The sequence below is a fragment of the Meles meles genome, chromosome 17 (assembly GCF_922984935.1).
Source record: "Meles meles chromosome 17, mMelMel3.1 paternal haplotype, whole genome shotgun sequence".
NCBI classification, from domain to species: domain Eukaryota; kingdom Metazoa; phylum Chordata; class Mammalia; order Carnivora; family Mustelidae; genus Meles; species Meles meles.
The window spans coordinates 8,791,476-9,053,976 of record NC_060082.1 but is presented as its reverse complement, the minus strand read 5'-3'; the positions used below and the strand labels follow the sequence as shown (position 1 = coordinate 9,053,976).

At 49.4% G+C, this 262,501-nt stretch overlaps 1 protein-coding gene across 1 annotated transcript; it reads left to right on the top strand.

Annotated features, from left to right (window-relative positions):
- The first annotated feature begins 35,161 nt into the window (after positions 1-35,161).
- Positions 35,162-195,929, top strand: LMX1A (LIM homeobox transcription factor 1 alpha). Its single transcript, XM_045983187.1, has 9 exons — positions 35,162-35,763; positions 36,524-36,621; positions 38,868-39,054; positions 143,961-144,193; positions 183,101-183,273; positions 189,818-189,895; positions 191,221-191,290; positions 194,134-194,304; positions 195,698-195,929. Exons 2-9 carry the CDS (start codon positions 36,546-36,548, stop codon positions 195,856-195,858), a joined length of 1,149 nt encoding a protein of 382 aa, XP_045839143.1. The 5' UTR covers positions 35,162-35,763; positions 36,524-36,545; the 3' UTR covers positions 195,859-195,929.
- The last annotated feature ends 66,572 nt before the right edge of the window (positions 195,930-262,501 follow it).

Below are 262,501 nucleotides of genomic sequence, written 5' to 3'. Positions count from 1 at the left end.
GCAAATATAAAATAAGGAGGGTGTTTTTTTAAATAAACGAACTTGGGCAAACACATCAGTTTGCCTTGAAACTTCTTGGAGACTTTTGCTGCAATATTTTCTTTGGAAAATTCTCTTTTCCATTTGTCTTCAGAGCTGCTTTCGAGTCCACATAAGAAACACAATCTCATGGTTCTCTGTTAAAAACTCGTTAAATAACAGCAAGGACCGTAACTACCCATAGGACCCAGATTCACAGGCAACTCCCATCTATCCAGAACCTGCTCTACCCCAGGCCCTGGGCTCATCACTCTCATACCAGCTTTATTTCCTCTTTTTAAAAGACTAAGCTCTGGGTGATTTTTGGCTGTTTCCAAAAATCAAATCTCCTCTCTCTGCTAGTGATAATTTGCCCGCACTGATGTAATTGAAGAGACTGAGGCTCAAGCTCCCAAGATTCCTCCCCACAAATGATCTCAAGGCTCTTCCGGCATAAACCAATGATGTCTTTCCCCCTGGGAGGAAGATTGGGGTCCCTGATGTGGGATGAATTTAGGGCATTTCTGGGAGGCACTCAGTGGGGAGTGGAAAGCAAGCCCCCCGCCCCCCCCTGCCTTTTCCCCTAAGGCAGGCAGGGATGGAGGATCTGGGAAAGGAGCCTTTGCTCGCCTGAAGCAGAGGACTAGGGAGCCAAATTCTTTCCCAGCCAGAGAAGAGCAGCCTTCACCCCCTCCATGGAAAATGCCATGGAAATATCTCCCAGGACGGTGTTGGAGCACACAGCCATCTCCGACCACACGGAGCGGGCTCCGGTCCAGGCCCCCAGGGGGAGCTCCTCGCGGTCGGCGCAAGGGCAGGGATGCGTGCGGCCCGCCCAGTCCCCACCCGCGCTGGGCGCCAAGATCGATGGGCGCGGGCGCCCTCTGCCGCCGGCTCGGGGTACCACACCCACCTTCCCCGGAGAGAGGCCTCCGGGGGGCCTGGGAGGGCCAGAATGCTTAAGATGGAAAACAAAAAGACTCCGTAAAACGAGCCCCAGAGAGACTCGGAAGGTCCGATATGCCCCTGGCAAGGTGCCAGTTTTCGTTTCTCGGGGGAAGAGGGTCCCAAAGAGGACAGAGACTCTCGCGGGGAATGCCGAGGAGCAGGAGCCGGTCTCAGCGGGGAAGGACCACCTCCTTCGAAGCTGCCGGACCCTCAGCAGCTACACACTCACTAGGCGCGGACCTGCGACATGTGCAACGTCACCAACGTCGCACGTGAAGTCGAAGGGCAATGCCACCCCCGGGCTGGTGCAGAGCCCGTCCCCACCAGGTGGCGCCGCGGACGGTCCCGGGACAGTCCTGCCGGCAGGTTCGGCTTCTCGCTCGAGGCGGGCCGGGGCTGGGCCTGCGCATGCGCTCCCGGGGGCCGTGCTTCCGGGTGACGTCCCGGTGACGCCGCCGGGCACGGCTGCGAGAGGGTCACGCCGCAGAGCGGACGCCCGGTGCGGCGGCCCCTTCCTGCGTCCGCGGGGCCCGGTGCACGTGCGCGGCAGGCGGGCAGGCGAGGCCAAGCGCACCGCACGCGGCCCGGGTGGAGGGAGAAGCGGGTCGGGAGCCTGGGGCTAGACCGCAGCTCGGCCTCGTCTGACCCCGGCTGACCCCGGTAAGGTCGCCGGACCCCTCGGGCTTCAAATTCCTCCTCAGCCAAGTGGAAGCTTCTGGCAAGATGATCGCTGGGTTCCTTCCCCCTCACTGAGCCGGGCCTGTCCTTCGGAGCGTGACCGATTCTCCATGCCACGACCTTCCGCGGAAGGCCCTGAGCTCTCCGTGCTGAGCCCAGAGAAAACCCCGAAGATCCGCGTCCTCCGGGAGCTCCGACTCCGAAGGTGAAACCGGTTCAACTCGGTTGAACTATTACTCAAGCGCTCGCTGTGGGTGTGGTGCTCCGAGAGGGCGGACGTGGGAAGGGGGTCCCTGGCCCCCGGGAAACAGAGCGAGTTGATCCTTCGCGGCTGAGGGCAGAGCCGACCGTCCAGGCCACTCTTTATCCCCACCGTCTCTCTCGGATCGAAATCCTCCCAAAGCAGCTACTTCTCACGTATTTCTAGTCGGTCCTGGGAAATCCGCCTTCTCCAGTGACGTTTGCGGGCATCACAGAGAGCTGTTGGATGTGTTTTACAATGGAGTGAGTGAGTGTTCTGCGATCGGTCTCCCCTTGACTCATCCGTCTTTATATTACTCCGTCAGCGACGCTCCGGGGGGCAGCTCACTCCCCTGACTGCTGCAGGCGGGCCGGTGAGCCCCTCGGTGGCCTGCAGCTCCCTGCCAGGATGGGCGCGCTGGCTCGAGCTCCCGAGCCCCCTCGCTGACATGGGTAGGAGTTTGTCTGGCGCATAGCCCGGGAATAGGACTTGCCTAGATTGTAATCACATGCCCACGTCCCTAACACAGCAACGCTGCTCTGCAAGAGGTTGCAACAATGTATCCCGCGAGTGCCTGAGGGTCCCATGTCTGCACGTCCTTCCCAGCATTTACAGTTAAGTGATTAGTTTCCCGGGCTGCGCATCCAGGGAGAGCCTTCTCTGAATTGCCTCTCTCTGATTGGAAAATTGGGCTTCTCTGGGTGTCTTTATTAGGCTTTCATATTTCCTATCCTGTGAGTTACCTATTCGTAGTGTTCTAAGGGACTCGAGCAAATTCTTAGTGACCAGAAGCCTCAACGTTCCCCGAACTTATTTATTTTTTTCTTTTCTAAAGGAAACCAGTGGGTTCAGAACATTGTTCATATTCTTTCTTCACTCAGATAAATCACAACAAGATTTATAGGCAACTTCCTCAGAAAGATACGTTTCACATCTTGGCAACAACTAGAATGTACAAGGCATGCGTACGTCCTATGAGAAATTTGGGGTCAGAACTTGAACCGGCTTGCTGTTTAGCAATTTGGGGTCAGAACTTGAACCGGCTCGCTGTTTAGTAGAGCTGCTGGAACACAGAGAGGAACCTGTCTGTTTGATAAGCTTCGAAGGACCAGTGGGATTTGGATGGATTGTTACCATGGTCAGTCATGTCCACCCTGACAGGACAGTGGGAGTCACCATCTTTCACACTCGGAGGCAGACACATAGGCACAGGTGAAGCCCCCTAAAAACGGTTCAGGGAAGGGTCCAGTTTTGCTTGGATATAGGGAAACAGAAATCTCCAGAAGAATACCAACCCGCATATGGCAAATCCATATGATATGGATATGATAGCCTGTGGGGTAGGGAATAAACACGGGGCTGAGTGACAATTTGGAAGTATCCTGAAGTTTCTGTTTTGCTGCTTATCTTAGCTGAAAATCAGGCTTGGTTTCCAGGAGGTTGTTGCCTTATATTAGGGAAATGCCTAATATATAATTCCCTCCTTGTCTTTCTTTCTATTGTATTTCTTGATTTCTTGTTACTGATTGGTAGGAGGTTTTTTTAAGATTTTTTTTTTTTTTGAGAGAGAGAGCGCGCGTGCGCATGAGAGAGAGAGAGCAGGAGAGAGAAAGCACGAGCAGAGGGAGAAGCAGACACTCCCGCTGAGCAGGGACCCCGATGCGAGGCTTGATCCCAGAATCCTGGGATCATGACCTGAGCCAAAGGCAGACGCTCAACCAACTGAACCACCCAGGTGCCCCAGGCAGCAGTTTTAAAAATATTCTCTATATTATACCTTTGAAAGCTATCGATGTTACAAGTAGCTTCTCCCAAACTAATACTATTTATTAACTTGAACAGAATTTTACTTTTGATGCAATAGTCAAGTCCATTCCCCTATGTTAAAGCTTGCAATAATGGAGTCTTGTAGAAGAAACCCCTTCACTCCACGGTTCCAGAAACACTTTCTCATTCTGAAATATGTACAGAATCAACAAGAGACTGAGGAGCAAAGCTCCTGCCCTGGAAGTGAGAGATTCGGCCTGGAGAGCTTCCCAATTTAAATTAAAGATGTCCAGACCCACAGCACAGGGGGGAGGCTGGAGGAGGGACATGGCCGGTGGTGAGAGCAGCCCTGCTCAGGTCCGTCCCGTGGACCCCGGGAGCACATGTCTCACTGCACTTGAACATGCCCAGTCCGGGCAGCCACTGAGGCCTTCACTGATCCACCTTTCAGATTCGCCCCCGTCGAGGGGGAAATGTGGCTGAATGTCTGCTCTCATTTGCACCAATTAGACTCGTTACCTTCCTTTCCATGAGGAGGACCAAGTGACAGGGTGGGAAGTGAGGTCAAATGGTATCTCCCAGTATTTCTATCTCCGGTAAAGGAGCAGAAGTCTTACATCTCTAGGCTGAGATGGAAATGGGAGGTGAGGCGCAGAGTGAAACAATGCTTTCCCTAGGCAATATGAGTAGCTTCTTACTACAGTTGAAGAGAATGTGGCTCAGAGAGGTTGAGTAACTTGCGCATGGTCACACAGCAAGGAGTGGAGCCAGAATTCAAAACCAGTCCCTGGAGTCTGCCTGACTCTAGAGATAAGCTCTTCATTTCTCCTCTGTTACCCCAGACTGAGGAGCGGACTCTGACCGGCTCTGTGCTCTAGCTGTCTCAAATTACAGATGCCCAGGATATCGGAACGTCAGTGTCCACCTGGTTGTGTTGCTGAGAACTTTACTGCAGAGAACTCATCAAAAGGGCTTGTCCAGAGCCACCAGCGAACCGGGGCAGAGCGGGCATCGACCAAGCACCATGCACAGAGTCCTGCCTCGCTGCCGGATGCCTTCAGCCTCAAGCTCCTGCTCCAAAGAGGACCCATGTCAACAGCAGAAGACCCGACACAAGCCAGCTTGAGCAAAAAGGGGAATGTATTGTCTCATAAAACAGAGCGGTCTGGAGGCAGGGCCCAGGCACCGGGACGGTGCCTTCTGGACTCCTGACTCCTCACACAGCCTCCAGGGCCTGCCTTTCTCCTTGATGGGGCCATTCTCGGCAAGGGCGACCAGAGACGACTACCAGGAACTCTGCACGGGAATCCCTGCTGGCCAGTGCTTATAGAGGAAAGAGGAGGGTTTCTCTCCAGGCCGGGTCCCCCGGGGAAATCCTGGAGCTCACAACCTCTGATCTGTTGGAACCGAGCTCCAGATAGACCTGTGCCGATGAAGCCGGGAGCAGCAACCCCGGAATCACATGGGCTGAGATGGTGAGGTGGCGGTTTCCTAAAATGAAATGAAAACTGAGGCCCAGTCCCCCGAAGAGGTGCGGGGAGGTAGAAAAGCAGGGTGTCAGCACAGCGGGCAAATTCAATATGCGGTCACTCGTGCTTATTTCTCTGTTGCTAGCCCACTCCACTCCCAGGCCACCCGTTTGGGGTGCCAGACACGGGGCTGAGGGTCCTGTGTACGTCACTTCATTTCATCCTCGGTGCGCTTCTGTGTTGGGGAGACCACCATGATCCCGCTTTCACGATGAGGCTCTCAAAGTTCAGAGGAATTCTGTAATGAATTCAAGGTCACACGAATAGGAAGGGACAGAAGTAAGGGACAGAACCCAAACTCAAAGAACCCAAACTCGAGAACACCTTGACTTAATTCACATACCATTCACCACCACTGTACAGAAGAAGGCAGTCAATCCCAGGGAAAGAGGACTCCCTGAAATCTCCAGATAATAAAATGTAAGTCTTTCCCCCCCACCCTGCTACCCCTACCCCACTGTGGCACAGAGAGCTCAAATCCATACTTTCACTGCCTGTGATTTCTTTTTAGAAATTCTGGATTTCCGCTCCCCTCACAGACACTTCCTCCCTTGGAGAAGGCTGACCACCCACACAAGAGAGCTGATGTCGTAAGGGGACAGCTGTTTGGGGTTGTCCCCAGCCAGAGAGAGATTTTATTTGTTTTTCAGCTAAAGAAAGATATTCTCCGCTCCAAGTCGCCCGGGTTCCAAACTGGCTAAACCACTTTTGTTCAGCTTTCCTGAGCAATTTCATCCGCGGGGTGGAAACAGAGCATGGAATGATTTGGAGCAAAAGGACCATTTTTGGACAATTAGGAGTGAGTGAAAACAGGAGGTTATAATGGATGTTGTCTCTCAACCCTTAACTCCGGCATTTGTAACCAAGAATTCTGTCCCTCAGGTTTTGGTGGTGGGAACATAACGCCAAGCAGTTGTCTGGAACTACTTCTAGATGCTCAGTAATTGGAAACAGTGACGCTGACGCAGGAGCCCATCAGTAGGGTTGCAGAACACCAGTGCACATAAGAAGAAGAGGGGAAAATGTTGGAAACATGGAGAGAGAAACATCGAACAGAATTAACAAATATTTTATATATATTTTAAGAGCGACTTGTATTTCTCCTTTCAAAATTGCAATGTCAAATGTCTGGTATATGTAAGTCCTAGAAGAGGAATGAGCTGGAACCGAGGATGCAAATTTTTCGGTAATGACGAGACGGCAAAATCTCTTACTGGGAGGCGGGCAGTCAATGGAAGGAGACAGTGTGGTTTAGGAGTGAGTCAGGTGACACAGCTAGGAAGTTAATTTGTCTGCAAAAATGTATTTTGAAATTTGGTCCAGGAGGGGATCAGACATGTTCCAATTTCCTCCAATAGCTTTAAAAGCTGGAAAATACCCAGCTATTGTCCATGACTTAGACATCGGGCTTCCTGGAGGCAGAGAAAGGCTTTTTGGAGTGTCCCTTCCAACTCAGTGATTTCTTAGGGCTTTTGCTTCTTATGACGGGTGCGGTAACAGGCATCTAAGCAGGAAGGGGCCTTCTTCTCCAGCAGGCACTGCTGGGCGGAGTGCCGGGCACGCAAACGCGGTCTACGCACTGAGCTCTAGGGGTCCTGGGGAGGAGCCCCCCAAGCCTCCCCCAGGTGGCTGACAAATGGCACCTTGTTCACACCTCTTCTTTGTACCTGGTGGGGGTGGGGCTTGCCAAAGCACGTGCCCATTAACGAGGGAGCCGGAAGGACCAGGTGCCAACGGTGGACCTGGCTCTGAGGTTCACTGTCAGGTGGGCCTTCCGAGAGGGAGAAGTTTGCTCATCCCACGGGCACTGCATTTAGAGCAGACGTTTACTCAACGCGAAATTCTATGCCAAGTAGCAATATACAAGAGCACTTTTCCACTTATGCAAAAATAACCATATACGGGTGGATTTGGTGTGTCTAAATGCACAGAAGAAAGACAGGACGGGCTTGCTGCGGTGCGGGTGGCCAATTCTGGGGCAGGCGGGGTTGGAGGCTAAATGTGCGCTTACCTCTCACTCCACTTGTCTTCTCTCTTCCACATCAGGCATCCAGAGGCATCCAAGTGTTGCTTCTGAGATCCTTCAAAATTCCGGCATTTCTTTCACTAAATAAATACTAATGCATATGAATCCTGTTTATTTTCTGTCTCTCGTGAGGACAGGGACTCTTGGCAGGATGCTATGGACGAGGGGCATCTATTTTTTCTCTCTTGTCTCCCCCAGTGTCTGGCACAGAGGAAGTGTTCAGTATATATTCATTGACTCAATGAAAGAACTATTGACAAAATTAAATTGCAAAAATGTATATGTTCTAAACGCAGGGCTTAAGTCTCTGGAACAGAGCCTGGCTTATGCTAACTACTTAATATGTGAGTTTATTAAATACTGTGTATATAAAGCTTGGTGCCTGCTCTTAGAGATTTTAAAATCCAGAGCAGGCACCGAGCTTTATATACAAGGTATTTAATAAACTCACAGATCCAGACTTAACCACCGTGTTACAAAACAGATGATGCAAGGTCTCCCGAAGAGGGATAAGCAGAGTAAAGGGTCAGTAGAGGGAGCAAGAGTTTCTATCAGAGGTAATCAGAGCGGGCTTCACAGAGGAGGTGAGGTCTGAGAAAGATGTCGCGGCGTGATATAACCGTTTCCTGGAGCGGCTGTAACACATCACTACAGCCTTGGAGCTAGAAGTCCCAAATCAAGATGCTAACAAGCTGTGCATCTCAATTACGTCCTTTGGCCGTTGAAGGCAATCTTCACAGGTTTTGGGAATTAGGAAATAAGGTCTCTTTAGGAGGCGTGTTTTCGGCCCAGCAGAGATGGAGAGAACACTAGGAAGTAGAGAAGAAAGGTGCTCCTTGCTTCCTTACAGGTCAGTGTCTCGAAAGCACTCCCCAAACTTCTGCTTGCCGGGCTCCCATTGAAATCTGTTCCCAGAGGACCCAACCTAAAATAAGAACTACTGGGAACTTCTGTTTTTAAAGATTTTATTTATTTTAGAGATAGAGTGTGAGCAGTGGGGGGAACAGAGGGAGAGGACAAGCAGATTCCCCACGGGGCTCAGAGCCTGGCATGGGGCTCGATCCCATGACCCCGAGGTCACGACCTGAGCCGAAATCAAGAGTTGGCCGCTTAACTGACTGTGCACTCAGGTGCCCCGTTTTGTTTTTAAATGTAGCTGTGGCAGGTGCGAGGTGTGTCTGGGGAGATCTTTTTGGCAGGACTGCCTCTGAGTCATTGGAGGAGAGAACAGACACAGGAAAACCATTCGGGGTCCCGTCAGAGGAAGCAAGGACCTGATGTAGGACGCTGGTGCGAGGAGGGAGAGAACAGCAAGAGAATCAGAACCAGATCGGCCAGTGAGGTGCTTAACTGGGGAGGACTGTGAGGCGGCGGTGGGGGGTGGTGGTTCTGAGCCCCTGGCAATGGTCATCTTGATAGACACGGGCATGCAGGGCAGGGCGAGGATGGGATGAGGGGACGGTGAGTTGGGGATGCTGGTGGGGCAGCTGTTTTGTCAATAGTTCTTTCATTGAGTCAGTAAACAACACGGGCAGTGAGAAGAGAGGTCCCCGGGATGAGAGGGGAGGCTCAGGAAAGCACTTTGGGCAGAAGCAACCAGTGAAGGAGGTGAAGAAAGAGTGGGCGCAGCCGAGAAGCCCAAGGAGGGAGAGCGTTGATGCTACAGTGGGGGCCCGGGAGACCACGGATGTGTGTCCGTATTGCTGGTCCGGTCGCAGATGGCTTGTGGCGGGCTGGAGTAGAACCTGGCTCCTGAATGCTGACCCCTCAACCATGCTCTCCAATACCCCACTAGCCCACACCCCTGCTCCCCCCCAGGGGGGGTGTGTGTGTTGGAATTGGAAACCCAGATTAATGTCCTTGGTCAGACCCCATAGAAGCCGCAAGTATATACTCATAGTCCTAAAAATCCAGCACAGTCACTACAAACTGAAGCCTGGAATGTATTACTCTATTTTATTTTATTTTTTAAAGATGTATTTATTTATCTGAGAGCAAGAACACACACAGGGAGAGGGAGAAGCAGGCTCCCCACTGAGCAGGGAGCCTGATGCAGGGCTCGGTCCTGGGATCATGACCTGGACAGAAGGCAGATGCTTAACCGACCGAGCCCCCCCCCCCCAGGCGCCCCCGGAATGTAGTAGTTTAGTTTCCCATAGAAATATCACCACAAAATGATAATTTATTGTTCTTTCTAGACTGGGCCATTTTGGTGCAATGACTCGTGGAGATACTATTTTCTTGTTCACTGATATTTATACAAAGATCTTTAAAACAAAATATTCTATCCTTTCTGAGCTGAAAATTGTTGGCGTTTCCGCACTCTCTGATGTATTTTCTCTTGCAGATGACTAAGGGCTTTGTGCTCTAACCTAATTCCTGTTTTGATGTCCTCTGTCAGGATGCTCAAGGCCGTGTTTTGCAGCAGATTTCAGGGATGCCTTCTGCTTGGTTTTCTGGGACAGTCTTTCTTCCTGCTGCTCACCCTCACTCACCCTAGCCTTCCCCATCCTGGCCCCTTGGCCTCCTTCCTTTCTCTTGATACTTTGCTGGCTATCACTGCCATTCATGACACGGCTTTTCAAATCCTTTCTGGAAGCTGGCGAGATGTAGAAACCAGACCAGTGGGAGGTAGACTTTGGTGCCGTGATGGGCAGATGGTTGAATTATTTGGGGCCATGGGCCTCCTCCAGCCTCCCCATACCACACTGCTGAGGCAAAGTCATGGTACAGATGTGGCTTGTGGTCCAGGATTGTGCCTCCCTGACTCTGTGGAGCACGGGGGAGGTGAAGGTGGCATGAGTCTGTCTCTCACGCTCTCTCAAGTAAATAAATAAAACCTTAAGGAAAAAAGGAAGGGGGGGGCTGGGTGGCTCGGTCTGTTGAGAGTCTGCCTTTGGCTCGGGTCATGATCCCAGGGTTCTGGGATCGAGAAGGTGGCGTGGGGCTGCTCTGCCAGCAAGAGGAGCAAAGCCAATGGCTGCCGTAAGTCCCTTCTGGTAAGACACACTGGTCTTGTAGGGAAAGACCATGCTACGGCCACCTCCCTAGATGTCCCTTACGTAGCGTGGCTCAGCATCCGCAGAGAGGGACATGGGAGCCAGGTGAGGCTTTCTCTCTGTTCTGTTAAGCAGCGTCCCCTTGCTGATGAGGAAGCGGGAATGAGCCTTTGGTTGCCTTCATTGGATGGCTACCTCGCTGCCCGATTCCACCGGACTCCTGGGAACTGGGAGGTGCTCAGCCCCCGAAGCGGCCGCACGCCTTGCCCTCAGCTATGGGGCCCCGCCGGGCAAGTCCCCAGTGGCCTGGCCGCAGCACACCACCCAAGAAGCCACCCTGAGTCCCACGGGGAATGGCGGGGGAGCTGGAGGTCTTCTCTGCAGGCCCCCTGGCATTGCTGCAGTCGCCCCCCCAACCCGGCCACGCTAATAGTGTCAGAGGGACAAAGGCAGAGGGGAGGAAGGACGCAGAGCAGGGCTCTCCTGAGAGCCAGACCCAGGGAACCTTTGAGGGTTAGCCACCTCGTTCTGTGTGGCGGGGAGGGCACCGCCTTGTATATGGGATTCTGAGGGAGAGCAATGTCCAAGGCCGAGCCCAGGAACCCTGTTCAGGATGAGGCCTCTCTGGCCTGGGAGCTCCACCTTTTGGGTGAGATTAGGCGCCACCTCCAGGAAGCCCTCTGCTTAACTAACCTTCCCAGCCCCACCTGCTCTTTGTACCCAGAAGAAGGGCCATCCCTTGAGTAGTGGGTTTGGAAGCCCCGGGAATTGCTGGGGGTCGAGTGGTTGCTAGATTGTGGCGGAGGCTCAAACACGTTTCTCCCAGAGGTCTGAGGTGAACCACGGAAATGGCTCAAACAGCCACGACAAAAGGGACACGGCAGTGCTCACTGGGTGGCCCCTGAGAGAGCAGAAGCGCATCCTGGAATGATCTACACCAGGGACGCCTGAGTCTGCCTGTGCGTCCAAATCTTTAGAAAATTATAAAAGCCTCTAAAACCCACGGAGTTCCAAGCGCTGGCCCTCATCTGTGGAATCACATTCTCAGAGGGCAGCTGGAGAGTTGTCTTCTAAAAGCTCCCTCGGTGACGCTCATGTGCAGGCAAGGTCAAAGCCAACATGCTGACTCCACACCTGGGCAGTGGGCCCAGAAGAGTGACTCACTGGGGCTGGCTGGGCCGGGCCTGGGACCCGTGTCCTCCAGCCCCCAGTGGCTTGCAGCAGCCTGTGACTGCCACGCTGATCCCAGCTGAGCCTGCACACCCCACCCCGCGGTGCCGCTGGGGCCTTCCTGACCTCACTCGGGAACGCTGCGCTGGTCCACCCCACGGAACCCCCTGTGAGCGCCTGGGCTTTAATCTGCTTTTTAGGAAAAAAAAAGTTTACTTGTGTCAACAAATCAAACTCTAAGTTATGATCCAGAACGAGGACCGTGGGCCCCACAAGGCTTGGAGAGGCATAAACGCGGGATCTCTCCCAGAGTAGGATGCGTCCGAGTGGAGTGGAGAGTGGATCAGGCCCGTGGGCTTTGGAATCCAATTCGACTCTGAGCTTTGAATCCTGGCCTCGCTGAGGTTCAGTTTCCTAAAGTGTAAAACGAGGCTCGAAGGAGGGCGTGTGACTGCACGAGGCAAACGTGTGTGTGTGTGTGTGTGTGTGTGTGTGTGTGTGTGTGAGCACCTGCATTATTAGGTGGATGACGTCAGGATAGGATAGGTTTGCTGCTGTAACAGCCCTCAGCATCTCAATGTGGAAAGTAGGGTCGTGTTTGTCCTGCACGCCTCAGGCTCAGGGATGGGGTGGTGGATGGCGGAGGGATCCAAGCTGACCGTCTCCCTATAGGGCTTCGGGGTTCACGTGGAGAATCACATGCCGTCCCTCAGATGTTCTCCGGAAGAAAGTGTCTCATTCGTCAACATCCCATTGGCCTGGATTTGGCAGCTATCCCAACTCTCCAGAGAGCAGCAGGTCCCCTGAAACCCCGATCTGTTTACATAAAATCAAAACACTTGGGAGGCAGGTAGAAGGAGAGAGTCAGCCACCCAGCCTCTCCCAGCTTCCATAAAGAACATAAAGTTCTTTTCGTGACCAATGATCTCTGCTTATCACATCCAGCTTTCCTTCTGGATTTCAGGACCCAGCGGGGAGTCAAACCACCCTTGCTCTCCTGGAGTTGATGTTGATGAAGACTTTTCTGAAGAGGAGACAACTAATCAGAGGTGAAGGAAGAGAAAGTGCCAGTGAGGCTACCATGCAGCTCAGTATCCCATTGAGAGGATGTGTGTGTGTGTGTGTGTGTGTGTGCACGCTCGTGTGTGCATGGGTAGCAATGTCCAGAGTCAGGGCGGCTTACAGGCCATCCTGTTTTGTGCAGGCTGGTACATACAGGGGGCAGGATATTCAGTGTGCGGTACAGAGGGAGGTAAGAGCCGGTGTCAAGGCCCTGAGGCAGAGATAGCTTGGCCTGTTTCAAGAGCAGCAAGAAGGTTACTGTGACCCAGTGAGCTGGTGAGCAAGCAGAGGAGAAGGAAAGGATGATGGGCTCCAACAAGACAGGCCCTGCTGCCCACAGGAAGGGTCAAATTCTGATGCCCCTAAAATGTAGCCCCTTTCAAGGCCCACACTGCCTTTCACTGTGTGCGGCTCAGCTCTGCTGCAGAAAGTGGGGCAAAGTGCCATAATTACTATACCTGGGCAGACGCTGGCCATCCTGGGCTCTGGGTCCAGGCTCCCTGATGACACTCACTGTGTCCCAAGGGAGTTTGGCATCACTCAGCAGCAGGCCTGGCCAGCAGGTAGAGCCTCCTTTCCACCCTGCTCCCTTCTACCGCCCCCCGCCCCTGCCACCCAGCCTCCAACGCTCAGGATTGTGACTCTGTTTTACTCCTGGGAAGTTTCAAGGGCTCTTAAGGAGTCCTGAGGAAAAGAAAGGAGCCACTCCGTCTCTGGAATGGATTGTGCCCACCTGGAACTCCGTGAGTAGGGTGCTCCTGGAGCTTCCAGCAGAAGGCCCTGCCGGCCAGCCCTGGGGTGGAACAGGGGTTCAGAAAGCAAACCCGTTCTCGCCCAGCTCGCCCACGACCACCATCTGCTCCCTGCGCTCCATTGCCCTGGTAATTGTTTTTCTTGGCATTCCAGGGTAGCAGGTCAGGTCAGAGTTTTCTCTTTCAAATACTCTGCTGACATCAAAGTGGAAGGGGTGTAAGGTAAAAAAGAAATAAATTGGGGAGGATTCTGCATGTTTCCCGACCGCTTTCATGTTTGGGATGTGCAGGAATGCTGGGGTGGGCACGAGTCTGGCATCTCCCCCAGTTCAAGGAAAGCTGGTGGGTGGGAGTGCGGTGTCCAAAGGCAGGAATGATCTGGACAGATAGCAGGGCAGCCGGCTGCATGAAAGCAAGAGTCAAGGGCAGGATTTTTCGAATTGAGATAGCGTGGTGGATAACTCAGGGCTGAGCCTGAGCCATAAAACAGGCAGACTGGTGGGGGTGTGGCCTCGCAATGGGAGGGACGCAGAGGGACCTGGAGGGTTTGCAGAGAGGGCCACTGCTTCTGCGTGATCTCTGGGCAGGGCGGGGGAATGCCCACTGGAGCCCCCATTTTCCCACCTGGACCTGACATCTTTCAGCACGTGATTCCTCGTCTCAGGTCCTGCTGACCACTTCCGACCTGGGAACAATGTATTCTCTTCCGAAACAACAAGTGGTGAACTGAAGAACTAAGAGAGATTTCAGGGTTAGACCGGGATCCCTGGAGGACGCCAGAGAAGGGGGAGAGGGCCAGGTGGCAGCAAGAGCCATCACCGTACTCAGAGGAGGGCAACCTTTGGGGAGGCGGGGCGGGGAGAGACTAGCCATGGTGGAAAGAAGGCTGCTGAATAGCCGGATTATGACATTTGGAGGGTTGGGAGGGTTTCCTTGGTGTCTGTTCCCAAATGAGCCCATTAGAGCATGGGCACATAGGGCTCAATACAACTGTGATTTTTAAAAATTTCTCCCTGCCTCTGCCTCCTTTTAAATGAAATTTATATCTTCCTTCTTTAGAGTGTCACTTGGCAGTGTTCCTCAAAAACCTTCAAAATCGGGGCACCTGGGTGGCTCTTGGTTTTGGCTCAGGTCATGATCTTGTGGTGGTCGTGGGATCAAGCCCAGCGTCTTCTAGCTCTGAGCTCAGCGTGGAATCTGCTTCAGATTCTCTCTCCCTTTCCCTTCCACCTACGCTCTCTCTTTCTCTCAAATAAGTACATAAAATCTTCAGAAACATACACACACATACAACTTACAAATGGTCAAACCCCTTCACCCAGAAGCTTCTAGAATCGTCTTCCAAAGAAATAATCAGGGCTGACAACTACCATTAACTGAGTTCTCTGTGCCAGGTGTGGCCCAAACGATTTCAAAAATGATTATTTTGTTCTCCACAATAACCTGTACGAAAGCTATTATTATCACCATGCAGTGTGAGAGGACAATGAGATGGGGGAAAATTTAGTAGGTTTATAAATTTAGGAAATTTAGTGAAGTTATTGTGAGCAAGAGGTAAAGCCAGGATTTGAATCCATATCGGATTTCCAGCCTTGACAATCTTCTCCATCTTCAGGAACAAATGCAATGATCTACGTGTAGGTACTGATTAAACTAATTACGGCGCATACCTCACATACGGATGAAGAAGACGCAAAAAGTGATGTACAGCATTTTGCCATGGAAAACTATTTGTAATATATTAAGTAAAAAAAAAAAAGGTCCTGAACCATTGAGTATGACATGAGCCTGATTTTATGAAAAATTATGACAGCAGTTAGGTGCTATGAAATAACATATTCATATTTTATGTGTTAATATGGAGTTGTGGGTGATTTTTATTATCTTATTAATGTTTTCTGTAGTCTCAACATTTTCTTAAAAGAAAGAGTGTGGCTTCTAACCAGAGAAAGGTAAGAAATACCACAAAGCAGTTTTCTTTTTTTTAGATTTTATTTATTTATTTGACAGAGAGAGACAGCGAGAGAGGGAACACAAGCAGGGGGAGTGGGAGAGGGAGAAGCAGGCTCCCGCAGGGCCGGAGCTGAAGGCAGTGCTTAATGACTGAGCTACCCAGATGCCCCCACAAAACAGTTTTTTAAAATACTGAGATAGAGTACAGGAGTGAGAGAGCAGAAGACCGGGAGCAGAGGGAGAGGGAGAAGCAGGCTTCCCGCTGAGCAGGGAGCCCCACTCGGGACTCCATCCCAGGACCCCAGGATCATGACCTGAGCCAAAGGCAGACGCTAAATTGACTGAGCCATCCAGGATCCCCCCAAAACAGTTTGCTTTTTATTATAAAATGAATACCTGATCAGTATTGAAATTTTGGAATCTATCTAAAAGTAGAAGGAAGGAAACAGTTATTCTAATCTCCCTCCTTAGCTGTCCAGGGACAACTGTTTAGGTGTATTTCCTTTCTGAGCATGATCTGTTCCTTGGTTTACTTAGTCGTGCTCGGGTTTAAATGGCAATCGGGAGCAAGAGAGTTTTGCTTCTTGTTTAACTGTCTTTCTCACTTGACTGTACCGACGGTGAGGGCAGAGATGTGTATTTTCGTGTTTTTTATTGTATTTGCAGCCCGTAGCTCAGGGCCTGGCACTTTCTAGATGCTCAGTAAATACTTGGGGGATGACTCCGTGGTGGGGGTAGGAGAAGGCGTGGCTTTGGAGTTTTCATAATCCCTGAGAAGATCCCTGAGGTGGGGCAGGCAAGATGGGGGGGTATGGGGGCGGATCTTCATGCTCGTGGTTAGAAATTGAGATTTGACGTATAAGGCCACTGGGACTCACTCTGGCCTTCCAAGTGGGGATGTTACATGATCAAAACCAGGGAACGGAAACGTGATTCTGGCAGCTTTGAGGGTGGATGGGAGCAGCAGAGGGAAGCGGTTGGAGGCAGGGAGGCCTGGAGGCTGCCCTCAAAACTTCCTAGTTCTCTAGTGGATCCCTGCCTGGGGAGGGGGTTCAGGCTGGGCTGTGAGCGCACACACGGAAAGGAACGGGTCCCCGGGGGCTCTGCTTCCAGGACCCCGGGAAAAGAATGAGTAGAGGCAGAGACAATGCGGGAGGGCGGGGCCCAGGGCTGGGGAGGCCCCGGTGCCAGCAGCCTCGTGAAAACTGCCATGAAAGCAGCATCCCATTTCACCGCCCCCCCACCCCCCTTTTGGCTTCTTGGTTGCCTGGGTGTACAGAGGAACAAATTTGTGGTGTGGACGAATTCCAGGCTAGTCATCCATCATCCACAATGAATACTCACTAAGCACTCATCACACACTCGGCAGCCTCACCCTTTCCAAGAGAGAGTTCTGGAAGCAGTCCAGGGGTCTGCCCAAGGTGACTTGCCAGATTCTTCCTTGAACTTTGCTCCCTCCCTTGCTCCGTTCTCTTGTTTTCTTTTAATTCAGAAAAAGCAACAACACACAGTTCCCAGCCCCCTCTCTCCGCTGGCCTCGTCCCTCCCTGCGGTTTGGCAGGAAAAGCGCCGGGGCTGTCCCGGAGATTATCTAACCGCGTGCTGAGGGCCCAACAGCCTAGGCGGGGCCGTGCGCCCCCCGGGAGCCAGTCCAGCCCGTGCGGCCCTGGGTCCCACAGCTGAGCCACCGCCCAGGGTCCCTAAGCGCAGGGCTGGGGGGGGGGGGGGGGGGGTTGGGGGGGAGGGGCAGAGCACAGGCGGCTACGGGCACAGCCCCCGCTTCTCCAAACCTCAGTTTCCCGCTCTGTAAAATGCGAGGCAGGGAACCCGCCCTCCAAACAGGTTTGCTGTGAAAGGCGGGAAGCGCGAGGAGTGCTTGCAAAGTGTCTTGCACAAGGACTAGCAGTGAATAGTACTGATTATCGGTGGGAGTGTGAGCCTGCCGACGTGAAAGATAATAAAGACGGACGCAGCTGGCGAGTTCCTTCTCAGCCATTCTTGGAACCCTTGTGCTGCCTTGTCCTGACGATGGGCTTGCGAGGTCCCACGACTTTGAACGTTTTGGGAGACTGTTTTCCACTGACTATACGCGCATGATTCGGGACCACAAGAAAAAAAAAAAAAGATTTCATGTTCTCGAAAGCAGCAACATACAAAGCACACTAAGACCTACGCAAGTGGAAATCCTTGCCTACTAGGCTTATACCACTTGATTGGACAGACGGACAGGGCAGTGGTAAAACGGAGATCCAAGTACCAAGGAAGGGGATTTAGTGCAAAGTGCGGGAAGGCAAAGCCTTGTTGCAAGAGTCCATGACCATTTTCTTGGAGGGCCTCATTCCATGCCCCTTAGGTATGACTCAACGGCACACCTGGGTAGGTCTTCCCACAGTCACGGTCCTGGGGTTCCCACCGTGCCTCTGCCAATCCCGAGGCACCCAGGGCAACGGTCCTGAAATCTCTGCTTTGCTTGGCCGGCTGCCCCAGCAGTCTGTGGGCAGCCTGAGGGCAGGGGCTGGGCGCAGCAACCTTGGCCCCCCCTCCCCCTCTGGGTAGCCTGGCTGCAAGCCCCAGGCCCGGCTTACAGTTTCAAAATGGGTGGGTGGGCCTGGCCGGCTGCTATGGTGGGGTGGGTGTGGGTGGGGGAGGGTGGGGGAGGGGCGTGCTGTGGAGGTGGGGGGAGGAGCAGCTCTTTTAAAACCATCCCCGCTCCTCTCCTTCCCACGCTCAGGAGGGCTGACGCGTCCCAGGAGCTTCAGGTAGGTACAGCGAAGGTGACATTGTTGCTCGTGTGATCCACCTGAAAGGAAACAAGATCTAATTGTTGTCAGGCTTTCCTTTTGGAAATAACTTGCTAGCATTCAGGAAATATATCCAGTCCCTCTCCTGTGGGGCTGATGGGCACGTGTGAAGATTCTGAAGGCAGGCTGAGCCATCTATGGGGTGATCCCTCCCAGAGAATCAGTCTTGACAGACAGAACTCGGACACCCCCCTCCTCACTGTCAGTAGCTGGAAAATCCAGGGGAGGTCACTCCCAGCAGCTGAGTTTACTCACCTGAAAGACTCAGACTACTGTGTCTGGCCTTTGTGCATCTCTCGGGGTGAGGGAAAATACGAACTTCTGGAATTTCCCACTGGGAGCTCTACTGAGGGAACATGCCAAGTCTGAGGCCTGATGCTTCGCCCCCGCTGGTGATGGACAACGGGGCAGGAAGGGGAGACTGTGCTGCCCTCCCTCTCCTGGGACAGGAGGGGAGCAGTTCTGACGACAGACGTGCCCGGAGCTGGATCGTGGATCTCTCCAGTGAATTCGTTCCGGGTCAGTTTGTTAAATACAAGTATCACTCTGAAATAACACAAACTTAGAATAGATTACAACACATTTTTTTTAAAAAAACTTTCCAATACAGGAAATCAGCTCCTATCAAGTATACACTGTTTCTTTTTATTAAGGAAAGATGTCTTTCTTTCTGAAGGTAATACATCCATGTGAAAAAAATCAGCCTTTGCCGAAAAGCCAGTGGAAGGGAAAACCATCCATCCTAGATGGCGCTACTCAAATATGAAGCATGGCTAACCTCAGGTGACCCACATCACCTGCAAAGTTGTGCAAGGATGCAAAAGCCCAGCGACAGGAAGCCTGAACACAGGACTTCATTTGGCTTTGTCTCTGGGGGTCCACAGTAGGGGGGTCGCCCTGGGCTCCTGGGCCTCTTGCCAGGCCACCTAAAGAGGACAAGCAGATCGCAGGGCTAAGGCCGTCTGCCCCTGGAAGGGGAGGTGAGTCTCTTTAGAGGAATAGGGTTTGAACAAGAAACGCAAGCCTTGGGAAAACATCAGTGCACGTGGGGACTGTGAGGCACCCAAGACTTGGAGTATTCACGAGCAGACTTAGGTGCACCGATGGGCACGGTGGGAGCGCAGAGTCCTGCTAATGACTGGAGAGGGACTCCATCCAGTGCCCCACGATGAGGTCCCAGGGGGCTCCCACAGCTACTCGGGACCTCGTCCTCCTGCAGTCCTCCCAGAGCAGGCGGAAACATTTTGGGTTACAGTCTGCTCTGAGGTTGAAGTGTTGTGGGAGTTAGAGGCTTGGCTTACGTGGGGTCCTTTGGGGCCACACTATAAATTAAAGGGACAACTGAGACCAGCCTGTGAATGGAAATAATTACTGGGAGTCACCTCATAAGTTACCCAATGCAACCTGGAGGGGAAAAAAGAAAAATCAGTCCTGGGCAAGAATGTTCAGCATATCATGGGCCAGACATAAGGGTTTGTTTTTTGTTTCTTGGTTGTTTTTTTTTTTTAATTTATAGGCGAGATTTATTTGAAAAAAACAATTACAGCATATAAAAAGTACATAAAGTCTCAATTTCCACTTCTCCACTGGTAGATTCGCTAGAACGCACAAGAGGGCTTCTTTAAGGGGTTGTTGAAGACATTCCCCAGGAACTGTAGCCTGTGTATCCATTGGCTCTGCACGCGCAAGTTGGAAAGAACCATGGCAACCTAGAAAGTTTCACTCCTCCCGCTTACGATTCCAGGCTGAGCGCTGACAGATTTTATGTGTGAATGGAGAAGGTCGTAAACCCCATGTTACCACCCCGCCCCTGCCCTACACTCTCCAGAGCGGTGGGGAAACTGACTTGTGCCTGCGGTTCCCAGGTTCCCAAAGTGCAGACCGGATGTCAATGTCAGCTTTGGGAGGGGAGGACTGCAGACCGCTCAGCTTTGAAGGAGAAACACACACATGCACATACACCGGGTCTCCTGATTCAGAACCTGTGATCAACAGTGCACAGGGGTTCCCACATGAAACCCATTCCTGCTGAAAAAAGAGGAGGAGACGCAGGGTGGAGGGCGAGAACAAAACTTGCAGGAATTGCTTGAACTGCTTGAAAACAAGTAAATTTCCAGGACTTTTAAAGGCATTTTCAAAACAAAACAAAACAAAACAAAAACCCCAAAAGTATTGGATATACCTATGCAAAAAAATTTTTTTAAAGATTTTATTTTTTTATTTGAGAGAGAGAGTGAGTGTGTGGGGAAAAGGGCAGAGAGAGAATCTGAAGCAGACTCAGCACCGAGAGTGGAACCCCACACAGGGCTCAGTTTCACAACCTCAAGAACATGACCTGAACTGAAACCAAGAGTGGGTCATTCAGCCAACTGAGCCACCCAGGTGCACCACAACCCCATTCAAAAATTTAAAGTAATTAACTTGAGTTGTCAACACATCTAGATGAGGAATTCTAGACAAGCGATTTTCTGGATAATCAGGTTATGAAAATTCAAACAAATTAGTCCCATCCCTCCTGGGTCATCGCTCTGGAGGGTTTATGGGAGTGGGCTGACCTATGAGCTACAGACTCAGTGACCTGTCCCACAGGACGGTGGCGCCCAGAGTCGGCGAGCCTTCCGTCTCAGCCTCCTCTGTTCACCACTGTCCTAACTGCCTAAAATTCTCTGCTTTTTTCCTCTATGATTGTATTGTCTGAGCCTCAGTGTCCTTGTCTGTGAGATGAGGAAATGACTGTCCCTCCCTGATCTGGTTGTTAGATGGATTACGTAAGTAATAGATGTGAAAGAACTGGAGTAAGGCTGGTCCTGTAGTAAGTGCCCAGTAAACATTAGCCGCTGATGTTGTTGGATATTATTACTACCGTATCTGTTTCCTCCTCTTCTTCCTGACTTGGTTGCTGTCAGAGTTTCACTTTTTTTTTTTTTAAAGATTTTTTATTTATTTATTTGACAGACAGAGATCACAGGTAGGCAGAGAGGCAGGCAGAGAGAGAGGAGGAAGCAGGCTCCCCGCTGAGCAGAGAGCCAGATGCGGGGCTCGATCCCAGGACCCTGAGATCATGACCTGCCGAAGGCAGCGGCTTAATCCACTGAGCCACCCAGGCGCCCCCAGAGTTTCACTTTTATCGGCATTGATAGCCAGTGGGAATCCCACTTTCTTTTGGTTGGAGAAATAACTGAATCTCAGCAAATTTCCTGCTTTGAGCTATTTTTGGGTATTTTCATTGCTGCGGGTGCTAAAGAACTCTTTGATTACTTCTGGGTTTGTGGCTTTTTGGGGGGCAGTGAGTGGAATTGAATTAAATGGAATTGAGATATTAAGTGTCCAAATGCCGAATGATGAAAGTGCCCCTGGATTTGAAAACAATAAAAGTGTATTTCATTAACAATTTTAATAGTCTGAACTTTCCAGTAATTTGCTTTTGCCTTATTTCTAATTAGTCTGAGTTGGTGAGGCATTGTGTATGTGCTGAGGGCGTATTCTCTGTCTGTTTGCAAATACTGTCTAACTTGGGGTTTATATCAGTAAAGGGTAATAGGAAGGTTTATATTTACAGTCAGATTACTACTATGAACTTAGTGTGGGGAAGACCTACTTGGAAGCTGTCTACTTTCTGCATCTTGTCCTTGTACCAGCCTCTGTGCAGAGAACAAGTGGTTCCTTTTGGGAAGGTTTCTGTCACAAAATTCTTCGTTAATGGACTCATTTATTCATTCAGGAAGCATGCATTCCTTGGGCATTGTGGGAAAGGCAACAAGCAAAACAGCCCTAATCTATGGGCCTGACCTTCTGGTAGTGGAGACAAAGAATCAACCCATGAATAGCCCAGTGATAAATCTGATGGTGATAAGGGCTGTGCAGACCAGCAAGCATGTGCAGAGTGAAGGTGCGAGCAGAGGGTGCTTGTTTATCTAGACGGGTCCAGGGACACCTTCCCTGATAAAGCAGTAATCGAACAACAGACCTAAAGAACTGAAGGCATGAGGCATGTAGGTATCCAGGAAATGAACAGGAGGCAGAAGGGAAGGAAGTGCAAAGGCCCTGAGGTGAGAGATCATACTAAGGAACTGAGATACTCCAATTTTAAAGAGGTGGGGAGGAATTTGAGCTATGTATAAGGTCGTAATTAAGCAGGTTTGAAACTCAGATTTGGAATAATAAATGTTCCAGATGACAAGAAATCACATGTTTATATTTATGCTTTAAGATACACCAGGATGAGAAGATTTTATCTCATCTGTCAAATTCAGTGGCTTTGAAGAGGCCGTTTGGAGCTCACTGTGGAGCAGGAATTGGAATGGCCGCTCAGCTCACCGCTGTGGTCGGTTGTGTTGTCCATGGGTGTGAGTGTTTGCGTTTGGGGTCGGTGGGATGGCATGGAAGCCTCATATTTGCCATCCTGGAAGTAGGGTGACTTCAAGAGAATGCACACCTGGGTGTCCAAGAGATCTCCTTGTTGGCGGACACTGGGACAAGACCTGAGAGAGAGAAGCACCTAGTCACGCCGGCCCTCTCAGCGCTGACCATGCCCACCACACCTCGATCTGACCTCCCCGCCTGTCTTCACCCTGCGTGCGGACAGGTAGAGTGAAGAAGGCCGAGGAAGGTCAGGGAGGTTCTCGAAAATGATTTGCGTGCCCCTAAAGTTTCTTGGGAAGGAGACTAAAGCAAAGAAGTTAAATTCTTACCGTCCATGAAGAAAGGTCTTGCATTCTTGAAGCAGGAATCCGTACCTCCACCTGCTGGGGATGGATTGTGTCTGCGCAGACGCACTCCCCTTCAGAGCGGCCGTCCCCAGTCCCCGGAAGTGGTGGGAGTGGTTGACCAGTTAGCGTCCCTCTGCCTGGGCTCTGGTGGCCTGCCGCCAGCTGGGGGTGGCTGGTCAGCAGGAGGAGTGACCCTCAAGGATCCGCTCAATGTTGTTCTGTGCCCTAGTCCTGGGGCTTGGTCTCTTCCTCCAGACCTCTCCACCAAGGTAGTCTGAGAGTTGGAAGAGGTTCCTCTTCCCCATGCCCACCCTCCCCTGCTAAATACGGCCACTTCCACCAAGAGCTGCGCCGGGTAGTTGAGGGGCCAAGGCCTGCCTGGCTGAAGCCCGCCGCCTTCAAGCTCAAGGGGGACCGAGGTGGGTCAAGCAGGGCGGCGGGCAAATGGAGAAAGAGCTGGTTGTAAAAATCATAGCACGGAGGCGGACGAGGATGCTGAAGCTGGTTTAACCCCACAGAAATGCCGAAAGAGAACAGAACAATTTTGGTAAAATAAGTTTCGATGTCCGCACTGCCCGGCACGCAAGTGGGCGCGGAGGTCGGGAAGGCGACCCTCGTGCCTTTCGGGCGCTTGCCACCAGGGGGCGCCCGAGTTCACGGCAAAGTCCGGTCGGGCCGGATCTGGTCCGCGGCATTCTGGGAAAGGAGGGCAAAGACTTCCTGGAAGCAGGCCGGCTGACGTCATGTGGCGAGCTCTGCTGCCCGGTGATGGCAGGGAGGGGGCTCTGTTTCCGAAGCGCCACAGCCAGCACGGTCGGTCGTTTCAGGGCCCCGGAAGAGGTGGTACCGTCTGCCCAGAGTCCCCTCTGTGTCGAGCAGACCCGTGCGCCATGGGCCTTCGGTTCTCCCTCGGTGCCCGCCCGCCTCCCTGCCCGCCCTCCCCCGGCTCGGATCCAGGTCTGGCTGCCCCGTACAATTAATTCTGATTTTTTCCCCGCTGGAAAACAATCTTTGCCGAGGTCCCACCAGCCACACCATTAGCTCCGGACACGAAGGCGTCTTCCTTCTTCGCCGCTTGGACTTTGGGGCGGTAACCGGCAGGCATTTCTACTCCGATCTGAGCACTCGGTGCCCCCCATCTCATGCCCACCGAGTGTTCCTTCTCTTTCCCCCGCTGTGGTGCCGCCTGGAAAGAATTTGCGTCTGAGAATTGTTCTCCACGGACCAGAGACCACTGCGAAAGTCTGCGAGAGTCACCCTGTCTCATCAGGCCGTCGTGCGGCAGTGGGTGCTTCCATTTTTCCGGGGTTCCTTCGTCTGGGCGATGGGGTGGAGGGGCCGAGGCCTCCTCCCCGCTCCCTCAGCAGGCACCGGCCGGAGCTGTCTGGCGGGAGGAGGACAAGAGGGCGCTCGGCTCGGGCCCGAGTGGAGGCCCCAGGAGCATGAGCCCGAGCCCGGGGCTCGTGCCTGCTTCTCAGCTCCCAGCCAGTCTTCTAAGTGCAGCCCCGGCGTTCACAGACTTGCTTTTCCAGGCAGGCTCTAGGAGCACCTGTGACCCAAGAATCTCTTGTTGGTTGTAGACCCGAGGAAAGTTGTGTGTCAGAGTCCTGTCGGGGAACAGAAGCCGTCCCAGGTACTTAAACAGGGAGAATTTAATGTAAACAATAGTTAACTAGGCATCACATTGTCAGGTCACTGAAAAGGCAGGAAGACGACACTTGGTTTTCATAATGGTAGTAATCACAGGGACCCTTCCACTTGTAGGACTCTGGAGACGAAGGGAAGGAGATGGAATTATGAAAACTAGGACTTGGAGGAGTGGTGCATGGGGCGGGAGGCACAATCAGTTAAGCATCCAGCTCTCGGTTTCAGCTAGGCTACTGATCTCAGGGCCCTGGGATCGAGCCCCGTGTTGTGGTCTGAGCTCAGCATGGAGTCGGCTTGAGGTTCTCTCTCCCTCTGTGCACCCCTCCCCCATCTCTCTCTAAAATAAATAAAAGTGAATAAAAAAAAAAAATTAGGATCTTGGAGGATTGGCCTGGAGGACCTGGGACCCAGACCCCTGCAGGTGGGGCCTGGCCAGCTGATGGGGGAGAGTCTCTGCCGTGGACCCGGGGGAGCTGGCTGTGTGGTCTTGGGGGAAGCAGACTGCCTTCAGCTGCTGTCCCGGAAATGCATTGTTGCTGCTGGGGTGAGGAAGTATTGCTGGGGTATCCCTCATGGCCACAGATAGAAGTAAGGAAGCCCGAAGAGGCAGACTTCAGGAGGAGGTAAGTACCTTCTTCCAACACTTTTCACCTAGCAGAGCCTAACATGGAGTCATCTGGAAAAACAGAAATGTACACAGTCCTAGCCCCTGCATCTCAGGGACAGTTTTAGAGCTGAGAGACCGTAGCCTAAAGTCTGGCACAGTGTGCTTGACTGGAATAGCAGAGGGGCAGGCATGGATAAGGGCAGCAGAGACACTCAGCCAGTACTTTTTTTTCCCTTTCCTTTCTAAATTGCTGTTACTTCAAGACTAATAGGTTTGATGATAGACCCCTACGAGGTCAGACTGGCTGCCTGGGACAGGAGGCTTATGGAATTCCTGCACAGTAGGATGGCCCCATTCTTGGCTATCAATCCACAGAAAGTTCCACGGAGGCTTGAGGGTCTGGAGGTTTCTGGGGCTACTTTGCTAAGCTGGGATGGCAAACAGGGGAGCTGACTCCCTCTTGTGGACACCTGAGGATCTGCAGGAGGGCAGTGGGACCTGCCCTTGGTGGGACTTGGTCTGCCCATCTTGAGTTTCAGGAGTAACGCAGAGTTGGCTGGGAAAGGTCAGTTTGATCCTCTGATGTCGATGAGGAGTCACTGGTTTATAGTGATGATGACTTTCTTCAAAAGGGACGAAAGTCTTGTCTCTGAGATCCAGACCCTCTGTGCGAGGAACCCAAAGGCCTGTTTGGCCAGCTACAGAGACCCAAAGCTAAAAGACAAGGCTGTCTCATCAAGACATCTGTTTTGGGCCTTGGAGTGTCCTTTAAAGTGGGGCAGGGGGCAGACTTTCTCTGTAAGTAGCCCAGATAGTAAATACTTGAGGCTTGCGACCACGCTGTGTCTGTCTCAATGACTCGCTCTGCCATGGGAGGGGGACGGCAGCTATGGACGGTCACCAAACGGGTGGATTGCATTCAGATGTAGCTTTACTAGTGACACGGAAATTTAAAATTCGTGTAATTTTTACCTGCCATGAAATATTATTCTTTTGATTTTATGAAATTACTTAAAAATATAAAATCATTCTGGGCTCGCAAGCCTTATTAAGAACAGCAACAAAAGGCAACGGGTTGGAGTGGGCCTGTGGCTAGAGGTGAGGGACTCCTGATTTATAGTCTTCAACAGTTCGGGTCCTTAGGAGGTCCCACTGTGAGCTAAGATCATCCAAGTGGCTTCTGGATGCGATCTAACGAGACAGAGAAGCTTGTTCTCACTCGGATGTGTGGTGCCGGGTCCTAACACATGGCTCTGTCCATCGGAACCTTATACACAGTTCGTAGAGTGGCGTACCACACCACTTCCTCAGCGATGAGAAGACTCACTCCGGATATCCTTAAACAACACGCCCCCTCAAAGCACGGGGAAGATGATGGCTTTAATGACAACGTGATTTTTTTACCTGGTTTCCCAGAAACGCCATCCTTTCCAAAAGCAGGCTGCACTCTGTTACAACTTAGAGTCAACGTGTGTGGTTTCATTTAGTCACATGGATATATAAATTGGAGATTCAAACGGAGACAGGACACATAGGAGGAACTCTGCAGGATTCTAAAGGCTTTGGTGGAAGAAAGTTGAGAGAGGTGTTAACCTTTTGGGTTACAAAGTGGGGCGTGGATCCGTGTTTGTGTTGTCTTTGGTGGGCGTGCGGAAGCTTGGAGAAGACGCCCGAGGACTGATTACCTGGTGGGGGACACTCTTCACTGTTTTTGTTCCCTGATTGCGAGCCCTGTTGGCATCGGCCTCATGGGCTTCTTCCCTTCTTCCCGCCCCACTTGTCAGCAGGATCTGACTCTGCCCGGCTGAGAGGACACGAGGCTCCGGAAGACACAGATGTGCGTGTTTCCAGTGCAGGAGGCGGGCATCGAAAGGCAGGCTGGCAGTGCCATGTAGTAAATGCCAAAGGGCCAGTGAAGGGACCCAGAGGAAGGGCTAAGTCCCTGTCCAGGAGCAGAAGATGTGAGTGTTCAGAGGAAGGCGGGAGGGAAGGGGACCCTGGCTGAGGTCACAAGCGGCGGGGGGAGGGTGCTCGCATGTGTCTGGGCAATGTCTTCTGCGCTGCTGGGGGCAGGGGGTGGTGTCTGGTGTTGAGGGAGCGAGGCCAGAGAAGAGAAGGGGAGTGGGGGGGATGAGACCTGGTGGTGGGGGCCGGTGTGGGAGGAGACATTTGTACTTTTCTGGGGCTGAGGGGGGGTCCCTCAGAGATTCACAGCTATGAGGGCGTGGGGCAGTGGTGGCAACACAAGGAGCCTCCCGGTCTGTGAAGTGGGGGCCGGGCTGGCTGAGCCCCGCATCCCTCGCACGGCTGACTTTGGGCAGCCAGGTCAGTGTTCTCTGTGTGAAATCGATAGACCCATCCCGCTGAGGCTCAGCGCAGTGCCTCTCTTCCAGGCCCTGCCTCCAGGAGGGGAGCGGTCCTGGGCCCCGCTGATCAGGGGAGATGAGGCAGCCTGGGGAGAAGTCACTGCATGTGCCTGGGGGTGAGTCAGTGGTGGAGACGGAGCCCGCTACCCAGTGGGAAGAAAGATGAGTCGCTAAAGAAACCGATGGCTGTGCTCCTCCCTCCCCACCCTGCCCAGATGTTCTGGGAGACTCTGGCTGAACTCTGGGGCACACCCATCCGTGTTCCTGGCAAGCGTGGCAGGCCGGAGTGTTTCACTACCTGGCTTTCAGCCGCCGCTGGCGCAGAACCAGGACGGGATGGCTTAGTCCTTGCGAGGACTTCGTGATGCCTGGAATGGGCAGGACACCTCAGGTGGGCGCCCTGCTGTCATGGGAATGATCCGAGGCAAAGGTTTCGTCACTGGGACTTGGCAGCTCCGGAGCGGGGCAGAGTACTTTCCAGGCTGATGTTCAGGGTGGATCTCTCTCTACTTGCATATGAAATCAGTGAGATAATGAATGTGAAAACATTTTGAAAAGCCACCAAACATCTTGCCTCCCCACACTGCTGCTCTACCTTCTGCATTTCCCACTTCTGGGTCTGTGCCCCTGTCCCCCAAAGCTTCTTTGATTCCCTTTCTCCTTCTGCTGTTCTCACTTGGCGACTAAGCAGACACCGAGCTTTGTTGACTCGCAGTTTCTGAGATGTCTTTTACGTGCATTCTCCTTGATTTCATTTCTGCTGACCCTGCCCTGGCCCAGGCTCTGTATTTCTTACTTATACTAGAGTGATACAGTCTATCTGTTCTCCTTCCTCTTTCTTCTTTTGAATTATCAGCCACACTGCTACCAGATGTCGTCATCTTAGAGCATACTCCTGATTATTTTACTCCTCCAGTCCAAAGCGTTCAAAGGCTCAGAGTGATAAACTCTGAGGTCTAGTATTCAGGCCTCTCCCGGCTGGCCCACTTCCCCGTGTTCACAGACATCCTCCAGCTCACCTTGGCTTTTTGCCCTTTGTGCTTTCACTCAAGCCCTGCAGTCTGCCTGGAATGCCTTCACTTTCAAAAACCTCCTGACAAGTCTTTCTCCGTCCTTCCAGGTTCAAAAAGGGTGGCAGGTAAATTATGTACGGGATACGAGAGGTGGGAAGGATTATACCATAGATGTGTCAAAGAATTTTTTTTTAACTGATCTCGTTAATGTAGTCACACAGCATAGAATCACTTTGTGCAGGACAGTAAGCTGTGGGTTGGGGTGGAAAGGCTCCCCAGATACGCATGTGGGCACAGGAATCCAGAGCTCGGAGGATGAACCGTATACTTTCTTTTTTTGCTTACTCAGATCCACCACCGCAACTCCAACGCTAGTGCGAACGTATCTGCGGAGTGGCTGTGTCCCTTTTTGCTCCAGCTGCTAGGAAGCTCACAGGCAGATCTGACTCTCAGTCACGGTAGTCATAATAGTCATTAACTTCTTCAAACATTCCCCTGTAACAGGTGCCAAGGGCGTCCTCAGACTACGTTACAGCAAACTGAGGAGCGACACATAGAGGATTTCTGCCCTGAAGAGGCAGCGGTGAATTCTTCTGTAGTTAGTACATCTTCATCTCTTTCTCTTTCCTGGTCTTGGAGTTTGTTGCATCTCTCTTTAGCGTTTTTTGGTTCCAGATTTTTATTTAAATTCCAGTTAGTTAACAGACAGTGTGATATTAGTTTCAGGAATAGAATTTAGTGATTTATCCCTTACATACAACACCCAGTGCTCAAATGTACTTTTAGTTTCGTGTTAACTGAAATTATTTTCAGACAAAGAGAAGTACGGTCATATAGAAAAGTAAGAATGTTCCAGCACTGCTAACGAGGTCCCAGATTTGACCTCTGTTGTCATGAATGGCGTATTCTTGCTCTTCTGTCCTGGGAATCTCTCCTAAAGCCAGCTAGACACGCAAATGTAACCGATGCGAAGTTTGATGTGATCGTAGCCATCTTGGAGGCCTTTATGTTTCTCTGTTCCACCCCATAAACTCAGAGTGACCTTTCGTGTTCTGTCACGATGAAGATATTAGCCCCGAGTTATTATTTTTGGGGATGATTTGCTTTTCTGTTTCCAGCATATAATTTTCACTTAAAAAGTCATCACAGGGGCGCCTGGGTGGCTCAGTGGGTTAAAGCCTCTGCCTTCAGCTCAGGTCATGATCTCAGGGTCCTGGGATCGAGCCCCACATCTGGGCTCTCTGCTCAGCAGGGAGCCTGCTTCCCCCTCTCTCTCTGCCTGCCTCTCTGCCTACTAGTGATCTCTGTCAAGTAAATAAATAAATAAAATCTCAGAAAGAAATCTATCAGAATATTGGTAATAGTTGTATGACACCTCAAATCCTTCCTAGAAACGAGGCAAATTAGTGATGTATGTAAATCAGCATGAAGAAACACGGCATGCCCATCAGAAGAAATGAGAGCGTGGAGGTTCAGGGCTTAGGGGTCTCCTCAGTGTTCTCTCAGAGGCCACTCTGGTTTAATGGACCAGTGGATGGAGAGGCAGATGGGGTCCCTTCCTTCCTGGAAATGCCTCTAAGGATCTAAAGCCTTGGTGCTGGGCTGGTGGCGGGGGGCTCTGTCCCTGCTCGGCCCAGAGCTGCCTCTGGCCTGGGGAGTACCTCCCTGTGGGCACGTTTGGAGGTGCTGCACCCCAGCGCTGGGTACCCCGGTGCTGCAGAAGGCTTTTGTCGGGCCTCCAGCTGTCCCCCCGGGCCCTGGGTTCAGGGGCTTCTGCCTAATCCACTGACACGTTCACCGCGTAGCAATTGAGATGTGGCGGCCCGGGAATCAGGGAACCAGGCCCGGATTCTAACTGACCTCATGTCTTCACAGATCGCTCTCTGTCTGGGTGCCTGGGGAGTTCGCTCGTTGTGCCCCCTGCCCATTATGTCCAGGTTCTTGGTATTGAGTGTGAAGTATCACATGCAGATGTCAGCAGTGGGGCTTGTTAGAGCCCGCAGGTGAGAAGCCTGGGCAGGAAGCCTGCGATCTGCGGACTTGGTATGGAGCAGGTGGGATTTTTCCAAAAGAAATCCCTTCTCAGCCTGGGGGGTGGCATCAAGAGCCAGATTCTACTGGACCCTCACTGGGTGCTCCGTTTAATTTAAGGCACATACTCTGGACCCCTGTGCCCACATGCTCGGTACTAGGGCCCCACACACAAGTCAAATATGGTCCCCGGGGGCTTATTGTCTCACGATGATGGTGATGGAGATGGTGAGAGCAGCTAACGTTCACTGAACTCTTACTACCTGCCCTATTCCTGTGCTCGGTGTTTTGTATTATTACGTTTAACACACGCGAATTCACCCCACATTATTCCCTTGAGTTATTCAAAGCGGAAACTGAGGCTTGGAGGGTTAAGGAAGTTGCTCAAGGCCATCATAAGGGGCAGAGTCAATGATCAGTCCCAGCTCTGTGTGACCTCGAAGTGCCCTCCAATGCCACCCTCCCAGCCTCTCTGGAGCACAGAGATGCCTCAATTACCCAGCGACAAGTGTCATGGCTCAGCACAAGGACAGTGTCTGAATGCTGGCATCGCTCCTGTGTGCTCCCGAGAACACGGCAAAGCCCAGACGATTTTCCGTCAGCAGCTCCATCTGCTCGATCCTAGGAGGCTAGATGGGGACGTAAGGATGTTCGAGCATGAAGTGGACCAGATGGACTATTAGAGTTTTTGTAGCCATTTCTTCTGTTAACTCTCGAAGACTGTTTCATTCTTTTCCCTCCCCAGATAGGACGCTGGAACATGGAGGCATTGGGCTGATGTAAGTTTGAACAGTTCCTAAATGTCACAGCTGGGATTTGAACTCGGGCCTCCATGTTCCAGCCTGGCCTGCTCTTTCTGGTATACCCGTTTAGGCCGTGGAATAGACTAAAGTTTAAGGACGCTCTCTGTTGAGTTAACAAATACTTGCTGGGGTTCTGGTGAGGGAAAGCGTAGTGCTGGGCGCGGGAGAGACCGATGAGCCGGCCATGGAGCCCTCTCTGAGTGCACAGTCCACCGGCGAGGTGGAGGGGGCCATGCAGATGATTCCAGACCAGATCCAAAGAATGCGGCGCTGTAAATGGTGCCTTTGTTAGCTGACTGCCTCCCCCCATTCCGGCAGCGGGTTTGGGATGCCCCCTTTCACCCCCAGAAGCTCCCGGTGCTGCTTCAGCTCCTTTGAGAGACCCGAATGGGAGCGCGGGACCAGGGGGTTCCTGGGGTAGATTTCGGAGGTCAGGAGAGTTCACTGCTCCAGCGCCCCCCACCACACTGGGCTTGGTCTCTGGCCGCCCCTCCAGAGCACGGCCTTCTCTGTCGAGGCAGGAACGTGTCTGCTTTTTTTCCTCTCGCTGGAAATGCACTTTGACATTTTTTAACAAATAACACAATTTTCCCTTTGTGTTTCCCTTAATAAAACACAGAAATGAGAGCAAGAAAAGGAAAGTAAAAAAACATGTTCCTGTCATCTCCACTCTGTAGCAGGATGTCCTCCCTCCCTGGCTGTCTCCCTCCCACCACGCGAGGGCCTTGGCCTACCCCATCCTCACTCCTCGACTCAAATCTCAGCCACAGTCGTTCATGAGGCTGGTGGTGGTGCTTCTGTGTTCTCTGCCATAGAAAGGGTGGCTCCACGGCCGGTCTGCTTTCTTCCAGAATCTTCCACAGATGGTTACTTGACAAAGGACAGGTGATGGCAGAGAACTCAAAGAGGACCAGGGCCCCCTCCCAGGTGAAGGGGTCCCGGCAGGTTACAAGGTCCCTGCACACTCTCTTGACGCCCCTTCTTCATTGTCGCTCCTTATTCATTACCTGGGCCTGTCCTCCTCCAACGGTGGCAGCTTCCAAACCAGCCTGGCCAGGGCCCTCCCTTTCCTCCTCAGAGCAAAGTACTAGGCTTCAGACACAGTCCCTGGATCTCTTGGAATCTGCTTCAATTTGCAGGATTCCTGATGTTTGGAACAGCTGCTTATCTCTTAACAGGGATAAATGTTAACTTTCCACACTTGGGGCCAAATAGCAATTGTACAATTGCAATTCGGGGAGATGTGGCCTCCCAGTGGCCCACAGGGAAAAGGACAGAGGGGGTTTTATTCCTCACACACACAGGATGAGTCAGCAACAGCCGCTGAAAATGCTAACCCCAAACCAGGTCGTGTTGATGGGTGTTTTATGGCCAGAGAGAGCCCCGGGTCTCTGGACATGGTCACTGGAAAGCTACACCAGCTCCGGGGGGCATGATTTAGGAGGGACAGAGAATCACTGGAGCAGGTTCAGAAACAAAGGGAGCAGAACAGAGAACAGAACAGCTCTGCCCACATCTGACAGATCTTGGAAGTAGGGTTTGACATTTCCAATGGCCAGCCCTGAGCAGTCAGTGGACCAGATGTGACCGCGCTAGGGAAATGAATTTTGACCCAACATAAACTTAACACTTGGACCAGATGGGCTTCAAGGTCACTTCCATCTCTAGAAGTCAGTCATTTGGAGTGTCTCTTCTAAAGGCTGTTGACCTCACTTCCACAAACTCTCAGAAAACAGTATTTCTGATAAAAGGGAGACTATGGCTTCTCCTTCATAAAAAGCTTCAGGACCTCTGCGGTCATTAAGAAGGTGAAATCGTATCATTAGAGTCTAAAATGAAAAACCATGTGGCCTGATCGGGAGAATCTTTCACAGTAGGAAAGATAACTATCTGTCTGCCTACCCACGACATCACTGGGCTGGCTCCGGCCAACGTGAAATGATACTGGGGGAGGAGTGGGGTTCCTGATCCCCAATTCATCGAGAGAGGGAAGATAAAGCATAAAAGAGAGAACCCCGGGTGCACAAGGTGTATCTGGAATGGTTGGGACACATCCCCTTAGCCACATCAGCGTCTACGCTGGACCAAGTCTGCAGAGTGAATGATAAGGAGCTGCTGGTTCCGCTGCCAACTCTGCCCCATTGTTTCCCAGACCTCAGACCGGGAAGGCCTTTCGGGCCACTGAGTGAGTATAGCAGCTTCGTCGCGGACAGGAAGTACAGTTGCGCAGAAAGGCGAACGCGCCCGCCTGACTCAGTGGCAGAGCTGGCCATGAAAGTGAGGTCCTTGGATTCCTGCCCCTGGGAGGTTTCACCTTTTGTAGAGTGCCCTCCCCCCCAAACCCTAGTGAGCACAACGCTCACCCGGCGGTTAAGTAAGTGGCATGTGTTAATCACATATATGTGCCTGGCTCTGCACTAAGGACTCCAGGGCTTACAATGTGATTACGAGACACAGTCCCCATCGTGAAGGTGCCCAAGAGCCAGCTGGGGGAAAGACAGCCCTACCCAACACTTGTGAGTGATCTCTACTAATCAGCCTGCCTTCCAAATGCAAAGACCCTTTGAGGAATTTGTGTCCCAGATCAGATGAGAACCTACCCACTTCCAGGCTATCCTCTAAAAGGAATATTCTTACCAGTAGTTAAACATAGTTCATAAATTCAAGACCTTTAGTGAAACCAAAACTCTGTTGGGCATTTAAAAATATTCCTTATGCTTGTATTTGCTCATCTCCGTTTTTTGCTTGCCTGACTTCTATTTTATATGTTATCCTAAGAATACTTTCATAATTCATATCCCCCCACACACACATACTCTACCTGGGGTGGCAGAAAGGACAAAGGACAGGTGTCAGGGGACATGCCACTAACCATCTGGGCAACATCAGAGAAATCTCCCAGCCCTGCTAAGCCCCAAAGATTCCTCTGAAACAATGGATAAAATTATTTGTTCTGCCTACCTCACAGGTTTGTTGTAAAGATCAAGCAAAAATCATGTATGTGAAAGTATCTTGGAAAGTATAAAGCAGCATTCAGATGTAAAGTATTAAACTCTTTGCCCTTTTCCCTTGTTTCCCTGAAGTCATATTCTGTGTTTGGCTTGTGGCTGCTGGCAGAAAGCACTTAGGATGGCGAGTGGGGTCAAGGCGTCCCCCGCCCCCCCAGCACATTGGAGCTTTTTGCCAGCACTTTCTCTTTAAAAATAAGGAAGTGGCCCTGTCCTTGGAGAAAGGAACAGAAAGCGCTGGCTCTGTGGCATCGATCCTGCCCAGGTTCACTCTGTCAATGTGCCTGGCAACTCCAATTCAGTTCCCTACAAGTCAGGAATTGAGGGGCCCCCAGAGAATCCCGCCGAACTGACCCTTCCCGTGGTACTCACTCTGCTCCCGTTTTCCTCACCTGCAATATTGGGATAATAATTGTCTCCACCTCACAGGGTTGCTGTAAAGATTAAATGAGTTAACTGTGTAACCAAGCCTGGCACATAATAAAATGTTCGATAAATGTTAGCCCGCGTTATGATTTATTTATTGAGTATCCGCTGGGGGCCAGGCATCGTCCTCACCTCCTGGAGTACACAGATGATTAAGACCCTGTTCCTGCTCCTGGAGGGGCTAAAGGTCTACCGCTGAAAGCTAAGGTTAGGAGGTGTAGGGAGTCGACATTGTCCCCCAGTACTTTGCTCCCCTAAGTATGCCCCCTTAGCTGACTCAGTGTCATTGAGGATTCAGCGTCTGGGGGTCAGATCCCACCTAGTCTCTGCTGGGAGCCCGATTCGAGCTTTGGCCTTGGCTCCTACGGCCTCTGCACGCCCCATCTGTGAACCGGTTCCCTCTGAACCGCTCAGCGGGTTTGGAGCCAAGGGGAAGTCGGGAACTTCGCGGGAGCCCCGACTGAGAAGGGGACTGAAGAGCTCAGAGCTCAGGCGCCCCCCCCCCCCCCCCCCCGCAAGCAACCGCACGCCGCCAACAGCTTCCTGGCGCTTCGGACGGCGCGGGGAGGGCTGCGGTGCTGCCGTCGCCTGCGGTGGCGGAGAGCGGCCCGGGGACCCGGCGTGCGAGAGCGGCGGAGCCAGGGGCGCGGGGGTCGGGGGGGGCGGCCCAGCCGGCTCGCCCAGAGGGAGCCCTTGCACGTGGAGGGGAGGAAACTTTGCGTGCCTGCGAGGCGGCCGCGGCGAGCTGGGCCGAGCAGCCCGGCCGGGAAAGGGAGCTCGGCAGCCGCTCCAGGGGCGCGCTCCCAGCCCGCCTCCCCGCGCACCCCACCCCTTCCCTCCGCCGCGCGCTGCGCCGCGGCCCCTGTCCGCCGCGGCCGGATCCGCCCCGGCGCAGCAGGGCCCGACTCGCACCCACAACCCCGGGCCTCAGCCCTCCCTCCTGGCCTCGGAGCAGCCCCGTCCGTCCCCGCCCCCCCGAGGAGCGACGCGGCCGGCCAGGACGTCCCGAGAAGGCCGGCCGCCTGCGGCCACGTCCCGGCCCGGCCCGGGCGCGCCGAGGAGCGGAGCCAGGGGCCGGCGCTCGCTCGGGCTCCCTCCGGGCCGCGCCGGCTGCAGCCTCGAGGGCCTACGCCTGTCCCGGCCGCAGCTCCCCGCGGCGCCCGGCTGCTTCCTCCCGCCCCTGCCGCGGGGAGCGAGCTCGCCCACCAGGTAAGGAGGGCAGCGCGTTCCGGGGCTCCGGCTCGGGCGGGCGCGTTTCGGAAAGTTGATTTGAAATGCATCCAAGAGTGAGCAGGGCCAGCCGTGGCTCCTCCCCGAGGCGACTTCTGCGCTCCTGCAGACGTTCCCGGCACCAGCCGACCGGCCGCAGGACCGCCCCGCGCGCCCCCAGCAGCTCTCGGCGCCCGGGGTCGGCGAGCAGGCGGGCGCGCTCCGGCTCGCGCTCTCGGCCCCGCCTGGGCGGGGGCAGGTGAGGGACGCCCCGGGCCGGTCGGGGCGCGGGCCGTGGACCTCGCAGTCCCGCGTGCGGGAGCCCGGCCCCGCGAGGGGAACACCCACTCCTTTTATCCTGGGCTCCCCGCGTCGCTGGGTTCCCGCAGAGCTGTCCCTAGGGCCCGCGTTGGTATAGGTTAGGGCGGAGTCGGACTCGGGATGGGAAACCTGGGACTGGGGACGGGGTGAGGGGGTGTGTGTGGCGGGGCGGGGGGTAAGAGAAGGAGAAGCGCAGTTAGGGGGCGGAGGTCTGAGTACAAAACGCGTTGACTTCAAGTGAAATCAGATCAGTCAGAGCAGTTCGCGGTGGCTCCTCTCTCTCCTCCCACCCCGCGTTTCCCTTGGCTGGACTCTCCCCTCCCGGCTCATTCTGGTGACCCTGGACACTCCCTCCGTCCTTTCCCAGGAGTGTGGCGGCTGCGGGCTCCCGGTCCCGGAGGGCACGGACCCCAGAAGCATCGTCCCCTCTCCTCTGCAGGTCCTCCCGGCCCGGCCCGAACATGCTGGACGGCCTGAAGATGGAGGAGAACTTCCAAAGCGCCATCGAGACTTCGGCGTCCTTCTCCTCGCTGCTGGGTAAGTTGTTCAGGCCGTACGCCCCGGACGCACCCTCCTTCCAGCAGACCCCAGTTCTGCAGCCCGGCCCACCGGGACCCGTTCGGCAGTAAGGGAGCCAGCGCCCTGCGTGCGGCACTCGGTTGAGCCCACGCTCCGTCTGTCCGTCAGTCCCCGTGGGTCCTTCCTACCCCAAGCCGACAAGCCGCCCCAGGTTTCACGCGCTGGGCACCGAATTCCCCAAAGCCTCGAGGGGCGGGCGAGATTGCTCGCGGGCGTCTGAGTGGCAAGTGATTAAAAATACTCGGGGCTGGATTTTTAATCACGGAGCTGATCGACATCTCGTAAGTGCCGCTTCTCGGCGGCCTAGGGGCGAGCATAGGAAACCCGAGGCGCCCAAGTTCGAAGCGGCTTCTCGTCCCCACCAACTCCAGTCCCAATCTCAGCCTCGGGCATGGCCGAAGGGCTTTTCCGGGCCGGTGGGCAGCGCAGCGCGGGGATTAGCCCGCACCGCAGGGCCCTCGCTTCGGTTTTAATTAACTGGAGCGGGACTTCGAGGCCGGCGGGTTCCCCCCAGCCTCCCCAATCCCTTTGCAGCGACCGCGGAGGAACCGCTAGCCAAGGGCTTCGAAAGGGTGTCCACACGCGCGGGGCTTGCTCATCTGAGGCCAAGGATTCTCAACCCCACCTGCCACCCCGAATACTGTGGTGTTTTTCAGTTGTGGGCAGCGGGTGTTTAATATTTTAGCGGGGGAGATTTTCGTTTTGTCATTTAAACCTCTTGCCTCTTTCGGTCCTTCGGAACCGCTAGAGTGGGGTGAAGGCGATGAGACAGTCTAACTGGAGAAACCATAGCCGGAGAGGAATTCCCTCCTGCTCCCCAGATGAAACGAAATCACGCGCACCGCGTTCCCCCTTTTCAGCCCCCTATTTGGGAAACTTCTGGACTCCGTGCAGCGTCGGAAGAGCGCGGGGGGCCAGAGCTGGCATTGCCCTGGCACGGAGCGCATGCGACCTTGTGGCTACCACAGGCGTCGCGGCCCGTAGTGTGCGCTCCGCGCGGCTCCGGGCGACTCCCAATGCCCGGGTTCTGGCCCTGAACGCCGAGACAGGGCAGAACAGAGAATCTTACTATTAAGAACTATCTCGCTACTTTTCTTAGCCCTCCCTGTATGCCCCAAGGCGACTGGCCCCACTCAGGACCTGGTGACAGGATCCCCCAAGGGAAAAAGCGACAGGAGTGTAGCAAGGAAATGGGGAAGGATCAGGCCCTTTGGGACACGACGAGCAAGAGTATTGTTATCAGGGGACAAGGCCTTCTTTAAATAGCTGTGAAATGTGCCGACGACAAAGGCGGCCAAGCATTCCCACATCCTAAAAAAGGGCATCCTCCCCGCCAGCAAAATAAAGGAGCAAAACAGACAAAGTCCAAGGGGGAAGGTAGAGAGCATTCCCTGTTTGCGTGGAGTGGGTTTGGGGTGGGTGTTGCTCGCACGCGCGGTAGTGAAGCGTGCGGGATTTCGGGAATCCCCGCCGCATCTCCGCGCCCGGCTTCTTTCCTTTTATTACCCCTCTTATTTTGATGCTTCTTAATTATGTATATGTCTACATACATATATACACATCATATTAAACGTGTAAACCCACCTGCAACTTGTACTCCAGCCAAGGTACAGCATTTTGGCGGGCATTGCTTTGAACAATACCGAGTTTGCCTGGAGCGAGATGGTATTTTTCTGTAAGTCTGAGACTTTTTAGGAGAAAAATAAAAATTTTAAAGTTTTCCCTCAAAAATACAACAGAATCGCGTTATAGCACAAGAAAAAAACAAACAAGTGCCCCCAAATTCTTTTTATAGACTCACGGTTTTCCTGATAGTCAAAAGAGACAAGCGCAGTGAGTGACTTAAGGCTTACGTGATAAATCCCGGAGCGCAGATTTATTTGTCGTCTGATTTTACTAATTGTGCGCACATTTGCGCCAATACCTGGGTAGATTTGATAATTAAGCCCCCTTGTTACTGATTTCCGTCCCTCCCCCGGTAGAATTTAAACCTTCCCGTAGAGTTGCTGTTTGTTAGAAACAACACCTGGTTTGATTCTTCTCTGTTCTCTAAAGCTCGGTTTGGTTGATGAGCGGAGGGCTTTCCGGGGTGGGGGGCGCGGGGGAGATCCGCGGGCGGGGAGTGATCGGAGCGGGTCCCGGCCGGGTTTGGCCAGGATGCTGCGCCGGCGCGATTGACCCGGGAACGTCTATTGCTGCTGTAGGCAGAGCGGTGAGCCCCAAGTCTGTCTGCGAGGGCTGTCAACGGGTCATCTCGGACAGGTTTCTGCTGCGGCTCAACGACAGCTTCTGGCATGAGCAGTGCGTGCAGTGCGCTTCCTGCAAAGAGCCCCTGGAGACCACCTGCTTCTACCGGGACAAGAAGCTCTACTGCAAGTATGACTACGAGAAGTAAGTGATCGCGTCGCCGTCGCGCACGCCCCTACCCCAAAACGGGCACCAGCAAGCGCGGGAGACTCGGTCCTCCTTTACTCCCATCCACTTTCGGAAGGCGCGGAGGCACCCGCTAGCCCAGAAACGCACGAGGCCGATTCACCGCCAGGTTGTTGCGCGTTGCCCTCCCCCGGGGCCGTGGAGACGGGCGCGGTGCGCGCTGCCACCGCCCGGACCGCAGGGGCGCAAGGGACCGCAGGGGCGCAAGCGCCCGCTCCCTCCGCCGTGTGCTCGGCCGGGGCGCAGTCCTCCCGGGCTCCTGTACTCCCACCGCGCGCTTTCCGGAGGACACACCTCTGTGAGGGCTTCGACCCCGTCGGGCCGGCTCGGTCCCGGTTCTCCCCTTCCCTGGGGTGCCCCGCGGGCTGCCAGTGGCTCACATCTGCGCGCGGGGTTCGCGCTCCGTCTCAGCCACGTGTCTGCGGTACCGAGGCGCTCAGAGCGAGCCGCCAGCTTTCTGCTCCCGCGGTTTCCGTCCCCTGTGCGCGGTGCCCGTGCGGCTTTGTCCCCTGGCGTCGCGACAGACCCGGCTCAGAAACCGCGCGGCTGCTCCTCCGAACTCAGCGCACCCTGTTTGCCTTTTCTCTCACAGTCCGCGACCCCGTCCTGTTTCTAGAAAACCCTGGGGCGCAGGGGCCTGATCTGAGGCTCCCTCCTGCACCGCACACTTCCCTGCCCCCGCCCCGAATTCCCGCGTGGGTGTGTCGTGCAGCCTTGCACGGGATTCACGTCTCTCCTGCCGACGTGACCGTGCGGGTGTGTTTGGAGAACTAGTCGGCAACTACTTTAAGAAAGCAGATTATTTGGAATCTAGGTTTCTGTCATGCCTAAAGCCTGGACGCGGCCAGGAGTGGGAGTTAGAGGGATTTCCTAGTTCTCGCCAGGCAGGCCCGGAGCTGCTTAGTGGGTCCATGGAGAGGGACCTGCTTTTCCCTGTCCAAACGGCTAGTCAGTGGGGACACTGACTTGGCAAAGCTGTGCATGGTACTGAACGAGAGAAAAGAGGCTGAAACGCAGGCCTCGCTTTTTGCACATCGGGTTAGTGTGCGTGGCCCAGTGGACACGCGTGCCCGCGCAGGAGAATTCGGCATTTGTTACCGGTGTATAAGAGACAACTGTGCGTGAGGATAATCAAGGGCCGGACGGTGCGCAGGAAAAGCTATTCCTATCACGTTATTGAGAACACAGACAAGGGGTGTGTGCAAACTCTCCATGTAACCACCACCACCACAACACTGAGGAAGAACAGTGTTGCCTGGGCTGTGAGGTTTACTGAAGACCGGCAAAGCGTTTATACCTAGTGACCACACACACACACACACAATTTTTTTTCTGGCTCCCGGGGCTCCTTTGCCGTCCTCTGCTTGACTTTTACCCTCCTGTGGAAAGGGTACTGGGCATTTTGAAAAGATCACTTTACATTTTTAGCACTAAAAGGAACTCATGTTCTGTTTGGGATGCTTGGGCGATACAGAAATGAATAAAGAAATGAAAACACAAGGCCAATTTGCAAAGTGGTAATTATGGTTAACATTTTTTAAAGAAGACATGCCCGTATCTGTTCTTGGTTGTCTGTTTGTTGCCACAGTGTCTGAGGGAAAAGTGCAGTTTTTAGGGCACTCAGCAGGTTTTGCCCCAGAACTTCAAGTATCACCTTTGCATAAAGCTTCTGGTTGTCTCTCTCCCCCCCCCCCCGCCCCCCATCCTATGCCCTCCCTATTTTGCTTTTCATCTGAAGGTTTTGGGATTGTGTAGACCCAATCTTTATCTTTCTGCTTATAGATTACCGAAATGTCCACATCCTTCAGGCACAACACTAGCGCATTCAAAAGTATTGGAGCTTAGGAAAGGATTTGGGTTGTGAATTTCTATTCTGTTTGTTAAAAAAAAAATCAAGAATCAAAGAAGGCTTAAGGGTCAACACAGCTGTCTGGCCAGTCAGATCTTCTTTAAGGAAGTCAGGCTGTGTCAAGAGGGGAAGAAACAGTTGTTGTAAAGTACTTAACACAACAATGACCCTCCGTCTCAGCCCCCCAGGTTTGGCGCGGGTTTTTGCTTATTAGGAGCCCACTAAGGTCAGTTCTCCTCGCTCACAGCTATTTCTGCAGAGGGAAAATTGCAGGGATCAACTTGCCAGCTGTTGGCCAGAACCGAGAAGGTTTTGTAGAGAGGAGCGTGAGCTGCATTTTTCGGGGAGGTGTTGCTGTTAAAACGAGGGATTTTAATTTTAATTTTAACATCTATTTCGGAAACGCAGGTCCAAAATGGAGTTGCTCATGCTCGTTTAGCTCATGGCACCCTGTCGGCACAGGTCTGTCCCCAATCCCTCCTTTTTTTTTTTTTTTTTTTTTTAAGTTTCTCCTCTGTTCCCCATCCCAACCTCATTCTTTCCCCAACAAAATGGGGTTTTAATATATCTGATCATCTTCAGGACATCAGCATGCATGGTGGTTGCTGTGGTTGTTTGTTTCAAAAATTAGGCTCCAGACAAATCCCCTCTTTCAGCATCTGTTACCATCAAGCTGCTCTGTAGGAGGCAGGGAGGGGGCTGGGTGAGGAGAGGCTGTGAGACCCAGTCCCAGCTGCCCTCAGGGGGCTTGCCGCCCAGCCCCTACGCCTTCTGCATTGTCCCAGCCATCCAGGATTTCTCTGCAGCCTTCTCTAAGCACAGGAATGGGTTTTGCCTGGGAGCCCTCAGGAATGACCGGATCCTTGTTGTCGTCTAGAGGGACCTTTTCAGTTGCTGATACCATGAGACAGTCACAGAGAGCACTTTTTTCCCTCTTGCACGAATTGAATATTTAAAAATAATTTTGACCTTTTGGGTGGATCTTTTTAAAGTCTGAGGCCCACCCGAGGCAAACGGAGGGAGAGGAGAAGAACGGGAGGTGAGGCGGTGGGACCCTGGGGGTGATTGAGGAAGCCCAGCCTGAAGACGGGTGCAGGTCAGGCAGGCTTGGCTCTCCTGATTCGCCGAGTTTAAAGGCCGTTCCTACACGTCGACGTGAGAGAATGTACAGCTAAGTTGAAGTCTTCGGGGAAGGGCAGGAACACAGTATGGACAAAGCGAGTTCATTGTATTTGTTTTAGCCATTTGTAGGTGCTTTTCTGGCTGTGGGCGGTTTTGCATTTGAATTATTAGCTGCCTGTCCCTGGTGTCAGGTGACCAGCGAAACAGTCCAAATCCTACTCTATCAGCTAGGGGTGACACCTCCTTGGTGTCAAACACCAAATTTGTCTAATTTAAAAAAAATGGAACGGACACTGGCATCTGAGAGACAGCCATTCATTTCAGACTTCGAGATGTTTTGTTAAATATTTGTCTCATACACTATGACACCCTTAGGAGCCATTTATCTTCTGATCATCCAAAACAAATAAGCATTTAAGGCCAGAGCGCTGAACAGTGATTTATGAGTGTCCACAGAAATTAAGAGCTGGGGGTGATCTTTTCTGAGCATGACAGGTCATCAAAGTAAAACCACTAGTTAGGTGGGATGATACGTTTCCAGAATTGCTGGAGCTGTACCCGGGGACTGAAAACGGGAGGGAGCTATAGGTATGGATATTTAGAAACTGGATTCCCCTGTTTTCAGTGTGCCTGAAAGTTAGCAGACGACCAGATATTTTCCAGCCCAGGGGGCTTCTATTTATATAACTGTTGTTCCCGATTTCACTGAGTCCTCTGTGATCTGCGTAGTTTGGAGTTTTCCCTGAATTGGTTCCAAACAAATACTGTCGTTGGACTTCAGCTGGAGACAGAAAAGGCTGCTGAATAATGGGAATGTGGTAATACAATAGATAATTAAGCTTTCTGGAAAGGATCCCACATTTAAATCAAGTTTTTATTGTTTCTTTCATGTGCCTGGCAGCTCGGTGCGTCAGCCGGGGCCCTCTCCTCTCACATACGAAGTTTATCATGATCCCTTAGATTGTTCTGGACATCCTAGGAGCAGAGTGGAATAGCGTTGCTGTCATCGGGGCTGTTCTCATAACATCGCAACTCCCCACATGTCAGCAAATCCCAGGCCTTGGGAGACCTTGCCTCAGAGGGCCCGTCCGTGTTTTCTCCCCTCTCTCGGAGCAGACCAATTTTCCAAAGACAGGGCCTAAAACGGGGGCAAAGTGATAGCACATTCAGAACTTTGTCTTGCCTTCGCCCTGCTGATTGGCAGGCAGCCCTTCGGAGAAAATGGCCTGGGTAATGATCCCTCTTAGGGCCAGTGATGGACTAATTCTGCATTTTTATCAAGGTAGCTAGGGTCTGTGTGTGTGTGTGTGTGTGTGTGTGTGTGTGTGTGTGTGTAGGGAGAAGAATTAGTTTGGTTTTATTACTGTGACATTACTCGCAGATCAACACTGGGCATGCAGTTACTCCTAGAAGGGAGCCCGCAGATGCAATCACAGAGGCGGTTGTAGATTTTTGCTGTATTTTATCTTTTGTTGGCCCCACTCCTGGCATAATACAATGTAAGGAATATAAAAATCAAACACAGCTAGGTAATAAATTGATGTCTGCATTAGATTGCAGGGGGGTTTAGTCGGGATCAGTCCCATCCACGGGCTGTGACTGGGTGTTGGTACAGGCCGAGTAATCTCTTTTTTTTACTTGGAGGGTGATTGGAAGCAGTCCTTGCTCGGAGGTGTTTTCTCTTTTTATATGGATTGGTCCCTGGGTAGGACTTCCCTGGGATCTAAGACTTAAAATCTTGAAATAAAATTAGACAGCCTGAGTAGATATTAATAGTATTCTGGGAATTGTATATGAACATTGCTTTCCAGAGGGGGGTTGGGGGATTCTTTTGATCCTTGCCTAAATGGAGCATATTATAAAAAGTTCTTTATCCAGTCCAGTCCTACATACGGCAGAGTCCTGGGACTTCGGTCATTCCCCTAGCTAAGGAGTTGCTTTTGCTTTCAGATTTCAGTGACAGGAGCTCTTCTCAAAGTTCGTTTGTCCTGCCTTTCGGTTTCATTTTTCTCATTTATAACTTTTGTATTTGCCAAAATACAGGTTTTAGGGAGTCCTCATCATTGTTGCTTTCTAATTCTGGAAAAAAATTTTTTTGGAGGTCATGAGCTCCTCTTCCTCTAATGAGAACAATTCCATTTCTTAAATTATCAGCTCATTATTCTTTACGGTGGGAGAAATTGTGGGTCATAGCATTTCGGAGCAAGACAAGAGGCAAGGATTTAACATTCTCGTTACATTATCAGAAATTTAGTAAAGCCTCTTCGAGTCAACGCCCATACAGCACGTCATTGTTGAATCCCATCATGTTCAAAATAACCCATATTGAATCCTGCTCACGTGAGTGTGAAACACAGTTGTACAACATTAGGGAATGAACGATGGGTGGGGGGGGTGTGCAACCTCGTGGAAAGATTTAAAAATAATTTCTGCCATAACCATGAACCTTAACCAAAAGCCCTATTTGAGAGATTTTCAATTTTTTTTAAAAACATCTTTCTGATGTGGATTTTTCAATGTCCTTTCCCATCTTCAGAGGGGAGTTCTTGGTAAGCCATTTGTGGGCTGAGATCAGGAGGATTGGGGGACCCCAGGGGTGGTGTGCCTCTCTCAGCCTCTGAACAGAACAGCAGGGTTTCTGTCCTGGGGCCCTGTCCTCCTTCCAGCAGGCCTAAGGCTGCCCCCTAGGAACACTGTGTTTTTCTGAAAGTCCCTTAGTGACGTGTGGGACAGTATTGTTTCCAGCACCTGTGTAGCTTTGCTGTGGGAAAGTTGGTGATTTTAGGGGCAAAATGAAGAAAGGTTTCCGAAGGAAATAATATCAGGGGACAAGGGACTCAAGGCCCTTCTCTCCTGTGTGCCCTGTTTTACTGGAACCTACAGGAAAATCGGCTGGCGATTTCCCTCGTCTCCGTAGTTCTTGGTTAGCAAGACGTGGGATGTTCTAGTCAGTTTATCGCAATTAGAACTAGTTATGTTATCGCTGACCAGGGGCAGCGGCAGCTTTGGGCCTCTTTGTCATGTTTTCGATGACACGCGGCCACCCGCCTTCCTGAAATGAAGGCAACACCTTCCAAATGTCAAATTGTTATTTTAGTCAAGCCCAATGATCTGTCTCTATATTTTTAACCAAGGCAAAATTAATAAAATTGCTACGGGCCCTGGCATTAATTAGCGGTAGGATTAGAGCTGTACGGGGTAAAAAGGAGGTGTAAACACTGTCCTCTTGCTACATGTTTGTTTTCACACTACTGAAAATAAATAAAATGAGACTTAGGATGGGGATTAAGTTTCTTTTGGCATTATACAGCAGATTCAACTGGAATGTGGCAGAAACACCGCAGCGTTAGCAAAGACTTTATGGAAGGAACAAAATCGCGGGCCTCAGTCGGTTCCCACCTTGTGTGTAGACTTGGTCCCATCACAGATAGCCCCAGCTGGGTAGTTAAAAAAAAAAAAGGACCTTTGAAACCTGCCTCTGGGCTGTTCTCCACTGGCGAACCGAGGCAGCTGAGTCCTCTGTGGAGCTTGTCACCCGGCTGCCAGGTTGGGATTAGCCAGAATGGAAGGAAGCCTTTGCCAGGTTCCCCGTTAGTGCGCCGTCACGTCACAGCAACTAAAAATACAAAATGGACCGAAAGTCCATGGAGGCGTCTGGTGTCTCCCAGCCTTGCCAGCTTCGTTTGGGCATCCCAGTTTTAGACGACAGTACAGATGTCTGGCCTTTCTGACTCCCGTGTCGCCCCACTCTATTAGACTGGTGTTTGGGCCTTAGTGTCCCATAAGGGACCAGCCCTGACGGAGGTCTGGCCATGGCGGGTCGGCCTACTGTGCCTGACAGACCCAGTTAAGCTCTGGGCGTATAACAGATATCTTCAGCATCTCGCCCTGCTGGGAATGGACCACATGCTCTATCTGGGGCTCACATCTGGCCCCGGCCCGTTCTGCCTCCCCCTCACTCCCCCTCACTCCCCTATGCCCTGTGGAATTCTAGTAACTTGACTCTTGCCAGCATCAGATCTTACTTAAATACCATCTCATCAGCTGCCTCATTTTTCCCCAGGCCATCCTTGTGGACCCTGAGTCCTCTTTTGATTTGCTTACATGGAGGAAACTAGGAAACTAATTAGTCTTCTGGATGCCCTGTCCCATGGCCACCCAGTTACGGCTCAGCTCAGTCGCTGGCAAGGGGCACACCCCTCCGGTTTGCGCGATCCCAACCCTTGCTCTTTGGGTGACCGCCCAGGGGCGCCTGCATGTCTCCTGAGTGTGCCGGGTACCTCCGTGGATGCCACCATATGTCCTGCCACTCTAGATGGGGGGGTGTGTGTCAGAGAAGCCCCTGAGTCTGATGCTGTCCCCAATAAACCGGAAGGGGTTATTTGGTGAGAAACCCGACTGGGATCCTGATGCGATGTGAATACCCCATTCATTCTCAACTTCTTGCTGCTTCCCTGGACATGGCCCTTCTCCGGGTGGGGAAGAACCCTCCCTCCTTCATCTCTGGAGCATGGGTTCTGCGTCTGCTGTAGGGAGGGGTCTTTCCGGCTGCCTCCTCTCTCCCTTTCCGTCCAGGCCCCTCAGCTACACCAGGGCCCGCCTTGACTCACCGTTCTGGTGCCTCCTTCCTATAGAGCCTCAGGAACCTTTAAAAGGATTTTTGAAAACAAAACAAAACAAAACACCCCCTCCTGAACTCCAGATTAGCCTTTTAAGCTCATTAAAGTTCCTTTAAATACCAAAATGTTGGGCTCCTGGGGGTGATCCCCCCCAAACCATATTTTCCTTCTTAACATTGTTGTCATTCACTGGGCAGCAGATTAAGGCAGCTCCCTCTGGGCCCAGAAACGGTCCCCTCTCTCTGCAGGAGGGTCCAAATATGTCTTTGTTCGAGCACTCCAGTAGCCTGAACCTAAGTAGGAGCCGATGCCAGATTGGCCTGGGGCCCCTGGCTCCATGCTGGAGAAGAGGTTGATGTCTTTGGGGGGTAAGATGGGGCCCAGAGCAGGGAATGGGCAGTTGGGTGGTGAAGATGTGGTGTCTGTGGTTTTCAGGAGCTTGGTGGCCCCCGGGCTCTCTTGCAGTTCCTGGGGAGAAGCAGGATGGATGAAGGCTCCAGTGGCCTGCATTTAAAGGACTGTCCTTGTCCTGGAGAATGGGAGCCCTCTTTCTGGGACCCAGCAGAAACGCCAGAGTCCGGTGTCTGTTCTTCCCCCAGGCAGAAGTGGGTTTTTGCAGCCATACCTGCCTTTGTCCCCACGCTGCTGTCCCCGTTCCCTTCAGCCTCTTTTCCAAGGAGCCTCCTTAATATACCCGCCCCCTCTCCGTCATTTCAGGCTTCCTTCCCTAAAGCTGGCTCTTGGGGAGAGCTTTCTGGTTTTGACAGTGGAACAAATCCTTTTTAACATAACCATCCAGAGCTTCCTCCCCTGCTGCTGGTTCCCCTCACCCCTTTCTCCGCCCCTCCTACATTGTAGCACGGATTCCTTTGTGCCTGTCTTCCACAGACAGTGAGGGCCGCCATCTTCACAGAGATACAGGCACAGCTCCTCAGAGACCAGAGACGAAAACCGTTTGGCAGTGCCGCGAGGTATACTTTGGAAACCCAAAGAGGAAGAACATTCCAGAAGACCCTCCCTTGCATTTTTGGTAGAAGTGTTCCTTGGTCCCTGTGCCTCTGTTTCCCTTGGGGCTCTGCGCACCTGGGATCCCTACATTTATCTAGAGTATTAGTTATATAACCTCGTTTTCAAGTCTCAGATCAGTCTTGTCTTCTCGCTTATCTTGTACTCTGAACCCATCTTGTGAATTTCATATTATCTTGGGTACAGGCTGGAGCCTGGTCTTAGCTATCTGTCAGATTGGACAGGATATTATGAAATAATTCACTTGAGATGTACATGAGAATGTGGCCTTCTTTCAAAGATACTTTTTAACTTGAAGGGCCTTCAGTCAAAAAGGAATGACTACCTTACAATAGAATTTGAGGTCCTAGAATGGGAGATTATTTTGGACAGAATGCAAATACCGCTTCATGGGGTACTTTCCTGTCTGTCTATGCATAAGGCTGGTAGTAGTTATATGCCCGCTCCTTTTCATCCGGGTTGTGTTCTTGGTTGGCGTCTTGCATTTCAAAAATCCACGTCCATAGATGGAAGGGGTTGGACAGGTAGGTATGGCTGGTTTGAACACTGCGTAGCTCCCTCCACTACCGGAAACACATGTCCTACTATGAAGAGATGTCCAAGCCACAATTTCCTTATCTGTACAAGGGAATATGCTAACAACCTCCTAGGGTTATCGTGAGACTTGAGTAAGGAAATGAACAAAAAAGCTTTTTGGTAAAATCCAGAGCACTATACAAGGTTGGTGTTATTGTTGACGTCTTTTGATATGAGTAAGAGAATGTAGATTCCCTGTCATGTAGATAACTCTGCATGGTGTAGTGGCCAAGAGCATAGACCGCGGACACTGAGTGTCTGGGATCACATCCTTGCTCTGTTACTCACTAGCCATTTCCGTGGGCAAGGGTCTTACTTTCTCAGCGCTGGTCTCCTCTCTCTAAAATGGGGGTAATGGGGCGCCTGGGTAGCTCAGTCGGTTAAGCGGCTGCTTTTGGTTCAGGTCATGATCCCAGGGTTCTGGGTTCGAGCCCTGTGTTGGGCTCCCTGCTCGGCAGAGAGCCTGCTTCTCCCTCTCCCTCTGTCTGCTGCTCTGCCTACTTGTACTCTGTCTGTCAAATAAATAAATAAATAATCTTTTTAAAAAATGTGGGTAATGATAGTACCAGCCTCACAGGGTCATTTTGGGTTAATATTTATGAAGTGTGCAGGTCAGTGCTTGGCTCATAGGCATTACTGTAAAAAGACATGCTGAAAAAAGGTATCTTTTTCCATTCTTTGCTTTTTTAAAATGATTTTATTTTTATTATTTTTATTTTTTTTAAGAAATTTATTTATTTGACAGCGATCACAAGTAGGCAGAGAGGCAGGCAGAGAGAGTGAGAGGGAAGCAGGCTCCCTGCTGAGCAGAGAGCCCGATGCGGGCCTCGATCTCAGGACCCTGAGATCATGACCTGAGCCGAAGGCAGAGGCTTAACCCACTGAGCCACCCAGGCGCCCATGATTTTATTTTTAAATTTTTGTGAGATAGGGAGAGAGAGAAGGAGACAAAGGGAGGGGCAGAGGGAAAAGCAAACTCCCTGTTGAGCCGGGAGCCCAATGCAGGACCCAATCCCAGGACTCTGGGATCATGACCTGAGCCAAAGGCAGACGCCCAACTGACTGAGCCACCCAAGCACCTTCATTTTTCATTTTCAAGGAGACTTCACATGTGTTCTCTTTATTGGACCTCACAACAATTTTAAAAGTTAGGTAAGGAGAGCTTTTTTTTTTTTTTTTTGTTTTCCCCCTCCCTCTGCTTTTTATAGCAAGGAAACGGAGGCTCAGAGAGGTGAAGGTCACGTTGTTGATAAAGAGGGAAGCTGGGATGCTGTCCCCAGCCGCAGACTCCTAGTGCAGTGGCCTTTCCTCTAAATCACACCATCTGCTGCTTGGGTTCTGGTGTTCACACCCCAGTGAGGTCACAGTTCTCAGTTTGTCCTGTTGAACGAGCTCTTGGAAAACAAGTCCCCACCTGCTGGATACTTGAGCCTGCAGGCAGCCTTCCGACGGTCAGCTGTTGATATATTCCGTGGTTTTAAGGGAAATTTTTGGATCTGGGGATTGCCTGAGTGCATGTGTGTGTGTGAGTGTGTGTGTGTGTGTGTGTGTGTGAGAGAGAGAGAGAGCGGGCGAGCTGCTGCGTACACCCATCCCTCCTGTTTATCAGACTCCTCACCCACAAAGCCATCCCACCGCTGTCCTTCCCTGTCCCGTCCCAGCTGCACTGGGCTCCGTCGTTCCTCTAGCTTAGCTGTTCTTCCCCACCGAAAGAATGACAAAAAGGCAGACAAGCATCCATTTTTCTGTCTCTCTAGCTCCCAGAGTTCGCTATTGGTGGCTTGTTCTGGGAGCCTGTCTGCACATTTGGCAGCAGAACTGTTAAATATCAGATCTGGAGCCTTCCAAACATAACTTCCATTGGGACTAGCCAGCAGCTGTCCATCCATTCCTTGCATAACCCTTTTCCAAGGTTTCTTCTGAACTGGGTCGCGTTTTCAGTCGAGTCCTAGCCTCCGGGAGAGAAGATCCCCCGCCGGGCACTGGTATGAGGCCGATTTTCAGAGCCATTGACTCACTCTTGTTTATCCCGTGACCTGGCTGGATCAAAAAAAAAAAGGGATAATGGAATGTTGGTTTTTAAGGAAATTAAATATTCCTGTACTGTACTGTTTCACTCACCGGTGCTGACACTTGGTTCACTTAGACCTGGTTCCGCTCAATTTCAGAGAGATGGAATGTGGGTCTGAATTTAATCTCTGTGAACTGGCGTGTAATGAAACTAGAGATTTCAGGTAATACAGCAGTAACTAGAATGCATTATACCTGGTTGTATGCGGATTTCTCAAATTGAGAATTAAATGGAATCTTATAAACAGTTGGTTTATTAATTAAATCACTCATTCGTTCCTCTAATCATCAAACAGACTTACTAAATTCCTCTATGTGCCAGGTATGTAGAAAATGAGGAAAATGAAGCAGGGATGTATTAACAATCGAGCAGAGGCTGTTTAGAGACATAAATTAAACAGATGCCTAAGAATAAGATTGTTTGAAGAGAGGCCTGGCCTGTAGGACTCGTTTAAGTCCCTCGGTTCTGCATTTCTCTGTGCTTCTCATGATCTCCATAGTGCTTGTCCCCACATGAAGTCTATTTTTATTTGTTGCTTTGTGGCCTGTGTCTCCAGGTCACCAACTCTGCGAGGACCTTCCTGTTTTTGTTTGGTGTTTTGTTTCTCCAGCGTCTTGTACAGTACCTGATGCAGTGTAGGGAGTGGACGGATGTCTGTTGGTTGGATGGATAAAGTAATCAGTGCGTGACTTGTTTGGGGTTGTTATAAAAGCTTCACAGGAGAGGTGACAGAAAATAAACCAATAAGTAAGGACCTATTTCAAATTATGGTACACGCTAAGAAGCTAATGAATAGTCCATAGTAATACATAACCAAGGGACCCCAAGCTTTGGGACATTTTATCACATAAAGACAAGAAGAGGGGAATGGCAAAGGGGATGCTACCTCGGGTGAGAGGAGCACCGACATTCCAGAAATCCGTCTGCGGCAGGACGGCACGGAGACGGGGGAGGACGCCCTGGTGAGTGGGGTTCTGGAAGGCAGGGCAGTGGAGGGCACTTTCCAAAATTAGGGCTGCCTGTTTGCTCTTGAAATGGGCAGTCAGTCATTGGTAATCTTATCAAGAGTAGGTTTTCTCTTTTCTTTCTGTTTTTTTTTTTAAAGATTTTATTTATTTATTTGTCAGAGAGAGAGTGTGAGCACAAGCAGGCAGAGAGGCAGGCAGAAGGAGAAGCAGGTTCCCTACTGAGCCATGAACCCAATGTGGGACTCGATCCCACAACCTGGGATCATGACCTGAGCTGAAGGCAGATGCTTAACGGACTGAGCTACCCAGGCGTCCCTCAAGAGTAGTTTCATCAGAGGCATAGAGGGGATGTCACGGCACTTTAATGGGTTGTAGGCTAAAATGTAGTTGAAGTAGCAGAGGGAATGATGTGACCCTCCCTTCCGAGAAAGTGGACAGCAGAAGAAAGAGCTGAAGGAAGAAGACGCAGCAGTTCCGGGGTTGGAGCGAGAATGAGGGGACGATGTCATAGGACAGGCTAGTCTTGAGGCTCTGTGATGGCTCAGATGAGTTTCTCCAGGAAAGGAGGGAGGCTGAGGATCCAGGAGCGTGAGGGGCATCTAGTTGACAGAGGGGAAGCCTGGGGAAGGGTCAGGGACCCGTCTAGGGCCCAGGGTCTGGCCCTGCTCTCCTCTCTCCCAACCCCGCAGTCCCTTTGTTCTTTTGTGCCCATCTGTGTGGTTTAGCTGGAACTGAACCGCGGAACAGGGGCCAATGGAGGGTGGGTCTGTCTTCTGTCCCTGCTCAGGTGGTCACAGCAGCTTCTCACCTTGCTTCTTGCCCATGGGCACCCTGGGTCATGGGCCTGCGGAGGCCGACAGAGTGAGGCCCCGTCCTTCTTCTTCAGACACTAGTTGTCTTCGTGCGAGCCCTGCCGTCTGTCACCTTCCTGTCTGCGCGCTCACCCGTCAGAAGTCCGTTTGGTTACAGCGTGGTCTGAGGTGTACATGGTGTGGCCGATTCCCCAGGCCAGGTGTGCCGGCCTCCCCGGGCCCGGAGCGAGTCGGCTGTGCTTGGCAGCTAGACCGTCCGCAAGCCTGGCCGTTGAAGGGCCTTTGTTTCCTGGGACACTCAGGCGAAACTGGAAGAGAAGGGCATCCAGGACCAGGGGACGTAGTCCTCCTCGTCGGCCGTGGTGGCCCGGTCTCCCTCCACCTGGCCGTCACTGTTTATGGCCTCATTCACACGGCTGGTTGGTCTGTGAACTTTCTCAGACTAGAGACTGGACCGATCTGGAAGAGAGCAGTGGATTTTTCCAGAAGCTCCCAGCCATTATCCTGCCTTTGCCTCTGCTTTGGCTGGGTGGACCAGGGCAAATCACATAATCTCTTCAAGTTTGTGTGGTTTGCCTCCCTGCCTTTCCTCTGAGTGCTGAGAGGTGTGGAGCCTGATCAGAAACTGTCTGATGTGTGCAGTAGCGAGTAGGAGTGTTTTTGCCCGGGAGCGGGAGAGCAGTGCGTGGATGGGTGCGGATGTTTCCTTAGGTCTCGGGTTGTCATATCCATATGACCCTAGGAAAGAAAAAAAAGTAAGTGTCATTAGGGGAGACCTCTTCACTTAGAAGGGGATTAGGGTAAAATTGGTACTACCAAGGGAGCTGAGTATTTTCCAATGGCTCTGCCTCTGTGGCCAGTAAATTCAGTGGAAAAAATCAGTGACAGGTGATTTGGTATCATAGACACCCAACTGATTCATGGAGTGGATTTTTCTCCTCATCAACAGGCTGTAGAGCTCGGTTTCGACTGAGCTCCACAAAGCTAGGAGGGAAAGCTGTGGACAGAGCAGTGAGACACTTTTTGGTACTTCATGATACATTATTTTTCAGTTTCCCTGTTGACAGTTGAAGGGCAAGGGGCAAGCGGACTGCACTCTTCTAAGTGGCAACATGGACACGGTGGGACTGTTGGGAAGCCATTAGCAGCCAAACCTAGTTAATATCAGCTCAGGAAAATGCTCTTCCTCACTGGCCCCTTTCCCTCCACTCAATTATTAAAGGATTAAAGGACTTCCCCAATGAGCTCCCTTAAAAATTTAATGATGTGTGGTAATGCAGGGATCGAACTGTTACGACAAAGTGATTCAGCTTTGCCCTGATATCACTAGTTAATCAGGGAGGAAGGAAGGTTCTGCAGCTCACATTACCTGTAATAGGGGAAGACCCACCATCAGGAAAGTCACTGCTGTGGCATCCAGGCATCTCACGTTCCCGGCTTTTTCCCCAGATTGAGCCAGCTTCTGGGGGCAAGATGGAGAGACAGTACGTGCTGCCCTGTGGCCCTTGGTCCGAAGAGTACTTATTCTTTCTCAGAGTTGGACAGTATTTTCAGGAGAAGCTGATGGAGAAATATGTATTTAGGGCCGTGGTTTGATATCGTAATTGTGCGTAAGGGGGTCATTCGGTTCTCAGTGGTCACTTTTAGCCTTCTTGACCATGAAGCCTGTGCCCTTTGGTTGTGGGGGGGGGGTAACACGAGTGTTCATGTGCATGCACAGGTCCTGTAGACCTGGGGGTGCGCACTGGTGGGATCACTGGCAAGGTCAGAGGTGTAGCCTGTGGCCAGAGAACTGAGACAGCTCTTGTTAGTTTCCGTGGGGACCCAACTGTATCCTGAGACTGATCAGCATCAAGGGGTAGATATTCAGCTAATAGCTACAACCAAGCCTAAAATCCACGAGCGTCGGCGCATGGTGAGTGCTGTGGACGTGCGGGTCTGCAGCGGGGAGTAGGGCGAGGGGATGAGCGACTGGCACTTCCCAGGTTGGTGGCATCTTTCTTTTTTTTTAATCTTTTCTTTTTTAGTATTTTATTTATTTGACAGAGAGAAATCACAACTAGGCAGAGATGCAGGCAGAGAGAGAGGAGGAAGCAGGCTCCCTGCGGAGCAGAGAGCCCGATGCAGGGTTCGATCCCAGGACCCTGGGATCATGACCTGAGCTGAAGGCAGAGGCTTTAACCCACTAAGCCACCCAGGCACCCCTGGTGGCATCTTTCTTAATCGTCACATCTCCATGCACCTCACTGACGGTCTAATTGACGAACCACTTGGCATTTATTTATTTTTAAAAATTTTATTTATTTATTTACTTATCTATCTATCAGAGAATGGGAGAGGGAGAGAGTGAGAGCATGAGCAGGGGTGGAGCAGGGAGTGGCAGGCTCCCCACTGAGCAGGGATCCTACGTGGGACTCAATCCCAGGACCGTGGGATCATGGCCTGACCCAAAGGCAGACGCTTAACCAGCTGAGCCACCCAGGCATCCTGAATCACTCAGCATTTAGAAGCTCTATATTTCATATTCATGTCTAATTTTAAAGCCCTATTTGGTATAGGCTCTCCTTGTTTTTTGTTGTTGTTTTGTTTTTTTTTTAAATCCTATTTCTTATTTGGTTGTTCTAAAGTTGGAGTTCAGGTTATCATCACTTTTCCTGTGTAGTTTTCGGTTTTCTCTTCTAAGAGGTGCCTCTGTCTTAACTCAATGTCCTTCCTCTCTGCTCTAAATTTATCATGTAATTAAGAATATTGTTGGAGTTCGGGTAGAATTTAGAACTGTGGTCCTAACCTTCCTATTCGGCCAGCCTGAAAGGTAAATTTTACTTTGTTCCTTTATGTACCTGTATTTGTCAAGAACCATTGACACGCTAGACATCGTTACAGGGAACTGCGAGAGAACCGTGAACAACAGCAAAGAGAGAATCCCAAACTGACATTCTAGAGGGGAAGGAAGGCAGTAAAGAAACAAAATACACTTTCCCTGCCCTGCCACTGATATCCACAAGTCTGACTTTCCTTCCTACTTAAATATCCATCTATTTAATGCCACAGCCCACCCCTACAATCACTATTACCCCATTATATGTCTATATTTTCCTTTTTTCCAACCACTAACCACCTTCTAGCATATGCTATAATTTACTTTTTTATTATTCCAAGATATCGTTTCCCCCATTAGCACGCAAGTCTCATGAGAACAGAGCCTGGAACAGTTTTGTGTACTAGCCCAGTGCCTGGAACATAATAAGTGCCCTGTGCTTGCCTTGGGAAGCCTGGGGTGAGCGCAGGCAGGCGGTGATTCCTGGTGATTCTGAGCTGGCTACTTCACATCTCCTGAGTTGAGGAAGACATGAGGGGGGAAGGGGCAGCGGGGGCCATGGAGGCTGCAAGAGTTTGCTTGGATGTGGGTGAGATAATATATCTGCTTCTGAGCCTTATTTTATTCCTTAAACACTTCTGTAGAAGGCAGAAAGTAGGGGCAAGGGCGAAGGAGACAAGTGAGTGGAAAAATCCAGCGGTGTTGATACTTGGAGACTTTGTCTGGAGTAAAGGTTCCAAACCTGCATTTTGCTTCAGGGTGTCCGTGTGTCCCTTGAATTATTTTCTTAGAAGTAAGTGTGTGTGTGTGTGCATGTGTGTGCGCACTCTTCTGGGTCCATAGAGTGTGTCAGATTCTAGAAGCTGCCTGTCATCCCCAAATGGGTAAGAGTCAGTGATGTGGAAGAAGGGAGGGGATGAGAATGGATGGCAGAACCCCAACCCTGCATGTGGACAAGGGTTCAGATCTCAGCTCTGTTACTTGGAGGACTGAGCTCTGAGGAATCTGTCTCCTTATTTCTAAAAGGCAGAAAAATATCTCTTTGCATATGTTATAGGGATTAAAGACTATGTGTGTTTGTACAGCATCGAGTAAAGATCCTCAGAAGGTGGCAGCTAATTACACTAATAATTTACTCACTAATGTTCGGCACTGCCAGCCAATTGTAGATTATTATGCCCATATGGGCAATTTTGTTCTCATACCAGTGGTTTGTTTCTTTCATTACTTTTAAACCTCAGCATTACTTCTCTAAGAATTCTCAGTGGATGTACCTAATATTTTAAAAGGACGTAAAGGCAGACAGATTGCCTTGTAAAGTAAAAACACACATCAGATGCCAGAAAGAGAAATCAAGAACAAGAAATACTTGGTTTGAGAACGGGGGCTCTCGAACAGATAAAAATCTGCTTCCCATTGTTGGTTTATACGAACGGGCTGATAAACTTAAGCCACAGGCATCCAGTATTTATTTGTTACATTAATCCTAAACCGAAAGATAATTAGCAAATTTGTTAAGTAGGCTTATGTTTGCCCTTCTTTGCCAACAATTGTGGTTGTTTGTTGGCGACTAAAGGTTGAACTGAGCTCTCCTGTCTTGATCACAGCTGTCGGGAGGAAATAATGCGCTTGAGTTTCACAAACATGTGAACTTTCTAGGTCTCATGCTATATTTAACAGAGGCTTAGTCTCTCTCAGAAGGTACCAATAAGGACGAGACTTATGAAGTTATCGATCATCCTTTATAAGCAAGGCAGCTGAAGGGACCCTCATTAAATACTTTGCTCATAGTAGTTTGGTGAGTGGGTGCACACCAGTTTTCATGTTTATCTATAATATGATTTCATTAATGCATATGTTGTGAATACTTTATCTTTAAAAAAAAGATTTATTTATTCACTTTAGAGAGCAAGCAGGAAAGAGGGGCAGCGGGAGAGGGGGAGAGAGAGCAAATCTCAAATGGACTCCTTGCTCGGCGTGGAGCCTGACGTGGGGCTCGATCTCATGACCCTGAGATTATGACCTGGGCCGAAACCAAGAGCTGGATGCTTAACCAGCTTCTGCCACCCAGGCACCCCAAAGAGTGTTTTAGCTTTTACGAGGGAATTAAAAATCTTCATTTATATTTTCTTTTTAAAATCACAGTTTCTCGGGGCGCCTGGGTGGCTCAGTGGGTTAAAGCCTCTGCCTTCGGCTCAGGTCACGATCCCAGGGTCCTGGGATCGAGCCCCGCATTGGGCTCTCTGCTCTGCAGAGAGCCTGCTTCCTCCTCTCTCCCTGCCTGCCTCTCTGCCTAGTTGTGATTTCTCTCTGTCAAATAAATAAAATATTTTTTAAAAAGTCACAGTTTCTCTCAGCTTTTCTAATGCTGACCTGGAAGCTGCCATGAAAACTACTGGCCATGAACACTGATGTTAGTATACGTGCCGCCGCAGCAAGCTCGGCCGTGGACACTGAGAGCCTGAGAGCGAGAGAAGCCAGGAGAGTGTCTGTGATAACAGGCACTATGTCATGTAATCATCGTCCCAGTCTCATTCAAGATGAGGAAACTGAGGCTCACAGAGGCTGAGCCACGGTCCCGATGTCACATGGGTTCTTTCTAAGCTGTGTGGCTGGGAATCAGGCTCAGGCTTTCCAGAACTCCCTTTACCGTGTCACAGCTGCTTTGTCTGCGGGGCAAAACCCTGGGGACGCTGCCTGTTCTCATCACCAGGTTGTGCGGAAAGGTCATGCCAACCCCTTCTGTGGAGACTTAAATTCAGGCAATTCTGGGACTGATCTGTTGCTGAGCCCATAGGTTGAAGTCACCCTTTAAGAACGAGCGAAGTGATTATCCTGGACACAATTGCCCCAAACTGACCGAACAATGAGGGAGAAACGAAATCCACAAGGATGGATGTGTTAACTTGGTAAATGGTTCCTTCCACCATTTTGTGTGGGTTTAGCCACACATACATTTGACTGTTGTGAACTGTAACTGTATCTTGAGCATAAGAGATGCTTATATATGATATACATGTGTATTTGGTATGTATCAACACACACACATGTGGAATCATGGGATCTTAGTGATGGAAGGTACTTTGTAGGTTATGGATGATAGCATAAATAATGAAAAACAGAGACAGATTGCCTGATTTCTAGTTTTTTACAAAATATTTCATTTATTTATTTTAGAGAGAGAATGCATGAGGAGGGTGGGGAGAGGCAGAGGGAGAAGCAGGCTCCCGGATGAGCAAGGAGCCTAATGCGGGACTCAATCCTAGGACCCTGGGATCACGACCTGAACTGAAGGCAGATGCTTAACCCACTGAGCCACCCAGGTGCCCTGATTGCCTGACTTCTAATCTATATATATATTTAAAGATTTTATTTATTTATTTGACAGAGAAATCACAAGTAGGCAGAGAGACAGGCAGAGAGAGAGGGAGAAGCAGGCTCCCTGCCGAGCAGAGAGCCAGATATGGGGCTCAATCCCAGGACCCTGAGATCACGACCTGAGCCGAAGGCAGAGGCTTCCACCCACTGAGTCACCCAGGTGCCCCATCTAATCTATATTTTTAAGGTAATCTTCTATAGATGGCATATAGCTGAGTCTTTTTCATCCATTCTGATAATCTCTTTTCGTTCAAGTGTTTTGTCCATTAGTATTTGATGTGATTATTGATATAGTTGGATTTCAGTCTACTATTTTGCTATTTTATTTTCACTTTTGTTTTTGCTTTCTATTTATGCACTCTATTTTTTTTTGTTTTCCATTTCTCCTTTCATGTCTTCTTTTATTTTTATTTATTTTTAAATTATTTTTTACTTTAAAAAAAGATTTTATTTCTTTATTTGAAGGAGAGAGAGAGAGAGTGTGTGTGTGTGTGTGTGCATGAGAGGGGTAAGGTCAGAGAGAGAAGTAACTCTCCACTGAGTAGGGAGCCTGAAGCACAGCTTGATCCTGAAACTCCAGGATCATGACCTGAGCTGAAGACAGTCTCCTAACCTGAGCCCCCCAGGTGCCCTATTTAGTGGATTTTTAAAAGAATTTTATTTTAATTTATTTATTGGCTTCTTAACTATATTTCTTTAAATTATTAATTTTTTAGTGGTTGTTCCCAGGATTATAGTATGCATCCCTATGTATTCACAATGTCTGTAGAGTTGATATGATACACTTGTACATAACACATAAGAACCTTGGAACTGTATATACCCATTTACTCTCTCCCTCTATTCTGTTTGCTATAGTTGTTGGATTTTTTTCTCTGTACTTTGGATTGTGTCATTTCTGTTGATCTTCATGTAAGTTCATCAACACTTTCTTTGTCATCGTTGATCTGCTGTTAAGCCAATCCACTATATTTGTTTAATTTCAGATCTGGTACTTTTCAGTTCTGGAGCTCCTCTGTCCAATGACAGTAGCCATTAGCAACATATGGATATTTAAGTCTAAATTAAATGCCATTGAATACAGTGTAGACGTCAGTTCCTCAGTTGCACTTGTAAGCACCCCATGGTTACGTGTGGCCAGTGGCACCATATTGGACAATAAAGACGCGAAGACGCATTGCAGAAAATCGTGTCAAACATTGCCGTTACAGAATCCCTGCTTGATTCGTTTTCATAGTTTGAATTTTTTGATGATATTTCCCATCTTTTAATTTTTTAGCATATATTTTTCAGGACATACACAGGCATATTTGTATTAGATGCTTTAAAATCCTTGTCAGAATATAGTGATCCAAAGGGGCCCCTGCACCCCAATGTTCATAGCAACAATGTCCACAATAGCCAAACTATGGAAAGAGCCCAGATGTCCATCAACAGATGAATGGATAAAGAAGATGTGGTATATATATATATACAATGGAATACTATGCAGCCATCAAGAGAAATGAAATCTTGCCATTCGCAACGACACAGATAGAACTAGAGGGTATTATGCTAAGTGAAATAAGTCAATCAGAGAGGGACAATTACATGATCTCTCTGATATGAAGAACTTGAGAGGTTGAGTGGGGGGTCATGGGGGGAAAGGGGGGAAATGAAACAAGATGGGATCGGGAGGGAGACAAACAATATGAGACTCTCAATCCCCAAAACAAACTGAGGGTTGCTGGGGGTGTGGTGGGGAGTTGGGATAGGGTGGCTGGGTGATGGACGTTGGGGAGGGTATGTGCTGTGGTGAGTGCTGTGAAATGTGTAAGCCTGATGATTCAGACCTGTACCCCTGGGGCAAATAATACATTATATGTTAATTAAAAAATAATTTAAAAAAATCCTTGTCAGCTAGGGGCGCCTGGCTGGCTCAGTCAGTAGAGCATGTGACTCTTGATCTCAGTGTTGTGGGTTCAAGCCCCATGTTGCATGTAGCGATCACTAAAATAAATAAAGGAAATCTTTAAAATCCCTGTCAGATATTCTAACCTCTGGGTCATTTTGGAGTCAATCTCTGTTGATTCTCTTCTCTCTTAAGTATGGGTCCTGTTGATGAGTTTAGATGGTGCCCCAGAAATGATACAGTATAGGGAACCTGAATTCTTACGGTCCTTCAAAGAGTATTCGTATCTTAGGAAATTTCCAGGAGGCAGCTAGCTTGGTGGTACCTGGACTGCAGACTCTGACTTTGCAGCTGTGAGCTACAGCTAGAGTCTTAGTTCAGCATTTTGATCTTTAATTGGGCTGCTTGGAATCTACCCAGTGCACCTGGGATCCAGAGGCCACCTAGAGATTTCGGCAGAGCTTCGTAGAATTAGGGCTTCCCTCTCTGCAGAGCTCTCCAGGTTTTTCTCTCACTTTTAGATGCTGTGATCGCCCCAAATTCTGTCTTCTGCTCCTTTCCATCAGTGAGACTGGGGTGTCTTCATCTGAGTCTCTTCGTTATTCTGTGTGACTAAAAGCTGTAAAAACAGGAAAACCCCCCAGTTCTAGTCCTTTCTTCCAGGTGCTGAGTCCCCTTCAATGTCTGTCTGCTTTTGGTCATTATCTGGTGTCTTCGCATAGTTATTTTCTGTATTCTGTCTAGAATTTCCCGTTACTTGTGGGACGCTGGGCAGTTGGAGCTACTCAGTTCGCTGCAAGAGAACCTTGTTCCAGGTCTTGACTCACCCATTTCGTGTGTGACCTTGTTACCACCTGGGATGCCTCGGTTCTCTCGTCTGTAAAATGGGAATAATAATAATGCCAACCTGACAAGACTGTCATGAAGGTCAAGGAGGTTCGGTGAGCAGACTTAGGTATTTCTGGGGCAGAGTAATTGCTCCATGTTAGCTGCTGTGAAGGTGATTCTGGTCTCAGGCTTGTCGTTTGTGTCTGTGGAAGTCCCGAGCGGATCGGCACCGAACCTTGACCTTCGGCCGGGCTGCACACCCACTCCATACACACGCGCGAGAAATGACGTCGATCGTAGAGGTGGCTCCTTGCCCGTCAACGTTTGTCATTATGTGGTGTGCTGTAACTCTGTACATTGTTTTATGTGTCATGGGTTTGACATTGGGAGAGGGAAGAGGGCGGTCTGACAGATCTTACTAACAGCCTTTTCTGTCAGATGTCACCAGAGTGTTTTTCTTGCTTCCATTTGGTTGGTTCTCATCCAGCTGCATGGGTGTGAGGCTTTTGGAGGGGGTTATTCAGGCGTGTGGGCACCTGCCTTCCATGACACGGCTCTGTCGTCTTTCCCATTGAGTGCGATTGTCCGGTTTCACTCTCTTTCCTTCGTTCGTGAATCAGCCTCTCCAGACCCGTGTCATGCTGGTTGCCCTTCCCTGCCCGGCCTTCTGGTTGCTGACATGTTTTGGGGACAGAGAGGCCAGTCGGGCATGCATCTCTCTCTATGATTCAGCAGGAAGCCTGGAACCCAGTGCAAGACTAAAGGCTGCCCGGGTCGTCTCTGGGAACGTGGCTTTCTGCTGGTCCACTTCCCTGCGGTTCGCCCCCACAGCTGCACCTTCGACGGGCCGCCCCGCCCGCCAGCACCGGCGCAGGTGCACAAACCCTAAAGGTGGCCCCATCCAGGGAACCACCTGTCTCAGTCTTCGCGGGGTTCCTGGCCAGGCGCTGGAACAGACTTGTAGCTGCCTGGGAGCCCTGCAGAGGTGCAGCGGGGAGCTGTGGGGCTCGCATCAGAGTCGCATGTTAACTATGCACTCTTGGGAGGTAGCCCCGAGGGACAGACTGGGGCTGGGGCTAGCGGTGCCCACCAGCCAACCCTTGCCCGACACTCATCCCATGAGAAGATACGTGGCCCAGCGGGTAGCGGATCAAAATCCGGGGGCTTCTGTGCACAATCCTGAGAAAGCGCTAAACAAGGGCACAGCTTGGTGTTTGTGTTGTGGGGTTTTCCTTCCCCCCGGTCTGTGTCCCGCGCTCCTGTTCTCTCCCCAGCTCCTCTCACTGCCCTTCCGTCCCCCAGGCCCGACCCGGGAGCTGGAGCGAGTGACGCCCTGCAGGGTCCAGGCGTCCACACTCGATGGAAATATTTTCCATCCAAGTTCCTCGTTGAACTCTGGAAGTGGAGGCGGTGGCTGCAACAGCTTTGGCCTCTCCCCAACTCTGAGAAATCCCCCGTCAAGGCCTCTTAGTGAGAAGGATTTACAATTGAGACAATGCAGCTTTCACAGCTTTTAATTACACCTGAGTCCTTCCCCAGCGTCCCGCTGGCCGGAACCACCTTGTTGAAAAGGGCCCCCGATCTGGGCTGAGGGCAATGGGGGAGGCTCCCGGCTGGGTGGTGTGTGCAGACCCCCACAAGGCCCCCAGTCCAGCACTCCCCTCCCTGGGGGAGGCACGCTACCCCCACCCCCGCGAGAAACCAGAGTCTGCTGGAGGGCAGTGACGGCCCAGTGTCCTGTTTGGCGCTTGGAGCGGCACATGATGGCCACCCCTGGGTCTGGTGTCTCCTCGCAGGTTCTGGGCTGGGATTCGGAGTGCAGTGCTCAGCTCCAGGACGTGGAAGGGGGGGCCCGGCAGTCCTGCACGCGCCAAGGGCTGGCACCATGTTTTGGCATCTCTCTCTCTCTCTCAAGTCGGGTTTGACTCTGTTGACGTCAGGATGGCATGGAGGTTTCTCTGGGTGGTCCTGTGGGCTGCACAGCTCCCTGAAACAGGGCCGGCGCCCACAGTTGGTTCTGGACCATGCACCAAGGTGGCGTTAGCCCGTGATCTGGGTTGGGTTGGGAAGCGCTTCTCTCCTTGGGGTGTCACTTCTTCCTCCTTTTGGTCCCACCGTGGTCTTTCCCCATCGCCCCCATCTCTGTCCTGCCTGTCTTCTCTCCACCAGTGAGTTCATCCACGCCCTCATTTCAGCTGGCGTCCCGAGGAGAGGGACTTGTGAATCTGAAACCTACCAAGCCCCCTGTACCCTCACCTCTAGACCTGTGTTTTCACAAAACTCAGTGGAGGGGTTGGGCCACAGAGGTCCTGATGGGGCTTGTCCATTTCAGCTCATTCATATTTCGAGCCGGGTCACTGTTTGTCGTGGGGGGCGGCCTGGACACTGTAGGATGCTTAGCAGTTTCCTTGACCTCACCCCACTAGACAGATGCTAGTCTCAGCGGTGACAGTCAGGACTCTCTCTAAACATGGCCATATCCTGTGGGGGGGGGCAAAAATCTCCCCCAGATGAGGACCACTGGGGTCTAGGGGTAGTAGGAACCATAGGACCCGAGCAAGCTTGGGGCAAGAGATGAGTTAGGTTTCCAAGATTTGACACTAGGGGCGTTGGCAGAAATCAGCACGAGCGAGGGCCTGGGAAGCACAGGCCCAGGTGTGTGACTTAGTCGGGCCTAGACGAGAAGCTGGTCCAGAAGGACGGCAGGTCTCTGCAGTCTGTGACTCCGCACTGGTCTCAACCCACTGACCATTCGCAGAGGCCGCCCTCATGGATGGTGCCGGCCCTTGCCAGGCGCAGAAAGCAGGTAGACCCGCTGGCTGGGGGTCTAGGAAGCAGTTGTGCCTAATTTGGCCCCTGACGTGCAGCTGTTCCCGCCGGTCCTCAGAGACCCACGCGTTGCCTCGAGGGTGCAGGGAACGGCAGAGCCTCAGAGGCCGTCGGATGGAAATGGGACTCGCTGACGGCTCAGGCGCGTCCACAACCCGAGTGTCTTCCCTCCCATCTCGCCTGCCCGCTTTCCCTCCTCCCCCCTCTCCAGCCCCTGTAATCACCATTCCCATCCAGCCTCCTCCAGCCTCCTGGAAAGATCTGGGAGGCTGCTGATGGATTTGACTGAGGAGTGTGTAATATAAAAGGGCAGAGCTGAGCCTGCAGGGACCCAGGGCTGCTCGAGCTCCAATATTGCTTCCTCTGTCAGGGCAGGGCCGGGGAGCCCCTCTGGGATTACTCACACAATATTACTGCCACCGGTGAGGTGGGGGGGGCCGGGCAGGCGTGGGGAGGGTCTCGGGCTGGCTGCCTACGAGGCCCGGAATAACAACAACAATAATACTGGCGATATTTTCATAATAGTAAAAATAGTAATAATTGTGTTTCCCAGGTTTATTAACTTTGGGAAGTCTGGTTTATTAACTCTCCTGGCTTATTAACTTGGCGAAGTCTTGGCTCGTCACAGCATCTGCCTGAGGCTTGCGGGTGTGTTTGAGTTCATCAGCGTCAGGCTCTCTAAGAGAAAGAGGGGCGCAGGAGAGAGGGGAGGGGCAGGAGCAGTGATATTTGAAGTAATTAGACTTTATTGAAATCAAATGCCCGGGCAAGAAATGGTAATTAACTGAGAGGGGAGGATGCTGTGTCCTCCTTCATCCAAGGACCGTGGGGCTGTCGGAGATTAGCCTCATCTCGGGGCCACTGGATAGTTTCTGAAAGGCTGTGTGGGAAGGAATATTTTTGTTTAAAAATAGAGATCTCAGTCGAACAGGATAGGAAGGAAGCATACCTCCTTTCTCCCGGTTACCATTGGTACAAAATACAAAAAGGGGGAAGAAAACCTAAAAAGATAGAATGGTTTAATTGGAAATTCCCATTCTGTCCCTGAAGTAATTCACTAGTGCAGGTAAACCAAGACCCACTAAAGGAGGGAAGAAACTGGTTATGCCAGTCTGGAGAGGTCAGACAGAAAAATTTCGATGAGGATTATGATGAGGAGGATGGTTTGCGGGGGGATGGGAGGTGCATTTCCCATTTTGAAACTCACATACTGGGATTAGGAACCTGGTAGGTTGGTTTCTTTGGGTTCCCTCTGGGGGCTGTGCTCTTGCCTTTGCAGGGTTTTTAGAAGTGAAGGTGTGGGGATGGGGTGTGTGTCTCTGGGGCTCAGGGTTGGGACTGGCTCCTCGGAGAGCCATTCGACTCAACTTAAGGAAGACTTTCTAGCCCTGCTTTTGAACTTGGAGAGAGTGAGTCCCTCATTGTATTGGGACGCATAGAAGGCGTCCCAAATCCTTATGTTAAACATACGTTTACTATCTACGATCCTTCAGTACAAAGAAAAAAGCTGGCCTAACTCGATGACTTAGAGATCAAAAGAGTATTGGATCTGGAGGCAGGAAACCAGGTTTAAGACACCCTTTGAACCCGAGTTACTTTATGTGTGAAAATAGGGCCAACGACATCTGACAGGGTTGGCGGAAGGACTGCGGGAGACGACCAGCTCAGAGTAATGCTTTGCAGACTGGAAAGGGCTCTATCCCTTCCAGTTGAAAGCGATTACTGTTATTATTAGTATTTATCCTTGTTTTTATGCATCTGAGCCTTCACAGTGGTGGAGTCGCAGACATTCTTTCTCTCCCAGCCTCTCTGGTGGTTTTGCTTTACGTTTGCCCTCCTGGCGCTGGACGATAAAGAGCCACTGTGTCAACATTGACACAGGGATCGCTCTGTGTCTGGATGTATTCAATCAGTAATTTTCACTTGCAGCTTCTTTTGTCAGGGCTCTGAGACTCCTGGCCAAAATGCACTGTGGACACGCAAAGGCTCTCCTGTATTACGGGGATTTACTTCTAATTAGGAGAGTATCAAGTTGAGAACTGGGCCCCTCATCAGGGTAGAGCCATTCTCGGGCTGGTGGGAGGAGGCTTAGCGTGGAGACCCGGGCAGAGCCGTGTGGTCCTGGTCCCAAGGACACCCCGACTTTCAGCCCGAGGTGGGCTGTGGTCTTGGCACGCTGGCTCGTCTGTGCTCATCCCTCTCCCCTTCTGGAGCTGGTTTGTTCAAGGAGGTGGGGCCTTTTGAGTAACAGCCCCACTTAATCAATACTCAGTCCCCTAAATCTTCTGAAGCCTGCTGCATGCCGGGTACTTCTTTTAACGAACCATCCTTCTCACCGATTGACATCTGCACCGGGCTGTTGATGTGGCCACACTCTAGACGAGGAAATGATGTGGGTGAATTTCTCTCTAGAACACAGATGATAAAAAGATAACTGTAAGCATTCAATGGGCACTTTTTGTTCACGTAAACCTGATCCATTCCGCAAATGTTTGCTGTAGTGCAGTTGGGCCTATGGGAGGGAATAAAAGGAACAAGACGAGATCTTTGCCTTTTGGTGTTTTATGAGCTAGTGCTGGACTTGAAAGCCTAGATGGGAGCAAACTGAGAACACTGACACCAGCAAGTGCAAAGGTGTAAGTCAAATGTGCAAGGGTTTATCACGAGGGGGGTTTCTCAGACAGGGTAAAAGTCAGTCAGAGAAGGTTTTCTGGAGGCGGTGGGCTCTGATTCAGGTCTTCGAGAAGAGTGTTGGCAGAGACCGGGTTCCCTCGACGTGCTGCTAGCTGTGGTACCAGTGGTGACTCTACGTGGCGCATAGTGTACCGGTTCCAACATGGCCGCCGTGTCTTCTAATGTGTAGAAGAATCGTGGGGTCAGACCAGTGATGACCTAAAAGTGATATAAAGTTTCTGTTAGAATAAACCTGGTTTAACTACAATACATGAACTGATTTCAAGTAATAGGTTATAATCATACAGGTGGTGGGGCGCTTGGCCTAAGCCATGTCTGTGGACGTGAAAATTCTGGAAGCTTAGGAAAGTACTAGCACTGAGGAGATTATCACTTTACATAGGTTGGGGTTTTTAATCGTTTACAGTTTGATGTGGTTTCCTCTATTTTCTGTGGCCTGTCGTCCTATAAGCTACAGATGGTGGGCCGGCACACCGTGACCTTGGCGCAAACTGGAATTTTAATGTGTTTATTTGCATTTAATTTTGACTATTTATTTTATGTAGGAAGAGACGTTGCCTTACCCAAGGTGAGACAACGAGTGAATAGTGGACTGGGATCAGGTCCTGGGCCTTTGATTCAGAGACAATTATACCATCCTAGAGGATTAGGGGGTTCTAGATTGAGGGAATGGGATTTGAAGGCATAGAGTTCAGCTGGCAAGTTGTATTCTGCTCCAAGGGGGATGCAGCAAGAACCTGGTTCACCAAATTAGAACATGATTTAAATGAACTGGAAAATCAGGAGGGACAAGCATAGGGATAATTGGAGAGGGTTTTTCAAAGTCTAGGTGTTAAGGAAACATAGTGTTTCTTTATTATTAGTAGTAGTAGTAATAGTGTGAAAGTCATGTAACGTGAATTTGACCATCTTAACCATTTTAAAATATACAGTGTGGGGGCTTTCAGTCCGTTCACAATATTGTGCCATTGTCACCACGAACTCTAGAACATCACCATCATCCACATTCCATCAGCCCTGTACCCAGGAAGAAACACCCTGTTCTTTCCTTCCCTGAGCCCCTGGCAAACTCCGCTCTGCTATCTCTTTCTGTGTATCTGCCCATTCTGGATATTTTCATGTAAATCAAATCATGCAACATAGGACCTTTATGTCTGGCTTCTTTCACTTAACAGAATCTTTCAAGGCTCCTCTGGGCTGTAGTAAATATCAGTATTCCATTCCTTTTTATGAGTGACTAATGCTCCATCACATGGATATACCACATTCATCATTGTTCCTTCGATAGATGTTTGGTTTGTTTTTATTTCTCAGCTATTATGAGTAACACTGCTGTGAATGTTAATATACAAATTTTGCTTGAACACCTGTTTTCAGTTCTTTTGGGTATATACCCAGGAGTGCAGTTGCAGGGTCACATGGTAATTTTATATTTAACTTTTTGAGGAATTGTCAAGCTATTTTCCAACAGCAGCTACACCACGTTTCACTCCTTCCGGTGATTCATGAGGGCTCCAAATTTCTCCATAGTCTCACCAACCCTTGTTGTTTCCCCATTCTCTTCTGATTCTAGCCATCCTACTGGGTGTGAAGTGGTATCTTATCGTGGTTTTGATCTGGATTTTCCTGATAGCTAATCAGGTCAAGCATCTTTTCATGTGCTTATTGGCCATTTGCATGTTTTCTTTGCAGAAATGTCTCTTGAAAATGCATTTTCGGGGCACCTGGGTGGCTCAGTGGGTTAAAGCCTCTGCCTTTGGCTCAGGTCATGATCCCAGGGTCCTGGGATCGAGCCCCGCATCGGGCTCTCTGCTCAGCAGGGAGCCTGCTTCCCTTACTCTCTCTCTGGCTGCCTCTCTGCCTACCTGTGATCTCTGTCTGTCAAATAAATAAATAAAATCTTTCAAAGAAAAAAGAAAGAAAATGCATTTTCAAGTAGTGGTTTTTGTCTTTTTTTTGTTGCTGAGTTGAAAGAGAATTTATCTATTCTGGAATTGGACCCTTATCTGATACGTGATCTGCAAACATTTTCTCCCATTCTGTAGGTTGTCCTCTCATTTTCTTGACCATGTCTTCTAATATACAGAAGTTTTAAATTGTAGCAAAATCCAGTGATCTATCTTTTGTTTTGTTTTAACTTTAAAACTGGGGGGTCCATGTGGTTAAGTATTACAAGGTTGTAATGGTCAAAGACACTGGATTATGAGGTAATTAAATGCTTATTGGGGAACATTTGGAAAATATTAGAAATATAAGGAAAATGGAAATCATCTATGATATCACTATTTACAGAACACCCTCTTAGTATTTTGGTATTTTTCTTTCTAGTCTTTTTTTCCCCTCCCTTTTCCATGGGTATTTATGTGTGTATCTGCCTGTCTGATTGCCCTTTGTTTATTCATACTGAATGTACATTCTTAGAACTACCTATCTTCATTTGACTCTGTGTGCTGAACGTTTCCCTGTATCATTAGTCTTTGAAAGTATGGTTTTATTGGTTATGAAACTTAATTATAGCATAATTTGTGTCATCATTTATGTTATTATAATGAACAGTTGATGTTCCTGCTAATACATATTTTATTATATCTTAGATTATTTCCTTTGATTGCTAAAGGGAGGATTACAGCATAAAATATATTAACATTTTTTTAAGGTTCTTGAGATCTTTTCCTTTCTTCCTCTCTTTTTTTCCCTTCTTATTCTTTTTCTTTTCTTCTTCTCTCCTTCCACCTCCCTTCTTCTCCTCCTCCTTTGCCATCCCCCTTCTTCCTTCCCTCCTTCCTTCCTTAAAGGGGAAGGTTGAGATATTAGTGAAAATCAGTTTGGAAGTGGTGTTAAGCTGGGTCAGGGCCTAGGCTTCTGTTGGTCAGGGGTCAAGTGCATTAAAAGGAGCCACATCATCTCTACCTGACTCCAGGTGTGGTCTCAGAGTGTTTCAGTGATGGTGCTTTCTCTTCTCTCTTTTCACCACAGTTTACCTATTTTGGAATATGAGCTCTTTTGGAGAATACACTCATGATGTCCAACCATTTTTCTCCCTTCTGGCTCTAGGTCTGAATCATAGAATGGATGTGCTGTTTCTCACCTGCCTGTCTCTTTCCTCCTGACCATATAGTAAAATGACGAGTGCATATTGTATGTTCTGTTGCTGAAATGTCTCTTGGAATTTGCTTTGATTTTTTTCTGTGCCATAGAAATAGCATTTAGTTATTTATTTTGTTGAAGCAGAGTTGACACACAGTGTAACATGAGTTTCAGGTGTACAGCACAGTGATTCGACCAGTCTGTAGGCTATGCTGTGTTCACAAGTGTAGCTCCCATCTGGCACCATACGAGTCTACTATAATATTGTTGATTGTACTCTCTATGCTGTGTCTTTTATACTCATGACGTCATTTCATAACGGGAAGCCCGTATTTCCCTCTCTCCCTCCCTCATTTTGCCTATCCTCCACCCCCTCCCCTCTGGCGACTTTGTTCTCCATATCTGAGTCTATTTCTGCTTTTTGTTTTATTTGCCTGTTTTGTTTTTTTAGCTTCCACATGTAATCATATGGTATTTGTCTTTCTCTGACTTATTTCACTTAGCCTAATACCCTCTCGGTCCGTCTATGTTGTTGCAGATGGCAAGATCTCATCTTTTTTATGGCCGAGTAATATTCCATCCTGTGTATACCCATGTCTTCTTTACCATTCATCTCTTGATGGACACTTGGGCTGCTTCCATATCTTGGCTCTTTGTACACAATGTTGCAATAAACACAGGAGTGCAAATATCTTTTCAAATTAGTGTTTTTGTTTCCTTTGGGTAAATACCCAGAGGTAGAATTGCTTAATCATATGGTAGTTCTTTTTATAAATTTTTTTTGAGGAAACTCCACACTGTTTTTCACAGTGGCGGCACCATTCGACATTCTCACCAACAGTGCACAAGGATTTCCTCTCCACATCCTCGCCAACAGTTTTTAGTTCTTATCTTTTTGGCTGTAGCCATTCTGAAGTGTGAAGTGTTATCTCATTGTGGCGTTGATTTGTGTTTCTCTAATGATTAGTGGTGAACATCTTTTCATGTGTCTGTTGGCCATCTGTATACTCTCTTTGGAAAAGTATCTATTACATTCCTCTGCTCATTTTTATCAGATTACTTGTGTTTTTGGTGTTGAATTGTATTAGTTTTTATGTATTTTGGATATTAACTCCTTATCAGAGATATCATTTGCCGATATCTTCTCCCAGTCAAAAGGTGGCCTTGTCATTTTGTCAACTTTCCTTCATTGTGCAAAGCTTTTTATTTTGGTGTGGTCCCAATGGTTTATTTTTGCTTTTGTTTTCCTTGCCCAAGGAGACCTATCTCTCGAAAAATGTTGCAATAGCCAGCCGTAGCTAATTGCTGACCTGCTGCTCCCTCTAGTCCTTTCTCTCACTCAGTTGTTTTTTTTTTTCTCTCTCAGTTTTGACTAGTTACTGTGTTAAAACCAATCCAGTCTACTTGCTCACTTGGTTAAGATACCTGTACAGCCTTTCCATTACTTCCCAGATGGAGTCCCTTGCTCATAAACAGGTTCTCACTCTCTAACTTCTGTTGGGACGTTAGGGAAAACTTCTATACTATAGTTTTCAGTGTTAGGATGTCATGAATATTAAGTTACCTTATTAACTTAATGCAGCATTTGTGGGGAGAAACGACAAAGGAAAAGGCAGGCTTTTAAATTTTGTTTTTGAAACAGTCGTCTGCTTCTGAGTTACTTTCCGGAAAGGTTCTCCCAGCTTGCACTCCCTTTAGCTGTATGGGAAGGTGTCAGGCTCTTTCCATCTTTCCCTTGCTGACCATTTTTTAAAAAATAGATTTTATCTTTTAATTTTTGAAAAAAGACTATTTATTTGACAGAGAGAGAGAGAGCGTGCAAGCGCATGTGCAAGAGAGAGCACACAAGCAGGAGGAGGGATAGAGGGAGAAGGAGACACCCTGCTGAGCAGAGAGCCTGACGTAGGGTTCGATCCCAGAACCCTGACATCATGACCTGAGTTGAAGGCAGACACTTAACCAACTGAGCCACCCAGGAGCCCCAAGATTTTATCTTTTAGAGCGGGTTCAAGTTCACAGAGAAGTTGAGTGGAAGGTACAGAGCTCGTGGTCCCATATGCTTCCTGCACCCCCATGTGCACACCCCCCCATTACCACATCCCCCACCAGAGTGGTGGTTGGTTTGTTATTGTCAATGAACTACACAGACCAATCATTATCCCCCAGAGTCCATAGTTTATTAGGATTCCCTCTTGGTGTAAATTTTATGGGTTTGGGCAAGTTTATAACGACACTTATACACCGAGCAGCTTGGCTGTCCTAAACACATCTGTGTTCCACCTCTTCATCCTTTCCTGTCCACGAACCCCTGGTCCCGCTGATCTCTGCCGACTCCATACCTTTGCCTTTTCCAGAAGGTCATGTAGTCGGAACGACACAGGATGCGGTCTCTTCAGATTGGCTTCTTTCACTCAGGGACAGGCTCTTCAGTTTCCTCCATGTCTTTTCCTGACTCGATAGCCTGTTGCCGTGTAGCACTGAGTAATATTCCATTGTCTGGATGTACTCCAGCTTGATTTACTCGTTCACCCGCCAAAGGAAGTCGGTACCTCAGAGTTCTGGCCATTACGAGTAAGCCGCTGTGAGCAGCCATGTGTCAGCATTGTGTGGATGTGAGTTTTCAGTTCCCTTGGGTAATGCCGATTGCTGGATCGTGATGTAAGAGTATCTTGTAAGAAGCCAGCAAGCCATATTCCACGGTGGCTAGCCATTTTGCATTCCCACCAGCCATGAGCAGGAGTTCCTGTTGCTCCACATCCTTGCCAGCATTTGGTGCTGTCAGTGATTGGATTTTGGTCTTTCTAATAACTGTGAAGGGGTCTCTCATTGCTGTTTCTCATTGACCATTTCTTTAGACAGAATGGGGCAGGAGAGGGAGAATCTTAAGCAGACTCCACACCCAGTGCAGAGTCCGCCCTGGGGCTCGATCTCACAACCCTAAGGCCATGACCTGAGCCGAAATCAAGAATCGGAAGCTTAACTGACAGAGCCACCTAGGCGTCCCTTCATTGGTCATATGGTCCTTAGAAACATTTGCTGACTGATAGTCTTGTATTGGATTTTAGATTATTTGAATTTAAATGATTTTTCAAAGGGTTAATGGCCATTTTTTCTGCTTTGTCTCCTCTTTTATAAATTTTTTTCTTCTCTTTCATGTGTATCTATGAATGAATACTTTATCATATTTGCTAGATGTGTTTTACCTAGCTTGTCATTTGCTTTATCATTTTTTTTAAATCCCAGGGACGCCTAGGTGGCTCAGGTGGTTAAGCATCTGCCTTTGGCTCAGGTCAGGATGTCAGGGTCTTGGGATCAAGTCCCGCATCAGACTCCCTGCTCAGCGGGGAGCCTGTTTCTTCCTCTGCCTGCCACTCCCCTTGCTTGTGCTCTCTGTCTCTGTCTGACAAATAAATAAGTAAAATCTTAAAAATATATATTTATTTTTCCCCTTACATACATTTGTTCTATAATGAAATGTTCCTTTCTTTTTCTTTTTTAAAGATTTTATTTATTTATTTGACAGAGAGAGATCACAAGCAGGCAGAGGCAGGCAGAAAGAGAGAGAGGAGGAAGAAGGCTCCCCCGCTGAGCAGAGAGCCCAACGTGGGGCTCGAACCCAGGACCATGAGACCATGACCTGAGTTGAAGGCAGAGGCTTTAACCCACTGAGCACCCAGGTGCCCCTGAAATTTTCCTTTTCTTTTGTGATTTCTTCCATGACATCAATGCTTGTTAGTCAGTAAACAGATAGGAATGGGAGCCCATGTCTATGCCAGGAACTGCGCCAGGCACTGTGGAAATAACCGTGAAAGGCAGGCATGGTTCCTGTCCTCATGGAGCTTGGAGTTCCTGAGACCACCTGCCCTTTATTCTTGCCTTTGTTCTTCCACAGTTAGCTTTTCCACCCATCTAGAATTCTGCTACTGTATATTGTCAAGTGGGGAAATCAGTTTATTTTTCTCCAATATCCAATTTTCCTGACGTCTTTTATAGGAGAGCTTCTCTCTTCTCCGTGGTTTATGGTGCTTTTGTTACCTGCTGACTTCTTGTACATTAGAGCGTTTTCAGGGCAGCTTAAATTGTGTCACTGACTTTCTATCAGTTTGAAGGCTGCTGGGACCGTGCTACGTTAACTCCTGTCGGTCTGTAATTTATTTTCGTATCCTCAATAGAGCATAGCCTCCCTTATCACCATAATTTGTTTTTTTTTAAATGAAGACTTTTTGTTCTCCTCAGTTTATTCTTCACACCATCCCTTGTATTTGTATTGTCAACTCAGAGAAGGAAAGGTGATTAGGATTTGGGGGGAGATAGTCTTTGACTTTGGGACAGAATGGCCTTGGTGAACCAGTCTCCTCGTGAAGGCACAGGCTGTGTCTCTGCATTATTCGGATCCTTTCCATCTCTCTAGGAGGTTGCATTTTCCTTGTGAGGGCTCCACGTGCTCCTTCCAGGGGATCGTTCCTGGATGTCATTGTGTTTTCTTACTGGATTTTTCCAGAAAGTTTTCTTACTGGATTTTTATCATGAGTTTTGTGTGAAAAATGAAATGTTTACATATAAAAATGGTTACATACAGAAGAATTAATTCTTATGTCTTGTCTTGTCTCTGTATTTTACCCGATCTCTTCATTTTGGCTTTCATTGCTTTCTTGGTTTGATTCACTCTCAAATAATGGAAATGTATTGGATCTTCTCATTTCCAGTAGCTGTAAGTCTGTTGGTCTGCTTTATCTGTTTCTTTACACAGGACTTTTAAAGCATTTAAAAATTTAAAGTATTTTAAAGTATTTGGAAGTGGTTTAATAGGGAACATTTTTATCTTTTCCCTGGATTTTAAGGGGGGAAATGAATGTCTCTTGGTTTCTTAAGTATGATGTCTGTATGTTTAGGCTTGATGTTCTTTTTTTAAAAAAAAATTAACATACAGTGTATTATTAGTTTCAGAGGTAGAATTTAGTGATTCATCACTTGTATGCAACACCCATGGCTCATCACATCACGTGCCCTCCTTAATGCCCACCACCTATTTACCCCATCCCCCGACCCCCACCCCTCCAGCAATGCTCAGTTTGCTTCCTAGAGTTAGGAGTCTCTTATGGTTTGTCTCCCTCTCTGTTTTCATGTTATTTTTCCTTCCCTTCCCCTATGTTCATCTGTTTTGTTTCCTAAATTCCACATAGGAGTGATATCATATGGTATTTGTAATTCTCTGACTGACTCATTTCGCTCAGCATAATACCCTCTAGTTCCATCAACATCATTGCAAATGGCAAGACTTCATTCTTTTTGATGGCTGAGTAATAGTCCATGGTATATCCTTATATAAGGAATAGCTCTGTTCCCTATGACGAAGCTGGTGGGCATTGCTGTGTGTGTAAGAGAGAGGGAGAGAGAGCTCAGCTAAATTACGCTCAGCTTCAACCGACAGCAGACCCACCTAACTCCGGCTTACACAGAAGAGCGGTCTGCTTTCCCACACTCCAGGACGTCTGGGGAACAGAGGTGATGTGACAGCTCGTCCTTGCCATCAGCAACCCAATTCTCCCTGTATTTCTTCTTTCTCTCCAAACACAGAGGCTTTTATCCTCTTGGCCGCAGAAAGGCAGCCAGAAAGGCAGTCCCGGGCTTGAAACTCCATTCCAGGTGGGAAGAAGAGGGCGGGGCCTGAAGGTGAGGGGTAAAAGAGCAGAGTCCCAGCAGCTGAGTCTTTTTCCTTTAACGATCTTTCCTAGAAGCCACCCTGGGTCTTCTGCTTGGGTCTCATTGAGCCAGATGGGCAATCCCTAAAAGCAGAAATTGTCTGGGAGAAGGGACCTGAGCATGGTGGCGGATCAGCCAGCTAAAAGTAGCTGCCCCAGCTTGGAAGCAAGTGGCATGGAGCCCTCAGAGAAGAGAAGTAAAGTAATACGTTAAGCAGCCAGCTGAACGTCTCTCCGGACCCTCTGTGCCAGCACGAGTAAGTCACTTAACCTCTCTGTTCGTGGCGTGCTGCCCGCCTTGGCTGCCTAGAAGGGTGTTTGTAGAGGGTAGATAAAGTCAAGTCCTGAAAGTGCTCCTATCTTTATGCCATTTTTTGGTGTTAGGATAATTTTTGTGTTTGTTTGTTTTTTGGTTAATGAGTAAACTCTTTTTTCTCCCTGGTTTTTATGGTGTTGTTATTAAATTACTTTTGCCTGAACAGAACCAAAAGGTGAACAGGATGTCGAAAAAGGGAGCCTGGACAGCTGTTAGCAACAGGAGTGACTTTTTTTCTTTTTTTTTTTAAAGATTTTATTTATTTATTTGAGAGAGACAGAGAAAGAGAGTTCACACAAGCCGGGGGGAGGGGCAGAGGGAGAGGGAGAGGGAGAAGCAGACTCCCCGTTGAGTGGGGAGGCTGGGAGCCGCATGTGAGGCTCCATCCCAGGACTCGGGGATCATGACCCGAGACGAAGGCAGACGTTTAACAAACTGAGCCACCCAGGTGCCCCAGGAGTGACTCCTTTGAAAGGGAGTGGAAATAAGGTGCGAAGACAAAAAGGCAGAAAGTCCTCTCAGCTTCTTCCTCAACAAGGGGAAGGAGGAAGACAGAACGCGTAATGGTGCTGTTTCGTGCTTTGCCCTGGTCTGCATTACGTCTGTCCTCTGCCTTGGGGTACGAGAAATGCCTAGCTTTGCAGTTTGATTGGGAAAAGCACCTTCAATCACGTTGCCTTTGTGGCAACTATTAATTGCTTCCTGAATTTATATAGCGTAAATAAAGCAGGTTGCCAGGGAGTGAATTACCCAGTGGATAAATGGTGGGTCATTAATGTAGTGTTGACCCTGAACCCAGAAGATGACGTGAGATCCGTGAGAGCACTTGAGAAATTTACCAGAACCCGTTTCAGCTGGAGGTGATGTGTTTTAAATCCCCCTGTAATGCAATGAGGGGAATCAAATTAGATAATAGTTTGCAGAAATCTTCTGGGCTTGGAGCCCCACTCAGAGGGATTTTATCCTCCTGTGTTGTCCTGCTTTCCTTTTTAGGACTATACCTGTGTCCCAGCCATTCCCAGAATGGCTTTCTCGTTTCCCCCCATGGCGTTAAGCCCAAGTTGACACATTGGGAATGTCATGGTGAGCAGGCATTCCTGTTTATTCTAGTTATTTTGGGTTAACAAGGACATTCCAATTCTGCCTTATTCTGAAGCCCAAGATTTTAACGAATACGAAGAGAAAGGCAAGTCTGCTGGGTCATTCCATCCGTCCTGCTGCCTTATGCGTGACTTAACTCCTTTAGGAATATCCAAGGTGTCCCTTCGTGGGTGTTCATCGTATTTTTTTTAAAGATTTTATTTATTTATTTGATAGACACAGCGAGAGAGGGAACACAATCAGGGGGGTTGGGAGAGGGAGAAGCAGGCTTCCCGCTGTGCAGGTAGCTGGGTGCAGGATTCTGCGATCTTGACCTGAGCTGAAGGCAGAGGCTTAACCGACGGAGCCCCCCAGGCACCCCTGTTAATCTTATTTGTGGAGAGCGGTGTTTCTCTGGGCTTTAGAAACCAGAATCCACGCTGTCGAGGAGTTCCATCTCGTCACTCTTCTCGCTCTGACCCACCTCCCCAAATTCAGAGCAGGTCCTGAAGAACAGGGTGCCGAACCGCCTGAGGGCCGTGAGGACCGAGTGTGCTGTGGGTGCTAGGTACCGGGGGGGGGGGGGGGGATCAGAAATGGATGAACGTTCTCTTTCTTCTTGGGCACTTACAGTATCAGTTCCATAAATGAGCCTATCAGTTTGTTTTTTCTTCATTATTCCAAACTCACGGTCCGGAACCAGATCCTGATCAGAAATGGGAAGGGAAGCCTCAGGCCTGGGGTGGGTAGGGATGCAGGTGGGAAGGGGCTGGCTCCTGCTGGCTGCCAGCCTCCCTCAGGCCCTCTCTCTTCTGTCCCATCCTTTCTTGTGCTATACACGGGCAGGGACACTGGGCTGCTAGGCCAGGGGCACGTGTGCCGCTCAGGTGTGTGTCCCCGGGGCCCACTCGACTGTGCGTGTGTCCCTGGGGCCCACTCGACTGGGGAGGCCATGTGAACAGCAAGTTTAGCTTCCCCTGGTCTGCACCACCACCCAAGCAGGGCCTTCAGGGCTCTGCAAATACCCGCCTCCCTCTCCCCCATCCCCCCAGTAGTTCTGTATGTGGTTGTGGAACTGCCCATCAGCCCTGATCTCCTCGCAGAATTGCTCTAGCCTTTCTCTCCTGTTCCGGCCCCTCCCTGCGGTGCTCTCCATGCAGGAAGCCGGCTTGAGGGTGAGCCACAGGCCCTACGGCCCGGGGTGCCTGCCACGAGGCCAGTGGCGTGGTGACCACAGGGGCGTGTGACAGTGTTCCGAGGACTGCCTGGCCTCTAAGTGACCCGGGCTCCCAGGGAAAGCTGGGTCCCGTGCTCCCAGACCTCTCTACTCTGCCTTCCCCCACTTCCCTGAGAGCTCTTGGAACGAGTTCGTGGGGCTGGGGAGGGGACAGGCCCAGTGCGACCCCCTCCAGTCAGAAAAGACAGAAAACCATCGGAGCTGACTAAGCCACTCGACTAAAAGAGAAAAACCTTCCTCCTCCTGCCCCATGCCCGCCTGTCACCCAGACAGATGGGGCAAGGTTCTGTTTACCGGTGGCCTGACCCTGATTCGGGCCCCTGTGGGTGGTGGTCCTCGCTGGAGTGGCTCTGGTCCGCCTCTCGTGACGGGATATGAGGTGCGGCCATGGGCACTGGGCCCTTTGGGCCTTTCAGACTTCCCAGCGTCAGGACCCTGATTTCCACCCGTGCTGCCCAGAGGGACACTCCTTGAGGCTCGGTGCCGGTGAGCTCTCAGCCGCTGGAGACCGGGGTTTCCAGGATGGGGGCCGAGGGACTTGGGTGGGGGGCCCATGTGTCTATAGCTGGTCGGGCTTGGAGGGGACTCTCGGAGCCTCTCGTGCCTGTTAGATGCTTCTGAGCTTCTGCCAGGGGCCCCGCCGGCTAGAGGGGCCACGTCTCAAGGTTGCCGGGCTGCACGCTGGGTGGAGAGGTCCGCGCCGAGCTACAGACTCCCCCGGAGTCAGGGTGACAGAGATTTACTTATACAGTGTTGGATTAAGGACCCGATACAAGGTGACTTGCATAATTTTCTCTCTGCCGGCTCCTTAGCTACGAGTAATTTATTCTAACCTCTTTCCATAATGCCAATTACAGCTGTGAGCACGTACTTCAAAGCTAGGATTCAAAGTACAAAGCTATGGTTAGGATTTCCTGTGCTGGTGTCCCAGAAGGCTTTCAACCAAGGTTGGAGCTGGGGAGATGAAAGGCAGTGGGGCTTTTCTCTAGTGTTCTTGGGGTAGCGTGGATGCTGGGGGAGCTGAGGGACAGTGGGTGGGAGCAGCCGCCAGAAAGGCTTGGCGGGAGGGAAGACCAGTCTGGAGCTGTGGGTGTGGCCGGTGACAACATCCTAAACGCAAAAGCTGTGTCTTCCTAGAGGCCTGATTCTCCCTGAATGGCGAGGGTTGGGGAACAGGACGATGGGGAAAGACGGAGAGAACAGGCCTACTAAGAGACAGAAATAATTGATAGACACGTCCCGTTGGACATGTCAGGAGGGACAAATAGAACTCGAGACTGTCCTTTATGTGTGGGCGTCTGGTCGCGCTTGCCCGGAGGGAGGGGGGAGGTGACAGAAGGAGGAGCCATGTAGCCCATCCACGGGAGCCTCCCGGGTGCTGTCTTTGGCACTTTGGCCTAGGAGGGAGTGGGACTGCCTGTGGCCGCCATGCTCCCAGCTGGCATGCAAAGGACACCACCGAGTGTCACCTGCTGGCTGTGTGTCAGTCTAGTAATCCCGTAAATGTCAGGTGCTGCTTACAGGGAAAGGCAGCGGGGCCGGAGCCGGCTGCTAGAGGACAGGGAAGCTGCCAATTGTGCGACAAGGGAGGAGGTGCTAGGAGTCTGGTGGGTCTGGAGACCTGTTCAAGCACTAAGACTAAAGAGAACAGAGGATTTTTGGAAGGAGAGCTGACACAGATACCGGAATAAAACATTTCAAAAACGTAGAGGAGGGACTAGAAGAAATCAAAGGAAGAGAAAGGGAAGCCAAGACAGGAGGAAGGAGGAAGCAGTGCAGGGCCAGCTAGAAAGGAGGCCGGTCCTAGCATTCAGCTTACGGCAGCCTGCCTTCTGTCCGATCTTAGACTCCGGAGGGTAGACTCGTGACAGTGCTCCCACAGACCCAGAGGCACCTGGCACCCAGTGCTTAGGATGCTGGAGTCCCTGAGCTCCAGGAAACAAACTGAGGGTTGCTGGAGGGGAGGGGGGTGTGGGGATGGGCTAACAGGGTGATGGGCACTAAGGCTGGCCCGTGATAGAATGAGCACTGGGTGTGTTGTACGCAACTGAAGAATCACTAAATTCTACCTCTGAAACTTACAGAGAGAGAGAGAGAGAGTGTGTCAGCAGAAGTCAGAGTTGCTGGAGTCCACTTGGAAGCATCCTGGAAAGTTTGACTCTTGGAGGCTGATATGGTGGAGCCCTGGGTCCCTTTGTCACGTTCATTGCTTTGGCCTCCCAGGGCCAAGCTAGCCGTGTGTTCTGCAGCTCAGAGACCTCCCATGTGGTGACAGTCACCCGGTCCCCTGGGAACCTCCCACACAAATGGCTGAGTCAGCCATTATGTCTCAAGGAGGCACCTGCTTGTGGAGATGTTCCCCATCTCCCGTCGGTGGCTGGCTTCGGGGCCTCTGTGTGCTGTTACCCCTCCTTCTGGTGGCTGTGGGGGGAGGGCTGGCCCCGGCCAGTGTGCCCCTTCAGCGACCCAGTCCGGCCCTGGTTTCTGAGGGCCGCTGGGGAAACACCTCCCAGGGATCCCTCCTGTGCTGCTGGGCTTGCGTCTTCAGATGAAAAAATGGGAAAATGTTGAGATTTTCTAAAGAGGCTTTTCCAGTTTCCTTAACAAGAAACGAGTGTTCATGTGTGCCCCCGAGAGAATGACTCGCAGGCTCTGCCTCCGGGGACACACTTGGCCTCTGGCCCCTCTTGGGTTTGACCAGTAGGAGGCGCTGGTCAGAGGACGGACGGTGGAAGGGGAATGAGGCCGGCTGTCCGCTCCCCTGGCTCCTTCCCGGGGCCACCCCGCCATGCTGGCGCTGTCCTTCGGCCAGAAGCCCTAGTGCTTCAGATGACTCTTCCCGCACAGCCCGCCTGGGTCTATGGCTGCTCCCGACCCCACCTTGCAGGCCCAGGGACGGTGCGGTTCCCTGAGGCTCCCAGCTTTCCCTATGCCCCTTGAATTTTAAAAGGCAAATAGTATCTTTTAAGAATGATTACTAGAGACAGGAACAATGACAAGGAGAGCATTTAGGTGTGTGACGGAAGGTGAAGCTGGTCGGTCCTTTCTGAAGTGGTTCGTGACCAAGGCAGCTTGCTCTGGTTCTCTCTGAGTGGAGTGACCAGAACGGGTTGGGGTAAGGAGCAGAGGAGATGGGTTTTTGGGGTTCGGGATCCAGGTGCCTGGGATGTGAGTCAGCCAGGCCACTAAGCTGGGATGGAGGGTGGCTTCATGGGTATGTGATCCATGCGCTTACGAGAGCCCTGCCCTCCACAGGTTCCCAGGCTTGGATTCCTTCTCTGCTGTCCCATCTTAGTTATCCTTAATAATTTAAAAATAAAAATCTTCAATTCTTAATAATGAGACTAGAACATATCTTATAGTTCCATAAGCTCCTAATACATATGTAAGAATCTATATAAACATATGTATTGTACAATTGTTATTCTTAATTTACCAACAAAAGGGCCTGTATTTTCACTTAGCCCCCAGGCCCCATAAATTATGCGGGTCCTGCAGGGATGAACTTGCCTGTGGATTCTGTTCTGTTTCCAGCTGCTGGGAGTTGAGCACGACTATGACGGTTCCTCTGTCCATGATTAGGTGATTGATTAGAATGCTACTTCTTCGGGGGACATTTTTTTTGGGGGGGGGGTGTAGCCTCTTTGAGCTAGAGAGCCAATGCCTCGATATTGTGTTCCGTTCCATCTTCTCCACCCGAAAGTCTGAACATCAGTTGCCATCATTTGCTGGCACAAAATGAACCAGCCCAAGAGAGAGTTCATACAGCAGCAGCCGTAGGCTTTCGTTCTGGATCTGCAGTTTGGGGAGGGCTCGGCAGCGTGGCTTGTTGCCATTGGATGCTTCTGTCAGCTGGGGTGGCTCAGCTGACAGGGGGTGGGGGTCTGTCTCCAAGATGGCACACCTTGCCTGGCAGGTTGGCCCTGGCTCTTGGCCTGGGAGCTCAGCTGGGGCTGTGGCCTGGGGGTCTTGGTTCCTCTCCACATGGACATCTACACAGGGTTGCTTGGGCTTCCCTACAACATGGTGGCTGGTTTCCAAGAGTGGACGATCCGAGAGGCAGGAGATGGAAGCTGCGTGTCTTAAGATCTGGGCCCAGAGGTCAGCCCAGCACGGCTTTCTTGTTCCCTGCCACTGTCTCAGCACCCACTCGGATTCAGGGTGAAGGGACCTAATCCCCACACGGATGGGAAGAGAGTCAAAGAGTTGCTGATCTGATACCTAATGTGCCCCATAGACGTACCTTTTTTACATGTGAAAAAACTGAAGGCAACAAAGGAATGAGATCTCAGAGCAACAGCAAATGCGGGGCAGAGCTGGGCTCCGTGTCTATAAGCTCCTGATTTCCCAGACGATGCTCTGCCTGGCATACCAGACTGCTGTTTTGCATAATCTAATAAACAGCAGTAACTCTTCTCTGTCCTCGTGGCCCTGGTTTTCAGCCTCAAAGCACATTGGAATAGTAATCAGGGATCCAGTCCAGTACCTTTTTTTTTCGAACTGCCGAAAACAGAGAAAGTTCATTTAGAAAACAAAGGCGAGCATCCACACCATAAAAACAGAAGCAGTTCTCATTTGTCTTCGTTGAGGAGGGGGCTAGAGCAGGACGTGGTTGCTCCTTGTTCTACAGGCAGAATGGCTGGTTTGGGACCCGTGCGTGAATGGCGGCAATGGTGTTCGGAGGCCTCCTCTGGATCACTTTGAGGTTGAGTTAAGAAGGAAGGTTTTCGGGTAACTCTCAGCCCTCATGAATGGCCCGCCTGAGGAGCACCTAGGCAAACCGGGCCTTCCAACAACCATCGTGCCCATCCTCTTGCAAAGAGCTCGAATGCCCACATGCAGAGGAAGCCGGAAGATGAAGAGTCCCTTTCCCGGAGCCTCTGGGAAAAGCCTACCCTTCTCTTCCCTGGGGTGCAGGGAAGGGCTGCAGATTAGAACTTGTTCAACCCAGGGTGATGGGCCCGAACCTTTGACAATTCTGGGAAAGAAGTCGGTGGTCTCCAGAGTTTGGAGTATGCAGGCCCCTGCTGTGGCACTTGGAACCCATTGCAGTCTTCAGATATGTCTCTGCAAGGGTGCGGCTGGGAAGAGCCAGCCAGTGGCCCTCTGTATCTGTCCTTTGCTGTCCCGGGGTCGTGAGGGGCAGGGTCCTCCTGGCAAGGGTCTCTAGGTGGAGCAGAATGGGCTTAGGGATTTCCAGTGGCCCATTTCTTGCCACCCAGACCTATAAGAACCTGGGAATGTGGTACAGGAATGTGACAGCCTGGCCTGAGACCCCTTTACACCTGGGACCTTGTTTTCTGTGTGACTAGGAATCTCAACACCACGTATTACTTCAGGCCTGTCATCTTGAAAAACTCAGACGAGTAAATACAGTTTATTCTGCCTCCTCTGATTCCAGCCAGGCATTCCTAGGAAAGAGCGAGGGGCCCCGGGGGAAGAAAAAATGTGAATCCTGTTGACTGAAATGCTTAGTTCTTGGGATTCCATTACATCCACGGATGAGAATCCAGATAAGTCTCAAACTCTTTGAATGCGGGAAAGAAGTCGTAAAGTCAGACAAGAAATAGACGTTCAGATCTGGGGACGCGACGGCACATAGCGGCAGAGCGGCGTCTTTTGTATAAAAAATTCTTTCATTGTCCTGTGGGTGATCAGATTCGTCCTAGAATATTCTAGAACTCATCATCAAATACAGGTCCCTTCCGAGTCCCGTCCATGGGGAGTCCCCTCTGGATTGCAGGCACCTGAGTGTGTGCGGGTGGCTGGGTCTGCCTGTCCCCAAGAGACCTCCCCAGCGCCCAGGGCCTACACCTGAAGACTTCTGACCCAAGGACCTGCAGACCTCCAAGATCATCTGCCAACCTAGGACCCGTCCAGCAACACGGGAGCGGAGTGACGGCAAGGGGTCGAGGCAGGGCGCGTGGGCCGCGGCTATAGCACTGCCCTGCTGGGTGGGGTCCGGGACCCCTGTGTCCCTTGCTTGTTCTGCCCAGAGATGCATGGGCTTTGTCTCCAGGCCCTCAGCGGTGTGGCGACGTCTCGCTATGCCCGACTACTCCCTTTCCCTTCCGGCTCCGCCGTGGGTACCCTGTGGGTTTTGAGAGCGGCAGGTTTGAGTTCGCAGTGCTCTATCTGCTGACTTTCTATTGAGTCAGAAACAAAGGAACAGGCAAAGGAGGCCCTTCTTATCCCCTCACCTGGCTCCTCTGTTTTCTGATCTGAAGCAGGCGGCATCTTCTCCTCCAGCGAGCCAGCTCGGGTGGGGAGGGGAGCAGAAAGTCAAGAAGGCGGCAGGAGCCCAAGTCTGGGGCGGAGCGCAAGGATCCTGCTCACGCATCACCGGGGAAGAATGCAGGTGGAGGCTGCCGGAGGCGAGGGTGAACTGATGGGATGTCCAGGGGCCCGCCTTCAGACAACAGTCCTCTAAGCCTGAAACTCTGTGACACAAGGCAGAGGGCTGGGGCCTTACGTCACTGGACCCGGGTTCAAAGGATGCCGGCCACTGGCCGCGAGCAGAGCGCTGGGCAACGTTTTTGTATTCTGAGGCTTTTGTGCGTCTGTAAATTGGGGAGAGGATTTATTCCGTGAGATTTTATTGTGACTACCTAATGGCACAGCTTTGAGAAAGGACGATTCAGGGTGGTGGCCAGCTCTGTTACCACAGTGGAGGGATCTGGAGGGATCATTCCTCCAGGCACGAGGAGGTGATGGACTTCGTGGGTCCTGGGGAAGGGCGTGGTTCGCTTCTGGAGCACCTGGAGCACCTGGTTGCCTCCCCGAGGGAGGGGGGGGCTGCCGAGAGCCAAGGGGGGAGGCAGGTTACCCCCAGGAGCCTGCAGCACGAGCTGAAGGGACAGGAAGGACTGGAATTGCGCTGGAGGCGGGGAGGGAGGCTCTTCAGAAAGAGGGGAGGACAGAGCCACGGCGCAGACAGTTGCCGGTTGCCGCTGTTGTCAGAGCAAAGGCAGAAGGCCTGCGAGCAGGTCACGGGGTTCCGACATCTCGGACGAGAGCTAACAAATGAGCTGAGAGTCTGCCCTCCAGCCCCCCACCAGGACTTCCTCAGTTTGGCCACCGGGGGCTCTTGCTAGGCAGAGGTGCCTTCCCTGCCAGGTTTTTGTTATTAAGGTTGATCCCGTGTATCAGAGAGTGGAAAGCGAGCCTTGGAAATCCTCATCCTAGTGGGACTCGAGGCTCGCTGGAGCAGCGTGTGCCAAGGGCTGGGGGTGGGGATGCGCGGCGGCTCCTCACTCAGCATCAGGAGCAAGCCCCCGGCATCACTCACTCTGTCAGGGTATCGTGGTGGTAATCACTTCCAAATGGTGGCGGGGTGGGGAGGGCATGGGGAGGGGGGTCCCCCCCAGTCGCCCAAGGAATGTCTTGACTCAGGACGGAAAGGGAGGTTTTCCTTAAGCAGCTCCTCTTTCCAGAGGGGACCAACTGCAGAACACGAGATGCCCCGAGCCTCTCTCAGCATCATCCATAATAATCGCCATGTCGAGCAAACGGAGGGGGAGGGCACGATCATCCAGGAGACAGACACGTCCCATCGTCTGACCTGGGAGGTACTTTCTGGATGAGCGGCTCATTCCTCCCAAAATGACACATGGCCTCTCGAGTGGCTTCTGAGGAGTGATTGTAAGTGTGCGTGGGCACCGGTTCCATCTCTAAAAGGATGGACAGGCACAGTTAAAGCCCCTCATTACACACACGGACCCCAGCTCAGAACCTAGGGCAAGGGAATCCAAACCACAAGTCACATCACCACTTAGTAGCTATGGGATTTCCATCAGGTCCCCTATCTGAGGCTCGGTTTTCTTGCCTGTAAAATGGGGATGATACTGCCTACCTTCTAGAATTGTGAGGACTAAGGGATCCAACTTTTGAGAAAACGTGAATCACCACCTAGGTGCTCAGTAAAATTGTATTAAAATGACATGGAAGCGATTCCGTGTGTCTCCCACCGTTTTCCCTGGGAGGTCTTGCTTGCTATAGTTCCTGCTGGGCACCTGGCAGCATGACACGTGAACATCACACTCAGACTTCGTGGAGAGCTTTATTGCATTCACGACGGTCTCATCTGTCCCTGTTGCTACTCTCCCGCGTCTGCTTGCAGCTCAGGGAGCTGAGACCGGGGCTGAAGGGACTTGGCCACGCGGCTCGTCTGTAGGGTGTCCTGCCCTGCGGATGCGTTGAACACTGTAGCGTTGGTGCATCTGTTTCAGACTTGGATTAATCATTTCCTTATGAATATGCTGACTGGTTTTTTTCCTCAAAACTATTTCTTCCATAGGTGATTCCTTTCCTTCTGGTTTCCTTACATTGGCAAGCAGGCCCTAGGAGCTCTTCTCTGGCCTCCTGACCTCCAGAAATGGTTCTGTGTCTCATTCTTTAGGGAACCCAGGAGGAAGGAGGAGGGTAGTATTTGTAACTATAGTTAGTGGCCTTCATAGTCTTTTTTTTTTTTTTTTTAAGTTAAAATTTAAAATGAGCCAGTGCTCAGGGATGATTTTCATTTAAGGTCTGGGTCCAACTATCTGTTCAAATACGGATGGCCAAATGAGGTTTGCGCTAAGAACTCATCATACTCTTGCCACCTGTGGGCCAGGCTCCTAGGGATGGAAGTTCCCTCAAGATGGACCAGCTGGGGCGCCTGGGTGGCTCAGTGGGTTAAAGCCTCTGCCTTTGGCTCGGGTCATGATCTCAGGGTCCTGGGATCGAGCCCCACATCGGGCTCTCTGCTTAGCGGAGAACCTGCTTTCTCCTCTCTCTCTGCCTGCCTCTCTGCCTACTTGTGATCTCTGTCAAATAAATATATAAAATATTAAAAAAAAAAAAAAGATGGACGGGCTGACCTAGGTCAAGTTGGCTGCTTTGTTGCAGACTTAGATGGGTCAGTTGCAAGGGTATTGCTGAGGTCTGGAGGTTGCGAGTGAGTCAACTAGAGACTAACAGCCTCTTTATGAAGTACGCACAGCACCCAGAACTCCTTGTGGGCATAGCATGACCCTGGGGACGGAGGTCCTGATGGTCTTCTTTATTCTGTCCGAGGCATGGGCACATCTGTGGTTACTAAGTTATCTCAAATTGTGCTTTGGTTTTGAGCTTGCTCAAACCAGCCCTCACTCCCAACCGGTCTTCTCTCTCTGGGGCACCTTGGCTATCCAGAATTCTTGTGGAATAGCACTCAGATTTTCCAGACAGCCAGTATCCGTAAGATTGAAACCTCCATGGAGCTAGAATTTGTAAGGTCTGGATGGACAGAATTATGAGTGTCAATAATGGAAAATACACTAAGGTCTTTCCACACAAATGTCGGAGTTCCTCTCTCTTTGTCTTTCGCTGCCTATTATCTTTCCTCTTGCTTTCCCTCCACTTCTAGGGCTGTGCCCTGGCATTGCTTCCTGTGTGGGTCAGCAGAATGAATTTCCTGCCATTTGTTTCACTGTCGTTTCTGGAACAAGAAGGAAAGTTTGGCCGGCCTTGCCTATCCTGCCTGATTCCCTTGCATGAAGCCACAGGGAGTTCTCATTACCATCGCCCATATGCACAGACGCAGCATCTGTCTTCGGCTGCCAGCAGCTCGGAGCTGAGCCCTGTCTCCTGCTGACCAATTCCCTCTGTCTGCTGCCTGGACAGGGAGGGAGGACAATGAGGAGGGTGGTATGGCATGCACCGTTTCCAATAAGGACTGGAGTGAAAATCCTGGCGATAGTGGGAAGTCAGGCAGAGGCGGCTCAACCAGCAGCCCTCTTATCTCCGGGAAGTGCCGAGGGCTGTATCCCAGATGTACGATGGCGTGAGAGTTGCCAACAGGCTGATGGTGAGATTCGGAGACCTGCGCTGACTGCATTTGGGAGGGAGCTGTCACCACGCGGTACAGAGAAATGGAGGAGGCTCAAGCTGACCATCAGGGTTTGCTTTTACTGGGTATAAGGATTCGGGTTCGCTGGTGCCCCAGGAATGCTGCATCACAAAGGCTCTGGAGACTCGGGATTTACAAAACCAAAGCTCTGTCTTACTGATGGGCTCTGTGTTGGTAGGGGCCACTTTCTTTTAAGCTGCAGGTCACCTGGACTTGGCATCTGGCTTCAGGTTGGGTTCAGGTTTTATTTAAATTCGCTTTGGATCAGCAGACCCTGAGTCATGTTCTTGTGGAGGATGATGGGGGCCAGACTATACCTCCCCACTGACCCGTGTCCCGTTGGCCAAACAAGTCCTATGGCGCAGCCCAAAGTCAGTGTGGGAGGGGAATTCACTCCATCTCAAGTGGTGGGAGGAGAGTGACTGTTTATTCAATTAGCAGCTAAAGCATCACACAAATTCATGCATCTATAAATTCCACCAACTCAACTTCTGAAGCCTGAGAGCAGGAGGTGGGGGGGAGGAGGAGGCTGAAGGAGTGGAGGATGGCGAGGGGCTGGGTGGGTGTCTAGCTGGGGGCGGTGGCGGTGCAGCTCTAGGCAGGAGCTGGACAGTGAGAAGCTTGGCTTCTTTGTAGACCCCCGCCGGGGGCAAGGGTTGCGCTGGCTCCCATGCACCATGGCTCTGCAAGCACCCATGCAAGGTCAGTGCTTGTCCTGCTGGCTACACCTTGTCTCTGAGGCCCCAACCCTAGAGTCAGCCTAGTTTTCAAGGAACTATGAACATGAGCTTTTAGGGCTGTCCTTGAGGCCAGTAATAAAGAGAGAAGAACCAGGTTTTGGTTGGAGGTTGCCAGTAATTGGTGCAGATTTCTGTATCCCTGTTTTTCTTTGGAGCAACTAGTGACTATCCGGTTTGATTTTTCTGCCGTAGAAGGTGCCGTTGGCCAGCTCCACCCAGGAGTCGTGGCCAGAAGAATGGTGGTTATGGGGACTTCTCTGCTTCCCAACCCTCGCACAGCTCCCTGTCCCTGCCTCAGCCTTGGATGGAGAGACTGAGTTTTAGGTGCAATATTTGGTCTACTAAATCCTTTCAAACTTAAGCTTTAAGATCTTCCCCTTGATGTCTTTTTTCCACCATGGGCTAGTTTTCGAGAACACGCAGGTGCAGATAATGTCATAGGTCAGAAGTGTTCTCCCTTCGTCCTTCCTCCTCTCCCCCTTGCCCATGTGTTTCTAGAAAAGGGACCCTTTCTCCAGGGCCCTCCCTCCCCTGGGTGGCAATATGTGTCAATGGGGCCTCTTTACTCGGGCAGAGTGCTTTGTACGTGGGGACCTGTCCATCAGTCCACCTGCACATTTCTGGCCATCCCTTCCTTCCACAAACACCTACTATGTGCTGGGCACCCCTCCCCCCCACACACAAGCAACAGAGACCTGTTCTTTGCTGTCAGGGGGCCCATACTCCCGAGTGCCTAAGAGACAAGGACCAGAGATCAGTGTAGTGTGAAATGGAAGTTTCCTGGTAAAAACAGTCTGCAAGTTATAACTCCAACATGAAGTGGAGCGGCCCCGGCCTGCTTGCAGGGTTGCACGGAGTGGGGATGCTTACGGGCGTCCAGGAGGAAGTGATGAATGATGGGAATGGGCAGAAATGGAGAAGAGACACTTTGCGGGCTGGTGGGACAGTGTAAGTAAAGCACCAGGCAAGGAGCACACGGGAGAAAGCAGTAGTTCGACGTTGTAGGAGTACAGAGGATTCCATTCCCAAGATGGGGACCGGCAGGTGATGAGGCAGGGAAGGTCGACCAGGGTCAGATCAGGGACATCGTTGGATGTCATGTAAGGAGCTTGAGTTTGGGGACCCACTGAAAGTCCCCTTTGAAGCAGGCCAGTGACCTGATAAGATTTGCATTGTGCTTAGTTAAGAGCATTAACTGTGTACAGTTAATTCTCAGTTATCAGCTTGAAGGAGTAGAAAAAAGCACAGAGTCACAGCAGGTAATTGCCATTATTTTACTGCTTGTCCAGACCTGTGCTGCTGCCCCTGACGACCAGGTTTTTATTTTTTATTTATGATTTTTTTTAAAGACTTTATTTATTTATTTTTTTTGACAGAGAGAGACACAGCGAGAGAGGGAACATAAGCAGGGAGAGTGGGAGAGGGAGAAGCAGGCTTCCTGCTGAGCATGGAGCCCAATGTGGGGCTTGATCCCAGGACGCTGGGATCATGATCTGAGCCGAAGGCAGATGCTTAATGACTGAGCCCCCCAGGTGTCCCTGACGATCAGGTTTCGAGGAGGCCTATTGTGGGCAAGTTGGTCCCAAACAGGAAATGTCATGTTTTTGCAAATAACTGAGAGAAGGCTGAACTACACTCCTGGCTGCCGGGTCCCTTTTTCATTCTGAGACCAGGCTATAGTCTTTAAGGACAAGACTGACTTTGGGAATGAGAGGCAAAATTTATATGGCATACCATGATCCTCCCAATCCCATGAGATGGGCTTTATTGTTATTATTATTATTAATTCTAATGAGGATACCAAAGTTCAGAGAGATTAAGTACCTTTCCCAGAGTGACCAAGCTGGTAGTGTGGAGCCAGGCTTGCCCACCTCACTTCTGACCACTTCTAGAACTAAACTTTAAACCAGCTTGTGTCTGCCTGACTCCCTCCTTCCTCTGGGCCCAGAATCTGAACCCCTTGGATCAAGGGAGTGATAAGCTGTGCCTTTTAAGAAAACAACGGCATCTGGTCTGTGATAACTCACACACGCACCAGACAGGACGTCCTGTGTAGAAAATGTGGAAAGTCCTCTGCTCTCTCTGTTGGCTGTTGCCTTGAAATCCATCCTGAGCTCCGAAGCTTACGCCCAGGCTACTTAGAAAGTCCACCGTTAGGGCAGAGGGAATCCTGGAATCCGGCGGGCATTGAGAAGTGGCTTCCTTCTCCATCCACCCTTAGCCCCGCGGATCCCCACCTACACCCCAGTGTTCTTTGCCTCCCTGGGAACTGGAGGGCTGGTGATCGGAGTGAAGGAGGCGTGGGCGTAGGCGGTGTCTGGAGGAGCGAGTCATCGGGCTGCCGAAGCCAAGTCCGTGACCAGCGCGATCCCAGGAGGGCCCGCACTTTGTGGTTCCTTGGCCACTCTTCCAACGGAGGAATGTGCTCCCCCCTTCTCATATGTCTTGAGCTTTTGTAAATTTTGACGAGGATCCATGAACAACCCAAAGCACCAGAGTGGGTACGAGGTCAGCCAACCACAGAGCATTCCCAGCCCCCAGCACGTTCGGCGTAAGTCAGATGCCACTTGTGAGTCACAAAGGAGATGATCGCGTCGTGGATGACTGCAACGGGGACCCCGTGGGCTGTGGGAAGGTAGAGGCAGAGGCAGCCCATCCCGGATTTACCTGCACATTTGGGAGCCTCTTGGAGTTCTCTGCCTGGTGTTGTAATCCTGGCATAAAAACAGTGTTCTCCCTAGCTCTGCATTCCGAATGGTTTTGGCCCAAGATGTATAAAGAAATTATACAGTGTCTTTCTTTTCAAAGCTTGAAAATGTCATTATTATTATTTATATGGCACCCTTGATTTAAGGCAATTTACAGTCATGACAAAGTCTGTGGACAGAACATCTGTGCCCCCCCAACCCCCAAATTCATGTGTTGAACTCTGATTTCCAGTGTGATGGTGTCTGGAGATGGGGCCTTTGGGAGGTAATTAGGGTTAGATTAGGTCATGAAGGGAGGGACCTTAGGATGGGATTAGTGCCCTTCTAAGAAGAGGAAGAGAACAGAGCTCTGTCATGGGAGTCCACAGCAAGAAGACGCCACCTACAGACTGGGGAGCAGGCCCTCGCCAGGAACCAAATCTGCCCGCCCCTTGGCACCTCGATTTCGGACTTCAGCCTCCAGAACTCTTAGAGCTAAACACTTGTTGTTCAAGCCCCATAGTCTGGGGTGTGTGTTATAGCAGCCTGAGCTGAGTAAGACAACCAAGGTCCAATAAAATGATTGAAACAAGAATGCAAGGAAAGGAGCAAAACAATGGAGGGGACAGTGTGGAGCAAGCGGTATTCCAGAGACAGGGTTAGAGGATCCTTTAGGCGACACAGACTTTGTTCTGAGTTTCCGAAGAGCCTGGGGGAAAAGCAAGGGTTCTGAGTTCGGTGGGGTGGGGTGGGGTGGGATGGGCGCTTGGTGGGCTCCACTACTAGCAATGGGCAGCCTCTCCGTGCACCCAGAGAGAGAAACTTCACCTGGTACTTTTTTCCCTAGAGGGGGAGTCCTAGGAATGATTATCTTAGGGTCACTGGACAACTTTGTGGGCAGTGATTTTGTAAAAACAGTCGCCAAGCGTTCAGCAATACAGGACTTCGGGGAAGTCCCCTCACTGCAGTGACTCATGGACCCTGCAGTGTCCTCCACGCCAGAAGGAGAAGGCGAACGATGTTTTGAAGATGTCTTTGCCTGCGTTTCTGTGATTTGGTCTTTCCGGCTCCCCCTCCCGCTCCCCCCGCCCCGCCCTGTTCCCGAGGGCCAAATACATAAGTAAGACCAAGTGAAATAAGTCATCTCACAGAGAAATACTTCATCTTGAAGAAGTAAGCAGCTTTCTAGGGATAAATAACTTGGCAACCATTGAAAACAAAGGAAAAAAAGAAAAGAACCATTTAATCTGTGTTCATTGTGTGTGTCCTTTCTGTCTTCCCGATCCTACGGCTTTGCACCTGATTTCTTTTTCTCCTTAAAGTGCATCTTGGGGGCACCTGGGTGGCTCAGTGGGTTAAAGCTTCTGCCTTCGGCTCAGGTCATGATCTCAGGGTCCTGGGATCAAGCCGGGCATTGGGCTCTCTGCTCTGCGGGGAGCCTGCTTCCTTTCCTCTCTCTCTGCCTGCCTCTTTGCCTACTTGTGATCTCTGTCAAATAAATAAATAAAATCTTTAAAAAAAAAAATAAAGTGCATCTTGGAACCTGGCTGCCATTTTTGACACGGGAGGGCCATATTTAGCAAAGCGGTCTTGACTTTTTTTTTTTTGACACTGAATTCCACCAGGTTGGAAGCTGCTTGGCTGTGTCAACAGGGGGTGGGTGCACGTCCGAGCTGGTGTTGTGTGCACTGAGAGTGGTTAGTGCGTGTGATGTGGTGCCTTTGCTAGTTCCTCCTTGTCCTCTTGTGTGTGTGTTTCAAGTAAATTTCAGGTCTCAGAGAAACGCGGTGTGTTGTAGTTTTGTACTGGTAGAAGACCGTGTCTGGGAGGAGTGTGTCCTTGGCTCCTAGTGTGGAGTGAGCCAGATAGATGCTGTGTATGGGTCTGGGGTGGGGGGAAGCTCTGGGTTTGCATCGTCCAACCGTCCAGGTGCCAGGTGGGATGACAGACAGGTGGGTGTGACGCCCCAGAGGACCAGAGCTGTAGGAAGTTCACTTGTTAAGCAGGAAAAGATATTAAATGGACCAGCAAGGCTTCCGCAGATGGCACAAGGTAGCTGCCCCGTGGCTTCTCACCAGGTTCAGAATTGTGTTAAAGCCAGTTTTGGGAGCTAGGGGTTTTGAGGCCCTGTTGTGCATCTTGGCACAGTGGACAGTGAGGAGAATTTGACTGTGACTGCATGCATAAGGAAAGCCGGTATCTGGGCTCTGATTCACTCCACATCAGAACATACTGCCGTCAAACGCCTGTCACTCAGAGCCCCTCGGCCTGAGATGCCACCCACGAGTCTCTCTGGCTTAGTTCCCCATGGGGCCAAGTCTGTCTGTAATTCTCCTGGGTTCACTGGCATCCTGGGATTCCTGGCTGAGGAGAAGCAGGCGGGGAGGGGAGAGGGCAGGGAGAGTCCTGCGCATTTCTACAATATTATATGCAAGTGCTGTGCAAATAAAATGCAAATGAACACGGAGCGCTCCAGCGGGCCGAGCAAAGGTGATGCAAATCTGCTTTTAATTTCCACGCCCGTGGCAGGCACTGCAGAGGCATCCAGGGAGCTGCCGTGGGGAGCGGGCAGCCGTGGGCACACAGAGCCGGGCACTCTGTGGTCAGTGCTGGACTTGACTGTGGGTCTTCCTGCTTGACGTGCGCATAAAATGCGGCTGTCCAGAGGACGGCTGAGGAGAACCACTTTCTCTGCCCTTGGAAACGAGGGCGGCGTGGGAGAAGGGAGAAGAGGGCTTAACTGGGGTCCAGTCAAGGTTGTGTTGGTCACTTTCTGCTGTGTCTGGGGAATGCTGCTGAGGAAGTTTCTAGAAGCTGCCCCAGTCCCTTCATGACGAGAAAGCCCTTTCCAGAAGGCCAAGGGGAGAATTAAGTGTACAGGTCTCCCTTGGGAGCACATTGTAGTTGACGAGCTCCGAGCTCAACAAGAATTGGTGAGAACTCAGAGCTGGGGACGGTGTGGGCTCTGAAGGACACGTGTGTCGGGGGTGGCCTCCTACCACCCATTGGGTCATGCTCAGCAGGCTTTCATGAGTCATTGCCATGTAACTGACTCTTCCCAGAGGGCTCTGGGGGAAGGGTTTTCTGATCCAGCGGCCACTGACCCTCAGAAGCACATGGGCAGTGTTTTAGGTGTCTGAACCACTGACCTGACAGTCATTTTGGGTCAAGGGGTCAAGTCCAGGCGCCAATGCAGGTCTTAATTTTTCCTGCTGGAGAGAACGGGGGTGGGGGGTGGGGGGGACAGAAAGGATTTGGGAGATGACGTCAGGCATCAGGAAGAGCTACCTACCACCTTTAATAGTATAGCTCCTGAAAGAATACTTGTCTCCTTTCTTTCTCTTTCTCTTTCTTCTTCTTCTTCTTTTTTTTTTTTTTTTTTTGGTAGTGTGTTTCTTGGTTGCCCTGTTATCAGTCATACATGCAGGAGCTCCAAGAGAAATATGTTTTAACATCCTGAAACTGAATTATTAAATGGGGATTAACTTGGTGTTGACTTTTCTTCATGGCTGATTTGCAGTATAAACTGGGTTTAAGGCGCCTTTTGCTAACCCTTCTGGATTTCAGTGGACCGCATTGGATGAGCCATTCATTAAAGATCTCATGCTGATGTTATTTGTTTAGGCTTTGATGCCCTTTTCCTGTTTTCCCTCCCCTTTTATTCAATAATGATATCTTTCAGGCAGAGGATACCTTCCATCCTGTGGCATTAAGGGCTTTCCACGATAGAGAGCTTGGCCCTGTGGCCAGCGGCGAGGCAGGAATTAAGAGTGTGAGTTTGGTGGCCCTGCCTGGTCCCCGGATGGCCGTGTAGCTGCGACTGGCTGCACGGAGGCACAGGGCTTAGATTCCCTGGTTGGCAAATGCTTCCTCTAGCCACTCCTGGAACCCTCGACTCCGTCCACAAGGGAACTTGTGTTTTCATTTTAGTCTTCAAACACCCAGAGAGAGGACCATCTCCCCATTCTTGTCAGAGAGCAGGTCCTGGAGGGAAGAGGAAGGGGCCGAGAGCTCGCAGAAGGACACTGGCTTTTTTAGAACTGTGCATCCTGTACCCTGCTTCCTCCTTACACAAGTTATTCAGACTCTGCGAGTCTCATTTTTTTCATCTGCGAAGTAGGAAAAAATAAACATACTCTTGGTGTTGTGAGGATTAAGTGAAATCATTCTTGTGATGTGCTCAGCATCTAGCAGAGGCTCAGAATTTCCCTTTCCACAAGCAGACACCCTTCACACAGCTGAAGTCATAGTATTGGCATCGTTCCATCTGTTACCCTCGCAACGTAAGTACCTCCCTTCGTCCTGTGGCGTCTCTCTCTCCATCATGGTTCGTGGCTGCCTGGTACCACCTGTGGTCACGTGCTACGCTTATTGTGGGTTATTTTGGCTGTTTCCCAGAGCGACAGTCCTTCTGTGGGCCTTAGAGACTCCTGTCTAAGGAACATGCTGCCTCTGTTTCTTCTGGAACACGGACATGAGAGGTGATCTCAGCCGGCACGGGAGCATTTCACACGGACCAGCCACCGCGGCTCCCGCCAGAGGTCGGCCGCCCAAGTCCAGAATGCACTTAGAATGTCATTCTCAGCCTTCTGGGCCCCATGTTCATTGGTCTCTTCTTGCAGCTGTGCCTCCCGACTCTAGGTGTCTGAGCCCAGGCCTGCAGCACCACCGATGTGCGGCTTGCTATCTCCTTAGAACGAACCCTTTGGCCGATTGTACAGAATTTCTCCCGTTGACCCCCGCTGACCGTGGCCTCCGCCTTGGCTGTGCTTCCCCACTGACTGGGCCACATGCCTTTCAACTGAAAGCTGCACTGTTGAGCCTCCAGATCCATTTAGTCTTTAAGTGACAGAGGTCTTTGCAGGCGATAAATTAGCCCTGGCAGCTCCCAGCCCTGCCAGAAAGAAGCACGCCTGCGCTGAGCCGCTCGCGTGCTCCGATGAAGGGAAAGGAGGTCACTCAAGGGGCTTTTGTACCTGCACCCGAGGGGATGCCTCTCTGGGACATTCTAGGTTTCAACCTTTATCTCAAGTTTTAACTCCTGCAAGCTGTATGAGGTAACTTCTTCAAGGCACACCTCGAATCATCTTTATGTCCTGTGACCTTGCTTTCCTGGTTCGGGAAATGGGAATGGGCTTTTAACGGGATAGACACCTGACATACATTGCCACATTGAGGCTTCATGCGGCTTGGTGCAGTGGGCTGGGTTTTATTATCCCCATTTTGCAGATGGAGAAGTTTTCCAGATGAGGCGTCAGGCTTTGAGAGGTTGAGTGATGGGCCTGAGCTCCCGTAGCTAGAGAGCACTGGCGCTGATAATGGGACTCGGTTCTACTGACGCCCAGGCTGGGGGCGGGGGAGGGGGGAGGGGTGAGCCTTCTTCTTGGCTCAGTGGGCTGCAAGGTCTTAGGGTGATTTGAGACTCAGCCCCAGAGGTCACAGCAAGTGCCTAATGTTGGTCTGGAGTCTTCTGGAAATCCATTTCTGTATCTACTTATGTCCAGCCACTAGCCCTCCCTGGCCACCACTGTCTTCATCCAGAATGTAGAGGCCTTAAGACCATGACCCACCATCTTGCTTTTCAGTGTTGAGTGTTTTGCTCCTTCATTTTGAGCTGGGGACATCCAGACTTTCTGTTAGACCATTTTAGCCTCACTGGGAGTTGAAACTTAAAAGGTTGCTTTCAGCCTTGTGTTTGCTGATGAGACAAAGGACACAGCATTCCTTTCTTGAGAAGCTCTAGGAAATCCTGATTCCTGGGTCCTACCCAGACCAATTACACCAGGACCGGTGGGGTGTGTGGCTTGAGCGTCTCCATCTCGCCCATCTCCACCCCTACCCCCTGGTAATTCTAGTGTGCTGCTGGGAGACAGTGCCTGCATTTTATTTAACCTCTGAAGGAAAGAGATTTTCAGTGCTTGGGTGGACAGAGGGCAGAAGGGGAAGGGTCTGAGTGAGCAGGGGATGGACAGGGGAGTTTATGTGTTCATTCATTCAGGACCTAATGTTCCAAGCATTGTGCTTGGGAGTCTAGAGACATCTGAGACACCTTCTTCATAGTCTGATGAGGGAGAGCAAGACACAGAGAATGAACTGTGTTAGCTCAGACCAGGGATATATTGTTGCTTTGCACACCTCCCCGTACATCCGAATCACACAAGGAGCTTGTTATGAATGCAGAAGCGAACACACTTGCTAAATGTGGCTTGACTCTTCTACTAAATCAAACAAATTCAAACCCCACAGCCTTTCTTGTAGCCTCCACCCTAAGGGAGAGGAAATGCACAATCTTTAGTAACAAAATAAAACACAAAGTTACATTGCTTGCAACACCAGCCTTTCAGGAAGTTCTGTGTACTATCTACTCATTCCTCCTAGAAAAAGCAAGTGGGAGAGGGAAGAAGGGCAGAGTCCTGGACCTCAAATGTACCAGATGTGGTTTGGTAGCTGTGTGTATGTGGGGTGGGGCGGGGTGGAGGGAGCTAGCCTCTGTTATTTATGCTGCACTGGAGGTAGGAGAGGATACTCTAAGGGATCAGGGGAAAAAGCAGGGAATTCTGAGCAGAGACTGTGAAGAAGGCTTCAGAGTGGAGATGATGTTTGGAACTGGCCCTTCTGCGTCGGGCCACCCGCCCTGTTTGTGGCACTCCCACACCACGTCTGCATTTTGTCGGGTATGCTGCTTCCTCCCCTCTGAGGTGGTGACCTCCAGTTTGCCCAGCAGGACCCTCCTCATCTCTTCTCTGACCATTCCCTGTCTCACGCTTCTTGTCCTGGCGTGCGTCTCTGCACCTCGCCGACGCTCTTCCCCATCGGTCATGCTCTTCCCGCTTCAACTGATCGATTCGCATGTGTTGTTCAAACCCACATCAGACCCCTTCTTGTTCAGGAAGATTTTGTGATAGACATCCTGTATAAGTTTTACACTCAGTGTTTCACTGTATCTTTTGAAGAGAAAGTGTTGAAGGATGGGTAGAATTTGGCAGTCAGGTGAGGGAGGCGGGGAGGTAGCATTCTGCAGAGGAAGGAGTACAAGCAGCACAGGACAGAATGTTCTCGAGGACTGGCAAACTGTGGCAAGCCTCGGGGCACAGGGTTCCGTCAGGGTGGCTTTTGCAGCTGGGATGAGTTTCATAGGCTAAGTTTGGACGTGGGGCTCTCGTGTGGGCTTTTCAACAGTACTGTGATGTGATCAAATCTGTTCTAGAAGGAAAAACATGCACTTTTGCTGACAGTGTGAAACATCTGGTTGTTGCTTCCACGAATCCGTGTGGACTGGAAAGAAATTTGGGGGTTAACTTACCATTTTACTTTTCAACCGTGTGTCCCTCATACCTGCGTCTGTATGTGTACATTTCGGCTATTTAAAAGAACTCACAAGCAAGGTAGATTCATCGGCTTCTATTTATGTATATAATTTGAGTGGGATTTAAAAACTGGATCTTTAATCAGTTCTCAAAAAGGTTGCTACTCTTTTCCAACCAAGCTTTCCTGGCCAAGGAAATCTTTAGAACGAGAGAAGAATAAATGTTCAGTCTTCTCTCCCGTTGTTCAGGATGGTGCCCCGGACCCGGTGTGCAGGTTCCAGGCCCATCTGTTCTATCTGCTGCAAGCGGCCACATGAACTTTTTGTTTATTGCGGCTCTCCTCCCGGTCTGCCTCCAGGGAGCTACTTTTCTCCTGGGCTGGGGCTGAGGACTGGCTCTAGGGAGGGTCCTCTTCTTAAAGGGCCAGGACCCCTTACCCTTCTATTCACGGATTTGATACTCCTGTTTCCCCCTCTCTTTTGAGGAGACAGTTATCTCCACTTTTGCACACAAGGAGGTGGAATTTATCCACTGATCATACACTTTGATTGCAGTGTTGACACAGATGCCCTTGTCCATAGGAGAGCTATAAAAGCTGGGGGCTTTTATAGGAGCAGAAGAAAAAGGAAAAAAAAAGTTTCAGGTTTCTTGAGACAATGTCATTAGGTTATTGCTCTTTAAAAAATAGTTATATCTGATTATGAAAGAACCACATATTTATGATAGAGAATTTGGAATACATAAAAAGAAATGAAAATAATCTACCATCGCCCCATCTAGAAATAATCACTGTTGGTGTTTTGTTACCTAGACCTCATGTTTCCCCTCCTAACCCCCTCCTGCCTCTATATTTTTGTAGGCATCATATTACGCATATTATCTTATAAACTGCTTTTGCATTTCACAATTTATCATGAACACTTTCCCATCGCATTCAATGTGCTTCACATTTCCAGTACCAGTTTCAATGGCTCCGTACTGTTAACTGGGTTTCCGTACCCTAAGATCTAGGTGTCGGACATCCTTGATTTTTTTTTTTTTCTTTAGGGATTCAAAGCTGAAGCTCAGGCCTCAGACTGGCATACATCTGTCCTCTGTAACTGCATGCAAACATTCATGTTTATCTAATTTTTATGAGGAGGGGTACATCGCTTTTATTCGATACTCAGAGCTTTAACTGTTGGAGGGTCAGAAGTGGATAAAGGTACTTAGGTTAAATCTCTAGAAGAGGCATTGCTGAGGCTAAATGGTCTGTACATGTTTGAAGGCTTTTGATGACTTTGCAAGTTGTCCTTCCAAGGGAGCTCTGGCCGTTGACCCTGCCCCCAGCAGCAGCCGGGGTGCCTGTGTCCCCGGACCCTGGCCAACCATGACCAACCCTAGGCATCATGCCTTTAGAAACTTACCATCAAGTTATCAGTGGCTGTTCTGACTCTTGTCTTGTAACTTACACTGAAGCTTTGCAGAGTCAGTGCTCCTCTTAGAGACCAAGGTACCCCAGATGCTGCCGAGGTTACTGAGGTCCGACTGGAAGAGTTTGTAACTAGAAGATCTGGGTTTGTCGACTAGGTCAGTGTAGCTCCCTCCCTTGCTGGGCTGACCTGGCAGGGTGGCGGGTAGCAGCTCGCGGTCTGCAGGCTCAGACTTGATTGGGTTTTCACCTTGACCCCTGTGCTTACTCGCTGTGTTACCTGGCACAGGTACGTGAAGACTCTGTGTTTCCGTTCCCTCCTGCACAGACTAGGGATCTAACATCCGTGCCCATCTCGCCCATAGGGCTCTGGGGAAGACCAGCGAGCCCCACCTTGAGCGGCATCCACGGCACGTGCTCAGTCATCATCAACTCTCACTGTCAGGTGTGTGCCATTCTCCGGTGGCCTCCTCCTTCCCTCCAAGTCTTAGGCTGTGATTCTCCGTGTCACAGCTTTTAGAGCTGGAGATGGTTTTACTGACGTTTCAGCTCAGGTCTTTTAAGTCTGCAGATGAGACAACTGATGAGACGTACGAGGGAAGAGTGGTCCCCCAGAGACTGGTTTTGAGGACAGGACCAGATATTGTCTGTAAAGTTCTTTTAAACTTGTACACATTCATCCCGTGTTGATTAGTTGTGCACTGTCTGCATGGCCCGTGACAAATGAAACCCACGTAGAAACTGACTACCCGGAACCCGGATTGAACTGGAATCTTCCTAAACCCTTTCTTTCCTTCAGGGCATCTAGCCCATGTCCTGCAGACAGCTCTGCCCTAGTTGGTGTTTTCGATGCTGACAGGGAGTGTGGCAACTGCTCTGGGCTGTCCACAGCTGGGGCCGTCTTTGTCCTGGTTCCCGGGGTCTTGTTCATCTCTGAGGCCCACCCCCTTATGCCTATTTTGAGGGAATGAACAAATGAGTGATGTCTCTCTAGAAGAGATAAAGGGGAATAATTTTTATCAGCAGGTGTTTTCAAGCCTAAATCCGGTCTCATTGCTGGTAGGTGAACCAGGGGATACTGTGGGCTGAGCGTCTTGCTGAAAAGGTACGACGCGGGGGTCTCGCTGCTCTAACAAACCTTAGAGCCACCTCGCGAGTCTAATCTGCCTTTCGTTTCTCCTCTGCTGTTCACTACCTAACAACCACTCCTACAGCTGCCTCACCTTCTAAGCCTTGTTTCCTCTCTGTGTGGTTCTCAGAGCTTTTAAGATGAAAACATTGTTTCCAGAACAGGGTGACTCTTGAGTCTGCTATAAAAAGGAGATTCCCAGTAGCTGTGCTCATTTCCCCCCATTTGCCGGAGAAAAAGAAAAGCCCAGATTCCTGTAGGAACATGGTGCCAAATTCTGATTTTTGTAGCTGGTGCATGTTGGCTATCTTTCAAAGCCAGAAGTAAGTGGGCCTGCCTTTGCCAGCCGACCCTGCCCACCCTCGTCTGCGGTGAGCAGCCAGGCAGCACACGGTGGGTCAGAGGACAGGTTTAAACCCCAGCACCCGCCCCCCACTTTTGAGCTGTGTCCTCTATCTGGAGAGTTCCTTAGCCTCCCTGGCTCATATCTCCTGTATGAAATGAGATGTTGACAGAGCCTACCTAGTGGGGTTGAAACGAGAACCACATGTGTCCACGTGTTTAAAATAGCACATGCTGTAAGTAGGCATTCAAGACCGGGCAAAATAGTCCTCTTTATTTTGAATTCACTCGCGCTTTTGGCCCCAGGAAGAGTCACCGACGACTGGACATGGTCCAATTCATGTGCCTCATTTTCTAGATAAGGGAACTGAAGCGCAGAGAGGTAAAGCGAAGGGCCCACCAAATTCACTCGACTGGTACGCCACATAGATGGAAAGAGGCTGACTGGCCTTGAACCTCTTCGCCTCTAAGCCAGCGACAGACCCTTGCTGCTATTTACATCAGCGTGTCATGTGTCTTTGACTGGTTTGTCCATTCTGGTGGTCACATCCTCGAAGCTGGCACCTGTGAGTTTTCTCTCCCTGTATCCCCTTTGGTGCCTGGGGCAGTGCTGTGGACCAGTCATCAGCTGTGATGGAAACTGTTGGAAGGGGGAGGGTGTTGGTGATGTCTGGGCTTTGCAGGGTAGCTGTCCTAACAGTCCTTAGATCTTCTACTGGTAACGACCATAACCCATCTTTATCCATATTAATGGTGAGCAGTGGAACAGGCAGGTGTCTTAAGCGGTGATATTTTAGCAGGAGCTGGATATATGTTTCAGAGATCTTGGGGAAAGAAGGCTTGAATATAGGAACTCCATCATCTCCAGTCCAGAGTTTCTCCAACAGAAATCTACATCAGAGGGGCGCCTGGGTGGCTCAGTGGGTTAAGCCGCTGCCTTCGGCTCAGGTCATGATCTCGGGGTCCTGGGATCGAGTCCCGCGTCGGGCTCTCTGCTCAGCAGGGAGCCTGCTTCCCTCTCTCTCTCTGCCTGCCTCTCTGCCTACTTGTGATCTGTGTCTGTCAAATAAATAAATAAAATCTTTAAAAAAAAAAAAAGAAATCTACATCAGAGTCACCTTGTTAGAACAGGCTCCGTAAGTTTTGTTTGCTGGGTTTCACCCCCGAATTTCTGATTCAGCAGGTGGGAGGAGGCCAGGAATCTGGCTTTCAGACAAGTTCCATGGGCCTGCTGCTGGTCCAGGGAACATACCTGGAGAACCACTGCTCTAAGAGCTTTCAAATCCCAGAGTCTGTAATTCTTAACACTCCTTGACAGTCATTAGCCTCTTACAGTCAGCTGTGTTCTCAGCACTTAGCATGATGTCTGACCTGTGATAGGTGTAGTGGGCGAAAAATGTCTCCCCAAAGATAACCGTTCCTAAGCCCCGCAGCCTGTAAATGGGACCTCATTTGGAAAAAGGACCTTTGCAGATGTGATTAAGTTAAAGATCTTGGGAAGAGATTATCCTGGATTATCCAGGTGAGTCCTAATGAGAGGCAGGGGGAGATCTCTCTCTCTCACGTACACACACACACACACACACACACACACACACACACTCACACTCACACTCACAGGGATGATGTGAAGATACAGGTAGAGGTTGGAGGGATGTGATCACAAACCAAGGAATGTCAGCAGCCACCAGAAACTGGAAGAGGCAACGCACAGATTTTCCCCGCAAAGCCTCTGGAAGACATTATGATGCTGCTGATACCTTCCTATCCACCTGGTCACACAGTTCTGACCCCCCAGAACTCTGAAGAGTAAATATCTGTTGTTCTAAGCCCCCAAGTCTGTGGTCATTTTTCACAGTGGCTGGAAGAAATGAGTATAGTAGGTATTCTGCAAACATCAGTGAGCTGAGTACCGGCGCTTAGAGGCAGGTATTACAATGTCCATTTAACTGATATGTAAAAGGGGCCTTCGTGACTCTGGCCCACCTGTACTGCACACCTTTACTGAAGGGGAGGCCCGGGTCTCTTGCCTACCACTGTTTTTCTTCCTTTCTTCCTACTAGCTCAGTGGTTCCTCCCCCCAACCTCCCCCATCTACACGTCAGGACAATGGAACTGGGATCCCCAGCCATGGGGCTTCTGCTTTGTTATTTTATTTTTTATTTATTTTTAAAAAGAATTTATTTATTTCTTTGCCAGAGATCACAAGTAGGCAGAGAGGCAGGCAGAGAGAGAGAGAGAGAGAAAGGAGGAAGCAGGCTACCCACTGAGCACAGAGCCTGATGTGGGACTCGATCCCAGGACCCTGAGATCATGACCTGAGCCGAAGGCAGAGGCTTAACCCACTGAGCCACCCAGGTGCCCCTTCTTTGTTATTTTAAAGAAGTTTCTCCAGTGTGTCTGGTGTGCAGCCCCGCGGACACTGCCTAGATCAAGTTCTTCCCAGAGGCCGGCCGACCTACAGTGGCAAGTAAGACCTTAAATGCACCGGCAGCTCGAGCGTTTGCAAAGCACGCCTGTCGAAGTCCAGCCCGCGGGGCCCCTGAGGCTGGCGGGGTGGGTGCTGTCTTCCTTCTCCGGTGTGTGATGAGGCCTGGAAGTGGGGCCCGGACTCCACCCTCCACCTGCTCTCCGTGCGACCTGCGCCAGAGGACAATGTTGTTTGTGATCGTGTGCCCCCGATGACACCCACGGTGGGGGAGGAGGGGTCAGGCCTGAGATCTTGGACACTGGGAATATGAACCCTTTTATATCTGGCCTCCTCTGAGATGTGTGATGGGAGGAGACCTTCAAGCCCGGGGAGACTTCGTGACGTTTCTCTTGCAAGAATTTCACGTCCCTCCCCACGGCAGCTGCTGGGGTACTTTGTGTCTGACTCTGGGCTGAGGCTTGGGAGACCGATGGCCCCAGACCCCTGTTAGAGCTCTCCTTAGCCCAGGGGCCCCTCTGGAGAGTTCTGGAGTGCCATATTGCTCGTGCGAGTCCTGGGGCCCCTGGCTCTCCTTTCTCTCCGTGACAGTCCCAGGAAGGGGACTGAGCGCACGTTCTGGGGACTTCGGGTCAGGGGATTTTAAGTTCCATCCGCTGCACCCCTCCCCATGGCAGCTGCAGCACCTCGCCGTGACTTCCGAATGTGACTGCGCCAAGGATGGGGGACGCCCCGGGGCCCGTGGGCCTCTGGCTCGGGCCTGGCGAGCGAGACGCCCCAGCAGCACCCGCCACTCTGTTTGCTGTGTCCACTTGGCCCAGCTGCTCAGGCTGGTGCCTCTCTCTGCCCATTGGAGATCACCTAGTGATTTTTATGGGGTGAGATCTAAAGGAAATTGGAGGACGAGATCACTTCCTCTCTTTTAATTAGAGGTTGGGGACCGGTTGCTTCCAGTGCACCTGCACCGCCGCACCCCTGCAGCGGGCTGGCGGCCGGGATCGTGGTCGGGTACTGGGAACTTTCAATCTGGAGAAGGTTGTTTGAGGAGCTGGGTCAGGACTGCGGCAGTCGGCTGAGTGTGTGGGTGTGTGTGTGTGTGTGCGTGCGAGCATGGACATACACTCACAGCGGACCCCATACAGCTGTTTGAACAGTCCCCAGAGAACACACAGTTTCTGTTGTAATAAAGGAAAACACAGTCCTCGGCGGTAACCTAGGAGACACGGGGTCCCCCCAGAATTGGGATCTTTAACCACATGTTGGCTGCTTGCAGGCCCGGCCCAGGAGGCCTCGGCTGGTGTGGACTTCACGTCACCTTGTCGTTCCCGCCGGCGGAGGAGACAGCTGCCTGCTGTTCGCTGGCCCGTAAATCCCTGGGGAGAAGTAAGAGCTAAGTGGTTGTTACAAAGGGGTGAAGGGTTTGCCTCTCACGGCGGCTAGTCAGAGATACATGTCTGCTCTGCCCCGCGACGCTTCTCCTCACCGGACACCTCTTGGCTCCTCATCTCTGTGCATGTTCTGGAATCACAGGGCTGGAAGGGGACTTGGGGGCCACCGCCCCCCCCATTGCTGCCTGTCCGTTCTTCTTTCGTGCTGGCCCAGCCCAGGAGAGCTGTCCATCCAGTGACCCCCTGGGATGGGCATAAATATTGTTATCTCCGTTTAATAATGCGGCGCTGGAGCAAGGTAGAGCGTGTTTGTTCCGGGGAAATGACAGTGGTTGTAAGCCTGGCGACTTGGAGGTGATTTAAACCCCCTCATCTGGATTTGTTTAACACACTTCAGTTTTATTATTCGGTTTTCATACAGGAAGTTAATGGATAACTCGGTCCGGCTCTATAGCTATACAACCAAACAAGGGACCCTGGCCGGGAGTTCATTCTCAGGACAGGCATGCCTCGATTTACACAATAGCAGAAGTCTTGGGAAACGGTCTCTGCTCTGGATTTTTGAAATAAGAGTCTTTAGAGGAATGAGGAATATTTTATTGTTGTTTTTGAGGGTTTTTTTTTTTCTTTCTATTTTTAAGCAAAGCCAAGATGCATTTCGGAACGTGGATGATTTCCCTCTAATTGACTTTTTACGGGTTTGTTGGGAATAGAGTATTCCTCAATAGGACTTTATTTTAAGCTTAAGGATGGTGGCTTGGGGCAGGTGTGGCCCTCGGGCCTGGGGGTTGAATGAAGTGACATGAGTAGATGTTAGACAATCGCAGCAGAGGGACCCCTCTTCACCCTTCCTGGACAAAATGCACCAGTGTTCCGGAACACAAAAGAACAAAATAATTCACAGATGTAACCCCTTTGAGGGCCCAGTTCCAACCACATCTTGTCACTGCCTCCTAAAAGCTAATTACTTTTTGAACTTGGGCTTCCTATGTTTTTTTTTTTTTTTTAAAGATTTTTTTATTTGTTTATTTGACAGATCACAGGTAGGCAGAGAGGCAGGCAGAGAGAGAGGAGGAGGCAGGCTCCCCGTTGAGCAGAGAGCCCGATGTGGGGCTTGATCCCAGGACCCCGGGATCATGACCTGAGCCGAAGGCAGAGGCTTTAACCACTGAGCCACCCAGGCGCCCTGGGCTTCCTATGTTAAGGAGAGGTGTAGTCTATGGTATAATTCACCTGTTAGGAGAGGAGTGGGAAAGAGTAGGGCCTTGGCCCCCTTAGAGAAATGGAATCCCCCTGTGAGAAGAGGAATTTTAAAGCCACCGATTATATTTTGCCCACAGAACCATCTTCAGGGTATAATGAATCAGACTGGGTCAGGCGGATTCTCTGGGAGGAAGTCCGCCCCACCGGAGGCAGCTGGCTTGGCAGTAGACTAGGGAGGTCATTCAGACAATTAGCAGTTTGCATTTTTAAAGCTCATATGCTTCCTATTATCAAGACAAATACAACAGGACTGCCTTGATTTATTTTTCCTTAATTAACCTAATCTCAGTAGTAATTCCCACTGTAATTGCCTCCTGGGTTTTAACCTAGTTGGGTGATAAGTGAGGCAAAGAGATGAGACTTCAGGTCTATGACCTCGGACCCTGCAGACTTGTCCACAAGCTCTTTCTGGCACCAAACACTCTTCGTAGTGTTGTGTTAGCATTTGCTTTTCTCTAATTAGTTCTAGACCCAGACTTGCAAATGCTCATCACACCAAGAGGTGTTCAGAAATTGGAAAGGGGCTCGTCTTCAGAACTGAGTAGGCTGAATTTGAATTGTGGGGCCCCACGTGATCTGCCTGGTTGGTCTCGGGCAATTTGCTTTCCCAAACCTCCCAAATCCTTCTCCGCAGAGTGGCTCTGTGGCAGGAACCCTGCAGGGCCCCTGTGATGACCAAAGGAGAGAAGGTATAGACGGTGTGAGGTTTGATGCCTGGCACGTGGTGGGCATGCTCCCCTCCACCCTGAATGTTCTAGTTCTGTCTTTACTGAATCAGGGGAAACTGAGGCACAGGAACAGTAACATCCTTGATCAGGGTAGAACCAAGGTGGAATCCTCAGACTCTGGTTTTCGAAGGCCTGTGCTTTCTTCGTCCAGGTGTACGGAGGTAGGCGATTCAGACCAGCCAAGAGTCCAGCGTGAAGTGAAAGGAACTGGCGCTTTGGTCAGTCCTGGCTCTTCCCCGGCCCCCGGCTTCCAGGCGAGATCTACACAGTCTGTTAGGGCACTTCTTGCGCAGATCCCGGGCTGACAGGAAGAAAAGAAGGACACTCAGATTTACTGGGTGCTTTTGCATACGTTGACTCATCTGATACGAGAGTCCTTCATGGTGGAATGACTGAAACTCTCTTACAGACGGGAACATCGAGGTTCAGGCATTTTAAGAGGTTTGTCCACAGTCACAGAGACAGTGAAAGCCATGTAATTAAGTCTGACCTACACAGCCTGCTGGCCTCGAGCTGCCAGCCCTTCTGCCTATCCCACCTCCCCCTGTACAGTGACAGCTTGGGGTCCTGCCTCCTCTTGGATGTCAGCCTTTGAGTCTGGACCAGTGCTGGCCTGGGTTTTCTCTACTGGCCAGGGAGAGGGGCTAGTCCATCCCGGGACTGACACCAGGGAGCTGGGTCACGTGGCTGACAAAGCTGGGAGGCCTCATCACCCTCCGCCTTCCCACCCCACTGCCGTTCCCAACAGCAGAACCACCTCTGGGAAGCCAGGGCCCCTCCGGGTAGGGAAGAAGCTCACGCAGCTTCTCTTGCTGGTGTTTAACAACCCGTCCTGGCCAGGAACCCTTCCCTACTTCTAGCCTAAGCCCTGGCAGAATCCGTTCCTTTTCATTTGGTCCTTAGTAAGATGGCAGACAGTTAGTTCTTGAGCATCCATCCTGACCTTTCACAGGGAAGCCCTAATGTGTGCTTCTGCCTTGGACATTAAGCCTTTTCTCCTCTTCTGGGCAAGATGACCATGAGTCCATGCAGACCTGAGACTCAGCAGCTCTTAGAGCAGGAATGGTCTGTGGCATTTCTGAGCTGTCATGGCAAGGGACAGGCAGAATCATAGAATCACAGAGTTTAGGGACACCTGGGAGGCTCAGTTGGTTAAGCCTCTGCCTTCAGTTCAGGTCATGATCCCAGGGTCCTGGGATCGAGCCCCACATGGGGTTCCCTGTTTGGCGGGAAGACTGCTTCTCCCTCTCCCACTCCTCCTGCTTATGTTCCTGCTCTATCTCTGTACCAAACAAATAAATGAAATCTTAAAAAAAAAAATCACAGAGTTTAGAATTGGAAGAGAAAGGAAACACCGTTTCATCCAACTATGTCCTTTTATAGATGAAACTGATCCCAGTGTCCAGACTCTCACCCAGCGTGGGTGGTAAGAAGGATCTAGAATTCCTGTGAACTTTCCCTACCTGGGGGTTTTCTTCCAAGTACGTGATGGGCCCTAACTGCGAAGTGGAAGCAAGAAATCTTTTTTTCTCCTGATGAATTCCTGCATCCAGGCCAGACACCCTGCAGCCGGTTTTCACATGAACATTGAAGTAACTAAAGGAAATGCATTCATTCTTCTTAAGAACAGCACCGTGGACGCATGGTATCCTTCCCAACACCAAGCACGTCCTGTATGTCAGAGCTTGGCAAGGTCAACTTTCGTTCTTCCTCCCACCCGTTTTGCAGACGGAGAGACTGAGGCACTCTGGCTCTCCCAAAGGCAGCAGTCACCGGCATTTTCCCATGTCTGTGGCTTTTGGTGGCCACTGAGGCCTGGTCAGAAATCCAAGAACTTCCCGTCACCTGTCCATCCCCTCTTCCCCGCGGGAGAGAAGAACACCCAGGCGGAGGCTGCCTTTCTTCCCGCGTGGGCACTAGGCGGGTGCTGGGCGGCGAGGCTTTGTAAAGGGAAGGACTTCCGTGTTGGCAAACCTGCATGCGCTCAGCAGACACGTCCATAAATCTTGCTGGAAACAAATGCTTTAACTAGAGAAGGAAAGTTTAAAAGGCCCTGTGGGCATATTCTAATCACCGCTCACTAATATCAGCCAGCTCAGACTGAGGCCGTGGGGCTCCCAGCGGAGGGGGCCTGGGTAGGCACCGTGTAAAATGCTGCCGGCTGTAATTAAGTCTGACCTCCGCCGCCTGCATACTTGCTCTTAATATTAGCTCTGACTCCCAGAATGAGCCTTCAGTGCTTGCTGCTGGGATGGGCTCTTCAGGCTTCTTTCGCAGCCTTTCTTTAGCTTCTGTTCCAACCCCAAATACACACACACTCACACCCCGAGCCGAGGTGATCAGATGGTATCCAATTAAATCAATAACCAGATAGATTTTTCTAGTCACGAAAAAATGCCCTTGATTTCGAGAATGGCAGCAATTCCTGCATTTATGGCTCATGGTTTACAATGTGCAAAGTGCTTTTGCGTACGCACTCGTTCCCCATTGTAACCCCGTCGGGTGGCGGGGCTGGTATTCTCGCATCTAACACGTGAGAAAAAAACAAAAGCTCAGAGAGGGCACGGCTTGTCCGAGGGCACCTGTGCTGGAAACGGCTGTGCCCTGATTTCAGACTTGGGTCTTTGGATCTCAGGCCCAGTTTCTCACGCACAGGTGTTCTTATGGACCAGAGACCGTCTGTAAAGTTGGAAGGTGGGGCAAGGGGGAGCAAATTTGGATCTTTTCTTTACTTCCTGCCAATGGAGTGGTGATTAGCCAGCAATTTCTTCCTTCTGTCTCCTGGCAACAAAGGGATGTTAGATGTAAAGTAAGGATGGCCTTGTGGTTCGTGATGTCTGGTGGACAGTGACGAGGAGAATCCCTCCTAGATGTTTGTGACTCTGGTGAGTGTATCTGGTTTGTTAGAAGAGTCCTACATTTCAGAAATGTTTTTTTATTTTTATTTTTTAAAGATTTTATTTATTTATTTATTTTCAATTTTTTATTTATTTCTTATTTTTTTATAAACATATAATGTATTTTTATCCCCAGGGGTACAGGTCTGTGAATCGCCAGGTTTACACACTTCACAACACTCACCATAGCACATACCCTCCCCAATGTCCATAACCCCCCCTTTCCCAACCCCCCCTCCCCCCAGCAACCCTCAGTTTGTTTTGTGAAATTAAGAGTCACTTATGGTTTGTCTCCCTCCCAATCCCATCTTGTTTCATTTATTCTTCTCCTATCCCCCTAACCCCCCATGTTGCATCTCCAAGTCCTCATATCAGGGAGATCATATGATAGTTGTCTTTCTCCGATTGACTTATTTCACTAAGCATGATACCCTCTAGTTCCATCCACGTCGTAAAGATTTTATTTATTTATGTGACAGCGATCACAAGTAGGCAGAGAGGCAGGCGGGGGGGGGGGGGAGCAGGCTCCCTGCTGAGCAGAGAGCCCGATGCGGGGCTCGATCCCAGGACCCTGAGACCATGACCCGAGCCGAAGGCAGAGGCTTTAACCCACTCAGCCACCCAGGCGCCCCCAGAAATGTTTTTTAGATCATGCTACTTGCTGGGCTCTGTTCTAGCCACGCAGACATGGTTCCTCTGCCCACAGTGACATTAGACTCGGAGTAAGATGCTAATATGAAAAGCAGTGCTGTGTTGGGTGACGAATGAAGTGACTGGTTGGGTACTTAGGGTGGGTGACCGGGTGGGGGGCGGCTGTTTGAGCTGAGATCTGATTGCCGGAAGGAATTATTAAAGAGTGGGGAGAAGGAGGCTGTTTCAGGCAGAAAACAGGCCAGTGGAAATGCCCGATGTTGGGCAAGAGCTTGGAGAAGACCCGTTCGAGGCCCAGAAGGAAGTCCGCGTAGCTGCTGTTGGATGAAGGGGGGAGCGGTGTGGCTTGGGGTCGGAAGGGGCAGCGAGGATCACACTGGAACTTTAGCAAATCTGAGCAGGGATTTTGGATGTTCTTCTAAGTCCACTGGAGGAGCCCCTGGAGGGCTTTACACAGGGGAGTGAGATCTGATTTACATTTTCAAAAGGTCACTTGCTGGAGGGAGCAGTGGAGACAGTAGGAAATGGAAGGACCCTGGCCAGGACTGAAAGGTGGTGTCAGGCTGGTTGGCGTAGACTGTGGTGGAGGGATAGAAGGAACCAAAGTTGGGTCTCGGGTAGGTGGAGGCCCTGCGGGCTGCCATGGGGACGATTTGGCCAGCAGAAGAGGGCATGGCAGAGAGCTCTCTTCGGCTCTCTTAAGTTGGGAATGGGTTACATATCCAAGAGGAGGTGTCAGGAGGCAACTGGATGTGAGTTTGGGGGGGGCAGAGGTCAGGATTTGGGCTTCATCCGCTGTGGATGGCATTGGAAAGCAGGGGGTTGGATGGATAGCCTGGACGGAGTGTGCATGGAGGGAAGAGCAGGGGCTGGGACCCGGGGTTGGGGTTCTAGCGGGAAGCAGAAACATCGAGGCTGAGGGCTGGGCGTGCCACGTGTTGAGGTGTCTGTGTTCCTACCCCAGTCAGCTGGGCTCGCACCTGTGGGCCACGGGTCCCAAGGGGGCTGAGTGGGAGCTCGATTTATCCATGAAAACTCATTGCCGTCTCTGGAGGGAAAAATCCCTTAAGTTGTATGCATGATCTCAAAGTCTGTAGGACCCTGACCCGTCAACAGGTAACGTTCTCCTTGTCTGCTGTCAGTCAGGCACTCTTCTGGGCAATACGGTTTCCAGAAGATGGTGTATTACGGCTTCACATGTGCGTGCACCCACACATACATTCACAGATGTACGTGGACACAATTTCCTGTGGGTACAGTGGGCTGAGCGGGTAGCCCTTCGCCACACCCAGAGATGTCCGATGCCGTCCTTCATGGACCGGGGTCGCCCCGCATCGCAAAGGCTGCTTTCCGCTCTGCCTGCAGTCAGCCTGAAACCCTTCCTTTGGCGCATCCTCCCCACGTCCTCCCGGCCGGGAATCCTGGAGGCTTCGGTCTTTTGGGGACGGACCTGGACTCTGTTGTCCAGCTCTGCGTTTGGCAGGGCTCCTGGCTTCTGTGTTTGCTGTGGCGACTGCTTAAATCTGCCAGGCCTGAGCCCATGAACCTTTGAGGCCACCGGCCCGAGCGGACCGCTGTCAGAGGCCCTGGTCTGTGCTTTGGGGCTGGGGGTTCCTTCCCTGCTGCTGCTTTTCAGTGAAGATGAGGGTTCAGGGAAGCCGTGTGCAAAAATCTTCAAGAACCAGAGAATTCTGGAGATATTTTTTTTAAGAAAGCTTAATATCTTGCATTTCTGTGTTTTCTTTCTCAGAAGCACTTGAAGTGTTTTCTGATCCTTATCCCATTCAGCCCCTGAAGCCCTGGGGGTTTGGCGAGGGGTAGGAATTGTTACTCTCATTTTAGGGAGGAGAAAGCCCCTGACAGAGAATCCTGCCTGAGGTCAGAGAGTTAGCCAGGGGCGTTGGTGGGCCCCTAGTCCCCAGGGTCCCGTTCTCTATATCCTGGAGCAGAGAGGTCCCCCCCTTTTTTTAAAGATTTTATTTATTTATTTGACAGACAGAGATCATAAGTAGGCAGAGAGGCAGGCAGAGAGAGAGGCGGAAGCAGGCTCTCTGCGGAGAAGAGAGCCCGATGCGGGGCTCGATTCCAGGACCCTGGGACTATAACCTGAGCTGAAGGCAGAGGCTTTAGCCCACTGAGCCCTTTTAGCGCAGGAAAGGTGTTGGTCTGATTTGCAGACAATACTTTCGTAAAGACCCTTATCTAGTCTCTAGACTTTCAATGCTTGTCCTCTACGAAGTGTCCCAAAGGACCCATCCAGTGCACGGATTCTGAGGAACTTGGGTAAGAGGTCAGTGGGACACCACAGGGGGCTGAAAAGAATTGAAAGTTGCATTAAATAATAATGAAGTTCAATAATGTTTGTGTTTAATCTCTGATATATCACAAGCCTGCTTCCCTACCTTTGTCATTTCCACCTAGCCCTCTAAATTGTTTGGTAGCCAAACAGACCGAACCACAAAAGCATGCCTGCCCGTTTACCAAGCTGGCTTACCACGGGGTGCACAAACAATAATGCTGATGATACCAGTGGGAGTGATATAGCCAAAAAAAAAAAAAAAAAAAAAGAAGTGACCTCCAGGTTGAACTTTGGGAACCGTGGCAATAAATGGTCTGGTGACCGAGCACGAGGGCTGTCATTCAAGGTGGAACGGTGAGATGCAGAGGTGAACCCCCAACCCCACACCTTTGTCTTTAAGAAGTCAGCCCTCAAACCACGGAGGACTGGCCCTAGAGTGTGTGTGTGGGGGGGGTGGCTCACCAGGGCGGGGTGCTTTGGGGTGGGGGGTGGTTGTTTTTAAGGGTTAGGATCAAATTTAAAAGCACCACCATTCACCTTGGTTGCTAAGCCCCCCTGAGCCCGAGGTGAGGAATTCTGATTGGCAGAGTCTGTAGGAACCCAGACAAGGGGAGCAGCACGGAAAAACGGGAGGCTTAGGACGGGGACCCTGGCTGCAGAGCAACTCGGGGCTTCAATAAGCCCGAATCTGCTGAGAATACATTTTACGAACATGCAGCGAAGTTGGCTGCCTTTGTTTGGGGGTTTGTTAAGCATTATCTGAAGAATGCCATGGTTCAGCCTGCTCGGTGTGAAGCCTAATTCTTCCCCTTTCTGGAGCCACGGCCTGGTGTGTTCAATTTTTCTCTCTCCATAGGGCTGCAGGCTCTCTGCTACTCCAGCCAAAAAAACACTCATATTTTAGCAAGCTTAGTCCCAGTCTGGTTGCCAGGCAGTAAAACGAGCACTTGCCCGCCCCGGGGAGAGGGGGACCGCGAGATGGAAAGGGGTCATGTAAACGACCGCTCAAACCCTCCCCCCAAATCTCCACGTGAGAGTCTTGGGGGCAGTTGATATGTTTATTGATGTGGAGAGACACTGCCGCCTAGGCCCAGACTGGGGCCACTTGTTGGAACTAATAATACAAATTATTTTTGTCATCATAGAGAGGCTAATGGCAAGATACGTTTGCCCTGGGCCACTTGGGAAGGGTGTTAGATCTTTGACGAACACGCCGGGCAAGCGGCATTGACCCCGTTGAACCGAGGGGGAAACTGAGGCATAAAACAGCTGAGCAGCTTGCACAGAGAGAACAGATGAACCAAGCACCCCCCCTCAAGACCCTCACCCCCAACCTCGAGGAGCTCTTGCCGGCTTCCCCCTTAGCTCATCTCTCACGTTCCTTTGGAGAAGAGTCCGCGTGTGCGGGAACTGATGTGCGCTTGGTTCTGAAGTACTTAACTGTGACCGTTACGAGGACCAGGACGCGGAGCTGGGCACGCCGGCGCTGCTGCCGGGGCTCCACGGGAGCGGGCAGCGCACTCGGGCCGTGCCGGCTGCCCGCCGCCGCGCTGCTGGGGGACGAGGCCTCTCCCCAGCGGCTGCGGTCTCCACCCGCCCGCCTGCTTCTGTCTCGTCGGGCGAGTCTGGGGAGTCGCAGCCTGTGTGCGGAGCTTCTCCCATCCTGCCACCCCCCTGCCAGCCGCCGGTCACACCAGGAGGCAGTCCGGAAACAGGCCGTGTAGACTGTGCCCCTCCTGGGGCATGGGGGTTCGCTGAGTTTCGGACACATGACCGATGCGGAGGGAGGATGGGGAAGACAGGGGAGGCCCAGACTCAAATGTCTGTGGCGGCCGAAATGTGGTGTTGGATGGAGGACTTGGTGTTGGCTGAGGGGCCGAGAAGGACTCGAGAATGTGAGAAAGAGCGTCTCCGGAAGGAAGGTCGCCGCCCGAGAGAGAGCCTGCGCCGCGTGCCCCCGTTCTTTCTCGGAGGAGCTGGCGCGTGGCTCCCGGGTGCCAGGCCCCATTCCGGGTGGTCGCTGAGCAAGGATGAGTGAGTCATAGGCACGTGATGGATGCTGAGAGCTGGATGCCTTCAAGGCCATTCAGTTGGTGAGGTCGGGGCGTCTCTGAGAAGGCCAAGCCAATGGGGACAGCACGTCAACGCGGTTTTAGAGCAGGGGCTCCAGCACAGACGGCTTGGGTTCGAAGCCCGACTCCTCCACTTGTTAGTTTTATGACCTTGGGCAGTGCCTCTGTTTCTCCACTTTTATTTATTTATTAAATTTTTTTAAAAAAAGATTTTATTAGAGAGAGAGAGACAGAGAGCATATGCGCAGACAACAGGGAGGGAGAGGGTTTGGGACGGAGGGATGAGCAGGTCCCCTGCTGAGCTGAGAGCCTGATGTGGGACTTGATCCCAGCACCCTGGGATCATGACCTGAGTTGAAGGCAGATGCTTAACCCACTGAGCCACCCAGGTGCCTTGTAGTTTTCCATCTTCAAATGGAGGAATAAAACAGTTCATATCTCCTATTTAAGGACTGAATTAGCTGGTGTGTGTAAAGCCCTTAGAAGAGCACCGAGCACATGGTAATGGACGTCATTAGCGATTGTACTTACCCCCAGAAATTCACATAAGCACTTCGACGCAAAGCCATATGATTTCTGGGGGTTGGTAGACCTCCAGATCCCCAATCCTAGACCTATGGAATCCCACTTTCTTTTTTTGTATGTTACCCAGCCAGTCGGAAGAAGCTGGATTCTTGCTGTCAAAGACAACACAGAGCACCCCTACCCCCTTCTCTGCCATTCTAGCAGGAAGCCTTTGAGGTTCTGCTGCTGCTGCTGCTTCTCTCTCTGTGTGTGTGTGTGTGTGTGTGTGTGTGTGTGTCTGTGTGTCTGTGTACATGCATGGGCATGGAGATGGGGTGCACTCGCCCAACGATCAGCCTGCCTGTGGCCACTGTGGATGGAATGGGGGCTCCAGGGAACCTGCAGCCCGGGGAGGGCTTGTAGAGCAAAAGAGGACATGGGTTTCCTGCAGCCAGGTGCCTTGCTGGAGTCACGGGAAGCCGCAGTGACATGGGATTATCCGTGTCTGACATGAACGTATACTCACCCACGAGGAGAAGGGACGTGAAATGCAAGAAGACCCACTGAGAGACACTGAGAGACTTTCTCCCGGGGCTGCAGAGCCTGCCTGTGGCTCCCGAACCATCTCCCAGGCCCTGACACAGCCCTGGCATGCCCCTTCCTGAGCGGAGGACTTGGCAGAGATGCCCTCCGGAGGCTGGCGCTCCTGCTAGCGAGCCCCTGGCGGAGAGCAGTGAGGCGGGCAGATGCCAAGACAACTTCATTGCCTCGACGTGCCACCCACAGAGCTTTCTGACCGCCACCTCCTGCTGGCACCGGTGTTTCCCCAGCTCTGGCCTGCCCTGCATTCGAGATTCCTCCAGGCCCGGCCAACTCAGCCAACTCGCCACACCTCCCCCACATGCAGCTTTCACCAGTGAGCCCAGACAGATCCCTTCCTTGGGCGCTTCCTTTCCTTCCAGACAGGCCAGCCTGGGTCCCCAGAGCTATTACACTGTTACACAACTACTCGTGTTCCAGAACGCCTTCGAACCCTCTCCGTGCATTGCTGATCCTGAGCACGGGGGTGGCATGCCTCGGGTTTGACTGACTACGGATTTTATTGCCCCGATCTTGAGCTCTGCTGAGGCCCGGAATGATACTTCTCCACATCTCGGTACTGCTCTGCACCCTGGTTCTCCCCTGTAAGTTGCTAGAGAATGATAAGATCAAATAACGTGTGCAGAGTTTGTGTCCTTTCTGAAGAATGCTCACGGTCCTGGTCTTACTAATAGTCTCCCTCTTCATGAATGTCCTCCCTTCCAACCATTTTCCTAAGAGCTGGGGAGTTTACTGCAATCCACAAAGGTAGTCATTGATCACACTTAACAAGTTCCTTTTGCTTTTCTTTACAAAGATTGTGTGATGTAGAAGCATATTGTGTGAGGTGACTTTAATAGCCCACTTGGGACAAGGTGATTATAATCTGACGTTTTGGGTCCTTTGTGTCTCCCCCCAACCCCGGGCTGGAGCATAAGGCTGTAGGGCTGCTGGCCGTTGATCTCATAAGTTATCTATCAAGTTCCATGTGCTGATCCTTCCTGGGACCTGCAGGCTTGGAGCTGCACTCTGCCAAAGCCTGCAAGGGTGAGGTTGGAGGGGCAGGGTTGTCTGGCTGGAATCCTTTTATGTTTGAAGAGCTCTTCCTAGGCAGGGGTCTGATTTTAAAATCTCAGCAGACTCATTATCAGAAAAGGAGGGGCTGGTTTCAGCCTTAAAGACCTCTTGATGGGCAGGAAACGCAGAGGGTTTTCCGGAATATGCTGTGACCTGGGAGTTTAAGTCTTCCAGGGATAATCAGCAAACGCATTCTCAGGACTGTAGTGGGGATGACTCCTCTCAAGGGGGGAGGCTTGGTTTTTCCTCCGTCCTTCCCGACATCTCTGGTGCCCCTCACCCACTCCCACTTCCAGCCTCTGGGGAGGGCGTCCCACCACTCCTGCCCTGCTCCCCTTTGTGAAACCTCATGGACATTCCCCGCACAGTTGTGGACATCTCCTGCCTCGCCCCAGTCTGCGCTCACTCTCAGAGCTGGCTAGCGTTCAGACCCGCTGGGAGGAAGACGCACATAGTCTCGCACTATGAATGTTCTAGAAACCAGAAGGAGGGGAGCACACTTTGCCCGCTTGTCTTCCCTGGATGCCGCACTTTCTCATCCCTACTCTTTTCCGTCCCTTTGACCTGCCCCCACCCCGCTCACCATCCCGAGAGCACTGGACTCAGCTGCAGTGGTGGGCCGTCTCCTTTCCCTGGGGAGCCGTGTTGGTGTCCGTGCTGGATTTGTCGTAGGAAGGCCAGGAGGGGGTTTTGCTGAGGCAGGGGGGAGACACGGTGTGTGGTGCAGGGGGGCCCAGCAGGGGTTATAAGAGGTGGCTAGAAGTCACTCGGGAGTAAGTCGACCTCTGTCCCTCGGGTCAGCTTTAGTGTGGCACCCTCGGGTGTGGTGATTGGGGTGTCCCTCACGAAAGCTCATGAGTGGTCGCATCGGGCTTGCTCGCTAGCCAGGCCCAGCTGGCTTCTTGTTGGGGGTTTTGTTCACACTCGCTAATGAATAAATGCCTTTACTGTATTAAGAACTGAGCCAAACAAGTGCCTTCAAGGACTCAGAAGCAAATGATTTGCCTGGACTCAGGGCTGGCCAGTCCTGCGAAGTTGGGAGGAGTGAGTTCCGTCGCCCTTTGCTGGCAGTTTCCCAGGTCAGCCTGCCTGTGTTTGATCAGTGCAAAACCTTGTTTACTGGAAACCATAGGGTTCCTTCCACCATGAACTCCAGAGTCCCTCCAATTCTGTTCCAGTGTATTTAAATGAAAAATCAAAACACGATTTAAAAAAAAGCAGACAAACAAACAAAAACCAACCCTTCACACTGGGGACGAAGTAATACAAGAGGTTGTATCCCTAATGATAGGTAAGGAAATAGGAAATGCCGTGGGCGATGGAGGACCTCCTATGCTCCAGCCTCTGCTTTCCCTGTAGGGCTATGTTTAATCCTTCCAACGACCTTATGAGATGTTGTCCTCTCCACATTACAGATGGGGAAACCAAGGCCCAGAGAGGTTAAGGAACCCACCCCTGCCTGTGAATACGTTCCCACCAATGCTTCATCTCTAGGGGAATTTCATTTTTTGCCTCCACGGCACGTTATGCCCATGACCGCCATGGTAACAACGCTGTAAAGTTTCAAGGGCTCCGGCAGCCCCGAGGCTGTGGCTGGAGACTGTGTCCCACAGCTTTTTACGAGGGTGGCGGTCGTCCATCAGTCCCACTGGCACTTCTGATGTCCGAGGTAAATTCTCACCCCTGGAGTCCGGCCCTGGGAAGGTAGATTAGCTAAGGGCAGTTTGGTCATCCCTCAGTTCTTGGAGAGACTCAGCAATAAACACTGACTTCTTTACCCCCAAAACCTAACCCCCAGATTAGTTCAATTTCCTTCAGTGTAACCCAGTCTGACCAAGAGTTACTACGTATCTGCTGTAGGCTGCGTTCCCTGCGGTGTGTTGGGGAAGGGAAACTGAGTGTAGTTCCTCCAGGGACACAGTATAGTGCAGGAGGCCGACATAAACCAGAATTTATATGTACAGAGACATAAGCCCAAGCAGATGTGTAAAATTATCTTTAGCCTGGACAGTTGGAAGGGCAAATGTGGTGTGCGTAAGGGTGCCGAGGGCAGGCATGGAGGATGGCCAGGGGAGCTCACAGTTGGACCAAAAGGTAGAGAACAGAGAAGGTGAGCCCTTCAGGTGTTCACATGAACCCAGGCAGGTGTGCATGGCGCGGGACCCACGGCAGATCCACGGTCAAGCTTGGATGAGGGTATGTGGTCATTTAACCTCTCTCGTCTTGGCTTTCCTAACCTGTAAATTGGGTATTATAATTGCATCTGACTCGGTGGTTTTGAGGGATAAATGACAGTCTAGCACCGGGGGAGTGCCTGGGGCAGGGGAGACAGGTCAGCGAGCATAATGATGCTCGGGTTTGTTGTCTTTTGTCTTTGGTCCAACCTTGGGGTGTCTCTCTGTGACCCCACGTGCTCTCCCAGCGGTGCCGGCTCTGTGATCAGTGCTCCACTGAAAGTCCTTGTCGCACCCTCATCTGGAACTCCTAACTGTCGTCTTGTCACTTAGCTTTTCTCCCCTATATGCTCTGAACCTCCTGCTAGATGCGAGACTTCTCTTGCTGAGGGACCGTTTATGTTTTTGTGATACTTATACCATGGGGAAACTCAGCACAATGGACACCTAATAAAGACTTGTTTATACAAATAAAATAGTATATGACTGCCGCAGTGTGTTTGGTGGGGCAACATTCATATTAAAAGAGACAAAAGAAGGACTTAGTGAAGTGTTCATTGTGCAGGAGCTCAGACAGGAAGGTGAGGTCTGTCTCTGTGGACAGGCTCCAAGGGACCTCTGATTGGTTGACTTGACTTTTTTTTTTTTTTTAAAGATTTTATTTATTTATTTGACAGAGAGAGACACAGAGAGAGAGGGAACACAAGCAGGGGGAGTGGGAAAGGGAGAAGCAGGCTTCCTGCCAAGCAGAGAGCCTGATGTGGGGCTCGATCCCAGGACCTAGGATCATGACCTGAGCTGAAGGCAGCCACTTAGCCAACTGAGCCACCCAGGTGCCCCTTTAAAGATGTATTTATTCCAAGAGAGTGAAGGGGGGGGGGCTGGATCCCAAGCAGGCTCCCCACCAAGTACAGAGCCCCACACAGGCCTTGAGCCATAGCCCTAAGATCAGGACCTGAGTCGAAACCACGAGTTAGATGCTCAACTGACTGAGCCACCCAGGTGCCCCCAGTTGACTTTTTATTTATTTATTTTTAATTTTTATTCATTCATTTGAGACACAAGTGGGGAGGAGAGGGAGAAACAGTCTCCCCGCTAGCAGGGAGCCTGACGTGGTGTTCAATCTGAGGACCCCAGAATCATGCCCTGAGCCAAAGGCAGATGCTTAATCAACTGAGCCACCCAGGCACCCCCCCCCCCAGTTGACTTCTGTGACAGATTTCTCCCCGTCCCGTTGATCGCGTATTTGCATCTGCCGGTGAACATGTGGGCGCGGACTGAGTGTCTTGGGACATTGCCGTTAGAGGGTACCCGCTGGGGGCTGTCGTGATCCCCGTGAAGCTGGCCAGGTGTGCTCCCCTCTACAGACCGTTCACCCTACTCTCCCTTCGGAAAGGCTGGGGAGGAGTCTCCAGGCACGACAGGCCACTGGGCGATCGTGGTGGCGTCCCCATGGCCCCTGTAAGCGCTCACTCAGAAGCTCTCGGTCAGTCCGGCTCTGCACACTCAGACTCGCCTGCTCGGCGGGTGCAGGAATTCCTCCCCACACGCCGTCCGCGGGTCGTTACCTGAGCCAGAACACGTCGTGCTGCCGCTCCTCCCAGCTCGGGGCTCCAGCTGTGTTGGTGCAAATCCAAACCACGAAATCCTCCTGGGACGGCCGGGAATGTGGGTGCAATGCGGAGGCTGGGCCACAGAAAGCCCTCCCGTTTCCTCCCCGCGCTGCCAGGGATGTGCTTATGGATGCCTCTCCGTGGCCCAGGGAAGAGTGCTGGGGGAGGATCTAAGTCTTGCCTTCTTCCCGGCTGCATTCTAGGCTCAGCCCCCAGCTTTGCCCTCGGTGGCCTCTTCCTAAACCACACCATCCATAACTATCGATCGTAGGCCCCGAGCAGAGCCCTCGCCAACCCGTCTGACAGCTCTGGGCCTCCTGGGGGCTTCTGGGTTTCTTCTTCCCTCGATTTCAGCACTCGCTGGACAGTGGAACACAGCCAGCTGACTTCCCAGTTGGTCCCCGTCCTTCCACTGCTTCCCGCCATTGGGTCTCCCTGCCCCCACCACCTAGGTCCTCCCAGCCTCCCTACCGAGGCCCTCAGCCCACGTTGATGCGTTGACGAAGCGCTTGCACACCCTTGGGCCTGGGCTGCGCCCTTGTTGGGGCCCGGGGGGGAGGGGCCAGGAGTAAGGGTCCGCCCCCAATTTGCCACCCTTGGGTTGCCCGTTGCTTTCCGTGAGTGAACGCGGCTGGTGGAAGCCTCAGCGACCAGTGTAACCAGATCTCTGTGGGCTCTTGAAAAATGGAGCTCTCTTCAGCAGCAAATGTTTGCAATTAACTTCAACATATGGTGGAATTTGTTTTTGTGTCCGTAAAGCATGATAGGCAGTGAGGATCTGGCAGGGAATATGTCCAGCTTGTCACGCCCTGGGCCGAGCTTGTGGGCGGGCTCTTCCCACTCGGTTTGGAGCCCGAGACCTTCGGTGAACTGAGCGGTCATGGATGGGTCAGCTGAGGCCCTGGTCCCTGTCTTTGGCTTGCCACATCCTCTTCCTGCCAGGTGTTCCTACCTGTCCGGCAACGGGGGAAGGTGCGGTCCCCTTCCTTTTATGATGGGGCTTCGCGGCCTCTGGCCTTAATGACCCTTGCTTCTCAGTTGTGGCCACTGCGCAGCTCCTGTTCTCTTGGTCTGTGCGGATGTCCCGTAGGATCCACACGCTTTGGTCGGCTACAGCCCTGGGACTCATAGGTCAGCTCTGGGACCAAATCCCAGGGGACTTCTGTGTTTTAGTTCCTGTGGGGCTGCAGGTCACACAAACTGAATGAACAAGAGCTTACGCCAAGAGGAGAGAGATCTTTGCCCAAGTGGAAACTGAGGGGAGAAGTTACTGGGTTGGTTTGGTAGTTCACTGTCATCAGGGGTCCAGTCTCTCTCCAGATTCCCGTTGTGTCTTCAGGGTGCTGCCTTCATCAACCAGCTTCCCACCCTCCTATCACAGGGTCCGAAGTGAGAAGGAAGGGGTGGGACCAGGGCTTTTCTTCATCATTTGCTTCTCATACAGAGGAAAATCTCTCTTGGGAGTCCCTCGTAGACTTCCCCCTGTATCTCTTTGACCGTAACTGGGCCACAGGCCCACCCTCAGGCTAGTCACTGGCCCATGGCAAAGAGATGCATCTGCCTGGCTTCGCTAAGTCATGAGTCATCTCTGGCCCAGGGCATGTTGCTGCCCAACGATGTCAGGGCTCTCCGAGCAAGGTAGAAATGATGGTCGGAGGGTGGCCAACCGCGTGTGGCCTCGTGCCCTCCACTGTCAAGGGATGGTCAAGGGATGTTGAAGGGCGATGGTCCATGGCTTGGTTGAAAGTGCCGCCAGGGGAGCAGTTACTCTTGGGCACACGAGGCCATGGGATAGGAGTTGCAGTGGCCCACGCCTCGTCATGTCCTTGCGCCTCTATACTGTGTGTTGTCCCTAACTGCCATCCTCCTACAGCACTGCTTCCTCGAGTCATGCCTCTGCCCAAAGATGTACTAACACTCCCCATTTCCCGTGAAAAAGCCGTCAGACTGCATTTCAAGGCCCCCTCCATCTAGATCAAAATAACCTCACATCTGGTGGAAAACACACATTTCCTGTTTTATCTCTTGATATTTCTTTGTCCAAAGCAGGCAACAGACTGGCCTACTTTCTCCCTGCCTAACTCACCTTGGGTTTTTGTGTCCATAGCCTTATCCTGCTAGAGTCTCCATTTGGCGTATCTGACGCCACAACTCAGCCTGTTCTGATTCTACTTGTTGTTTGAGGTGTTCACTTAAGTCCTCATTTCTTTGGAGAACACGTCCTTGATGGCTTCCACTGGAAGTTTTCCGAGTCTCCTAGGGATTTCTGTAGCCCCTGTTATTGGTCTGCCCACATGAGACACAGAGAGCGCTGGGGGCATAGATGACCTTGGAGCTAGGTACAAGGTTTGCACTGACCCTTGAAGGCGGGGGAAGATTTGGGGTGGCTAAAGGAACAGAAGCCATGCCAGGTAGTTGGAGTGCAGGATGAGGCCATGCATTAAGAATGCACCAGGGTAGGGACGCCTGGGTGGCTCAATCAGTTGGGTGTCTGCCTTCAGCTCAGGTCATGATCCCAGGGTCGAGTCTCGAGTTGGGCTCCTTGCTCAGTGGGAAGCCTGCTTCTTCCTCTCCCTCTGCCTGCTGGTCCTCCTGCTTGTGCTCTCTCTTTTTTTGACATATAAATAAAAAAATAAGATCTTGAAAAAAAAAAAAAAGAATGCACCAGGGTCTTCACATTCCCACTTTTGTCTCACCTTCCAGCATCTTAACATTCTTTTCCCAGGAGCAAATAAAACGGGTGCATGGTTACCACACTGGGCAGCTCAGATGTAGGACATTTGCAGGAAGTTCTACTGGGCAGTACTGCTATAGACCAGGGGAGGTCTTCAGTGGGGCTGAAACCCAGAAGTCCGTCGGCCCAGGGGCAGTTCCCGCATTTGTCCCCCTGGTTTCCTGAACTCTGAGCTGGTGGTTTCTGGTGTGGGGCTGGAAATGCAGAGCTGTATAAACAGACCTTCGAGGAACCAGAGCTCAGTGGGGTGCTTCCAAGCAGGCTTGTTCTCAGCACGGGGCAGATAAAACCCTCTGGAGGCCATCTTCAAGTAAGGAGTCTGGACCCCGTCTCTTGCCCTCTTTAGTCTTGAAAGCTCCACAGGACGGAAGTGTGCTAAATGAGGTAATGGGAGTCCATGATGAGACAGGAATTAGGGGACCTCTGGGCAGCTCTTGGCGAGTGACTTAGCGGGGGGTGAGGTCATGAGCCCAGAGCCTAGAGGAGGCCACATGCTCGCGCTGTTGGGATCTCTCTGTTCTGTTCCTGGGCTTCGGGTCTGGTGCACAGAAAGGATGGTTCCTCCTCTGTGGATTCTTGGTGCCCGTCATATAGTCTCTGCCGTAGCTTTCAGAAACTCGTAAAAAGGTGAAGCCCATCGAGACAAAGCCAGCTTATGTAGATAACTGTGGATTGTTTTATGAACTGCTTTTAGAGACTTCTCCACTTGTTGCTGAAGGCTGGCGATGTGGGTTTTACAAACCCCATGTTTCAGGCTCAGAGAAGTTAACTAACTTGGCTGAAGTCCCACAGCTCATAAGTGGTAGAGCGGGGCCTGCCATTCAGGCCTTCCTATGCCCTTGCCACAAGAGTGTCACTGCCCCTTAAATATTAAAAAAGAAGAGAGACGTTTTAACGTACCTTCCACCTGCTTCCTATTGGTACGTGCTGGCACATGTGGGATCCCTTCCTAGCCTTCCTACGAAGACACTAATGATGTCTCCCAGCGCCATATGTAAGGCCTCCACGGTTTGCGTGTCGTGTGAGGAGCAGAGCTGAGCTGAGCCACTGTGCTCACACCTGAACCCGTTGCTCCATTATTCGTGATGGTAGCTTCACCTCTAGCCCGAGAACACTGTGAGAAGTGTGAATCTGAGACCGAGGAGCATCACTTGGAATATTATAGGGTCAGATATCAGTGCTGTGGTGTGGGGACGTTTCTACTTCAGCTCGGCTTCTCCTGTCATTAGATCTAGTAATCCAGAAGGGTCCAGACCTAGGCTCCTTCCAATACGACTTCCTGAGAAGTCTCCCCACAGCATCAAGGAGGCGTCCCCTGCTCCTGGTTAAGACCCGTGACCACTCCCCGTGTGCCCTAGAGGCCACGGGACCCCCACTTACGTTCTTGTGGGGTCACTCCAGCCCTTCTCCCTGCCTCTCACCTGCGTCCTGGTGGTTCCTCTCCTCCTACCTCATGTGTCCCAGCCACCATCGCAGAGTTACTGCGTTGAGACAAACCTTTGACCTGATATCCCCCTCCAGTCTTTCCATTTCTTTTTTTCCCCCAAAGATTTTATTAATTTTCTTTGACAGAGACAGAGAGCACAAGTTGGCAGAGCAGCAGCAGAGGGAGAGGAAGAAGCAGACTCCCAGTGAGCAAGGAGCCCGATCTGGGACTCGATCCCAGGACGCTGGATCATGACCTGAGCCGAAGGCAGATACTTAACTGACTGAGCTCCCCAGGCGCCCCTGTCATTCCATTTCTCTGTGCTTCTCATGAAAGTCTTTGAAAGAGCTTCTCCCTCCTGTGTCTCCATGCCCTTCCGTTCCACCCAGGCTTCCCGCAGCCATCCACCCGTGCTCACCTCTGTGTTGCCTAGCCCAGTGGGCAGCGTTCAGTCCTCATCTTGCTGGGTCTTGCCTGATGGATTTCGTCCCTCCCATTTCCTTGAGACACTCACTTCCCTTGGCTTCGCCTCCACTTCCCTGTTTGTTCTCCTCTCTCCCTGGTTACTTCTTCTCAGTCTCTGTCTTTTCTCACCTGGTGCGTTTCGGTAACTTCCTAACTGACTTTCCTCCTGCCCTTTCTCTCCCCATGGATAGTTTTCAAGTGGTAAGGATCCCATCAAACTTCATCCTGGGTATACAGCCAAAGGGATGGGAAACGGGTACTCCGATAAGTTCATGGACACACATGGTCATAGTAGCACCGTCCCCAAGAGCCAAAAGGCAGAGAGAGCCTGGACATCCATCATGGATGGATAAATAAAATGGCGTGGATAGTGGATAGTGGATAAATAAAATGGCAATATATCTATGTAATGGAATATCATTTAGTCATAAAAAGGAATGGAGTACTGGTGTACAACCACGACGTGGGTGATCTGGAAAACGTGGTGGGTAAAAAGAAGCCAGACACGAAAGGTCACACACCATGTGACTCCATTTACGTGCATTCTCTGGAATAAGTCTATCGATAGAGACACCAGCCTGTGTTGGCCCACGTTTGGGGGAGGGGAGAATGGCGGAGGAACTGTTTAATGTGGAAGGCGTTCTGCTGTGGCGTGATGGGAGTGCTTTGGAACCAGAGAGAACTGGTGGGTTTGTACAACATTGTGAATGTGAATACCCCTGAATTGTTCCCCTTTGAAATATCTGAGATATCTTTTAGCTCCATTAAAAAACAACATCATCCAGCATGCACTCATCTGCAAACACCTCCACTCTCATCCCGCTGTCGTCTGCAAGATCTCTGGCCTGTCCAGCACCCTGCCCCCCCATGAGGTCTCCAGCAGCAGTTCTCACCACATTTGCCTTCGCCCACTTTGCCCAGCCACCGTGGCCTCCGTGCTGTTTCCCAGCATGCCCAGCTGTGCTTCTGCCCCAGGGCCTCTGCACCTGCTGTTCTGTCTGCCTGGAATCTCTTCCAACAGGCAGTGGGGAGACACAGGCTGGTGTCTCTACCAATAGACTCCTTACCAGCTCCTTCGCATCTTTGCTCAAACATCAGCCCCTCCGTGAAAATTACAACTGGCCACCCCTGACACTTTCCATCCACTTTTATGCCTGCATTTTTGTTTGTTGCATTCATCTGACATTTTATTTGGTGCCATTTGTTTTCCATCAAAGGTAAACTCCAAGGGCTGGGAGTTTTGCCTGGTTTATTCACAGTTAGATGCCTAGCACCTGGAACCATGTCTCGAGACTAGCAGTTAGAACTAGTCACTTAATAAATACTCATTACAGTTACAGTATGAACAAAACCCTTCCATTCAGTGACCTATAATGCAGGTCTCCCAACTTTCTCTTTAATATTTGCTAGTTGGAAAGACTTATATCCCTTTGTGAGGGATGCTGCAAAATTCATACCTTTTTTCTCCCAAGCATGCCCGTAATGAGTTGGTCATGACCTCTGAGTGGCTTTCTGGTTGCTGAAAATGCATCATGGTCTTTGCCGAATCCTCGTTGTCTCTGCCTCTCTCATGACTGCAGTTTGGGGGGAAGAATATTTATCTTCATGGAAGTGCTGGCCTAGTTTTAGAGGTGTTCAGCCCCTGACTGTGGTCTAGATCGCAATATGTTCCAGTGACGTGACAGTCACCACACCGTATTCCAGCGTGCCTCTCTTGGCATGGTGGGAACGGGACATGCGGCTCCTTCCTCGCCATGCAGAAATGTGCCGGGCTCGAGGAGGGGCTCTGTTTGAATGCAGCATCGTTCTTGCCTTTGCCAGAGAAACTCCCTTCCTCCTGACAGACTGGGGCAGTGTCTGCAGGCCTTTCAAGAGGTAGCTTCCCAAAAGCCCCTTTGCCGATAGATCAAACCAGCCCGGGCCTCTGTGCCTAGTCACACAGTGATGAAAGCGGGCATTTCTCTTCACTCTGGCAAGAGGAGCCCCCTGCCTTCTATTTTGGCTTGGAGGAACAGGTCTCCAGCTTCCTCATTGTTCTTCAGATTGTCATGGGGAACCTGGAGGTCTCTGAGAAGTCGGGGGCTGGTGAGCTATGTATCAGCACCCTCTCTCTGGTCCCACCTTATAGATCTGAGAGCTCCCTGCCCTGAGCCGAAGAGACATTCCAGAAAGCTCACACTGTCTTCAGGACATGGTCTGGTCTGGAGACGCCCTAGCTCGTCCTTGTTCATTCCCGTGGTGGGGAGAGGTTGTTGTGAACTTTCTTTCTTTCTTTTTTTTTCTTTTTTTTAAAGATTTTATTTATTTATTTGACAGGCAGAGATCACAAGTAGGCAGAGAGGCAGGCAGAGAGAGAGGAGGTGAAGCAGGCTTCCTGGTTAGCAGAGAGCCCAATGTGGGGCTTGATCCCAGGACCCTGGGATCATGACCTGAGCCAAAGGCAGAGGCTTTAACCCACTAAACCAGCCAGGCTCCCCTCTTTCTTTTTTTTTTTTTTTTAAACTTCTGGCCGTAGTACACTATGAAACCAAACTGGATCCCCAGTCAAAGGGAGCGCATGCGTGTGCGTGTGTGTGTGTGTTGGGGCGAGGGGAAACGCACTCACATCTGTATACATAACTCAGCATTGTGATTTCAAACCAGGAATCCTGTTTCACAGAAATTTTTGTGGTTCCTCAGCTCTTCATGACTGTCCCCGTTCTCTAATCCCCTGAATGGAGCTGGATATGGGGAGCAGAGCCATATGAAAGGCATCCAAGATGAAAATTATATCCTAGCTTGCACATGAACGTTGTGGTCGGAGGTGGGGGTGTGCGCTGCCTGGCCTTGCATGCTTGCCACCATTCCTCCCGGACTTTGCATTTCTACCCAGTTCCTACTTGCTGGTTTCCACTCACATTCCAAGGTTGAGGCTCTCCTGGGTTAGACCCAGTCTGGATCACTGATCTCAGAGCCTGGACTTTCTTTAAAGAAGTGGCGGCCCAGTCTCTGGCCTTGCCTTTCTAGGAAAATATTTCAGTATAAGTTGATAACTTCGCTTGTCCAGTCTAACTTACGAGGAGTGTGGGTTGTCAATGATGGTGGTGTTGTTTTACAGTCACATAGAAGTTTTAATTTGCAAAATACAGTACCATCCTACCGTTTGATGAGGACAATGCTCAGAGCTAAGCTAGGCAGTGGTATAGTGGATCCTTGGTGGGTTTTAGCACTGACAGACTTGATTCGAATCCTGGCATTCGCAACTACTAGGTGTGTAAAGTTGAGCAAACTACTTAGGACTTCGTAAGCCTCTATTTTCTCATCTGCAAAATGGGAGTAAGTTTTGACAGGTGAGGGACATGATCTAATTTAGTTCCTAGTGAGATCACCTTGTATTGAAGCTGTATTGAAAATCCGCTTTGTGGGTGGCAAGAGGAAGAAGGTGGTCCCTTTGGGAGACTGTCAGGGTGATCCAGGGAAGATGTGGGAGCGGGGCCTGCAGTGAGAGCAGTGGGCATGACGTGAGACGTGATCAGATTCTGGTTATATTTTGATGGTGGAGCACAATGGCTTGTTGATGAAGGGATACGAGGTGTGCAGGGGGAGGAGTCAAAAATGATTCTGAGATGTTTGTCCTGAGCAACTAGGAAGGTGAAGGTGCCATCCGTCAACAGAAAAGGGGAGAGCGTGGTTCGTTGGAGCAGATATGAGTCAATAGGGGGAATGATGATCAAGAACTCTATTTTGGTTTTATTAAGATGGAGTTTTTGATTAGAGATCCAAGTGAAGAAACTGAGTAGGTAGTTGGATATACAAGTTAGATTTGGGAGGGAGCTCTGGGATAGAGATAGAAACTTCAGAGTCATTTAGCGCATACGTGATATTTAAAGCGATGAGACCAGATGAGCTCTCCAAGAGTAAGACTGGAGAAGGGGATGAAACCCTTCAAGGTTAGGGAGGGGGAGCAGAGGAGACCAGGGAGGAGTGGCTAGTGAGATAGGAAGAAAACCAGGAGAGTGGGGGATCCTGGACACCGAGTGGTCGCCATGTCAGATGCTGCTTATGGGCTCAGGGTAATGAGGACTGAGCAACATGGAGGTCATGGATGACCTTCCCAAGGAAGTTCTGTTGGAAGGACTCGGACAGCTGCCTGATTAGATTGGCCTCCAAGGAGAGCAGAAGGAGAGGACCTGGAGATAGAAAATGGAAGTGATTTCTTTTTGAATTTTTGTTTTACAAAGGCTCTCAAATAAATGGGGAAGTAGTTGGTAGAGAAAGTAGAATCAAAAGAAGGGTATTTTTTTTTTTCCCCAGTATGGGAGAAATGAGGGGAAATAAATGAGAAAATGGTTACAAAGAGGGAGAATATGTGATGTTGATTCTAAGTGTGAAGTGCTGAGTTCTAGTGCCGGGGTGAAGAAATCACCCTGGATAGGGCATGGGGCACACTACCTTGAATGGAAAGGGGATGTCCTGTATAGAGCTGTATCCTGACCACAGTGGGTTCATCAAAGAGTTTCATTTTTCTCACTTCAAAGAAGCCAAAAAGGGAAGTCCAAGGATGGTGCAACTGCTCAAGATTGTTTCACGGATCCAGGCTTTTCTCCTTTCAGGATATATCCTTAACATGTGGCTTTCACTTTCTAGGACCAAGAGGGCGGTTTTATCTCCAAGTGTTACATTTAATTCTAGGCAGAAATAAAGGAAAAGGTAAAGAGTGAAATGTATGTACCAGCTGAGTCTCATGTTATCAAAAGAATAATAGCTCTTCCAAAGCTTCCTGCCCTGTCCCCATCCCTAGCAGGATCCCATGTACTGCCTCCTAGGGCCACTCCGAACTGCCAGGGAGTCTGGTGGGTGAGATTTTTCCCCTGGGAAGCTGGCCGTTTAAATTTTGGTTGTAGGTGGCAGAATATGAAAGATTATTGTTTATTTCAGTTAAAAAATATTTTCTAATTGATCTTTTTATTTTTTTTTTAAGATTTTATTCATTTGACAGAGATCACAAGTAGGTAGAGAGGCAGGGAGAGAGAGAGGAAGGGAAGCAGGCTCCCTGCTGAGCAGAGAGCCCGATGTGGGGCTCGATCCCAGGACCCTGAGATCATGACCTGAGCCGAAGGCAGAGGTTTAACCCACTGAGCCACCCAGGTGCCCCTTTATTTTTTATTTTTTAAGAAAGATTTTTAGTTAACAGAGAGAGAGCACAAGCAGGGGGAGTGGGAGAGGGAGAAGTAGGCTCTCCGCTGAGCAGGGAGCCCGATGTGGAACTCGATCCCAGGACAATGGGATCATGACCTGAGCCAAAGGCAGACACTTAACCGACTGAGCCACCCAGATGCCCTTATTTTGTTGAAATTGTAGTGAAAAACACCTAACATGACATTTACCATCTCAAGCATTTTTAAGTGCACATTTCAGTGACATTAAGTATCTTGTGCTACCACTTAGCACTAACCATCCACAAAACTCTGCATGTTGCAATCCCGAAACTCCACACCCACTGAATGGCTCCCTGTTCCCTTCTTCCCCGAGCCCCTGGCCACCACCATTCCATTTTCCGTCTCTAGGAACTTGAGTCTTCCCGTTACCTCCTATAAGTAGAATCGTACTGTTTTTGTCCTTTTGTGATAGGCTTGTATCATTGAGCACAATATCCTCAATATATTTGCAGCATGTGCCAGGCTTTCCTTCCTTCCTTTTTTTTTTTTGAGGCTGAATAATAGTCCTTTCCAAAATACTCCAACGTAGCTGCCGCACTTTCTAAAATCTGGTCCTCTGTTGATGGGCACTTGGGTTTCCTTTATCTTTTGGCTGTTATCAGTCGTGCTGCTGTGAACGTGAGCGTACAAACACCTCTGTGAGTCCTTACTTCCAATTTACATATACCTAGAAGTAGCGTTGCTGGGTGGTATAGTAATTCTGTTTTTAATTTGTTGAGGAACTGTCATACTGTTTTCGTTGGCAGTTGCACCGGTTGGCAGCCTCCTGGGCACAGGGTTCCAGGTTCTCTACGCGCTTGCCAAGCTTGTTGTTTTCTGGTTTTTGTTTTGTTTTTGTTTTGATTGTAGCCATCCTAATGGGAATGGCGTCTTCTGGATTTTAATGGATTGGGAGGGAGTTGGGATGGATGGGAGAGAGTTGGGATGGAGGGAAGACAGTGAAAAGATTAAAAGGATCAAATACAAGACATAAGAACGGTCTTACTTCCACTAGGTGTCCAGATGTCACTGAAACCTTTCTGGAACTCTCCGGACACCTTGAGTCTAACTGGAAAGGAAGGCAACGTCATCTTATGGGACAGAGGTTGCATTGGAGGCTTGGGACACCTGGCTTTTGTACTCAAGGCTCCACCAGTATCGGACTTGGGGAGTCTCCGTACAGTGCTATTTACCTATTCTACCTCCTGTGTGAGGAGGATAATAGAATATGCCCCCCCACCTTACATCAGAGCTGAGCTGTTATGCAAGATCACACATGTTTGAAATCTGTGAACTAAAGGTGTTCTAGGACTTCAGATTACCCAGAGATATTATGTGTCCCTCACGTGGGAAGGGAAGGTCCCACATGGCAGCTCTTTATGACGTTTATGCCATGTAGATTTTGACTCAGATTCTTTGTCAGTGTTTGTCTTTTGCTGTCTCCCCTGGAAGACGGCATGATCCTCGAGAACAGGTGTTGTACACACAAGAACAGTAACAACGACAGTGTTTCGAACATTACCTTGTGTTACTTGCTGTGCTAGATGCTTTAGGAGCAGAATTGTTGGTCTTCAGAATATGTCTAGTTCCTAAGGCAGTACTGATGGTCTCCGTTGATTCAGTAGGGAGCTCTTGGGTTGTGAGAGTATGTCTTTTTTTTTCTTTCATCTGGATGTATGGCCCCGGGGTAGTCATGAAAAGTGGAGGTCACAAAAGCAAACAGAATTCATGGGGAGCTCGGTGTTGCCCCCTGCTGGGATCTCAGAATCTTTCCCATCAAAACATCATCAATAATGTCCTTGTCCTTCCTACTGTTATAACACACAAACTCTCTCTCTCTCTCTGTGGGTGTCTCTGTCGCTCGCTCGCTCACAGAGCCCAGGAAGCATACAGTCTTTGTAAGAATATACGTTGTATTGGCCACGTGCCATCAAGCCAAGCCAAAAATTGTGGAACAAAAGGAATCTGTGCCCGGAATATCAGCTAAAAATACCTCATTCCCTCCGCTCTGTTGTTTTCTGGGTATGGTTAGGAGTGTCCCAGGAGGCTAATGAGGATGAAGGGAAGGAAAACTGACAATTTTGAAAGGAAACCAAACCTTTAACTCCCTAAAAAGGAAACATATATTTTCTTTATGTCTGTTTTATGTTTCTTGCCATTTCTGCCTGTCCGTGTGACAATATGGAATGTCTAGAATATGAGTTGTGCCCCTTGGCTTGGATCGGTGGAATCCATGCCTTTACCACAGTCTTCTGCTCTGTGGTCGGACTCGTCGTCTGCTTTCCAGGTTTTGGGAAAGGGGGGGAGGGGGAAGGAAAAGAAAGAGCTGCTAATAAGCAGGACACGCACCGTCTCACACACACTTTCTACTTCTTCCAATGGTTCGGGTACTGGTGAAGAGCCAGGGAGACACATTTCCATTCTTGGTTGGGCCGATTGTAACTTCTTCCATTTCTGAGCCCTGACCAAGCCTCAACCTCTGGCTGGCCCTCTCGGTAATGTCCATGTTCTCTGTGATTTGGGGTAGGTCATCGATCTTTCCCTGGCTTTGGTGGCTTTCCATTTCTAAAATGAGGGAGGGGAGAGGTTGATCTCTTGGGGACTTGGCTCTGACAGGAGAGCAAGGCAAGGAGTAGGGTGTCACACAGTGATCAGTGGCCTTAGTAAGAAGCAGTCATCTGAGAACTGAAATGATAAGGGGCAAGGGTCTGTCCCAAATATTTGCCAGATAATGTCAGCATTAACCAAACAGCAACTGTTGGCCATGGTTGGCTAAACATGGAGCTGCTGACTTCCTGAACATATGCTGGTTTCAGGCAGTGGAGGTGGGTGTCGGTCGGCAGGAGTTGGCTGATGTCAATATTTACCTTGGGTTAGCGTGGACCATAGCCATAGTCGTCTGAATGAAATGCCACTTCCTCTCAACTATCTGCGCTTCCATTTTTGTCTGTTGGTCTGATCTCCAACAACGTATGAAAGGCTTGTTGAAGGTTTGATTTAATTTGTCGTAGTCCCAAAGAACAAAGCCTTGGGACACACGTGAAGCTCTATTTCTGGCTCAGTCGTCTGTCTTGAAATAAATGATCTTATCCAGATATTTCCATGGCAGATACGGTGACTTGATTTCAATAAGGGGAGTTAACCGTTGTTACTGACAGCAGCTGGCCTTGCCAGGTACTTCACATGCATTGTCTCATTTAATCTCCAGAGCATCTTGTAAGATAGTTACCATCTCACTTACAGATAAGGAGGCTGAGGCCCCAGGAGAGTCTAAGACTCACCCAAATTCTCAAGGGCAGAACCAAGATTTGCATCCGGGCGCTCTCGGACTCCCGAAGCCATGCTCTCGTCATTCTGTCGCGCTGGCTTGGGAACAGATGCCTCGTAAGGACAAGAAAAGTACTTAGTGCACCATGTCGAGGTAAAAGCTGCCCACGGCCCACAGTATTTTCGATGGGCGATGAGCCATGTGTGTTCCCCCTGCCGCTTCTCGGGGAGGCCAGCGTCTCACGGAGCCTCCGGGACGTGCAGGCATCATCCTTAGCGGTTCTCATCCCATTGTATGGTCCTCCTCTCTGCTCCCCAGGAGCCCCAAGGAGACAGAGACTCTGATTGGCTCTGCCTGCCACTTATTGTTTTCCATTTTCTCCCCACTGCAGAGTCTTGAGACTGTCTCCTATAGAAGATCCTGCCACTCCTATTGTCCTTGCAGACTTTCCCACCGCCCCAGGCCCACAGGCTCCGTGGCTTATTGTGGTGGTGTTGGCTCAGCCTCAAGGACAGAGACCTTCAGCCAGCTGACAAGGTTGCTCGTGTCACTGCTTCTAAGGCCACAAGCCATGCTTTTGCTTCCCCGTACTTGTGAATGCTCTTCTCTCACCACTTCTCCTTCAGTGTAGCCACATGGTCTCCCAGACTCCCAGCAGCAGATTTCCCCGACAGACAGTTTTGGCTTAGGGCCAATCCCCATCTCTGTGCCTGGATGACCTCAGTTACCAAGTCAACATGGCACTTAATGCGTGCTGCTATGCCGCCCCCTGGTGGAGAGGGTGGAAACTGAGCGAAAGCCCGATGACTGCCTTCCAGGGAAAGAGCTCCACAAAGACCCCTCTTGTGCTTTCTCAACCACAAGTTCATCTATTCCATTAGAGCTAGTTTTGGTCGCACCAGCAGCAAGGTAGCATGATATGTAGTTGCCAGCTGTCCAAGGCTAAAAGCAGCTCTGAGTGTGTGTGTGTGTGTGTGTGTGTGTGTGTGTGTGCAGCCAGTTGGCCTGCAATGAGAATTCGGGTTTTTCCACATACTTACTTGGTCTTCCAACTTTCCACTTAATTGTCTATGGCGTGGAGGCTTTGAGAAGCTCCCTTGGAGGTCTACAGGACTCTGGGTCAAGGTGAATGGAGATCTCAGTCTTTCCAAACACACTCTCTGTTCAGGAACGTTCTGCCATGTCCCAATGGGCGCTCTCTGAATATTCCTACTCAGTCCTCGGGAATCTCAGGGCCCTTGCCCTAGGATGGTTCTGGGTTTGCATGAGGCTGCCGTGTTTTGCAGTATCCCCGTGTATGAGACGTTGTGTCATCAGCTATCATGTGGATGTGGGGATGGCAGGGCATCTAGTATCTGGCGTCTGGAGGAGGGTGGGGCAGGGGTGGGAGAGATTGAAGAAAGCCATGGGAATGGGAGAAGAAGCCAGGTGTATTGAGAAGAGTATGAAGCCTCAGTCGACCTCTTGGTTTTTACTTTGATATCAAGAGCAAGAAGGCATTTCATCTAACCGTGCCAGGGCTGTTAGGGAAATCCAGACAGATCCTGTGTAGACCGGCTATGTACAAACCCTAGCTCGAGGCCATTTCAGCAGGTGGGAACTCAGTCCTTGGCTCCATGATCTTGTTAGGGCTGACCCCCAAGTTCACAGCCAGCACCACTGGAAAGTTGACCTCTGACATCTTGCATTATTCATGGCCTTGATCCTGAACTATCTCCCTATACTTCTTTATCTAATCCTGATTCTCCTGGTCTCTGATTCCTCATTTTTTTTTTTTTACTTATTTCTCTCTCATATTCATATTCAACTCTTTTTCTCCATCATCATCATCACCACCATGGTAATAATTACCATTTTGGGGGAGGATTTTCTACACACCAAGCACTATGCTAAGCAGAGTCAATGCATTGGTTCAATGAATTCTTCTTGGGACTCTATGAGAGATAAGTCCTTTTCTTATTCCCACTCTGTTAGGTAAACTGATGCCACGGTAGCGGGACCAAGACCATCTGGCTAATAAGTAGCAGAGTAGGGACTTGGACCCAAGTTTATTTCATTACATCATCTTGCCTCTTGGTCCTATTTCCACCACAGTCCGCCTCTGGCTGGGCTTTCCTGCGTCTTCCTGGGCCCAACCCCACTGAACTATATTTTTGTCTGTACCTTGAAAATAGTGACCCCCCCTCCCCCAGGCTCCCTTGTGAATGGGGTTCCAGCAAGAATTATCTTGTTTTGCCGTCATTTTGGAGTTCGTGTAAGATTCTTTCCATGGGGGTGTTGGGTCCTACGGGGTCTCCCAGATATTATTTGTTCCTGACCTAAATCCATGGAGAACAGACCCCTTTCACGCATCCCTTCAGGTGCTCTAAGGCCCTAGAGCTGAGTAGCCTGAAGGGACCAGCTTGGTTCCTAACCCTGCCTTTCTCTCACATGTGGGCGGCAGAGTCTCAGGACCCGGCCACGGGTCCCCCGACGTAGCCGTCTCAGCTGCTCCATCTTTTCCCTTATTTCTTTTGTAGAAACAGCGCTAGAGAGGCTCTCAGTGAGAAGCGGAAGAAGGAGTCTGTGAGTCAGACGCCTCAGTCTCTCTCCTGGGGGAGAGAAGCATCATGAGCAAAGCTGAGTGAGGTACTGAGTTCACAGGGTGGTTCTACTTACTCTCCCCTCACAAGTTCACTGAGGTGCCAGAGAGAAGGGTTACCACACCTGTTGGCTCCAAGTGCATATTTGATAGAGATTCATTCATTTTTTCCCCTCCTCCCTCCCACAAGCTCCTCTCCCTCTGAAGTAAAATAACGGGGAGGCTGGAACACGGTCTGAATATGAGGACCCCAGCATTCGGAACGGGGGTGGTTTTCCTCAGATCACACCACCGGCGCCAGAGCCACTGTGTCTGGTCCTTCAGCAGGTCCCGCCTTTCTGCCCTGACTCCTGTGCCGTGACTCCCAGGCTCCGTGCCTCCCTCCCGCCAGCCTTGGACGTGCTCCTGAGGACGTCCTCGGGCATCAGGTCTCCACGTCTGCTTCTTGCAATGCTCTCGTCTCCTTAGCCGCAGAATGGGATTCCCAACCCCGTGACAAAATCATGAATTATAAGAATGGGAACAAATTAAGAAATCACATAGCCCTAGTGAGTTTCGAGTGTGCCTTAGGGGCATACGGCTTTCTTCCTTCAGCATCTTTTCTAGAAAAATATCCAGAGGGATCCTTTTTAGAGCGAGTTGCTTGTAGCTGGAGTGTGCAGGTGTGTGTTTTGTGTGTTTGTGAGCACACACACGATCTCTTTGGGCCGACACGGTTCTGGAGAATGACCACAGCGTGGCCGTGTCACGCCGGCACACCTTCTGGAGACCTGGACTGGGGTAGCGGCGGCATGGGCTGTGCTGGTTGCCAGGTGTGGAGGGAGGAGGCATGAGGAATAGAGTCTCGCCCCCTCTGCAAGACAAGAAAGGGGAAGGAAGGGGGAAGGATGGTGGCTTTTCTGAGGCCCGTTGGTGAAGGAGGAGCCCTTGAGCCCTGGTTCCCCTGCTCCCGTCATAGACTTCTCTGCTCTGCCCTCTCCCCACCCCCCGCCCACCAGCACGGGGCAGGGGGGCTGCGGCTGGGTCGGCCTTCACTCCCAGTCCCCTGGTGTGGTAGTGGGGCATATGCTTTGTGTCAGGCCTGTGCTCTGTCCAGGTGGTACCCTTGGACTCGCCACCCCTGCCCCCCGGGGCAGGACCTCACTCCTGGGAGACGAAGTCACACGCCCTCGAAGCGGAGACAGGTGGGGAGATGGGCTCACACTGCTCTCCCAGGATAGGACTCGGGAAACTCCTAAGCATACGTTGCCACCTTGGGGGCCAAAAAATATCCCCAAAGATCAAAATGCAGAGGCAGGGCAAATCAGAAAGATGCAAGCACTTGCCACCCTGATAGATGACGAAGTCCCCCCCCCCCCACCCCACCCCTAATCCGGGTTCTCATCTCGTCCACACTGATCCCACAGCATTGGCATCATTATTGCCTTTTGTATCTGAGCAAACGGGAGCTGCAAAAGGTGAAGGGCTTGACTCCACGTCCTACTGCCGACCGCTTGCAAGCGTCCGAGCCTGCCGACTCGGGCTCTCCCACCAGAGCTGGAAGGTGTCCGTGTCGTAGCTCGGGGATCCCACGAGATGAGGTGGAAGCAGGGCCTTGAATGGAATTGAGGAGGAGGGCGTGGGAAAGTGCCAGCGGGAGGGGGGAGAAGGAGCTGGGGACAAGACCAAAGATTCCTGGACCCCTAAGCCAAGCTAAGACCAAGAGGCTCACCTCTTGTGCCCCTCTGGCTCGTTCCCTCCTGCAGACTGCAGATGTCAGGCCCTGTGGTCTTTGCTCAGAGCCCGCTGCCTGCAGGAGCCTGCAAGACGCCTGAGGCCAGGGCAGCCCGAGCCGTGGACCATGCCGAGGGCGTTCGCTAGAGGAAGGAGCGTGCTGACTGCGGCCTCAGTCTCTGGGATGGGCACTGCCCCGGGGGCTTTTCCATGAGCTAGAGGGCATTGTGCCCATTGTACAGGTGAGGAAATCTAATGCAAAGAGGAGATAAGGAACCATTTGAAGAATTTTGAGGGGCAGGAGAATTTATAATGGTAGGAAAATTGGGGACTTATGAGGTATGCCTAGAAGAGCTCAACCCTTCTGGAAACCTTGTCTAGCTTTTCAAGGGCACGGCCAGTCTGCCGGGCTCTGAACCCAGAGCAAGGTCTCATTAACATTCAGAAGGGGAAGGAAGCATGGGGGACGCCATCCAGGGCATTGGGAAGAGACAGGCTGTGTTTTAATTACGACCTGGACTTTTGAGCAAATCCTTTTCTCTGCTTGTCTGAGCCTTAGAGAAAACAACTTGTGGGAGGTGTGCTGTCGGCAGCTGGGTCCACAGTGGTACCCGTCCAGCTGTGTACACATCTGGCACACAGGTGGTGGACGGCCTGAGCCTCTTCTCCTTGAACTGCTCTGGGGTTAGGGAGGGTAACAAGAGTCAAGGTAGCGAGGTGAGGCCGACCTGGTCCTTACCCAGAGCGGGCGGGCTGGTGGGGAGAAGGGAGAGAGACGACAGGTCTGTGCCCCCCCTTCCCGTGACCGTTTCAGGACTGGAGCCCAGACAGCTCCCGCCACTTCCTCCAGCCGCTCCCGAGTCAACACGGTGGGCTTTCTTTGTAGGGCTCGCCCGACCCTCCCTTCTCCAACTTGGGGGAAATTTTAGGAGAGGGGCTGGAACTGGGAAGGGCGGGGGAAGGGGAGGGGATTAACAGGGTGGAAGTTAGACAAGTGCAGATGCCGCCACCTGGGGCCGCGGTCTCGAGTGCTTGTTGACTCCCTGGGTGCGTTTGCCTTGGGTCTGTTTAACAGTTCATTCCGGGGGAAGGGGAGGAGAAGGAGGGCTTCGGGAACAAAGGGCCTTTGACCAGCTCCTGGAAAAGCATTGATTAGTTTGCTCAGGTTGGCAAACAGTGACTGGGGACCAGGGGCCGGGGATGAACTGGGTGATTTTTCTGCACGAGGCATGGCACCTAGCATGGGGGCAGGAAGGAAAGGGAAATGTCCAGGGGATGGTGCGCCCTGAGGTTGGCTCTGGAGAGCACAACCTCACTGGGCAGCTGGAGGAAGGGGAAAGGAAAAGGCAGGGCTGCTGGTGTCTGGGGTCATGGTTCAGAGCTGTTGCGTACCTTGTTGGGGGTGAAAGAGCCACACCAGCCCCTTGGAAGTTGGGGGCAGAGGGCAGGAGTATCAGGATAGGATAGTTCTCAGGTGCTCCTGATGGCCAGGTGGGTGGGGGAGGGGCCGGTGTGGGGGCTCCAGGCCTGGGTTGAGAGAGAGAGAACGCAAGCTAACCCATTCCTGATCCTGAGCTGGGCTGGAATCACCTGCCGGCTGGCCTCTGTCCTGGCAGGCTGTTTTTGTGGGAAGCCGCTTCATTCTCTCCTCCAGCCTGGGCTTCCTTCGCCCAAGGACTTCGAATGGCTTCCATTTTCCTTTGGCCAACCCGTGTGCAGCCCCTCCTTGGGCGCCCCTCCTTCCCTTCCTCTTCACCCTCAGTACTGTTCCCTTCCTCCAGGAAGCCTCCAAGATAAACACGCTGGGAGTCACGAGCTAGGACGGCCGTAGAGCTGGGAAGTGATTCTGTTCTCAACACACACTGGCTTGATGCCTTCCTATTTTGCACTGACCAGACACTGTAGTGTTGTTATATCCCGTTTCCCACAGGTAAGTCTCTGTGGGCAGACGTTACTTGTGTTTTGTTTGTCTGTCTGTGGTTTCTCTCACCGGCCTGTGAGCTCCCAGGGGCTGGGGACTTGGTTTTGGACAATTTTGTGCCTACAACAGTGCCTGACACCGAGAGGACATATATACTCATCCATATAGCCTTGTTTACGCATGTGAATGTCACCGGCGGTGGCTTCTCCCCTCCCGGTGCCCGGGATGGGCTTCCCGATGAACCAATGAGTGGGAAGAAGAGTAGACCCGTAAGTGAACGGGCGAGCGAGCCTTTGAGATGGGGTTGGCCATGCTTCGGCCATGATGGCGTCTGGCCCGTCGATGAGAAAGTGCTCTTCGTTATTCTGCCTCCTCGGCCCCCAGCAGCCTGGGGCTCATTAGCAAAGCCTGAGTCCGCTTGTGTCTGTCTTTGAGAAGAGAGGAGGGGTGAGGAGCTTTCCGTACTCTGGCCATCGCCCCCTGCCGCCATCCTTGCCCTACACCGTCTGAACGGCCCGTGTCTGTTGACCCCTCTGGTGTGTGAAGACAAACAGAGAGAGAGAGTGTGTGTGTTGAAGACTTTATTTATTTATTTGTCAGAGAGCACAAGCAGGGGGAGTGGCAGAGGGAGAGGGAGAAGCAGACTCCCTGCTGAACAGCGGGGCCAAGCAGGGCTCGAAACAGGGGGATCATGACCTGAGCTGGAGGCAGATGCTTAACCGACTGAGCCACCCAAGCATCCTTAGAGAGTGGGTTTTTGTTTGTTTATGCTTTTGTTTTTTTTTTAATGTTTTTTGTTTTTTGTTTTTTTTTAAATTTTACTTATTTATTTGACAGAGAGAGAGATAGATCACAGGTAGGCAGGGAGGCAGAGAGAGGAGGAAGCAGGATCTCCGAGGAGCAGAGAGCCCGATGTGGGGCTCGATCCCAGGACCCTGGGATCATGACCTGAGCCGAAGGCAGAGGCTTTAACCCACTGAGCCACCCAGGCGCCCCGCTTTTGTTTTTTTTTAAAGATTTTATTTATTTGACAGACAGAGATCACAAGTAGGCAGAGAGGCAGGCAGAGAGAGAGGAGGAAGCAGGCTCCCCTCTGAGCAGAGAGCCCGATGCGGGGCTGGATCCCAGGACCCCGGGACCAAGACCTGAGCCGAAAGCAGAGGCTTTAACCCACTAAGCCACACAGGCGCCCCCTAAGAGAGTGGTTTTGGGAGAGATTCTTTTCTGCCTGTTGTGCTACTACTGAAAGGAAACAAACAAACAAACAACCTATTTGTTTTGGAGACATAATAAAATGACTGCTATCAGGAGTGAATCTCAGAGATAGTTTTAGGGTGTATAGTCTCTGTGCTTATGCCAAAGGGGTTGCCAGAGGCAGTTATGTTATCGTGAGGCAATTTAAAAAAAAAGAAATAGATCTTTAAATTGTCGTCCGGCACAAACTAGCCTAAACTATTACTGATCTGGGTTGGGGAGGAGGGTCAAGGAGAAGACTCACTTTTATTGGGACCTACTGTGTGGCAGCCCCTATGTGAGGCTCTTTACACATGTTATTTGAGGAGAACAAGCTAGATCCATGGGTCAAGTGAAATCAACCTTTACTGAGCGCCCACCGTGCACAAGAGGTTGTGGGTTATAGAATTTTCCCGTCTTCTTGCAATATAGGCTTTGACGGGAGAAGTTCCAAGCACGGGAGAAGTGAAAGGATAAGACGAGATTAAGATGTTTCAAGTCAGCAGGAGGGAGCAGTCCCCCTAGGGTTTCTGGAGCTGGGAGAGGTGGTCTGGCCTAACACTTCGCAACATCCGGAGGACAGAGGTGCAGGTGGCCTCTGGATCTCGCTGCTTTGTTCATCTTTTTTTTTTTTTTTTTTTGAAGACTTTATTTATTCATTTGAGAGATAAAGAGAGAGAGTTAGTATGAGTGGGGGCATGGGAGCAGGAGAGGATCTCAGGCAGACTCTGTGCTCAGTGTGAAGCCCAACGCTGGGCTGGATCTCACAACCCTCAGATCACGACCTGAGCCAAAACCAAGAGTTAGATACTTAACCGACAGAGCCACCAGGTGCCACGTGTTTGGTATCTTGAAACCCCTCTAGGAGGCTCCTGAATGAGCAGCCCAGACAGATCACACAAAGGTGTTTGAAGGAGGGGCCATTGCTTCAGACCAAGGCAGGGCAGGTCGGGGCAGGATTCAAGAAGCTGGGAGCTGTTGTGTCCTGAAGGGTGGGTGGGATTCGGCCAGATTAAACGGAAGAACCCACCTCCCAGGAGGGAAGGATGGGCCTCCCAGGAGGGCAGAATAGCCTTGATGGGCCCAGCCACAGGAAATCAGAAACAAGGGCAGGTGCGGGGCCATCACCATCACCGCCAGCTCAGACCTCCAGGAGCCTGGGAGCCAAGCCCCCACGCTCCCCGTACCCACGCTGCGGCTTCTGTCCCCACCTCTCTGGTTCCCTGCTGCCACCCACTAGTGCTGGCCCTTGTCACTGGCAGCGGCACCTGGCCCCTCCCTCGTCTCTCTGTCTCCATTTCCACTCTACCCATCATGCTAAGAATTCCTTTGCCTCAACAGGGCTCTTATCACGTTAAAAATTGTTCAGAGACTCCCCATCGCTTGCCAGTGATGTCCAGCCTGAGCGTGTGAGCGGTTGCAATGGGCCTCCCCTGGTCCCCTTCCGGAGGCACCCCTCCTCCGGCTCTGAGCCCCCTGGGCTTCACACGGGCTGTTCCCTGTGCCTGGGATCCCTTCCTCCCACCCTGTTCATGCCATCAGCCTGCTCGCCTGTCTTTCCTTTGGGGGAGATTTCCGGACCTCATGACAAAATGCAAATTGCCCTCTGCACCCCCCGTTTGTTCTGCGCCCCAAGGCATTACTTGGATGAGCTGTTAGCCTGAGCTCATTTACGAAAGGCGTTTTCTTTTACTCACCTTGGCATCCACTAGGGAAACGGGCTCCCTCTACGTGGTTTGTTGGAAATAACCGAAGTAAAGTGAGAAGTGCCGAGAGGGAGGCGGAATCCGTCGAATGCCAGCACGGGAAGCTGGGATTGCAGTTTCTCTCTCAGAAACCAGATGACGCATCAGAACGCCCCGGCCAGCTTGCTAGAGGCACATTCTGGCCCCCCCTTTTGTATACTGATAGGAGGAGATGTGGATGTTTGCGGTCCTGTGATTTGGTTTCAACAATAAGCTTCCCCAGGGATTCCGGGCAGCCTCCCAGCACCCGGGTACAAACCTCCGTTTGGGAAACACGGTGTCCTACACGCACACGGGTCACACCCTGGGCTCCGACTGCTCCCAGCGCCTCTGCCCCTGCTTTTCTTAAGCCTCAGTGAGGAACTCTCCGACCCCTTCGGTTCCACCCCGTCGGGGAACACGTCACCCAGATTTCCGGGGTGTTCCATTCCGACCGTCTTGACCCCACTTCTTGGAGTCTCTTTTGCGGGTGGCCGGAGGGCAGCTGGGCCCAATCAGACTTGTCTCAATGACCTTGCTTCCCTTTCTCCCCTGCCGCCAGGTTGTTCGCGGTCAAATGTGGGGGCTGCTTCGAGGCGATCACGCCCAATGAGTTCGTCATGCGGGCCCAGAAGAGCGTGTACCACCTGAGCTGTTTCTGCTGCTGTGTTTGTGAGCGGCAGCTCCAGAAGGGCGACGAGTTTGTCCTGAAGGAGGGGCAGCTGCTCTGCAAAGGGGACTATGAGAAGGAGCGGGAGCTGCTCAGCCTGGTGAGCCCAGCCGCGTCAGACTCAGGTGAGTGCCGCGCGGAGGGCAGGGGGATTTTGGGGGGGTTGTGGGACGGTGGGGTGAGCTCATGGTCTGCACCGCTCTCTCCGCAGAAGCCCAGACACAGGGGCAGCCCAGCCCCGTGGCAGAGCAGCTGTGTGCATCCCAGGCACTGTCTTTGTGAGGCTGGAGGGATGTCTTATTGGTCAGGGGTGGTTGTGAGGACGCCGTGTAACATGTGACCTCCAAATTCCGTGGTGCACGAGTGGGAGCACGTGTGTTCACAGGCTAATAGGACGGACCCTGCGCCAGGTTTCGGGTCTGCAAGTCGCCTAGGATCTGCTGAGCTGAGCTCCGGGCTGCACAGCAGGCTCGGGTCTGCTCGGCATGGTTCGCGCCAGGATACCGGCTTGAGACACAGCAGCCATAGGGCAGGGTCTTCTCTTGGCGGTGACAGAGGGGACGAAGGCATGCCCAACCTTACGAGTGCATTTCAAGCCTCTGTTCCTGTCACGTGGGCTAACAGTCCACTGGCTAAAGCAAGTTAAAAGCAGAAACCCAAAGCTCGAGGAAGGGAGGTATACCACACGCCCCACAAGGCCCTGCTAGGGGGTAGATACGTGATACTATTAAAGGGGAAGGAGGCGTGGGAACCAGTCTTCGGTCTGTTTCTCCATCTGTCATGTGGGAAGGCTGGAACCTCCCTGAGGCCCGGCGGGTGGCGGGGAGAAAGGAGCCGGAAGGTACTTGTACCACCCAGCTGGCCCCACCCTTCCTGCCTTAGAGCGGGGGGGAGAGAGGGGATGGGGAGCTCCAGCGACCGCACAGAGCGGGTTTCGGAAGGCCAGAGAGATTGAATTAAGTGTCCAGCTTGAGCATGTGACTGTCCCCACCGTGTCGCGTTTGTCTGGCTTCGCCCCTCCCTTCTCCCGATCCCTGAGAGCCACGTGGCCTTCCTGACTCTTGCCGCTGCCAGTGCCCGGAACGTGGCCGTAACCTCCTGCTGCCCACCTCTTCGGCCGCTCGGGGAGCCTCTGAGACCTCCTGCTCTTCCTCGGCCTGGCTGGACCCCAGCCCATCAGCGTCCCCCACTCAGCTCCGGGCGTTAAACTCTCATTCCCCCTGTGCACCTCTCCCGGACTCTGGGGTCCCGCCGGCATGTTCTTTCAGCCTCGGTCTCCGGGCTCTTGGCCCAGGGATGAGTCCTCCTCCTGGGCCACCCACCCCACTTTATTGCAGTTGCTTCTCTTGCCAAGCGCTAAGCCCCGAGAGGGACGGCATGTGTCTCTTTCGCCACCATGTCCCCGGGGCTTAGCACAGGCCTGGAACACTCAGGGTGCTTGGTAAACTCTTACAGGAGAGAGTAAACTCTTGAAACAAAAGCACTGTGGCAAGACGCTCGCATCCAGGGACTTCGGGGACAGGTGGGGTGGGGCCACCCCTATCCCCCCAGCCCCCTCCACTGGCTGGCTGCACGGCTTAGAGCCATGTGACTGCGGACAGCTTCCAGAACCTCTCTAAGCCTCAGTTTCCATAACTGTAAAGTCAAGAAGGTTATGCCTCCCTGACAGTTTTATCGGGGGGAATAAGAGAGAGAGAACGCGTGCTGAAGCCTGGCACGCACTCTAGGCCGGTGGGGACGCACTCCTGCCAGCGGCGGAAATTCGCAGGTGGCCCCTTTGTTTCCCTGACCTCCCCGCTGGTTCTTCTTGCCTAACTCTGCTTGTCAGCGGACCCCTGGACAATCCCAACTCCGCCTGTCTTCAGGTTTTCCTGGTTCAGAAGCGGTTTCTCCTTTTCAGGAACACTGCCCCTGCTATTGTCACTTCGGGAATATGCTGCTGGGGTAATCGGGCTCCTTCTGAACCGAACTTCACAGCCTCCACTCCGTATAAGAAGGTCAGCTCAGCCTGGATTCCCTCTTTAGGTGTCCCCAGCCATTGAGTCCTCCTTCCCGGAATATTGCAAAATCTTCAAATTCCCAAAGGGCTTAGGTGCTATGGTGATCAAAATGCCAGTGTGACTTTGAAAAGATAGGCACACCCAGAGGGACATGCCATTCTTTCTCTTATGGAAAGACGTGCTGTGGTCTAGCCCTTGTTGGCACGATTGTGTGAGGCTTGACTATGAAGTTATACGGTTGGCCCTGTGTTAAAGATGCCCAGATTTTAATTGACTACAGAGTTAGGGTGAGGCATGAATGTACCATACCCCACGTCCCACCCCCTGTGCAAAGACAACAACAACAACAAAAAGCTGGATCTGAGCAGCATTAATAGAAATAAAATTTTCAGAGCTCAGGAACTGCGAGGTGCTCCCTTTTCTGACCCCGTTTTGAGCAACACGTTCGGTTGTGAGCATTTTCTCTTGAGGCTGCTGCAGACACAGTAGAGCTTTCTGGCTCATTTATACGCACATTCATTCGGCTGACGTACCTTGAGTGCTCGCTTTACACCAGGGATGGAGTCAGCATGGGAATGACGAGAAATGATGTGGGGGTGGGGAGTCTCTAAATCATGTCAGATGAAGGAAGTACAGCTTTTTAGGCTAGAAAAGTAAAGACGACATGAGGACATAACTGTCATCTTGGCAGGGTTGGATCGGACCTATTTCTAACTTCAGAGGGCAGACTTGGAATTCATTCAATTATTTAACAAAATCACTGAGTATTTACATTGCAGATAGGAAGGTAAAGGCCAGCAATTCGGACTCAACATGGGGAGTGTTAGAATGTCATCTTAATTATTAGAGCTAACGAAGAGTAAATCTACTGAAGAGGTGGGTGGTCCACTTGTTGAAACTAATATTGGCATGATGGGGGAGGAGAATGGTTCGAGAAGACACCGTTGTCCCTTTCGACTTGAAAAATCTATCCTTGGTTAATAGCTTTAAGCAGAATGATATTAGAGTTTCAGTTGGAACCAAGTACAAGTTCTGTACCACTCATTTCATCAATTACTTAAATATTGCCTGTGTGACATCATAAAATGTCATGGGCCAAATCCTGTCTTACTAACGGGAGGATAAGCTTCTAAGAAGCAGGGTTGTAGGTTTTCATTCCTTTGTTCCCTCAGCAAAGCTTAGCCTGATGCCAGGAGGAAGTGATCAATAAGTACTTAATGAGCAGAATTAAATCTTCGAGGAAAGGAGTCCTCCCTGTGTGGGGGGGCTTACAGAAAGCAAACAATTTTAGGACGCATCCCAGCACAAACACAATTTCGCCTCTTCTATCTGTCCTGGGTGCTCTCCATATCCTAGGTACTTGGTAAATATTTGCTGAGTGAATGATTGAATGGGCCGTCATCTTTACGGTTTTCATCAATGACTTAGATGAAGACACGGATGTCAGGTTGCTTGGATTTGCTGATGACACGAAGCTGGCAGGGAAGGCGGGTGGGGCAGTTAAGATTCTCCAGGTTCAAGAAGATCTTGACAAGCTCCCGGAATACCACAAAGTCAGCAAGATGAAATGGAGCCACTGGCTTCCGAAATCCAATAGTGATGACGTGGTACGGGGCCTGTCGGGGCGGAATTCTGCATGGGGTTTCCTTGGGCACAGGGTCGGTGGGAGCCACGAGGAATTGTGTGTTAATACAACTGTAATGTCCCTGATATGCAACTGTTGCTCCAGCTTTGTATGGCTTAGTGGACATTTAGGTCTTGGTCTCATTTTAAGTAATGCATTTTATTTTATTTTATTTTTAAAGATTTATTTATTTGACAGAGAGATCACAAGTAGGCAGAGAGGCAGGCAGAGAGAGAGAGAGCGGGAAACAGGCTCCCCACTGAGCAGAGAGCCCGATGGGGGGTCAATCCCAGGACCCTGGGATCATGACCTGAGCCGAAGGCAGAGGCTTTAACCCACTGAGCCACCCAGGTGCCCCTTGTGCAGCAGTTTTAAAAAATTTTATTTTGAAATAAAATTTTAGATTTATGGAACAGTTGCCAAGTAAGACAAATTGTCATATAGCCTTTAGCTGGCTTCCCCAATGTCAGCGTTTCACACTGACCTATACGTTTTGATGTGTGTCATGTGAACTGAGACGTTTACATCATCCAGTACTGTTCACTAGACAACAGAAACTAAAGCTATGTCTTGATTTCATGAGATTTTCCACCAATGTCTTTACGCATCCTGGGATTCAATCCAAGATACCAAGTTATGTTTAGTTTTTTGTTATTTTTATGTTAAATTGATTTTCCTTTTTATTCATTTTTGGGATCACTGAAGAATGTCTAGTCAGAATTGCATTTTTTTGCCCCTCCCTCCAACAACATCTTTTATATTTTATTTCCTTTTATTGTCCCTCACCAGGGATTCAGACTGTGTTTTTGGCTCATTCTTTCTGGGGTATGTTGGTTTACCATTTTAAGGTTTTCTTTCTTGAGGACCAGCATGCATTTTAGATTATGCCCAGCATTGATTCCTTGGCCATTATATTCTTCCAAGTTTCAAATCCGTAATTCCTCTCGGTTTACCGACTCTTTCTTGGTCAGAACCAAAGTCCAAGCATAGTTGGTCCTTGGTTGGTCCTCCATTCTTCCCTTTATCTTCTGAGAACTGAAGGGTAAGGCAGGGTAAGGCATGGCTCTCTCCGGTGCTCTGCTTTTGTGGAGGGATTTTCCCAGAGCAAGCCCTGGGCCACGAAGGCCCCATCATGAGGCTGCCTTTCTGCAAAGGAGGTTTTATGTTTCAGATAAATACAGCAATTCCGTGGCCTCTGTTTTTCCAGTTGTCCGGATGGCTTGGGGAAGCTCTGCCCCTTCTTGGCTTGTGGCCGACACTCACCTGGCCTTCGCACGGTGCCTGGTATGCAAACAGGTGCTCAGGACGTGTTTTCTTATTGTGTGAATAAGTTAACTCTGTTCCTGTTAGCCTCAGAGAGCCGTAGTAGAGAAGCGCCGATCTCCAGTATGGCTTCTTCTTACTGGGGCTAGAAAGCCGATTCTTTACACATCCTAAAGTTTGGGGATCCTTCTTCCTTCTTAATTTCCCTGAGGATATGGGCTGTTGCTGGTTTGGGAGATTCAGATGCCTCTCCTGTCACTCTAGTTGTACAATGCATCTCTTTCCCCTTCTTTTCTGGGTCAGGTTTAGGCATTTGTTTTAATTTCCTTCCACAGACTTGGAACTGATTTTTTAAAAAATTCACAACAGAAGCATTTCTTTCAACCTATCTTGGAACTCTTGGTCTCCAGTAAATTAGAGCAGAGGGGTCGTGGTTACCTCGTAGGTTTTGGAAAATGTCTGACTGTCCTACAGGATGATAGGACTTGTCAGTTCATGATCATGAATTTCAGAATGCCGGATTTGAAAGAAAAAGTCAGCGGGAGGTATGAGGAAGTGTCATCTTCCAAATGCTAGTGCAAAGGGTGTGGGGTCTAAAGTTAGGTCTACAGTTGCGTCTTGCCCTGCACTCCCAGCACTCCCTGCAACCTTGGGAAAGTTACTTCCCCTTCCCAGGACTCTTTCCGAGAAGTGATCACGGGCCTGAAACTTGGTGCATGTCCGGTAAATGGCAGGCATTGATCTTACCTTCCAGTGCAAGGGTTGGGGAGCTCGTGGCTCACACACTCACTTCACCAAAGAGCCATCATTTTACAAACATCTCATCTTCTGTCTTTGGTGTTCTGTTTCAGGTGCTTCTGGATAGCTAACCTGGGCCCATCTGAGGGTAGGGCAGAGAGAGAGGGCCTGTGATTTGGGGTGGCTAGAATGTGCAAACTACAGATGGACTGAGTCACCTCATGGACCTGCACGTCTCAGAGGGGCTCCCCAGTCTCTGAACACTGGAGCTCATCCTGCATCCTGGAAAGTCTGTGCAGAAGGCCAGGAGGAAACAGTCTTGTGGTCACTTCTGGGACTTAATCGGAATTTCAAGCAGGAACAGAAAGCATGTGTTGACCTGAGCTACCATTCTTTCATAGACCGGGGAACTTAGGTTTGGAGGGATTCTGATTTGAGCTTTTATGAGTCCCCAAGTATCTCCTCATTCCTAAAGCAGACAGATTCTGGGGTGTGGTCCTCCTGGGGTGGATCTCTCCGTGCTTCCTGGTCCGAGGGTGGTGGTGTATCTCCCACCTTCAAATGAATTGCTTTTGGAGTGGATTATGTTTCTCTTCTGCAGCACTAGTCTTTTGAGTCCAGGAAAGACATTGAACCTAACAGTTACCTGTTAGTGAATGCCCTGTGTTCCTGAATTGGCCTGTTAGGATCGCTCTGTTACCCACTGTAATCTATTTATATCCTCTGGACAGCCACCTTATCAACCTTTAACTCAAAAGATATTTCTTATAGATGCCTGCATGGTCCTAGGCTCTGTGCTAAATGCTGTGTTTCAGTTGCAGAAAAAGAAGGGCAGATGAATTCAAGAGTACTGAACAATGCAGTTCAGAGAAACATATCAAAGCCAACCTCCTGATGCCAGGGGAGCAGTGGGGTCCTGATATAGAGTGACACAAAGAGGCTGAGAGCTGGGAAAATGGACAGCCTCAAAACTAGTTTCATCATTCTTTCCTTTAAGAAACAAAGGGGTGAGCCATTAAAACAACAAAAACCTTACTGGGTATTAAAATACTCTGATAAGTAGCATAGTTCTTTAAAAAAACATATTTCAATCGTACTTTATTTATTTATTTATTTTCCTGTAAAGCAGTGTTTTCAGAAGACTCCCCAGCAAAGTTTTCTGGAAAATTTTAGCTATAGATTGGCAAAAAATATACATATATTTTATCATGACCTATTATACACATTTGTGTGTGTGTATGAAATAAAGTTTCACCACTTAGATTGATTTACTGTTCACTCTACATGTCGATATTTTTTATTCTATTTATTTTTTAATTGTAGTCTTATCTCTTTTAATGTTATAACCCACCAAAGGATAGTGACCTGAAGTTCAAAAAATACGGCTTAAAGGGCAATTTACTTACAAACCCTATCCCCAGCTTTTAGAATTGGTATGGATTCTTCAAATTTCAAGCCAATAACTATGTTTTAATCTTCTATATATACTAACCTATGTCAGGTGCTGGGAATAAGACCAAAGACATAGAAGAGATCATCTGGCCCCAAAGACTTGGCCCAGTGCCCTGCCCAGAGTAAACACACAATAACTATTACCTGCTTTCATTGTTGTTAGCATTATCAAGGGGACATGAAAAGCACACATATTTATTTCATGACTAACACAAAAATCTTTGTGGACATTTTCTGACTTATTAATCTGGCATCTCTAGATAGCAGGGAAGAGAAAGTTGTAATTGCCTGAGCTCTTTACTTTGTTTTCAAATCAGGTTTTGTCTCTTGCTAGTATCGCCGCCATGAAATTGACTACAGAATTATTTGTTGCCCTCAGTCTGGGGCTCTGTGCTTCTTTTCTGTTCTGAACCTTTGTCTTTCCGTGTATTTGTTTTGTCTTCATATTATAGATGGAGAAATAAGGACACAGGATACTTGAGTCAGGGATAAGCCAGAATAAGAACTTAATTCTACCAATTACCAAGTCAGGACACTTGATACTCAGCCTCTGCTCTAATTGTGAGTGGAGCAGAGTTTATCTTTCGTGCTTGAAAAGTTACAGGCAACGTACAAACTCAGGCGGTGCATTATCTCTTTTCTGTCAACTGTAATTTAATTTTGGGTCTGTGCTCACCCTTAATCATTTTAGTAGAAATCATCATTTAAAATTAGTGCGTTTCTTTCAGAGCATATTTAACCTGTCATAGTGTGCTGTGTGCATTCATCTCCCTTGCACAATCCTTGAAAGAAAAAAATTGATCGAATGGATCAATTTGATCATTGAAGAAAAAAATTGGTCAAATGGACCAGCGATCCTTGTGATGTTCACATGATGATCATGTTAACAAATTTGGAGCCCTTACTCTGCATCAAGTAGTGCCTTAGATACTGTAAACAAATGAGCTAATCTAACCTCATGTCAAGCCAATGTGGAAGGCAATGTTATGATTATTCCCATTCTTCAGACGAGGAAGGAGACCATGGAAAAATCAGTAATTTGTTTAAGATCCTATAGCTAGTAATTGAAAGAGCCAGAATTGAAACTAGGGCAGTCCAGCTCTAGAACCTGTATCATTAAGCACTATGCTGTGCTGTCCAATCGATGAAAATGTGAGGTCTACGAAAATAAGTTTACACTCCCTTTTGAATCAGTCAAAAGTTCACCTTCTGCTCTAACTCCAGATCCTCCTTAATAATTAATCACTATCGCTATACTTCTCATGGGCGTCTCCTGTAAGGACGTAGGAGGCTTTGAAGGATCCAAAGACAACATGGTGTAGAAATATGGAAGTACTTGGAAAGTACACACAAGAAATTTACTGGTTTTGTTTTGTTTTACAATGATTCATCAAACTTCTGCTCCTGTGGCGATCTGATGGTTGTAGGAAAAGCCAATTTGACATTTATGTCCAGATGAGAGGTATCAGCTGTGCAACCCACAGGCCTCATTAATTAAGTGAATAAAAGTACAACAGAGGAGTAAATCAGTCAGTATCAAAACTTCTAACAGGCTTTGCTGCAACATCCTACCATCTGTTCTGACCCCACTTTCAGGAGAAATGCACTCAGATATGTTTTTCAAGTGGCAGTGTTGACATTGTACTTCTGTCCATCTTTTTTTTTTTTTTTAAAGATTTTATTTATGAGAGAGAGATTGCCTGGGGGAAGGGAGGATTGCAGTGGGAAGGGACACACAGACTCCACGTTGAGAGACTAACATGGGCTTGATCTCAGGACCCTATAAAACCATGACCTGAGTGAGAAGCAAGAGACAGACGCCTAACCAACTGAGCCACCCAAGTGCCCCTCTATCTATCCATCTTTCTACTGGATCCTTTTTGAGTACAATGGCAGGACTTTGCAGTGTGACTAGTGAACGTTAGGAATGAAGTCTCTGGCCATGGAGACCCAGCGTATGACTTTGACTTTTCCTTACCTGAGCTAAATGACCTGGAGACTCTGTTTACGATCATGCAGGAAAGGTTGTGGTAGTAAGTGCAGGGAAGATGCTGATTTTCTTACACTGCCGTGCCAGCCAAGCCCATTGACTTATAGATTTCCAACCCAGAGGTTTCACGATGGATCCAAAGATGTTTTAGACCATATACTGAGCAAAGGAGAGAACCAGCTCCAGTATTTCTCTGTGTCATGATGTCAGTGACCGAGGAGAAACCCCGGAGTCAACTTTACAGAAGGTTTGGTCACAAACCAGGCTATAGCTTCCTCAGTACTTTAAGGATATTTGGTGCTGTAAAGGATATGGAAAACCAGGCAGTTTAAGAACCACTTGGATTCTTACTGGTCCAAATTCACGTTTGCTCGCTGGGACCCAGGGGCATGCTTCCTTTTTCTTGGTGATTCTGAGTAGGGATTTGTGATTTGTGATGCCTGTGTATGCATGAACCACATTCCACTGATGAATGGACCAAGCTGGTATTCACGGTGAGTGTCAGGAAATTTCTTGGGAATCTGTGAGTGTGGTAAGGTAGTGGCTTGAACCAACTCAGCATCTGTTCTGTGTGTGGGAATTTGCTGAGCACCTGCATTAGGCAAGGACTGGGTCTGGGGCATGGGGGAAACCTATAGAAGTATATGAGATCTGACTAATGAGTAAATATTTTGAGCATGGACTGTGTAAGACTGGTTAGAGGTACAGCTCATATCCTAGTGGAGGGGGACAGCCAATAATCAAATAGATAAGCAAAATTATGGCTCAGATGACAGTGACTCTTCAAAGTAGTCACCCTATAAGACTTATTCTTATGTATGTAAAAAAAATACTTGGGCTTCTGTGGAATGGGGGTCTTGAGTATATAAGTGGGCTGGGGTGCTCCTGGGCTTCTGGTTAGTTTTTTTTTTTTTTTTTTTTTTTTTTTTTTTTTAAAGCTACCTCCTATACAGCTGAAGGTTGAGAACCACTGCCCCAGCAGGAGGTGAAGTTCAGGGGGATGGAGTCCTGGCACCTCAATCAGTGTTTTCACCCAGTGGCAGAGCCATGGGGCTAACCAGGGAGGTTCTGGAATTAAAACAAAAGGCAGCTGTTTCCTCAGTAATAAGCAGGGTTGTAAGATGTAGCAAACAAAAATCTAGTTAAATCTGAGTTTTTATAAACCATGTGTTAAAGGATGTCTCATGCAATATAAAATGATTGCTTATCAGAAATTCAAACTTAATTATGCCTCAGATTCGGGTAACGGGCAGCTCTAGAAACAGAGACAGTCTGGTGGAGATGCCAGCGGCTGGTGGTCGGTGCTGGAGCCTGCAAGGTGTACAGAAAGATGGTTGGTCAGTCAGTTGGTCGGTTGCTGAGAGGTAGACAGGAAGAAAAGGAATTGTGTCCCTCCCATCTCCCTTCAGGGCGCGGGCTTGGCAAGGCCAGGGAGGCAGCCAGTGGGAAGGGCCCGTTACCCTGGCAACTCCCTCCTGCCGAGGCCCACAGGGGTCTGAACGACACCCCAGCTCGGTGGTCGGCCGTCCAGTGGCCTTTCTCTGGGGCGCACCTGTTCCCTCTGGCGCTGGGCAGGAGCCGGCGTTGGGCACTGGGTGCCAGGGATCCGGGCGCTGTCCAGGGCGGGCCGCAGTCGCCCCGCCGCCCTCCCGCTCTTCAAAGACCCTTTGGAGACGGACGAGGGCGGGCACAGAAGCACCCCCGGCCGGCCCGCAGTTTGATGAGAAAATGCAGATAAAGAGCCCGGCGGTGGGGCCATATGTTCCCCATAATCTCCAAAGCCGTCACTTCAATTAGAGCCTCCCCTGAGTTCTAATGCCCGATCCTGAGTAAACAAGCCGCCCTGAAAGAAGAACTCGGTTTCCAATTAAAAGTGTACTAACATTTCTCCTTCCCTTAATTCCCGCCGAGCAAAGCCCCGTTCGGGCGGAGGCGCGCCCGGGTCGCCGCGAGGTCGCTGCGGTCCGCGCCGCCGGTTCCCAGGTGACGTCAGGCGGGCCCGGGATTAGGGCCCACCCCGCGTCCCCCCTCCGCCCGCGCCGCGGACTTAATTAAAAGTAATGCCACGGTAAATCCGCCCGTCGCTTCTGGTGGAGCCGCGCCGCCGGGCCAGCCTGGGAGAGAGGGCTCCGAAGCAGGTGCTGGGGATTTGTGTGCCTGTGCCTGTGCGCGTGTGAGTGTGTGTGTGTGTGTGTGTGTGTGTGTGTGCTCGCGCGCGGGCTTGCTCGTGTGCATGTTAAAAGGGAGGTTCATGTTGCTGATTTTGGGGGACTGAGATCACCTTCTTCTTGCCCCCACACCCCCATCTCTGCACATGCACTGACGGACAGACACACAGACCTACGTGCCCACAGAACCAGGCTTTCCTTCTCGCTTGGGTTGGAGTATTGCTGGGGGACTCATGCCTGCTCTGCAATGGGGGTGGGGGAGGATCGCTGTGTTCTCCTGCCCTGCCTGCCACCGGCCTCCCTGGCCGCAAGCGCGAGAATTCTGAGGCCTAAATACATAGTAGCCAGACGTGAGGTTGTTTAAATCGCAGGGCTCCCCCGGGCCTTCGGGAGCTTTTCAGAGTGCAGGACTCTGAACCTTGCAGACCCTTCGAGCTCCTACTGGACAACATTCTAAAACTTGGTTTCCACTGAATTTTTCTGTTCCAGAAGAACGGGCTATAAGTTGCCTGGTTTCAGATGGGAGAGTGATTGACAGATTAACTTTCTGGCCTACTCTCCACACCATGAAAGAATCAAAGAATCGAAGCCATTATTTGAAAAATTCCAGAAACATCAACAAGCAGAAAATCCTCGCTAGATCATTCAAATGCAAATGCTTTTCCTTCTTTCATGAATTATCTGCCCCAGTAATTACTTTAGTTTTGGGTTCGGCCTTGCTGGTGAAGACCTCAGAGAATTAGTCTCACTAAGTCCGTGGCTATTTATTCCTTACTGTCTGATTGATGCTAACGAAATTAAATAGTGACAAGTTCAACAGATATTCGAGGGCCTGTCAGACGCTGGGTTAGGTATTAGTGAGGAAGGGAAACGAAGTCTGGGTTTACACAGACTCTGGTTCTTCAGCGGAGAAGAAACTCCTGTAACAAAATCATAACAGTTAAATGTAATCTGCATGTATGTTTCAATAGAGACAGGAAGTGCTCGGATCACAGAAATGGGATCAGTAACTCCCCCTTGGGGTGTGAGTCTGTGTATTGGGGCTCAGGGATCAGGGTACTCTTTGGGTAGTGCACTTGGGGGTTGGTAGAATAGGTCATTTTCAGATGATGAAAGGTAGATGAGTAAGTTGCTGGAAAGAATAGTGTAGCTTCGTGCGCACTGAGTCGCAGAAGTAAGGTTGTATCCCGCCATAGAAGGAGGGGCTGGAATGGAGGATTCCTCTGGGGGACGGAGATCCCGGTGCTGGTGTGAAGGCCAAGACTGATGCCAAAACTTGAAAGGCTTTGTGTATCTTACTTGGATATGTTTTGATGGTTAAAGCAAGTCTGATCCGAAGTTTGTAAATACAGCTGTGAGGCTTCTCAGTTTGTGCTTCCAACAGGGAAATGTGGAGGGTGGGTGGAGTTGGGCTGGAGGCTACTGCAGTGTCCCCATGAGACATGAAGGCTTGAACTCAACCCCAGATTGGGGAGGGGGTTTTGGAGAATTCATCCTTTGATTTATTCATTCAACACCTAGTGAATCCCTACATGTCATCCCAGACATTGTTCTGAGTGCTGGGGACAGGGTGGTGAACAAAATGGGCCGAGCATCCGCCTCTGGGGAGCTTAAATTCTAGAATTAACTGATGTTACAGATGGGAAGAAAAGTAGAAATCGAGAATGTCTTTGGGGTTTCTAACCTGTACAAATGGTGATAACAAAAGCAGAGATAGACGTTCAGAGAAGAAGCGAGATAATGGATTCGGGTGAGGCATGTTGAATTGGAAATTTTTTGTGGACAATGGGGATGTGGACATCTGGGGGACAGTTGCACACGTCTGTCTCAGGTTCAAGAGGGAGGCCAGGCATGGATCTGAGAATCACAGAAACAACGAAGGTTTAATCCTAGGTAGTTTTTCACCTGTGTCTTCACTGAGTCATTGTCAGAGTTTACATGGCTTTGGGGAAGCAAATAAATGAAATGAGCAGCATCAACATCAAGTAGGGCAGTGGTTCTCAAAGAGTGTTCCACGATTAGCAGCCTCAGTGTCTCCTGGAAATGTGTTAGAAATGAGAATTAGTTTTTAAAGGATTTTATTTATTTGTGTGTGAGAGAGGGAGAGAGAGAGCACAGGGAACAAGCAGACTCCTTGGGAGCATGGAGCCCGATCTCAGGACCGCGAGATCATGACCTGAGCTGAATCCAAGAGTCAGATGCTTGACCAGCTGAGCCATCCAGGTGCCCCTAGAAATGCGGGTTCTTAGTCCCTACTCTGAGCTATTTAATAGGGGGGGTAGGAGACAGAAACCTGAGTCTGTTGCCTATAAAGTTTGAGAAGTACTGAACTACAGTAGCCCATAGAGCCTATCAGATATGAGTTGCCTTAGCTGGAACAGTGGGCTTCTGTCCTTGTTAGTGACCATTGTCTACAGAAATGGATCTAAACCTCATCCTGGGACAGCTGTGTATTACTTTGAGTCCACCAGGAAACGTGTGAACCCAGACCCTAATGGAGCCCTGAAGTGTTAAGTGGTGATTCCCAACTCCCTTTTTTTCCTTCTAGAATAATCCTATGACAGAGTGGGGCTTTCTCCTTGTCCCATCCACCTCAGATTCTGACTAGTATCTCCTGTCTGCCCATGTTTCTTGCTGCATCCCTACCCATACTATGAATGGATAGATATGAAAGGACGTGGGCATGAGATACATGCCTTGGATGAAACAGTTACTGAAATTCCTTTTAACCCTGATTCTGTGGAATAAATCACACACACACACACACACACACACACACACACACACACACACACACACATTCTACAAGCCCCTCTTTGTTCCCATCACCTCCGAAGTCACTCATTCAGGCAGTACCAGAGCCCATCCTCTGGGACCAGCCTCAGACTGCTTGCCAGAGAACGTAATGATACAAATGATATGCTCTGTAGTTGGATGCATTTTAACACCCTTTTGAATCTGGCAGCAGGCAATTAATTATTGTCTGAATAAATGGACAGTGATTTGATGTACATTTTGTGTTCAAATAATTTTATTTTTTTAAAGGTTTTATTTATTTATATGAGAAGAGAGAGAGTGAGAGAGAACAGGAGTGGGGTGAGGGGCAGAGGGAGAAGCAGACTCCCCACTGAGCAGGGAGTCTGACGTGGGGCTCAAACCTGGGACTGTGGGATCATGACCTGAGCCAAAGGCAGGTGTTTCACCGACTGAGCCATCCAGGCTCCCCTACATGATTTTAGAGAAGAGAGAAATTGATGAGGAGCAGATTAGTCAGTGATTCAGCTAAGACAGTGTTTTAAAACCAAGACTTTGTGGGTGATAGACACTGGGTTTAATTTCTGGTTCTTCTTCCTGGTAGCTGGTGACCTTGGGTAAACACTTTGACTTCCTTTTCCTCACTTGCAAAATGGCCAGTTGTGATGCTTGTAATAGGCTAATATAAAGTGTTCGTCACAAAGTAAATGCTCAATAAAGAGAGCTTGTCATCACTACGCAAGCACTAGGGACTTCTGCTGGTCCTTGTGACAGCCTGTTCGTACACTGGCAAAGGAGAGTGACGAAACCCAAGACGTTGTGACACTCCAAGGACGCCTCCCTGACTCACCACAGTGCCCTTTTCGTACGGGTGAGAAGCTGTGTGTGAGGCTGTTTGACAGGGACGTGAGGAACCACAGCTGGCATTACGTCATCTAACAGCTGGGGTGTGACAAGAGGGAATTCAGGTTCTTGAAGGAGGGACAAAGGACACCAGACACAATCTCTGCAAAGTGGAACATGCCAAAGGGAATGCAACCAATGTTACATTCCATTGGTTCTAGCATTTTCCCCAAGAATTCATCTAGAATTATGTGTTGGGGCAGTCAGGTTATTTGAATTGTGCTCATTTTCTTCATAGAAAACAGGCTGCTCCTAGGAAACTCCTCACCTCAGCAGAAGTAGTGTTTCCTCAGGAGATGAGGCAGTGACACCAGACGCCCGTCCCCCCCCCCCCCCGAAAATGGTACAAAGGAGTGTTCACCTTCCACCACTCCTTCCTTTGCTGTTGTCTCATGGTTCTGTGGGATGCTGTAAGTCTACTCCATGTTCTACATAAACGAGACCCATGGAGACCCGTTTTTCCCTTCAGGGGGCTGGTAGAACACACACTGGCATTTTCTGGCGCACTTCCCAGGTTGAAAAAGAGAAGTGGAAGTGCCTCCCTCTCTTGCATGAACTCTGAGTCTTTGAGCTCGGACGCAGTGACTCCCAATGTGGAGGTCTTCGGCCAAGGCAGCACATCTTGCCAGAATGTCAAGCCTCCCACGGGACTCTCCACACCCTCAACTGAGATCCTTTGCTGCTCTAGCTCAGGAGCATATCCCCAGCTCTTCCTCCACCATGATTCAGGGAGGTAGGCTTTTTACAGAAGCTTCCCCAACCCAGTTCATCTGCTTTGACCTTGGGTGTGCCCAAGGATCAAGAAAGACAGCAGCAGGAGCTTTCTCTTCCTCCTTGTCTGAGAGATGTCTCTTGAGAGTGTTGGTCAGATGCAGATGACCTCCTGGTTTCAGTCGCTGCCATGATGCCCTCAATGCAGTGGGTGGTCTGTGTAGGCAAATTTCCAGTAGTGGGAGTAACTTATTTCAGAGTATCCTGAAGGCTACAATTCTCAAATTATAAGCTTTAGAATTTATAATGTTCAGAACAGGTAAAAATGCCTTTTATATTAGTTTAAGTAGGGGAAATGGGATTATTCAGATTTAATAACGACTCTAATTTTGCATCAAATGGAGGGTCACAGAACCCAACTAACCAGAACTCTCAGTGAAGCAAAGTATGACTTTGAAGTCCTTCTTTAGTGTAAAGAAGACAGTAATCCACAAAGAAGCTGATTTAAAGATTTATTTCCTACAACATCCTTGAGAAAGTGTTTTCTAGAGGCACTCCCTGCTCTACCCGATCTCCCATACTTTATAATTTATACAACTGCTTATGTGTAAGACAGTACCCTTTAGGACTTACGAAAAGATGAAGACCCATACCAAAAAACAAATAAATTCTGCATCTACAAACTTTACTTAGTAAGCCCAAAAGATGGAATAATTCCCTTTAGAAAAATGTTTTATTAACAAATGTTGAGGGGTAGTGTTTAACCCTATAAATTGAGTGTATGAGATTAGCAAGAATTACCTCTTTCCACAACATCACTCCTATGGCTCCAACCAAAAACACATAACTTAAAACTAGTAACCAGGAAACCTCAGGTCAGCCCAGATTGGTAGATGTTGTACAAGATAACTGTCTGGTATTTTTCAAACATGAAGGCCCATGAATGTCAAAGGTTGAGGGACTGTCCCAGATTGGAGAAGACTAAGGAGCCCCAACAACTAATTGCAGCATGGGTTCCTGGGTTGGATCTTGAGAAGAAGGATATCGTAGGGGCAATTAGCAAAATAAAGGTTCAGATTTGTAATCTATTAATGTCACTTTTTAATGTTGACAATTTTACTGTGGTTATGACAGCATATTCTTGTTCATGGGAGATACTCACTGAAGTATTCAGAAAGGGGAAAAGAATAGTTCACTCTCTGGACAGTGAGTCAGTAACATTTCACACTGAGGTGTCCTTTGGCTGTCTGATAGCACTGTTGAGGACTTTGTGTTTTCACCACTGATGACAGACACTCTGGGTGGTACTGGACTCTGAGCCAACAGGCTGGCAGCCTGGATTGGGAGTGGCTCATAGTAGGTGTATGATCTCGGATGAGCTCCTTCACCTATCCGGAACTCCGTTTCCTCCTCTGTTACGTGAAGTCATTGATCTAAATTCTCGCCAGGTTTATTTCTCTGATGCTGTCCTTTCTCTCAGCATGTTCCAGCAAGAGGCAGCTGGAAGGTAAGTCATAACTCCATGGGCGGATTGTAAGTAATGTAACAGGACCATAGGAAGCCTGTGGGTTCCTCTTGTCTCAGCCCATGCAGGGAGTTATTGCCTTATGTATGGAACTGGTCCCACCCAGAACCAGAAAAGGTGAAACTCGAGAAGTTCATGGGAGAATGTTAAGGTCCAGATAGTCATCTATATAGCAAATGCCAAGGCTTGAGGGGAGTTCTTTAGGCATTGCCTAAGGGGCAGTCTGGCTCTCTCCCTTCTATGCTATCGACATTAAACCATTATAATAAAATTAGAAAAAAATCATTATGGAAATAGAGCATAAGCTCAGAGGTGTGTGTATACTTTCATAAATGCCTTCTGAGAAGGTCTCAGTTAGATACTTGAGCATGAGCCCTACTGGCATTTTGGGTGAGACAGTTTGCTGGTTTGCATCTATGGCGTCCATCTGCTAAATGCCAGTGGGGTCATCAGGCACTGTACCAATGAGACAAAGAGCCTTCATACATTTGCAGATGACCCTGGGGACGGAAACATTCCTTGAGAGCGATTGGTCAATATAGTGATATTGGTCAATATAGTGATCAGCATATGTGCTTGTATTTCCCCCTTTCATTTAGAAGATCAAGTTGAAGGGAATTTAAGACATCATTTATTAGAATTCCATCATATCATCGTTGAGGAAATGGAGGTATCACCCATGTTATAGTTCTACAGAAGGCATGCTTAGTATCAGGCTCTCTTGCAACCACTGACATGGTCAAAGAGATATTTGGGACTAATAATGGAAATGACCAGAGGGCTCTCTTTAACTTTTATTGATGGATGCTCTGCTCAAGATCCTAAGCCTTGGGGTTTTCTAGAATGACAGGACCTTTAAACAGTTTATCTGGTTCAGGACGAGTTAGGTGTCCAAACCAGAGCCAATGCTACATTTAATATTCTAAGCCACTTTTACTGTTTGCATTTTAACATATCCAAAATTGGGATGTGACTCATAAAATTGAGATGTAGTGAGAAAGTAAGGTATCAAAGTTGAATTGGTCATCTTATTTTTCTTTCTTGATGGTCCATAAAATAAGGACATGTCTTATAATTAAAAGCACCTTGTGTTTGATGGATGGTGGTAACAAATTTCCAGGACAGGTTGTAGAGATCATTTCAGTTTTCACAATTCCCAGAGGCTTGCAGCATGTGCTAACATCTGTCTTCTTAGTTGTTTGGTCTGTATATGACAGAGAAGTACAGATACTGGAGACAAATTGAAGAGAGGCACTACAAGCAAAAATGCTAAGCTATCCAGTTTCTCTCTCTCCCGTCCCTGGAATAAATTTCCATTAAAGTCTTTCCTGGCTTCCAATTTTGTCTGTGGCCTTCTGGATCTGGCCGTGGTGCTGACTGCTCAGAGCACTTTAGTACTGATTTCCAACAAATCTTGTACCCAAAGTCTAAATCCTGGAGTAATAATTGCCACGTCTCATTACCTAGCTGCTATTCTGGCAGAAGCTTTCAAAACTAGTCCAAGAAAAATAACAAAGTGGGAAGGTGATTTGAGCTAACTTTGGTTTCAGTATGGCTAGTGATCTGAAGTGTCTGGAGAGGCTTACCTGGCAAATGAAGAGACAGCTGCCAAAACCGTAAAGTCCCTTTCATGCTGGGACTGTATCAGCCAGGGGCCAACCAGGAGGGTAGAAGCAACTGTCAATATTTAAAGCAGAACTTAACACAGAGCATTGGTTACACGATCAGGAGATTGTTGAGATGCGACAGGTGAGGACGGTGAGACACAAATTTGCATCCGAGGGAAGTTGCAGAGTGACAGGTGATATAACTTCTGTGAACATCTGGTGAAAACTGGAACTGCAGTGGGATTTTCTTTTTTTTTAATATTTTATTTATTTGATAGAGAGAAATCACAAGTAGGCAGAGAGGCAGGCAGAGAGAGAGGAGGAAGCAGGCTCCCTGCGGAGCAGAGAGCCCGATGCGGGGCTCAATCCCAGGACCCTGAGATCATGACCTGAGCCGAAGGCAGAGGCTTAACCCACTGAGCTACCCAGGCGCCCCGCAGTGGGATTTTCAAGTGTGACTTGGAGCCCTGGAGGAGAAGCGACAGCTGCCAGAGACACCACCCAAGGCAGAGGGAGGTCAAGGAAATACTTTGGCTTTCCCTTTCTTCTGAATTCCATGGAAATGTCTGTAAATAACATGAATGATGGAAGGACTCCTCTGTATATTGAAGAATATTTATTTATCCTTAAAGATAAAGGAGCTGTAAGTCCAGGAACTCCTTCAGTGGGAGAACAAAATTCAGCTTTACAGAAGTTTTATTCATGCACAATTTCTCAGGTGCACATCCATTATTTGGAATGATACAGGTGATGTAAAGAAAAGCTGTATTGGTGGTGGGTAATGGGGAGGGCACGTTTTGCATGGAGCACTGGGTGTTGTGCAAAAGAATGAATACTGTTACACTGAAAAAATAAATAAAATGAAAAAAAAAAAAAAGAATGTACTTAAAAAAAAAAGAATGTACTTTTGCAAAAAAAAAAAAAAGAAAAGAAAAGCTGTATTGACTTCGAACCTGAAAGCAAGTTCAAGCTGCATCCACCAAGCAGCACATCAGAACCTACATTTCCCCCAAAGCTCAGCTGGATCTGTAGAGGCAAGGTGTTTCCCACTGTCCAGCTGCTTGATAGCCTCTTGCTCCCGTTCTCACTGGTGTCGGTGGAGATGAGACTGCTGACTGCAAGGGAGGGCTCATTTAAGGCTTGGCCTAAGACATGAAGCTAAATGGACACACTTGATAACATTCGTGTTTTGTGAGAGATACTAGTCTGAGTGATCTGGGGTTTACAGGTAGAAGGGCTGCTCAACATCCTGCCTCAATCCTGGAAGAGATGGTAATGAGCAGAAGCATAGAGAGCAACATGATGTGAGGGTAAAGGAGAGGGAATTCATGCTGCAGAGTCCTTTCAGGGGCTCACCATTGTCTTACCAGCTCAGGCATCCGTGGCTCTGGTGTTTAGTAGCCACCACACTTGACAGAGAGGAAGAAGAACTGGCCCCTGTGCTGTTTAGGGCACTTCAAGATGATGCATGCCAGTGGCTTTCCCTGTTGACCCTGTTAGGTCACTGTATACTCATCCCCAGCTTTTCATTCAATCACGCTATCATTTTTTTAAATATAATTTCATTCTCTCCTAATTATCAGAACTAGCAGGAGTCACTCTGAAGAAGCAGATTAATTGAAAAAGTATGAAGGTCTCTGTTAACTGAAAGTAAGAATGCGTTATGGAGAGAGTGACTTCAGTAAGATGTCACAATAGGTCATTCCCGACCTCACTCCCTCGCCCAAGAACAATTATTCAAGAACAACACACCACTGAGTGAATTCTACAACACAGGGGTGAGCCTGAAACCTCCCCCTCCCCCAGCACCTCAGAGACCAAGACAGACTGCATTAAAAGGATAAGGGAGGAGACTATATGTGACTACATTGCTTTGCCCCAGAATAACACAGCACCATGAAGAGAGGTCTCCCCTGAGCTACTGGTTCCTTGGGTGGGAAAAGACAACATCGTGGTGCTCAGGACAAGAAGTGAGCAGGGAGAGCTGCTCATCTGCAGAGCAAAGCCAGTACTGGGCATGGAAGCTATGCATAAGCAGAGGGATTAATTCATAGCCAAGGCTGAGGGTATCTCCTGGCCCCTCCCAGCCAGAGATCCTATTTGGGAAATTGAGAGTATCATGAAGTGGTCCTTCCCCCTTCCCACCCATGCAGGGGGACTGGGATATATCTCCATGCACTGTGGAGAATATCTTCTGGCTCCATCAGACCAGAGAGCTGGGGACAACTCTAGGAAGCTCTGTAACCCAGTGGCATTCAAGCCAAGAGAAAAGCAGACAAAGAAGACAGTTTGCAGGGCAAAGCTAGTGGCCCTCTTCAGCCAGGGAACTTAGGGTGTGGATTGGCTTAAGTTAGGACAACAATCAAAGAGGTTTTGTGGTTTTGAGCTGCTTTTCTTGCTGTACCCAGGCTGGGAACCTAATTCATAGTCCCACTCATTGCTGAGTATAGCCTTCAGCTTGTCCAACCACAGAACAAAACCAGAGCACATGAGAAGCTGCACAGATCATCCAACAACACCACATACAGTGGCATTTGAACAGAGAGCATTGTCTGTGGCTTCCCTCATCATCAGAGCAAACCAGTGGCCTCACCCGGCCAGGGAATTCAGGGTACACTTAGGACTGATTTGAGCCCCCAAACAAGGAGCTGCCTGCTGCTCTGACAGAGCGAGGAAACTAATTCATGGTCCCATTTGTAGTATGTGGTACTCAGTCCCAACACTCCAGTAAGCCTCACCAGAGAATTCACGCACCTGCAGAGTCCAGCCTAGAATTTAACGTGTGTAGGGAAACAAGCCAGCAGTCCTATCCAACTCTTCTCAGCTGGTGGCACGCCCGTCCTTATCTTTGGAGCTCAAACAGTTGCCTCACCTCAAAATAGTCCATAAGAGCAGGCTCCACTTGCCTAAAGACATTACCATCAGACACACACAGAAACCCAGACTAAACTAAGTGGTAAAGAACTGTCCCTGCCAAAGCAAACTGGTAAAGTCTTAAAGACTCTACCAGCCTCATTACTCAAGTGCACGAGATACTGATGTAAAGAATCACGGATCATAAGAAATAATCATATAAATATCGGGAAAATAATAAAGCTCCACATACCCTAAGGAAATCAAGATCTATGAATTATCAGACTAAGAACTCAGAATAAACCTCTTAAGGAAGTTTAGTGAGCTACAAGAAAACACAGACAACTAAATGAAATTAGAAAAACAACACATGAATGGAACCAGAAGTTTGACAAGGTAATAGCAACCATCAAACCACATGAAAGAGTGTTCATCATCACTTGCCATCAGGGAGATTCAAATCAAAACCACATTGAGATACCACTTTACACCAGTCAGAATGGCCAAAATCAACAAGACAGGAAACAACAAGTGTTGGAGAGGATGTGGTGAAAGGGGAACCCTCTTACACTGTTGGTGGGAATGCAAGTTGGTGCAGCCACTTTGGAAGACAGTGTGGAGATTCCTTAAGAAATTAAAAATAGGGCTTCCCTATGACTCTGCAATTGCACTACTGGGTACTTACCCCAAAGATACAGATGTAGTGAAAAGAAGGGCCATCTGTACCCCAATGTTCATAGCAGCAATGACCACAGTCACCAAACTGTGGAAAGAACCAAGATGCCCTTCAATGGATGAATGGATAAGGAAGATGTGGTCCATATACACAATGGAGTATTATGCCTCCATCAGAAAGGATGAATACCCAACTTTTGTAGCAACGTGGACGGGACTGGAAGAGATTATGCTGAGTGAAATAAGTCAAGCAGAGAAAGTCAACTATCATATGGTTTCACTTACTTGTGGAACATAAGGAATAACATGAAGGACATTAGGAGAAGTAAAGGAAAAGTGAATTGGGGTAAATCAGAGGAGGAGATGAAGCATGAGAGACTGTGGAGTCCGAGAAACAAGCTGAGGGTTTTGGGCGAGAGAGGGGTGGGGGGATGGGTGAGCCTGGTGCTGGGTATTAAGGAGAGAATGTATTGCATGGAGAACTGGGTGTGGTGCATAAACAATGAATCTTGGAACACTGAAAAAATAAAAATAAAAAAAAAACAACCCCAAGCAGTAATTCTAAAGTTAAAAAACACAATAACTGAACTGAAGACTTAATAGAGAGTTTCAAAAGTAGACTCACCATGCAGAAGAAAGAGTTAGTGATCTGGAGGATAGGACATTGGAAATTACCCAGTCAGAGAAGCAAAAAGAGGAAAAAAAAATTTTTTTAAATAAAGAATCCCTATGGGAATTATAGAACAGAATGGAAAGAAACAATGCTTTATGGGAATTCCAGAAGGAAAAGAGAAAGAGAAAAGGACAGAAAGTGTATTTAAAGCAGTAATGGTTGGGACGCCTGGGTGGCTCAGTTGGTTAAGCAGCTGCCTTCGGCTCAGGTCATGATCCCAGCGTCCTGGGATCGAGTCCCACATCGGGCTCCGTGCTCGGCGGGGAGCCTGCTTCTCTCTCTGTCTCTGCCTGCCACTCTGTCTGCCTGTGCTCACTCTCTCTCTCTCTCTCTCACAAATAAATAAATAAAATCTTTAAAAAAAAAATAAAGCAGTAATGGCTGGAAATTTTCCAAACCTGAGAAATGGATATCCAGGTCCAATGACTCAAAGACGAAATTAAAGGGGAACAATTGTTCTGAGACAAATGAAAGTGGAAACACATTGGAACTTACGGGCTATAGCAAAATCAGCTCCAAGAGAGAAGTTCATAGCAACAAGGCTCCATTAAGAAGCAAGAAATATCCCAAATAAACAACCTAACTCTATACCTTGAGGAACTAGAAAAAGGAGAACAAACTGAGCCCAAAACTTTCAGAAGAAGGAAATAATAAAGATTAAAACAATGATAAATAGAGAATAGTAGGAAAGATAAACCACACTAGCAGTTAGTTCTTTGAAAAGATAAACAAAATTAACAAACCCTTAGCTAGACTAACCAGGAAAAAAAAGGGAAAGAACCCAAATCAATGAAATTATAAATGAAAAAAGAGGCATTATAAGTGATAGCACGGAAATTCAAAGAATTATGAGACTACTAAGAACAACTCCATGCCAGTATACCGGACAACCTAGAAGAAACGGAAAAATTCTTAGAAACGTGTAGCTCATCAAGACTGAATCAGGAAGAAATAGAAAACCTGACTAGATGAGTAACTAGTAAGGATATTTAATCACTAATAATAAAAATCTCCCAATAAAGAAAAACTCAGGGCCGAATGACTTCATTGGTGGATTTTGCCAAACATTTAAAGTATTAACATTAATCCTTCTCAAATTTTCCCCAAAAATTGATGAGAAAGAAACACTCCTAAACTCATTTTACAAGGCCAGCATTTTCCTTACACCAAAGACCAGAAAAGGAACTACATAAAGAAAACCACAGGTCAATATCCTTGATGAAGATAGATGTGAAAATTCTCAGTAAAATTCTAGCAAACCAAATTCAGTAGTACATTAAAAGGATCATTGACCATGATCACATGAGATTTATCCCTGGGATGACAGGATGGTTAAACATACACAAATCAATCAGTGTGATATACCACGTTAATATAATGGAAAAAATGATACGATCATCTCAGAAGATGCTTAAAAAGCATTCAACAAAATTCAATATCAATTCATGATAAAAACTCCTAACAAATCAAGCATAAAAACATATCTCGGGGCACCTGGGTGGCTCAGTTGGTTAAGTGGCTGCCTTCAGCTCAGGTTGTGGTCCTGGGATCAAGCCTTAGGTAGGGCTCCCCATTCAAGGAGTCTGCTTCTCTTTCTCCCTCTGCCCCTCCACCCTCCTTGTGCACATGTGCTCTCTCTCTCTCTCTACCTCCCTCAAATAAATAAATAAAATATTCTTAAAAATTGAAGACGCAGATAAGTGGAACGATATCTCATGTTCATGGATTGGAAGAATTAATACTGTTGAAATAATGTTAATATTACTGAAAGTTGTTTATAGGTTCAGTACAGTCCCTATCAAGATTCCAAAGGCATTTTTTTATAGAAGTAGAAAAAAAAGTCCCAAAATTTATGTAGAACACATAGGGTCCCAAAGAAATCCTGAGAAAGAAGAATGAGGGAGGAGGCATCACACTTCCTGATTTCAAGCTATACAGTAAAGCTGTAGTCATTAAAACAATATGGTACTGTCATAAAAACAGGCCAATAGACCAATGGAACAGAATCAAGAACCTAGAAATAAACCCAAGCATAAATGGTCAACAAATATCTGACAAGGAAGTCAAGAACACTTAATGGAGAAAAGATAGTCACTTCAATAATTAGTACTGGGATATTGGATATTGACATGTAGAAGAATGAAACTGGATTCATGTTCTTCACCACTCAAAGATTAAGTAAAAATGGGTTGAAGACTTAAATGCAAGATCTGAATCGAGGAAATTCCTAGAAAAAGGGCTTTTGACATTGGTCTTGGTAATGATTTTTTGGATAGGACACCAAAGCCCAAGCAATAAAATAAAAAGACAACTGGAACTACATCAAATTAAGAAAGCTTCTGGTCCACAAAAGAAACCATCAAAGTGAAAAGGCAAGCTGTGGAATGGGAGAAAATACTTATAAACCATATGCCTGATAAGGGGTTCATATTCAAAATATATAAAGAACTCCTACAACTCCATAGCAAAAATCCCCAAATAACCAATTTAAAAATGGACAAATGATCTAAATAGATATTTCTCCAAGAAAGAGAATATGGAAGTCCAATGGGCACGTGAAATGTTGCTCAGCATCACTAATCATTAAGGAAATGTTAATGAAAACTACAATGAGATATCACCTCATCTCTGTTACCATGGCCGTCATCAAAAGGACAAAAGATAACAAATGCTGGCAAGGATATGGAGAAAAGGGAACCCTTGTGCACTGTTGGTGGGAATGTCAATTGGTGTAGCCTCTATGGAAAACAGTATAGAGGATCCTCAAAAAAATTAAAAATAGAACTACCATATGACTCAGCATTTCCGCTGCTGGGCATATATCCAAAAGAATTGAAATCAGGATCTTGGAAAGATATCTAGACTTCCATGTTCACAGCAACATTATTCACGGTAGCAAAGACATGGAAACCTAAATATCCATCAGTAGATGAATGGATGGGGGCACCTGGGTGGCTCAGTGGGTTGGGGCCTCTGCCTTCAACTCAGGTCATGGTCCCAGGGTCCTGGGATCAAGCCCCGCGTTGGGCTCTCTGCTCAGCGGGGAGCCTGCTTTCCTCTCTCTCTGCCTGCCTCTCTGCCTACTTGTGATCTCTGTCAAATAAATAAATAAATAAAATCTTACAAAAATAGATGAATGGATGAAGAAGTTAAGTCATATATATCTAACAGAATATTATCCAGCAAAACGAGACAGTTGTATCAACAACATTGTTAGACCTTAAAGTCATTATATTAAAGGAAATAAGTCAGACAAAGGCAAATACTATATGATCTCCTATGTGAATCTAAAAAATAAGCAAACAACAACAAAAAAACTCATAGAAAAGGAGATCAGACTTATGGTTACCAGGGGGCACCCTGGAGGGAAAATTGGAGAATTGGAGGAAGGTGATCAAAAGGTACAAACTTCCAGTTACAAGACAAATAAGGACTAGAGATGGAATGTACGAGATGGTGGCTGACATGGTCAGCTCACCCTGCTGTACCGTGCATGCAAAGTTGTTAAGAGAGTAAATCCTAGGAGTTTTCATCACGAGGAGAAAATTTTTTCCTTTCTTTTCTTTTTGTTGTATCTATATGAGAAGATGGATATTACCAGAGCCTGTCATGGTAATAATTTCACAATATACATAAATTAAATCCCCATGGTGTCCGCCTTAAATGTATACAGGATGGATGTCAATTTTTTCTTGATAAAACTGGAAAAAAAGACTATTATGATTACTGGATCTCCCTGTGCATACATGCAGGGGTAGGGGTACACAAAGAGAGGGAGGAATGTATTAGGTCAGTGATTCTCAGAGTGTGGTTTCTGGGCCAGCAGCGTCAGCATCACCTGGGAAATTGTTAGAAATGGAAAGTCACAGACCTGTCCCAGACCTACTGGGGGCAAGGCCCAGCATCCCAGAGACTCTGGGTGGGGAGAAAGAGGCCCACCAATCCATTTTTAACCACTTCTCCAGGTGTTCTGAGCCATGCTCAAATCTGAGAACCACTGATCTAGAGTCTAGATTGTAATTACAGTGGTCTTAGGTTCAGAGCAACACCATCCTTCCTTTTTCCATTATTTCAACAGTACACTCTAGAGTTTACAAGTAACGGCAGTATTGAGAAGAGTTTCTAGCTAATTACACGAAGTCTTTGTGATGGGTGCTCTCAGAAATGATTTCCTCAACGTCAGGATCATCTCAGGACACACACTTTCACTTAAGGGTAATGACCTTGAATATTCTCCAGATGGTTGTAGTGGGTTTTAGGGCACACAATTATACTCAGTTTATAGTTAATTTAGAGAAAGCTCTTTCTGCAAAAAAAAAAAAAAAAAAAAAAAACTTGTTTTCTAAGCCCAATCACATATTCTCACTGTGAAGGACCACGGCCACGTGAATAATGGTTGAAGATCTCTCACTTGGGAAGGGTAGCCCAAGAGGGCTGAGGGCCTCCTGGCCAAGTTCCCCCTCCTCCCCGTAGCTGTCCCTGGGGACCATGTGTCCCCATCACCGATTGACTGGCTAGAGGACAGATTGCACCACGATCCCTGCTTCATGGTGCTGGCCTCTCTCTGTCCACATTTCCAGTTTACTTTTCTTTGGTTTCCCTTCTTCCCTTTATCCCTAATTGTCATAATTTGGGGTTTCTCTCTTTTTAAGGCCTGCTGTCTTCTCTTCCTCATGAAAACATAACTGGGTGGTGATGAAACACAGGACTTCTGTAGAGTCAGTAGCAATGTGAAAGAGAAATTCAGATCATAGTTTAAGGGGCATACATCTCATCTCACCTGTACCCCTGAGTATGGTTCTCCAACAATTTCTGTAACCACAGGACGTTAGTTTGCATTGGGGAATGGATTTGTGGAAAATGGGAAGAAAGAACTCTGCGGTGGGCCTGTTTGTGCCATGCACCACCAGTGTGACTCTTGGCTTCATTCTGTCCATTCTGTACTAATTGGACACGAAATATTTAACAACCAATTATTAATCTCCCAAGTGCTCAGCATGGTGCTCTGTGGTGGAGGGTACAATGATTATTTAGATGTTTCTCTGTTTTCTAGCAGCTTATTCTACTTATGTGGAAAATAGAATTATAATGATACTATTTATTTAGTGAGCACTTATTAAGGTCTTACCATAAGCTCAGTACCATAAATACCATACATAAGTTGTTTAGTTTCACTATTACAATTAGCCAATTGGGTAGGTACTTTTAACCCATTTTATAGATGGGAAGACCAAGACTTGATGCCAGGGAGCGTGACCAAGAGCAGCAGCTAAATGATAAAATGATGGAGCACACTATTTGGGTCCAAAGCACTGCTTTTACCCACTCTGCTCTACTGTTTCGAGAAGTACGTCCTAACAGGATTCTTAGGTGGGTCCAGTACAGTACTTTTTTCAAAAAATCCATGCCAATATTTATAGCAGCGATATGCACAATAGCCAAACTATGGAAAGAGCCCAGGTGTCCATTGACAGATGAATGGATAAAGAAGATGTGGTCTGTATATACAATGGAATATTACTCAGCCATCAGAAAATGAAATCTTGCCTTTTTCAATGACGTGAATAAAACTAGAGGTTATTCTGCTAGTGAAATAAGTTAATTAGAGAAAGACAATTATCGTATGATTTCACCCATATGTGGAATTTAAGAAACAAAGCAGAGGATCATAGGGGAGGGGAAGGGAAAAATAAAATAAGACTTTATCAGGGAGGGAGACAAACCGAAAGAGACTCTTAATCATGGGAAACAACCGAGAGTGCCTAGAGGGGAGGGAGGTGGGGGATGGGGTAGCTGGGGGATGGGCATTAAGGAGGGCACGTGATGTAATGAGCCCTGCGTGTTAGGCACAACCGATGAATCACTAACCTCCACCTCTGAAACTAATAATACATTCTTTGTTAATTGACTTTAAAAAAAAAAAGAAACCCACACTTAGAGTTTATGATATTATTTTCAGTTCTAGTGGTTAGAGAACATAAGGCAACATAAAAAGTTGTCTTCTGGTGGGAGGTTGGGGGAACAGGTGGTGGGTAATAGGGAGGGCACGTATTGCATGGAGCACTGGGTGTTGTGCAAAACAATGAATACTGTTACGCTGAAAAAATAAATAAAAATTTTAAAAAAAGTTGTCTTCTAACTCAAATATTCTTGGGTAATGAAGGTTTGAGGTAGACAAACTTGGGCTCTGCGTTTTTGGAAAGGGAAGGAACTGACAGAGAAGGGAGTGGAGTGTGGACCCTGGAGAAGATCTGGATCTTTTTGTACAGAAGTATGGACCAGTCTATGGCCATACCACTCTGAACGCGCCTGATCTCGTCAGAAGTATGGACCCGAGAAAGGTGTTCCCTGCTCTCCCTGGTCCTTCGGTAGCCCTATTTTATTTTATGCCGGGCATTTAACGTTGTCATAAACTGAATCATGTGTTTCTTTATTTATTCACTGCCTTCTCCCACCAGAGATAGGAAGGCAGAGACTTTATTCCTCTTGTCCACACCATCTCACCCCATGTCTGTATGTGGTAGGTGCACGGCCAGTGTAGCCGTGGAATGATGGAACCTTCTGGGTGAGGCGTGGGAGTTTCATAGTCAATGGAAACAGGCAGTAGTTTCCTAAGCCATCAGGAGACCTAGTAAAAATAAAAATATTGAAAATATCTTACATTTTTATAGTGTTTTACTATTTTTTTTTAAAAAGTACTCTTATCTACTCCTACGTCTGAGCTCTCAAACCCTAAAAGGGTGGCTTGGCAGGTCTTTATTCGCCTGATTTTATAACTTAGGAGGGTAGGGCTCAGAGGATAGGTCACTGGCCTTAGATCACATAGCCCGTGAGTGGTGGAGGTAAGCACAGAGACTGTGTGTCTGATCTCACTTTTCCCTGCTGTTTTGTGGGATGAACTAGATAAAATCTGTGGGCACCAACCTGGCCAGGGTCCTGGTCTCAGCTTGCCCCTTCAAACCAGCACAGGGCTAATCACAACCAGGATGTCTCTGCCAAGGGCACAGGTGGTTGGATCAGCTGTGTCATCTGAGCAATTCCTCTGTATGATTTTTAAAAAAATTTTTTTAAAGATATTATTTATTTATTTATTTATTTGCCAGAGAGAGAGAGAGAGATCACAAGTAGGCAGAGCAGCAGGCAAGGAGAGAGGGACAAACAGTCTCCCCGCTGAGCAGGGAGCCCAACGTGGGGCTCCATCCTGGGACTCCAGGACCATGACCTGAGCCGAAGGCACACGCCTAAACGACTGAGCCATCCAGGCACCCCGTATGATAAGTCCGCAATGAACTTGTCCAGGGGGGATCACTTCTGTGAGAACATTTACAGTGTTCGCCAGCTCACTCAACTCCCCGGTCACCTAGACAGTTGTTGTCTGGGTCTTTCTTAACTTGTAGAGATAACTAATCCCTTGTCTCCCAACCCTGACTTGAAACAGTTTCATTTTCTCAGATAATTTTATCCTCCTGAAGACTAGTAATTACTGCAGAGAAACTGGATTCCCCCGAAGAGGTACAGTATTCGATCTACTTTAGTCTGTGTCTAAACCAGAGCAGATGCACTCAGACCTTACTAATTAACGGAGGACAATGGTTTGTTGGTTGTTTTTTTTTTTAAGATTTTATTTATTTATTTGAGAGAGCGAGAGCATGAAGGGGGAAGAGGAGAGACAGAGGGAGAAGCAGTCTCCCTGCTGAGCAGGGAGCCTGACGCAGGGCTCAATCCTGGGACTCTGGGATCGTGACCTGAGCCAGAGGCAGAGGCTTAACCTGCTGAGCCACCCAGGTGCCCCTTTAACCTGAAACAACGTTATGCATATCATACCCCACACCTAGTGAACCACTGGTGTCGCCGGCTTAATGAACGTTTCCAGAGACTGAGCCCTGAGCCCCAGGTACCCGATGTGGCTTGTTACAAGCTTCCAGTCTCCGTCTCTGACGCTAGCCAAACGAAAGCAACACACGTCCTGGCTTTCGTGTAGAGTTTTGGTCTCTTCTTGATTTGCACGCAATTGTAGAGGAATCCCGTGATGCCACAGTTACTAGTGTTTCCACATAGGACGAGTCTGGGCAGGGGCGGTCTGCATTTGCACCTGCACTGATCGGTTTGGATCGCATGGAAACATGTTTTTATTAAAATGGGGAAAGCGGTGGAAGAACTCAGGAGGAAAGATGCAGTGTGTGTGTGCGCGTGTGTTTGTGTGTGTGCGTGTGCGTGTGCGTGAGTGTGTAGAGCTGAGAGGGAGAGAGGCAGGATAGGTGTTAGCACAAAGCCTGTTCAAACATGAAAAAGCCCCAAACGGAGGCAAATCCACGATAATCCCAGCAACCTGCACCAATACTGTCGTGTTTCCCTCCAAGCCTACTCTGGCAAGGCTTCGCTGGCGGGGGCACTGGCCTGCCGAGGCAAGCAAGTGGGGTGTCGGGCTGTGGCAGCTGCCCGCAACCCCATAGTGGAGACGGAGCTCCCTTTGGGGTCCTGGCTGGCCCACTGGCCCCTCCCCCTGCTTGGCACAGAAGCCCCCATCTGCTGTGGGCGTGGCCGCACAAAGGTGCCTTTCTGGAACACTCGACCTCCAGCCTGACTCAGGCGTGCTCTTGGCTTCTGTCTGCTGTGCTCTGGAAAGGCTTAGCGCCCTGTGATCGGAGATCACGGCTGGGACTGCAGTGGAAAGGTATGTGGGGGGGAGGGAGGAGAGTTCCCGTCCCTTCTGGACAGAAAAGAACAGCTTTCCAGCAGGAGCCTGTGGGGAATGATTCACCCCCGAGAAAGCCTTCGCTGTGAGCCTTTCTTTCCTCACTCTTTAATAATGGTGACGCCACCAGCAGTTGGCCAGCCCCTGATATTTGCAAATACCACATACCCTTGGATCTTCATCACAATCCCATGTGTGAGCGGGGAGAGGGGACGTGGGGGCACAAGACAGAGCAGCCCAACCCTGTGCCCTTGGGCCATACAGCTCCCTCCTTGGGCCTCAGTTTATGCATCTATAAAAAGGAAAAAAAAAGATAAGCACACATTTTCTGCTTCTAGGGTTGTGTTAGAAACAATGAAGCAATGCAGTTATAAAATGACCCATGCCAAGGATTAGGTCAGCACAAGGGATTTTTATATTCTCTTGTAGATGAAGAAATGGAGTCTTCGAGATGTGGGAATTTCATCCAGGGGTCCACAGCTGAGTAGCAGAATTAGGGCTTAGAATCCAGCTCTCTTATTTCGTGGCCAGAGCTACTTTCTACCACTCCGCATAGCCCCTGACATAAAGAGTGATCTTTCAGTGGACTGTGGGACACAGAGCTGCTAACTGTTGTCACGCTTAGGCCGGGATAGGTGCAGGTAACTGTCCTTTACTTATGTCTGGTTTGCTGGTTAGAAGGTCTATTTATCAGGGCACCTGAGTGGCTCAGTTGGTTAAGCGTCCAACTCTTGGTTTCAGCTCAGGTCAGGATCTCAGGGTCGTGAGATCGAGGCCCCTGTCAGGCTCTGCACTAGGCGTGGAGTCTGCTTAACTTTCTCCCTCCCTTCACCTCTGCCCCTCTCCCCTTCTCCCTTTTCATCTCCATCTCTCTCTCTTTTTTTTTTTTTTTTTGGTGGGTAGGAAAGAGGACTTTATTAAGAGTACAAAACCTCCGAAGAGGGAGGGGACCCGAAAGGGTTGCCCTCCCTTCCCATCTCTTAAAAAAAACAAGTCTGTTTCTCTTCTCTTCAGGAGCACCTTGGGCCTGGCTGGAAGTAGACAGGTCTTGGATGAAACCTGGTCCTGCCACTAGGGCCCTGTGTGTTAGAGGGAAGATTCCTGAACCTCTCTGAGTCTGTGTTTATTCCTTAGGTGGGAACAGAGTGGATGATATTACCTGCCATGCATGTTGCCATGGAAATGAGAGGACCAGTGTACCCTGGACACAAAGGGCCTGCCACAGAATTGGTTCCTGTGGTGTGGGGATTTTCTTCTGTTCAGGGTCCCTGTCTAGCCCTTGGGACTGAGTGATTTCCTCAGTCCAGTCTTCAAGGTGGCTCTCATCACCCTGCTTGGGCCCAGCAATTCCGTGCCTGGCATCCAGGCCTTCCCTGGTCCACTCATTCCCCATGTAGCTCCAGCCACAGAATTCCCTTTGTCATTCATCTCATCATTGCTGACAGCACCGGCTCTGGGACATCAGGGCCCCTCTCCACCTGAATTTCTTCTTCCTCCAAGTTGTGTACCCTCCAACGAGCCCCTGAGGTCCCCGTCCTGGTCCCTGGCTGTGCATTCATTTTCTTCCTATCCTGAGGTTAGAGGCAGACTGAGCTCTCCAGGACTCCAGCTTCCTGCCCTCCACCTCTGGAAAGCATCATCTCCCTCGTCTGCATGTTTAAGCTGCTGCCACTAGCTTCTCTGGCTCACGGAACTGTCTTTTCTAAATGCCTACATTTGTGCTAATGTTTCTCACCATGTCCAAAAAGAACTTAGCCAAATTCTATGTAATATTTTGCATTGTTTCAGGCATGCTAACTCTGTTTTCTGTTCTGTAGGAGCCAGGGGTTATGTCTGAGGTCTTTGTTACCCCTTCCAGTGCACTGAGCAGCCCTGGGCTGGAACGGCATGCCCACATACCTGCTATTTGATGAGCCTCCCTCCTGGGTTGATGTCTCTCTTCTGTGCCATTGAAAGTTCTGCTCTTGGGACAGGCAGCGCCTTGTCGCCTGTATCTGGAGCTGCTGTGTGTTGTTCGTGTGACTCATTTTTTTAATTCCCGTGACACCTGCATGGTGTCACCTTCTCTGGTCCCCTCCCTAGCTCCTTGGAGCAGAGTTATCCGTATTTGGGCTTTGGGTCTTTCCCCTTTCCAGATGTGAGAGCTCTGTGAGAACAGAAGGTGCGTCTCCATCCTCTTCATATCCCAGAGCTGTCCTGGTCCATGCCTGGAGCCCAGGATGGATGCTCATTGAGTCAGTGGTGCAACGAACCGGTTCCAAGTCCGATCTTTCATGGGAACCTGGGTTTGGCCGTAGTTGAGACCTCCATGCAGAACCATGGGCAAGGTAGTTTCAGACAGTAGCTACACGGACTTGACTTCTCCAGATCGTCTTGCCTCTTGGATTTTAGGTGCTGTACTGCACCTAGAGTTGATGGCTGCTTGGCTCGAGGAGAAAGGAATTCCGAGCCTGACACGCAGCCAGCAGCTGAAATAGCTTCCTGTCTTCATACATGCCGCCCTTCCTCCTTTCCCTGCCCCTCCCCCCACAGCAAGCCCCAGACCCTTCCTCTCCTCCCTCCCCAACCCTCCCCCAGCCTGAAGGACATTTATGAGGCTCATCATGGGGGAAGCATCTGAGGCCTGTTCCTGCCTCTCCCTTCCCTAGCACGCGGGGCTCTGTCCCCACCCCCCACCTCCTGGGCCAAGCTCAGATATCTCTTCCCCTGTTTATGGGCCGTTGGGATTTTTTCCAACAACCCGAAATGAATCTACGAGGCCCCACAGGTAGTGCAGCCCATCTCAGGGCCATAAACCATGGCGGGGTCTTTCATCTGTGATTGCTCATGTCATAAACGAGTGGGAGGGCCAGGCAAGAGGGAAGCACAGCCCTGAACCATTCCAGATTTTTTTTTTTAAATGAGAAAGGGGAAAGAAAAACCCTGAGAAACATGTTCAGACTTTATGCCAAGCAAATTCACTTCACTATGGTAGGCTGTGCGTGGAGATAAGTCTCTGGACGTCCCCACGAGGAGTCAGATTTATGCCGTGTTTGTGTCTAAATGGCCTCCAGGGAGGCTGACATTTGTTGTCGGAGACAGCGAGTGGTGTTCCTTTCATCTCCATGGAGGGGTGTCAGCTTAAATTATGAGGGATCGCTCCGGCCCGCATCTGGGTGTGGGAGTGCTGGCAACAGAGTGGGGCCGTCTCCTCCTTCCTCTCCCACGTCTCTGCTGTTTCAAAGTGGCTCTTCCTCTTCGGCTCTCCAGCATTCCTGCTGCTGCTGGGAGAACTTTCCTAGCTCCTCTCCAATGTTTCTTTCCCTTGGATGCGTCAATAGATGCGTTTCTTAGGCATTACGTGTTTTTTTTGCGGAGAAGTTGGGGTCCGGGTCAAACAGGCCTGTCCCTGCGGCACGAGAGGGCAGGAAGCCTCAGTGATCACCCCCTGGGAGCAGCTTGCCTGTTCCCCAGCAGAGTCAGAGGGCCCCGTTCTGCCCGTCACAATTACAGCCCCGCAGATCAGGAGCAGGGCGATGTTAGCGAGGTCTCCCTTCTCCTCGGCAGCTGGGCCGTGCGTCTGTTGGTACCTTGAGAGATGCCGGGAGGCCCCTGTGCACTGCGTCTTCGGAATCTCTCTCGCTCGGCTCTGCCAGAACACTTGGCATCCCACAGCGGTGTCTGTTCGCTTGGGGGCGTTTTCTGTTCGATGCATAGATGGTTTTGACCGTGGGAGAGAACACGGCGGACCGTGCGCCTCGCGGACGCCTCGGTGTCCGTCAGCAGAGCTTTCTGTCCCGAGAGTCAGAACCTGTAAGACTGGGATGGAGGATCTGTAAGTTTTGATGGAAAACAGGAGGTCAGGAGAGGTCTAGAGAAGGGATCAACTCACTATGGTATGCAGCCTGATCTGGCCTGGGGCCCGTTTCTGGAACAGTCTTATTGGCTCACAGCCACGCCTACTCATGGTCTGTAGCTTTTGCGCTCCAGTGGCCAAGGCCGGTCGTCGCACTAGACTATAAGGTCTGCAAAGAGTAAAATAGACACTCGCTGGCCTTTTACCAAAAAAAAAAAAAAAAGGTTGTAGGCCCCTGGTCTAGGGCATGAAGCACTTCTTGGAAGGCAAAAGGTGGGACCTGAGGAGACAGAGGAGAGAGAGATTAGGAGCTGAAAACAGGGATCGAAGGGAGAAAATGTACCACAAAATCAATAGAAACTCTTGAGACCAATCTTAATCTCCTTCTTTCTGTCCTCCCCCCTCCTGCCCCCTTTGCCTTCCTCCTCTGAAAACAAACATTTTCATCTCTCCTCCTCCAGGGACAGGGAGAGGATGAATGAGTCATGCAGTGTTCCCACATCCTCCGAAAGTGGGCCCCGAGGACTAGCCTAGGAGCTAGTCCTCTCTCCTCCTCTCCTTTGTTCCATGATGGAACAACAGCTCTTGGGGAAGGTGCTGGGATCCCAGACAAGGAGGGGGGGAGCACAGCGACCCCAGGGGCCTCAGCCAGCCTGCCTCCGGGGCTCCCAACAGATTTCTGCAGTTACATCGTTGGGTCTGAACTGGCCCAACCCCCTCTCTTGCCCTTCACCTTCCTTCTCACGAGCACTCACAGGCTCCCGTCCTTACAACCAACTCCCAGTGTTGTCTGGGGTCATGTCTGCAAAGAGAAACGAACGCTGGGTTTGTAAAACCTTAACTCAGACTCCTGTCGACAGGCAACTATTAACAGAAAACATGTGTCTCGGATCAAGAGTACTTCTTTTATGTTGAAGTAATAATGGTGACGACGGTGATGATTTAGTAAGCACCTGCTACATTCTAGACAGCGCTAAACCCTTTCCATGTATCTCATTTAACGCCGAGAGCCCCGTCACTCTCCCGGATGAGACAACGGAGTCTTGAGAATGTGCTCAACGTCACACATCGTGACTGGCTGAGCCAGAATTTAAACCTGAGTTTGGAAGACTCCAGAGCCCACACTGCTCTCCCAAAGGATGGCAGTGTGTCTGAGACATCATCGAGGAATCGGACATGATTTTAGACCTTACATTTTCAGGAGTTTTGTTTTCCTAGTTATCAATAAGCATATGCATCAGACCATGTGAGGTATGACTCCAGAAAACAATCGCAAATATCATTTTGTGGACAAAACTGGTTATAAGACAAGAGGTTCCTAAATTATACAGTTGCATTTTATTTTGTTGTGTCTATCTGATGAGATATTTTCTATGTTCCAATGCCTTTTTAAAAAATTAAGCTTTTAATTGAAATTCCAGTAGAGTTAACATGCAGCGTTATAGGAGTTTCAGGTGCGAGAGACAGTGAATTGTACGAGTGCGTTTTCAGACTTGTCTGCACATGGGATCTCACGGCAGTTCATTCCAGACTCCACTCCTGCTCATTGCTGGCCTCACAGGAGGTCTGTATGATCCTGGAGTGGGGGTGTCAGCCCATTTCCAAAGAAAACTCACTGAAGGCCTCATCGGTAATAGAGGAACATCCTTTTGACCCTCCAGCAGCAGACAGAATTCTTGGCCTCAGTGAAGGACTGGGCTTTGGGGAGAGGGGGTCTCTGAGCAGTGGGGTGTAGGGCCTTGTAGGGGTGAGTGTGGGGAGTCAGTGCCTTTTTTCCCACTGTTTGTCTTCTTGTGGGGTCTTATTTCCCCATGGCTTTTAGTTCTCATGTGTTCATTTTTTTCCTTGCCATTCTGAAAATATCCTTCTAGAAAGATCCTATGGAGGGATGGCTGAGGTCAGCTAACTGGATTTGCCCCAGGGAAGAGCTACCTCAGAGGTGAAGATGTCAGAGTAGCCACTCCTTGTCACGAGGATACTCCTCTGTTTTCTCTTCTTTAATCTTTCTGGGTTTCCCCCTGTACTCTTGAGACGAGTGAGGCAGAAAGGAAAAGATGTTCTCTCCACATCTATTTCAAGCCTCCTGTGTGCTTTGCACACAATAGCCCTACCCCTGAACCACGGTACCCTGAGGTGGGGTACTATTTGCTGCAGTGGTACAGGTGGGGAAACTGAGGCCCAGGGCAAGTCCACACTCCCATAGCACCGTGCTTATAATGGGGAGGCCAGGGTGGATGGAGACCCAAGTGTGCCCACATCAGACCTGTTCAATGACATTGAAAGGGTCATGCCCTCCAGGAACTCACAGGTAAGTGTCCCATCATGTTCCAACTGTATGTCTGAACATTCACAGAGAAAAGAAGCCATCGTCCTTTCAGATGAACAGTCAACAGAAGTCTGAACTAAAATGGTGTATGCACCATCCCCTTTACAGAGGAGGGTGGGATGAAGAATAAGGGTTGTGTGGCTCACACACGGAGGGTCCCCTCCTCCTGGATTTCTTGAGGTGGCCAGAAGGGGAGTCAGCGTCAGGACACCAGAGCTGAGGACACTCTTGGGATGGGGCTTTCCATCCCAAGGATGGAAAGAGGAAAGAGGACAGCTCAGCTCTGTGAAGACCCAGTGAGAAATGTTCTTGTGAGGTTGTTTGGCCATATAACTTCCGATGGCTTTTAATGAGAGATTAGGAAAACATCTCCCTCCCATCCTATCTTCCAGACCCAAGAAGCCTCTTCTCAGAAGCGCAGGGTGATGTCCATGGGATGCAAGAGGGAGTCTGGGAGAGGCTGTGACGGCTACTGAAGGCTTTGCTTGCTTCCTCCAGTTGCTCACAGCTTGTGAAGTAATTCCCGTAAACACAAATACAGTTACTTTCATCGTTATTGCAGACACAAGCAGTTTTGCCCCACTACCTTTGTTCCGTCCGTTCTGTTATCTGCCCCTGCAAGTAATCTAATGCTGGTCCTCCATGGCCTTTTATTTATTTATTTATTTATTTTCCCCATGGCCTTTTAAACAGTAATATTTTCCACCCCCTGGAGGTATCTAGAATTTCAGACACAGTATCTAGGAAATTATGCAAAACTTCTCCATGCCTAGACTTGAAAAAATGACTTTTAAGAAATCACATCAATAACCAGTGCTTCTTGGGCATCTATAACATGCCACGCAGAGTTCTGAGTGCCTTATTGAGAAACTCATTTAATCCTCACAACAGCCCGAGGGACGTGGGTTCTCTCCTGTCCCAATTTTGCACGTGAAGAAACCGAGTCAGAGAGTTCAGTGCCTTGCTCAAGGTGATGTAGTTAGTAACTTTGGAGCTAAGACACCATCCTGGGAGAATGTTCAGAGCCGTAATGGTAGACTCTCTGGTTGTTGTCTCCAGATTTTAGAAGGATTTTCCTTGGCCTCTTAGTGGAGGCTTTTAAGTCAATCCTTCGGAGTTTCCTACACTCACCTGGAAAGTCATCCTGGGAACAAGGACCCGAGTTCCTTGTTACACAATAACATATAGCTCCAGAAAGTGGCTTTGGAGAACTTAACACAATGTTTTCTGCATCTTTTAGGCAAAAGTGATGATGAAGAAAGTCTTTGCAAGTCAGCCCATGGGGCAGGGAAAGGAGCCACCGAAGACGGCAAAGACCATAAGCGCCCCAAACGTCCCCGAACCATCTTGACGACCCAACAGAGGAGAGCATTCAAGGCCTCATTTGAAGTGTCCTCCAAGCCTTGCAGGAAGGTACAGGAGGAAGAAGGGAGGAAGGGGGACTGGGCCGCACTTGTTTGTGTATCTTGCCCTCCTCTGGATTGTCCATGGGCACGTGGTGGGGGTCGTCAAGGCATTGAGGAAGGCTGTTCAGATAGTCTGTGCAGGTAGCCTTGAGCCCTGCTGAAGGCTCCAGATCCCTGATCCCTTCTGTGCATGCATACCCACTTTGAGTGGCCGCCGGCTCAGTTCATGGAAAGCAACAGGAAGAACAGTAGGTACAGTTATGGGGATGGACCCAGATGCTCTAACAAGGAGAGAAAAACGAAGCGGTTTGTAGACATGTATTTATTTAGTTTTGGTCCAGTTTATTCCACTTGGAGTGGCGACTTTGGGATTCATTGATGTCTTACTTAATTCATCTTTGTGGCTGAAGGGATCCCCTGGTACAGGTGTGTCCCAGTTTGTCCCTCCCCGGTCGGTGTGTGTTTGGGTTGTTTCCAGTTTGGAACTGGGACAAATGCGGCTGATGTGAACTTCGGTGGTTTAATGAGGTATGAGTTTATTTCCATCTATGTCGCAGTCCAGGACTAAGCAGCCCAAGGTCAGCAGGGAGCTCTGTCACCTGTCACAGGGTTCATTCATGCCACCATCTTTTCCAGCCACCGTGGTGGAGAAAGAGGGAGTAGAGGGCAGGCCTGCCCCAAGATTCTTCGTAAAACTTGCACTCAGACATGGTGGCCAGAGTTTAATCCCATGACTGCGCCTCCTCTATGGGGGCTGGGCAATGAATCAGCCTGGGTGGCCACATATCCTGCTTAATCTTGACCGGTGGTGAATGGGAGGAAGGAGAGAAGAGACACTGGGGACAGTCAGCAGTCTCTTCCCCAGACAGCTGCACCAGTTTATTAAGTACCCGCCATTTATGGACCGCCACGTGCTCGGTCTTGTTACTGATGCTATCCAAATAAGACAACTTTTTCAATTGAACCTCGTGGAGGAAACACATTTTTGAAAAACCGAGCATTGTTTTTCTCTATCTGTATTAGTCACCTTTTGCTGTCATAACAAACAAAATCTTGGTGGCTTCCAGCGGACATCGTGTTCCTGCTCCTAGACTGCGACTTGGCTGTGGCTCAGCTGGGCTCAGGTCCAGGCCTTCTCCACCTGTCTCTCTGGGGCTCCAGGCCAAGGGAGCACGCTGTTCCCGTGAGGATGGCAGAAGGCAGGAAGCCAGGTCATACCGGGCAAACCCACTGAAAGGCTCTCCTTGGATCACACATTCCATATCCACACACATCCCATGAGCCAAGACAAGTCATGTGGCTAACCCCATGTGAGGCAGGGGAAGGCCTGCCTGTCGGTGCAGGGGAGGGAGGGGGCATGTCTGCTGAACTGACCAATAATACAGTTCACCATCGCACTTGACCTCCAGCAGACCTTTCTCTGCCTTCATACTCCTTAGATTCCAGGGGTGGAGCGGGGAGGAGGGAAAGCCCCAAAGTAGACTTAGGTAAGGACCAATGATCATCTCCTTCTATTATTACTAATTCAACACATTAGACTCCCAGCCTCTGTGCCTGGTGCTGGCGGCCAGGCAGCCTGCAGGCCACCAGCCGGTAGGGAAGAGATGCGTATGCACATAACATGGGGGAGAAAGCTGTGAGGACCGTTATAGGGGGGCAGCCGGGAGCCGTGGGAGCCCAGGGAAGGGAAAGGTCACTTCTGTCTGGGGAATCAGGCAAGGCTTTGTGGAACAGGTGGCTTCTGAGCCGGGCCTCTGAAAAATGGATAGGGTTTCCGCAGGTGGAGGTGGGGTCGGGACACACTGCTGTTTCAGTTGGCTTAGCAGAAGGATGTGTCTTAACGATCTGGTTTAATCATCTTCTCCTAAGCCTCAGCCCACGTGGTGTGATGAAAGTGGACCACTTCCCAAGGCCCCCTGTGAGCTCTCTGCCCCCATGTTAGGCATTTAACCCCATGTCCGCCCAGGATCTAAACAAGAGGGCAGCGTCTCTCAGCCTCGCTCTCAGAAAGTCTGAGCTTCTCACCTCTTCCCTTCCTGCCACCTTGCCCGCCCCTCACCGTGTGTCTGCATGGAGGGCGAGTGTTTCAACCATCCTTCAGCATGGGGATCCCGACCGTCCTGTCTCTCCGGGGCCACAGCGCACGTGCTGGTCAGAGCTGAGTGCTTTTGCTCTGCCAGATTCCAGATGGCTCTGGTCTCCTTCTCCTTGGATAGGGCTCACTCAGGGTAGCAGTGAATATGAATATTCATGGAACTCCCCTCACTGAAATGGACAGATCATCCAAACAAAAGATCAACAAGGAAATAAAGGCCTTAAATGACACACTGGACCAGATGGACATCACAGATATATTCAGAACATTTCATCCCAAAGCAACAGAATACACATTCTTCTCTAGTGCACATGGAACCTTCTCCAGAATAGATCACATCCTGGGTCACAAATCAGGTCTCAACCGGTATCAAAAGATTAGGATTATTCCCTGCATATTTTCAGACCACAATGCTCTGAAGCTAGAACTCAATCACAAGAGGAAAGCTGGAAAGAACCCAAATACGTGGAGACTAAACAGCATCCTTCTAAAGAATGAATGGGTTAACCAGGAAATTCAAGAAGAATTGAAAAAATTCATGGAAACAAATGATAATGAAAACACAACAGTTCAAAATCTGTGGGACACAGCAAAGGCAGTCCTGAGAGGAAAAAATATAGCGGTACAAGCCTTTCTCAAGAAACAAGAAAGGTCTCAAGTACACAACCTAACCCTACACGTAAAGGAGCTGGAGAAAGAACAAGAAAGAAACCCTAAACCCAGCAGGAGAAGAGAAATCATAAAGATCAGAGCAGAAATCAATGAAATAGAAACCAAAAAAACAATAGAAAAAATCAATGAAACTAGGAGCTGGTTCTTTGAAAGAATCAATAAGATTGATAAACCCCTGGCCAGACTCATCAAAAAGAAAAGAGAAAGGACCCAAATCAATAAAATCATGAATGAAAGAGGAGAGATCACAACTAACACCAAAGAAATACAGACAATTATAAGAACATACTATGAGCAACTCTACACCAACAAATTGGACAATCTGGAAGAAATGGATGCATTCCTAGAGACATATAAACTACCACAACTGAACCAGGAAGAAATAGAAAACCTGAACAGGCCCATAACCAGTAAGGAGATTGAAACAGTCATCAAAAATCTCCAAACAAACAAAAGCCCAGGGCCAGACGGCTTCCCAGGGGAATTCTACCAAACATTTAAAGAAGAACTCATTCCTATTCTCCTGAAACTGTTCCAAAAAATAGAAATGGAAGGAAAACTTCCAAACTCATTTTATGAGGCCAGCATCACCTTGATCCCAAAACCAGACAAGGATCCCACCAAAAAAGAGAACTACAGACCAATATCCTTGATGAACACAGACGCAAAAATTCTCACCAAAATACTAGCCAATAGGATTCAACAGTACATTAAAAGGATTATTCACCACGATCAAGTGGGATTTATTCCAGGGCTGCAGGGTTGGTTCAACATCCGCAAATCAATCAATGTGATAGAACACATTAATAAAAGAAAGGACAAGAACCATATGATACTCTCAATAGATGCTGAAAAAGCATTTGACAAAGTACAGCATCCCTTCCTGATCAAAACTCTTCACAGTGTGGGGATAGAGGGCACATACCTCAATATTATCAAAGCCATCTATGAAAAACCCACCGCAAATATCATTCTCAATGGAGAAAAACTGAAAGCTTTTCCGCTAAGGTCAGGAACACGGCAGGGATGTCCATTATCACCACTGCTATTCAACATAGTACTAGAAGTCCTAGCCTCAGCAATCAGACAACAAAAAGAAATTAAAGGCATCCAAATTGGTAAAGAAGAAGTCAAACTATCACTCTTCGCAGATGATATGATACTATATGTGGAAAACCCAAAAGACTCCACTCCAAAACTGCTAGAACTTGTCCAGGAATTCAGTAAAGTGTCAGGATATAAAATCAATGCACAGAAATCAGTTGCATTTCTGTACACCAACAACAAGACTGAAGAAAGAGAAATTAAGGAGTCAATCCCATTTACAATTGTACCCAAAACTATAAGATACCTAGGAATAAACCTAACCAAAGAGACTAAGAATCTATACGCAGAAAATTATAAAGTACTCATGAAAGAAATTGAGGAAGACACAAAAAAATGGAAAAATGTTCCATGCTCCTGGATTAGAAGAATAAATATTGTGAAAATGTCTATGCTACCTAAAGCAATCTACACATTTAATGCAATCCCTATCAAAATACCATCCATTTTTTTCAAAGAAATGGAACAAATAATCCTAAAATTTATATGGAACCAGAAAAGACCTCGAATAGCCAAAGGAATATTGAAGAACAAAGCCAAAGTTGGTGGCATCACAATTCCGGACTTCAAGCTCTATTACAAAGCTGTCATCATCAAGACAGCATGGTACTGGCACAAAAACAGACACATAGATCAGTGGAACAGAATAGAGAGCCCAGAAATCGACCCTCAACTCTATGGTCAACTACTCTTCGACAAAGCAGGAAAGAATGTCCAATGGAAAAAAGACAGCCTCTTCAATAAATGGTGCTGGGAAAATTGGACAGCCACATGCAGAAAAATGAAATTGGACCACTTCCTTACACCACACACGAAAATAGACTCCAAATGGATGAAGGACCTCAATGTAAGAAAGGAATCCATCAAAATCCTTGAGGAGAATGCAGGCAGCAACCTCTTCGACCTCAGCCGTAGCAACATCTTCCTAGGAACAACGGCAAAGGCAAGGGAAGCAAGGGCAAAAATGAACTATTGGGATTTCATCAAGATCAAAAGCTTTTGCACAGCAAAGGAAACAGTTAACAAAACCAAAAGACAACTGACAGAATGGGAGAAGATATTTGCAAACGACATATCAGATAAAGGGCTAGTATCCAAAATCTATAAGGAACTTAGCAAACTCAACACCCAAAGAACAAACAAACCAATCAAGAAATGGGCAGAGGACATGAACAGACATTTCTGCAAAGAAGACATCCAGATGGCCAACAGACACATGAAAAAGTGCTCCACGTCACTCGGCATCAGGGAAATACAAATCAAAACCACAATGAGATATCACCTCACACCAGTCAGAATGGCTAAAATTAACAAGTCAGGAAATGACAGATGCTGGCGAGGATGTGGAGAAAGGGGAACCCTCCTCCACTGTTGGTGGGAATGCAAGCTGGTGCAACCACTCTGGAAAACAGCATGGAGGTTCCTCAAAATGTTGAAAATAGAACTACCCTATGACCCAGCAATTGCACTACTGGGTATTTACCCTAAAGATACAAACATAGTGATCCGAAAGGGCACGTGTACCCGAATGTTTATAGCAGCAATGTCTACAATAGCCAAACTATGGAAAGAACCTAGATGTCCATCAACAGATGAATGGATAAAGAAGATGTGGTATATATACACAATGGAATACTATGCAGCCATCAAAAGAAATGAAATCATGCCATTTGCGATGACATGGATGGAACTAGAGCGTATCATGCTTAGTGAAATAAGTCAATCGGAGAAAGACAACTATCATATGATCTCCCTGATATGAGGACATGGAGAAGCAACATGGGGGGGTAGGGGGATAGGAGAAGACTAAATGAAACAAGATGGGATTGGGAGGGAGACAAACCATAAATGACTCTTAATCTCACAAAACAAACTGGGGGTTGCTGGGGGGAGGTGGGATTGGGAGAGGGGGAGGGGGCTATGGACATTGGGGAGGGTAAGTGCTATCGTGAGTGCTGTGAAGTGTGTAAACCTGGCGATTCACAGACCTGTACCCCTGGGGATAAAAATACATTATATATTTATTAAAAAAAAAATTTGGAAGGGGAGGCGAACCATAAGAGACTATGGACTCTGAAAAACAACCTGAGGGTTTTGAAGGGTCAGGGGTGGGAGGTTGGGGGAACAGGTGGTTGGTAACGTTTTGCATGGAGCACTGGGTGTTGTGCAAAAAGAATGAATACTGTTACGCTGAAAAAATAAATAAAATGGAAAAAAAATAAATAAATGAATATTCATGAAACCCCCAAAGTCACCTAGAGCTGTGAGGGATAGAACCAAAATGTAGGTCAAGGAACGGAAACAGAAGAGAACAAGAGAGAGCTGTTTGTATTGCAAAGTGGTTTTTGCCCTCATTTCTCCTTAAGTAGGTCTGTACATTGGCGTGGATTGACTCTGAAAGCACAATGATGGGTTTTGCTAATGTTCCAAAACCACTTGGAAACCCGTCTTGGAACACACATCTAACGAGTTATCCCCTCCTTTGTTGACCTGGTGAAGGGCTTCCCTCCACCAGAAGGGAAGCAATGGTCTTGTGTCTGGGATCACAGTGGCCATCAGACACTAGCCAGCTCCCACCAAGACGTGGCCTGACGGCCTCCCCATGCGCTGCGTCGGGAATGTTCTTCCCCCTCTCTGAGATGCCAATGTTTCTCTGTTTCTCATGTTCCACTTTGTCAAGGTGAGGGAGACCCTGGCTGCAGAGACAGGGCTGAGCGTCCGTGTCGTCCAGGTGTGGTTCCAGAACCAGAGAGCAAAGGTAATCGGCTTCGTGCTGTCGTCTGTCTCTGTGTGGCTGGTTTCCTGAAATAGCAGCGGTAGGACTTACTACTTGCGGAGGGGTTGCCTAACCAGAACTCGTTGGATAGAGTAGTTCTCATGATTCAGAAATTGTTATGGGCAGTCATGTGGGCCACAGCTGCCCTGCTTGGGGGAGAGGCAGGGCATTTGTTTTAGTGAAGTGACTGATTTTCCTGGTGGCTGTGACTGTGAATCTGGCTAGCCATCTGCTGGCATAAATGTCTTTTTTGTGGTTTTTGGTAAAAATGGAGTCTTTACATCACCTTTATCTAACGCAGCTACCAAAGTTCTTTTAAAATTGCAGAGAACCTTCTATAGCATCGTGTGACAGGACTGAGGCCATGTGGTAGCATGGTAGCACTAATGCCGTTCCTCAGTGCCCCCCATGCACACCCCAACCGTCACACTGTCTTCGGGAGCCCACCAGGGTCCGCACTGCTGTGCCAGAATCTTGCACTCATCAGGTTTCCTGCTCCTAGAAAGGCCTGTGGCCCGTGGCCCATATATCTGGGGTCCTAATCTGTAGAGGGTGATAACTTCCTATCTCATTATCTGATCGTGATTGGTTAGGACAGCACGGCGCTGCCCTAACGGAATTCTAGCAGAGCCCTGGATGCGTACTCCATCCTGGGAGGACTCCATGTTTCCATAGCTTTGAGAGGCCCCGTAACCTTATGGCTTCCTAAAGCAGGGGAGTTTGAAGCTCTGAGAAATGCCTGTTTTTGTTAGGGTCTCACGGAACCCTAACGTTCCACCGAACACAGTGCAAGAAGTTGGGTTACGATGCTCCTTCCGGGAGGTTTTGGTGGTACCAGCATGTTTGGGGAGATCAGCTCCTTACCCTGAGGCTGTGGGTCTGGCGGGCGTCTCGAACACCAGAGCCAGCAGATGGGGGAGGGGGTGGAGAGCAGCCTCCTGCCACGTCCCAGGTGCCACGCCGTCAGCAGCCCCATGCTGCACAGGCAGGCCCGGCTGCGGGCTCCACACCCCCACACTTACACCTCGCTTGAAACTGTCACCACATACGCAGCAACGTTTCTCTGCTGAGAGGACGTCCCTGTGTTTGTGAGGACCGACGTCCTCACGCTTCCCAGCCAGCTGACGGCCCACGGCAGCAGGGGAAGAGCCCAAAACAGCCGTGGGCAAATGGGCTGCTGGCTCCCCTGCTGAGCCGAGCGTGGGTGTGGTCCCTCCGCTTTCCGCAAGAGGCCCGTCTGTCCCCCGCAGGGGCCTGCTGCTGGTCACCCGATCTAACCCCCTAACCCAGCGCCCTCTCCTTGTCAGATGAAGAAGCTGGCCCGGAGGCAGCAGCAGCAGCAACAGGACCAGCAGAACACCCAGAGGCTGAGCTCCGGTAAGCGGGACCCTCCAGCCAGGCCTGCCAGGGTCCAGGCCTCGCCCACCATGGCGGCTCTTGGTGGAAGGCGGCTTCTGGGCTCTGCAAAGCCCTGCCCACACCAAGGGTGGTGGCCTTCCAGCAGGATAGAGGCCAGGGGGTGGGGGAAAACGGTCGAAGTCACGGAGCCAAGACCTGGGATGCTGACTGATGTGGTCTGAGCCTTCTCCAGAGCCCCGGGGGCTGGGGCAGGACTCCCCGCAGGCCCAGGACACACCCAGATCCTCGTCGTTCCCAGCAAATCAGTTGACAGAGGACGCCGCTGTGACCTATCCCTTTCCTAAACAACATAAGACAGTAAAAATACTGCGAGTAAAACAGTAACCCCCTCCCTGGTTGGGCACATTCATGGGTTCAGAGTTCACAGACGGTTCTCACACTGACCTGAGTCTGACATCCTCACACCAGGGGAGCAGAGAAGTCCTTTGTCCCCAACTCGCTGATGAGCGGGAAAGGGAGACCGGAGTCCTTGCTGAGTAGGGGGTGAGTCAGGACCGGAGCAGACGTCTCTGAACCTCGGTTCCACTAGGCCGTGCTGCCCCAACTCTTCCCTCCTGTACGCACCTTCATTTGCTCTTGTGGCTAATAGGGCTGATGTGAGCACTGGGAAGGGAGTCAAGAGGGACAGATTGTGGGACCTTTCAAGGGAGTTAAAAGAAAAAAATATATAATTATATTATGACCATATCACTCTTTTTTGAAATTTTTAAAAAGATTTTATTTATTTATTAGAAAGATGGAGAGAGAACACAAGTAGGCAGAGAGGCAGGCAGAGGGAGAGGGAGAAGCAGGCTCCCCACTGAGCAGGGAGCCTGACGCAGGGCTCGATCCCAGGACCCTGGGATCATGACCTAAGCCAAAGGCAGCCACTTAACCAACTGAGCCACCCAGGCACCCCTGACCATGTCATTCTTAAAGGTCGTGCCCAAGAGCATTGTAGCAGGATTCCCTAAGGGATCTGCTTGTACCACAAACAGGAATCGTCAGCCTTCAGTGTGCACAGAAATCACTTGACATGTGGTAAAGTACAGATTCTGATTCCTCTAGTCTGGGTAGGCACTGAGATTCTGCATTTTTTAATATTTTATTTATTTATTTGAGAGACAGAGATCACAAGTAGGCAGAGAGGCAGGCAGAGAGATAGACAGAGGAGGAAGCAGGCTTCAGGCTGAGCAGAGAGCCCAATGTGGGGCTTGATCCCAGGACTCTGGGATCATGTCCTGAGCCGAAGGTAGAGACTTTAACCCACTGAGCCACCCAGGCACCCGAGATTCTGCATTTTTAACAGATGCCCACTACTGCTGGCCCGTGGACCACATTTTGAAAAAGGCCACGACTATGACATTGGCTCTCAGGCCCCTAGACAGGGTTCCTTGCCCTTTCATGATGGACCTTGCCTTGTGCTTGATACCTGAGCTCGGCTCAATCTAGAATCTGACTCCTGCAGCCCAGAATTGTCTTGGCTTCTCATCTTCTACACCAAACAGTGTCTTAACGCCAGGATAGATGCTCAGAGAGAGAAGTTAAATGAGGACATGGGGACTGGGGAAGGTTGTTGGGGCAGGTTAGTCAGCAGACCCAGATGCTGCCCCTGCTCCCCTCCCAGAGCTGTTTGATCTGGGACCAGCCTTTCTGCTTCCTGGCACCCCAGGCTGTCTGTCCCTGGGGTGGGATAATGACGCCTACCAGCCCTGTTGCACTGGGCCCCTGGGAAGTTCAGAGAGGGTCACGGACATGGAGAAGCCATGAGTGTGGACTCTTACAGGCCAGCACGCTCAGGGGGTGGAGAACGCAGCAAGGCTTGTGAGAACACACACTCAGAGTGCTTGAGGCTTTGGAGAACTCGAAGGGCAACTCTGAGGGCGAAATCCTAGGGCTGACGTAAGAAAGCAGAAGGTTATGGGAAGTAGAGTCTCTGAGAGCTCATGGGCCAATGTTCAGAGAACCCCACAGCAGGATGTGGAGGCAGGACATGAGTTCTCTAGTCTCCAAAACTTCTCTATGCAAGCATAGCAGGTGGTTCCAAAGCACGTTCACATGCCTCACAGAGTCTTGCTATCAGTTCCACAAGGTCAGCGGGGCCGGTGTCAGGAACCCCACTTGACTGACGCGCTCCCAGTAGGGGACGCTGGAAGGGTCTCTAGATCCGTCCCCTCCAGGGGCTGCCAAACTTGTGTGTAGCATCAAACGCCTTGGATTTAATGATATACTTTGAGGAAGCTGTCCAAGTTCAACTGCACCTTCCCCATCCCTGTTCTCTGAGGATGACCCGTGATGGCCCTTGGGGGGCGGGGCACAGGCCGGGAACCACTGATGTCGCCTCATTCCGGACCATTTTATAAATGAGGAAACCAAGAGCCAGGAAGTGAAATGATCTCTCCATGCTCGTCACCACCTGGCGTTCACACCCACGTGCCGTCCTCTTGGACGCTGACTAGGGCTGACCGAGGTAAGGTCACAACAAACGTGGCAGTTTCTGCTTTGCGCTCTGCCCAGTTGCTGGCCCCGAGGAAGCCGGCTGCCGTGCGGCCGGGCTGCTCCTGCAGGCCTGTGAGAAGTCTGTGCGGTGGGTCACGGTGGGATGGCAGACGCCGCACGTCCCACTCCACGTCCGGGGCCCCTGGCATCACAGGCACCCGCCCCTCTCGCTCCTCCTTCCAAAGCCATAGCAAAGGCTGGTATTGGGCAGGGACACCAAGCAGCAGGGGACATGAATTTCGGAAGATGCTCTCGGTCTTCTCCCCCAGCACGGGATCCCACGCTGCACTCGGAGAATGACCTGCCTTCTTCTCTGTCCCCAGCTCCGACGAACGGCAGCGGGAATGCTGGGATGGAAGGGATCATGAACCCGTACACGGCTCTGCCCACCCCACAGCAGCTCCTGGCCATTGAGCAGAGTGTCTACAGCTCAGACCCCTTCCGACAGGGCCTCACCCCTCCCCAGATGCCGGGAGACCACATGCACCCGTATGGTAAGACAGACGCCAACCCTGCAGGGACCTCTCGCAACCTTCCCTCCCCAACACATCTGCGCGGTTCCCAGATCCTCACTGAAGCAGCCGGCAGAGTACGTGCCCAGAAAATGCTGCTAGAATCATGTAACCAGTGGCCGCAGAAGAAGGAACAGCACACATAGTCGTTTGCGATATTTCCATTCGCAGAAAGCACGTTTTCTCATTGAACGGATGTTATTTAGGGGCTCCAAATGAGTCCTGAAGCATGACCGGAACTGTGGCGTGAAAAGCGATCCCTGCCTGCTCTCAGCCCACCCGAGCTGGGGTTGCTTTTAGTGCCGGGCGTGAGGCTGGCTTAGGCTCCCCTGCCTGCCTGGCTTGCTGCCTTAGCGGACGGTCAGCAGCTGGGCCAGGGCACACTGACGGCGTGGACGAGCTCCGGAGCGGAGGGCTGAAGTTCAGTGTCAGGGCCAGGTGAAGGTCACTGCGTTTTTATACGGAGAAGGTCAGTGGCGTGTGTGTGGGTCATCCGTGATAAACCGCACTGATAGCTAAAAATACAGTTTTAGTTGGCAAACCTTCAAAACGGCATTAGAGAGGCATGGCTCAGCCCACAGATTTTTGTCAAGCAAATGCTTTTTTTTTTTTTTTGCCTTCATTAAAAAACATGTTGAAGTGACCATCGTCCTCCCACGAGATGGGTGCAGCAAGCTGGGACAAAGATCCAGCCCTGCAGACTTCGCTGGCCCTCCTTCGGACAAACCTGGGAGCGTCTGAGCAGATCACACGTGCGGAGGCTGAGAGGGAGATGCCTCTGTTTTTGTCACTGGGGTCCCCGAGCGATCCACAGCTGGCCCTCCCATCTTCTCCGTCCAGGGTGTAAACTAGCCCAGGGCGGGCCCCTAACCGTCTTGCCTCTGCAGGACACACTCCGGGAGGTGGCAGACACTCGGTGTGATCTTGCTGTTTGAACGGACCCCTGTGACCCCGGAGGCGGCAGAGCCTCCTTCACAGCGTCTGTGTTGATTTTCTTCCCGATCTACCTTCAAGAACCATTTTGGGGGCCGAGTCCTCCCAGAGCCCTGCCCCGCCTCTCCAGCTGGAAGTGCCCCTTCCTGCCCACTCCCCAAACTCACCGTCTAGTCGTTCTGACATTTGCTTCTGCGGCACCCCATTTGGGCCTCTGACCTGTCCTAGTTTATACTGTTTTCCGTGGTTGTGCTTTCCGCCCGAGCCCGCTAAGGCCCCGAGAGGTCTTCTGCAGAGGGACAGGGGTCCACTCCCTCCCACTCCCCCACCAACTCTCCCTCCACCCGCCCCACAGCATCCCACTGGCTGCACTCCCCCGCATTCCTGACCCCAAAGGGAGCCCTTCTTCAGGACCCTCCTGACCATGTCGTCTCCGTTTCAGGTGCCGAACCCCTCTTCCACGACCTGGATAGTGACGACACCTCCCTCAGCAACCTGGGTGACTGTTTCCTAGCGACCTCAGAAGCCGGACCCCTGCAGTCCCGAGTGGGAAACCCCATCGACCACCTGTACTCCATGCAGAATTCTTACTTTACCTCTTGAGTCTTCCCCTCGAGTTGTGTGGCTGGGCTCCCACCCAGAACAACCGTGGGCCGCCAGGGGTCGGCCGGCGTTAGGATGGGGAGGCCAGAAAAGAGGTGGGCTGGGGAGGGAGTTTTGTCGGGGATGCTGTTGTATTACGACCTGATGTAGCTCGGCATTTCCAAAGACTGAACACGTAACGGATCGCATAGTTTCACGTTTCTGATAAGTCTTAGCTTTAGGTGTGAAGATGTGTTTATCTCTAAGGACAGGGACTTTTAATATAGACATTCTTATGCAAACTATAGATACCTAGAGACTCCTAACAACTTCCCGCTCTTTTGGGGAAGCTTTTGTCAAGAGGTGCATATATGTCTACCCATCCATATGCCCATAGAGGGACAGACAGACAGACAGGTGTGAGTGAGTGTGGAAGCTTCCGTGCTTTATCATCAGAGTTTATTCCTGATTATAACAGACACCAACTGTACAGCAAAAGTAACTTTATTTTCAGTGTGAACTATATTTAAGGAAATGCTTGATGCACTTAAGTTATAAAATGAGATAATTTACTTTTATAAACTTTATTTTTAGTTTGAAGAGACTTGTCGGCAGGGCAGAGAGGGCCGCTCCGCCTGAGCCCGGGGCTTCGAGGGCTGGAGCAAATTCTCTTTTCAAGAGTGTTGTCGAGGTTCTTGCTCTCTGAGGGGTTGAATCACAGGGCTTGGAGGGGACAGAAAAGTCCCCGAGCGTGTTCTTAGAAAAGGTAAAGCCTAGACTCTTCAGCTTTCTTTTCAGTTCTGATGTGTAGTTGTGGGCAGCAGTAGGAAGGTCAGTTTTGCTCTTGAACTTCAGCAACGGTCGGTGTGGGATGAGGCTGACACTATGGACCTACCTCACTGGGGGACGCCGAGGCTTCATTCACCCCCAGGACCCGTGAGCAGGGCTGGAACGAATAGCCGGTATTTGTCTAAAATACCGGACCAGCCACTTGGCAAAAGAGGCTCCCTGAGGGGGGAGACGGTCGGCACCCTGAACCCTGAGGGCCACTCTTCTCACTGGGGTCCCTGATGCAGAACCTCGGCTGGGGAGGCCTGTTCAGGGCCGCTCAGGGGGCTGGAGTCCTGCCCTGGGGAGGAGGCTGTCGTTGAGAGGATGGAAGAGAGGGCATCATGGTGTTCTAGACCAGGGGTTGGCAAACTACGGCCCTCAGGCTGTGTTTTATGGCCTGCCAGCTACAAATTTTTTTTTCTTTTTTTTCCATTTTTAAAGGGTTGTTAAAAAAAAAAAAAAAAAAAAAAAGAAGGACTATGAAACAGAGCGTATGTGCCCCGAAAGCCTGAAATATTGAGCACCTATGCTGTCTGGCTTTTTCATAAGATGTTGGCTGGCCCCCTTTCTAGAAAATCTATTTCTAAACAGCCTTCTGGAGCTCAGAGAGGCGGCAGGGATCCAGGCGGATACCCGGGCTGCTTCCTTCGTCCCGCTGTTCGGACTCGGAGCCAGAAGGGCCGGCTGCCATCGTACACGGGAGTCTGCACCCTGCCCTCCACTCGTGGTGCTAGGAGGCCTCCTGGGAAAGCAGACGGGTCTAGGGGGGATGCCGGGGGGTCCACTTGGACCCCTCTGAGAGGGGCCAGTCCAGGCTTGGCCTCATTGCCGAGGACATCCAGGGCCTTTAGACCTTGTCCCTTCACTCTCTGCAAAGCCAGAGGGGACGTGATCCCTTATGGTAGAGTCTGTGTTGTGTGATTTTTGTGCTCATGTTTATAATTTATGCAAACCACCCAGAAGCCCAAGCCAGTCTGGCGAGTGGAAATCGTTCAGATGCTGTGGGACTCCGTGGGCTTCTGTGGCAGAGAGCTGGAGAATGTAGCAGATACTGTGTGAGTGAAAACAAATAGAGATCTTCCTCCACGCATAATGGCATACCGAGATGAAATTAAAAACCTCTTACAAATGAGCTGTCATTGATTCGGGGGCAGGGGTAGGGTGGGGGGCCCGGAACCAGGAGGACACGGGTGTTTTATCAACAGGGGCCTGGGGAGGAGCACAGGGTGAAGCTGAACGTGAAGGGAAAGCGACTCCAGCAAAACCTTCCCGCCTCGGTCTCTACAAACCCGGCTGCAGAAGGAGGCCCGGGGAACGTTCCGCCGGCGCTGTCAAGTTCACTCGAGGCGGAGTGGTTTGCAGTGTGTGGTGTGAGAACACTTGCTTGGAAATCAGAGCAGGAGAAAGATGTCTCACCCGGCACCGAAGGGCGATGCCCGGGCAGGATGGGGGAGCAGAGCCCCCGACCGGGGCTTCTCCCAGAGTCCACGGTGGCCTTCCATGTGGCATCTGGGTGACTGTCACGACTATGAAGAAAAGAAGTAAGGAAACGGTAGGAATGAGTGTGAGACCAGGACTTACACTCCAAGGGCGACGTCACTTCTGTGTGTCCTCTCACCCGCCGGCCAGACCCTGTCCCCCTGACCTCTGCTCACTCGCCCTGTCAGAAGCAGGTTCTGCCCCCTGCCGAGGGCCTGGAAGAGAAGTGAGTTAGGAAGCCAGGCTGGCAGGAGGAGCCCTCACCCGGGCTGGCCCTGGTTCTGTCCCCACTTCCACAGAGAGCCCCGGCTGGGGACAGTTCCCTGTTACTGTCTGTCTGCCCGACGGCTCTTTAGCCTTCAGCTTTGGCCTGCCACGTGGGGTGCGGAGCCTGTGTGGGGAACCCAGCCAGTGTTACGTGCTGCAACACCCCCCGATTTCCTAACCAAACAGTAGGAATTAATATTTTTGCTCACCTGAAGGACCTGGGGAGGAGTTTGGGTCTGAAGGCACCTCTATTCCCTCCACAACGAAGGCTGTAATCATGGCTTCTAAGATATTGGTGCTGATGGTTTTCTTTCTTCTTTTCTCTTTACTTCTTTCTTTTTAAATTTTTTCTTTTCTTTTCTCTTCTCTTCTTTTTTTCCTTCTTTTCTTTTCCTTTCCCTTCCTTTTTTCTTCCCTTTCCTTTCCTCTTATCTTTCCTTTCCTCTTTTCTTTTTTCCCCCTTTTCTTTCCTCTCCTCTCCTCTCCTTTCCTTTCTTTTGTTCTTTTCTTCTTTTTTTCCTTTCTTTCTTATGGCTCAGAGTAGGCACACACGGGGTCTGAATCCCAGCCCCCCGCCACCTGCAAGGTCAAACTGGGTGGGTTACTTTCCTCTCCTGAGCCTCTCACTCCTCATGCATGGCACAGGTATGGCGCTTGTCCCTAGCAGAGGTGACAAGGTCAAGTGAGATAACACAGGCAAAGCCCGGAGCCCTTCACTGGGCTCACAGCGAGTGTCCAATGTGTGGTGGCAGCTGAGCTAGAGGCCGGTCTGCTGTCGGGGTCGGTTTTGATGCAGGGCTAAGGCAGCCTCTCTCCATGTTTGAGGAAAAAGGAGAAAACCCTCTGGTTTATCTGGGTCCCCCCGGCATCAACATAATCACTTCTTATGTAACTTCTTTAAACCTCAGTGTGGGTCTTAGTATAGCCTGACTTACAGTTGTGGGAGAGCTGGGTTGGTTGGGTGATTGGTTTTTTAAAGGCAGGAAGATAAAATTCCAATTCCAAGGACACACTATGAACTCTGTCCCCTAAGGAGAAGCCGTTAGGTCACAGGCGATTTCTGTAGCCCTCTATAGTCAACTCAGGGCTGAGATGAGAGGGAGGCCTCTGATCCACAGTCTGAGCCTTTTCTGAATGGCATTGTTTTGAGTTGACCTGACATGAATCAAAAATGGGAAGAAACTGGAGTTAATTTGTCAATTCCAAGCCCAAAGACACATTTCTAAGGGCTCTGCAGGGAAATCCAAGTATCTCTCTCTCTCTCCCTTCCCCACCCTCCCAGTGCAAACACATTCAGTCCAAACTGGATACAGACAAATTCAACTAGAATTAAACCCGATACTACATTGTGAGTCCCTTTGTCTAGCATGTTGCCCATTGTTCCCTGACAGGACGGGGAGAGTTCAAAAGAAAGCCTCCTTGAGCTTACAGGCCCTGTCCACATGGTGGGTGGGGGAGGACTGGGGGTCCCTGGCCCTAATGCTTATGTCCTATCTGAAGTTCCCAGGATTTGTGACTTTGACCAAGGCTCTGGGCCTCCATTTCCTCATTTATAAAATGGGGCCAATGATGCTCACCTGTCTTAGAGGTTGGTCGTCATGCACCTCCAAGGAAACAGGAAAGATCTCGGTAGGCCATGGGCCGCTGTACAAGTAGCAGGGAGCCTTGGGATCTCGTCCCAGGAGGCGCATGCAGATGGACAGCCTGGTACCCTGTGCATTGCTCCTGCCTGGGTGGGTGCCCATGGCAAGGAAGGGGCACCGCGGATCTGAGTGAGATCATTTCTTTCCTGCCCCAACTGCTGTGGGTTACTGCTGCCATGGCCTGATGGGCCTTCTCCCCTCCAGGGGAAGATTCTGGGGGGGCGGGGGGGGGGGAGAAGCCTAGGGTAGCCTCTAGTGGCCAGTGCATTAGGTCACCTGTCTGTACCTGCAGGCTCCCTCCGGCACCCCCTGTACTTAGGAGGGGAAAGTGGGGCCCGCCCTCAACAGGGATGCCACTGACCAATTCACCTCTGTTAGCACCTCGTGTGTTCACCGAGTTCATTCCACAAGCATTTGCTGAGCACCCTACCGTGCTCTACCGTGCCCTACCGTGAGCCGTAGAAATAGGATCAAGTGGAAAGAGCTGTGGGCCCCGCTCTCCCGGAGATGACAGTTAGTCGGGGGAAACGTGAACGAACTGAACTTGCCTTGTATCAAGAACCGCAAAGGAGGGGCACCTGGGTGGTTCAGTCAGTTAAGCGTCTGCCTTTGGCTCAGGTCATGATCCTGGGGTCCTTGGATGGAGCCCCATATGGGGCTCCCTGCTCAGTGGGGAGCCTGCTTCTCCCTCTGCCTCCCACTCTGCTGCTCTCTCTTTCTCTCAAATAAATAAGTAAAATCTTGGGGGAAAAAAAAGAGGCACACAGGAAAAGACGTAGGACATTATGGGACTGCAGATCCCAGTGACTTGTGTCCCTGTACCCAAGGAGCAGGGCACAGAACCAAAACTAGGCCAGTGTTCCTTTCCAGGACTTGAACCTAAGGGACTGGCACAAAGCTGGAAACTTGTTTCGAGCTAACCTATTTCCACAGGGGCACCTGCCAAGACGACCACACTGCCTGCTGTCTGGCCCCCGAGCTACCCACTCTCCACCTGTTGCCAAGATGAGTCCCCATGCCTCCTCTGGCTCTGTGAGCGGTCTGCTCTGCTCATCCCACAAAAGGCCCTTCCCCCCCCCTCAGGTTAGCCTGAGTTGGTTTCAGTCGCTTGCAGCCAAAAAATCCTGACGGGACCTATACCCCTACAAATGTTGTGGTGTTTTGCACTGCAGGAAGAGAGAGAGAGAGTGTGTGTGTGTGTGTGTGTGCTCCTCTATGCGATTGCAGAGCTGTCACATCCTTCATGTTATAGACGAGAAACCTGTGGCGCAGAGGAATTAAGGCCAGGGTTGCAGAGCTGGTTAGGGGCACAGTTGAGTTTCCAGCTCATTTCTCTTGGCTCTTTGTCTTTGATTGTCCCCCCAAGCCTGACTTCTCAGGGGCCAGGTACGTGGAAGTCAGGAGTACATGCGTGGCCGGGAACTGGGAGAGATGCAAAGAAGTCACAATATTTTTCCTGCCCGTAAGGAGCTTGCAATCTAGTTGCGAGTAAAGAACATGCACATGGGGACACCTGGGTGGCTCAGCGGGTTAAGCCTCTGCCTTTGGCTCAGGTCATGATTTCAGGGTCCTGAGATCGAGTCCCACATCGGGCTCTCTGGTCAGCGGGGAGCCTGCTTCCTCCTCTCTCTCTGCCTGCTTCTCTGCCTACTTGTGATCTCTGTCTGTCAAATAAATAAATAAAATCTTTAAAAAAAAAAGTGCACGTGAATTCTACATGTATGCCTGTGTATGCCAGGAGTCAGAAGCTGGCATGCATGATGGGTTGAGGTATTCAGAAAATCGAGAGCTTGTTGGGACAAAGGACAAAGGAAGGGAAAAAATACTTTACCAAGAGGATGGGGCTGGGATTCAACCTTTAAAGATGGGCTTGGGGCCATTAATGTAGAGCTTAGATTTTTACATGTCAGTGACTTAATACATATGTTGAGAGGAGGAGGGAGGCCATTCTCAACAAAAAGACCAAAGTGGATAAAGGCACAGAAGAAAAAATGCAAGACACGTTCAAGTGTAAATGCACGGAGACCATTCTGGTTGGGCAGAGGGTTGACTAATGGTGGAACTAGAGGAATGGAATGAGATCGATGGGAAAGTTGTTGCCACTAATTCATGAACACGGATCAAAGGCTTCCATTTCAAGGTGTAGCTGCGGCTACTGGTTGTTCCCATAATTTATTCTCTCCTAAAATGAATTCTCCATTTGTTACTTGGAATAAAGCCCATACCTCTCAAACTCTAGTGCAACTAAGTTGGTTCATTTGACCAAGTTCTGCCCAGCGAGATAAGTGGAAGGGTCATATGGCATTTTTGAGGCACCTTCCTTAAAAGACCACTGGCATGTGCCCTTTCCCTCTTCTGTCATTTACTTCTTCCTGGCTGCGATGCAGATGTGATGGCTGGAGCTGGAGCAACTCTCTTAGGTCACGGGAGGAACCTGTGAGTGGAGGGGACACGTGGGGAGACAACACAGTAGGAGTCTGGATTCCTGAGGACTTCTGGGAGCCAAGCTGTCATATTAGCCCTGAACTACCTACATCCTAATTATATATATGCAGAGAGAGAAAGAAATACACTTCTTTCTTTTATTAAGTTACTGTTGTTTTGGGTTTCTTCAATTTACAGCCAAATCTAATCCTGACAGATACACAAAGCCAATCCCAATTAGGAAGAAATCTAAGCCCATTTTGTTCCCCTCATGCTGCTAAGATAAACAGAGAAAGGTCCAGACAATATATTCCTAGGTAATGGGAGTCCACTGGGGTGAGGCAGAAAGAGGCGGGCACGGTTGTCCTGTGACTTTAAAATTTACGCATAGGTGATCTGGAAATCAGCTATTTTAGAGCTGGGCCCTCTTATTCCTTAAAGAAAAGGAAGTGAAGGCGGTTTGTTTATTTGCCCACCTCATCTGAACGCACTTCTCTAAATATCCCTATCTACCTTTGGGCGTTCTTAAGCGATGTAGAATTTGATGAGCTCACCCAGCCTCCGGAAGTACCCTACAGTCTTTCCTGTGTACCCGTCTGTAGGGTTGGCACACGGCTGTATACACATTCTGAGCACGTAGTATATAGACACATGCATATTTACATTAGTTACACATATATGTATGTACATAGTGTGTACATGCACACACACACACAAACAGTATCCCGTCTCGTGTCAATAATGCGCTACGGACTGATTTTAGGGAGAAACCTTCATTCCCGGGTCCCCTGTTTCCGTGAGGAGATTTCCACTAGAGAAATGCTCCTGGGCTCTTCTCTCAGCCCTAACTTACTTCTCTTCAAAGGAAACGTCGAGAAACTACCTGATTGGTGGTTCGGGGAAAGGAGCTGAGAACACATGGCTCAGCTCTGCTGGGTCTGTGGGTGTCTGGTGTCTTTCTGTGGTCTGGGCGCATTAGGTGTTCTTGGTGTATCTACGTGCGAGGTAACTGGGACAGAAATGGAGTTTGGGGGACAGTTCCATTCACGAAGATTATAGCTGGGGGATCCTCTGTGGCTACAGATCAAACCTTCATTCTTTAATTATATTTACTGATAAAGCTAATTTTTTTTCAATAAAGCTGATTTTTGTAAATTTTTCATTTCTCTGCTACCTTTGTAATATTTCCTGGTTAGTTACAATGTAGGAAGCAATGATAGTGATGTTATTTATTGGTCCCCTAAAAGTCCCAAATTAATATCCATTAGGGATCTCACCAAAAAGTCCTGCAATGTGTGGTCAATCTAAATAAATTTTTTCTTTGCTCATCCATTCCACATTTAAGACAAAATTTTTAAGAACTATCTTTATGCCAGTCAGTGAACAAGGGTGGTGAGTATGGATTTAAGGTAGAAAGCACAGCTTTGTAAGAAACGTATCTCTTTGCATTCTTTTTTGACTACCTACAGTCTAATTTTTGGTCCTTTCCTGCTGGGCTGGGTTTCCCTCTCTAACCCCATGACCACGTTCTAGACTTGGGTCTTGGGCAGGGCCGAAGTGGTGGAGGAGTTAGAGGATGGGGCTCGTCAGGTGTTGGTCTCTGCCATCCACCCAGGGGGCCCGTTGTCATTGTCCACACCATGGCTCTCTTTCTTCACAGCTGTCATGGTCCTGACACGCATTTACGGTACCTTCTCGGGTCTTCTGAGAGCATTACTGGGAAGCCTGCAGTCTCCTGTCCTTATTCTTGCTCCTAATCAAGTCAGGGACCCCTCTCCTTTTAATATGGGGAAAGGCTTTTCTAAGCTTTTCTTCCTTAGGTTTCAAGACACGTAGTCTGCATCCCGAATCTTTACGCTCATGCCTTTAATTCTCTGATGATACAATAAGATAATATTTTAGAGAGGTGTGTTTTTCTGCCACACGAGGTTCTGGAAATAATATTTCCCCACAGAGTATAATTCTAGCTGGTGAGAAAAGGTTTGTAAATAGACTGTTATGATGTAATTGGGCTTTTAACAAAGGCGTATATGCAGGGTTCCAGAGAGGCAAAGTGGAGAGAGCGGGTTAGGCATGACGTTATGGTGGGGCTGGTATCTGATGGGGGCCTTGAAAGGTGAGGAGAATGCCAGCAGTACAGGGTGGGGAAGGGCAATCCAGAAGGGGGAAAATCTGAGCATGAGCAGGACACTCTGTTTAGGGGAAGACGGCCCCTATGGCTAGAAGAGCAGAAGCATGAGGAAGCGGAGGTGGGGATGGCTGTGACACTAACTGAGGGCCCTGTTGACTGGGAAGGGTCTCAGATGCTTCCCTAACAGGCTGGGCTTTATCCATGAGGCATCAGAAATTTTCCCCCATAAACATTCCCGAGCACCCACTAGAAAGGGTCACTGCTATGGGATCCCTTACAGATGAGGATACAGCTTCTGTCCTTACAAAGCTCAAAGGTTAGCAAGGTGGTCATAGTATTAGTTATTTTGAGTACATTTAACAAAATTTATGACAATTACTTAACCATCTGTGTAAGACGAATAAATAAAAGACAGCAGGATCACAGAGACCTAAGTATAGATCAGGACTTTGACACGTGAGCCGACTGGGTCCTACAACCCCCAACGGTCCGATCTGTGAAACACCCCAGTGATGGATTCAACATTTCACTCTTCACTTAGACATTGACCAACGCAGAAATGGATACAATGGGGCCAAGACGGCTTCGGTTCTTTCCTTTGCCGTGGCATCAAGATGGGGAACCAGCATGACCAGAGCACAAGCTTTGGACTCAGACATGCTTGCGTTGTCATTCTGCCCCTTACTGCCACATAGCTCCTCCCCCCAAATCTCGTATTTCCTTATCAGCAAATGGCGCTAGAGCTTGGTATGAGGAGGAGAAACGGAAGATTCGTAGCTGCGTGCGATATGGTGGCAATCGGTGCCGTCACTCTGGATACTAAGTAGTGGCCCGGTGCAGGGATGTGGGATTGAGAAAGGAGAGAAAAGGGCACTAATTTGGAGACTCCCCTGGTGGCAAAAGTGACAGGACCTGACCACAGGGAAAGGGAGGATTTAAAAACATTCGGAGCCCCAGTAACTGGAAATAGGGTGATGCCTTTAAAAATAACAACACAGAGAAAATCCTGCCCTCCTGTCCTCCTTTGTCTGGGAAGCTCAGCTTTAGACAAATGCGAACACAGAACCCAGAAGTGGGTTTGAAGCAGCTGTTGTGGGATGTCAGGGCTGTGTGTCCAAGCAACTCAGAGGGGTTTTTCCAGGGAGACAGCTCTGTGCTGCAGATGAGAATTCTGGAATAGCAGGAAGCAGGGTTTGGCGGGGGCTCAGAGATGAGGGGGGTCTTTGGAGGGTGGGAGGGGCACCTGGCAGGGAAACGGAGGTCCCCTCAGGTGCAGGAGGGTGAGGAGAGGAGAACAGCGGATTCAGGATTGACCTTCCTGTAGGGATTGGGACATTCCATCAACAACCCCTTCTTTGTCCTCAGATCTTGCCTGATGGCCAACCCGAGATTGGCTGGGAGATCACCTTTCAGGTGGGGAGGTCCCCGGTGATGTTATCAGGAGAGGGCAAGAGCTGGCCCTGAATGATCTTATGCTAATGACCTCGCTTTGCAAAGGAAATAGCTTGGAGTCAAATGGAGGGTTTCTCCCCAGAGAACAGTCGGAGTGGGGCAGAGACAGGGCTGGAACCTGGCCCCCTGCTAACCTGAACGTCAGCTGTGGACTGCCCCATGGATCCAAGCTGTCCACTAGGAAGATAATGGGAGCCACCTGTGGCATTGTAAATTTCCCAGTAGCCATCTTAAAAAGAAAAAAGCAAGAAACAATGAGTGATCGTAATTTCAATAATATATTTTATGAAACCCAATATATCCCCAATATTATTTTTCAACATCGCCTGCTAGCCACATTCCGAGAGCTCAGTAGCCGCGTGTGGGGAGTAGCTACCGCACTGGACAGCAGACATCTACACAATTGGGGTCAAAAAAGAATTTCAAACACCGAATGAGGGGCAAGAAGGAATTCGCAGTTTGAGCTGGAAATATCTGAACAAGTAGCTCCATTGCAGCCGAAATTTGATAGCATTTACCTGCATTTTAGGGTCCAAGTTTACTATAAGCCAAAATCTCTGAATTTCTTACATCCTCTTTCTTTTCTTCTACTTCCTGGTACCCCAAAACCCACTAGAAAGACAATAGCAAAGGAATGAGAAAACAAGGACTTAGTCAATTTGTACCTCATTATCCAAGAGGAAGCATGCCAATCAGTGGTCAGTCTGACCAGCAGAAATACATTCAGGGTGGCTGTCTGCAGCTCTGAGTTCACTGGATATTTTCTTGCTGCTATTTACTATTTACGCTCTGGGGTTAGGGCTACATTTGGATGCGGCTGGCCGTTCTGTATGAACTCACCTTGGATTGCCCTTAACCATGGTCCAGATTAAGGCCAGACCTAAAGGTCCTTGTTATTGTTCCCTGCTAGACATGATCTCCACACATGCACATCTTACCCCAGTTCCTAGTACCGTGCCTGCCTGAGAACAGACATTGGGAAAAACTGTGTTGAATTAAGTGAGATATTCAAGACATAAGCACTTGGCTTTTGCCCCAGTAAAAAAGGAAATGCAAATGGATTTCATCCCGACATAAAGCCGGCAGGGTGGCCTGGTCAGTCACTGGAAGAGATGGGTGTCACTGATCAGCTGTTCATTTATTCTTCCAACAAACATACCTGAGCACCAAATCCGTGCCAGGCATCTCGTGCTGCACCTGGTCAGAATCACGAATCAGATAAGGCCCCGCCCTCGTTCAGGAGAGACGCAGATACAAATAATTCCAATCACTATGTGACACATGCCAAACTTGACGTTTCTGCCAAGGGGCATGGGGATCTAGGAGGGTAAATTTATTTTATTTTATTTTTTTAAATTTATTATTATTTTTAAAATTAACATATAATGTATTATTAGCCCCAGGGGTACAGGTCTATGAATCGCCAGGTTTACACACTTCATAGCACATACCTTCCCCAACGTCCATGACCCCACCACCCTCTCCCTACCTCCCTCCCCCCGGCAACCCTCAGTTTGTTCTATGAGATTAAGAGTCTCTTATGGTTTGTCTCCCTCCCGATCCCATCTTGTTTCATTTATTCTTTTTCTACCCCCCAAGCTCCCCATGTTGCCTCTCAACTAGGAGAGGAAATTTGAATCTGCTTGAGGAATCAGGGAATGTTTCACAGAAGACACTGGGGCTGTGTCTTGAGAGGTGAGACGGGGTTGGCTTGGAGACAAGGTTGGGGTGGGTGCTGTGGGCTTAAGCATGAGTTTGGGGGACGGAGCAGGGAAGGGCGCGGGAAAGGGAGGGGCACAGGGAAGTGCCTCCGGTGCGCTGTGTGGCTCTGCCAGCGGCTTGCCGTGCTTGTCTGTGGCAGTGCGTTAAATCTGGCTTCATGCAGATACATCAAGAAGGATATGGAGTAGGGAGTATTTTAATAGTTTTTTTTTATTATTATTATGTGATCATCTTCCTTTCATATTACAACCAAACTTGATAGTTTCTTAAAGGTTGCTTGAACCTAAAATCATGTTCTCTGTTGCATTAAATTCTATTGGTACCACACACCTAGATCTTGGCTGCTAACACCATTCTTTCATCAAAAGTCTCCTGGGAGAAATGGCTGATTCTAGTGGGACTGGGGCAGGAAGTATACACAATGAGCCTCGAAATACACACACACACACACACACACACACACACACACACACACACGCATGGTGTGTGAGGATGTGTCAAAGGAGCCAACTGAAAAGGCTGTCCAGGGGCGCCTGGGTGGCTCAGTGGGTTAAAGCCTCTGCCTTCGGCTCAGGTCATGATCTCAGGGTCCTGGGATCGAGCCCCACATCAGGCTCTCTGCTCAGCGGGGAGCCTGCTTCCTCCTCTCTCTCTGCCTGCTTGTGATATCTCTCTGTCAAACAAATAAAATATTAAAAAAGAAACAAAAAAGAAAGGCTGTCCAAAGCTAGCATAATTTAAGCAGAAGAATTAATAAGGAAGCATTGGATTATAACCCCACATAAAGAATAAATATCATGAGTTCATATTGCTATAGATGAAGGAAGAAAGAAAGAAAGAAAAGATAAATCTCCATGTGAAGAATTCCGACTAATTTATACCGTGCCCTCAAGGAGAGGAAGCTCAACTCCCCACTCCTTAAGTATGGGCTGCAGATAGTGATCAACTCCCAAGAGCACAGCACAGACGGGAGGAAAAAGTGACTTAATAGTGGAGGAACCTTGCAAACCCTCCCTGGGCCAGGTGACTGAAGTGAAACCAACAGTCATACATCAGGTCGACAGCATGCACCTTTGATGTGATGTGATGAATACAGCACTTTACCGCTGTGGTCTTGTCCCCCAAACCATACCCCCAGTCTAATCAAGACAAAAATTTCAGATAAATTCCAGTTGAGGAACATTCTGCAAAGGACCTGACAGAGGTCGTCAAAAACAAAGTGAATCTGAGAAATTGTCAGAGCAAGAGGAGCTTGAAGAGACACGGCATGAAACATAATGTTATATCCTGGACAGGAGAAAGGACCTTGGGCAAAACTAAGGAACCCCAGTAAAGTAGGGGCTTGAGATGACAATAATGAATCAACACTGGTTCATTCATCATAATGAATGTACCATGCTAACGTCAGAGTTGGAAACGGAGGAACGAGGCTTGGGTTGTATGGGAATTCCCTGAATGGCAAATTTTTTCCCTAAAACTATTATAAAAAGCAAAGTTTATTAAAAAAAAAAAAGGCAGTGGTCAGTCCTGCATTTTGAATTGGTCTTTTAATCCACACTTAATGTTGTGATGTCGTTCATTGGTCTTTGGGAAAATATCAATGCTCCAAGTTGGCCAGACCTTTCCAATGTCCACCCATTTCACGGCACCTTATTAGCGATGTCGTATTTGCAAATATCACCATCGAGCTCCTCAGAAAAGTTTTAAGCTTCTAGGGAGCCATCAAGCTCACCAGCTCATGTGAATTTTCAGAATTCTTATTTTCTTTCGAACATCGGAACTTGGTCATTGGCAACAAAAACTGTCAGCTTTTCTCTTCAAACTGATAGGTCTGATTCACGCAGTTTGGAGAAAATGTCTGGCAAATTTTAGATCTGCCTAACCACGGGTGGCCATTTTTTCAAGTAAAAGTGGTATTCTGCCCAAAAAGTCGTTGTTCAGCTCACAAGGTGACCATCACACAAGGGCCCTGTGTAACCTAAGCAGACTCCAGGAAGCACACGTCCTGTGTGTGTACTTCCCAGAACATCATCCCAAATATAGAAAAGATGTGTACGTAAGGGTTGACATTTAATAAAACTAATCATTACTACTGGTTCACTTATTACATTCTTGAGTGAAAGTGGCTTTTTTTGAAATGGGAGTGTGTGGGCGTGAAGAACGTGCTAACAGCTGGCATAGTCTGTTGCCACTGTCTCCATCCAGACCAAGGTTCTGGCCACCGACCAACCGTGACTTTGAAGCGCATTAAGCAGGGCAGAGGCATGAGAGGTTATATACCAGGTCCTTCTGGCAGCAGTGGGAAGGATGGACAGGAGATCAAGACACACGAGACAGAGTGATGGGTTGTCCAAAGTGACTGGCACGTGCTCTGCTCCTACCTCCCCTGGGGGGTTGCTCTCTGCCTGGGATGCACCTGCCGGCCCCAGGGCAGCACCTGCCTCTGCACCACTGTGGATGCCTCTGCCCAGGCGCACGTGGGTCGGCGTAAAGTAAGTTGTGGGTTCTTGCCCGGTGAGCTTCTCTAGCCCAAGGGCCTGGGCCGTCTTTCCCCAGGTGGCAGGCTACTAGGGCGTCTGGGGGTCAGTGCAGTAGAAGGAGGCAGTGCTAGCCTTGTCTGAACCTTCTCCAGATGCTGCTCTGAAGGCCCAGCCCTGCATCCCTAACAGCAGCGGTTTTCCCCGCTGTCCATGCGAGCGGGAAGGCGGCTCTTCTCCTGTTAGTACCCTAACACCAGAGTGATCTTTCTGAAGGTGAATTTTTTTTTAAACATAAAGATTTTATTTATTTATTTGACAGACAGAGATCACAAGTAAGCAGAGAGGCAGGCAGAGAGAGAGGGGAAAGCAGGATCCCTGCCGAGCAGAGAGCCCCATGTGGGGCTTGATCCCAGCGCCCTGGGATCATGACCTGAGCCGAAGGCAGAGGCTTTAACCCACTGAGCCACCCAGGCGCCCCTCTGAAGGTGAATTTGACACCATGGCTGCCGGCTTGAAAGCTCTACAGCCTTGTCTCCCCCCCTTCCCCCTCGTACTCAGGCTCTAGTCCCCAGACTCCCCGCCAGACCCCCTGCAGTGCCACACTCTCTCCCGCCTGCAGGGCTTTGCACAGGTTAGTCATCTCACAACACCCATACCCATTCACCAGCCCTCCCCGGGGCGCGCGCATGCACACGGACACACGTGCACACAGGCGCGCACACGCACGCACGCAGAAACACGCATGCGCACACGCACACGCTGGGGTAATTTACTCAACCTCCAGCTTTCAGATTGGATACCAGAGCCTCCAGGCGGTCTGCGGACCCCTCCACCTGTGTCCGAGACCTCCGCCCTTGTGGGGCCCTCGGAGCTCCCCTTGGACTGTATCAGGGGCGCGCAGAGACTGTGCCTGCCTTGTTCCTGTGTGTGCGCGGGCTCCTGGCCAGAGCCGGGCGCTTCAGGTGCTTCTGTCCGCGGGAGAGCGCTCCGCGTCTCTGCTCTGGCGCTGCCCTGCCCTTGGCTCCTGAGAGCTCCAGGCCTGATACCCTGCCGTCTCAGGTCCGGAAACCAGCCTCCGCGGAGACAGACTGCTGTTCTCCGTGGGCAGAAGAGCGATGTGGTAAGGAGAGCGGCTTCTGGAGTCAGACACCCTGGGTGCACGAGACCAGCTCTGTGTGCCTTACTATGGCGCGACTTTGTGAAACTTTCTGTACCCCAGTAGCCGGCGGATAATCCTAGTACCTACCTCTACAGTATTGCAAGATTTAAAGGGAGCCATGCGTATAAAGCACCAGGCATGAAATGATCATCCAAGAACATGCAGATTTTAGCATTTGTTCTTTTACTTTTATTTTCCATTATGGTGTGTTCCCTTTGACCCTTCAGCGGGGTCAGTGGCAACTACACCTGCCAAGTGCTTCCACACTCGCCATTCCTGGAGGCTTCAGGCTCCAGCTGTTGGTGCTGCCATGCCCCCCAGCCCCCTGCAGCCTGGGTCCCACTGGTGTCCTAGAAGCCTCGCAACTGTGTTGCAACTCCTGGCCCTTTAGGTCAGAAGCATGAGTGCTGACCTGGGGCTAGGGCTGACCGATGGAGGGCAGGAGTGGCAGGGCGAGTGTCCCAACAGTGTCTCTGGGGGCAGACAGCCTGAGGGGCGGTGTGTGTGGGCATCTACAGGTGTGGCACTGGGAGGGCTGCCCCAGTCCTTCTGACATGGGCTCTGCTGTGTGGATGGAAAGCCCACCTGCCCTCTGAGTGCAGCTCGGCCCAGGTTGGACGAAATTCCTGAACCTCCGAATGTTTAGGTTGGCGGATGAGGAGGGAGAGGAAATCGTTAGTGAGTAGCCCAGGTAAAGGCCTTTCTCCGAAAGAAAAGAATGGGTTTGGATTCCAGCCCAGCCCCCAGGGCCCTCTCAATTTCTTGACCTGGGCCCTTTGGTGACCTGGCTGTGCCCCCCGGATAAGCAGGTCTCTTCACCTCATCACGGTCTTCATTCACACTCATTCAGCAGTTGAGAGCCCGCCTGCTCCCGTGAGGCAGGTGAGGCTTGTTGTCAACACCCTTTCTGTATCCTTATCTCTGATTGTAGGAGAAGGACTTGTCTGCCAGTCAGGGGTTCAGCCAGCAGAAGGGGGTTAGGTTTATGGCCCTAGAGGCCTCCGCAGGCAAATGATCCAGAAACATGTTTACAGGGAGGTCTGAGACCTTGGGGCCAAAGCCCCGGGGACCAACGAGCATTTACGTGAAGTTTTAGTAGGTGACCAGCCACAGCTGAGCACTGGTACACCTGTGCCTCCCTCCTCCACGCCCCCCCCCCCAGCTTGTTCTCCTTTAAAGTGGAGAAAGCAGATTCCCAGTGCGGGGTAGATTGGCCTGTGATTCTGAAGCTTGCAGCCTGGACTCCGTCTCAGGATTTGCATCTCCACAGACTTTGGGTAGAAATTTAAGGCTTACAAATGCCAACGCCTGGGACACAATCTGTGCCATCTTGCCTCCCTTCCTCCCATCCATTTCTTTCTGTCTTCTACCAGGTATTAAATGAGTGTATGCTAAGTGCCAGGCCTTGCGGGTGCTGAGGATATAATGGGGACAAAGGCCACTGCTCGCAAGGACTGGGACTGCAGAAGTTCTCCGTGTTGGCAGGGAGCCCCTCGAGAATTCCATCTGGGGACTTAGTCCCTCACGTGTCTGCAGCTTTGTAAGTACAGTTGTCTCCTTTCAGTCACTTCCTTGTGATCTAAATTAATTGGCGCCAATAAGCTTTGAATGGAACACAGGCCATATGATGATATTTACAGCTTACTTTGTTTGAAATAGTTCAGCGTAGACTGTTGGCATCTGCTAAGACTTTGTTCCTCAACAGGCGTCCCCCTGGGAGCCATCCCTGTGGTCACACGTAGTTGCAGCTCGTTCATTTCCACTGAAGAGCTACAGTATTGCAGCAGGAGAATAGAACACGGTATTTCTACCCATTCTGTTGACTCACATTCGGCTGGGTCTGTTTGGGGGTTATTATAGAGCCGCGCGCTCCTTAACAGGTTTTGCATGTGTTTTGGTGCACATCTGCAAGACTGTTTCGCTAACGGGGAGTACTGGCTCCTTTCCCGAACAGCATTTGGGATAAAGCAGAGTTGACTGTGTTAGAACATACCCCACATCAGGAAGGATAAGGATTGTTTGTTTGTTTAAAGTACAGGTATTGTTTACTAAGACACTTGTTTGAGTTTATCCACGGATGTCTCTGTACACTCTCCCATCCACGCACACACCCAGCTCTGCACAGTACTTAGGTGTCAGGGCTGTTGCTGTGAGAGGAACAGCACCTCCTTAAATTGCATGGCCTGGCAACGGGTTGTATTCAAATGAGTGTGCGTGAGTGTGCGTGAGTGTGCATACCTGCTGGGTCCCAATGTACAGGGTATTTTTTTACTATGGTAAAAAACTCATACAGTTCTTACTTTATTTCTTTAAGCATATTGAGCATATTTATTTTATAATCTGTGCCCAGTAAGCCCAGCAGCTGAAATTCTGACAAGTCGGATGGATCTAGTGTTGTTCTTACCGGCTCTCGCTCATAGTGCTTTGTTTTCATGTGGATTTGTGTACATGAACTCTATGTTTATATTTTTTAGAGCACATCTGTGGGGATTATTCGAGGCCTGGGTTGAAGATGGGTACCTTTAGAGAGGATATAAATATTTTGCCAGATGATAGGGAACACCACCTACCTGGGTGTATTTTCTTTTTTTTTTTTTTTTAATTTTATTTATTTGACAGAGAGAAAGAGATCACAAGCAGGCAGAGAGGCAGGCAGAGAGAGAGGGGAAGCAGACTCCCTGCTGAGCAGAGAGCCCAATGTGGGGCTCGATCCCAGGACCCTGAGATCATGACCTGAGCCGAAGACAGAGGCTTTAAACCACTGAGCCACCCAGGCACCCCCTGGGTGTATTTTCTAATTCGATTTCTGCTTTATGATTTCTTAGACAATTCTGGTAGCACGAACCTGGACTTCAAACACTCATGAGAGCTGGCTAAGGGTTAAAAAAAATGGGGGGAGAATTTTTCCATTACCCACATCACAGATTTGAGAGCATTGATTTTTCTTCATCTTCCCAGGTGGGGGGATTTCTAGTTTACTCTTTACTGAGACTGTAACCCTTTGGGTTTCCAGCTTCACTTGGAGTCTTCTGTTAGTCTCCCCAACCTGTGTCCTGTCAGGCTGTCTACTGTTCTCCATGTCTTGTGAGATACGGAATCTAAAACTCACGGTGAGTGGGGGTTGGGCAAATGTTTTCAGAGCGAATGTCAGCTTCAGGGCTCTGTTTGTCCTTTACATTTTCCCCTTGGATTTCAATCTCTGTGGCATCCCTACTTTACTGTATGTTCTTGAATGCATCTCAAGATGGCTAAAAAATAACCTGCCATTTTGTTGTTGTTATTTTCCTTGAGAAGGTTGGTCCGAGTACACTACGCTGTCAGAATGGAAGTACCCTGTACATTCTTGTAAGAGTCGTAGTGAGCCCCATAAAAGAATGTTCTCCATGGTTCCCCCAGGACCTGTGCCCAACCCTTGCCACCCGGAATCCCCTGTGGGATTTTTTTCCTTGTCTGACTGGAAGAGATAGTTGCCTGGGATGTTCTGGCTCCCGGGAGGGCACACACCTCCCTCTCCAAATTTCCAGTCAGTGCACCGTACTCTCTCAGTGGAGTTGTGAGAAGTTGTAACACTTGCTCATCTTTCACTCATTTCCAGTGGTCCATATTCTTTCCATAAAAAACATTCATTTAGAGGAAAAGAACCAGTTCGTAGTTTCACAATTGGAACAGTAAATTGGATAGCCCCTTACATTCCCATAAATATATTTGGTGCTATTTGCCATATGCTGCCTTTGACTCTCCCCCGACCTATTCATCTCTCTCACACACACACCCCTCCAAAGTAAATCAGTAACACAAGCCTTGGGATCAGGGGAGGGAGTGCAAAGACCATGAATTCATCGAGCAGCATAACACCCAAAGAAGTAGTTGTGGGATCTAGACGTTAGGCACTCTGATTCCCAGTCCCGATGGCTGTGCGTGTAATTCACCAGATGGTGAGCATGTCCTGTGGGGGCAGCGACTACTGTGTGTGGTGCTGGGAGGACGCAAGGGGGAATCACCCTCCGACCTTGTAATGTGATTGGGAAGTTAAACACCTACATGACATTTCTCTGCAAAACAGTCTTAAATAAACTCTAGAAAAGAGATTCAAGCAAGTTTTTATGAGACGTGATGGGGGAGAATTACTTCCAGCTGAGAACATGGTATCTCAACTTGGGTTTTAAGTGATGAACTTCAACAGGCAAAGGTTAGGGAGGCATATTTGGCCCAGAGGAACAGTTTGGGCAAAAGCAGGGAGAGCCAGGGACGTTCAAGGTCGGGGGCGGTGTAGAGACTGAGTATGGGGTGCGCTGAGTCAGGGGCACCAGCGTGGCAGCTGCAGGCAGACCGGTACCGATGTTGGCAGGTCTGGTGGACTTGGGGCCCAGCTCCCCACTTCTGAAGTGGAAATAACAAGAGGTGTCGTGTTACTATGAGTATTTAGGGAAGTTCCTGTAGGAACCAAGACACTTAAAAGCACAAACTTCATCTACAGTGTAGCCCTTACTTTTAAAGGACAACGAGGGGTGCTCGGGTGGCTCAGTCAGTTGAGTGCCTGACTCTTGGTTTCAGCTCAGGTCGTGATTTCTTGGGTCCTGAGGTCGAGCCCTGCAGCTCCAGTTCAGTGGGGACTGTCCTGGAGATTCTGTCCCCCTGCCCCTCCCCCCTCAAAATAAATACATAAATCTCTTTTAAAAAATAAGATGAAACCAAGATCTAGAGAGGCTGTGACTGGCCCAAAGCCACATGATCTGTCAGAGGTGTCTCTTCACTGTGTTGTTACTGTTAACTCACACACAGTCACGCCAGTTTCTTCCTCAGAGCCGCCGCGCTTCCTTCTGTCGACTCACACAGTGACTGCGCACACACACGCCTGCTCAGCGTGTGGACCAGCAGATGAATAACTGCGTGGTTGTTTGGCCTGGCCGACTGTCTTACAGGCAGCACTAAGGGTTTTTATCATCTGTCTCTCCTCTTTATTCCTGTTGTGTATTCCTCTCAAGAATTTGAGCAGAGGGCCGTGTCTGGGTGGCCCAGTCAGTGAAGCATCCAACTCTTGGTTTCAGCTCAGGGCATCATCTTGGGGTTGTGAGACCGAACCCTGCATCAGGCTCTGTGCTCGGTGGGGTGTGTGTTGGAGGGTCTCTCTGTCTCTCTCTTTCCCTCTGCCCCTCTCCCTCTCTAAAAATAAAAAGTATGTCAGTCTTTAAAGCATTTGAACAGAGAGCTAGACCACAACACACTGTATTAGTTTCCTTTTGCTGCTATAACAAATTTGCATGAAATGTAGTGGCTTAAAACAATACAAGTTTATTCTGTGACTGTTCTGGATGTCAGAAGTCGGCAATGAGTCTTGTAGGGCTAAAATCAAGGTGTTAGTGGGGATGGTTTCTTCTAGAAGCTGCAGGAGAGAATCGACCCTTGCCTCAATCCCCCTTCTAGTGGCCGCCAGCATTCTGTGGCTTTTCTTGGCTTATCACTTCACTGTAGCCACTGGCTTGGGTCATGACATTGACTAATCGAACTTCTCTTTTGCCCCCGCACCTTTGTAAGGACACTTGTAATGACATTTAGGACCCACCTGGTTATAGCGGATAACGTCCCCAGCTCAATAACACAAACTTAATCAAAGTCCCTTTTGCCATATATGATAACGTTCACAGGTTCCAGGTATTGGACAGGGATGTCTTCAGGGGCCATTATTCAGCCGACCGTGTTTTCTGAACTGCCTCCTGCCTTGGTGTGTCCTCTCCTCCTGGGCATGGCGTCCACATGCATTATCTCCTTGCAGCCCCTGGTCACTTCGTACATGAGGAGAAGCTGGGTCATACACAGCTCATTATTGTCACATCACTAAGCCAGGAGTCCTGTGGCTGAGTCTAGGTTCTTTCCTTTATACTTTCATGAGCAAATAAGTTTATAGCTGGGGTCCTCTCTTCATAGTAGAGTGGTGGCCTGTTGGGCTCAGGGATCAAATATCAGGGATTCTCAGAATGAAAAAAAGTCCCAGGTTCTTAGGTCTCAGCTGTTTGGAAAGATTAAGCAAAAGTGATTATGAGATTGCTTAGTTCTCTTACTCTTGCATATAGGAGAGAGGTTGAGTTTCCTAGTATTCTCAAGGTCTAATCCTTGACCTTACCACAGGTACAGGGTCCTCGGTTGAGGGAGTTTAGTTGTAGAATATGACTTGCTGAGAAAATCAATTGTCTAAGGGTTATTGTTTCTCAGAAAAGAAGAAAATAACTTCTCAAAGTAAGAATGCTCAGATTAATGTGATTTAGGCCGAAGGTGATGGGCTCCTTTCTCAGTTCTGTGCATCTCACACCACCCAGTAATTGTCTGAGAGCAGGTCAGACCAGACGCTGGAGTAGATGGTATGTAGTAACTTGTCTGCGCCTGCGTCCTGTTTGAGCCAAACAGAGGGCTCAAAAGTCAAAAGGCGAGGAACATTCCTAAATGGGTTTACCATATTGGCTAACACACTGTCGAGTTGAGTTGATTAGTACAGAGACAGCCACAGACAACTGGTCGATTGCTTCAGTCAATAAGAAACAAAATGAAGTCAAACTGATTTACATGAACTCAGTAGGAAGCCCGTCAAACATCTGGGTACCAAGCAGGGCACGGCTCTGATTTTATTTCTCACTTTCATCCATTATTTTGGTGTCGGTTGGCTTCCCGATAGTAGGGCTCTGAGCTGTTCATTAGTATTTTAGCACATTCCCAATTCACCAGATATTCGCACAATCTTTCCCTTTCCATCTGACCATGACAGGGCGTCAGTGTGGGGCAGAGCATTGACTGGATGAAGACTAGAGGCTTTGCCGTCAGTCTCTGCGGTGTCCAATCCCACCTCTGTTCTACAGTGTTAATGGACTGTGTGGCCTTCAGGGAGTGACCTTATGTCTCTGAGTCTCAGTTTTGTTATAACATTTATTTTATTTATTTTAGATGGGGGAGGGGCAAAGAGAGAGAGACTCTCAGGCAGACTCCCTGCTGAGCATGGTGCCCCACACAGGGACTTGATCCCACCACCCAGAAACCATGACCTGGGCCAAAACCAAGAGTCAGATGCTTAACCGACTGAGCCACTCAGGCGTGCTGGGTCTCAGTTTTCACATCTGTAAAATGGGTAATAACAATAGTACTGTGTGCACCTCAGAGTTTTCATGACTGTTAAAAGTGTTAATCCATGTAAAGCACTTCAAATAGTGCAGAGAACATTAAAAAAAAACCCTCCAAAAAAGTTAGTCATTACTTTTAAATGTGTATACATCCGAAGCAGGGAGGAAAATGAGTTTCTCCTAACAGTCAGTAGAAAATAAACAGGTAATTTTTAGGTTTACTTAGCTTGGTTACATTGGAGATTTCTAGGCATTATTACTGGTGATGTAACAATTTTCTCATTGGTCCTGGGGCCTCAGTTCTGAACACATACGAGATATGTCTTATACCCACTTTAACAATAGATAGTTCCAGATTAATCTATTGAACAATCTTTGAAATTTTACCTCTCCCACACCATGGTAGGTGTACTGCATGTTATCTAAACTTGAGCAAATATTTGTGGGCTAGCAGAACTGGGAAACGGAGTATAATAAAAACCTGTTCTCTAGGAAAGTTTTCTGATCTTCTCACCTCAACAGCCCACTCCTGGTGGGCGGTTTGGTGGTCGTTCGTGTTTACATCCATAAGATGTTAGCACCTCTCGTCCGTAGCTCAGTGTGGGCTTCCCAGAAAGCAGGGCTGAGTCAAAGAGTTAACAGAGAGGGGCCCCGGAAGCAGGGGTGAAGCATGGCAGAGTGAAGCATGGGCAGGGTGAGCTGGTCACCCAGGCAGGTGACGGCTTGCTTCCTCCCACCCCGAGCCATCTGAGGAGGTCCGTGAGGTGCTTCTCAGGCCCGTCCGTGTGGGATGCAGGGAGTGAAGGGGAAACATGTCCCCACTGTCTACCATTGACCAGAGCTGTGCCCGGTTGTATTAACTCTCTTGCATTTCTGGGTTGTGCAGGTTAGGGCTCCAGGTGGGTCTCTGAGGTGTCCCTAGGCAGAGTGTCAGCAGAGAAGGCCAGAGGTGGGAGGTGAGACGTGACGGTCCGAGGCGAGGGACAATCCAGTTACAGCGACGTGAAGCCGGTGGCAGCAGTTAGGCCGGGGGTATGGAAAGAAACGCAGAAATGGGTCAGTAGAGGGCATTAAACACACATGCCAATAAACATTTTTATTGTCCCTGGGACATGCTACGCCTGGGTTGAAAGACTGAAATGTTTTCTTTTCAACCAGTTCTTTTGACGCAACATAGTAGGACTCGAGAAAAGGTCTGTAAGTACAAGCTGATCATTTTTTTTAAATTTTACTAATGGACTTAGTGCTGAAATTAAAGCAACCTCCTGAGGGCTGCATTGTCCAGTTCACGTGCCTGTTACATTAAGCAGCTACACGCCGTCCAGTGCCGGCTGATTTCAGCTTTGTTTCCTGCTGGGTTCATATTAGCACTCCTTTTTCTGATGGGCCCCGATCCCCACCTTCCCATTCCAGTATACCGTGCCCTGGGCTTCTGGGTCGTGCCTGATGGACAGCTGCAGGTGCGCCGCCCCCCACCCCATCTGGTAGGTTGCTGGGCTCCATCCAGACCCCTCCCACGCAGAGCACACGCTGCTCTCACGACACTGCACGGTGCCAGCCTCTCATGATCGAGCATGATGTGCCCAGCGTGGCCCTCTGCTCTGGGTGCTCACACGCATGACATTCCTCCCCGCCTCTGTGCCGCTCTACAGCTGTGCCGCCCGCCTCTGGAAATGCCCTTGCCCGACTCTCCACTGTGCTTCATGAACCAGTCACACGCCCCTCCCTGTCAGGATGCTGGCTTACAGCGACCCATCACAGAATGAACCTCCCTTTGCTCTGTCTTCTAGGGGTCCTTGATATCTGCTGAGTCTTCATGTGTGTCACAGCAGAGGAATCCCCAGTCCAGGGGCGTGTCGGTTAACACACTGTCTCACTCAAAAGCAAAAATCTGATTTGTTGTGTTTGTCGATTTCCATTAGGTAAATTACTCCCATCATGGCCTATTCCAAGCTGTTAACCATTGAACAAGCAGCTAGCAAAATTCGTGACCGTTTCACAAGGGGTTCTCCCCAGAGGAGATCACTGATTTATTCCTCTGTTAGAGCTGAATACTACCATTTTTCAACGGTTAATTCCAGTTGCGTACTTAGTAAACTGTGCTGCAGGCATCTGCTTGCTGGTGTAGCCCCCTGCTGAACAGTGGAGCATACAGGAAGGACACAGGCTCTGGAACCAGGCAGCCTCGGTCCACAGTCCTGGCCCTGGCACTTGCTGGCTGTGTGATCCTGCTCGAGTTATTTACCCTTCTCTGTTCCAGTTTTCCAGTCCGTAAATGGATGGATTCATGTTCTATTGCTGTACAACAAATCCCCACCCACTGAGCAGCTTAAACCCACCCCAGTTCATTAGCTCCTCATTCTGTAGGTTGGAAGTCTGAACACAGCTTGACCATCTTCTCTGCCATGGCCTCATCAGGCTGAAATCGAGATGGCTGGTCTGTGTTCTCATCTGGAGGCTTGGCTGAGGAAGAATCTGCTTCCAGACTCACTCAGGTTGTGGGCAAAATCCACATCCTCAAGGCTGTGGGGATGAGGTCCTTGCCTTCCTCCTGGCCATTGGTTAGAAGTCACTATTGGCTTCGAGATGCTGTTCACCATTCCTCACCGAGTGGTCTTCTCTACTCTTAAAGCTAGAAATGGAGACTCTCCCTGTCATCAAGTCTTTGATGCTTTGAATCTCCTCAGGAAGCGTCCTGTCTCTTTTAAGGTCTCGGCTGATAGGGCCAACTCATCCCATAGCTCTCTCTTTCTTAGGGCAGCTGATTAGGGATCTTATTTTGTTTAGTTTTGCTTGATATTTGACATAAGTTTATTTTGGTCTGAGAACAATTTTGTTTTGGTTCACAAAATTTCACTTAGTGTAGTTTTTCTAGGCAGAATAGAACAGTTTGATTCTGTGGTTTCAGATGCCCGTTTGATCATGCAAAAATGGCGATAGCCGAGCTAAATGCAAGCTAAGTTTCACATGGTGGGAGTTTGCTGGCACTGAGTCCTTCCTGTTCCTTGACACCCACAAACATTCATGTTGCAGAATGGTCTGTTGGACACTTCCAGGGCATTTTTTCTGAATTAAATATCTTTAAATAAAAAATGCCTATGTTTGGGTGCCTGGGTGGCTCAGTAGGTTAAAGCCTCTGCCTTTGGCTCAGGTCATGGTCTCAGGGTCCTGGGATAGAGGCCCACATCAGGCTCTCTGTTCAGCAGGGAGCCTGCATCCCCCCCTCTCTCTGCCTGCCTCTGCCTACTTGTGATCTCTGTCTGTCAAATAAATAAATAAAATCTTTTAAAAAAATGCCTATGTTTGAGGTACACAACACAGTGATTTGATATACATATATGTGACCATGTCATATAAATACATAATATAAATATAACTGATGACCGAAGTCAAGCTGATTAATACATCATTCCTCACATAGATACTATTTTATTGTGTGTTTGACGAGAGCACCTGAAATCTACTCTCTGGGTATGTTTCCGGTATTCCCTAAGTAGTATTAACCATGGTCATCATGCTGAATGTTGGAACTGTAGACTTAGACAACTCGCCATCCCTAACTCCTGTTCTACTCTCTCTGCTTGTGTGAGTTTGACTTTTTTTTTTTTTAGAGATCCCATGTATATGTCTGTTAGGTCCATTTGGTCTAGCATTGTTCAACTACACTGTTTTCTTATTGATTTTCTGTCTGGATGATCTATGCATTAGTGATTCAACAAGTTCCATTGAAGTCCTGTACTGCTGTCTATTTCTTCCTTCAGTTCCTTAATATTTCTTTTATATACTTAGATACTCTGATGTTGGGTGCATGTATGTTCTCTTGATGAGTTGGCTCCTTTATCATTATATGTGACTTTCTTTGTCTCTTGCTACAGCTTTTGACTTAACGTCTACTTTGTCTTATTTGTTGTAAGGATATTTACCACTGTTCCCTTTTAACTGTGATTTGCCTGGAGTATTCTGCTTCCCTTCACTTTCAGCCTGTGGTTGTCCTCACTGCTGAAGTGAGTCTCTTGTAGGCAGCATATGGTTGGGTCTTAGCTTTATTCTTTAATGCATTCAGTCGCTCTGATCTTTTGACTGGAGAATTTAATCCATTTACATTTAAAGTCATTATCAATGGTTAAGGATTGACTATTGCCATTTTGTTAATTTTTTTCTGACTGTTTTGTAGCTCCTTTGTTCTTTTCCTCATCTTTTATTGTCTTCATTTGATTCTTTTCTCTGTCTTCTGTGTATATCCCATGAGTATTTTATTTTTGGTTATCATGAGTTTTACACAAAACATATTCTAGTTATAATAGTCACTTTTAAGCTGATAACAACTTCACTTCAACTACAAAAACTCTTACACTTTAACTTCTAATCTGCCTACATTTTGTTATTGATGTCACAATTTAAATGTTTATTTTTAATTTTTTTAAATTCTAGTATAATTAATGTACAGTATTATATTAGTGACTCAACAAGTTCTACATTATTCAGTGTTTAGCGTGATAATTGTACTTTGAAAAGTTTTAAAATTTTAATTCCAGTTAGTTAATGTACAGCATAATATTAGTTTCAGGTATACAATATAGTGATTCAACACTTTCACACATCACCTGTTCATTACAACAAGTGTGTTTCTTAATCCTCATCACCTATTTCCCCCATCCCTCCACCGCTCTCCCCTCTGGTAACCATTAGTTTGTTCTATAATTGATTTGTTTGCTTCTCTCTTTTTTACCTTTGCTTGTTTGTTTTGTTTCTTAAATTCCACATATGAGTGAAATCAGATGGTACTTGTCTTTCTCTGACTGATTTATTTCACTTAGTGTTATACCCTCTAGGTCTACCCATGTTGTTACAAATGATAAGATTTCATTCTTTATAAGAGCTGAATGATACTCCATTGTATATATATACACCACTTCTTCTTTATCCTTTCATCTATTAATGGACATTAGGGATGCTTCCATAATTGGGCTGTTACAAATAATGTTGCAGTAAACAGAAGTGCATATAACTTTTTGAGTTAGTGTTTTCATGTTCTTTGGGTAAATACCCAGGAGTAGAATTGCTGGAACATATGGTAATTCTCTTTTTAATTTTTTGAAGAAACTTCATATAGTTTTCCATAATGGTTGCATCAGTTTGAATTCCCACCAACAATACATGAGAGTTCTTTTTTCCACATTCTTGCCAATATTTGTTGTTTCTTGTGTTTTTTATTTTAGCCATTCAGACACGGGTAAGGTAATCTCTCACTGTGGTTTTAATTTGCATTTCCCTGATGATGAGTGATGTTGAGCATCTTTTCATGTATCTGTTGGCCATGTGTATATCTTCTTTGGAGCAATATCTGTTCATGTCTTCTGCCCATTTTTAAGTTGGATTATTTGGGGTTTTCTTGTGTTTTGAGTTGTATAAGTTCTTTATATATGTTGGATACTACCCCTTTATCGGATATGCCATTTGCGGATATCTTCTCCCATTTAGTAGGTTGTCTTTTAGTTTTATTGATTGTTTCCTTTGCTGTGCTAAAGCTTTTTATTTTGATGTAGTCCCAGTCATTTATTTTTGCTTTTATTTCCCTTGCCTCAGGAGACACATCCAGAAATTGTTGCTATAGCCAGTGTCAGAGAAATTACTACCAGTGCTCTCTTCTAGAAATTTTATGGTTTCAGGTCTCACATTTGGATCTTTGGACCATTTTGAATTTATATTTGTGTAAGTTATAAGACAGTGGTCCAGTTTCATTATTTTGCATGTGGCAGTCCAGTTTTCCCAATACCATTTGTTGAAGACACTGTCTTTTTCCCATTGCTCATTCTTTCCTACTTTGGCAAAGATTACTTGACCATGTGGCTGTAGGTTTATTTCTGGGTTTTCTATTCTTTCTATTCTGATGTTCTGTTGATCTATGTGTCTATTTTTGTGCTGGTACCATAGTGTTTTAATTACTGCCACTTTGTAATATAACTTGAAGTCTGGAATTGTGACACTACCAGTTTTGTTTCTCTTTTTCAAGATTGCTTTGGCTATTAGGGCTCTCTTGTGATTCCATACAAATTTAAGGATTCTTTTTTCTAATTCTGTGAAAATTGTTGTACAAACTAAACATATTATGTATGGTGTATCTATTAACAAATTATTGGAGCTAGAGTTATTTGTGGTATTTTTGTCTTTAACTTTTATGCTAGTATTAAAAGTGCTTTACCCAACACCATTATAATATCAGACTATTCTGAATTTGGTTATATTCTTACCTTTACAGTGAATTTTATACTTTCATGCATAGGCAGGCTTCCTGATAGAGTTCTTGAACGGGCCATTCTGGAGCCTGGGTCCAGTGAGGACTGTCCCATCAGTGGTCCCTAGGGTGGGCCTGGCAACTGGGTCAGGGAGGTCGGCCCAGAGCCTGGATCTTAAGTTGATGTGGGCTGGCCTGAAGTCTGAAACCACAGGAGCCAACCTGGGACTAGAGGGAAATTTGAACCTGAGTCTGTAAGGGGTGGCTGGTGCTGGGGTATGGTTGGCCCTTGGGTCCATGGAGATAGGCCTGGTTCTGAGTCTTTGGGTGCTGGCTTGACACCAGGGTCCACTGGAGGCATGCCTGGTGCCTGGGTCCATGGGAGTGGTCCTGCTGCTGTGACTGCAGTGTCTTGGGCTTGAAGCCCAGATCCGTGGGGGTGGGCCTGCAGCTGGGGTTCACAGGGGCTGGCCTGGTGCTGAACCAGTCCTGGAGTCTGAGTTCAGGGGGAGCAGCCTGGCCTTAGGGTCTACTTGGGCAGGCCTGGATCTCACTTCCAAGGCTCCAAGGGCTGGTCTGGAACAGGTAGAGACCAAGAGCCTGTGGCTACAGGGACGGGTCTGTGCTGGGGTGGGTCAGGAGCCTGGCCTCTGGAGTCAGCCTGGTATGAGGGCCAACCTAGAGCCTCCATGACCCAGTTGCCAGGCCCAGCCAGTGGTCACTGGTGCCTGGTTGGCCCTGCCGACTGCCGTGAAGGTGGGTGCTCATTTCGCTCTCCTTCCCCCAGGAGGAGGGTGTCTCTCTGGAGCTGCCAGCATTGTGGGGGGGGGGTAGTGAATGGGGGGAACGTGATACTGTCTTCCTAACCTCTGGGGTGTATCTTTCTTAGGTATGTGCTGCACCCAGGCGCTGTCATCTCTCATCTGGAGAACTTAGCTCTTGTGAATGTATTTTCCTGTATGGAGAGTGTTCAGATTGATGTTTCTTTAAGGAGACAAGAACTAGAAATCCCTATATCTCCTTCTTGTTGACATCACTCCTCCTGGTTAGGGACTTTGACTCCCTCGGCAAAATCCCTTTTTACCATATAACATAATCACGGAAGTGACATCTCATCAAGTCACATTCAACCCCAGAGCAGCACATAAGGCAAGGGTCACTGGGGTTGCCTTCGAATTCTGCCTCGCACCAAAGGACTAATAATAGTATTTACCTCAAAGGGTTGTAAGTTATATACGAAAAGCATTCAGAACAGTTCTTGGCACAAAGTAAGTGCTCAGTAAATATTAGCCAAAAACATTACTAAGTGAGAGGTTTTTTTTTTTGTTTGTTTTGTTTTTTTCTTCTCAAAAAAAGAGTTCTTGGATTATTTACCTTGGCTCCAGAGCCAAGCACCACTGGGAACTCAGTAGATGTTTGTGAACTGAATATATAAATCTATCTCCTGCAGATGTATCCAATAGCATTTCACCAAAGTAAGCAACCTTGGAGGTCAGGTCATCTAGTTCCACATCGAGCCCCACATTTTCCACAATGTTGAGGCCCAGATTGGTGGAATGACCACAAAGATCACCAACTAGGGACAGAGTGGCCACCAGACGACAAACCTCTAGATTCTCTGATATCTCTCTGCATTCCATTGTGCTGTAGACAGTGACCTTGACCCATCTTCTCAGCTGTTTTATCCAGCTGCCTCCGGGCAAGGCCAAGGGTCTCCTGATGGCACCCAGAGGGACGCTTGGCAAACAAAATGTGGATGGATTAAATTATACTCTATGTGACATCATTGCCTACCTAAATGGTTACCATGCCAAAGGCCATCTCTTCCTCTCCCTACTTATGAGCAAGATGCCCACTGTGATCATTCTTCAGGAAACAGATGGTTTTAAGAGTAGCTAGGCCTCTACCCAGCTTCTAGAACATGGTGCATGGGTTATGTTTTCATGTAACATAGGTCCAGAGATATTAGTAAAAATTTTTCTTGAAGAATATTGGTGACTTGCACCTCCCTTCTACCCCGGCTCTCTTCTCTGATTTGTTATAGCCCATAATTCTTTTCATCATCTCAGATGCTGTATATTTTAATTTTTAATTTTGTTTGCTGTGTCTCGCCCATTATGATGTCAGCTTCCCCTGGGAGGGCATTCCTCTGTGTCACATTCCCTGTCCAATCCCCAGCTGCTGGAACAGTGCCTGGGACAAAGTCCATGCTCAATAAATACTTTTTGAATGGAGAATGCAATGGGCTTGGGGAAAGTGGGGTTAGAGCTTAAAACTGGGTTCTTCCCTTTAGAATCTCTCCTGGCCTTTCTTCTAAGAATATGTGTCTAGACTTTCCAAGTTGAGACGTGCTGTCCTGCAGTTTTTCCCATGAATACCACTCAGACTGCAGCTGTCTCAACTGCATGCTTCCTGAGGCATCATTAAATTCATTTCTCTGCTACTTACAAGCTAACTTTTTAAAGATTTTATTTATTTATTTGACAGACAGAGTTCACAAGTAGGCAGAGAAGCAGGCAGAGAGAGAGGAGGAAGCAGGCTCCCCGCTGAGCAGAGAGCCCGATGTGGGGCTCGATCCCAGGACCCTGGGATCATGACCCTGAGCCAAAGGCAGAGGCTTTAACCCACTGAGCCACCCAGGCACCCCACTAGCTAACGTTTTAAATGATTACCTTGGTCCAACAATCTTTTATCAGGTGGAAGCAAGAAACTTGATAGAACAGTTCACCACTATAAGAAAGCACATAAGATACTTAAATGGACTTATAGATCAAGTCCCAGTGTTAAAAAAAATGCCATCAGTCCTCTCAATTCCTTCCCCATAATGGAATTTAATTATGATGATCGTCTCTTTCAGTTGTGTTTTCAGGAATTTAAAAAGAACATATCAGGCATCTAACCTCTCTGATGAGTTTGAAAAGAAGAGAAAATATAATGACTACAGGAAGGAAAAAAGGGAGAGCTCTCTTTTTTTTCTCTCCCTCTGTTTGTGTCTCTGTTTCTGACTGTTTTTCTTTCATACACATGCCCACATACATACTTGCTTTATTATTTTCCCTCTAGATTCCGGGACTCTTGTGGGTCATTTGTTAGGTGGTGAGAACTTTTTGGAATTACTGAAGTCAGTTGGAGGGTCAGACAGCATGTTGCCATGGAAAGAGAGCTGGACCTGGAAGCAACGAATTTGGGTTTCCTTTTGTCTCCATCATGAACCATCTGTGAGCATCCAGACAAGTCATGTCCTTGGGTCTCAACGGTTGGTAGCAAAAGGTTGTCTTACTGCTACAAAGAGTTAATAAGGACTAATGAGCACCTTCCTATTTTTTTGTTGCAATGGTCAGTCTGTGTACTAAGCTTAACCTGTAGGACAATTGCTCTCAAACTTCGGAGGACGTGAGAAGCACCTGGAGTGCTTGGCAGACGTTCGATTCTGGGCCACACTCCCAGAGATCCCTATTTGGGAGTCTGGGACAGGACCCAAGAATCTGCAGTTCTAGCATACATTCTTGGAGATTCTGCTGCATGCAACCAGACTGAACACCACGTTCTTGGAAGCATTGTTCTAAAGTAACGGGATTTCCACTTAACTTTGGCAAATTGATCAGAAAAATCATCTGTGTGTTCAAGACCAGGATGCCATGTTGCAGCTTATTACAACTTAATTGAGAACAGCATTAGTGGAGGAAGATTACAGCCAAGGAAAATGAAAAAAAAAAAAAAAGATTGGGCTCATAAGACAGGTTAATAATCTCCAGTCTGTAAAGTTTAGCAATGCCCATTGGGTCACTGAGTGCTTTTTTAAGGCCTACATAGAGATAGGGGGAAAGGAGAAAGCTTTTGGTATAACCCATTAGCATTGGTGAGACTACACTTAATCTTCATAGCTCCCTTCTGGGTTGACGTAACTGATTATTTTCCAAAGGAAAAAAATAAGACCGGTGAGATGTCCAAAGTCACATAGCTACTAAGCGATAGAGGCTAGATTTTAAGCTAGACCTTTGGGCTTCAAAGCTTTTGTGCTCTTTACCATCTACCACACTGCCCCTGTGTTACAGGATGCCTAGAACACACACACGGATGCTTCTTCAGGCTTGGGGTAGATGGAGTAGAGAGAAAAACAGAGAAGAGATCGAAGGAAAGAAGAGAAATAGGGAGGTAGAAAATGCAGAGAAAAAAATAGTACCCATGGTGAAGAGTATCCCAGGAGAACTGATATTTAACATGGGTAGTGCTTGGAACAGGCACAAAAACACTTGGAAAAATCGAGATGAAACTGACAATGACTTTGGGGCTTGAAATCCTCTTTGGAGTACTCCCAACTCCTCTGACTCAGGGAGCAAATCCTAAGACCAGGAGTGGGTTATATCAAGTGCTATAAAGTGTAAATGATTGACACAGTTCAAAGCACAGGTTGCCAGGGATGCTTTTATTTTAACAGGAAAGGAACATTTAGTTAAAGGAATGCATGTCTAATTGTGGAATTTCAGACCACAATTAACAATTAGGAGTGAGTCAAGTGGTGTCCTCATTGGATCTAAAAAAAAAAAACAAAACCACACACAAAAACAAAAAACACAATATAAGAGACTTCCTGCTCTGCTTTTGGCTACTACAGAGGCGAGTGGGACATTATTCAAGTACAGGTTAGACTTCCAGAAAAAAAGTGATCTGTGGGCTACATCCTGAGTCTTAGAGATGCATTTAGAGGTTGAAAGAAGATTAACTCAGGCCATTGTCTTCTGACTAATGACCCATTTCTTTCCTCCACTTCCGTTCCTCTGCTCTCCCGGCAGACAGTCCTTCTTCCTGTTTAGGACAGCCCCAGGGCTGGCCTTCGAGTGCATAGCACACAGCACACCCTTATCGCCACCTGCACCCAGGAGTCCTGTGTTATCAGAGCAGCTGTCCCTGACCTGTACAAGATTCCTTCATCTAGTCCAACAACCTCAGCAGACCCTCGGGTCTGGGTCAGTGACTCCAGCAAACAAAGGCTGCCCACGCTCCTTGAAGAGGTGCCTGTAGGGAGTGAGGCTTTCACCCTCTGTCATCTGATTGGAGAAAGTTTGCTTTGCTCTTGAGCCCGCCAACTGCCTGAAGATCAATCCCAGAAAATTCCCATCCTCATTGGAATCTTGTGCTTCCTCTCCCAGAAGCCACCGAGGGATTGAGGGTCAACTCCTTTCCCCATCTGCACTTACATATTCATTGACAAAGAGTTAGCAAACAGGGCGCCTGTGTAGCTCAGTCTGATAAGCGTCTGCCTTCGGCTCAGGTCATGATCCTGGGGTTCTGGGATTGAGCCCCGCGTGGGGCTCCCTGCTCAGTGGAGGGCCTGCTTCTCCCTCTCTCTCTTCCGTTCCCCCTGCTAGTGCTCTCTCACTCTTTCTCTCCTGCTCTCTCTCCCTCTCTCAAATAAATGCATAGATAAAATCTTTAAAAAATAGTTACTGAACACCTGGGTTTGCCATTACTGTGCTAAGTATTGTGAGTCCTCAGGAGCCCACAGGCTAGAGAGGGAGACAGGTACGTTAAAATCCAGGGGAAGTCTGGAGACAGAGGCCGGCTGGGATGCTGTGTTGGACTTATCCAGACTAGGGCTTCAGAGACAGTGTCCTGGAGAAGTGTCTGCTAAGCTGCTCCTGGAGGGTGGGGGGTGAGGACTGGAGTCTTCCAGACAGAGGACAGCATGAAAAAGATGCCCAGAAGCCAAAGACAGGTTGCATGATGGGGAACTCCCTAGGAGCAGCAAGAATGGGCGGGTGGGAGAGGGGGGCGTTAGAGATAAGGCATGTGGGAGATGTAAGCTGGGCCAGACCATACATGCTCCGTGAGGGGTGGTTATTATTCTGGGAGCAGTACAAGGTCAGTTCAGGGACTCACTTGATTGTCCCCTACGTTATAACCAGTGAGTGTAAAAGACATCTCTGTCACCAAATCTCCACGGGCAGAGGAGCTGTTGACTGACTTTGGAGAACCTTCCCATACATTGCCTCACACCGTCCTTCCAAGAGCCCCAGGAGCACATAGGTCATTCTCTGCTTTACCCCAAGTGCATGGATTTCCAATCCGAAGGTCAACAAGGGGGAGAGACTTGACTGAAATCACAGAGGGAGTATGCTGTAAAGACCGGACATGACACGGAATGACGGGAAGTGACAATATGATAGGCAAATCAGAAAAGGTCATAGACGGAGGCAGACTTGCTGTGAAAGTAATCTTAGCTCCCAGGACCACCATCTTCCATGGGTACCTTCAAAGAGCTTGGAGAAGTCCATGCAATGTGTGCATGTGGTCATTGGTTTTTGTGAAACTTGCATCATGGAGATATTCCAGAAGCAATCAGTTAAGACCTTCTCTTCTGCTCTGCCTTTCCCCCCCATCCCCTTCCCCGAGGACAGGGTGGGGTTGCAAGGGCTGTGCACGATTTTGAGCTTTGGTTAAAGGGCTGTTGAGTTGGGGTTAAAATTTGGGTGGGGGGTGGAATTAATGTTTTTCATAGCCATTTCTGTGCACAGTTAATCTGTTGCTAGCCAAGTTGGGACAGAAGTGGCTCCCAAGAGTGTGCCTTTGGCCCATGTTCCAATCCATTGATGGACCAAAGATGCAGGGCCAAGGGTCACATGACACCTGGCACCAGAAGCACGTAGATCCCGGGAAAGAAAGAAGATGTGAAACGTAGGGAGTCGGGAGTCAGGAGCTAGTCTTTGGAAAATTCTTCCAGATTCATTGTAAGTGGAGGATTTGCTTTTTGTCGATGACTAATCAGAATGACTAATTTGAACTTTTCTCGGGTCAGAAATACACTTACTAATGGAAAATGTATGATTTTAAACAGACACACCCACCCACTATATGCAGAATGTGTGGGTGCCTGTAATGGGAATTCCGTAAGGCAGAATTGATCAGAATTCCTGATTCCTGTGTTGGCTGGGACAGACCCTTGGCCGTGCTGCAGAACAGAGTACATCTGTGTGTGTTTATATGTTTTATGCATCCCAACCATCAATAGTAACAAACAAAGTTTAATTAACCATGCTAAAGAAAGACTAAATAATCTTTTCATTCTCTTTGATAGAAAATGGTACAGATATATGTAAGCATACAAAATAGTGTGTACATAGGAGTGCATACAAAATATGGATGTATGCAAAATATTAGGCAGCTAAAAATGTAGGGAAACTATAAAAATATATTTGGCAGTTAACTCATTAAAAAATTGAATTTTGTGATGTTTGTTATACTGGCCGGCTTTTAAAATTATGTGATTCATTTCTTATTTCATCCTAAATAAGTATTTATTTTCCAGTCAGACTTGGACGATTAGTTTTTTTCTTTCTTTTATTTTATTTTATTTATTTATTTATTTATTTATTTATTTTATTTTTTTTTATTTATTTATTTGACGGAGAGAGAGATCACAAGCAGGCAGAGAGGCAGGCAGAGAGAGAGGAGGAAGCAGGCTCCCTGTGGAGCAGAGAGCCCGATGCGGGGCTCGATCCCAGGACCCTGAGATCATGACCTTAGCCGAAGGCAGCGGCTTAATCCACTGAGCCACCCAGGCGCCCCTTTTTCTTTCTTTTAAAAAGCCCCTCCCTCTTCTCTACCTCTCCTCCATGGTCTCTGCTTCGTCTCAGTTTCCCTGATCTGCTCGGGCCGTGGAGAACACGGACGCACTGGGCTGCTGTGGTCTGGGGGAACTGAAGGCTTAGCTGAGGAGGTGCCATTTGCACTGGGCTTTGATGAAGGCTGAACTTTTCTACTGTGGGTCCTAGCCAGTTAATCTACCAGTGGGTTTTAGCCAGGAGAGCATTTCCTAGAGTCCTAAGTGGATCCTACCGCAGGATGCGAATCCTAACCAGCCCATAAGGCTCCAACATGGCCGTAAGTGGATGGTGGGTTTTCTGTCCACGTGTGATGTGAGTGTTGGTGCTTTCCTCACAAACAGAACTGATGCTGAGGCTTGTAGGAGGGTCAGTTCCGATTTAAGTGGGGAAGGTGGCCAAAGATTCATCTGAATTGCAACCCAAACCCGAACCACCACTAAGCTTCATGTCCCCTGATCACAGGCTCTCCCAGGAGCCATCTCAAATGCCCTGTCTTGTGAAGCCGTCCCTGCGTGGCATACAATATCTGCCCCATAATTATTTGTTAGTATTACTATCTTTGCAACTTGGTTTTCCCATCTGAAAAATGGGTTTCATAGGGTCACTGTGGACATTAAGCACCAAAACGCAGGTAAAGCCCCCAGCACTTGCCTGTATACAGCAGGCAACAGATAAATGTTATTTCCATTTCCTCTTCTCCAGTGTAATGAAGCATTCACTACTTAGTCAAGCTTTTAGCTGGCCTTGTTTTTCCTCCCCAAACGTGCTAGGGTTGGCTAGGGGAGCAGTCTGCCACAGAACATCTCTTGTCCCCTAATGATGTCTTCCTGCTCTCACATGGCAGCGTTGTCCCAGGCGTGACGAACTCAGGAGACACGGGAGTGGTTTAGTGACATGAAAAAGGTGAAGGTACTCAGGGGCGTCAGGGTGGCTCAGTCGGTTCAGCGCCCAACTCTTGATTTTGGCTCAGGTCATGATCTCAGGGTCCTGGGATCGAGCCCCGCATCGGGCTCCCTGCTTAGTGGGGAGTCGGCCTCAGATTCTTTCTCTCCCTCTGCCTTTCCTCTCTGCCCTCTGCACTCGCTCTTTCTAAAATAAATATATTTTTTAAGGTGATGGTATTCAGACATCTAGCTTTTAATACCCTTGTTGGTTATTTGCTAATTTCCTCATTTGTACCAAATTCTACACTGTACATTGTTAGGAACTTGAGATGTGTATGCGCGTGTGTGATAGGGCTGTTGTGACCTCTGCTAATGGATCTGGAGTTGGGGGCGAGAATCCTTTTATACTGAAGCTACCACGTGTCAGTTTGTCTGGTTTGCCTTCTACAATCTTCACGGGAACTCTACCAGGTAGGCACAGGGATCTCCATGTTCTAGGCAAGGAAGCCGAGGCTCAGAAAGGTCAAGACACTTGTCCAAAGCCACACAGCAGACACTGGTAAGGTCCAAACACATATCCAAGATTACAGAGTTCCGCATCTGCGGTCTGTCAAAGACACTGTTACCCTCTGTGGTGACCGAATCTTTTCTGGTCAAGCCCAGCTCTATCAAGCCTTCGGTCAAGTCTGAAGGTTGGGCCACCAGATTCGCTCTGCGTCAGGCATGATGTGTGCTCAGTGTTCTGGTAGCCCCAAGGTGGAAGCCAAACGCAGTCAACGGCATCATTGCCGGCCAATGTCAACTCCAGGGTCGAGCCACATCCTACAGGAGCCTATAGAGTCCTTTGGCGCTGGAAGCTGGGACAGAAAATGCTCTGATGACTGCAATGTTAATAAAGGGCAAGCCTCAATACGATTTGTCCCTCACAAAGGCCACTCTGTCCTCCGTCGACAGCGCAGGTGTCCGGTTTCAGCCGCAAGGCGGCCACCCTGGCTCGGCCGCTGTCCCCCGTGGGGAGCAGGCAAGGCGCGCCCGATAACATCGCCGGGCACAGTGGCGCTTTGTGTGCATTGGGGGCTCTGGTTACCTAGGGCACGCCGGGTGCAGGCTCCGGGGCCTGAGGCCAGGAGGGAGGCAGTGACTAAGTAAAAATAAGCACGGAAGGGGAGTGTTGGGGAAACCCCAAAGGGAGCTTTCTTCTCCCCCTGCATCCTGAAGGTGCTTCCCAAGGAGGCTGTTTGGTCACCACCATCAAATTCGGCAAAGAAAAGGGATTCGGGCAAGACGTTTCAGCCGCGGGCGGCCTTGGGTTTGTGTGTGCTCCTGCTGGTGCCTGGAGGTGGGCCAGCCGGACAGACACTTCTGCTCGGTCCCCGGAGCCTCTGTGGTATGACACATCCCAGGCGAACTGTCCCGTGAGCCAGGCTCAAGTGGCCTGCGACTTTTCTGTCCGTGGCCAACAGCTGTGATCTCCCTTCGAGCACCAGTCACGTGGTTCTTCAAGCTTTCGGTTTGGAGAAATGTGCCTGGGGAAGCTTTTCGTAAATCCCTGGGTTTGGTCCAGAGCTGATCCCGAAGAGGCTGAGTTGGAGGAGCTGTTCTCTTTGGGCTGCCGCTGGGCTCCTTCCTGGGGATGAGGCTGATCCTTTGAGCCTTGGGCTGGAAGCTGGTGACTTAAGACATCAAGTGTAGACAGGGGGGTTGGTCGCTGTCACCCTAAGTGTCCTGTTGCTGGTCCTGCTTTTTCCCTCTTGGTGTCACTCGCCCCGGGTGCCCACATCCGCCCGGTCCTCATATATTCTGGGGTGACATCTCTGCCCCATCGAGTATCCTGCCTGGGTCCGCTCGTCACCCCCCGTCCCCCACACTTCCTGCTGCTCCTCTTTCCTTTCCTGATGAATCCTCTAGGGGTCCAGGAAAGCAGCAGAGGCTCATAGAATAGAGGAATTATAACGTCTGAGATCTGTTTCCCACAAGTCTGGCAACTTCAAACAAAATTTACTCTCTTGCAGTTCTGGAGGGCGGAAGCCCCCAGGTGCCAGTGGGGGGTGACAGACTGAGGGTCCTCGGGGAGGGCCCTTCTGTGCCCCCACAGCATCTGCTGGCTCCCGGCACTCACTGACGTGCGGCCCCGTGACTCCATCTCTGCCTCCGTGAGCGAGACACGGCTTCTCCGCGTGTGTGTTTCTCTCTTCTCTCTTCCATGCACCGGTTCTGGAGTTAGGATATAGACATACATTTTGGGGGGCCAGGGTTCCACTCAGTACAGGGGTTAAAAGCAATGACACTTGAAGGTGTGATCAACACTGAGCAGTATTTCCATTTTTAAACAGGAAACTTGGCTGTCTTACCGCCAAAGAACAATCCCTGGTGGGAATTTTGGGCCTGCTTCTAGGCCGGCCCTGTGCTGCATTTTGAAGAGGGATTGTTGGCTTGTTTATTTCTTTCCAACCACACCAAGTGCTTCGTGTTGAAAGTTTCACGAGGGGAGGCAAGCTTCGCGGTTCCCTGAGAGAGAATGTGTCCCCTGAGGCAAGTGGTGGTCCCTAGGGCAGAGTTTTCTTTCCTGAGCTGCTTTGGGAGAAGTATCGTCGTCCCCCCCTAGAGCTGGAAGGGGGCAGTGGGGTGGTCCCAGGGCTCTTTGCATGAGAGCTGCTGCTCAAACCAGGGGGCCCCTTCGAAGCTGGACTCTGGGACCATCCCTGCCCACAGGCAGGTGGCGGCTCCCTTCCAGCTGGCCCTGGAAGGAGCCAGGAGGAACAGGAGGGGTTCCATTTCTCCAATGCTTGGCCTTTCCACGGCAGAGCTGGCCAGGCCTTCACACTTCTAGAGTTTCTAAAGGAAGGTGACTTTGGAAGGATCTCTGGCCCTTTCGGAAATGTGCACAGAAGGGAGTTGGTGAGCTCAGAGAACGTATTTGTTCTTCTGCTTCCTGGAACGCCCCTCCCATCTGCACTGTCTACCTTCTGTCGGGGCGGACTCCCCTGACCCCCCTGTCCAGCAGAGCTTTCCCTTTTCCCTTTTATCCTCTTTCTTGACTCAGTTTTTTTCCTTCCAGAACTCACCATCTGTCTTGAGGACAGGACTTAGTGTGTTCAAGATTTTTGACTAAATCAATGCTTTGTAGAACTGGAAGGGATTCATGAAGCCACTGGCCCGCTGGAGCCACCGGCCTTCAGGGTGGCAACACTGTCGTCATCCTCACTTCATGGTAGAAGTCGGTGAGGCCTGGAGAGGACGGACGGTTGCCGGAGGTCACCACGGAGATGGGGAAGTAAAGCTGCCATCTGTGGTTTCCATTCAGGGGGCTTTGTGCTCAGTATTGAATTGTCACATCAGTTTCCATTTGGTTTCAAGCCTGTGCTCTGCTTTCATGATCAAGTGATTTTCCACTAGGGGTGAGCGCGGGAGGACAGGTAAGGGGAAATGCGGATGAGGAGCTCCTCGGGCATGGCGGATGCCCAGCTGGACCCTGGGCACGGAAGGCAACTTTCTGATACCTTGAGCCCAAACGTGTTGTTATGATACAGCAGCTGATTGTGTGTGTGTGTGTGTGAGAGAGAGAGAGAGAGAGGAGAGAGAGAAGGAGGCAGAGCAGAGAGAGAGGAAGAATGAGCATGATCGGGTGTTGGGAGGAGACTGGTGGAAGGCAGAGTACATAGTGAAATGTTTTCCCCATAAGCTCGTAGTTTTATTGAATCTCCTCTGCCTGTCTTATCTTTGCAAGGATCACATTTTTTCCAAGCAGCTTTATTCCCCAGGCTCTTTGGAAATTAAGATTTCATTTCTCCTCGCACTCCCCCTGGCTGGCCGGCGGGTGCCCACTGACCCCTGCGGGGAGGCGGCTCTCAGGCATTTCCCACGTAACTCAGCGCAGCTGCCCGTGAGCAGATGTGGTTTCTTTCTTTCCTCATTCGAGAATTACTATTGATATGAAACCGCTCCTTAGTGGGGCTTCAGAGACTGAAGATTTAAAAAAAAAATGGAGGGAGGCCCGTGGACATGATGGAGGGCTTAGATAAGTGCCCGAGGAGAAACCTGTAGAAACTCAAAGGGCGGTGCTCTTAGTCCTGGGGACAGGGGAGCCGGAGGTCACCAGCCTCCCTGGCGTGTGGGCAGCAGGGAAGCGATGACGTCCTGTCTCAGCTGGGTGGGCTGGCGAGGCCGCCAGGAGGCTGTCAGACTGGATTCCAGCCACCATCACTATCCACGTCCATCCCCAGCCCTGGACCTCCACGTCCTTGCTTTTGCGGTGTCCGGGCTCTCCTGCAGCTCTGTCTGCCAGTCAAGACATCCCCTTCATTACTCTCAGGGAGAAAAGCTGGGAAGAAATGTTCTTACTTCTCTTGACTCTTCTGGGCGCAGAAAACGGAGGGTGACCATCACAGCATTTGTATGGACTTGAGGTGAAGCGGGCCGTGACGTCCAGGCAGACTCGGGTGAAAATCTGGGAGTTTCTTATTGCTGGGAACAATATCCTAGCCCTCTTAGACTTGCGTCCACCTCGGGAAAACGGGCATCTGGCTGTCTTCCCGCTGGGCTTGTTGGGAGGATTGAATCCTCTGTGTCATAATAAGCAAGTCTCGCAGTGCTGGGCTAAACGCTCTTCCCGAGGTTCTCACTCAGCCTGTGAGTCACCAGGTTCAGGGAGGAGGGGACCATTTAAGGTAGAATAACTGTCAAAACCAGAAGGTATGCCTGGGTCTGTTTGGATCCAAACCCCAAATTCATAGCCACGACGCTACTGCTCCCCAACAGATCTCCTTTCCTTTAGGAATTCATCATGAGCAGACATTTTGATTTTTTTTTTATTTTTATTTTTTAAATAAAATAGTCTAATTTTTAGTTTTAGTTTCAGAGGTAGAGTTTAGTGACTCATCAGTAGCACATAATCTCCTCCTTAGTGCCCTTCCCCAAGTGACCCCATCCCCCGCCACCGCCTCCCCTTCAGCAACCCTCAGTCTGTTTCCTAGAGGTAAGAGTCTCTTATGGCTTGTCTCCCTTTCAGATTTCGTCTTGTTTTGTTTTTCCCTCTCTTCCCCTATGATCCTGTGTTTTGTTTCTTAAATTTCACATATGAGTGAGATCAATGATAATTGTCTTTCTTTGACCAACTTATTTCGCTCAGCATAATACCCTCTAGTTCCATCCATTTCACTGCAAATCATAAGATTTCATTTTTTTGGTGGCTGAATCATATTCATTGTATATATACACCACGTCTTCATCCAGTCCTCTGTCGATGGACATCTGGGCTCTTTCCAGAGTTTGACTATTGTGGACACTGTTCTAAGCATACATTTTTAAAGATTTTATTTATTTATTTGACAGACAGAGCTCACAAGTAGGCAGAGAGGCAGGCAGAGTGTGGGGTGGGGAAGCAGGCTCCCTGCTGAGCAGAGAGCCTGATGCGGGGCTTGATCCCAGGACCCTGGGATCATGACCCAAGCCGAAGGCAGAGGCTTTAACGCACTGAGCCACCCAGGCACCTCTAAGCATACATTTTGAAAAGGCAAACCTAAAAGGCCAAAATAATAAACAAGAAATTGCTTAGAATTCCATCACCCAGAAAAGCCATTGTAAACACTCTGCTGTATATTTTTCTGTACAGTCACGTATATTCTATGATGTATACATACTATTTTTTTTGCCAAAAATAACATCATTTTGCTTTTATGGTTTTGTAGCTGGCTTTCCTCCATAACAGTATATTATGGATAAACTTTGATGTCAGTTTTTCATTCAGTGAATTTTATTGAATGTCTGCTTTGTGCCACTTGTAATAAATCGGGGAACTAAAAAATTAAAACCCTGTTTCTGATGAAGTGTACATTGTGTTGTGCCAGAGAACATACAATAAGCACAATGAACAGCTCGGTGAAAAATCACAGTACCCCTAAGAAGGAGATATGTGCCATCAAAGGATAAAGCAGCACGAGGGTTGGGTTCCATTTTAACCAATGAGCCCATCGAGAAGATGGTATTTGAGAAAAGACATGGAGGAGGGACTTGGTCCTGAGGTGCTCTGAGCGGTCCAGGCAGAGGAAATGGCCCAGGGCAGCATGAAGAAAAACAGAAAACCTTGGTTTCCAGATGTATGGGAAAGCAACAGCAAAGGGACTTTCTGACAGACTGGATGGGGAGGTCTGGGTGAAAAAGAGGAGTCCTGGAGGCCTCCAGGGTGTTGGTGTGAGCAACTGGAAGGATGGAGGAGACGTAACTGGCCCAGGGGAGGGTCAAGGGTGGAAGGAGGTCTGGGGCAGAGATCTGAGACCGGTTTTGAACAGACTGGATTTGAGCTGTCAACTGAGTGTCCCTCAGAGGATGTTGGATAAACAGCCTCCAGCCCAGCAGTGAGAGTGAGGCTCGGTGGATGCAGAGTGAGGCTCGGTGGGAGTCAATGACACAGATGAGCTTGAAATCATGAAGCTTTTTGAGAACCCCCAGAGCAGAGCATGTGCATAGGGCAGGGGAGGGAGGACTGAGCCCTGGGGGACTCTACTGTGAAGACTTTGGAGAAGAGGAGGAAAACAGAGTAAAGAAGACAGAGAAGGAGGAAGGAGTGAAGAAGGAGAAGCGCCAGGAGAGGGCTGTGTTCTGCAAGGTCGGGAAAAGAATGTACTTAGGGGAGGGGGAGGGGCCGATGGTGTTACTAGGGGACCATATGAGTTATATGAGTGACTATATGAGTATAATGGTACTGTATAACAACATGAAGACTGACCACCTGGGTACAACTCCAGCGAGTGCTGAGGGTAAAGGAGACTCCAAGAGGATTCTCTGTTTATTCATAGGGTTATAATCCGTCACTATCATTATTCATTATAATGTTCGTATTGTCCCAGAATTGGCCATTGGGAGCCCCTGTGTCTTTCTCACAAGCCCACGTCACTCTTGGTGCACTTATCTTCTGAAAGATGTTTCAGACTTTTTCAGTATTGTAAGTGCTTCACTGAACATCCTTGGACGGACATCTCTCTGTCCTCATACGTCACTTTCTAAGCTTGCTCTTATTTTAAGATGTAGTGGGATTGTTTTCTTTGAATGCCTTCCCCTGTGCATGTGGTTATTGGAATTGACTGCCTCGTTTCCTTATGATGGGTCTCTGTATATTCGTTCCCCGAAATAGAAGTTGTTGTATTGTTTGTTTTTGATTTTCATACTCACTGAAAATGTGTCATCCAAAATAGGAAAATAAAACTTGGAAAGTCACATAAAAACCCACTGGACTGAAATACCCACTAATAATTTTGGGGGGAATATCCTCCCAGACATTTAATTCTCTTTGCCTTGTGTGTGTGTGTGCACCCGTAACTCTGCTGAGATGAGATCATAATCGGACCAGACAGATGCTCTGCTTCTCCCCGACTCAAGAACAGAGAATTTGTATCTTATTGTGTGTTAAGACAGAATATAACTAGCATTTCGAGCAGAGGGAGAATGATACTGGCTGGGTTCCCCACATTAAGCATCACGTTTTATTCATCTGAAATTCATTAAGTACCTACTTTGTGACAGCCTTGCCTACAGTTTGTCTCCAGTTTTATATTGGGTGTGGATATTTGGATGGTCACTCTGGCCATTCAGTCACCTACCAGTTCTCCTCTCCGTCCGGACACGTGGTAGATCACAGCTCTCCGTGGAGTTCGGGTGGGGTCACAGGACTAGTCCTGACTGGGCAGACGTGATTGCATGTCACTTCCAAGTGGAGGCCTTGGGACCAGTGCCAGCCTCTTGCCACCTCCTTTTTCCTCGGCTTCTCCGAGGTAAACCCATGCAGAACAGGGCAAAAGGAGAGCTGAGATCCCACAGCCACATCTGCTGAGGAAGAAGAGGGGACCTGGAGAGTCAGCCTGGGCAGAAGAGGGTTGTAGGAGACGTAAACTCAACGTAAGCGTGGATTTTTAAATAATTATAGCCATTTAAATATGATAGGAGCTGATTTAGGAGGAGGCACTCATCTAGATGTACAGTCCTTATTGGGACCTTATCTAAGCTTTAGGTGTTGGACTAAGTTAAGAATACAAAGATGAGCCGTGTGAAGCCTGTTAGCCTGGAAAGCTGCGAGACCACTGGGAGAGACAGATGTGGATGTAAGCGGATACGTTCCAGTGTGATAGGTCCGGGGGGTATTGGGGAAAGGTGCTGAGGGATCACAAATTAAGGAGTAACTAATCTGCCTGGATTGCTTGGGGGGAGCCTTACTGAGCAGATGACATTTGATCAGGGTCTTGAAGGATGTGTAGGAGTCTGCTTTTCAGCAGCGTGGAGCGCCTTTTCACTGGAAGTGTCCAGACAGAGATTGAATGGCCACCTGTCAGGAGAATGGCAGAGGGATCGCTGGGGAGGTGGGAGACTGGCCTGGGTGACCTCTCAGGTCCTTCCAAACCCAAGATTTTGTAAAAGGGCCACAGTAGTGGGCCATTATCGTACTAGCGTATACGTTACCATCTATCAACACATCACGTCCGATTCCCTGCCTCATGGTGCTGGAGGAGAGCCGCTGTCAACCCGAAGAGGGTTTACGTTGGGATCAGGGAGGGGAGGAATTTATATCTTCTTTGCCCTGCAGGTACATATCCCTTTACACTTCTCAACGGAGTGCACCGAAAGGGAAGGTAAGACGGACTTCATGAGAAAACGCAGAGATTTGGAGACAGAGGAGAGAGCTTAGCTGGACTCTGCACACTTGGCTGAGTCAGAGCATGTCCCGTGCGCCCGGGTGGGCTCCTCTCGCTCCTGTCTGCAGAGAACAGCTGAAGCAGGCTTCTCTGCTAGAGCCCCGCTTGCCTGAGCCAAGGCCGCCATCTGAGGCTTCCTGCCCGCGTCCAGCACGGACTCGCCCTTCTGCCAAGAAAAGCAGTGGAGACAAAGGAGAACTACCGAAAGAGCAAAGGGCAACCAGCTTCTGTCAGTCCTCGCGGCTGGAGAATACATTGTTCGCATTCTCGACTCCGCTCAGGTGCGCGCAGGTGCACTCCAGTGGAGCTGCTGTCCCGTTTCTCCACCTGCGGGGCTCAGAGGCCCCACTGACAGGTGAGCAGACAGACCTGCCATTGTCACCTGCATGGGCTGATGTATCAAATCCGTCTTAAGAAGGGCTTGGGGATCGAGGCTCCGGAATCTCCGAAACACACCCTTACAGGGAGAAAGGGAGACACCTTACCAATGTGGGCTTTTCTTCCATGCGCAGGCTGGGGAAGAACATTTGGGCAACTGAGTCTAGCCGCTTTTCTTGGTGGCGTCTCATGGTCCGTCACATGTAGAAATAAATCACCTTCCTCCCGGCCTCTAACATTCAACCTTGGCCCTCCTACTCGTTAAACTCGGGAACTCGTTAACACATCAAGTTTCTTCTGCGATGTCTGTCAAGAAGGATTAGCAGCCGGTTGATGGATGTGGGTTCAGACTGCAGTGAACTTGTAATATCCACTTGGTTCCCGAGCTCTGACTCTGTGTCCCCTGCTGACCCCTACAGGCTCCTCCAGTCAGTAGGAAACGCAGCCTGATCGGATGGGCTCTGTGGTGTGTACAGATGGTGCCTTTTCTCTAAGCCAGTGAGAGCTCGACTATTAACTATTATAAGGAAATAAACATGCCTCTGCCTTTTTGCCAGAAGAAATACAGGAAGGACATACCAAAAATTAGTGAGACTGGTTATTTACCAAGGTTGGTTGGGAATGGGATGCCTGGATTTGAGAAAGGGACACTTTAAAAAAACACACCTTTTTTGAACAATTTTCACTTTTGGAACCATGTTAATGTTCTGCTACTCCAAGACGTCAAATCAGTAAGGATGGGGGAAAAATAAATAAAATGGCATACAAACAGAGACACTTCTTATGAAAAACATAATCACCCTGAAGGAGGAAATAAAACGAATCCAAGGAATTTTGGACCTTGGTATTTTCACTATATACCTTCAGTGTAAAGCCCCAAAGAACTGTAAACAAATATTGAAGTTTGCTTACAGAGCTTGTTGCTTACGGTGGAATGAATTAGCGATTTTGAAACTACTGTCTGGGTGTCCTAAGTATGAGCAAAGCAGTGATTATTCTAAACGTGGGAACCAGCTATCTCACTTTCAGAGAAAGGAGACGCAAACATGGGGAAAGGGGAGGGCTGGAATGAACTGGTTTAACGCTGGTTGGAATGGGGCTGCATGGGACTGGTGGGAACGGAACTCAAGTTTTCGTATTTTATACTATACATATACACAGAGAGAGAGAAAGAACATGATATGTATATATTATGTTTAAATATGTTTGAACTGTATTAGGACAATGAACTTATCTAGATATCCATCAGTCATTATTATAACACCTTATTTTTCCATTGTGAAAGGATTACCCCATTGTTAATTAACACACCCAACTCCTCCTCACTTGTTTGTTCGTTTGTTTGTTTGGTGTGAACATTTAAGTTCTACCTTTTTAACAAATTTGAATTATATGTTGCAGTGTAATCAACTGTTACCCTGTTATACCCTAGATCCTTAGATCTCTAGACCCCGTATCCATCTTTTTTTTTTTTTTTTAAGAGAAAGCACATAGGTGAGTGGGGGGTATGGGCAGAGGGTGAGAGAGAGAAAGAGAATCTTAAGCAGGCTCCACACCCAGCGCGGAGCCTGGCACAGGGCTCGATCTCACAATCCCGAGCTGAAATCAGGAGTTAGGCGCTTAAATGACTGAGTCTCCCAAGTGCCCCAGCCTTATCCATCTTAGAGCTGAAAGTTTGTACCCTTTTACTAAGCTCTCTTATTTCCCCCAACACCAGTCTGTGGCAATGACTTCTCAATTCTCTGTTTCTGTGAGTTTGACGACTTCTCCTCCTCTTCCTTCTCCTTCTTCAAGATTCCACACATAAGTGGTACTATGCAGCCGTCATCTTTGTCTGGCTTACTTCACTTAGCAAAATATCCCCAAGGCCCATCCATGTTGTTGCAACTGTATTTCTCATGGCTGAATAGTATTCCATGTCCAATATCGAGATAAACCAACATCACGGGCCTCGTGGTATGAGAAGGATGTAACATTTCTTATGTTTTACTTCTTTCAAAATTGCATAACCTGACTCTAACCTTGAGGAAGCTTCAGACAGACTAAAAATAATGAACATTCTACAAAATGACTGACCTGTACTCCTCGGAAATATCAAAATCATGAAGGAAAAGGAGAGCTGAAAAGCTTTTTCAGATTAGAGAAGGCTCAGATACCATGATGACAAATGCAGCTCTTCATCCTGCAGTGGGTCGTGGGGTGAGGAGAAATGGCTGAAAAGGATGGTATTGAAGCCACTGACAAAACTCGAATATGGGGGCGCCTGGGAGGCTCAGTGGGTGAAGCCTCTGCCTTCAGCTCAGGTCCTGATCTCAGGGTCCTGGGATCGAGGCCCACATCGGGCTCTCTGCTCAGCAGGGAGCCTGTCTTCCCCCTCCCTCTGCCTCTCTGCCTACTTGTGATCTCTCTCTGTCAAATAAATAAAATCTTTAAAAAATTTTTTAAAAATTTTGAATATGGGCTGTGGGCTAAATTATAGCATTATATCAGCGTTAAACTTGGCGATTTTGGTGATTGTACTGGGATGATGTAAGAGAATGTTCTTCTTGGGAACTATGCACTAAGATATTTAGGATTAAAGAAATATGTCCTCGATGAGGGAGAGAGACAGAGAGAGTGATAAAGCAAATGGGGCAAATTATTACCAGTCACTGCTTCTGATGTATCTAGGTTAATCGCATGTGGATTTTCTTTGTGGTTTCTTAAAACTTCAGCAGTTTGAAATTGTATCAAATAAAAAGTTTACAAGATAAAAGGCAAATTTGAACTGTGTGGATAAGGATTATTCTTGCCCCATTTTGCACTGGTTGAGGGAGAATTAATCATCAATTACACATTAAAATTTTTTTTATTATGTTATGTTAGTCACCATACGGTACATCATTAGTTTTTGATGTAGTGTTCCATGATTCATTGTTTGTGTATAACACCCAGTGCTCCCTGCAATCCGTGCTCTTAATACCCATCACCGGGCTCACCCATCCGCCCACCCACCGTCCCTCTGAAACCCTCCGTTTGTTTTCCAGATCCCATAGTCTCTCATTGTTCATCTCCCCTTCTGATTTCCCTCCCTTCATTTTTCCCTTCCTTCTCCTAAGGTCCTCCGTGCTATTCCTTATGCTCCACAAATAAGTGAAATCATATGATAATTGACTTTGTCTGCTTGACTTATTTCACTCAGCATAATCTTTTCCAGTCCCGTCCATGTTGATACAAAAGTTGGGTATTCATCCTTTCTGATGGAGGCATAATACTGCATTGTGTATATGGACCACATCTTCCTTTTCCATTCATCTCTGCCCCTTCCACAGTTTGACGACTGTGGCCATTGCTGCTATAAACACTGGGGAACAGATGGACCTTCTTTTCACTACATCAGTATCTTTGGGGTAAGTACCCAGTAGTGTAATTGCTGGGTCGTAGGGTAGCTCTATTTTTAACTTTTTGAGGAAACTCCACACTGTTTTCCAGAGTGGTTGCACCAGCTTGCGTTCCCACCAACAGTGTAGGAGGGTTCCCCTTTCTCCACATCCTCGCCAGCATCTGTTTATTTCTTGCCTTGTCAGTTTTGGCCATTCTGACTGGTGTAAGGTGGTATCTCAGTGTGGTTTTGATTTTAATCTCCTTGGTCGCTAGTGATGAACATTTTCTCATGTGTCTGGTGGCCATTCATAGGTCTTCTTTGGAGAAGCATCTGTTCACATCTTCCGCCCGTTTTTTAAAAAAAATTTTCCATTTGTTGTATACTAGTTTAGACCCACATACTTTGACATTTTTATCTCATTGGGTTCTCAACACAGCCTTTTGTAGTAAGCAAGGCCGGTATTTTATTGCCCTAAACTTACAGGAAACCCAAGGTCAGATACCTTGCATTTCTCAAAGCCATAGAACTAAAATGTGCTAAGGTCGGGACTTGGACCCAGGCATTCCAGCTTTTGGTGCCACCTTCCTCATGGCACTAAGGTCACACTTTTGACCTCTGCAGCGTGGAGGATGGAGGACATTGATGAGATCGTGATGATGGTTGGACACTTGGTGCCTGTCCTTTGTCTCTGCACTTGCCTTGGATTCTGCTTCCCCAGCACACTGCTCAGCCAGACACGTGTCATGTGCTTCGTGCTCACACCTAATGGTCTGTGCCGGGTGGTCATGCCAATGTCGACGCCTGGACGTTACTGCGCACACGGATTCAGGTCCTTCCCCCTCACACATGCCCACAGCTCTAGGCTCTTGGTGAAGTAAAGGATGTATCCAGTGTCTTCAACTCTATCGTTCCTTTCTTTCAGGTTCAATCCCAAGTAATAAAAGTCTAGCTTTGGGGCACCTGGCTGGCTCCCTTGGTTGAACGTCTGACTCTCGATCTTGGCTCAGGTCTTGATCTCAGGGTTGTGAATTCAGGCCCCAAGTTGGGCTCCACGTTGGGTATGGAGCCGACTTAAAACAAGAAAAAACAAAACAAAGAAATCTCTATCTTTGAGGAAGGGTCATAGGCAAGTGACAAGGTATTACGGGATGGACAGGAGATGAGGCGGTGCGGAAGTCAGCCACAGGCCCTGGCGATGGGTTATGCGCAGGTCTTCAAAGTGATGACAGCAGAGTCCCAGGCGCTCTGGAATTTCAGAGGGCTGGTCTCGTGGACAAATGAGGCTGGCAATGTCCTGGGATAAGACTTTCTAAACTTGTAACCAAAGTCCAGTGCAACTCCGGGCCCGCTACAAGCCTTGCTTTCTCTGCACAGACACCCATGGACCTGCCGCTTCTGTGCCGCTCTCCTGTTCCAAATCCTTTGCGCTCAGATCGTCTGTGCCCTTCATCTGACGCTGATCACAGATTGCCAGGTTTGGAATCGTGCGGGGGCTTGCACACAGCCGCCGCACACTCCTAAACCCAGAAGTCAGGTCTGGACTTTGTTACAGCGGCTCTTCGACGGCTGCCTGCTCGCCGAGTCCAGGGAACTGTCCTCGGGCTCTATTGTCCTCCGCTTGTCTAGAGCAGCCTTCTTAGCTTTGAGGATGTGACGGGAACGCAGATACGCACACACCATTCTACCTGTGATTTCCACCACCCCCTTCTTCTAGCTGTCTCTATCAGGAGAAGCAGAAACAGGTGTCTTGTTTCGGGTTTGTGTTTGCTTTTTATGCTCTGACTTTAATGAAGCACGAGGAGTCCACATGCTTGGTAGCAGGAAGCAGCGTGGGGCACTGTGGGCCTTGCCTGTACCCCAGAAACAGCCAGCAGGCCTCTCTCCTCTACCCCTCCCTGGCCAGGCTTGGTTTTCGACCCACCCCAGCTTAGCACAATCCCATCACCCTGGGCTTTTACGGAGGAGACTGGAGTGTTCGTTCACTTGAGAACCCGGGCAGTGAAAGGTGGGGACAGAAAGCACGTCAGCTGCCTGACTTCTGCCTCCAGGCCCTTTTCTCTCTGCCAGTCGCCTCAGGACACCCGGGTCACTTTCCTCTGTGATGCCAACCGTCAGGGTGGATGGCTGAGTTCCAGGGGACGATCAAGTGTTTCGATACCGGACAGCCGCACCTTTAAAAATTACACTGTTTGCTTCTAAAATGCTTTCTGCTTCCCGGGGATGTTTGGGGATGGATTAGACTGCATCTGGGAATGAACTATGAGCTTCTTGGGGGAATGCATTACCCAAAGCTCTTTTGAAAATCTTTCCCAGAGTTGTCTACTGGCCAAAACTGTAGTCATCCCGCAAAGTTGATGCTAGCCCTGCCCGTGCTTACCAAGGTCACATCGTAAGCACCAGGTTGTCCTCTCCTGCTCCTCCTCACCTGATGAGGATGCGGGAGGAGCCAGAGCCTCTGACTCCGTGTCCAGAGCGTTTTCCCCATGACGGCGTGAGCTCCTGGTTGGGCACAGTGTCCTGTGAGCAGTAAGAATGTGGATACAAAGAAACGTGCCCTACGGCTCCGCTGTGAGGAATGGACAGTCCAGTTTGAGAGCGAGATTCGCGGGTGCAAAATCCAACTCTTGAGTATCAGCATTTCCCCAAATGGGTGCCTTGGCATTCTGGTTTCCCAGAAATCTGACAGAGGTTACCTGAGAGAGAAAATCTGCCCACTCATGCTTGGTGGAACAAAGCAGCCGACTGTGAGCCGTCCGTGGTCAAGTACTTTTAGGGTACGCTGGGACACAGTAGGAAAGTGTTGTTGAATGAACACTTACACAGATGGAACCCTGAGTCAGACAGCTGGGCTTCTTCGTAGGATGGCGGGTCGTTCTTCAGAGGTCAACCCTGAGGGGAGGACCCGTGGCCAGAGGCTTATGAAGAAGGGCTCCCTGGAGAAGTCAGTAATGTGGGGTGGCAGTTGGGGGGGGGGACAGGATGGGGAAGGAAGAAACCAAGCCACAGTGTCATCTCAGGAGAGGACTCCGCCCCACCTTGTCCCCTCACCCAAGAAGCTGCCGGGATTAACTTGGCAGAATTTGTCCCACCTCAAGGCAAGGGGTTAGGTTTCTAAACTCCTGCCCCAGTCATCGCTCGCCATAGCCTCCTGGGGGAATGCAAACTTGGGCTCTCAGGGAACCCTCCAGTTCTCTGAAGAAAATTGTGAAGAGCAGAGAAGCTGGGGGGAGCACAGAGAACTACACAGAGATCCTGGAGGGCTGGAGAGAGCGCTGACCACTGGAAAACCACTCACCCAGTGATTCTTTTTGAGTTCCTTTTTTGGGACCGAGACCATTTTTTCCCTTAATCCTTCTTCCTTTGCTGGTTTTCTATGAAACGGTCTTTGGGAAATGCTGCTAACATTTTGCTCTCTTTTGCAAATTTTGCTTTAAGTGGCTTGAGGAGACATAGAGTAAGGTTGTGTAAATGGGCAAAGGGTGGCCAGTAACTCCCTGATTTGCAACACATGCCAACTGATTGGCAGGTGCATGGACAGTTTTGTTTTTGAGAGTGGAACATACTGAAGGCCATCTGGGGAAAGCGGGGGGGAGGGGGGATGGTCTTTTGGAATTTGAATGACATTTTGGTCTTGGGTTTCAGGGACCTGACGAATGTGTCTACCAACAATATAAGTCTATAAATATAAAATTGTATACAGACAAAAATATAAATATTATAAGGCACTAGATAAAAGGACAATTGAAAGATACCTCATTTGAAAATATTTAGCTGAATAAGGTGTAGAAATTTTTTTCCCTTCGTCATAACCCTGACAACCACTAATCCAAGGCCAGAATCCGGCTTTGTCTACTTTAATTAGGAGTTAGCAGGAGAGCTGAGAATTAGGAGGGAATATTCCAATTTTGATAAATCAGTCAGATATAGGGAGAGAGGGTGGGGGAAAGGGAAGGAGAAAAGCCTGTGGTTTATGTCCATGTGACAGAATGACTAACCACGATGAGGGCAGGTAACATTTACGTCCTTGTCCTGAGGGGCTTATGGGAACAGCTCTTCCACATCGAGAAGCCGTGCGTTTACATTTTTAACCCCAAACATTTCTAAATTTTAGGAAAGGAGGAAAAATATCCTTGTTTCCCAAGTGCCAAATGGTAGAAGCGATCGATGAGCCTGGTACCATGTTCTTCTGTGTAGAGGACATAACGCGTAAAGCTGCCAGATTGGTTTTCCACATTTCGACGGCAAAATGACAAGCGGAGTTCAACCCTGACGCTGGTCAGATTTCTGATTGCAACAGCTCTGTGGGATGATTCACACGGAGACTCGAACAATAGCATATACATACTCACACTGGGTAATGCGCCAGGGGGGAGGATGATTTTAAAATGTTTTCATTGTGTTTTTCGTATCGTTCCCATCCTGGAAGCTTGGTCCCCAGAGGCTTGCTGCCCTGGAGGGTTATCCCTCAGAGATGCTCGTGAGGGACGCTGTTTTGGTTACCATGACTATTTCCTGGAGGACCGCAGGGATGGACCATGTCTGTGTCATAAGGCTTCAGCTGTTGGATCGGGGCGATATCCGAGCATGTGCACGCCCATCGCTTTCTAGGTGCACCCGTGTTTATCAGCACGGCCGTGTGTGCGCAGCTCTTCTCCCTCCCCGGCATGAAAGCATGCCACACTACTTCAGTCTAAAGCGTCCTCCCTGCTCACCAAATGCACACCGGGCTGAGACCTGATGTGATCACGAAGGAAAATGTCCCCAAGTTATGAACAATCAGACAAGCGAGAATGGGAGAGTTTGCATGGAAGCTGTCCTATTCGTGTTTGCTTTCCCTGCACTACTGTTACCACGGTTCAGCTCCGGATGCTAAAAATAGATTTTCACCCTTGCACTCCGGCTTCTTTCAGTGTTTTCCAGGGTACGCGGGCGCCCTCTGGTGGGAGTTTGGCTAGAAATGTTGTGCGGAGGATGCCCCTTGTCTGGAGGTGCCCAGCGGACCCACAGTGGTGGTGGCGTCTGTGAAGACCGGGACCGAAGGAACCTCCCCACGAGAGTGTCAGAAACCTTGCACTGTCTCGTAGAACCTCCTACCGGACCAGAGATGTTCTCAATCTGTGTTGCCCAACTCGGTAGCCAGTGACTACTGAGCACTTGAAATAGGGCTAATGAGACCAAGGAGTGGATTTATTTTTTATCGAGGTGAAACTCACATAACATAAAATGAACGATTTTTAAATTGTGCCATTGCGCAGCCTTTTCTGCACTCACGTTACTGTGCCATCAACATCTCTATGTAGCTCTGAGACGCTTTCATCCCCTCACAAGACCATCCTGGACCTGTTAAGAAGTGACTTTCCATCGTCACCTCCCCGTGGCCCCTGGCAACCACGAATGTCCTTTCGGTCTCTGGGGATGATCTCTTCTGGATGTGCGCATGCACGGATTCCCAGACCATGAGACATTGCGTGTGACCGGCTTCTTTCACCTGGCCTCACGTGTTTGAGGCTCTTCCCTGTGGTAGCTGCTGTCTGTGTCTCATGCCTTTTTGTGGCTGAGTAATATTCCATTGAATATATGCATTCTGTGGATGTATATATATCCGTCTTGTTTGTCCTTTCATCCATGATGGACATTTGCTTTGCTCTGACTTTAGACGATGGAGAAGAACATTTCTGTGAATTTTTGTGTACAAAGGTCTATTCAAGCACCTGTTTTCAATTCTTTTGGATCTTTACCTGGGAGAGGAACTCTGGGTCACACAGTCATTCTGTGTGTAGCTCTTCCAGAAACCACCCAACTGTTTTCTGAGGAGCTGAGTTTTGAATTCTGTATAGTTGCAACAAACAATTTAATTGGTTAACTAATGAGTAAATAATTTTAATCCCAACACTACAACGAAGTGTGATAATTCTAGAGCATCTTGATTCTTTCTGAGCAGTGGAACAGGGTGCTTAAGAGCTGTCCAGATAATGTCTTAAAAATACACTCCTATGGCGAAAAAAGCCATAGATATCCATAATCTTACCCCGGTTCCCCCCCCCCCCCCACACTTTGTAGGGAAATAGATCACAGATCACAGATCATAGAAAATAATGCAACCTTCGAGCAACCTTCGAGGATAAATACCCCAGCCCTGATATTTAACAGATGACGGAACTAGGGTCCGTTTTCTTCATAAGCATCTGGTGTGCACACCACGCAGGGCAAGGGCTGGGAAGTCGGCTGCAGCCTGTGGCCGCTGGGTGGCAGCAGAGAGCACAGGGGGTAAGAGGAGAGGGAGGAGAACAGAGGGGATGCTGCCTTGAGACCAGGCTTATGGTCTTGGCCAGAGGGTGAGCGTGGGGCTGCGGCTCACCTGCCTCACTTTCAGTCTGGACTGCCTTGTAGCCCAAAACCAAACCCGATTGGCCCCCACCTTCAGCTATCACCTGCATCTGGCCAGTTCCCCACACCTCCATCATTTACCCCCGCCCTGGGCCCAATACCACCCCTCACCCTGTTCCCTTCCATTCTTGTTCATTTTCAGTCTCCTCTGTCCCAGAAACCTGAGATAGTCTCATCGCACTCAAATCCCAAAGCCCTTACCCTGGCTTATGAGACTCCGTGCGTGTGTGCCCTGGGTCCTTCCCCACCTCATCTGAGCACAGACCCTCTCGTTCTCTGCTCCAGGAACAGCGGCCCTTCTGGGACTTCCTCGGACTCACGAGCACATGCTGCCCTTGTCCTCTCTGTCCGGAATCCTCTTCCTAAAGACATCTGAATGGTTACCCCCTGCCCTTCGTTCAGATCGCTGCTCAAACGTCACTCACCAGAGAGGCCTCCCCTGAGCACCTGTGCTAAAGAGAGCCCTTCTCCACCGCCATCACTGCCCATCCCTGTCCCGGGTGTGATTATTCTCCATCGCTCTCATGACCTGCCATAATCCTGTAGGTATGGGCCACCCACCCACCCACACCAGAATGTGAGTTCCAAAGGGGCCAGGACTTCATCTCTTTTGTTCTGTTCTGTGCCTCTAACAGTGACTGGTACAGAAAGCAAAGGAGGAAGAAGAGAAGGAAGGAAGGAAGGAAGCAAGGAGGATAATCTTGGCCAGTGTGCTAACCTCTCTTAAATCTTGGTTATTTCATCTCAAAAATGGGTTTAAGAATCATCTCTACCTCATAGGGTTGCTGGGTCTTGTGATGGCACTCCATGTGCTTAGTCCTAAGCTGGGTCCTCAGTACGTGCTCAGTAAATACGATTTTCCTGAAATTTCCCAAAATTCTTTTTTGCTATAACTTCTCCTTCGGAGGAGAATCCTGCACTCGGTGCGAAATCTCTGCAACAGTCTGGGAAATGCATGGTTGGCCCTCATTCCTTCCACCCTGTTCTACGCAGCTGGACCTCATCCACCTGCCCTTTCCTGCCTCTGGGTGGCGCTGTCCATTCCTCCTCAGCTACCCGTGCCTCATTTCTTCCCTGCTCTGCTCAGGGTTCAAAGGTCCTCCAAGTCCTCTACTGATTTTTCACCACTTGATACACCAGTTCACAGTAACTGATTTCATATTTAGGATACCTGTGTGTGAGTACACACACTTCTCAACTTCTGAGCACCCTCTAGAAGCCTTGAATCTCTGGTTGATATGATGAGATAAGGAGATGACCTCACTTTCTTACCTGGACCTGCAGACAGTCCAAAGGGGGCTAGGTGATCTGCCCCAGTAAACAGCGGCCAGGGCTTAAAACACCGAAGATCGATAGCTACTAGGGGACTGTGGTCTCCATAGGTCATAGTTTTCTGAGCTGGTCTCACTGAGTAAGAACGAGGCTGGTGATCTGTCTCCTTGCCAAGGCATTATGTCTGTTGTGCCCATACTTCTCCGACTGGCATGCCCGGCCTTTGGGGGACACAAGTTTAGCTCCAGGATACACTTGGCAAACCCTGCCGGGACATCAGTTGTAGGGGCATAAGTGATTTAAGTCATTGCTTGAGGTGGAGCATGGATACAAAGTAGACTCTAATGGCCTCATAAATGTTTAAGATAAAATATTAATCTTGAAGGAAATGTCTTGCTCGTGGAGAGCTGCTTCAGTCTACATCCCCAGGCTCTTGCATTCTCTTTATCCCCTTAGGTACAAATTCCCACTCTCTTCTGCTCTTTGAACGCTTCTATGGGATCATGAGGTGCACTATTGCCGTAGAGGTGTGCATGCTTTTCACAATCCCATTGCAAAAAGGCACGCTCTGTTACCAGCAATTTGTCTGATTAGTGTGGTTTGTGGAAGGCCGCGTCATCCTAAACCCAAACCCATTTCCACCTCCAAAGAGTATCATTGCATTAGCCAGTCTGCAACTGATGCAGGTCTTTTTTAGGTGGTGGGGGAGAATCTTTAATTATTTTAAGCAATTAATATCGAAGAAAAACATATTGCATTAAACACATCTTCAGTGTTTTGAAATGGAGCCTGGATATACTTAGCTTTTACGGTTCTAACAATGGGTGTTTTCCATTCTTCAGGATCCTATTAAGGTCTTTCAGCATTCGGAACCTCCTTGATCCAGTGATCACCCCGGTGATTCATAACCCCCAACTGGGAGGATGGTTGCGCATGAAAAAGTATAGTTTACCTTGGTGGGACCTACAGTAGCGAGCTCAGATCCCCTGTAGGGGACCTGTCGCTCCTGCCGGGGGCTGGTAATTACACTTAATAATAAGGTTGGTGGGATTGTATAGTCAAAAATGCAGTCTGGAGAGTTCAAAAATTCATCTTGTGGCCGCCTCCCTGTTCATTCCTGGACCAGCTTTCTCAAGTTACTCTTCTTTTGACCAAAGAAAATCATAATCACAGGGAAGGAACTTCAACCAAACATCTGCTGGGGAAACAAGTAGAGCCATTCACCTGTGGAATCAAAGAGGTTCCTAAGTTACACAGGGCACGACGGTGACAGGGACAGGCATCCTGGGGGTCCTTTTTGCTAATAGGAAGAAAGCGAATGATGGGAAAACTTGCCTGTGGAGGGTGCTCAGGCCACATAACCCCCAAGTCACCTTAATTTGGAGTCCCAGGCTAGGGTGGCTGGTCCCTTCGGTGGAATTCCACTTGTGGGGGGGGGGAGGAGTGAGTGGTAAGAGGCTGCAGAGTGATGCTTCGTGCCATAGACCGATGACGAGAGAAAGTTGAAATCGACTTCTGAACCAGAGACACTGCTTTGAGCTTCTGGCTGTTGAAAGTTTTCTTTTCGGAGAAATGATCTATTCAGGTAGATTGTTTGCTGGGCATGGAGACATCAGTTACTTTGAAAAAATTAGTCTTCCCTTTACTCACTAGCAGGGTGGTCCCTGGTTAGCTTTCAGAGCGCAGCACGTTTTCGTATGGACTCACTTTTTAAAGCTTATTCCTTGACCTTGCAGACACCAGCGATGTGCTCAGGAGGAAGGGTGACAGCTTGTGGGGTGACATGGGCACCTTTTACCTGGGGTCGTCTGGAAGGCATGAGCCCTGACCCTTCCCTAACCCGTGAGTGACTCTGATTGGGGACTGTGAAGTCAGGCCTGATGGGAGCAGCCCAGCCTGGGAGGGTGAAGGCAATGTGGACAAGGAGACTTTGGGGGCCCCTCAAGTTAGAGCAAAGACTAATCCACTGCTGTCTCTTCTGACTTGGGGACGTGTGCCCCGAGTAGAGAGAGAACTCGGCAGATGTTCAGCTGTCTGCAGTGTGTTTGGAAAGGAGGAAATTTGGCATCTTCTGGAAGAATGTCTTTCTGCTGTTACCTGACAGCTGCAATGTTGGGCAACTCCCCACACTCATTCTAGGACTGCGTGTGCCTGCCACCATGTTCTGCAGACTCTCCATCACCCCTTCTGGATATCCTCTCACCGCCCTCCCCTCCTGCAGCCCCCGCTGTCCTCCTTCCTTTCCTCCTTTAGTTATTCCTGCCTTTGCTCATGACAGAGTTGGTGGGAGAGAGAATTGGGAAGCAGCCTTGGGTGACCTCAGAGAACAGGGAGGAGAGCTCATATGCCTTTGGTTATGTCATCTACCCGTGTTCGAGTCCCGGTTCAACGAGCTCAGCTTTGTGATGCTTCCCCTACGTGTCCCCAAGGAGAGCCAGCTGTTGCCCACTTTGGTCCCCATTGTCCTTGTTCAAGCTTCCACTGTAGCATTTGGTCCTTTGTGTTGTCATCTTATCCCATGGAGTCTCCCTACTGGACAGTGAATGCTCAAAGAGCAAGGATTCGTCACTGATCTCTTAGCCTATGGTTGACCCTGTTCTTGGCCCCCACACAGTATGGTGCTCCATGCGAGCCGACTGGATGAATGAATGAATGGAACGCATGATGGATTTCCTGTTGTCTGGAAAACCATGTCAAGAATTCCGTAGGACCAGCCTTCAGTGCGTTACTTGGTCTGTTCTCAACTGGTTCTCTGTGGTTCAGGCCCCCGACTCAGCCAAGATAATGTTCTGCCCTCCGTGTACTGCAAACACTACCACTTCTTTCTTCCCCCCTTCCTTCCTTCCTTCCTTCCTTCCTTCCTTCCTTCCTTCCCTTCCTTTCCTTCTTTTCCTTTCCTTCTTCCCTCCCTCATTCTTCTTTCCTTCCTTCCCTCCCTCCCTCCATTTTTTCCCTTCCTTCTCTTCCTCCCTCCCTCTTTGTCTCTCTCCCCCTCTTCTATCCTTACTGTCTCCTTATCATCCCCAACTACATAATATCTCCCCATTCCTCCCTCCAAGTTTCCACCTTGCTCCTCTGTGAAGACTGTCCTGTCTTCTGCAGCTTTGCTTTCCACTCTGAATTACTCATGGGACATTTAATCACGTAGACCTTGCAGCATCTCTTGCAGTTGTTTTGAAATTACTACTCAATATCGAATAACTTCTTGAGAGCACTTCTCTTGTCTCCTGTGAGTCCCCTGAAGACAGAGATGATGTCACACACTGTGACTGCACAGCTCATCTCCCCCACGGCCCAGGCCCAGCACATCGCTGGGCACACAGGGGATGCTCAAGGCTGGTTCTGAACGAGTGAACGGAGGCCAGCCCAGACCAGGACAACTGTGAACAACCAAGTCATTGGCTCTTTGAGAGTAGATTTTCCTATCCTGCCTCAACTGTCCTCAATATCTGAGAGAAGTCACAGGGATGTGTAGAGCATCTGAGACAGTAAGAGAGGGCAAGAGGATGTCAACGGAGAAGGCCCGGAAGTTGCACAGACCCTTCTCTTCCATGGGTGCCCACGCCAGACTCCAGGGGAAAGTGGAATCAGACAATCTGCTTCTCCACCTAACTGCGTGGTTGGCGATAACTCTTGCTCTTTCCTCTCCGTGATTTCAGTTTCGTCCACTCTCAGTTTCGTGGATCTCCTTTCTGCTGTGTATCTTCTGGACATGCAGGGTTATTCTTCCTTGCTCCAAAAATGCTTTTCTTTTTTGAAGAGTAAGCCATTTTTCTGCCAAGTTTCCCTCCTTAGCTGCATATCTCATTGCTTCTTGATGATACGCACTAGGTACCTTTACTTCTTTTTGTTAAAGCTGCAAACCCACTTTGCTTATTCCCCAGATGCTCTATTGGGAAGAAAACTCACTGTAGGAGTCCTCTAACACTGGGCTTTACTTGATCCCATTACTTGTTCCTGACAGAGCTTAGAATGTACTGAGCCTTTCAGCTACAGTCTGTTACTCACTTTGGAACCCCCGGCACTTAGTGCAGCTCCTGACTTCTGCTGAGGGGCACTAGATGTAACTGAAAATCATTTGTAATGGAAGTACTGAACGCTAGACTGATATTTACCTCAAGAGCCAGTGGTCCTCAAAGTATGGGCCCTGGGCCAGCAGCACCAGCATCCCCTGGGAATTTGTCAGAAAATGCAAATTCAGGGGCGTCTAGGGGACTAGGTCGGTTAAGCATCTGATTCTTGGTTTTGGCTCAGGTCATGGACTCAGGGTCATGAGATCGAGTCCCATGTCAGGCTCCTCACTCAGCCGGGAGTCTTCCTGGGATTCTCTCTCTCCTTCTTCCCCTCCCCACTCACGCACTCTTTCTCTCTCTCTCTCTAAAATAAATAATCTTTAAAAAAAAAAAGAAGAAGAAAGAAATGCATAATCGCTGAATCAGACACTCTCGGCCCAGCAGTCTCCTTCCCCTGCCTCTGATGCAGCTCAGGTCTGAGAACGGACGGCCTGTCCTATGCAGCTGCACTCTTTCAGTGAGTCGGTCCGTAATGAGAAACGCAGGAACTTAAGCCAAGTCCGCACGAACCCGTCATGCTACAACACGGTCCGGGACATCGCATGTTAACGTGCGGCCGGGCAGCTGGAGCTTCTTTTCGGTCTCTGATGTTCTGTCGGTTGGAGAGAGAGAGCTGCCTGTCTGTCACCACGCACGCCCTGGGCTTTCTTTGCTGCCCTCCGTTTGCACTTAGCTGCCCTGTCCCCCCGCATGCAAAGGATAAGAGGAGTAATAAAGACGGTGCTTGGTTCTCGCAAGCCCTCCTCGGGCCCCCTGTGCTATGCATGGCATCCCCATAACCTGGCCAAGCCGCCCGAGCCCCCGCTGTGCTGAGACTCACCTGCATCAGGTAGACAGTGAGGGATTGTTTGGAGCAAAACACTGTGCAATCAGCTGCAGATAACGGAGGCACAGAGGTCAGGCGAGCTGCCCGGAGCATCTTTCATCTTTGACTTATATTGGTGGGGTGTAAAGTGCGGCACCGGCCTGGCCTGCCCCGCGGTCAATGCCTGCCTTGTTCTGCCCCCCACTTATCTGCCATCGCTCTGATGTTACAGGTTTCGTTCGGATAGCTGACTTCAAAGGTGCTTTGCAAATTTTTTTAATTTTTCTATTTCAGGGATAATAGCGCAGCTTTTCAAAAGCATTTTGCTGTGCAATCAAATCAAACATTCTTAAATGGACGGGGCCAAGTTAACCCAGCCCAGGCACAGAAGCTCCCAAAAGGTTGCCAAGGACTTGGTGCCAATTCTGACAGATGGACAAAGGGAAGCTGTGTTTGCTGTCCTCCTCAACTCCACTCTTCTCCCGAGTCCGGCGTGTGCTCAGATTTAGAAAGCAGAAAACACCCCTCGCCATTGCCTCTTCTCTGGGCATGCCAACTCCCCTGGGATGTTGTCCACCAGGATCTGTAATATACGCCGTAGGAGTGACTGGGCAGCTGAGTCAGTAACTGAATCGTTGAGTTTTTCTGATGGATTAAGTAGGAGTTCCATGGAAAAAGCCAAGTTGAATTCTGGCCTTCATGTCTTAAAGACACTGCTTTTATTTGAGGCCACAGCTGTAAGTGGACCCTAGTATCTACCACTCTGTGGCCTTTGCTTTGTTTTATTCCCCTGCCACATCAGTGGCTGAATGCTCCATCACGGGCTGCCTGGGCTTAGTGGTGGCAGCTTACCCTCGCTTTTTGGTGGGCTGAAATGACTAGACACGAGCTTGCGTCTTCAGAGGGGAGGGACAGATTTCCAGTGAATAATGACAGTGAACATTAACGGGCATGATTATTTCCTAGACACTGAGCTGAGTGGTTTAGGCCGTATCTCATGTAATTCTCATGTCCCTCAGTAGCAGGTTCTGTTATTAAGCACGTTTTACAGATGAGAAAATTAAGGCTGGGATTTAAACTCATGTCTGTCTGCTTCCAGACTAAGTGTCTTAGCCTTGGTTTTGTGGCTCCTCAGTCTTGCTGCTGGTGGCAACTGAGTTAAGGAAGGTACACAGCAGAAAGAAGAGGACCGTGGTTTTCGGCCAGGGAATATTTTCCCCTGAGCTTCAAAGAAAGAGATGTAAGAGCAAAGGGTGAGGGGAGCATGACTTCTGGGCTTGCAGCCCCCCAGGATCTGTCTCCCCTCTGGAGCTATGGAGAGCCCTTCCTGTGGGAAGGGAAGAGGTTGCTTTGCTATGGAGGTGATGGGGCGGTGGGGAGATGTTAGGCCAAGGTCATGCCTGAAGAGCTCGGACCAATCTTGAGTCTGTAAGCTCCAAACTGGGCACTGGACTGTTCACAGCACCCGAGAGTGTAGGGCAGCGTTAGAGATATACGTTATACTTTGGGAATCTGATTTGGAAAACTTCACAGAAGCAGAAACCCAGAGAAAATATAGGAAGAAGTTCCAAAGACTGAGACAGAAGGCAGATGACTCATTTATATGGAAGTTTTCAAAAAATGCCCTGGTAGAAGAAAAGAGGAAAAGGATGTTGGGAAACACTGAGTGGTCCTCAGGGAATGTATCTACAAGTTCAGACATAGAAGAGGCCGGGGGATAAGAGCCCGTACACAATGGTGGACAGAACGCCTTGCCATTGACCTCCGAGGGGGAAATCTGCAAATGAACCAAAAGGCATCAGATGACGAAAGATAGATTTTTTTTTTTAATTAGATTTTGAGCAAGGAAAGCCAGCAACAAAATGATGTTCCTCTTCCAAAGGTCAATATTGAAATGGTCACGGGTCATAGAAAATAGAACTCTCTAGCACCTGGTTAGCTTCTGTGCTCCTTTAAGGAGGATTGTACAACAGGGAAGGTCGACGTCAGCACTGACAGGAGGGGATTGTAACCCTGCAGAGGCAGGAGGAGAAACGGAGAATGGAGAAACGCAGAAACACAGAAATGGAGCGCTCTTGCTGCGAGCAAGCCTCGTGGGAGGAACCGTGTGTTTGCAGAGTGTGGAGAGCTGGAACACAAGCCGGCGGGAGAGACCCGCCGTAATTTTTGAGGAATCCTGAAACCAGTGGACTTCGAAAAGCTGGCTCGTGAGTATTTGGACAAGAAAGAAGTGAGGCCTTGGATCGGGTAGAAAAGCATTAAGGCCGAGTGATAACAAAATAGACTCATCTCCTATCTTCTTAGGACGGTGCTGGAGATACTTTATGGCATATATGGCGAATGTCTATGGCTTGAAACTGGCATGCTCATATGCCCAGTGAGAGAATTTGATTCCCAAAAATATTGGCACACGGGGCCAAAAAGCCCCAAACCTCACAAGGTAAAAAATAACACAAAATCAACCCTTGCTCCAGTACAGAGTAAAGGTGTCTCACCAGGCATTACCCTGAAAAAAAGAAATAAGACTTATAGCTGAGTGCAAATTTGACACAGTAAGCTGGAATATGATATGGTTGCCCAAAAAGTTAATTCAAACTTGATCCACATAAATGGAAATTCAGTGTTCCGGACTCAGGAAAAAAAAGGAATCCAACGTATTTGATCGCCTTTCTTCTGTAAAATATTTTCAAACACACGATCTCATTTTATTTATTTATTTTTATAGAGTATAAACCTCATTATTTATACCTGAGTTATAAAAGCCAACACCAGAAAAGCTAATTAATTTTTACAAGATCTTGTAGCTGGAAGGTGGAGATGTCAGAGTTCAAACTCAGGTCAGTTTGATCTCAAAGCCCTGCTCTTCCCGCTCTCCCACTAGTAAGGCTTTCCCCCGGTGCATGGGGCACCATTCACACCGCAGTGGGGGCTAGCTAGGGGCTGTGCACCAGGAGAGGCATTAGTGATCCAGAGCCTTGTTCGAGGCTGGATTCCGCAGCAGAATACGGTGTGTGTTGTTCGAGGCACCAACTTTTTTGAGTGAGGATGAGAACGAAAATATAAAGTAGATACAATGATGAGGGGTCTGAGAATTGTCCTATGAGGAAACACTGACAATATAAAACTAGCAAACTAAAGATTCAGGGAGGATTTGAGATGTGTCTTCAACTAGCTCCGTGGTTGCTGTAGGGAAGGAAGAAGTGGGGTCGCGGCGGGGGGTGGGGGTGGGGGGTTGAACCCTCCAGAAGCTGATCTAGAGCCAATGGGGGAAGTTATAGAATATGGGTTTCCCCTCTGTAGCAGTTTCCTATTGCTGCTCTAACAAATTACCCCCAACCTAATGATAATACAAATATATTGTCCTCTAGTTCCTTAGGTCAGAAGTCTGATATAGATCCTACTGGACTAAAATCAAGGTGCTGGAGGCCCTAGGGGATAATCTAGTCCCTTGCTTTTTCCAGCTTCTAGAGTCCATATTTGTTGGCACGTGACTCCCTTCCTCCATCTTCAAAGCCAACAATATTGCGTCTCCCTGACCACTTGGCCGTTCCTCTGATACAGTCAGGAAAGCACCTAGATGATCGGGCTGCACCTACCTAGCTAATCAAGAATAATCTCCGTCTGCCAAGGGAGATTATTCCTTAAGCTTATTTTAAACATAATCACATCTGCAAGTCCTTTTTGCCATATGTTCATGGCTTCCAGAGATTAGGCTGCGGACGTATTTGGTGAGCCGTTCTTCTCTCTGTTCAGCATGAGAATGTATTTTGTAAGCAGCTCCCTAATAGAGCCGTACGGCCAGGAGTGGGCTGTTTGACACCCTGCTCCTGGAAACAGTCTAGTAGAGAATAGACCGGGTTTTGATAACGGTGCTGCAGGCGGGTTCGAGTACCTGACGAGTAGTTGATTAAATGTTTTCATAAGGTTGATCCCACCTGGAGACGTAGGATTCTGTGACCACCCATTCTGTAGTGTGTTGAATAACGTCCCTCCAAAATTCATGTCCACTCAAAACCTCAGAACGGGATCTTCTTTGAAAATGGGGTCTTTGGAGGCACCTGGGTGGCTCATAAAGCATCTGCTTTCAGCTCAGGTCATGATCACAGGGTCCTGGGATGGAGCCCCACATGAGGCTCCCTGCTCAGCAGGAAGCCTGCTTCTCCCTATCCCACTCTCTCTGCTTGTGTTCCCTCTCTCACTGTCTCTTTCTCTGTGTCAAATAAATAAATAAAATCTTAAAAAATAAAAAAAATAGGGTCTTTGCAGATGTAGGTAATTAAGATGAGG

Coding starts and splice junctions, on each gene's coding strand:
- LMX1A (XM_045983187.1), top strand. CDS start 36,546: ATGCTGGACGGCCTGAAGATGGAGGAGAACTTCCAAAGCGCCATCGAG. Junction 36,622..38,867: donor GTCCTTCTCCTCGCTGCTGG/GTAAGTTGTTCA, acceptor TTGCTGCTGTAG/GCAGAGCGGTGAGCCCCAAG. Junction 189,896..191,220: donor TCCAGAACCAGAGAGCAAAG/GTAATCGGCTTC, acceptor TCTCCTTGTCAG/ATGAAGAAGCTGGCCCGGAG.